The sequence below is a fragment of the Opisthocomus hoazin genome, chromosome 5 (assembly GCF_030867145.1).
Source record: "Opisthocomus hoazin isolate bOpiHoa1 chromosome 5, bOpiHoa1.hap1, whole genome shotgun sequence".
Taxonomy (NCBI): domain Eukaryota; kingdom Metazoa; phylum Chordata; class Aves; order Opisthocomiformes; family Opisthocomidae; genus Opisthocomus; species Opisthocomus hoazin.
The window spans coordinates 42,770,465-43,000,632 of NC_134418.1; the positions used below are offsets into that span (position 1 = coordinate 42,770,465).

At 42.9% G+C, this 230,168-nt stretch overlaps 2 protein-coding genes across 4 annotated transcripts; one reads left to right on the forward strand and one right to left on the reverse strand.

Moving 5' to 3' along the window:
• Positions 1-12,076: 12,076 nt before the first annotated feature.
• On the reverse strand, positions 12,077-141,832 carry RNF150 (ring finger protein 150). The gene is made up of 7 exons (XM_075421010.1): positions 141,342-141,832; positions 70,354-70,604; positions 63,152-63,223; positions 62,651-62,733; positions 55,899-55,995; positions 49,480-49,690; positions 12,077-19,938 (listed from the first exon to the last, which is right to left on the reverse strand). The coding sequence occupies exons 1-7, from the start codon at positions 141,805-141,807 to the stop codon at positions 19,820-19,822; spliced, it is 1,299 nt and encodes a 432-aa protein (XP_075277125.1). The 5' UTR covers positions 141,808-141,832; the 3' UTR covers positions 12,077-19,819.
• A 26,708-nt stretch (positions 141,833-168,540) lies between these two features.
• On the forward strand, positions 168,541-184,265 carry ZNF330 (zinc finger protein 330). 3 transcript variants are annotated; one of them, XM_075421013.1, is made up of 10 exons: positions 168,541-168,596; positions 173,676-173,805; positions 174,078-174,097; positions 174,203-174,273; positions 176,456-176,535; positions 177,837-177,963; positions 178,709-178,813; positions 181,329-181,375; positions 182,514-182,631; positions 183,306-184,265. In XM_075421013.1, exons 2-10 carry the CDS (start codon positions 173,686-173,688, stop codon positions 183,581-183,583), a joined length of 966 nt encoding a protein of 321 aa, XP_075277128.1. In that variant the 5' UTR covers positions 168,541-168,596; positions 173,676-173,685; the 3' UTR covers positions 183,584-184,265. The 3 variants fall into 3 exon arrangements, with proteins under 3 accessions (XP_075277128.1, XP_075277126.1, XP_075277127.1); XM_075421011.1 differs by lacking the exon at positions 168,541-168,596 and adding an exon at positions 169,258-169,398 and having other exon boundaries at positions 183,306-184,264; XM_075421012.1 differs by lacking the exon at positions 168,541-168,596 and adding an exon at positions 169,434-169,456.
• Positions 184,266-230,168: the final 45,903 nt, after the last annotated feature.

Below are 230,168 nucleotides of genomic sequence, written 5' to 3' on the forward strand. Positions count from 1 at the left end.
AGCTCAAGGGATGGACTGGCACCTACAGCCCAGCTGTTGTGGCCTTGCCGGGGCACCTCTGCAGCACTATGGGGTGGAAAATATAACCCCCCCCACCCCCGATGGGTGCAGCCCAGCCCTCCCACCCACTGGCTCCAGCAGGCAATGCCATGGGTCCATCTGTAAAGGGTGAGCGATGGGAGTGGTGCCAGGGGTGTCAGCAGCTCTTGCTCCAGCATCTGCTCGGCTGGATGCAGAGGCACATCCATGCCACAAAGGCACCAGGGCCTCTGACAGGGTGACCCCACTCCAGCACTGTTTCTTTTATGTGGTTCCACCCTCACAGGCCCAGCAGAGCTGTGATGTGCAGGGGGAAGGTGATGACTTCTGAGGCAGAAAAGCTATTTGCAGCGTGTGCCTGCAGAGAGCATCCTGCTGCGCCGCATCAAGCGTGACGAGGTCTGGCAGGGAGTCGCATCTCCTTCCTTTTTTGAAGGAAAGCTCCTCAGAAATATCAGGTTAAAAGCTTCCCCTCAGCCTTCCTTGCCATTAATGGCAATTTTGTTTAGCTATTCAACCTAGGCAGACATCTTTCTATCTAACTTAACATACTGCCTGAAAATAAATGGTAGAAAAGCTCATTTACTTGATTGGATGACTTAAGGACTGTATGCAGGGGCAGTGTGCCCATTCATACTTTTGTTGTAATGGCCCTGACTCCCAGTATAACTAGCCTGGGCACTGTACTGGTGATGAGCTCACGGGGGGATGTGATGGGACTGCCAAAGCTACAGTAAAATAACGCTCCCTCCCTGGCACACAAAGCAGACTGGTTACTGGACAGGGTGTCCTTGCCATTTCTAACAGCTTGGTTATGTCTGAGAATCCCTCCTCTTCTCCCTTTGACCATGCAGGCAGCTGCCTTTGGTTAAGCCCCCGTGTAAGAAATCAGCAACCAGGAGCAGACATTTCCAGAATTGATACAGGAACAGGTAACCCGGCCAGCAAAGCGTTCGCTGTCTGGCAATAGCTGTCAGGCACCAGTGCCCGATCTGCTTGCTGTTGATTCACTTGCTTGTTTCTCCAGATGAGGTACTTCAGCTCCTTTGCCCAGGGTCTGTGCCCGTACCACATTTGGACTGCGAGCCATTCGGTGTGCCTGGCCAAAGGACCTGTGGCCATCACCAGACGCTGCTGCAGCATTGCAGCCCCTGCACTGGCACCAAGCTAGCTTTTAGAACAATTAGTTTCATCTTATTTATTTTCCAAGGCTTGAAGGAGCTGTTGCTGGATGCTCTTTTAGGTATGCCCTCAGCCTTGGCAGCAGACAGATGTTTGTGGCGCTGGGGTGTTCTCTCCTGCCTCCATTAGCACCTCTGGCCAATCTCCTGTGTCCAACGCAGAGCTCAGAGACCAGCCGCTTGCCCGAGGCACCACGATGGCACTGCACACCAGGCTTGAACTGGCTCGGTCTTTGTCAAGCAGAGCTGCCCCCTTCGACAAGCCCAGCTCCTCCCGACAAGGGGGCTTCCCACCCGCCTGTGCCTGCCCAGCTCCCAGGGCTGGGAATGAGCACCGTGGCTCCTCCACCGTGTCCCAGAGCCTGGCCTCTGGTTGTCCACAGACCATCTCCTGCTCCCATGGGAGACCACGGCCACAGTACCACGTGGCCTCCAACGACCAAAGATTTGCTTTATCTTCAGTTCTGTCTGGCTTTTAATTTCTTTCTCACTCTTCTTACTAGAAGGGACACGCTGCATTTCCAGTCAGACAGTCCCTCTAGCCCTTTGCTACCTCATCACTGTGCTAATCACGCACCTTCCTGGTGAAGATAGGGAAAGCTGTTTCTGCATTACCTCTAACATTTTTTTTCTTTAAATATAAAGTCCCTACCCATATATATATATATTTTTTTTTTTAAGATCAGGAGTGTACCTGGAGGTAGCTGGAACCATGAAACTTCATTGTTAATCAGCCGATGACTTTGGCTGGGCTGACATTTTCCTGGCTATTTTTAGAGTATGACTCAGACACTGCGCTACGGAGCCTGCAAAATCCCTGTGGGCTGATACCGGAGCCTCATTCAAAGCTGTGCTGAAGCATCGCGTGAGAGGGAAAGGGAGTCAAAGCAGGCAAAAGCTTTTGTTCACCTGCTTTTGGGGCTCTCTTTAGAAAAGCAAGTAAGCATAGGAAACAAGGTGTCATGGCAACCTAGTGGGATATTAGGAACTGGAAGAGAGAGCCTCTCACTGGCTGTGAGAGCCTCTTACCCGGCTCTCACAGGAACATTTCCATTGTGCATTATTGGGCTGGTGGAAACAACACTGGAGCCTTGCTAGTGCCCACTCCTAGATGCACAGCTGAAAACCCAGAAGAGAAATTTTGAGCTTTTTTTTTTTCTCAGCCAGTCCTATGGGAACTGAAGCCCCTGCTTCCCTACATGTATGAAAGTCCATTGCTCGAGTCTTAGCCCTCACCTGGTCTCCCTATGAGTTGTTGTCATGAAGAGAAGACCCACAGACCCAATCAGTGACTCTGTCTGGTAGGGTCCGAGGACACTGGGTGGAGGGGAAGGCATCAGTTTTTCATTTTTTTTGTGAACTGCCTTGTTCCCATGCCTAACAAAGTTATGCATCGCTTCAGAGAGGGCTGGTGGGGATATCGTCGAGGCTAGATTGTGCACGTGTTTAAATCCCTGTCTCGGAGACCTGCCTGTTGAAGCAGCACGTCACTGGCGAAGAAGCTATTCGTGCGAGCTGGGTTTCTCTTATGAAGGATGATGCAACCTGAGCCCCCATCGATCAGCTTTAACGCAAGTCAAAAGCAGTCAAAACTTTCCAAGAATCAAATGCCTGGTTCCTGCAGTCCCTGGGTCCTTTTTTTAGGTTTTTTTTCTTTTTGATAGCAGAAAGTATATTTGATCTCAAGTGCAATGGAAACTCTGGGTGCATACTGGAAAGAAACCACTTGAGCAGTTACCTATTGCTTAGCACGAGTGCCCTCAAATACGTATCTGACCTGAGTGCAAGCAGGCAGCAAGGTAGCTCCATACCCAGCATGGACTGGGCAGCCAGGAAGCTCCGCAGGGGCCGTGAGGCCAGGAGCCCACCCCCCAGCTCCTGAAGAGCCTGATCCTCTCTGTCCTCTGAGAAAGGAAGAAATAAAAGCTATTGCAGTGGCACCCACAATGCTAGGCTGTTACAACGCACACAGAAACGGTGCTTAGGAAAAGGTCGAGTTGCTTCCTTCCCATTGCCCGTCCCCTGGCTCTCACGCTCGCTCAGCCTGCTAACACCCACCGTCCGGGTTTGCTGGGCTAGCTGTGTATTTACCAGGGCTTGAAATTAAGAAAAATACTTTCAACTGCAGCTCTGTAACACACCATAATGAAAATTAATCATTTACTTGGTGCTACCGATTACCCCCTGACTGCAAACGGGTGTCACCTGTACAAGTCCAGTCAGCTGCTCAGCCATCGCAGCCATCCTGCTGCCTGCTCCCCAACTTGCTCTGCGATGCCAGTCTGCCGGTTTTTCCCTTAGCAGATGCAGCGTTTTCCTTCATTTCTTACCCTTTTTTTTGGGCTTCTTCCTATTTTATTGCATGCATGATCCGTACCGGTGCTGGGCTGGGAGGGAGCTGGCTGAGCCCGTGGCGGGGCGCAGCCTGCCTCCGAAGTCGGCAGTGCTACATCGATTTGCATCAGCCAAGGGCCTGGCACTCAGCCTTCCTGGAGAGACGTTACGAGCTGCTCTAGAGCAAGACATAAAACATTCATAGAGTGCGTAACTGGGCACTGCAGCACTATGCAAGGATGCCAGAAAGCCTTTCTCCTGGACCCCACCAGCCAACAAGCAAACAGGAGAAAGCTTTAAGTCTAAGGAGCTTGTCTTCTGGTTTGTTTCCATCCTATAATTATTTTAATTCTGGTTAGTACAATTACAGATGTTACTTGTGGCACCATCATCTTCAGCAGCAGCGAACTGCACAGATCAATAGGACATTGCATTACAGTATTTCCTTTCATCGCTTTTAGATTTCATCTCTTTCATGCCTTTATCTCAGGCAGGAGTAAATAACTACACGATTGTTTTCTGCAGCGGTATTTTACACCTCCCTTAAGCTTCCTGCACAAACCAAGCAACACACATTTCGATATCCATCTTTAATGGGGGTAGAAAGTGCTTTGTATCCTACAAAATTTATGACTCTCTGGGTTCTTCTTATGGCAAGGTATCAGTTTTCTGTGGGCTGACTAAAAGCGCCTAGAGCCCTGCAGACACTGGCTGAACGCAGGCTAACGTGAAGCCCGGTGTGATTTCCAGCCCTGGTGGACAGCTGGCTCGGCAGGCAGCCGTGGCTCCCCTGCCCGTGGCAGCTCCTGAGGACGGGTTGTGAGAGGCACAGCCCTCCACTACGGCCAGCGGCTTCCCCGGCTAACGACGGTGCATCGCCAGTGAGGGTTTTGTATTGCATCCTGGTGGGGCAAACTTCCCCGCCGCCACGTTGCCCAGGAAGCTGGCTCGGAGCGTGCGGGCAAGCAGGTGATAAGTGAAGGTGGATGGTAACCATCACTGCGAGAGGCAGGTGGCTGCCGGGCCTGGATTTCATAGAAATCATAGAAACATAGAAAGTTTTGGGTTGGAAGGGACCACTAGAGGTCATCTAGTCCAACCCCCCCCGCAGCGAGCAGAGACACCGCTAACTAGATCAGGTTGCTCAGAGCCCTGTCCAACCTGGTCTTGAATGTTTCCAGGGATGGGGCCTCCACCACCTCTCTGGGCAACCCGTTCCAGTGTTTCACAACCCTCATTGTAAAGAATTTCTTCCTTATATCCAGCCTAAACCTACCCTGTTTTAGTTTAAAACCGTTACCCCTCGTCCTGTCACTGCTGTCTCTACTAAAAAGATTGTCCCTATCTTTCCTATAGGCTCCCTTTAAGTACTGAAATGTTTTCTGCAGGTGCAAACTGTAGACAGGTCATAGACTCCCCACAGCCAAAGAGCAACGATTTTCTGTGGACAAAAAATAACCCCAAACCAAAACCCACCACACTGCAAGCTCATTCATATACACAGAGAATGACCTTCTCCTCCACTTTTTTCCATGATGAGCAAAATCCAGGCCAAGGTTGCACGAGCAGAGCTGACAGAGAAAGCTGTCGCTGCAGACAATTGCTCCTCCTGTGTGACCAGAATATGAACAGCTGAAAACTTGCACTAAAAGGACAGGAGAAAGAGAAAAATGCACTGCAAAATATGCCAAAGTAACCATGCTGCCTTTTACCAGCAATTTTCTGCTAGCTCCTGGTCAGGATACCTTAGGGGGACATCGCAGAGAGGGCTCCTGCCCTCCCCCTTCACGGACCACCTCAAACGCTGTCGAGGGATTGCTCCCCGCACAGGAGAAAGGCCTTGGAAAGGCGTTGGGAGACCCGCATGGTGCCTGGCTGGCCCTGCTGCACTGATCTGGAGGATGCTGACGTTTATGGGCATGATCAGCAGGAGGGCTGGCTGCTGGGGGACAGTTTCCCTCGGGGTGGGGCATGGGGAGGAAGATGAGCCCTTCTACATGGCAGCCTCAGGCTTCAGTTGCCTCCGAGGGTGGGTGAGCGACCTATGGCAGCTCTTCAGGGGCATGCTCCCTGCTGAAGCTGTTGCATGCACGTGGATACAGCTGGAGTGTACAGAAACAAGGAGGCTGTGTCATCTGGTACGCCCAGGACCTACGTGGAGGAGGTGGCTCTCCCCTTCCAGCTCCTGTGGGCGCACACGTATGTACAGATACCAAAGCACCATCAGCACTAGAGATCGTGGGACCTCACATTTACGTGCCCCGTCCCAGAAGACCGGCATCTCCTGCACCTGTCAGCACTGCCACAAAGCCAGAGGGGTGTCCCCGAGCCGCAGCGGGCACGTCCCTGGTGATGTCGCTCATCTCTTTGGCAAGAGCTGTCTGTCACAGCCTCCTTGCTCCGCAGTGCATGGGAAGAGGGGCTTGCCCTGGGGCAGGGCTGGGGCCACCAGCTGAGCCTGTTGGCTGTCGTGGCCATTGCTCCCTGGCACCGAGTTCTCCCTCCACACCGACTCCAGCCCCCGGGTCAGGCTGGAGCTGGGTCCCCCCAAGCCAGTCCCCGTGGTGCCACTCGTCTGCAGCACAGGGCAGAAGCCTGGCAGCATCCTCGGATGCAGCACTTGTGAGCATGCGCACCGTAAAGCTACAGCCATTCAGTTACATTTTCTAAGCTCCCTTCCTAATTTTCATAACTGTCCCATGAATGCATGCACCCAGAAATGCTTGAGTCCCTTGCATACACAAAGCCCAACGCTTGCATGAGATGGGCACGTGGCTCTGCTGCTGCTGCGGGCTTGACCCATCGTCGCCTGGGCTTTCTGCACCTGCCCCTGGTCCAACCCACTGCCCCTGCAGCCTCTTCGTCCTCCCCAGCCAGTTCAGGTGCAACAGCAGCACCTCTCTGCATCTGCACACCCTGCACCCTGCTCTCCACCTCGTTTCTTCTGCTTTGGACTACATTAGAAAAGGCAGTGCATAGCTCAGGTTTTCTGAATAGCCTGCTCCATTGCATTCTTAAGCTGCTTATAAGAGGCATTTCTTTAAGGCATAACTTGTTTACAGCTGTTTCCATGTGACAATTTGTTGCCACATGACAAGCTCAAAGTCAAGTCAACACAAAAAATTACAGCAGTAATGGAGAAAAGGCAGGGAAGGAGGGGAAATGCTCCTGAGCATCAAGATTTCTGCAGAAGTGAGCAACAAAGGAAGTGTAAGCAAAACCTGAGGAACGGGGGGGCCCGACTACAGCCTCACTGAATGGGCCTCAGGAATAACGCCATCAACGCCTGTGGGGTTGTAGCAGCAAACTGGGTCTGGCCAAGAGGCTCCAGGCTGAAAAGTTGTGCAAAGGATGGGAAATTTAGGAGACTCCATCTGTTGTCATGCCTTACACATGTGGGAAACAAAGGCACCCAGCAGGTCTGCAAGCATCTCGTAGGTCTGGCTCTGGCTGCCTGCTCCTCCACCAAACTCAAAATACCATGTCCCATCGGTCTTTCCCGCCGAGATGCTGCCCCAGCCCGAGCTACTGGTCTTCTCCTTCAGCCACCAGTGTCCCTCCAGCAAGAAAGTCCCAGGCAGCACCTCCCACACAGCCCTGCTGAGTTTGTGCTCTTGCAGCTCACACCAGTGGGCCAAGACCACTGATTCCCAGCTCCAGTGGTTTCCATGAGAAAAACCCCAAACAAACACCTCTTCCTTAATACACACACAGCATGCACAACATTGAATCCTCCCTCCAGCCAGCTGAACCCCTAAGTTCTTTATAAAAAATGAAGTATTTTAACATGCTTCCTTTCAAAAGGATTTTTTCTTTCTTTTTTTTTTTTTTTTTTTCAAAAACAAGGAGAGCCAGCAGTGTCACCTCATTCTGCAGGGGAGAGAACGGAAGCATGGATGATTTTTGAGCTCTAAACACTTTAATACAAGCTCTCAACCAGGTCCTTGGAATAACTGCACTTTCTGCACCCTCTGTTTGGTGTCAGAGGACCACAGTCCTTTGGAAGGGGGTAACAAAGTGAGAATGGAGCAACAAGGATGACCACATTTTCAGTAAAGCATTTAAAGCAAAAGAAAAGTATTTGACTCCCTGGCTATCAGCAAGCACTAATAAACCAAAAGGCAGGGGTAATCTCTGTTTCCATCCAAATTAGAGAATAAATGAGACAGAGAACGTTTCCTAACACCAGCAAGAGCAACAGTGTTTAGGAAGGTTTCTGGCATGACAGTCAAGGGCAAACCAAAGCAAGCTGACACCCTTCTGCTAGAAAGTTAAAATCATATTTGCGCTCCACGTGCAGTTCGTATTTAATGTGTCACTCGTGTGGAGACAGACTTCACGTCTCGGAGATGGTCGAGTGCATTTCTGAATTGCTCTATTTAGCACGTCAGACGTCTGAGGAGCGAGACGCAGCAGCACGGATTCGCTCCTTCGCTGGTGAGGTTTCATCTCAAGGGAGATGATCTCACCTCTGCGTAAGATTATCATCTTCAACACAGGAGAGCGAAAGCTACTTTGCCATTGATGGAGGCTGGCTGCCGACAAAACACGTGTGTGTCGCTCAGGCAAGAACCATCACTCACCCAGGCCGTTTGCTGTTTCTGTGCCCTTTACCCAAGGACGCACTCGGTCGGCTCACTCAAAAGTCCACCAGCAATTTGCCCAGATTAAGGCCATACTATGCAAGGAATGTCAGAGGTCCTACAGACCCCAAACTGAGCTGGGTTTGCTGTCCTCAGGGCCTTTTAACACCAATCTGCCTGCGAAAAGCAGTGCTGTGCCTGTCACCTCTGCCCACATCACCCACCTGCAGCGGGAGCATCACTCCCAAGGGCATTTGAGACTTCACTGCTCCTGAGTGGACATTTCTGCTGTGGACTGCATCAGCCCAACCACCTCCAGCGGCAGATGCTCCCTCTCGGTGAGCAGGAGGCCTTGGTGGAAATGGTGAGGCTTCGCCGAAGCGGGAGTGAGCCCCACCTGCCCCCCACACTGCCCGCTCACCCTCTCCACAAGGGACCTGGGGGGGGCACAGCTCAGCTCGGCGGCTGGGCCGGGGCAGTCAGGCCGCTGAGCGGGACCCCGGCCCAGAGCTACACTCCCTCCTCAACCCAACACGGAGCTGGCCACCAGAGAGCCCTCCAACCCCAAGTTATTCTGAGGAAAACCACATTTTGCCTTTTAATCAGAGGTGCCTGACAAACCCAAGCAAAGTGAAGAGCCCCAGGCAGCAACGCACCAGGCGCACCCAAGGAGCGTTTTAGACCACGACCTGGGCAGACCACTGCAGCAAGGGACAACCAGCTCCAGGGAAAAAAAACCCCACATTTTCCTACCAGTCAAAGCACAGGCAAGTCCTTCCTTCGCACCCTGAAGAACAGTGTTGCTCCGAGCCCTTTTCTTCCACCAAAAAGAAGGCAAAGCAAAAGGAAAACAAACTTTTGCAGGCTCTGTGGGATTGCTTTCTGCCCTTAGCCCCCCCCAGACACTGCAATGGCCTTCCCAGCTTGCTGGGCATCCCTGCTCCCACACGCTGGGCTCAGCAGCAACGACCCAGGCTGGGCCCTGCTAACCAGTCACCACATCCAGGGATTTTACCAGCTGCTTGTAGTTAGGACTTCACTGAGCATAAGCAAATAGAAAAGACTTTTTTCCCCAGCACGAATGATCCTTTTCAGAGTAGCTTCACATCTGAAAGTCAGTCAGGGTCAATTTTCCCTAAGAAAAGCCCCTTCCCTACTGTCCTTTAAGACGCTTGTTTTAAAAGCACCACCCTCATCAAAACAGCACTGTAAGTAACACACCTTTGTGCCATTCTTTCCACCCCCCCGGTGTTCTCTGACTTTCACACCCGAGCCAGGCGGAAAGCAGGGCTCCCCTCCCGCCTCCCCGCAGCCGGGCTGGGGATGGCGACCTGCCCTGCTCCCGGCAGCACAGCCGGGAGAGGCGAGCCGCTGCCAAGCGCCTCTCCGCAGGTGGACGCACACCGGGCTGGGGGGGATGGAGTAATTCCCACCTGGGAGCAGCGGTGCCAGCCGGCGCGGTACGTCACGGGCGCGAAACTCGGCCCGGGCGGGCGAGGACGTGGGCTGATGCGATGAGCGGTACCAAAGCAGATCTGGACTTGGGCTGCTTTGTGCTTGTGTCTGCGTACAAACGGGGGTTTCTCACGGGCGGGCTAGAACCGGGCGTGGGACCCAGCACCCTGCGATGGGCATCCCGCTCCAGTCTGAGATCCCCCCCAGCCCCCCTCGGAGCGCAGGGCCCCAGGCGGGGCGGCCCTGGCAGCCCGCGCCTGGCGCGGCCCCGCCGCCGTCTGCGAGGCGGGGGCGCCCCCTGCTGGCGCGACGCGGAGCCGCCGGCGCTCCCCGTTGCCAACCACGCCTTCGCCTGGACCGTCGGGGCTGCGGCCCCTCGGTGCTTGGCCTCCGGGAGCCGGGGCGTGGCAGAACACGACCGGTGTCGCGGGAGGGCGGGCGCCCCCGGAGACCCCCCCGGCCTGTGGTGCAGCCCCCGTGGGAGCTGGGAGCGTTCCCGTCACGGCGCTGGGGGATGCCTCGGCTGCGTCCCTGCCGTGGGCCTTGTCTCCATCCCCCGTCCCCGGCGTCGTGCTCTGGCCGGGACCCCCCACGCCGGGCGGTGACGGAAAGGGGGGTGGGCTGCGGGGAGAGGCAGCCAGGACTGAGCTCCGTCTGAGCTACCGGCTCTGGGGCTCTCTCAGATGGCTGCTCGGTCCCTCTGCCAGGAGCTGCCATGCTGCCTAGCTGGGGCGGCAGCGGGGACATCCGCCCGGGCTGCAGCCCACCGCAAGTCGCTGCCGGCCTCCCTGCGCGAGCCTGCCTTCGCTCTCAGGTGAGAGGGTGGACCACAAAGCCAAGCTGTGGAGATGCTGCTGTCCAGGAGGGCGTCCAGAGGAGCACTGCGATGGCCTGCAGCAGAGCGTGGCCCAGGCACATGGGGGTGGTGACACCTTGCCCGCTTCTGCCAGGGCTTGCCAGCAGCTCGTCTGCACAGGGACCAAGGGCCGAGTGTGTTGCAAAATTACTGAGCGCTGATTTCCTACAGCTTATCTATGATAAATAAGCCAACCCACTGGATTTCTTTGGGGCTGTGAAGCCCTCTTACTCCCTCTGGGATGCCCCCAGACCCGATCTCCCTGTGTTACAGAACCACCTTCTCAGGGTGCTTTTTCTGGAGTGGCTCCCCAAGACCCAGCGCAGACGACTGCGGCACCCTCAGACGTGCAGCACAAAGCTCGGCTTCTTTCCTAGCGTGGTTTGGGTACCACAGGACAGAAGGGACCCCGGCTCATGCAAATCTGGGTAAAAACCCTCTGAACCCTGAGTCCTCTCCACCGACTGTGACAGGTCCGAGGGTCACCGCCTTGAATCACAGGACTGAATACAATTTGCCTTATTTTTTTTCTGGATGAAAAAACCCCCCAACATAGAGCGTAGAGCAGCCCAGCTTTATTTGTGTATTTTTACCAGAAACGAATCCCATATACAGTAGAGAGTGATGTAACCCAAGCACTAGGTATGTACTCGCATCCTGGAATTAATTGCCTCACGCCCCTCGTTATTTATAGCCCTGATGCCATTCCCAGCAGCTCCGCGCTGCGTTCGAGCACGCAGCCACCCGCCAGCCCTGCCGGCAGCTGGGTTGTGTGTGCAGATCACATCATAGCAACTGCGCACAGCTGCCCGCCACGGACAGCCTCCCTCGCTCCCCTGGCCCGCTGCTAGACGAAGGCAGGGAACAAAGCAGTGGGCAGGGAGGGGCGCGCGGGGACGAGCGGGACCAGACACCTTGGCTACCAGTGCCCAGAATCTCCCTCCGAAGGCGGCGCAGGGTTTGTTTCGGTGCGGAGGGCTTCTGCCCTTGGGGCAGGGCTGGTGGGATGGGGAGCTCCCACCAATGTGGCACGTCGACGCCTCGAACACCCTGCGCCGGCCAGCCAGCACAGCGAGTGGGCCAAGACAGGGGCCCACATCTGCTGGAAAACTTTTCCTTAGGTCTCCTAAACTTCTTTTGGGCAGGATTTATACTGTGCCTCGAACCTCCTGTAAGCACCACACCTACACTGGATGGAACAGCAGGGATGCGGAGCAGCGGCCGACAGGCGAGGGGAGAGCAGCCGGTCGAGCCCTCACAGCGGCGGTGTGATTCCCGCCGAGGCATGGCAAAGCCATCACCTTTTAAAGCTGTTCTAACACATCACGCCCCGCGTCTGGGGTGAGGCGGCAGCCATCCCTTGGGGAAGTGGAGGCATTTACCTCCGACACAGCTGCGGCTTTCTGACCAAAAGCAGCTGAAGGATGGGTGGACCAGAGCCACAGCCGGGGCTGGAGTGGTGGCACGGAGGCCAGGCTGCCACTCGGGTCCCTTCCTGCTGTAGCTTCTGCCCCCCGTGTGAATGCCAAAGTCTGCCACGGGCAAGTTCAGGAAGAGACAATCTGCAAGTTTCACCTGTCAGGAAACGCCAGTTTTACACAGTCTGTTAGAAAATACGTACAACACAGTAATCGGATTCGTTTTATTAAAAAACTTGCAATAAAATTCCTTGGAATTCACCATCTTAACTTTGAGAGTTGCAATATTTTACTAGTATGTAATAACACAGTCTCACATATTTACATTATAATCCTCTATATAACAAAAATAGCCGTGTCTTACTACTGAATAATGCTTCCAAATATTAGCCTCAACATTTCAGTACTTCCCCCAGCTGAGCCACTGCCCATGCTCTTTAGCATTTACAGTATAGAACAAAGCAAGAAGGAAAAAAGATAAAAAGTATGTATGTGCCTCACCATTTCAGGCAAATCCCTTTAAGATGGTAGTTCTCCGACTCCCACATTTTTCAAGAGAGATAAAGTGCATTGGAGGGGAAGATGTATACATTGTAAAATACTAGCAAAGAGTTAAAGTATATCTGCAACACTGTACAGAACGTAATGCTAGAAAAAAAGGCTCGCTTCACCAACGGCTACTGCACTGTTTTGGCAGCATGTCACAGGTAGCGGGGGGGGTAAGAAAGCTAACTACAAGAGAAAGAATCGCATATGCAGATGCCACTGTGTGATTTTGCCATGGGCTTTTGCTAGGTGTTCCACAAACCAAAGCGCAGCTGTCTGGAGAAAGGAAATTTTTTTTTTTTAATGTGGAGATGAGGGGTCGTTTCTGCGGTCAAATGAAACACGAGGTGGTCAGCCCGCAGAAACCGACTGCCGTAGCGGCAAAACAACGTCGGTCAGACCCAGGCTCCCATCCCGAGGGAGCCGCAGCATGTGCCTGTGACAACCCTGTCATCCCCGGCTTGCAAGGGCTGGCAGCCCTGCCGGGCAGGGATGGGGACGGGCAGGGCTGAAGGCCTCCCAGTAAATCCACTCCTGGTGTCCCAGGCAGGACTGATTACCTTGGAGACTTCACTGGGACAGACCATTGTCTCCAAACTGGAAGTTATTTTGGTAAGCTGTGCACTGATCCATATGGTATTTATTTTGTTTGGGATTGTTCTTCCCTTTCCAACGTTGGCATTTGCCAGTATGGCTCTGCAGCGTGTGAGAAGAGACACGGCTGGGAAAAGCTCTGGAGCCCTTCACTGAAAACCAGGATACTTCTGCTCTGTTCATGAACCGCGTACAAATGGGACGCCACATATTTTTGGTTTGCTTATAAACTACTCTAAATAAAAATAATTCTCTTCTGGAAATGGATGGAATGTATATTTTGACAAGTACAAAACCATTTTAAATGTTCGCTAAATACAAGGAACATCTTGCTATAAAAATAACAGACCCTCCCACCCACTGTCCCCTCTTTACATTTCTAATTATAAAATGGTACAGTCATTTCAGGTTCCTAACATGAAACAATAATTAAGGATGGAATTACGTACACATACAAAACATTTATATATTTGACATCTGAAATAACTGTATACATTCAGAGCAAACAAGCATCTTGATCTTGCTACTGTTTTTAATGCTACACAGGACTGAAGAATCAAACAAGAAAGGGAAAACGCTGTTTCTTTTTTTTTCCCCTCTCCTTTTTTCTTTTTTTTTTGCATTCACTCCAGAAAGAACTAACTTCCACTGATTCACAATCAAAATAGTTGAGACAAGATTAATTTCAGATGGAAAATTAATCCCCTGGTTTTTCATTCAAAATCCACAACATCTTTCATTCATCTTTCTTCTCTGTTTCTCTCTTTGAAATATAGCTCCTGCTCAGAAGGTTTTTCTTCTTGAAAAAATAAGTGCCAAAGAAAAGAAAGGGAGCAGAGCGGGTTTCCAGCCTGGTGGGGGAAGCTGCGGGGCACAGGGCAGCCTCCTCCCTCGCTCGCCGTCCCAGCCCGCAGCTGCCATCTGCTACGCAAATAAATCCAGACTAAAAAGTCCATCTGGCATTCCTCTTTCAGCTGCGAAACTATCAATTAGTTCAGGTAACAGCTTGGTAAAATCAAAGCAGTGCTTGTGTTGGATCAATTGTCCCTATGTAAAAAGCTTGCTAAAACAACACCTCCACCCTCTTTTTCCCTCGCCCCCTAAAATACTTCATGATGCTGTTCTTCACCGCTTGCGTTAACCAAGCCGATTCATTTCTGCCACGCCGGTTGCCCCATAAACGCTCACACACACATTTCGCATCTATAAAACAAATGAGTCAACGCTCAGTGTTCTTCAATGAAGCAGCAATCCCGGTCAGCACTGGTTATGAAGAAGCTCGGCTGCCCTGAATCTGCTGAAATCCTGGGCCGGCCTGTCTTTCATTAAGCCCTTAAGCCGAACTCCGGCTGGCTCCTTTGCCCCACGCGGGACCGGAGCTCCAACCTGCTACAGGAGATAGAGGCAGCACAAAAGGCGAGAGGAAGCGGCACGGCGTTAGTTGGATTCCACAATCTCCTTCCCCTGCAACAAAGGCTCCCGCTAGAGCTAACACCCGTGAGAGGGGTGGGGAGGAGCAGGCTGGATTTCTCTGCCACTTCAGCCCTGCAAAATGGACACATCCCAACAGCAAACCAAGCCTCCCCCTTCTGGTTAGAGAGTCAGCTTGTCCAGGCTCCTACTCCTAGCAGACTTACTGGTAACTTTGGCCCTACAACAGGGATCTACAAGAACAACAAATGGTTAAAAAAAAGAGTCCATTATCGCTAACAAATACCAAAAAAAAGATCAATAAATGACTATTGGTTTTCTTGGTTTGCACATAAATTCCTCTTCCTGGCTTATTTGAAACTATATGTTCAGTCATGAGCTTTTCTACAGGCAGAGACCACGAAGGAACGAGTCTCTTGCAAATAAAGCCTGGGAGATTCCCCCCTGCCTGGGCTGGAGGGCATCTTCTGCTGTTCTATCGTCATTTCAGTAGAGACCAATTGTCACAACAAGTTCCAGTCCCGAGATTTGTATGTAAAGACTTGTGCCCTGATCTTTGCCTTTTAATCACACAATCTGCTCTAAGGGCTGTGGCATATATTCAAAGGAAAAAGTTTGTAAGGCAAAACTCTGGAAAATCTATATGACCACACTCCAGGTTTAACGAGAACAGCAAATTAAACACACTTTATGGAAAATCCATAACCGTGTTGTACTGATGACTGAAAGTACATAGAAGCGTTAAGTGGTCTTGCAGACACCTGCCAGGGCAACCCATCCATATGCGCAGGTCTCCCGAGCTAGACGTTTTCCAAATTGGACAAGCATTTCTTTTTATTTAGCAAGGGGGAAAAGAGGGTGGGTTAACAAGTTTGACAACAAAAACTTTGGATCTCAAAATGCATACGCCTTGAGAAAGATTAAGTTCAGAGCTGCATCTGTCTCTGGTGTTTGGGTTCATTTTGTCAACAAAATAAGAATGTGTCCCAAATGAGTCACTCAACAGGAGACGAAGTACTGCCCTTCTTGCAATGACTTCCTCTGCAACTGATCCAGGGGTCATTAAAATACTGCGATCCTAGGGACCTCTCATCATACGTCACTGCAATAATTTTCTTTTTCAAGTTGCCTCTATAAAGCCTGATTCTTTAGTGCCACAATCTCCCACATAGAAAAAGTCTCAAATTGGCAGCTGCTGCTGTTTTCACTACCACAGAGTTTCCACAGTCGTAACAATGTACTTTTATATGCATACATGGCAATTCAATTCTATAGAATACTTAAAGAATGAACCGCGGTGTTACAATCGTCCTGATCCTGGTTTTGAGGCTCTAACGCAGTCAGAAAATAAAATAACCCAAACTCTCAGTAAATGCCAGATCTGTATCCCCGTTGGAATGGGTGAGCCCTGGGGACGAGATGCAGAGCTGGTGCCTTGCACATCTGCACACGGACTTTAGGTCCTTTGTGAGTGCAAAATCCTGCCCATATAACTTCTTGTGTGTCCCACCTATTGAACAGACCTTTGGGAAGGCAGTTTAGCGAAATCCATGAAAATCAAAGGAAACTCCACAGTGCAGTCTCTGCCTGTCCAGACTTCAACCTGCAACCCAGCCTGAGTGATGATGAGCCTCAGCGGACAGGACAGCAAGACCTCGGAGAGACACCAGATCACCCGTGCCCGGTGCCAGTCTGCAGAACTACGTGCGCGAGCGCCTGTTCGTCAGAGGGCACCAGAGGAGTTTGTTTTTTCCTGGCTGCATGTTAAAGGCTGCTTTTCTTCTGAGCAGGCAGTGCTGCGTCCCCAGCGTCTGCAGCCCACATGTTTAATGCCGGAGCTCAAGCTTAGGGGCAGGAGTACCGAGGACTCGCACAATGGGGCTAATCTTACCCAAAGCTGAAAATCAGGAGGTTTAATTTTACCCTGTAAGGAATCTCAGTGGAGAGACTCACGTAAGCAAAAATGTGCACAGGCATGCAGATCTGCAGAATTAAGGCTTTCATACATGTTACAAACATACACCTGGGGGTCTTAATATTTATGAAGCACCTCAAATTCCCAAGGCATTTCACAGGTTACGTATACAAAGAATGTTGTCAGATCCTGCTTTGGGAAAACACTTCCATTTGACACAGGGGCTTAACGCGGCTCATAAAAGACCTGTTGAAAGTAATGTGGTTTTGGTAGAAGTCCAAAATTAGTCGTAAGTGCTCTTCTGAAGAAGGACAGAATAAAACATTTACTTAAGTGCTTTCCTAAGTTCTGGCTTCAGTGATGTGTAACCTGGCTTTCACTCATTATCTCTTAACCATGCTCAGAACTGTAGCACACCTGAGGACAGGGATGGAAAAACATCTTTCCCGAGCGAAACTGCCAGTAGAACTGGGAAAAGAAAAGCAGGAGGACTCCTGACCCAGATTTGCTAGGAAGCCACTTTTGAAAGACCGCAGTATGGTGATATGTAAGAATGTCTCACCCAGGCTAGCACCCTGCCTCTGTCAGTGGCCACACGTGGACCCCGAGGGACCACATCTCGTATGGGATACTCAGGAAAAGAGCATGCACAGTACAACCCCTCTCCAAAATCCCTCACTACCTCCTAGGAATATGGGCAGGGTCTCAGTTACCGCCTATGTGATGCCCCTTTGAGCACAGCTCCCTTTAACGCTTTTGCTGGGCAGAGGACCCAGTTCAGTATCAGCTGGGAGTTTCAGTTCCTGCCTTGGTTCCCCCCAGACCTCGCTTGCTCTGCTGTGCTGTGGGTGACTCCGCTATGGCAACAGATAATTGGTCATTCTGCCCACTGAGATTAACTTAAGTATGTGAAATAAAACGAAGACTTTGCAACAGCTTCTCTGAAACCCAAACAGCTTGGCCAGGAGTTTTTTATCTGTGTGCTGGGCTGCAGTGAGCGGATGCTAAAGGATCACTGACAACTTGGACATCGTGCTTGTGATGTTCCTGTGGCATGTAGCACCCAGGCTCCAGCGCTAGAGAATAAATTGTACCAGCGTGTGTACTTCCCATAGGGAGGCCTGACTGTGTATAACCAGCTTCACTCTCTCCCCTGCAGTCAATTGTTTGAGATGAATTTCATTCCTGTATGAAGGGCCAGTATTTGGTGTAAGTACCGCCTCAATCCCATTTCAGCATTATTTCCAGAGCTTAAGTGGAGCTGATGTGGTACCTCGTGCAAACTCTCTTGTGTAGGGATGAATTTCAGCATCGGTACCCCTGATGCTGTGGGCCTTTCCTATAGCTGCAAGGAACAGAGAAGACATTAAAGAATATGGAAAATACGATTACAGAACCACAAACATTGGGAAGACTGACCTAGCTGCACCCTCTGGAATGATCTCTAACTTTCTTTTTAAAGCAAGAAGATTTCCAGCTGCCTGTATCTCTTTTTAATTAAAGAGCTGTCCTTTCAAATGGCTTATAAAAATGTAACGGCACATTTCCGGATCATGGTTTTGAAGGATCATTAGGCTGTGCTCCTTTGCCTCAAAGTTACCCTGCAACTTAGGGACTAAGAACATCAAAAAAATTAAGCTGTAAAATGAACTGACTTCTAACTGGACCAAAAAGCACGGAGTGTAATTTTTCCTTCTTCCTGTACTAAAGCAGCAAGTCGGCCAAATTTTTAGGGATAGTTCTAAACACATTTGTTCCTGAATAAGATCTGACAAACCAAGTTTTGGCTGGAAGTTGGTTTCCACATCTAACAAGGAAAGCCACAAGGAGATTAAATGCAGCAAGAACCCTAATAGTTGCATTTTAAGAGATGCTGTCATGACACTGTCAAGTCAAAATGTTTGACCTCTCCATGAAATTTTGATGTGTAGTTGATTCTATGGACTTACTCAGGAGGCAGTAATGTGATTCAAATCATCTGACTGTCAACAGAAACCATTTAATCTTGTATAACAGTAAGCTAAAAATGCTTCTTCACAGTTGAGTATTTTGACTGAAAACCAAAATTGTACACTGAACAAGTAACAATAAACGTTTCCCTAAAAAGCAGAGCTCAGGATGAGCTAAATAGTCATCACAGGTCATTATTATTTAGGTGATTTGATTTATATTAGCTCTGTTTATTTTCAAATTCCATCCCCTCTACCCAAAGTATTTTAGTATATATATATCTATATACAAATTGCAAGTATTCTGTTATGCTTGTGACATGCTGAGAGGGACTCTGGAGGGCAAAGAACCACCTGAACTTTTGTGTTCAATAACAAGCAGGCAAAAACTGTCATCCAAATATAACAAGTGAAACACACTAAGAAACACCCCCCAGACAAACCAGGAAGTAAACATTTCAACCAGCTCCCTGCTGCTTCATTAGCAGCTTCTGACACTGATATCAGCATCTCCAGACCCTTTCTAAGAATATTCTTGTCATCCTCGTAATGTACAGCTGTTAACAAGCAGCCTCAGGAAAACTCTCAGACACTCCTTCAGCCTACTGGTCAGATTTGGTCTGTAAAATTAAGAAAAGACACGATGTTACACTAGATCTTCTTTTCCAGCTACTGAATTGTGACTTGAAGGAAGGCCATTAATGTACTGACAGCTGCTAATGGTGTAAAATACAGCAAAGGACTACAAGGACGGAGTGAAGCTTTAAGCTTTTCTTTCTCTCCTTCACACTGTACGATTCTTGTCTAGAACAGAGCTCTAGGTAAAAGCCAGCATAATTCAGTTTTAAGCCAAATCTCAGCGAACTCTGTTAATTCAGAGCTCTCTTACAAATAAAGGCCTCCAGAATATACTATTTCTAGGGCTCCCACTCAACGAAAGCAGGCTTCACATTAACGCTGGGTGCTGGTGCACCATCCTTCTGAAGCCATACGTACTTCACGCAGAAACAAGGCAATGATAAATCCTGGAGTCAGATCATGAATGGACCAGTGAATGGGAATTCAGATTTCTGGATTGAACTCTTGAAAAAGCTGGGGTCAGTCAACAGAGTGTCCATCCATAACAAACCATAAACAAACAAACATACCTAACAAACATACATCTTTTCAAAAAAAATCAACAAAAACCCAGTCGAACAAGTGTAGAAAACACTCAAGCTGTCATTTCAGTTGTGTATTGATGAGCCACTGAAGAGTTACATGACTGCTCTCAAGCAGGTGGATAAACTGGAAGCGTTCATCTCCCACGTCAACAAAATGAACGTATGTAGATGATGAAACCGCATCCAGGCAGACACAACTGTTGCTATTGCTTTTTGTGACCATCTCAGAATGGAGTGTGCAGGAGTGACAGTGCTCTGGAGGCATGTGCATGACTGGTCCAAATCCTAGGAAAGCTGACTCGGTCCCTCCCTGTGACCCTCCCCTGTAGTTTAGTGTTGGATCTCTGTTTACTTCTCAAGACTTCACCTCTTCGCAGTCTTGATCAGTGGAAAGCTCCACATCGGACAGTCCAACCTCCATTGCCATTATCAATGAAATATCTGAATCACTGCTGACCGCCGGCTCCTGTTCATCTGTGAGGGTAGAAAAGACAGGAAAAAGGCATTATGGTCATGTCTTTCTGTCAACATATGGTTATTTTTTAGTTCTGCAGATGGCACCCAGCGGTTTCTCCACCACTGAGGCTGTGCTTAGATTCCAAACTTTGCTCTTCTTCAATATCTGACTAAAGCATTTAAAAAAATATCAGAAAGTTCTAGCCACGAGTAGCAAGAAACACAATGACAAGGAGCCTGGATGGGCAGCACTTTCTTCTCTCAGTTCTCCCAGAGCTCTCCATCCAGGCCCTTCACGGCCCTGACCTTCCTCCCACCGCCTGAGTACTTCCCTCCCCGTCCCCTTTCACTTCCTCACCCTGGCATCATCCTACTCTCCCCACACAGGCAGCAAGTTAAGGACAAAGTCACAGGCACCTGGAGGAGCGAGCCGGCCATCATGAGAACATCTCTACCAGGAAAACCATCTGCCCAAACCCTCAATAGGTGTCAGAATCTTGGTTAGTGGAGACTTTTAACAGGGTGCTAGGCTAATGTCTGGAAGGAGCAAAACAGGTGTCCTGAGTTCTGCCCCAGGACTTAAGACCAGGCTACCTGCCTTCGCAGGTGCCTTCTCTTGTCCTTTTCCAGACTCTTTCCTATTCACCTTTTCCTCTGATTTGAAGATACCTTGCAGGTTCTCGATCCGGGCTGAAGAAATCTACCTTAATCTACCTTGATCCCAAACATAGTAAGAGTCAGATTATTGACTTCTGCCAAAATGCAAATCTCATCAAAACTACAAGCGCAGCAGGAGTAACTTGTTTTTGTTTTGATCCCACAGCACTTACTATGTCTGTATTTAGTAGCAGATAAAGCCAACAGATTTTAAAGGGCTAAAAGCTAATTCTATTTCAAGAACAATCAGGAGAAGCAAAGCACACTGAATCTCTGGGGAGATTTCCAAAGGCACAAAAATCCCATAGGTGGCTGAGTCCCTGAGAGAAAAAGTTGATGGTTTGTATTTTCCAGTGGTTTAATTACAATGACGATATTTATACTGTAACAACACAATGTATTTAAATCTGTGGCAGTTTTTCCTTTACATATTTTATTTTTCAGACAACAGAAGCAGAGCTTGATTAATGCTAAAAAGTCTAAAAGTTGAATATCTGAGAATTAGTAAGAAACATTACAGAGGAGCCAGGAAAATAATAACTCCTCACAGTTTAATTATTCACTTGAAGCTAAGCAAGCACAACTAGTCTCCTCTCAAGAGCTGCATGATTTAAAAATCTGTTTTAGAGAAAAAACATGTATTCACTTTTGCTGGGATCAGACCACATGTTCTGCCGAGAAAGCTTGGGTGGGGTCTGCATTATTCAAACTGAAAGAGCCAGTGCTTTCCTTTACAACCCTTCCCAATTTTCACCTTGGATTATTTTTTACTTTCTTGATTGCAAGATAAATAATTAATGCACACAGCCTCTTTATATCTGCATTTTTTCCCCTATTAATATGACAGTAGTAAAACATTTCAAGGCATTGCATCTGACTATAAATGTTTCCACTGGAGGTGGAGGAAGTGTTTATGAACTGAATGGTATCTCCTGCAGACTTCAGTGGGCTTCAGTTACATTGAACCATTAGGTGAACTGCTAGATGCGAGAGTCCAAAAGTACATACACCTCCAAGACCTGAAGCATCATCTGCAGTGGTAACTGCTCCCTGAGCCAGAACAATGTGGTTCCAGACCACCGGATTATTTACCATTTCTCTACAACTAACAGGATTCTTAAAAACAATGAAAATGATGCTTTCAATGTTGACCTAAAAGCAAATTTATATTTGCATGACAGAGTTCCTGAGGCTTAGCTATGTTAAACAGCTGCTTGGAGCACTCTTGAGAGAAAGGCGATTTTCATCTGAACTAGCTGTGCAGGAAGGAAGGACTGGCTGACTGGTGACAGCCACACGCACGCTGAAGAGGCAGGCTCAACTGCCAATACCAAATGTCAGAGCATCAGATGAGAAGTGTTTATGGTGCCAAAATGTTATTTCAAGAATTGTTGTTTCTTCTAGGGTTGCACAGCAGAAAAAGATCTCAGCTGAGCTCAAGACAGGCAGACAGAACAGCGGCAGATTTACAGCTCACCTCCCAGCTGTCTAACTTATGTAAAGGAGCACCTGCCTTCCAGACCAGCAAACTTGAGTTTTACATTAAAAATCCTATACAGTTATTCAGATTCTTGGATCTTAGTCTTTCCAAACTGTGGGCTTTGTTGTGCATCTTCTTTGGGCCTGAAGTGCAGGTCAGTAGGAACAATGAACAAAGGATCCTAAAAACGCCCATGCCTGTGCCCTGGCATTGCTTTTCCAGTGCTGCAAAAGTGCCTAGAACCACGAATGCTCCACCTTCCTTGGTTGCTAACGGTGCAGCGGCTCAAAATCCTAAAGCTACAGCCTGCTGCTTCAGCAGAGTGTGGAGAAAAACTTGGACATCACCATCCCTTTAACATCTCCCCTTTCAGGAAAGGGGTCAACACTGACATTTCTTTGGAAGACGCAGACAACACAAGGAAATTAATGCATCCCTTAGCGGCACATGCTTGTTCTTGTAAACAGGAGTCCTACTACTGACCCCACCGTGCACAGACAGGATGGAACTCTGGGAGGCTGCGGAAGTTACACCAGATACAGATCAGCTGCAGGTAACTCTGGCTGCAAGGTCTATCAACTGCCGCACCGCGGCCCCCCCCAGCAACACAGGCTTTCCAGGCTGTGGTGGCGTTTGCTGGGGGTTTTTCTAGGCCAGCTGCTCAACAGCGTGAGCCAGCACAGTTAGTGACATTTGTTAAAGGTAAGCAAACCTCAACTAAAGTGACAGTGCCAGGAGCTTAGCCTGCATCTTGCATCCTTGTTTTTTAAGATCCTATTTACAATGACAAACCTTATACAATCACACAGCTTCTGCAGAAGATGCCTGACTCACTGTTATGAACATTTATGACCTTTTTGCAAGTTTTTTGAAATTTAGTGTTTTTCTTAAAGCCCCGAAGTCAGGTGAGGATCTCAACTTTCAGTGAAGATCTCAGCTTTCACTTAAAAATAAGTGAATCTTAAGAAGCAAAGAGGAAATAAGAGTGTAAAAAACAACACATCCCTAATTTCTAGACAGATTTTATGTTGGAATATCTGACTTGTGATTTTAGATGTTTGAGACTGGCAATCCTGTCTAACAACATACACTATAATACTTTCACTGTGTTTTATAGCACTCCATGCCACAGGCATAAAGCCTTTTGCACATCCCAAGCTGCTTTTCAGCCTGAATGCTAGTGCCTACAGCAGGCAACTGTAGACCTCACTGCCACATTCCTCTCATGTCAGCGAAATGCAATACACCACAGCACACAGCCTACTTCCAGACAGACTTTTTCCACTCGCTTATATTCCCTGACACACATTCGCTTGAGAGGTGCAATGAAACAAACCCCTTCTCTAGCCAATATTACTTCAAAGTTAATTTTGCTAATGCAGGAAGAATATCACCATATAGATATGTAACTGCCCTACATAATAGTGGTACAGCCCTTACTTGTTGCAAAGTTCATTAAGTGATGTTTATATTTCAGTATAATTGCAATCAAACAAGAATGAAAATAGCTAATTACTATGGTGCTTTAAAAACAGTAAGACTGCACACTAGTAATAGTTATCTACTGCTGGTGCTACTCTTAACACTTTGAGTAAGTCTGTAGCTGTTGTACACTAATAAATATTCCAAAAGAAAAAGATCAGATGATGGGTTTCTAAGAATTTGATACTGTTTGCAAGAGTCTTGGGAGGGAACTAAGCATTCAACAGTGAGTGAAAAGTGCATTTACAAAAGCATTCACCTGCCATGTGTAGGTAAGCATACAGGCATGGGTGCAAATTGAGATGAACCTGTAATGACCCACCCAAGGATGCGGAACAAGCTGATGTAACCTTGGTGGGTTTTGCACTCATGGAGGCTTCACTCCTGCTCACCACTGTGCGCCTCCCAAAGAGGCCACATCTGACACTGTGCTCTGATGTCCCCAGGACATGGGCAGTGCCATGGGGCTTTCCTGAAATTGCTCCTGCTTGCCCCAGAGGCTGAGATCTCCTGCAGGCTCATGGAGCTGGAAAAGCTGCAGAAGCCTGTGATTGAGCTAAAAGGTCCACAAGCAATTTGCATCCAGGAAATCAGCAGAAAAATAATACACTAAAATGTTATACAGCAAAAGCTTCTCAGTATTGAATGCATATAAAGCTTGTCTAAGTCAACAGAGACTTCTTCCCTTCTTTAGACCTTCAGGTAGCTCTCTGCTATTACACCCACTTGTGAGCAAGCAGAGAAGGATCGATTATTACATGTCAAATGACAGCTGCCAGCAAGTGTGTAATTCATCTACTGAATGTGTAACTAAAGCCAGCAGTCTCCTAGTCTTGTGGATTAAAAACATGGGCCGCAGCAATAAACTGTGCAGCTGGGAGTCAGTCTCCCTTCCCTCATTTATTACCAGCTTTCCATAAACTAATTCAGCATTCTTAGTCCTGCTCCACACCCAATTAAGCCACTGCACAGACCTGTGCAGCTGCTAATGGTTTTCTTCATCTGATGACAGTCACAAGAATCAGCGGGCAAAAAAAAGCTGCTACTGTGCTACTGGCTTAGGTGTAACCTATTTGTCTAGCTGTAAAGTTGAGTGTTTAGCATGAGAAACAAGTCTTGTTTTCCACAGGTCTTCCATTCTTGATGGTAGATGCTCAGCTTTGAGAAATTAATAATTATTGATTTCTTCATCTAATGAAATGCTGTGAAAAATTTGTCACTTATTATCCCATTTTTATCTGGCAGAAATAGTACAGAAGACAATGGGACCATCTAAAACCTCATTTTGAAAATAAATATACAGCAAAACTTGGACTTGATTTCACTGTTCATTTCACATTCTCACTACTGTGAAACATTCCTTACTTCAGAACTGTTCATTTTCTGAAGATAGAACTAAGCTAAAACATGAAATCCCTGGTGACAGGTATGCTCTCAGATCTAGACAAATATCTAAAATCTATGTGTCAGCATGAATCTTATTGCAGTCCGGGGCTCGCTTCTACTAAACAAACATTGCCCCCAGCCAGATGTGTCTAGAAGCATTTTGTTCCAGAAGAAACCAGAAATGTGACCATCTCCTGGAGCTCTGAGGACCTGAGAAGAAAATATATTCAGGGTCATTAAAGGCATTGATATGGGACCTTTAGCCAAATGGATTCTGTTCTGCGTGAAGCCACAGCGAACTGCCAACGCAAGCAGTGTTATTCAGATTTTGTTTCCAGTATCATAACAACCCGAACACTGTTCATCGCGTTTGATTTATGACAGGGAGAGAGACATTTCTAGAGCCCTCTATTTTCCTTTGTCTACCCAAGAATGCACTTTACCATGACAGAGTTTATTGCTCTCTCCTGTTGCAGCCTTGCCACCGCATCACTTTGCTGCTTATAGTCTAAGATGAGGAGCATGCTCCTATGAAGTTAGTACCTCAAATGGCAACTCCTTCTGTAACAGTACCAATCAGACTTATTTTATTGCTAAGATGCTCTTCTTCAAAAACATTACTGATTCTTAAATTTATTCTCAGATTAATCAGCCAGTACTTCCTACTGGATCATTTTATAAGTAAGTCTTGCATTCCTTCCATATCATCTTAATAATCATAATGCTTTAGAACAGGCCACAACTGCACTAACAAAACAACTGAAATAAAATACAGGGAAAAAACTGCCTATGAAATCTAATGCAAAAGAAGCAGTGGGAATATGTTTGAGGATAAAGTGTTATAAAAAACCTGCTACTAACCTGATCCTTTTGCACACAGAGGCTAATAAAGTAGATGAAGAAGTCTGGCTGGCTACAACTGAGAACAAAGTACTCGGGAAATATTTTATTGCAGTTTCCTAGCATCAGAGAGAGACTTATCTGGGCAGCAACAGGAAAAAGTACTTGAGCATGGTAACTGCTTTTGGAAGAAAAAGTTACAGTCTTTTGCATAAATAACAAACCAGAGCTCTGTCAATGTACTAATGGCACCAGGACTTCATCCAGAGGGTAAATGAGATGATGTCTGAAACACACTGCAAAGAATACCCAAACATCGGCACACCAGGAAGAAGCAAATGCCATGACCTGGCAAGATTCATTCAAGACAACATTTCAAAAATGTGTTTAACTGGATCAAACCCCTAAGCGGTTGAGAGACTTGATAGATAGGCCTGGAGTCCCTCCCAAAGCAAAATTGTGTTTTTTCTTCTTATTGAGTAAAAAGACAACAAACTTTCTTCCCTTAATCTTTCTTTAGGATACATGTTTTGGGAGAGCCTACAGCACCTCTTAATGGAAAACAGCCAAAGACATAGTTCTCCCTGTCTTCAAACATCCTGGATTATGAAGGTGTAACACCATCATCATCATTCTAGACATGAGCTACTGAGATGGAGAGTCATGAGTCTTCAAGGCATTCACAGACTCTGGGTGCCCAGTTAAGACACCGTAAACCTGATTTTTCAGTTACAGCATTAACCCGCACATTGTATGCCCCAAGCATATCTTCTACTAAATTCAGCTACAGCTGTAAGTACTCAGCACTTCTGGAAAGCATATCCCAGAATCTCAAGTCAAGCATCAAAAAATGAAGGGGAAATTATTAGTAGTACAACCTGTTTTCTGAAGCCTAAATTTGGAACATGTACTTAAGCAATAAACTTTAACATCAGTTACCTGAGAAGACATTTAGTGTTTTGGCAAGATCAATAAACTCCTTTTTATAAACAGCGTAGTAAGTATCAGCACCCAAATGCTTTCTTCAAAAAAAGGGGAAAAAAATCTGTCCAAAGAAGGACTTATGATCATAACACACGAAGCAGGAAAGACACTTACAGAAAGCTGAGCAAAAGGGGAAAAATACATACCAGATGTTATTGCACGGAGACAGTTGGACCTGACTGGCTGGAAAAGCAAAGCAGTTTTTTCATTTTCTATCTCTCTCTCTCTCTCTCTCTATATATATCTCCATCTTTAATAACCATATACTAGCTCCCTGGGATTTTGTCCATGAATCGGAACACAAGGCCTTTGAAATTCACAGCACGTATTAACATTATTTTAGGAGTCAACACTATGGAGATCTGTCTTCTCTCTATGAGAGGCTGGCTGACGTTTTGCAAACTCTTGATCAGCTGTCTTAGTGGGGAGCTGCCAGTCCTCTCTGTGATACAATGAACATGCTTCTGCCAAGTATGACACAAGAAAACCTAGGATTTTTGCTTTCAGTATACTTTCCTCTTTCTCCTTACTCTTATGGGTCATTCTCATCACTTTCCTGCCCTGGGACCAGCAGGGAAACTCCTTTTATGGCCTAGATACTGCAACATAATTTTCTCTTCCCATGACTAGTCTTTCCACTTTCCTATTGGAAACTCAGTTAAAGTACGATCAGAAAAATAACCTGAACAGTGAACGGAGTCATCACACTAAGGTTTTTTGCACAGACCTCTATGCTCTCGTATCAGATAAACCCCATATTCAAGGTCCTTCGCAGTTTATCTGTACATCTGGTCTTTTTCACTACGAAGTATTTTCTTCCATCTTTGACTGACACCATTCTTCAGTCCCACACTCTCCTCTTGTTTGATTGTCAGACAAGAACCACCCTACTTCCTTCACAACATGGCATTCAGCCTCTTAAACCTCTGCAAAGCTGCTTTTCCTTTCTCCCCCAAGCCTTCCCACTGTCTGCAAGGGGAGAATGACAGCAGGATGTCGCTGTACACCCTCCTTACTGCTCACCACTGGCCATTCTCAGTGCCCAAATACTGCACCAGATGCACCCCTGGTCAGGACAGCATGTTCTTCTGATGTCCATAGTAAGTTTCAGAAATAAATCTGAAAGCATTTCTTTCAATGTACAGCCTGTTAGAAATGATTATTATTTAGAACATGCAAAATTATTCATGTATTTGATTGAAAATCAGAAAATGAGATCTCCCACAAAAAGGGAAAAGATTCAAAACTGCTGAAGCACAAGGCTGTAGCTACATGACAGTTCTGATTCTGAAGTACCTTATCTACCTTTGGTAATACATTAAATAGTCCAACATCTTTAATTCTGAAAGAATTTAGCTACTTTTGGTAACATCCTGCCATTTTCTACACCACTCTAAGAATGCTAAGAAACATTAAATTAAGTTTTCCATTTCATGTTAAAAATCTAATTCAGCTCTTCACCAAATTCACTCACAAAAAGGTCTCTTAGGCCCAGACTGAACTAAACCCACTATTATCGTGCAGTCCCAAGCACTGCTGCAAACACTTCATGTGCAGGTATTATTCTCTGATCATTTCTACTATTTTTCCACTTCATTTCTCTGTATGCAGACTGAGTTTCTGACGTAGCTGAAGTATAGTTCCGTGTACCAGCAGCATGACAGATCCAAGAAGTGGAAGTCTAACTCCCTTGCCCTAGCTCACCCTCCTGCCACCCATCCCAAGTCAGCTCTGCTATTCCTTTGATTGGCCAGGCAGTTGACTTGATTCAAAGAAATGTTTGCAAACTACCTTGGAAACATTTTTTGCTAGGCTAGCAGCTGAACAGGCTGGGTCAGTCACAAGGTGAGTACTCCAGCCAACCTCGGGAAAGCAGCATACAGAAAGAGAGAAAGGAAGGGAAGGGACATCCCCCCCTCCCCTTGCATTCAATATCTTCAAGATGTCCCTGCGGTACCATGATGTTATCAGGTGTGGCACGGGGACTACTTTTTTTACTTGGTTTTCTTAGCAGCTGCTAAATGACCAGCGCTCCTTGGTGTTACTGCAAACCAAACAGCATTAAGTGATAAAGTTAAAAGTAATCATGCTTTGTCATGTTAATGGTGTGTAATGGGTATTGCAAGGATTCTTCCATCAGCCAAGGTGAGAAGTGTGGAAAGACATACACCTTTGAGCAGTGAGCAAACATCTTTAATCATACTGCTAGCCATTTAAAAATCTGAAGGGATAGCAGGTATGTGACAGAAGTAGAGTTAAATGCTGTATGTACTAGCATGCCTTACACACTATATGGCCTGTTGTCAGGCTGTCATAATAAAGAGACTCTTCCATCCGAGAAGTATACTCACACAGTTTAATCATGTGCATCTTAGTTTCCATGGGCTATATGGGTGACTGCGATTGTGACTGAACATTCTTATTTATATTTTAAAAACCCGTATCAGCAGTGTGATCGCTTCCTGCAAGCCTGAAAGGAGAAGGAAATTACAGCCTGACTCAGACACATAACGCACCAGATTGAACAAGTGAGAGCGTAATGGTAAGAGAAACTCCAGCTCTGTTCTGTTCTTAAGGAACACAAGGAAAAACATCCTGTCACGGGGTGATTTAGAGATACACTGGCCAACACCACACAAGGCCCTCGGAGCAGTCACACCGGAGAGGTATTGCAATACCCCCAAGTATAATAAAACATTCAACCAGAAGACTCAATGTAAGCTAGCGGCTTCCAAAACCTTTTTCTCTGGTCTGATTGTGCTGCAGAGCTGTGACATCTCCTTGAGGGACTCCATGGCAATAGCAGCTGCACAAAGCCACCTGAGATTGCTCCTTCTCAGGACTGCAGATCCCTGCTGACCCCACCTGCACAGCAGCTCTGCTTTACCCTGCTGCTTGGCACCCTGCTCCTGGCCGGGCGGAGTAAGAAAAGCGATGCTCAACCCACAGGCACCCTTCCTGCCCATGGCAGCAGCCAAACAGCCCATCCCAGAGCACCTGCGGCTGGGTGGTGGTAGCTGAGGCTCAGGAGGGTCTGCTGACATGCAGCAGGGCCTGGGGGAGATTGCAACCCATCACTATGCTCTCTGCCTAACAGCTTCAGCACTGCGGGATCCTGCAAAGGCACCCAGGACTGCGGCCCTCCCGGGAAGTGGGGATACCACCTCTGACACTCAGGGGAACGCATGGAAGGGCGTTTGGTGCTTGGAAAAGCAACCCACCAAGGGCACACAACGAGATTAGGACACAAAAGTGGACCTGCAGAGCAAGGCCTGGCTGGGCTGTTGAAAGAGGTCTCAGATCACTGCAGCTTTTCTTGAAGTATGTTAGAAGCTTCTCACTCTTAGTTTAGCTCATGTACAAGGTGGCTACTAGCCAGCGAAAATCTGCATAGGGGCAATTTATTCTGAGAACTTGATGTGAAATGTAGGCTGCTGTGACAAGCAGAAAAAAAAATTTCTGCCTAATCACTATGAACTGCTTCCTCAATTACAAGTATGCACACAGCTGTAACAGAAAACAACAGCTTGCTTTAAAGACAACTCCTGCTAATTTTTGAATGAGGGGGTTGGAAAAGCTCATGTTAGTCTGGCTGAGTTTGTCTGTCATGGCAGCATGTGCACCATTTTCAAACCTGTCTCTTTAAATACCCTTTACTGCAGAAGCTCTCAAAAAACCTACGTCACTAGCAAAGAACAGTACTGAGGAATCGTATACAGAACTCTGAAGAGCAGTTACAACGAACATCCTTATGCAAAAACATCACAAAAATGCCTGTGCATATATTAGAGGATTTAATGAGAAAACACACAAGGAGGTGGCTGAAAGCTCAACAGTGGTGGAATTACTTGAATAAAATGCATGTATATCTTCTCTCCCTCTCTCTCACACACGGTCCTGCCTTCCTTTCCAATGGTGCTCCAGGAGATCTGGAATGGAGATCTCCAGGACATTTCCAGGACAAAGGAGTAAGTCACTAGCCCAGCACTTCCTAGGGTCTTGAATTTTGTGTATGGTGCCAGGAACCCCTGCCTCACCATGCGTGTTGGTGATGGTGATGCTTGGCTCAAATTTAATTCCATTAGAAACATCCATAATAAAAATTTCACCCAGGGATGTCTTTCACGAGGTACAAAAAACATGCACACAGTAGTGACATCAAAAGAGAAAATTCCCACAGTGGCAGTGGAGGAACCCACATATAAGATATGTCATTTTTTACTGCTGTCACTTGCAAAATACAACTTTTAACTGTGTAACTTATACATTAAGGGGAAAACAGTCTTGTTTTTGTTCAGTATAAGAAAACAACACGCCTGAGAACGGGCCTGGCTCTGTTGCAGCAACAGCTCCAGTGCCTGAAGCAGGGCACAGCTGTGGGACCATCATGCCTGCCAAGTCTGGGCAGATTAGTATGGCATTCAGTGGTCATTCACTCATACTGCTTCAGCATCCTTCACGCTACCCAAGGGCTGCCCACAAACTACAGACATGTGCAGACACCATAACATTTTGTGTCACCCTTTTTTTTTCTCCCTCTGACACCTCGCAGCGACATCAGTGCCTTGCCTCCCACCAGACACATGTGGACTTGCAGGGTTTGACCATTTCTAGTCTCCTGTCACATGCTTCTACAGGACTGTCAGGTACGTGCCCCCAAAAACTGGGAGACATTTGACCAATGTACACTGCTTAGGTTAAAGATCAATTGTCACAAGTCCATAAAAACAGAGAATACATGACAGAAACAGCTAATAACCCAGAGAAAATATGTTCTTGAACTTTACAGGACTGTCTAACCTGATTTGAATTGGACAGCTTCATTATATATTTTGTCATAGGCCATGGCTTACCTACTTACTGTAGTTCAAAAGACAAATATCGATTTAAGTGCAATTCAGCTGTAGAAAAACCTCTCCTAACAACAACAACAAAGCAGAATCATGGAACCTCAGCTGTACAGTGTCTCAGCAACTTTGTAAGAAATCCCCTGTTTAAAAGCAAAGCACACGCTTTTCACTCTCACAGACTCCACCAGGTGCTGGAAGATGTAGTTGTTCTTGATGGCGTGGCATCGGCAACAGTACAATATTCTGCAAACAGGTCTGATTGCATGTATTGGAACAAAGTAAGAAACTGAACAGACGTCTACAGCCTCACCCTACAGCTATACTATTTCTGCTATGCTAAGATGGGCACATAGCTAAATAGACATTTTTCTCAATACATGGAGGGGACGGTTCAATTCGTTAGCCAGGCATGTTTTATGTCTACACAAAACATTTCAGAATTAATAGAATGATCAATTCAATAAAATAAGAACATCCACTTTTCCATACAGAAGAAACAATTTCAGCCATTTATATGTGTGTTAGCAATGATGAAAAATGTGATGAACTGAAGTATCACTCCTTAATTTCTTTAGAATTGCAGTAGTTTTTAAAAATAAATTCTAGATGCTTTCAACCTAACATATTCTACTAGGCTACAAGGCAGCCTGCTGTAGGTGACCCTGCTTCGGCAGGAGGGTTGGACTAGATGACCCACAGAGGTCCCTTCCAACCCCTACCATTCTGTGATTCTGTGATTCTGTGATTCTGTGATGGTGAGGGGACTGGAGCATCTCTCCTACGAGGAGAGGCTGAGGGAGCTGGGCTTGTTCAGCCTGAAGAAGAGAAGGCTGCGAGGGGACCTAATAAATGCCTATAAATATCTCAAGGGTGGGTGTCAGGAGGATGGGGCCAAACTCTTTTCAGTGGTGCCCAGCGACAGGACAAGGGGCAATGGGCACAAACTGAAGCACAGGAAGTTCCGTCTGAACATGAGGAAGAACTTCTTCCCTCTGAGGGTGATGGAGCACTGGCACAGGCTACCCAGGGAGGCTGTGGAGTCTCCTTCTCTGGAGATATTCAAGACCTGCCTGGACAAGGTCCTGTGCAGCCTGCTGTAGGTGACCCTGCTTCAGCAGGGGGGTTGGACTAGATGACCCAGAGAGGTCCCTTCCAACCCCCACCACTCTGTGATTCTGTGATACTAACTTCAATCTCCTTCCTACAGGCTTCTTACAGCACTCATACACTTTTCTTTTGAGGCCCCTAGCATAATTTAAAAGTTCTGCACGGAAGCATTCTTTAATATCCAGTTTCACAGAATCTTTACACAAGGAAACTTTGCCCTAATTGAAAACAGCGTACGCTTCATTTCTAGTGCCCTGTGTTCAGATGCACTCTTGGTCAGTACTTGTGTCTGATCGTCCCTCATATGCACACAGAAAGGACAGCCCTAACCTTCACTGAGCAACAGTAAACACTGAAGATGAGTCACTGCCAACTGCTGGAGCTACCATAAATGTCTCCTTTAAAATAAGTAACCTGAAATGCTTCACTGTTTTCAGATTTTTCATCTTCTCTGGAGTCTAAGTGATGATGTTGTTTTAAAACAATAGCACGAAAGAGCAGATAGTGCAGAGATCATGCTTCAAAACAGCGTCAGTAGAACAATTTCTTTAGCACACGGAGTATTTCTCTTTACTTACAGAGGAAGCCTTAGGATACTTGCACTGGAAGGGATGTCCTGGGTAGCTGAGTCTACTCTCCACTATTGTAGTGGTTGCACGATATAATCCTTTTCAGATTTGCTAGCAATTAGCATCATCCACTGTACAAGCTCCCCAGCTACTTAGTTCACCTCTTTGCCAGAGTAGAACCGCAGCCGGATGTCAGTTAAAAGCTGTAATACCTGGTTTTCAAAAGAACCCTTCATGCAACACCAACCCACAGAGATTTAAATTTTTTTACATCCTCTGATGACAGATGAGTTCAGTTGCTAACGCTTCTTTCTCTTAAACCTCACAAGCCTATCAAACCTTGCAACACGTTTCACATTCCAGTGTAATTCTGCAGTTTTTGAACCAGAATTATTCCAGCTCTGATCTTCCCTTTAGCCTGCTCAATAGTTTCACTATCAGTAACGTTTTCTACCTACAGCTGTGGCCAGTTCTCTGACTGAGAAGCAAATCTCACCATGGCCACAAAGCGAAATCTCCCTATCAAAATGTGAATCTTTGTACTTAAGGTTTCCTAAAATGAGAGCTTCCCACTATCTGGATGGGCTCTGTACCAGGAAGGTCCTTCTGTGCTGTCGGGCAGTTGGAAGCAGAACGTGCCTTGTGCCAGGCTGTGGACTGGCATTTTGCATAGGGTGCAAAATGACTCAAACTGCTGCTGATCTATGCACTCAGAAACAGCCCATAGTTTCCAGCAAGAATACTTCCCATGACTTCCTGCAAACTTTAGCAAAAAAACAGATTTAATCTGTCTATGCATGGTTTCTTTTATGAGAAATGCAGCTCTTTTCATTAGTTTAGAAATCAGAAAAAAACCCCAACCCCAAACAGAGACTGTATCAAAGCCTTTTCTTTCTGGAAAAGTAAAATCTCTTAAATATCCTTTGGATCTCCTTTAGGTTGCTTTCACAGTTTGCTTAAAGCATTTAGCAATATTTTCCATGTAACCAAAAGCATTCTTTGGGAAAGAAAAATAAGCACATTTAAAACTCATCACAAGCATATGAAATGAGGATTAAAACATGACATACAGGAGGTATACAGCACCACTGCCTATTTGGAACAGAAATGTCTAAAATGTTACTGTTTCTTGCAGCAGGGCTAGTGCACCAGGTAAAATTCTAACAAGCTAGGCTGTATATATTAATACACATTCACAGAGAAACACTTGAGTATAGAACAACAATCAAGAACAGCATTCATAAAGAGAAAGGTCAACAGTTTATCTCTTGTTACATTAATTTAAGAAATTTTAAATCAGTTTATGCCAATCTCCTTTTAATTGGAACATTTCTTTGACAATGCTGCAATAGCTCAACACTTCTGTTTTTTTCCCCATTAAAAAATAAATCTTTGATCTACCAGGCCAGGCCTGCTACATTCAAATCTTGTCTGAAAATACAGTTATAAAAATGGCTTATGTAAAGAAGAAAAAAACTCAGCTTTTACAAAAACTGAAACCAAACTTAAACCACACTAACAAGCATTTTGAGTTAAAGATTTTAAATCAATTTAATGTGAGTCTTCCTCTGATCCCTTGTCTCCTTCCTGCCTGTCTCCCTTCCTGCCCAAACTGAGCCTTTACGAAGAACACAGCAGTTTTACTTGACCTGACTCCTTGACCTGAGATGCGAAACCAAGTTTTGTCTCACCAGCCTAAAGCAAGAGTGCAAGCGTGCTCCCTCCTTACTTAACTAGCTCCCTTTACTTACTTAGCTCGTGGTTCACACAAGTCACATCACAAAAAAGTGAGCTCCATTTCCTTGCTCACAAAAACCAAAAGGGGGACAACCAGGACAATAAGGAGCAGGGATAACGCTAAAGAGGGAACTCAGTCTCACCTAAAGGCCACTAAAGGTGCCTGAAGGGCACCTGAGCCCTAGCACCCAGGATAACTTCTCCCTGGCTAAGTACCCTTGAAGTCCTGGGTCTGGCTCGTAGGAAACCCAGTAGGGACATCAACAGAAACTGGTCTTAGGCTACATAAACCTAGCGCCATTTAGAATTTCCTTTCAGACAAGCTTGCACTCACAATCTAGTTTCAAGTATCAGAAAATCCCCTCCAAGCCACTGCTTTTATCAGGGAGTTTTGCTGAAACCCTCATGAGAAAGGCCAAGACGCAGACATCCATTTTTGGAGTTTCTTCTTGGACCAGTGGAGGGGAAAGCTCAATTTAAGTTTTGACAAACTGCAGCTGAAATTTTACACGCAAACATGTTCATTAGGTCACTTGGACACCACCACTACCATCAAGACCTCCCTAACACTCTACAAGTGAAACTCAAATTGGAACAGAATAGTTTTAAAACGCTGTTTCTCTGCATTAAAACATTTTGTCTCTGTTTCAGTCTTTTCAGTGAATGTACACTCCCATTCCACCTTCTTTCGAGTTCTGAGCATTCGCACTCTCCAGAGAGGCAGAAGAAAGAGATACTACCCTATGCACCAATACATACCTGGAAAAGTAAAAATAACAAAAGCTCTCTGAAAACCTGGAAATCAATCATATAACCTCAAAAAGTGTAAATGCCTTTGCACTGGTTCATTATTATTTCCCTTGGGAACACTACTGTAAAGTTACAGTCAAAATTTTGTGATGTTAAGTTTGGTTTTAACCCCTTCTGTCTTTCCTTTTGCATTCAAGTTCTTCCCTTTAAACTCCTCTCATTGAAAAGTGATAGTCTCCAGAAGGCTCCCAGGCAGTTCCACAAGAATCTTCAGAAAGATCTTAAAAATCTTCAAAAAGGGTAAGAAGGAGGACCCAGGGAACTACAGGCCGGTCAGCCTTACCTCCATCCCGGGAAAGGTGATGGAGCAACTCACTCTAGAGGTCTTCATCAAGCAAGTGGAGGAAAAGAAGGTTATCAGGAGTAGTCAACATGGATTCACCAAAGGGAAATCATACCTGACCAATCTGATAGCTTTCTACGATGGCATGACTGGCTGGGTAGATGAGGGGAGAGCAGTGGATGTTGTCTACCTCGACTTCAGCAAGGCTTTTGACATGGTCTCTCCCATAACATCCTCCTAGGGAAGCTCAGGAAGTGTGGACTGGATGAGTGGTCGGTGAGGTGGATTGAGAACTGGCTGAATGGCAGAACTCGGAGGGCTGTCATCAGTGGCGCTGAGTCTAGTTGGAGGCCGGTAACTAGTGGTGTCCCCCAGTGGTCAGTACTGGGCCCAGTCTTGTTCAACTTCTTCATCAACGACCTGGATGAAGAGTTAGAGTGTACCCTCAGCAAGTTTGCTGATGACACCAAACTGGGAGGAACGGCTGATACACCAGAATGCTGTGCTGCCATTAGCGAGACCTGGACAGGCTGGAGAGTTGGGCAGAGAGGAACCTGATGAAGTTCAACAAGGGCAAATGCACGGTCCTGCACCTGGGGAGGAACAACCCCATGCATCAGTACAGGCTTGGGGCGGACCTGCTGGAGAGCAGCTCTGTGGAGAGGGACCTGGGTGTCCTGGTGGACAATAAGTTGACCATGAGCCAGCAGTGTGCCCTCGCTGCCAAGAAAGCTAATGGGATCCTGGGGTGCATGAAGAAGAGTGTGGCCAGCAGGTCGAGGGACGTTCTCCTCCCCCTCTACTCTGCCCTAGTAAGGCCTCATCTGGAGTACCCTGTCCAGTTCTGGGCTCCCCAGTTCAAGAAAGATGAGGAGCTACTGGAGAGAGTCCAGCGGAGGGCTACAAAGATGATGAGGGGACTGGAACACCTCTTCTACGAGGAGAGGCTGAGGGAGCTGGGCTTATTCAGTCTGGAGAAGGCTGAGAGGGGACCTAATAAATGCCTATAAATATCTCAAGGGTGAGTGTCAGGAGGGTGGGCCCAGACTCTTTTCAGTGGTGCCCAGTGACAGGACAAGGGGCAATGGGCACAAACTGAAGCACAGGAAGTTCCGTCTGAACATGAGGAAGAACTTCTTCCTTCTGAGGGTGACGGAGCACTGGAACACGTTGCCCAGGGAGGTGGTGGAGTCTGCTTCTCTGGAGATATTCAAGACCTGCCTGGACAAGGTCCTGTGCAGCCTGCTGTAGGTGACCCTGCTTCGGCAGGAGGGTTGGACTAGATGACCCACAGAGGTCCCTTCCAACCCCTACCATTCTGTGATTCTGCGAATATTTAGATCTCAGGAGCTTTTAGAAAAAAAATTAAAGATTAAAATATTGTTATATTATTTATCTAGTCTGGAAAGTGGGCTTTAGAAGCTGAATATAAATTTACAGTAATTTTTCAGTTTTTACAAGGGAAGTGGAATTGCATCTTTTGGTCATGATCAGGCAAAAAGTGAAAGATTCATTCAAAAAAAAAAGAGACAGAAGGGATGAATTACTGCAAACAAATGTAATTCTGTGGAATATGCAGCCATTACAGCAGTTTAAGAGGGCACTTTTGAGGGTGAACAACAGAAACGATAATCTTTCAGTCACAGCCTTTCTTCAAAACTGTTTCCTCTGAAGCGTATCTTTAGGCTGCAGGTTACTCAGCAGCTGGGAGCACGTTACATCTCCCAGAGTAGGTTGGCAGAGGGTCATTTTTCTACAGTCTCCTCCTCTGAGATTATTTTGGTCTCACAGACTGAGAGCTTTTCATGCACAGAAAGACAACTGCTGGTCCCACTACCTTTTCAAAACGCAACTATAAAGAAGTAATAAAGTTCAGCAACATCTCAGTTGAATTCAGTATCCTACGCATGTGGAAGCAAAATCTGAAGCAAGGTTTGTCATCTGTACCTGACACACCACATTTAGTGGCTGTGCCCCAAAGAAACGTTGGCAGCTGAAAACACTGCGTTATTTAACTACCTGCATAAGGAACTGGCAGATTTTAAACCTCTTGTGCGATTTTTCCACCCCACTGAGATGGTACGATTTAATAAAGCTATTTTAGCCAAGTGCTTCTCATAGTCTGACTTCGCTAGTGGTATCTTTGTTCTATGTATTTTCTATGCATTTTTCCTGTAGGAGTATGTTTTTTCATTATCTTCCAGCACTATGCTACCTAGACAGCGGCAAATGGAGGCAAAATTCACCACAGAGATCTTCAGGTAAGTTATTTTGCACATTAATATGTGTATTAACATAGGGCTTAATTGTTGCCACAACAGAGCATATGTTCTTGCCTACTCTCTCAGTGCCTCAGATACGTTAACATGAGTTCAAATGAGAAGAACAAAGGTATTGGCACTTGGAAAAGATAGTCACAATAAAAGGCCAAGTTGGGTGGATATTCCATCATGTATCTCCTGGATGCTTTGGAAGCCCACATATTCATCAATGTAACTCTGATGCTACTGTGCACTGTGCTGAGTACAGCCTCAGTATATTCCTCAGGATATCAACCTTGTCACTGGAACGGCAAAGATGGCATCCAGTTGGGCTAGAATATAACCATGTGGGTCCTATTTTCAGCATCTCGAAATGTGAGGGCTTACACACCTCTCCCGTCCCCCAGAGGCTCTGAGGCCGAAGAAAATCCTCTCCTAACACTCATGCCAGTGATTGAATATTTCCTCTCAGATGTTGGGCTTGACCTGTTACCTACTTTTCTTCTGATCATTCATGTTTTCCATAAACACCCACGCCAGTTTCTCCATCTGGCCTATCAGTTTCAAAGCATCAGTTTCATTCTTCACTTAGAATTGCCCACATCCAGAATAACAGAGATTAAGTCCAATTGCTAAAGATTTAGTGAGAACTCTCACTTCCAGGTGAAGTGACCTGGGTACTGCGTTAACCCTAAAGCATCCCTGAAGCACCCTTATTTCTGTTGGAGTTGGAGGTAAGTAACAAAAGAAAGAGCTGTTTCAAAAACACACTAGGACTTGACTGGTATTTTATGAGAAAATACCAAATTTTTTTTTGTCCAGGTTGAAATCATAAGTACTAGAAACTGTGTGTAGAAATCTGAGCTGTTGCCCCTACAAAAATCTGGAGAAAACTTAAAGCAGATCAGTTTTGGATGTGTTTTGCAGGCCAAACATCTCCTGCAAGACTACTTATGTATCATACAAAAAACGTCACACAGGTACACACACAAACACCTCTTCCACTTAATCTACTTCTAAATGCAACTCTCTCATGCTTTGTGAGAAATCAAAACTGCTGGTTACAACACAAGAAGCACAGGTGTAAGCATGCACGTGACCCTTTAAATGCTTGTGAGAAACCAGACGGCTTCCATGTGCATGTGATTCTCTTGTACGTTCACAGACTCAAAGCCCAGATGAGTAAGGAGAAAAACGTATATAGCAATGACTGGAAACATGACATTAGCAGAGCTGTTGCCTGGCTAACTTCTTTCCTTTGAGTTACCTTCAAAGTGGTCAGGACACTATGGGGGCACTAAGGCAAATGCACACTCCATTATGAACCAACGCAACCAGAACAAAATACATGCAAGCAGAATCAAGGGTGACTGCTGCAGAAATGACACTACTTTCTACGACTGTCTCCTGTACCTCAGCCTCGTGTTTTTACTCTCCCATAGGCACAGATGCTTTTCACTGTCTTTCTTTAGCCACTCAATTTATTAGATTTGTTTGCTTGCTTGCTGTAATCTGCTCTTACCTGTGAATTTTTAAGAAGTGGGTCCACCCGTTACTGTCTGTGTATATAACGACTGGTGCAGTAGAGCCTGACCCTGGTAGAGGTCTCTGGAGTCTGCGCAGTACAGGCAAGTGTTACTTTTGCATTGCTTATCTGTCTTTAATGGCAGCAATCAGCAGCACCGACTCTGGAATTCTGCCTTTCCTCTGCCTGCCCTGCTATAGAGCTGTCAGTCAGTCTTACTTTGTATTTCTTACTTTCAGGTGCTGATCCAAGCTGGATCCCTGTGTCTCCCATTTGTCTTTGTTCCTGAATTGGTCAGAAAAAGATTCAGAATCACAGTAGCACACTGTACCGTAAACGGCACTTCCTGATGATTTCAGTGGAAGCTTTTGTATAAAAACTGATGAGAATAAAAACTCCACAGACATTAGAGATGTGAGAATAAGTCCTAAATAATCAAGCAGATTGTATGTAAGATGCTGAACATCTCTTGCAAGGCAAAGCTTTCATCCTCAAGTATAAATCAAAGAGATCAGCTAGTATTAAGTCATCTGGTCTCTCTGCAGCTCACATTTGTACTTTACATTGCTGGTCCATTTTGCTTTAAAAGCTTTCTTGTTCAATGTTTTATCTAGCTTTCTGCTTAAGACAGTGAAGTATAAAGATACAAGCTATGTTATCACTGATCCCAGTCCTCAGATCCCCTTTTCCCCTGCACGTATGCAATGCACATTAAGAGCAACTGGGAAAGATCTATCTAAGGACACACTTGTGTCCACCACAGTTTTTACAATGGCACTTTTCCTTACCAAGTTTAATTGTCATAGATAATAAATCCCTTGTGTCTCTCTTATTCACTGACCATTAATAAAATACCTGTATACCCAGATATGAGCATTCAAATGAGATTTGAATCTTTGTGCTTACTTTGCCTATTTGTTTATCCCGATTTCTGGGCAAAATGGACAGCTGTGTAGGGTCTAGCTGTGCTTGAGATAGTGTGCTTGCTGTTGGAAATTGTGTTGTGAAAGCTGACTTATACGTCCCTCTCTTCTCTTGCGCTCCACATTTCTTTCCTCCTGTTGTACTGGCACAACTACTTCTGGATCAGGGAACTGATCCAAATGAAAAACCAAAACAAAACCAAACCAGGAAGAAATTGGTTAGCTACTGGACTGGGCCCCCAAGGTAGCTGCACAACAGAAGGGAAACACAGAGGCAGTGACAAGTAATCTGGGACACAGAGAGGCAAGCTGGTAACTGCCACAGCATTTATATGTAAAGACAGACTTACAAATGGAGCTTCCACTACTGAAGGAGAACATTTTCTTCTGTATCTCTCCCCGGAGTCAATTACTAAGCAAGTTTCTTAAGATCTGCAGCCTTCTTGGCAACTTAGGTTAGGCTAGACTACCGTGTATACCTCCCGTGCACCCCTGATGGGGCTACAGACACAGCTCAGAGAGTCTGCAGGGAAGAAGGGAGATTCGGGAACCGATGCTTTCGTCCTTGCTTTGTATGCAATGTCAATGTAAATAGCAGATGTGAAACAGAAAAAAACAAACAAAAATTTAGACTTTAAATTTGCTCCTCATTTCACAGAATTTTTGTACATCCCTTTTTGCAATTTGCTGTACAGAAACACTTTGTCTGTATTTCTCATCTTAATAGATGGAAAGGAAGAGCAGCTTTGTAACAGCACACTTCACTGTCCATTCACAGAGCCTGGCAGGAGTCTTGCAGGTGTATGTAATAATGCAGAGTACATTTTTAGTGCCAGTTCAGTTTCACTTGGTGACTCTTTCAAACCACTGCTGGCCTTTCAAACCATCAATGCTATGCTGGCACTGGTGTGAGTCTCAAAATGAACCTAGGACCTCAGCTCATTGGAATTTTCAGTCCACGATAACTATTTAGTGCAATATCCGCAGAGGCTTTTAATAGAGCCACTAGGACTTATGTCATACTCTAGGCACAAGGGACACAATCTGCTCAATCTTTAACTAGGTCCCATCAGTACTGTGTCTACAGGACAGTGTTAGGTGCTCGCGCAAGTGTTAATAACTTTCCGTATTAACTATCGTCTAGGGAATTTTTCCATCTTTTCCTCCCCCTTTACATTCTGCCTGAAAACACCCCTACTAATAGCAAGGAGGAACAGTCAAGTGGTTGCAAGACAACAGTGGATCAGACTCTTATCATGCACTTTCACCCACTTCCAAAGGCTCATTATTCTTCACAAAGACATTTTAGACATACACAGATCAAAATAATTACTTGAGAAGTTATATTAATAGATTTAATGAAGAGCTATCAAAGAGACTTGAAAGTGTCCTAACAGTCACGATGAGGTATAAGATGGCAGGGTTTTAGGGAAAGAACAAAATGAGAGGCAGAAAAGAACTGCCAGTATTCTCTAGGCTGCCCACTCTGCTGTACAGCCCACCAATCTTGGTGGACTTTGCAGGTGATATCACAGAATCACAGAATGGTAGGGGTTGGAATGGACCTCTCTGGGTCATCTAGCCCACCCCCCCTGCCAAAGCAGGGTCACCCAGAGCAGGCTGCACAGGACCTTGTCCAGGCGGGTCTTGAATATCTCCAGAGAAGCAGACTCCACCACCTCCCTGGGCAGCCTGTTCCAGTGCTCCATCACCCTCAGAGGGAAGAAATTCCTCCTCATGTTCAGACGGAACTTCCTGTGCCTCAATTTGTGCCCATTGCCCCTTGTCCTGTCACTGGGCACCACTGAAAAGAGCTTGGCCCCATCCTCCTGACACCCACCCTTCAGATATTTATAAGCATATATTAGGTCCCCTTGCAGCCTTCTCTTCTTCAGGCTGAACAAGCCCAGCTCCCTCAGCCTCTCCTCGTAGAAGAGGTGTTCCAGTCCCCTCATCATCTTTGTAGCCCTCCGCTGGACTCTCTCCAGTAGCTCCTCATCTTTCTTGAACTGGGGAGCCCAGAACTGGACAGGGTACTCCAGATGAGGCCTCACCAGGGCAGAGTGGAGGGGAAGGAGAACCTCCCTTAACCTGCTGGCCACACACTTTTTCATGCACCCTAGGATCCCATTAGCTTTCTTGGCAGCAAGGGCACACTGCTGGCTCATGGTTAACCTGTCGTCCACCAGGACACCCAGGTCCCTCTCCACAGAGCTGCTCTCCAGCAGGTCCGCCCCAAGCCTGTACTGATGCATGGGGTTGTTCCTCCCCAGGTGCAGGACCGTGCATTTGCCCTTGTTGAACTTCATCAGGTTCCTCTCTGCCCAACTCTCCAGGTCACGCTGAATGGCAGCACAGCCTTCTGGTGTATCAGCCATTCCTCCCAGTTTGGTGTCATCAGCAGACTTGCTGAGGGCACACTCTAACTCTTCATCCAGGTCGTTGATGAAGAAGTTGAACAAGACTGGGCCCAGTACTGACCCCTGGGGGACACCACTAGTTACCAGCCTCCAACTAGACTCAGCGCCGCTGATGACAACCCTCTGAGTTCTGCCATTCAGCCAGTTCTCAATCCACCTCACCGACCACTCATCCAGTCCACACTTCCTGAGCTTCCCTAGGAGGATATCATGGGAGACCATGTCGAAAGCCTTGCTGAAGTCAAGGTAGACAACATCCACTGCTCTCCCCTCATCTACTCAGCCAGTCATGCCATCGTAGAAAGCTATCAGATTGGTCAGGCATGATTTCCCCTTTGGTGAATCCATGCTGACTACTCCTGATAACCTTCTTTTCTTCCACTTGCTTGATGATGACCTCCAGGATAAGCTGCTCCACCACCTTTCCCGGGATGGAGGTGAGGCTGACTGGCCTGTAGTTCCCTGGGTCCTCCTTCTTACCCTTTTTGAAGATTGGAGTGACACTGGCCTTTCTCCAGTCCTCGGGCACCTCTCCTGTCCTCCAGGACCTTTCAAAGATGATGGAGAGAGGCTCAGCAATGACATCCGCCAGCTCCCTCAGCACTCGTGGGTGCATTCCATCGGGGCCCATGGATTTGTGGGCGTTCAGATCGCTTAAGCGATCCCTCACACAGTCCTCCTCGACCAAGGGAAAGTCATCCTCTCCTTGGGCTTCTTCTCTTACCCCCGGGGCCTGGGATTCCTGAGGGCTTGCCTTGGCACTGAAGACTGAAGCAAAGAAGGCATTCAGTAGCTCTGCCTTCTCCGCATCCTCCGTCACCAGGACACCCGCCTCATTCAGCAGCGGCCCCACATTGTCCCTAGCCTTCCTTTTGCTGCTGATGTAGTTGAAGAAGCCCTTCTTGTTGTTTTTGACATCCCTTGCCAGCTTCAATTAAAGGTGGGCTTTGGCCTTCCTCGTCACATCCCTGCACGCTCTAACGACATTCCTGTACTCTTCCCAAGTGGCCTGTCCCTCTTTCTACATTCCATGGACCTTTCTCTTCCACCTGATCTCTGCTAGAAGCTCCTTGTTCAACCATGCTGGTCTCCTGCCTCCTTTGCTAGATTTCTTTCTCAGGGGGATGCACCGCTCCTGAGCATGGAGGAAGTGACGTTTAAACAGCGACCAGCACTCTTGGACCCCCCTGCCTTCGAGAGTCCTGGCCCACAGGATTCCTCCCAGTAGCTCCTTGAAGAGGCCAAAGTTAGCCCTCCTGAGGTCCAAGGTTTTGATCCTGCTTATCGCCCTGCTTCCTCCACGTAGGATCCTAACTCGACCATGAACTCGATATGACACCTTGGGGAAGAGTCTGTGGTTTTTCATTCTAAAATTCCTGCCCATGTCCGCATTAGAATTATTTATGGATCTTCCTCCAACTACAGAGACAGTGCTGGTGGGATCTCTGAGGCCTTACGCAGTGTGGTAAGACATCCCACTGAAGAGAATACAAAAGCTTGTCTAAACTGAAAAACTAGAGGTATTTACCAACAGAGAGCAAAGATTCAGGCAGTGCACATTATCTACTGCAGAAATTAGCAAATGTCACATGGGTTGAGGGAGATGAATGACCATGGATGCTATAAAAGCTGAAAAAAATTAACAACTACATTTTCCCCGGCAAGTGTCACCATACAACTTTTAAAATATCTAGATGCTACTTTCCCAGCAAACTACCTTTTTTCACCATATCATTCAATCCCATCTGAGCCTGACCCAAAGAATATTGCAATGTCCTCAAACCCCAAATCCACTTTCCACTCCTCCAAAGCTGGTGTAGCTCAGAGCTTCTTCAAGTTCAGATCTTAGCCAAGTCCACCTCACACTCACATCATCTATGGGGCAGGAAATTCCACGTGTGCTGAAATTTCCAAAGACGTTAGCATTTTGCATAACTCACTACTAAAAGTTAGGCAACACAGATTGCTACGATGCATTATTGTGGAAAAAGATCCTTAGCTTTTCTTCTTTCATACCCTCTGGAGAGCTGAAAAATAATAGGGTCAAAGCAGGGAATTCAGCTGAGATGAACTCTTATGTATTTCACACAATTTTTTCACCCCCCCCCCTTTTTTTTTTTTCCAACTCAAGTTTTTCATTTTTTCCATCTATCCATTTTCAGCAACTGATTACAGAAATACCACATTACAAGATAGCATCCCAGGATCCTGCATAACATCCCACTGCAGAAAACAAGCAGTCACAAGACTAAATACTGAACAGACTTTGGACTGTAGATACGCCCAACGGACTTGATGAAGGCTTGGATCTTGGTAGAAGCCAGCTGAGAGAAGCTGCTGGTCCATTTTCAAGTGCTCACTGCTACTACACAGGAGATGCTTGGGTTAGCAAGAAACCCTAGAGATGGGCCTCCAAATGAAGTCCCATCCAGATGTTCATAGTACACCACGTTGCTGAGGGTCCCATGAAAGACATTATCTATTCAGGAGGATGGGGAGAAAAAGGGAGGGGGAGAAGAGGAAATGTCTGCTGAGCACACACAGAGAAATAAAAAGAAAAGCACTGGCTGAGTTCCAGAAATGAAAATCTGGCCCCGCTAAAGTAGGTGGGAGCTTTGCCACCAGATTTCAATGGAGACAGAATTTCACCCTGTGTGAACAGTACTCTGGATATGACCTCCCTCCAGACACACTGTGGGAGCTCTTCTGCCTTTGAATACTCACTGGAAACACAGAAGGGGAAATTAAACACAAAACAAGACAACAATACCAGAATGATTAATCAACAATTAACAAAAAGCATGCAACAACTATTAAGCAAAAAGTATCACAGAAGTGGGTGGAAAGAAGGCTGCAACTCCGCTACCTGCTGAACTTTGCCAGGAATAAGGAAGGATGCAGGGTCTCGTGGTGCTGGGTACAGGGTGCCATGTCACGACTGCACTGGAGGCAGTCTGCACAGATACAGTAACAAGAGGAAAAAAACCTGCTAGCACAGATTCAGCCTTGGAGTATGCTCCTGTGACTAATGCTATATAAACAGGCCAGAACCTAGCAACTTTAGCAAAGATTCCTAGGAGCAATCAGCATCATCACTTACAAATTCCCAGGCAGGGTGGTTCACAGAAAAGGCATGCTCAGCGATCTCTGGTGTTGTGTAACTATGCGGATTCTGGAAATGAGAATACAACGCCCAAATACAATAAACAGATACAATGCCTATAAAGCCCCATCTATATGACAGCTATGACCCAGTTATTTTACCTACAGTTGCCCTCTGATTTAGTTAGCATTTGCTTTCACATCACAACTATACAGCAGTCCTGGATGTTCCCCTTTCACTGGCTTAAGAGTTCAGGCTGCCTAAGATGCTAAGCTCCACCTTTCAGAGTGCCTGAACAGCCCCAGTCCACACAAGGCAGCTGGAGGGACACATTCCAATCGCTGTTGGAACTCAGCCTCTAACTGCCAACCAAAGACCGCTTTTCTTTGTTGCAGCTCTGCTGCAAAAAGGGACCAAATGCTGTTTCTGGGAACTACTGCAAACTGCACCACTTTGGATGTGATGATGACAGCATGTAAGCTTGCACGCATACCACTGACTAATATTCAAGCATTGTATTCCACTCTGAGATGAGAAATCCAGATGAAGATTCATGTCTACATATCAATGATGGGTGAGTGACAACAGCTAACCAAGCATTAAACCAGAGGTCCCTGAGTGACTGTGTGTGACAGGCGGAGTGTAGGCACGCACACACCAGGGTCTGGAAGCTCCCAAGGTCCTCAGGACTCCTTTTTCCTCAAAAAACAACTGCAAAGGTCTCGTTTTAGAGGTGGATGCCCAGCCACCCCTGTGATGGCGTGAGACCTTTACAGAGCTCAGGCCATCTGAACAGCTTCCCCTCCCTGCTCTCTTCTCCCTGTCTCTCAAATAATCAGAGAAAAACCCTTTCCGCATTCCTTCCCCAGACCATATGGCCAGTCTCTTCAGGTGACAGCGATCTCCTGAAGCTCCATGGTTTGCTGCCTCATTACCCCGTGCCTGGACAGACCATTGGTCTTGGTGCGAGTTCCTTGTCCATGGGCTCTGCTGTCAGCCCTCAGGATTGCCCATTGTTAGTGTCTATTGCCCAATGAATAAAGCTAAGGGGAAAAACAGAGGGCACCTAGACAAAATAAAGCATATCTGCAAGTCCTGCAGTACTTTGCTGGCTCAGAGCAGGTTTCTCACCCAGTTACTTAGCTGGCAACTTGGAAAATGGAGAACAAATGTGTTTGGACTGACACCGATCCTTCCGCAGACTCTGGAAACAAAACCGGAGGGAAAGAGAGCGGCTGGAGAGTTACTGAGCTCTTGTGCTCCCTGGCTGCCTCAACACCATTGTTACCCCTGACGACAAACCAGAAGAACTGCTTCTTGGAGTGCCAGGATCCTGGGATGAAAAGCATGGACCACCCCTAGTGCTGGGCTTTGCACTAGGCTGTCGGCTCTTCTCAGCATGTGCCATGCAGCTGTAGTGTAAAGGCACATCACGGCCCTCCTTCCCAACCCCAGCAGTGGACCTTGTAAAGAACAGCGGGACAAGGAGAATTATCTGACAGGGGAGCTAAGGTTAAGAGTTAAGGTCAGGAGTTAAGAGGGTACAGCTGAGACCAGTGTCTAGCCCAGTCTTTAGCTACATTGTGGTACTAGGAAGTAAAATCTTTCCTTCATGGTTTAAATCAGCCTTGCACGCGTTTAAAAACAATTGCTGGAAGGAACAAAATAACATCTCATTTTGAACAGCTCTTGCCAGCACTCAAGAAGGCTTGAGAAAGTTGTATGCCCCCAGCTGACAGGCTGGCCCTGGATGACAGCTGGGCCTATAGCCTTGCTGCTCACCCCTTGCTGGACTCCGGACTTAGACCATAAAAGAACCAAATCTGAAACCAGTACCTAATCCATCAAGGGAAAACCTAAAAATTCACTTCTGGGTCACTTGTGGCTAAGGCAACAAGCCCAGCGTTTCCAGAAGTTATTTTCACTGCGAGGACACTGGCTGCAATATGAGGGAAAATGCGATTATCAAGTCTCTCCCTGAAGTAAGGAGACTAATGCAAAATAATTTCAGCCTCATCCTCTCCTTTCTCTCCTACCTTTTACACATCATATTATTACTCGCCTTCTTTTTCACGCCCAGGCCCATTGTAGTACCTAGAAATGGTTGAAAATGTACATTTTTTTCCAGGACCTATGCTGACTCCATACACAAACCTATATTTTAAAACATTCTTCTACCTCCCTTCAGGTATATCTGATGATTTTCTACAATAGTCTTGTCAATACTAATACACCAACTGGTATCAAACAGATATGTATTTGTTACTGATCTGCTATTTTACTTAAAAATAAGAATTTTAGACTAGGACAATCCTCACTCAAAACAGCTGACAACATCTTTTTTTTAAACTGTCAGAAGTAGATTTTCAACAAGGACCAGACACACATGCAGACATTTTGAGAGTTACTGCTTCAAATGGTGTCCCTTAAACAAGTGAAAACTAAACACATTGAAAACATCCAAAATGTTCCTTTTTTTGGTAGAAATTGGCAGCATTATTTCATTACACTCAGGTATTCCTGTACAGGAACTCTGACCATCATTCCTCTGAAAGAGGAAGTTCAAGTATGAATAAATAACCAGATGACCTTCAGCTAATGTAAGAAGATAAAGGAAAGGCAAAACCAGAATTCAACTTTCTTTTTTTCTTGACCGAAGGCAGTAAACGTGTTTGCTGTGTTCACTATTTATTTTGTGATATGCAGATAAGAATAACTTCCACACAGTACATGTAGCCCAGTGAGAAAAGGCAGGCCAAAGGACACACACCAAACTGCTTCACAAAGAAGCCAGGTGATACATGGTGGGTTTATGGGGAATGGGATCGCTTACTATAAACAATATCTGAAGATGACCATAAGTTTATATTGGTTTGTATTGACTGAAATAGTTTGTTCTGTCCATGCAGAGGACTCCAATTAGTCTGCTATTCAACACACCAATTTGCACACAGGCTGGAAGTGTTTGCAGTACATGGTCTTTAAATTCACTTACCCTGTAGATTTCCTTTGGGCTTGAAGTAAGGCCATTGCTCCAGTGAAAAAGCCCTCAAAGGCCCTTTTCCCACACTAGAGATCGGTTTGTGATTTGGGTTTGTAAACATTTATTTCAGCGCAAATTCTGCCATAAAGAGGAACTTACTGCTTGTAGTGAAGTTACCCTCCCCAACCTGGGGGAAGGAGTCTACGTCTTGGATGACCTGTAGTACTCCCACAGTCCGCACCGGGGGATCCAGGGCTACGGAGCTCTCGTTCACTGTTATGTCGCTGGCTCCCGTTATCTGGTTGGTTGGTGGTCCTCCTATGGACGCTTCCAAATCTGGAGGTATATCATCCATGCAATCTGCATTTGGCTAATGGGAAGAAAAAGAAGAAAATTCAGCTGTTACCTCATAAAAAGATTTAATTTACCTGTTCCCACTTCTTTAGGGTTTTTCAGTGCTGAAAACGGCAACATACGATGAATAAACAACCACAGTTTATTTGTTTCCATGTACTTCAAACTTCTTAACACAATCTGTTGCAAGAGAGACCCAAAGCATGCATTGGAAATATTCAGTATTAAACTGTGCCACCTACGATCTCTAAATATTCTTCTTTATACTTTTTAACGGGTTTGGGAGAGTGCACATTAAAAAAGTAACTCACTTATTGGTATGATCTGCTCAACAGAGGCAGATTGCTGAATCAGATTACAAATGTAAACAGAGACAGTAGTTGAAGGGCAATGATTATCTTTTCCCTAAACATACATTTTATAGAGCCAGTATCAGAGCTTTCAGGAATAGGAATTCAAGGGAAATGCCTGTGGGCGCATCTATGTGTGGGGTGAAAAAATAGAAGCTAAAGCTGTTTATAAAGACAAGTTTTTTTAACATGATAAGATCTTCTCCTTTGCTAATGCTATATTTGCTACTAAATAAAATTATGAGAAAAGAAACAAACAAGCAGTAATGGCAATTAGAAGAGAATTATTCAATTCATAGTCTTTCTTGCTTTCTGATTCAGAGAGGCCAAGGATGGAACCCAGTTCTGGGGAATTTAGACACTTCTTTCTCGCAGCAGTGAATGCACCAAGACCTCCAGAATGAGCTAAGCTCTTCAAGTCAAGGGAAGCAATGAGAGGGGGTTGTGGTACCCACCTTTTGCACAGCATCCTTAGCACTGAGCGCCTGTTCATGAAGAGCACTAAGACTTCAAGTGGGCACTGGGTGGCAAAGAGGGTTCTTTGTCCAGAGACACTATATCCAATACTATTTTCTATCCTTGATTTCTCTGGACCTGTTATAAGCCTGATGCTCCCCCTCATGCAGCTGTGATTTTTATGGAGCTCCCCATAAACACTGGTGACAAACATATGAGTAAAAAAAGCTCTTTTTCCTCTAAGAGGAAACAGATTCTTGTGCCATTTGCCCATAGAAACAGGTCTAGTTCTCCCCAAGGCATGGAAAAAAACTGTTTGCATAACTAAGTTTTCAAGAACTGGGTTTTGAAGTTTTAACATTTTGTAACAAAAACAAGGTTAATGCAGAAATAAGGATGCTGTGTGTCAGGGTGCAAAGCGTCCAAAATGACAGAGGGACATAGCAAGGTTGAGCTGCAACTACGCAGATACCTGGTTAAGTTAGGAAACATAAAGTTAAGTTGTTCCCATTTACCTTTACTGTCCAGGAGCCAGAAAGTTAATCTGGACCAGTCACTTCGGTTTCCTCTAACGTCAACGGTTTGAGACAATTTCACTCTGTGATTCATCCCACTTTAAGGTAAGTGGTATGAATTGCCCCCTCTGCCTTCCCACTGCTCAGCACTAAGCAGAGATGAAGCTTAAGCTGCTAGACTGGAAATCCAGCGTCTGGATGGCTAAAGTCAGAGATGTACTCTGCTCTTTGGATCTGATTTTTGTTAAGCTTAGTTGTCTCGCTGGCTAAGGCATTTTATAAAAATCTTACTACTTGCCTATCTCCAACAGCAGGCACCTAGAAACTAGGCAAAATATGATACAGCAAAGACTTAAACAGAGGCTTAGCTTTAAGCACAAGAGTAATCCCTTTGAACTCGGGCATAGAAAGTTACCATATGCTTACATTTTTTGCAGAACCAGGAACTTAGCACGTTTTCTCTTTTCCCGTACATTCCCTGTCTGATTGCTACCACCTCATAAATGTTTTTTCACAAATGTTCCTAACGAAAAAGGCAGGCATTTTAAACAATCCTCAGGTGCCTTGTATCCACAAACTGAAGTTTGGGATAAAAATTAGAATTGTCCTTATCTGGCTCCAGTCTAATCCACAAGCAGCGACTGCTCCTCAGAACTGGGATAAAGGCACATTCAGCTATACCAGCTTTTAACGAAACTCATTGAACCTGTACTTTTCTAAGTGAAATACTAATCATACATCTGTAGGACCTGGATCCAAAATTATTCCTTAGATTTATCACCCTTTCCCTCACCCTTAGCTGTTATAACAAACACTTTCAGAATTTCATTTTAAACTTAAATTTAGCTTCGATGGCAGTGTATCTAAAAAAAAAACAAACAAAAAAAAGACTGCTTTTTCTTTTCTACTCTAGGAAAAACTATCTTAAATTTTTTGTCAGGGGATCAGTTTTCTGTCCTTTGTTCCGATTCCAGTTATTCCTGGAATGGGATTTTATCACTAATTTTTAAAACTTTAAAAATGGGGGATTATAATTGAAAGCCAAACCAAACATTAAAGATGCAAGAATATCATTGCTTGATATAATGAATCCCTTTACTCCTGAATCATTTTAGTTGGAAAAAATGCCCCAAACTAAGCAGTATACTATAAAACTAATGATATAAAACACTGATCGCAAAAAGTACATCATGGCTTCTGCTGTCAGAGTGACCCAGATACATTTGCTAAGTTTAATTATATTGGTTTCACTCATTCCCTACATGTAAGTGCTTTGAGGGCACAATTCCACTGAAGTCAAGGGAAGGCTTTGTATTGACTTCTGAGGGCTTGGCTAAGGCTCTCAGTGAATAGCTTCAAGTCATCCAATCTGCTGCCAAAAATGCAGCTGCCTGCGTATCCAGCGGATATTTGCAGAAATGGGGGAGAAGCAGAGGGAAACTATTTTATGTGATACAATCATCCCAAACACAATGTAGCTCTTTGAAAGCGAATCACACTTTCACTGATAATTCAATTCAAATATTACAGCCAAAAGAGGTATAGTCTGAGCTGAATTCACCAGCAAAGAGATGGTGGAAAAGGCTACGCCAACCATTTGCTGATAGATAGACAGACAGATAGTTAATAATCCTCTGGAACTGCAGAGCACCACGGTGAAAAGCAGAGATGCTAGGGTGCTCAGCTACCGTGACAAATGAGTGAAGTCATTTTGGTGCCTCACAGCAGCCTGGGGAATCTGGTTTTAGGGCAGATAATATTTGAAACTCTGTCACAAAGTAAATGGAGAGTTTAGATGTGAACTGAATTGAAGCATTTAGATACTTGGGTTTTAACCAATCTTGTCCTGGAAAATCCCGAGTCTTCCTGCTAAATGAAGCACAATATATCCACAGTCCCACAGGCTAGCTCTTTAGTAACAACCACAGGACAAATATGCAGCTGGGCAGGGGAAAAAAAACGTATTAGTCCTGCCTATGGCAAGATTTCCTCATTCCTCCCATTGTAAAGCCTGCAAAATGACTCTGGCAAATTTGCGCTCAAGTCTCCCATCAGAGACTGCTGCCTGCCTAAGGCTGCTTTTTTATGTGTGGAAATTTCAGCTAAGATGGCTCAGCAAGACTCAAGAATCTGATTAGGGAATGGCATTTTGCTTTATCTAGTCTACAGAAATGTTTGCCACCTCTCACTGAGAAGCCCTAGAGCTTTACAGCTTCTTCCAGGGAAACGTCCTTTCCCACAAGAGCCTACTGACATCTGGCTAAGTTACGAGCCTCTGAAAATACCAGTTCACGTGTGCTGATAGAGACTGGTGGCTTATTCGGGACTGACAGTTACACTTCTCCAAAGAGAAGAGGGCTTTGCATGGTGCCTGCAAGCTCATGGTGGCACCAGAAAGCACCCCACGGGACCGATGCCCACCCAGGGCTGCCCTCAGCTGGCGCCGGGCAGCGAGGAGGGTGAGGACACACAGTTTCTGTGCGGGTGGAGAATAGGTCCTAACAGCAGAGCAGGGAGCATGAGCAGCGACACCAGGTCAGGAGCTCAAAGGGATAAAGGTTGGACAGGAGGGGTTATGCAGAGGAGAAGCATGAAAGGGCATGAGGTAGGAGAGGGAGAAGCAGGAGTTGAGGCATATTCTAGAAAAAGAAGGCAGGGAAAACGGAGGAAGAGGAACAACTGATAGCAGTATAGGAATTTTTAACGCCCAGGCTACCAGATGCTCTTAGGGTCCCACTTCCTTTGCAGTCAGCCAGAGGGAACTCCTGACACGAAGCTCCTACTGTAAGTCACCTCGAGGGTTAAGGCTCTAGCATGCAGCTCATGTAGCTCTCCCTTCGTAACCTAACTGATGGTCCGTGTGGGCGGGAGCCAGTATGCTTCCTCCAAATGGTAGAGCAGGCTGTTTTCAGTTTGTTGTCTTACAACAACCTAGGGAAATTTTTACAGAAATTTGTATAATAAAATCCTCTAAACAAACTTCGCTTGTGGAACATTAACATCCAAGCGCTTGATATTTAGTGTTAAGACAGTCCAGCACTATGGCTGATTCTGAAATCTTAATTTGACCCAGTTGTTTATGTTGGTTACAGCAGTATCTTTACACGCCTGGTACAATTATTTCCACAGAAGCTCCATGTCGAAAGCTCGCGGGGAGGGGAGCAGGATGGATCCCCCTTCTGTTACATGGTACAGAGAGAATGAGGCAGGGAGCTGCGAAAAGAGAAACAATGGCTGAGGAAACTGAATGGTGTTTTTAATTAGTCCTGGGAATTAGGTTCCATACCTCCCACTACAGAGCTGTAGTAAAAGCTGTATTCTGGATGTAAATACTAACGGTACCAAACTTTTGGGAAACAACATCTCACTGCAGACCTCCAAGAAGTGGAGGTCTGATTTGTCTGTATTCCCTGATTATGAAGCTGGATGAAGAGCATGTTAATGAAATGCTTGGGCAAAAATGGGAATGGACCAGCGTGAGAGCAGAAATCGTGTGGTCCTGCACGATGCAGAAGAAAACCATCGAACAATATATCAGGTAAGGAGAAGAGGTGTCAAAATCCTGGGTAACTGCCCACTGGCAGGTCTGTGAACTAAGACATGGAACCTGGGGAAAAATTTCTCTATTTAAGCCTAGGCACAGAGATGCTACATGGCAGAGCCAACCTTCATTCCGACCTGTCCCGACATCTCAAATACTGATTTAACAGCTGTATCACCTTTTAATATTCTAAAGGTAATATACATGCTTAGCAGAAAAAGTAGCCCAAGTGTCATGATGTGTTACCCTAACTGCAGTGCTCTACTTCATTTTTCCCATTGTATGTTTTTAGCTTGGATTACATTAGGTTGATTAACATATCTGCCTACTTCAGTAAAAACATGGTTCATCGCTTGCTGTGGAACCTCTGCTGCACCAACCTGCTTGGCTTCCCAGTCTCCAAGAAAATGAACTCTTGGGGAATGGCTGCATCAGCTCCCCTAATATGTTCACAAGAGCTACTTTATACAGCTCTTTCATACGTGAGCTGGCATGTCACCAGCTGTAATTGGGGAGGGTATTTACAGCACCTGTTAACGCATCAACTGGTGGTGTTTCAGTTCTGTACTTCTCTATCCCGTGGCAAGCCTCGCACAGTGTGAGAAAGTGACTCACTTCTTCCTGGTGAAGCCCCTGATCCCTGCGATAGCTGCGGTTAGGCAACTGTACAGCAGACAGGACATATGCTATCTGAATGTAAACATGCAACCCCAAAAGATCAATTGCTTTGGCAGCTTCTAACCACATCTGAATGTTCCAAATAACAAAGAGCTTAACAATTTCTTGCACGTCATGCGGTCCGCCATGTGCTTCGTTACTGGGAGAAATGCTCCCTAATTGGAATTAGGAGCGCAGAGCTTGCTACAGACAGACTTTAAGAGAAATCTGACAGAAAAAAAAATCTGGCTCCCCAGAATGAGCAATTAGCTGTCCTCGACTAGGATAGAAGAGAAAATTTTATTTGCAGACCTTCTGCTTTGAGATTTGAACTGAGAGCATGATTAAAAAAATAAATCCAGTCCTAATTCAAAACACAAACAAAAGCTATGTGAAAGAATCTATAAATCCACCAAAACACCAGTAAACAATCCTCTGCTCCACAAAGCAGGTAACCACAGACACACAAATCCTAACACCCAACCAACCCCCATACACACATTCTTCTGTGCTATTAAAAGTGGGGTGCGGGAGAGAGGTAGAGTCAGACATTTCAGCTTGTACTCCTCTTAACAGATCAATTAATAAATCAGTAACATGGGAAGAAGAGTAGGATGGGAACAGGCAGGCAAAGGGCTAGGGATTATACTCCAAGTAGCTGGTGTTTCCTTTTTGCCCTGATTGCCTGCTCTGCAATGTGCTTACCGGGATCCCCAGAGCTTTTAGAATATTCATTTTACACATCGGGCAGGTACGATGGTCTAGGAGCCAGGGGTCTACACAGGACTTGTGGAAAAGATGCCTGCAATGAAAACCAGGATATTTTAATTCAAATGCACCACAGGACAATTTATCACTTAGTAGCAGACGCTTCTTCTGAATTCAGTAAAGGGAGAGTATTTCAAATGGTGTGGTTTGTGACCTCTGCAAGGACTGCAAAACTATATCCTAAGTACACAAGACTAAAATGATTTCTGCAGCATCTCAAGCACATGTGTACAGTGTTGCCGAGTTTGGAAAAGTAGACATATATATAATTAGAGAATTAGGAAAAATACAACAGATGCATCAGCAAACCCCGTATTTTTTAAATGTTAAAGGCTGTCAGTAAACAAAACCTGCTTGCTGGTAAAGGTAAAAATCACATTAGTATTTCTTGATGGTTCTACAAACAAACCTGATTACACATAATTTAAATGTGAAGCCACTGGGGGTCTGGTACTTTATAGGATGCAGGCACAAGGAAATAAAGTGAATTAAAAAGAAATGCTACTTTTCATTTAAATGGAAAAACGCACGATGATGCTTTTTAAAAACATTCTCCCTGACTTTCCTGCTCTTTAGAAGCTGCCCATCAGTGAGCTCCTAAACAACCCCAGCCCTGAAGGGGATGTTGCTCATCCTGCGCTCCTTCTGAAGTGGCCTCTAAGCAACCACCTGAGCCCTGTGGCTGCTGGGGGCCACTTTTCTCAGAGACTAAAACCAACGGACACTTACACGCTAGGCAAAGTAATGTGCTTGTTTAAAGCACCGTATAGTTTAGCGATAAATTTCCGTTCTAAGGCTTGCAACAGGTGTCCCGCATTTTACTCAAAAGTCACTCTGCCTAAAAAGTTGGTCTGCCTAAACCCTCACATTTGAGCAGTCCCTAGCTGTCCCTGCATCCCGTGTGCTGTCACTGCCCCACGGGCATGCCTCGCTCGTACAGCACAGCCACACGAACCCACCAGGTATCCCTGGGTGGACACAGCTCACAGCTGCCCAAGACTCCGCCTGGAGCAGAGCACACGCCAGCCCCCACAAGCAAAGGCAATCTCTGAGAAAGCCAGAATCACTTCAAGCAATAAAAATAATTTTAAATATTTAAGTGGTACATATTCAGCTGAAGGAGTTAGCTGCTGTAGTGTGTCGTGGTGTCTCTCACACAACAAGACATGCATGGCCTTTCAACTTGATGGAAGATACTGAAGTGCACTTTCACCAATATTCATTTGCAACCCTGGCTCTCACAAACACAGTATCAGCTCTCTGGCTTGCTAGCTGGCTTCAGTCCTAAATAACACCAGAAATTCAAAGCCAAACCTGTGTGAAATCTCAGAATCCTATTCTTTTCACTGCGATGCTTTTTCTAACTATTTCTAGAAAAAAACGGTCCTTTGTGAAAGGAAGCTACATGGCAAATTATCACATTCCTGTACTTGGTCTGACTTCACACAACTATGGGAAAGGGCAAATCTGTTCTTAGAAGTTCGACCTAGTCTAATTATATCAGCTGGCTGCAACACCAAACTTTGTCAAACCTCATCTGATCCTGTATGCCAGTATGATTAACACAAATGAAGTATCATGATATTTGAAGTTTAAACCACGGTTTTACTAAGCCTACTAAAGTTCACAATGCTTCTTCCAAACAAGACTTGCTTTACTGGGTAAAAACAAAATGCACCAAAATTTCAGTCTCTATCTTTCGTAAGTCTCCAGAGGGACATCTTCAGCACATCATCAGGCAAGCATTCTGAATAGGTGAAAGCATAAAGTCCTCAGGATTGTGTAATTCTACATTTAGAAGTCTAACCAGCAGAATTCCTTAGCTGTATTAATTCACAGAGGGTACTCAAAGTCAGTGTCTTGTTTTTCAGCTATTTGAAATAACTATGGAATACCTGATGGCGATTGGTTTTCTTTAATTATATACTCATATTAATGAACAAATATGTTTAACTGCAAACATCTGCAACACATTTTTGTGTCAAAATAATCAGTACATTTACAAAATCTGAGATATTTATTATTCTCTTGAAAAAGCAGCTTTCCAAAATCTGTTTCGGATAAAAGAAACCACATAACTTCTATCAAGCCATTTTACCATGGACTAGAAAGCCTCCTTTTGTTTTCAAGTTCAAGCTTTGCAAGCCTCAGTCAAGCTGTGGTTCATATTACAGCATTTCATAATGTTTGTTAACCACCAAAAGCTTGGAACTTTCATGCCTTAAAGACTTTAAAAATGGAAGTTTAGTGTTCCTAAAGTTGGCTTCAAAAAAACAATATTCTAAAATAAATCCTACCAATGCCCAGTAATTTAAATACATGACAGATCATGTCAATTTGCACTTCTCAGTACTAAATTAGCACAATGTATTATGGCTCTATTAATTTCAGATGTAGTATGTACAACAGAAGGAACTTTATTCTTTGACAGAAATCTACAGAAAAATGGAATGTTACTGAAAAACAGTTAAAGATTTGCATTTTCAATTTTTTGTACCATATTAGACAATTAGACCACTCATAATATCTGCTTCTGTCCATGTAAACACTTGTGCAGAGAAGTGAGGTGGCAGGCCTTGCAGATTTGAATTTGAAAGTTTATTTTATTCGTTATTAACTACAGCACTATATACATGCTTATGGCTTTCAATAAACTGTGAATTGTTTGATCTCCTGATAAGTTTATCATCCAAATTCAGGCAAAATAAGGGTCAGCACAAAGTAAGATGAGAGAACAACTGCAGTATCTCACTGTCACATGTTAAGCAAAGATGCAAAAAGACCAACTGCAACAAAAATCCCTCTCCCTCTGCAGTTCTGACTGATACAAGTTTTAAAAGGAAGGAGAGGGCAGAGGCATCATGGATGAGTTCAGAAGTAATGACCCATACAGGGAGACAGTAAGAGAGATGTCTCAAGCACAGGCTCGGGACATGGCTTTGACAATCAAAGTCAGAGCTAGAAAAAAAATATGGTTTTCTTCTGTTGTGTGCAACCACATGCAATGCAAAACTATGTTGATTTGGATGGGCTGAAAAGTTTCTCAACAGAACTACGATTGATTAGTTGAGAGGGAGGAAGGAGAGAGGAGAGGAGAGGAGATGTCACAACAGTCCTCACACAAAACAAAGGCTTCCATAAGGAGAAAGGAAACAACCGTTCTTCACCTCTTCTAGGGACAAGAGACACAATGATGTGTTTAAACTGCAGCAAGCGAGATCCAGGTTACAAAACAGGAAAAGCTTCACCACAGTCAGGGCAGTGAAACACTGCAATAAATTATCAGGGGAATTTGCAGAGTCTTCATCCCTGGAGGCTGCAGAGTGTGTTGGAAAAATAACTCCCAAGAATGACACGTGCTCGGCCAGCGCCCCTGTGCTGTTCCAGAGGTGCTGCCCTCCTGGGATCCCTCCTGCACTCTTCTGCGACTCTGTGACTGCACGCGGCTGTGTAGAGCACACAGAGCACAAAGAAGGAAAAAGAAGCTCAAAATCCCAGAGTATTTCATTTACTATTATCCAAACAGCACTTCATATTTTTTAACTGGAGATTACTTTTGTTGGAAATGTATTTAAATTTTCTTTAAAGCTGCAATTTTAAACACACACACAAAAAAACCACCTCATTTCGGGCTCAGCCCAAACTTGTAATAATAATTATTTGATTGTTGTAAAACTATTGTAAAGCTTTCAGCGAGCTTTTTTCCAGGTTAAGGGAAATTGTTCTCCTCCCACATTCTGCTCCTTGTCCCAACTTTCTGAACTGTATGCAAAACCCTAGCAGTCATGTAATTTTTCTCAGAGGAAAAGCATGAGCTAAGAGAAAACGAGGCAAAAGCAAAAAGAGAGGTACATCCCTAGGGACCCTGAGTAAGAGCACCAGTTGCCTGGATTAGACATAGGGCTGGAGCAGAGGATTGAGATGAGTTTTGGTGAGAGACCGAGCAGCATGGTAGTCGGGCTTTTCAGGGTGCATTTATGGTATTAAGTGTTTATTTTTGAGTAAGAAGGAAGGAAAGAAGAAATGATGATGCGGGTAAGTGAGAGGAAGGAATCAAAGGGAAGAATGTGTGTGATGAAATAATTTTCACAGGAACCTAATATGAACAGAAAAGAGGAGTGAAGCAGTCTCTGAAGTCACAGTTGTTCATAGAGTGAAGGTTCAGGGGAAGGGAACAAGGTGGAACAGGGTCAGAAAGCACATATATTGGTGACAGAAATGAAACAGCCAAAAAAAGAGCTTATGAAGAACTCGGCAGACATGAGGTTGAAAGAACTGTCTTGCCTCTCTGCAGAAGTTTAGTAAAGTTAGTAAAAGTTTAGTAAAAGGCAGACATTGGGAGCAGCAGCACCAGTAACTTCTCCAAAGCCAGACCAGAAAAGACGAAGGCGTTTTGAAGCTAGAGATGGAGGACAAGCAGAAGGAACTAGGGCTGTGACAAGAGATGTCACTCTGGGAACAATGAACTTGGTTACACTTGATGTTGTGTCAGTGCCCTCAAAGATAACTTCAGTGATGCTTACTACCATTAAACACAAAACCAGCTGCAAGCCAACACTTCTTTTATCAAGTGTCAGTCCTTATTTATTTAATACATTCTGTGAAGTTCATTAATACAGTCAGTTGTGGGAGCTGGCTAAAGAGGACAAAGAACAACAAATTCACTGGAATTCTCCTCCTAGCTCTCCAGAGTGGGATGTACCAACAGGCTACCCCAGTGCCCGCTCTCGACCAACAGAAGAGAGAGGACGTTTGGGGGAACAGTGTAAGTACTAGTAAACATGTACCTATATGACTTCAGAGCTCATCCACTGCAATATTGGCTGGTGAATTTTTTGTAACAATTTCTTCAGAGATTCAGGCTCCACCAGCCTTGAAAAGAAATCTCAAGATATACAGGGCTTTATACAGAGTGTGCCTGCTAGCAGTGGTTTTCCCACTACTGCCTGCAGTACAAAGCAGCGCCTTTCACGTGCAGCAGTTGGGGCGTATTTGGCTTTGCAGGTAAAAAGCTCCACATCTTGAGAACCTCCTCGACAGAAACACTAAGGTCAACCAGCACCGGTGTCACATGGTGCTGGCTTCTGTAAGGCTTGGTGAAACGCCAGCCTCTTATTAATAAAACAGCAGTCTAATGAGGTTCTCAGAAACTGCACAGAGTTTAACTGAGGATGTTAGAGGAAGAAACTTACAGAGTCTGAAGGTCTTTATTAAGATAGATAAAGATATCTCTTACTCATTTAACAGAGACAGAAATTAATCCACTTTTTTTTTCTTTTTTGGAAGAGGAGACAAGACTGACAACAGCAGAAAGAATCATGACTACCATTTCCTGTTTTGGAAGTCCAAACCCATGTGAATGTGTAAAATACTGCCCTCAATTTGCGTAGCAGGAAAGCCAGTGTTTGTGAAGCAGCTGCTTGAGAAAGATCTTTGAGTTTTTATAATTCAAAACTGCTCAGGATCAAACTGTGAGTATTTTACAAGACTGTTCTGCTGCTGCTAACCTTTTAGCATGAGTCATTTTCTAGGCGACCTTTTAAGTCAGCCAAGAACTGAACATCACCTGTTAACTATGTGTTTCCTATTCACTCTGCTTGACTCAGCACTGTCAAAGTCTGACTAGAGCCTCATTGAATTATGAGGCGAGACACAAGCGAAAGCTAGAGCTTAGACATATTTTTTTGCTGTTGTATAACTACCTCCAAAAACTGCCCATCTCTATCGTGCAATATTTCCAAGCTTTAGTATGCTTCTATGAAAACACGCTTGATGTCAAACCAAGGTCCACATTTTCTGGTAATTTCTCATTTTTCTGTATTTCTGCTTCATGAAGTGATGCATTTGTGTCTGTTCATAGAAAAAAAGAGTTCTCATGCAATTTGTCATTGTGGGGGATTTACAGTAGGTCAAATTTATGATTAATCTGTTGCTTTTTGTTTGCCATTTAGTGATGGCAGTAAACAGATTTAATGACTCACATGAATGAACAGAAATGGACAGCTTCTAACATTCAAATACCTACTAGGGAACAACATAGCAGGAAAAGAAACAAATATTTCAGTTTATCAAGCCAGTGAACACGTTTGCAGGAGAAAAAAGAAACTATTTAAAAAAAAAAAAACAATCTCTGCTCTGTATGTACAGGACTTGAGATTCCCATTTCTAGGGAAATCAAACACTTACTCTTGCTCTCCTATGGGAACCACTGTTCCTAGGAAATTTCCTAAGAAATTGATTCCCTTAGAGAAATCCTTCATCAGCTAACACTTCACAGATGACAACACAATGGCACAGAGAGATGAACACAACTCTTACGGGTGGCAAGAGGCTGTGCTCCTGTGTCACATCACTGCGAGTGTATGTGCTGCACTGGGCACGTTCACATGAGGGGAAGAAACCAGAAAGAGCAAGCCCAAAAGCTCTTCTTGTCACCTCCATGTCCCACATGCCTGAGAATATTTTCATGGCAGCAACAGATAATGTGGTCTTTGTCACATTTCCTTTTTGCTTTACTGTTTCTACTCAGCATATCTCTTTTTATGGCTGGGTTTTTTTTTTTTGATAGAACTCATCCCTTTCTCAGCACCTGGACATGGCCCAGGACAGCAAAAGAATTGGGAGAACAGAGACTGTCTTGAAGCAGAGACACTATCAGAGCTAAAAGCAACCGTCGACCTTCAACTTACCTGCAAGGCAAAATTCTGACAACATCATTGGGCTTGTAGCCTTCAATACAAACAGCACAGTTATCAAAGTCTGGCTCAGTCTCCTACAAGAAAGAGAACATTAATCATTTTAATTCTTTTGATTTTTCAGCTGATCTCTTCATACAAGAGCCTATCTGACAAAGTAAAATGGTCCCTGATGCATGCTGCAAATCCAGTAATGCACTTCAAGGTAAGCAAGTCAGATTTTCCAACATGTTTCCAGTTGGGAACTTGCCCTGGGAAGCATGCAGATTTAGTCAGCTTGTTTTAACTTTCACGATTTTCCACATCTTCACAGAATTCCCTTCTCCTCTCTCTATTCAATCTGTGAATTGCTTACCAGTATTCCTCCCCCGCCTGAAGAACATACAATAGCTAAATAAGCAATTGCCATTTCTGTTCTGCCTCATTGTCCCAGTGGTCTGAAGGAATCCTCAACACAGAGTTTCATTTGATAATGAGCAATTTTTAAAAAATTACCTTATCACCTTTCCTGATTGTTCTGACTTGCAGCTTGCTGATTGCTTTCTTTGCAGCATCTCCAAGCCGGCGCTGTAATACAAAAATTGCTCTTAAGCAAAGAGTATCCCTTCACGCAGAAATCATCACCTTTTCTCCCTAGGCTTCTTCATAATCTAAAGTGACTGTACGTGAAACCGCACAGTGCTGTATAAATATAAACAGATGAGGTGAGCCATGCTGTTATTCACAATAAGGGCACAGTAGGTATTCTAGGCTTGCTGGTAACCCACGGCCGATGAGGCAAAACTACTCTAATGGAGTTCCAGTGAAGGCTGCATGTGAGGCCATCATGATGCTACACTACAGTACCTTTACTATTCCAGCGAGTAGCAATGTATGTAACAAGTCCACTATTTGGTTGTCCTGCCTATTTCCTCTCTTTTTTTACCGACACTCGTGAAAAATATGTTATTAAATTTGGCCTGGTCTAGTAAACAAAGTGAACACTGGACTTAAGATTCAGAAGGTCTTTATTCTTACATTGTTCCAGAACTAGTTCATGATCTTCAGCAAGATGTAAGTGCCGAAAGCGAGCTGTTGATTTGTTAACCATGAAAAACATGAATTACCTTCTCTGCTGTTCTCTTTTCCTGCAAAACAGAGTTGCCTGCTTTACAGGAACAATTCAAGCTGTAAAAATGAGGTGAAAGCATCTGCAGTTTCTTACAGCTAAAGCACTATATAGTCCTTCACTTAACATCGTATCCATACATAACTATTTGCTTGTTCTTTGCCTTTCTATCTTTCCCTCCAGCAGACCATGAATTGCTTACTGCGTGATGTTTCTGACTGTTCTCCCACATTTCCAAAGCACTGTTACTGTGCTGGCAGGATCACAGCCATTCAGGATTAAAGTATGTAATAACAGCCCGACGCAAAACACCCTGTCCTCAAACGCTGAAGATGGAGATGCTTGCCTCTTGCAAGAGGCTGAGAACACTGTGGGGCAACTCATACAATCACTGCTCAGCAGAGCTACCTTTGCACCCTGTGCTGTTGAGCTTGTGCCTGTATCAGTGCTCCAAGGACTTGGCTGCTCACTTGAGCTAACCTAACAATGAGGCAATCTGCAGACGGACTCACAGGCTGGAAAGGTCTTTGATAGGTCATGTACTCCCACTCTCTGCTCAAGGCAGGGGCAACTTCAAAGTCAGAGCTTTGTCCTGTCAAGTTCTGAATATCTCCAGGAAAGGATATTTCACAACCTCTGTGGATAATTTGTTCCAGTGGTTAACCACTCTCACAGTCTTTTTCTTTTTTAAACATAAAAATGGAATTTCCCTTGTTGTAATTTCTGACCACTACCCTTGTCCTTTCCCCTTGCACCTCCGAGAAGAGTCTGACTCTGCCTCCCCTCCCACCACACGTTATGCAGCTGAAGGCTGCAAGCAGAGCCCTTCCTCCTCCTCTGCTCCCCTCCTGGCTTCACAAGCCAAGCTCCCGCCGCCCCTCCTTCAGACGTCATGTGCTCCTGTCCCTGGACCGTACTGGTAACCCTCTGGGCTCTCTGCAGTTTCTTCATGCCTTTCTCGTACAGTTTCATGCAGCAACCTCTACTCCGAAGTCTTCTCGTCAGTTTTATAACAGTTCATGATACAGTGCATCCCAATTTGCCACCAATAAATGACTTAAACTCTTCTCTTCACCTCCCCTCCTCACCCATGTTTCTAGCCATGTGCTGTTAAATAGGAGGGAGACTTTGGAGCTTTGGTGACTCAGAAGACATTCAACTTTTCGGGCTGGGAACGCCGCCTCTGTCGGAGTTCAGAGGGGCCTGTCAGTGAGAAGGGTTTCCAGCTGGAGGGGGCAAGAGCATGAAGCTAAAAATGGAAGCAAGCTGCATGCAGTTTGTATACTGAGACCTAACTACCATGCAGATATGATTAATAAATTACCACTTTGTTCTTCAGATTCAATTAAAATCACTGAATTAAATTTAGAAAGCAAGCTTATTGGATCAGAAAGACATGGAAGACTGGTAAAATGCACGCAATATTGAAAGCGGACAGCAATTTCAGATCTGGCTAAAGAGGTGAAAACGAACTTGGCTATCGTATGAGATTTACATATGAGCTCTCCATCATAACTAATTATTACATGTGAGAGAGTATCTTGTAGTTACACAACATCCTTTCTGTGGTACATTTTTCTCACAGTCTCCCTTCAATAATGGGATCAGACGACAGTTGGAAACATTTCTTGCCAGCTATTTGTTTCTTTAATGTAAATCAAAGACAGACCGATAACATGCAGCAAGACAAGAGCCATTACGTCTTGCTTCAGCAATTGCTTGTGATTCCTTTTTATCATTATTGTTACTTAAACTAATGAAATGTCTCAGTTCTTTTTTGCACTTTCTTCAAGGGGAAAGGACAAGATTAAAGACTCATGTACTTCTTTGATCTGCTTGTTTTCATGTTTTCTTTCTCTTATCTATCTTAAATAGACAAGTTCATGACTTACATGCAAATAAGCACAATTTCATTTTCAAAAGAACGGGAATATCTTAAAGTCCTGCTCTCAAAGGATTCTTCCATTTGAACAAAAGGCATGCTATCATTAACCAATGATTTCCCCTAAAAGATAAGAGGCATTACAATAGTTTAAGGGTTTAAAGTGAGGCTTAGAGATTTACAATCATCCATCTCATAATCTCATTAGCAAGGCTGCAACATTCAGTACTGGACTGGAAGGAGTTAAGCATATCATACGCAGTGGTCTTGCGGAGATGGTGGTACTAGTTCAAAAGAAAGGACAGTAGCATGGAAAGAATTGCTTGTCTGATTCTGAGGAAGTAAACGACTGTAGATGCTGTAGAACAAAAACTATGGTAAGTGCTTCTCTCTTAATGGCCTTACTAAACTATCACCTTTGCAGGGAAGAGATCGCGTTGTACCTCCTCTACCACAGGTAACATTTGCGGACTCCATCATGCGAAGCATCTTCCCAAGACTGCTTCAGAGACTGATGTCTATTCAGTGGCCCCAAACTCTCATTCAAAGCCATGACCAGCAGTCTTCCTTCTTAGATAATTGCTCGGCCCTCCACATGCTGTCACTCACATACTAAAGTAGATCCTTCAACGGAGATTAACAAGATGTACAAGACTCTCCTCAGCCCCAGTGCGATCACTACCTGCTTTGGCTTTAACTGCCCTGCAAAACTCATGGAGCCCATCTGGTTTCACTATGATTTCACGGAAAACTTCATCTTAACAAGAAACCAACAGGAAGTAATGACATGGAAGAAATACGGCCCTTAAACTTCATCTCCTTGCCATCTTCCTATCTCATGTCTCTCAGATGACAAAAAGAGAACTCTGCTACTACCAGTGAAATACGAAGTCTGACACACCGACACGGCTGGTTTTCTTTTTTCTTTTTTAAGCCTGTGTCCTGGCTGTTACAGGGCTGAGACAGCAAGTCACATTTTGCTGAATTATCTCCAGGACTTAACTTGTCATGTGATTCCAAACTGCTTTCAAATAGCTCTGCAACCTGATGTCTCTTGATGCAAATAAGTCCCACAGTCTTTCATAGAGAAACTCGCTCATCTTCAGGAGGGCTCCAGGAACAAGCTGCCTGAGGAAGCAGATTGCCTATGCTTTCATTACACAAATTTATCCTCTTCAAATCAAAAGGGCATACCACCAGGGCAACCACCTACTTCCTGGACATCTTGTTAGGTGGGAAAAAAAAAGATGAGGCCTTGGATTTTCATCCATTTGAATATTACTACCTATCTTCTACTTCCACATGTACTGTACAGTAGTCTGTGCTAGAGATACTCTTAAAAATTAAACGTATTAAAATCAAAATCTAACCGTATTTGTAGTTGACATCCTGGCTGCAGGTGCACAGGCTCATAATGGAAGACAGTTTTGTGCTCCAGTGCATTAATTCCCAGCCAAGTTGGGGCAAACGGGCCAGGGCATTCAGCGACAATCTTTGAAGACCTGATTCTCTGCTCACCAAAATCTGGCACCTAACTGGAGTGAGTTGTGCCTTCCTTCTGGCACGTGGACCTAGATTTTGCAGGCATGGGGAGGAAGAGTGGTGGCTGAAGATGTACATGCTGTATGTCCAGGTTTCACCTCACTGGGGAGTCACAGGAAATGATTCCAGGAGATCATTCAGTCTTTCTAGCTGCCTCTCTCACTAGCTGGACTTGTTGCTTTCTTGACGGATAATTAAATCTGTTTCTTTTGGGTTTCCTGCCTGATCAGCAACTTATGCTGTGTGCAAGAAGGGAAGTGGACATGGAAAGCAGGGTCACCATATAAAAGAGGACAAGGAGGCAAAGGTAGTTACAAGGCTTGACATAAGGACACACGATCCTTTTTGTGAAAGGAAGACGTAGTTGCAATGGGTCAGCCTGGAAGAGGCAAAGATGACTTATGGAGATTTGGAGTAACCAAGGAAAGATGTTCAGAAATCTTGCTTTCCTGTAACAGTGCAACAACCCTACTGCTTGGAGATAACAGCTTTTTCTGCCAATCCTATTTTGCAGTCAGCCACATTGTCCCATTCCCTCAGAACAGTGCCAAGACTACCAATCCAGAGGAGGCTGAACTGCTCCTGGTAGCAGCTCCAGCATCAGCCAAACCCAGGAAGGGCATGCATGACAGAGGTTAACAAAGAGGTAGGCACGGGTTCTTACCTGACACAGAAAACACAGGCCCTCGCAAGCCCTTGTTTTAAAACTGGGATTTTAAATCATTCAGATGTCAAAATGAATTTAAGCTTTTTTTTTCCTTTTAATTTTAACAAAGTCTCATAAGTGAGTCACACTTTTTTGCACTTTCAGAACAGGGCAGTAAGTCTGCACGGTTAGGTTTTATCGCTTTGAGGAGTAAGAACTGATAGCACAATTTTCTCTGAATAGGTGAGCTGGCTCCCCCTTCATCTGACGCTCTGTTTATCCAAACATTTCAACCTTTGGATAAACTTTAGCCTGAGTACATCAAATACAAATAGAAGGAAGCATCTTTCCTAAAGCTGGCCAGCAATGAAGGTGCTTACAACACATGTAAGGCTTTCCAACAAGTAAGTACAATACCTTCATACAAACAGACAAATGCAAGTTATAACGGCAAAAGGTTTTGAGTGCAATGACAAAAGAATCTTGCTCCAGCAAAGCAACACAAATAAGTTTTCTTGTATATATCTGAATATCCAAGATATTAACATAGAACTTTGTGATTCTGTCCTTGTGTTACAAGCAAATGTGTCAGTGAAAAGAAAAAAAAAAAACCAAGCAGAACTTTAGGGGAAACGGAGAGGAACCCTCATGGAAAGGGCAAGAGCAAGATGAGCTCTTCTGAGCTACCTACATCATTATATTCCACAGCCAGGACTAAAAGAAAAAAAACAAACCACAACAACTCATTAACACAAATGGTCAAGCTTTATCTATATATTGCTACCATTTTTCATACAAAAAGAGCTAATAAAGAGGTTAGACACGATGTCAGGCAAAACTGGATGAAGTGAAGAAATTCGAGTTTGCCCCATATCATTATTACAGCTTTGTCAAAAAAATAATAATAAATAATTGCTTAGGATGCATGCTGTATTCTTCTTCCGAAGAAGAAAACTAGTATAATAACAAAGTTATTAAAACTTCTGCACAGGACAACTGCTGTGCGCATGTTAGTCTTGTTCAAACTTTGGAAAGAAAATACTGAAAAGGACATCTGCTTGAACATACAAACCTATTGGTCCAAACCATAGCATATTACCTGAATGAGCTTCTTATTTTGCTGGGTTTCATGTTTATGTATGTCTATTTACACTGCTAATGTGCCTGTATAATTACTTGATTGAAAGCACACCACGGTACTCACGTACATAAATCAGGCACACATGTGCTTTTGCAGCCAAAGCATCTAAAAATGATCACAGCCGTTACAGTCACAGCAAATCTGCTGCCAGTGATGTTCAAATTCCAGCTGGGATAGTCTCATTCATGCTATCCAAAATTTCATACTGTATATTTAAAAGGAAAATATATTCTTTCTGTCTGTAAATACAGAGCAGCTGCTCTCTATCTCAGAGGATGCCTGAATTTCAGTGGGGGGAGGGTTAGGGATTGTTATATGTTAAGTATACGTTAGTGTGTGGCAGTACTTTTCTCTGCAGGATGCTTATTAACACTCTCAGTCTTACTTTTTCTGCAGAGCCAGCAAGGCCACCCTCCTCCTGCACCGACAGTAATTTATTAAGGGTCCAGAAACATCTCTAAATTACAGTGCATTTTTTTCCCTGCAGTAAAATGGTTATCTCCTCAGATTTCATACATTGATAATATTTTCTACTGTACCATTAGAATGAAATGTAGAAGCCCCAGCTTCACAGTTCTGCTGATGCCGAGATAGTTGCATCCAGTCAAGAAAAGATTAAATTTATTGTTATCGTTGCCATTCTAATTCATTGCTGAACTACCACAAAGGTGAACAGTGTTTTATAAATCCGGAGGGCCTTAGCTCATTCCCACTGTTGTTGACTTCTCTCCAGCTCTATAGGTTTTGTATCTCTTTCAGGAGGCTTGGACAAGATGTCAAAACCAAGAGCAATGGTTTAATAACACTGGTGGCTATCACTACAGCACTTCTATATTCAGCGATCACTGTCAAATGAACAGGGACGTGTTTCCCTTTCAAGCCCAAGACTCTTCTAAAGAAATATGAAAATGAAAACACTTTATATTCTTTTTTTCTTTCTTCACTGATCGTGAACCTTTGTTTCACACACAGACATTCACATACCTCACTAAATTTTAGTGATCATTTTGCTCTCAAGGGTCATTAGTTATACACATTTCTATGTTGCTTGGCTATATGTACTAAGGCAATCTTTTCCCTGATAAATGTCATCAACTTTCTGTCTCTTTGTTGTATGTTTAGCATGAAGAAAACCTCTATAATACATATACTATACATTTATTCATTTCTTCTTTCCTGAATCCCACCTATACTGACAGAAATCTTGGCTTTTCCCAAACACAGGCATTTTTATATCCCCGCTCTTTTCACTTTCTTGTTTTCTGTTTTGGTTTGTTTATTTTTACCACACATCCACAACTTCCTCAAATTTGACTGTTAAGCTGAATCTCATGGTGATTTTTTGGAAACACAAAAAAAACATTCCAGCGCTGCTCACCTGATTTCTGTCTCTGGCATTTGCGTAGCGGAATCGCTGGATGTAATAGAAGACCAGCCACGCCAGCGAGATGATCATCAGCACAATGAAGGAGATGGAGACGAACACCACAGAGGTCCGGCTGACGTACTTCTGCAAGTTGCGTGTCCCAATCGTTATGTACATCATCACAGTAATGTTCCTCTCCAGGAGGCTCACTATCTCTTTTCCTTTGGGTTCAGGAATCATTATTGCTACAACATCTTCTAGGCCTGTCACATAGGAGAGAGAGAAAAGTAACCTTAAGTAAAAATCACCATGTAATAAAATGACAAGAGGATGTGGCAAGTGAAAAAATGAAAAAAACCCCAAACAAACAAAAAGGAAAAACAGTAATTAAAAAGCTTCCCTTTCTCCTTCTTGGTTTTCAACAAGAGGTAAGACAGATGGATCTGGTGCAGGTTGCAACTGGAACCAGTTACTCAGTGTGCTTCTATAAACTAATCTTTGTGAGATACGTAAAATGCATTTCATGCGTTGACATCAACACAGATTTCCAGCACTACTGAGGCTTCTCTAGACAATATTGCAGTAAGCACTGCAGAAAGAGAGACATACTGCAACCAGCATCCTTTCGTCCAATGCTCCATATACATTTACCATAGCCCATTTTGCAGGGTCACAAGTTTGTCAGGGAAGCCCTTCCAAACCCCCCATTCAGACCAAAAATACTTTCAATCACGGATCCCCACATGGTTTCGTAGACTGAAGGCTCCAAAGTATCTCTGCCCTCACCCAGGGCTGGCAACAGGAGAAGCCTGCAGGGACAAGGGCAGCTTCCAGCCCAGAAAGCCAACAGTACCCTGGGCTGCATCAAAAGCATTGTGGCCAGCAGGTCGAGGGAGGGGATTCTGCCCCTCTGCTCTGCTCTAGTGAGGCCCCACCTGGAGTCCTGCATCCAGCTCTGGAGCCCTCAGCACAGGAAAGGCATGGACCTCTTGGAGTGGGTCCAGAGGAGAGCAACAAAGATGACCTGAGGGCTGGAGCACCTCTCCTATGAGGACAGGCTGAGGGAGTTGGGGCTGTTCAGCCTGGAGAAGAGAAGGCTGCAGGGAGACCTTACAGCAGCCTTCCAGTACTTGGAGGGGGGCCTATAGAAAGGATGGAGAGGGACATTTTACAAGGGCATGTAGTGACGGGACGAAGGGTAACGGCTTCAAACTGAAAGAGGGTAAAGTTAGATTAGATAAAAGAAGGAAATTCTTTACGATGAGGGTGGTGAGGCACCGGAACAGGCTGCCCAGAGAAGCTGTGGATGCCCCCTCCCTGGCAGTGTTCCAGGCCAGGTTGGACAGGGCTTTGAGCAGCCTGGTCTAGTGGAAGGCATCCCTGCCCACGGCAGCGGGGCTGAAACAAGATGATCTGTAAAGTCCCTTCCAGCCTACACTGTTCTATGATTTGACATGTTCCCAGCTCACCTGCTGCCCCATGCTGCTGGCGGCTCCCCACAGCCCAAACCCATGCAGATGTTTGTGAGCCCCCGCTGGGAGCTGGACTCGCCAAATGAATCAAGTTTGAAGTAAAGAGCACTATTTTATTCCACAAAAAACACAACTGTAGCCCAGATCAGCCCTTGATGCAGTCTGCAGCATGGGCCCACAATGACACGAGTCAGCACAGATGAGGCAGCAAATGGGTCTCCACTAACGGGATGGGCAGGGACTTCCTACACTCCTGTCAATCTTTCTGAAGCCACAACCCTGTAAAATGGGCTCTCCACGGATCTGTCAAGCCTTGATTGCACCAGCTTTCCTTTCTGTACAGTGCTGTTTCATTTTACTCACATCACACCTATCTGAAACTATTTTTCTTTCATAATTCTATGTCCCCTAAGTACATGACAAATATAGTCTGAAATTATCTGGGATTGGGCAGCTTGTTAAATGCCTTTTCTGGCTTTATAAATAAACTATCGCTGCTTTATGGTTTAATATTAGGGATATTCTGTTCTTCCACTTCACAAAACAAGTAAACAGACAATTTTTACACCTAAGCTATGTTTTGCAATAGTGAAATCCTGAATTGTAATGAGCGGCTAAGGACAAACAGGACGTATTTTAATGTAGAAATGTGCTAGAAACAACAGCATACGAAATGACCACAAACTGGCAATTAGAAAGAAAGGTACAAACTGGGGACGTCTGAAGTCAGAGAGATGAAACTGGGGTGGGGTTTCAGAATTTCAGCTGAAACCCCAGGAAATCAGCCAGCATGTTGTTAAGCCCATAGACACCTGTATTTTAACTGTGGCAGGACGACAAAGTGCTGCCTGTCTTGGGACATCCGTGGAGATGGGAAGGGATTGTTCAGCCACTGAACGGAGACGTGAAAGGGCGACTTGCACTTCCAACAGCATCCCCCTCCAAGCTGATATCCAACCCAAGCTTCATGGGTGCAGGACTGTGCCCTGGTCCTCATGGACCAGCTCAGACACGTCTCCACTGCAAACCCCTGAGAGGTATAATCCAGGTTTTCAAAGGTATTTAGATGCTAAAGACCAGGAGGTGTCCAGTAGGACTTCGGATATACTACAGTAGACAGGTGGGTGGTGTCCAATGGAAAACGCTAACCGTAGTGGAAACTTTATCAAATTCTGCTGGGAGCCTGGGTCAATTGGCGGTGCTGAAATAGCTGGGAGAGACTGTTGCTACTCACACATGAAATCTGCTGTAAGACTGGGAAGTGAACCCTCCTCTCTCCAGTCTTGGACTAGAAGTGCAAACACCATCACTCTTCCTCTCGTGAGACTTTCCTTCATAACACTTTCTCAATTATGAACAGGCCAGTCAATGAATAGGGGGAAATCAATAGCCTGGCTGTGTCAAGAGTTTTAGATATTCAGGACAGGAAACTTAACCCTTCTGCTGATGCTCTTCCATAAAGCATTAATAATTTTCAACTATTCCCCTTTATTTGTCTAGTCAGCCAAGATAAATCTAGCTTTGCAACTCTTCTGATACCTGTTCATTACAAAAGGCTAATGCAAACATTACCCTAACAGCCTAGGGAGAATTTGCCAAGTCTCAAAGTGGCTGAGAAGGGCACTGGTGCCATGCCAGTAATCTTCCTGCAGTCAATAAGACAAATTGTCTGGAGCAGTACTTAGCTGTCCACATGTCTGCCTTTGTTCTCGTCCCTTTCTTTAAAGAAAATAAAAGTTTAAAAATCACTCTACAAGAAAACCAAAGCAACCACCTCACACATAGCCAAAAAAAAAACCCATAGTGAAAAATCCCACAGACAAAAACACCGAAATGAATTTCATCAACCCCTTTCAAAAGATACAGACAAAAACATTTTCAGTAGTAAATACAGGTAGCATCTTAACTGTTTAATTATCTTGAATCTTAAATTTCTTTAAAAACTTCAACATCATGTTTAGTTATATTTAATTCAATGGAATATAGTTTAGTATATTCCTGGAGAACTGTAAATAATGGTCATAGGCCAGATATGACACATTGTAAATAAAGAATCACATTCAATTGTTCAATTATGAAATTATTGTTTTTGTAATAATTAAACAGTCACCCCACAGTAATGTCCTATCTTTCTTTAATAGTAAAGTACTAAAAAAAGAAGGAGAAAAAACCTGTGACCTCCTGCATAAATTTAACCTCATTCTTGTTTTTCATCACCTGCCCTTTCTGACTGAGCTACAGTGCAGCTTTCTGGCTTCAGTTCATACTGGAAACATAACTGGTTTTGAATAGGAGTGCAGCCACATGCCTCCCATCTCTGCTTTCTTACATCTCTCTGCCAGGATGGTCTACTGCCTCTTTGGGCCTAGGGTCTTTTAAGATACTTCAAAAAATACAAGACACCAAGTAAATTGCCAGGCATATATGCAAGTAAAACTGCATTTAGAAATGCAAAGTAGAAGACACAGCTATTGCAAGACGAAAGCAGCTGCTTTTATTTATTCAAACTCTTAATATATTCAAATTGCTGGGTATCTGGTTATTTTCTTGGAAAACATCACCATTTATAATGAAGCATTCTTTGAAAAAAAAAAAAAAAACAAATCAGCAACAAATAATAATCAGGATTTCTTTTTTTTACTGAGTTTATGATAATTTCTCCAAGGCAGTACAGAGAATGCTATTTGATCAATCAAGTCATTAAGTTTTTAATCTCAAATATGCTTAATATTGAAAAGAAAAGAAAATGAAAAGAAAGAGAAAGTAATTTATTTCCCTTTTCTCCCTTACACAACAAGATTTTTGTATTATCTCAGTTTCAGTACCTAATGGCACATGGGAAACTCCGACATACATGAAAACTACACACATTAAAGAGGAGAAATAACGTAATGAGACATCAATGTCAGAGATGCATTTCTACACCTAAGTACACATTTGTTCAACAGACTTCAAAAAAGAGAAAGTATCTGGTAATATGTACTGATGCTTCTCTGGTGAGTTAAATGCTAACGATGCCCTTCACTAAACACACCCACAATGGTAACTGCATTTTGTGGCACTCTTGTTACCTAACACAATTCTTTTCTTTTTCTGGCCAAGATGAAAGCAGAGTTTGACATGAATTTTTAAGTAGCTGTCAGGATGAATCAGAGATTCATAAATCAAAGGTATTCAAGGCTGCAGAGCATGGATTTTTTTTCTTCTTTTTTTGGCTTAAGAAACATTTAACATATCAGCGCGCTCTCGGTACGAGCCAACCACAACACAAACAAAGCAGAACTTACAGGCATTTGGGATGATTTAAGTCCCTTTAACTTGCTGAAGCGTATTTGCCTAACCAAATGTTTCTGGGTGGAGAACACGTGCTGCTGGTCTTCAGGCAGCTATTCTGCTCCTGGGCCCTGCCTCCCAAGGCATGAGGCAGGAGAGCCACCGGCACAGCTGTTGGTGTGCGTTGAAGAGGCCCCGGCACTGCTGGCTCCTGAAGGGGAGCTGTGGACAGGCTCAGCGGGTGTCCCAGTCACCAGGCCAAGCGTGCAGCCCTGCGGCTGATCCATCGATGGCACAACAGCCACCCCGAGCTGTGGCTACTTTGTTATCTTACAAAGAGTTGCTCTGGAATTTCTAGTTCTTGACATACTAAATCCCCCAAGCACTGTACCTTCCTGAGTGGGTCATCCTGGGTGCTTCTGCTCCCCAGCTGGCGGGAGGAGTCGTCTCATCTCCTTGCAAGCTGATAACAGCGGAGCGAGGGGAGATGGAGAGCGAGTCTACAGCAGGCGCCAGCCACTCTCCGACACCTACACGTGGCAGCAGACAACAGTGTTGCGAAGCAGTGATGAAGTCAAAGCGTGTTTTCAACAGCAAGATGCATGTTTAAGAAAAAGACCTGGAAGACCCTCTCCAAACCTTCCTCCTCCCCACGATACTTGGCTGCTCTTCAGCTAGGATGCTTTTATGGAAAATTGCAAACTTTTTCAAGTGTAACAATGTACTCATGGTGACAGAGGAAAAGAAAGACTTCAGCTCTGTAACAGCGGCTTTTGTAGCATAAAAGAACAGATCTTATGGCCAGAAGACGTATGTGTATTTTCCACCTTGGCTATATGCTGTGCTGACAAGCCTGCGATATTTCTTGATTCTACTCTGGGAGCTTCAGGAGTGACACTGAAAAGGGTCATCTGTTCTCCTAATTAGCAGTCAGGCCCAGCAGTGGCAGGCTGCTGCTTTAAAGCTTTGTCAGTTTTTGATGGAGGCTCTAAAAAGTGGTATGTTTCTGACACATCTTTGAAGAGACGATTTAATTCTTCATGCTTGGCAACTGCCAAAAGTCCGTTAGAGAAATAATTAACTGAATTATTTGAATAGATTTCCAATTTGGGAGGCATACAGAGTCTTCTCCGAGATAGCCTATCAAGATGTAAATAAGGATTTCTCTTCTGTTGTACATCAAAATCAAGTACTAGCACTTCCTTTTACGGATTTTGTAACTGAAAACTCAAACACTAGAGTTCAGAAATTGCCCTGATAAAAGCGACAATGTTCAGTCCTGCTCGGAGCCCAGGAATAGAAACCTCGCAGGAGGGTGCAAGAACCTAAGCAACTCTTCCTTTACTTCTTGAAGAAATTATTTCATTTTTAGGAAACCACTTTGGTAACTACCACCTATTAGAAAAAAGCAAACAAAACGCAGATCTAAACAATTTGACAGCCTGCCTGTGCCCAGCTTTGGAGCACCCTCCCTGGGCTCAGCCCGCAGTCTGTGGGTCCTGCCAGCCCCATGCAGCATGAGCCAATTAGTCAGTGGTGCTTCCTCCGAGCTCCGCAGCGCCCGCTCCGCACAAGGACTCACTGTGCTGCCAACCATGCGAGTGCTTTCCTGCCGTAGCTCCTGCTGTTGCTTGTATCTGTGTGAATGGATTTCATGGTATGATCTGGGTGATATGTAACACTTTAAAGCCAATTTGGAGCAAAGCACAGACATTTTTTATAGAATAATATATTTGTTTCTCCAGAACAACAGTTCAGCTGCAAAATCAGTACTGAAATGAATGAAAAGGAATCCACAGTGACAGTGCTGTAGTTGTGATTGTTTAAGCTACAACCAAGAATGGTCTGTTGGGCTATTAGAACACACTATCTTTTGCTACAGACCTTATTCTCTTTGAAAATACTACTGCTTTATAATCATGTTTAGTTTCTTTACAATTAAATTATGTGGGAAGTGGTATATAGGTTAATCAGATGGCATTTAAATTGAATTTTAATGCCATGTAAATTTTCCCAATATTTTCACAGTTGCAGTAAGGGTTCCAAGTTTTTAAGACCATCCAACGAGAGTTTGAACTTAGTTCTTCTGTTCTGTATGGTGCACTTCTAAATCAGCCAGAATATCAGCTGTTGCCTGTTTTTTTCCTTTCAAAATAAATGTAGGCTTAAATTGCATTTTTGTGAACTCAAAAATTACTTTTGGAAACCAAAGCAATTATTTTAGAAAAGCTGATTTTTGAGCTTCACCCATTTCCGCGTAGCAGCAGCGTAATATTGTCTAAACAATGTCGTAGACTCTTATGTAGGACAGATGGGAAGCATCAGCAGGAACAAATCAAACTGGGTAAAAGGACTGTTCCCTGCAGGAACTTTCCTTTATGGGGCATTCATGGCATTGGACTTAAATTGAAGTATCAGTAAATGAGACTGTAGTAAAAATTGGCAAAGAGAAGAGCAATATTTAGTAAGTAACAGTAATAGATAGTCAATACACCATATATCATAGGTGAAATTACCACAAACTGTCATCTATAATCTCATGCATAAACTGTCTCAATGCCAGAGGACTAGAAAGGACACCAATGTCTAATGAGGTTTCATAACAGACATCAGCAACTACAGATCAGGTTGTCCAAAGTTATTCAAGGAGGTTCCTCACCAAAGACTCTTAAGCAAAAAAGGCAGCTCTGAATAAAATAGGAAGGGCCTCATATGAGAAAACAAAGAGTTAAAAGACAGGATCTTGGTGTTCAAAACACCAGAGCACCACAAGTACAAAGCCACTCAGGGACCACAAACTGCTGGAGGCTGGGAGAGCGATTCTGGGGAGCAGGACTAGATGCTCAACCCACACTTACACTCTTCCCCAAGCAGCTGCTGTTTGCCATTACGAGAAACAAGACGCTGGGGCAGATGGACCCTTTGTCCTCAAACCATAGACTTGCTTTTATGTCAACTGGGAACTGAGAGTTGTATCTCCCCTGGAGAGAAAGATTAAGTCAAGTCATGACAGTGAAAAAACAGAGCCAAAGTCAGAGGTTGGATTATGTCCTAAAGTCCCTCTCTGAGCTGGAGTGGGGAAACCAGTAATGAACAAGAAAAGACTGGGGCTGAGACAGCTGATGCCTCTTGCTTCTCAAAGCCCCAGTCAGGGCCTGATCCAAGGCAGATGGGTGTGCTTCCTATGGGCAGGCAGGAGGGTGGGTTGGTGGCTCAGAGCTGCGCACCACACATGCGAGCATCAAGGGTTCAGCTGCAACCACTGGGGTACGATCACAGGCGCAAAGCAGAGGAAAGCAGCAGCAAGATGGGAGATGCCCCTGCAAGCCTGGAGAGGTGGACGGCATCACCCTCTACACTGAACACCAACCTGGGTCCTGCACATGGTCCTGCCCACCTCTTCTTTTAGTGCCATCACAGAAGGGTATCACTGTCACCAAGGGCAAGGGATTGGTGAGGTTTTGGCAAGGATTTCACCCCACAGTGAGGGGAGGCTGCAGAATGAGATGCAGAACTCTTTTGGACCGCCTGCCCCTTGGTGCCCCCCCAGCAGCAGCCCCTCCCTGCACCTTGCCAGCTGCAGGGGCAGAGCTGCCAGCCAGGAAAAGAGAGCAGGACCGTGACCATTCTGTGTCCCCACTGCTAAAACTGAGACACGGCAGGCAGGCAGAGCTAACCCCCTTCTAGGGTGTCAGCCTGAGAGGAAAAAAAATGCAGGGGAAGGCCAGAAGCAAAGACAGCATAGCAGCACGTAGCCCCGTTTTTGTGGCTATCAAGCTACTGAAGTTATCAGCACACAAGTTTTCACCATATACCCTTTTTTCTGTTTTACTTTAGAGCCTTTGCTTTGCAATGACGTGGGTGCCTTCACCTCCTCCCTCCCACATGTCCAATTTGTTTTCCTTCTCTGTTTAAAAGCAGAGAGATATTTCCTTCAACTTATCCTCTCCCTCATTTCCCGCTTCTCCTTGGCACTGTTAGCACTTGCCTTGGTCCTTTGCCCATCTTCCAAAACATTTAACTGTAAATCAGGTTTCCTTAAAAGGCAAATGCAGCAACTACAGAGAGAGGAGCGACACCTTTTCCCTAAAGCACTTTTCCCATTTGTAAAAGAAGGATACTCTTCTATGCAAACTATTTTTTTTTTCTCAGACAAGCTTATTGCCACAAAATGCTTTTCATTGCAGAAGCACAAATACCTAGCGGGATAATTAAGTGACCTGTAAAGAAACAAGACCTACTGATGTTAATGACTGGCTACAGTATTCAAGTAATGGATACAAAAGTTTTCTATTCGGTCCTGAAGTGTACAACAACAACCACCAGCAGAGCTGCTCTCGGTTCATTTCTTTTGATGCTAAAACAAGGAGAGGCAAGATGCTTCTAGCTGTGATCTTTCCTGTGAAAAGCAGTCTCAGCCACTGTTTATTACTGTTTAGGGACAAAGAAATTTCTGTTCATGTTTTTGTAATCAATGCTGATCTTGCCAAGGCAGTAAGAGCTCAGAATATATTGACTTCCTCTGATTTTATGCAGAAACTGCAGCAAAGGAAACAGAAGTAAGAAGCTACAAAACTCACAAAATCAAATTCAGCATGATAGCTGCATTTTTCCTGGGCTTGACTCCCACAGTGTCAGCTCATCAATCTGCTGAACTAACCAATGCTAATGAACTGATATGGTGTTACTTATTAACACTTAATTACCGAAAACGTGTGGTTCTCCAAGAGGTTTCCTCAGACCCCAGCCCAACCCAAGGCATACATTTTTGAGACTCTTGTTACCTTAACCAGGATAGTACTTCATTATAACTACTAATCTTTTGTACTGAAGACTTCTCTAGAAATCTCCCCTGGTTTCTAAACAATATACACCGTTAATGGCCTTTCCCACTTGTTACAAGTTCTCTGTTCTGGAATTTGCACTGCAACACACTATGATTGTTTACATGTACAAGGTGGCCAGACAGACTCCTTCATGCAGGCCTTACAGCTAGGATATGCTCCAACTCAAAAATGCGCTACAGGGATAATTTATTAGTAAAATACAACCTTTTCAGAGTTGTGGCAAAACACACCCACTGTCTAAAGCAGAAGCTGCTTTGCTATATTCAGTGGAATTGTGCCAAAAGAAAATATGCCTTAATTAACATCTTACGTAGTCAGGGTAAAGCACAACGCAAACACAAGCCAGTTACCGTGCCTGGCGCTCTTAGAACAGGTATAAATATATTTTCATTTACAAACAGGGAAACTAGAGCAAGTGAGTTGAACGACTCAGCAATGGTTCTTGAAAGATAAGGGCAGAGGATCTAAATCCCAGCCTCACCCCCAACAGGCAAGCAGCATCAATACTCCTCCAAAAAGGCAGGATGAATAAGCAAATGGCTGGAGCTGCTCACAACTTCCTCGGACGCAGGGGCAGGGCTCAGCACAGCCCTGCCTGCTCGAGGTGCCCTTCCCTCGGCTACCGGGGCAATTCGACAAGAGCTGGTAGATGCTGTCATTGTCCACTCCCTGCCTGGGGACACACGTGCCGGGTTTGTCACTGTACCCCTGCTTTAAACCCTCCTTCCTTCAAACTATGGATCCCTCCCCAGGTAAGCCTGTATTTGCGTGAATCAGGATGCACAGAACATAGCATAAAACCAGTTGGCTGACCATACTCGAAGGGTTTAGGAAGGTGGTACCCCTCGCCATTTGCGGCTGTACCCACAACACACTACATGGTGAACTGCTGGTGGCCAAGAAGGGCCCGAGCTGGAGAACTCTGGCAAGAAGCACAGCTTCCCGCTGCAAACACCAGGCCAGCTACCGCTAGTACAGCTGGCTGCAGTAGGCACCTGCAGTTCCTCCCTCCAAACTTTAATCTCATACCTGGACAACACGTGAACATGTTTGGTAGAAATACAGCTTGCAGGTGTGCAAAGATGCATCAAATACTCAAAGATAAAACAAGTGAAACAAATTAACGACACTGGAACTAACTGGAGCTGCTGTTTGCATAATTAAATAACCTGTATGGAATTATGTCCTCCTAATAGAGTTATGTGCTGTTTATGTTTTGCAACTTTATGAACAAAGAATATTGAAAACACAGAGAAAATTAGGAAAGACGCATGAGACTACACACAGAAAACATGTAGCCATTATTATGCATATTAATTACAGATTTTCATCTATATTTAGAGAATGAGTGATTTTTTTGATGTAGTGACATATTCCGCCTATTTACTCATAATATCTGAGAAAGTGTTAAAAAAGTATCAGTGCCATATGCAAAATAAACGTTTTAACCTGGAGAGTAAAGTATCATTAGGAACTTTCTAAGCCACTAAAAAAAAAGAGAGGGAGAGATAGACACATGTGCAAAAATCTCATTTCAGCTGAAACGCCTGAGTTCTAAAATGATGTTTCAAACACTTTTAACACAGCTGAAAATACCTCTTAAACCCATGAGGCTCCATCTGCAACCCTCACTGAAAACTATTCATTACAGGAAATAGATGGGGACCAGACGAGGTTTTCTTAATCACCGGTTATCATCACCGGTCCCCATGACTGGGACTACACCAGTTTCCAGCACAAGCCTGAGCAGCTCCAAAGCACTGCGGCACCCACGGGCTGGAGAGGGCCCCCAGGCCACTGCAGAGCCCCTGCTGCAGAGCTGCTCTGACCCTCAACTTCTCCTGCACCCTCCCCGTGCAGCAGGCCATCCCACCAGTCAGCAGAGCTCCCGCTGAAGGTCTTCTACTTCGGCACCCGAATTACTAAGCAGGGGCAGCTCAAGGGGTGCCTTAACTTCCCTGCAAGCCCCTCTCTCCCCCTTCCATGCTGACCCAAGGGCTGGGCACCACGGGCTGCAGGCTGAGGAGAAGGGACATGGTGACACTGTCTGCTGCTTGGAGAGGCATGACTGTACACACCCTCGTCCTGCACCTTCACACCTGCTAGGCGGATCTGCCCTACTGGGCACCCGTTCTTCTCCAGAGAAGGTAAAGCTTCACAGAAGTGTCCCCCAGAATCCCTCGCCTACAAATCCAACACAGAAAATCCCCAAACCAAGAGATGAAGACAACTCTGCTTGAAGCCACAGAGTACAACCCTGGTGGCTCTGCGTGGGCCGGAGCGGTTTGCTGTTTAAAAAGCACAGACAATGAAAGAGTAAAGACCTAGAAAACAGCACAGCACGTCTGGTGTGGTTTTCAGCAACGTTGCTGGGCATGTTCCAGTTCAAGTGACCCTGAATTAGCTGGGCAAGAAACAGGTTTGGAGCAGCAATCTGGGAACTTTGTAGAATTACTTCAGGGGATTTCCTCTTTCCTCACTCTGATAAAACTTCCTCAGAGGTGCAAAAGCACTAACCGCTTTTATCGCTCTGTGCAGGGGGATGGGATTAAAAATAACTGATAAGAACAATGATAAGAAAGAAAACAGTGAAAATAAATGGTAAAAACAAGACCAAAGGACAAATAAGCCAAATCTCTGGCAGAGGGCCAGGAATACACCAGCAGAATGAAACAAGCCAAATCTGAGGCAGGGTATCACCAACACACTGCCAAACTCTCCAAAATTGCTGCACATTCCTCAGTGCCATCAGATTCTTATGGGAGTTGTGTAGACCTCTACGATATGTGCCCTTAGTCATCTCTCTTCCAAGCTGAAAGATCTCCATCTTAGTCATTCCTCATACGGAAGCCATTCCATACCTTTAAGCATACTTTTCCATACAGGGGATGGATAGGTTTGGTTAATAGTGGAATATTTGCCAACACTTTTTAAGTTGCTGCCATCTTGAAGACTTTCCCAGGAAGCAAAAAGGCTTCAGTCGTTACTCTCAGTCCAAGTTGTAGCCACAAGCCTGAACCTTCTTTGTCACCTCAGGTTAGTGTCCCAGGGATGACGGATGCTGCAAGTCTCTGTACCTTCTGCAAAAGCGGCAGTCTAGCTTTCATGTAGAATTAGACCTCTTTTATTTTTAATCAGTGATAACAAAGTCATTCAGAAAAACACAGAGAAATGTGGAAACGTCCTTATTTCTCAGTTCAAGTAACCCTTCCCTGTATGCCTTCCCAACCCTGTGGTAAAACACACACTCCTCTGGGTCCAGCAAAAGCCTCACATCTTGCCTGCAAAGCAACCTTTCTGCACACCAGCAGCCCAGCCCCACAGCTCATCCAGGTCCGGGGAGAATGGGAGAGATCACCCTCCACGTACTCAGGCAAGAGGAGCAGAGGAGGGAAATGAGGGGAAACATGCAGTGCAGTGTCAGCTGCTTCCCTCAAAATGTCACCCAACCTAATTGCACAAGGTTTCTTTGCTGCCCCTAGCCTGGCCAAGGCCACCCGCCAGTTAGGGGGGAACATCTGTAGCCTCTGTTTATGAGCTATTAAAAACCCAAATACAAGTGACTTCTGGAATTAAATAAAGAAACAAAAATCAAGCAAACACTCAAAATCGAGGGGGACTTGTCTTACTTTGTTTTACCTCAGACATAAACAGGAATAATGAAGTCTCTCTTGTTTTTGCTGGAGAGATCTTGTTTGCTCAAGGACCTTGTGAGGGAAACCTTGCATCCTGAGGATGGGGCAGAGCTGTCGAATGGCCTTCATTTTCAGGTACTATGGTTAAAAGCCACTTAAAACTGAAATCAAACAGGTAAAACTAGTATATATCAGACAAGAATCAGGGCAAACCCATATTATTTAGGTAATAAAATTCACCTTCTTTCTCAGGAAATCAAGTTTTATTTCATTAGTCTCTAACACTGTTGGGTTTGCAATTCTGCAGCTGTCCCTACAATCCCTTAGGGTAAACAACACTTAAAATGTCTCATGAAAAAAAAAATTAAGCTGAAGATAAATGTTAGGTCTTTCTTACATGATGAAGACATAAGCTTAACTAAAACTGGATCTCAAACTGATATAGTTAAATTACCTAAACCAATGCAAACCAGATTAAAAGAAATTTTAAGAACATCAACTTCACAGAATGTGAGACCTTTTAGAGTAAAATAGAACTCCCAGGGACCCTTTGTACATCATGGAAAAGGTCTGCCAGGCAACAAACTCTGTTTTTAATGGAGTAAGGGTTTTCTAAAGACAAAACTCAGTAAGTGTTCGGTTTATATTGCAAAAAAGAAAGAATTAACAGGAATAGACACAATTAAGCACAATCAAGGCAAAATTCAGATCAAGCCACCAATACACTGTTTTGGGGTGGCGGGGGTGTTGCTTAAATAGATTCCTAGATTTTTGTTTTGTTTTGTTTAGGTTTTTTTTTTCCCAAGTGAGGCTATCAGTCTTCCTCTGACTGATTCAACTGCCAGCTCTGTAGTCTAGGGTAGGGATGATTTAACCTTGCCTGCTTCTGTTCAGTCCAAGTAAATAACCAACCTGAGTCCTGACTCACATAGCAAAAGAATGTCTGGAAGCAGCTAAAATTCTCTCTTTACCGTCATGGCCACTGGGCTCTCTCTATGCCGATCTTTAGCAGTGCCGTTGAGTTGAACTAACCTGGCTAGCATCAGGGATTCTGCTTTTCTGTATCTGACCCTGTCTAGAAACGATTGCTTCTGATCCCATCGAAAGGTTGGATGTTATTCTCTGCAGCTGTAACACCATGATCTGCTCTCTCCGGTGGCTGTAATGCAGTGGGCAAATATTATCAGCTTAGAGTGGGGCAAGGTGTCCAATTCACAGAGAAAATCAACAGCACAGCTGGGTACACAGCTCTGTTTTCCCTGACCCCCTCATGCTCCAGTTTGCAAGTCCCACTTTCTGGCTCCACTAAAGCACAGGAGAGCACAATCCAACTTACTAATGGCTCAACACAGAATAAGAAATATCTTCTGATGCATTGGTTCTTACATTTACTTCTGGTAACTCCCAAACACACACCCAGTAATGCTCCCGAGGCAAACCCAGCCCAGCAGTGCATACCACAACAGAGCCTGTTTCTTACATGAAATAGCATTAACAAAGCAGACTGCCTGGCAGGGGAGGTTGTCAGGGATCACCTGGCCCCCCGAGGTGACAGACTGTTCCTAATACATGCCTACTAGCCAGGCAGTGTTTCTAGGAACCAGGAAACCAGACTGGGCAAACAAATATGGAAGAAAACAGAAAAGGGGGGGGGGGGTGGTGGTTTAAAAATAAAGAGACTGAAACCTGGAAATCAGTTGTTCTGGCAGGATTGCCAACCAAGCAAAAAAGTGTCACATCAGGATGGAGTTCAAGGGTAACCTTGTGGCAAACCAAAGTACTATCCTGGGATTTATAAACAGGAAACAGTGAGCAGAAGCAAAGAGCAACAGAGAGGAACAGCAGAATAACGCAACTGCTCACGGCTGCAGAGAAAGTGTCTTGTGGAGACCTGAAGAATGCCAGGAGCTTGGTTTACTGGAAAACAGGGCTAGGAGGTGACTTGATTATGTGTATATCCACCTCTCTGTAGGTATCTATGCACACATGCTCTGAATGAGAGAAAATAATGGTTAGTAAGAGGGCCTTTGTCTACCTGGAAAAAGGCATAGCTAGAATTAATAGCTGGAGGCTTCAGGTAGTCTTTCAAATCAGAAATAAATCACAAATTTTTAAACTGTGAGGGTGATTAGACATGGGAAAAGAGCATTTTTTGGGGGGTACACGTAATTTGAGCTGAATAAACTATTCAGGCAGTGCAGGAGAAACTGACTGAAACTTTGTTATCTTTAGTAAAGAGATCAGATCAGAAAAACAAAAAAATCACTCCGCCATTTCTTAGATGTTCATCCCAGCTTCTCAGAAGCTCTGAAACCTAGAGATGGTAAACTTACCTGGACTAACTTCAAATGCACACAGCTATTAAGAGAACAAAGTTTGACAAAATATAAACTTTACTGGTTTTCCTTCCAGGGGGACAGAAGTCCAAACATGCATTCAGCAAGGACATGTACACGCGTGTGTGTGTTTGGTACAGTCACCAATACCTGCCATGGCAACTGTAACTCCCATTGGCATTTGGGCTTAAAACAGCCCAAGTGCTGAAATGAAATTATTTGATGGGAAGTTCAAGATTGCCAGACGTTGCTGTTTGCATGCAATGGTCTCACTAAAGAATTCCTTAATATTTATTACTGAGCTGGTCATCCTTGGCTCCAGGAGCAAGTCCGGACAGGCACCACAAGCTGCACACTACAAAACATACACAATCTTTCATAAGGTGATGTTCCAACTCGAAGCACGGAGCAGAAATTCCAATTCAAAACAAGAAACAGAACAAATAAAAACAAACCGAAAAGAGGAAAAACTCCACATATGAAACACAGGAGAAATGTTTTTTCAGGCTTCAAATAGACGAATGAACTGTGTGAACCCAGAAATAGCTGGCAGTGCTAACCAAACCTCAAGCTCTGCAAGATATACCCACCCTTAGCTAAAACTACACATCAAACCTGAAAGTGTTTTGAATATGCAGGCCTTCTCATAGCAGAAAAAAAAAAAAAGAAAAAACAACCCTCAACAGCATGTGGAAGTCTAAATGCCTTTGAGAAAAATATTTATACTTCCATAGAGGCACACTGTTTATCTCTCCTGATTTCACAGGGAGAAAGGTGCTGGAATGCTTTCTAACGCAGTACAGAGAAACAATCATGCTCTGGGACCTTATGATTATTAAATCTATGTGGAGCTGGGATTCACACCTTACTATGATAGTAATATAAACACCTCAAAAGCATATTTATAATATATGAAAAGCAAATGTCTTACAAACCTTATTTTCCCACCTTAACACCCAGGGAGGAAAGGTCTATGTGTTTCCATTCCGAAGTCATGCACCTTTTCTCCATAAGGCCAGTTGTCCCCATGATGCAATGACAGATAAATCCCCCACTGGCTTAAAATGATGCAGAACCAGACTTTTAGTATGTAAGGCCAACTATGTAAGGTCTACATAAGAGAAGGAAAAACACCTACCACCACTGAAAAATCTGGTGGTATTTATACACTGCCCTTTAGACAACAGGTTTTAAAAGACTGGCTCACAGGCCTTCTTTTCCTAGCACAGGATATGAGTAATTCCTATTGATTATATATGGAATTTACAGACATCCTGGAGAAAAGGAACAGGGCCCCAAATGTCCTGGCAGGTGTAAGAGCAAAACATTTTCTTAAAATGCTACAGTATGTCCCAGCATTATACAGGTTGTCACTGTCAGCAAAGCAGAACTGCAGACTTCAAGAAAAGCCATTTTAAACAGTGTCTGAATGAATGACTGCCAGATATATGGCCTGGCTAAAGCAACTCCACAATCTCATTTCAGAGATGTTACTTCCAAAGAGCTACTTAAAAGGAGTTATAATTATTGAAGAACGTTTCCCCTGCAGACAAAGAAAGTCATCTTTATCTGCTCAGCGCATCCTTTTTCCACTGTCAAAATCATGCGGACATGATAAGAAGAAAAGTGTTCTAGCTCTGATGTGCCTTTCAGATTTAACACCTCTGTATTTATTTGAAGATATCACTATTTTTATGTCACCATGATCAGATCCTATAGCTCCATAATATGCTCCATAATTGAATGATACAAAGAAATTAATCTTCTTTATGCTTACATGTAACGCTTCCTGGCCTTTTAAGTATACTCACTGAAAATGCAGACTTACGAAAACTCACAATTCAAATCAAGTTAAGGTATCTCCGACCACACCAGGATATGCAGGATATACACACAGCTACGTATTTCTGTTGGTATATGCTACATCGGGGAAAGAAAATCTTGCGTTTCTTAAAACCACTATTTATAAAACCAGGGCAGACTCCTTCAGTGAAAATACCAGTCAACAATTTTATTTCATCTTTTAGTACATTTCTGCTGGTCTTACCTTCATTCAGAGGCTCTTAAGACATTTACTGAGCAAAGGCTGGAAATGAAATCAAGAAATAAAACAGTATTTCCTGCCCCATGGAGTAGTACTCTGGACTAATAAGGCAATTACTCTATCACTCCAATCTACAACCCAGGGATTAGCCTGGTTTCGCCCTGAGAGTCATCACCACACGGAGGAAACACCTAGTCCTCACATGGTACCTGAAGACATACAAGATTCTCAAAGAATATATAGATGTCTCTTCCGTACTTCATTTGGAAATGTAAAACAAAGTCTGCGATAATCCTCTTCAAAAACCTTAGCATTATTCCAACAGTTAATGTAAAAGGCTCAAAAATATGGTTCTGTGGCTTTTATGGCATCACTCTGCGCCCACACCAGGCACAGGAGCACAGAGTGCCAAGTAGGCAGAACTGATCAGGTACCACTGGTGCAAGCAGCAACGCAAGGCAAGGGCAGCAGAAACCAAGGAGCGTGTGGTCATTTTCTGTCGTAGCTGCATCTGCATCAGGTGCCAAAGCTCATGGAAAGCACAACCGATTTCCTGAGAGCCCACATTCCTAAAGGATGATAATTCTGAGAATACAGGGATATGGATTTTTTTAATGCAAAGTTACTGTATTATATACATATTTAACAATAATAACGCTGCTGTCTGTGTGCTTGGGTATTTAAATCTCTGTGTCATGAGACAGCAGCACTGTTAACCTTCGGTCTTTCCTGCTAATTTTTCTGATTCTGCTTAGGTTCAGCATGGCTTTAAAGTAGCACATCAGTTCCGTAATTCCTGTAAATGTTTTGGGGTTCTTAGTATTTATGGCAGTGCCTCAAAGTGCCACTTGCTCATGTTTATGTCAAGTTTGAATAAATTCTCTCTCACTTCCCTTTTTGTTTCTGTTCACTCAGTCTTGAAGCAATTCATGGGCAGTGATTCAGCAAGTCCAGTGTTATTTATGACATTGACATGAAGGAACTTCAGAAATAAAAGAGGGAAATACCAAAGACTTGAAAGGAATTTAGTCAAAAAGCAACACACTATGTGACACTCCAATTATATAAAATCTCCCCAAAAGGTGAGCCTGGCTGTCTTGAAGATTGGTACATTAAAAGTCCACACATGCAAGTCTTCTATGCCAAAGATACACTCAAGACACTTAAACCTGGACAGCCACTTCCAGAAGCCAAAACAGACAGAATAAAAAAGATCCAAAAGCGAATAAAATTCTTCTCTTATCCAGACTTTCGGTGGTAATTTTTTAATGTTGTTTCAACACAGCACTGAGATGCAAACACAGTATATCAACAAAGATTTCGGGTTTGTTAGTGAATTCTTCTAGACTACCTTTCCTCCCTGCCGACGGACTACTGCTTGGCTCTATGAAGCACTGTCAGGTTGCTAACAATGTAAGATGGAGCCCCACGCATATGGCGCAGCTGTTTCAAACAGTATTTATGCCATCTACATACAAAATAAAGTAAAATGCATCTAGCTTAATAAAAGATGTGCCTTTTTAAAATCCTGGTGCATTGTGAAAAACATTTAAGCCAGTACAGAAAGGGCACCAGTGAATAACAGCACTCAGGTTAATAAAGACGCAAATGAAACCTTTGTGCCCCGTAAGAACAGTTGCTTCTACTTTGAAGTGTAGAGAGATGGTTTAAGTGACTTTTTGAGGTCCCTTCCAATGTCATTTTTACACAGTTACTCGTTTGTAGCAGTTACAGCCATCCTGGTAGCTCCTAACAATATTTAGGTTGAAGTGTATATGCCTTAAAAAAAAAAAAAAAAAAAGGTAAAAAAAGGTAGGGAGAAACCCCACAGAAACAATGCATTATACTTGAGACACTTCTGCAGATCAGTTGTTTGTGAGTTTCATCTCAAAACCTGAATATGGCAATCTCAATGTTAAAGACAAGAAAAAACACAGAAAAGTTAAACCTAACACTCTGAACATGGGATGCCTCATATTGGATGAGTCAGTGCTCAGAAAAGGAACTAAAAGTGTGCTCAGGTGTGCTCCCATCAAAACCAATGAGTGGTCTGATTTAAATCCATAACATGGAATTAATGTCACCTCCACTCAGTTTGTAACAAGTTAGCTACCTCAAGGCTCTTCCTACAGTCAAAAAAAGATGGGATATTCACCCTCTGCAGATGCCTTGCTCTCCTCTTCAGCAATAAATGGAGTCCACCTAACTCATTTAGATTAGTGGCCTCACTTTTAGATAACTTTGGTTAAAAAACAGGATGCCCTCCAAAGCAATCCACCCACTGTCATTAAACAAAATGTGTGGGAGACCAATGAATTCCATCTCTACACACAGAAGGCTGCCCCGAACCACAAAGCTGTTCATCTCAGTATAGACTTATTTGACCAGTGGTTACAGAAAGCCCTCAGAGAATAATGACCACACTAGTCAACACCTATTTTTTTACAAGTGAGAGAAAGACCAAGAATGGAATACTTTTTTTATATCCCTAATCAGAATTCATAGCAGAAATGTGTGTTGTTACAAAGACAGGCGTTGTCAAGGATCCAAAAGGGAGTTCACTAGGCAATTACCACAGTGAGCCGCACTGACCTAGAGGTTTGAAATCTATGTTAGTTCATTACATTTTCATTCCCTGTATGTGTAGGGGTACTCAGCCACCCAGAAATAATAATAAAAAAAAAAAGCATGCAAAATTTTAAGGTTCTCTTCCGTCTGATTTCCTCGGAATTTCTTCTAGAGGGAAATATTGTGGGCGGCTTTTAAATCAGTTCTCCTATGTCAGACAGATTAGCACAAAGCAGAGCACAAAAAGTCAGACGAAAGCTGACTTTCACCTAGCACCAGAGAAACTGGGCAGAGCAGGCATCCCAAGGCTGGGAGTCCTGCTTCTGACTGGAAGCTGTAGCCTGTGCAAGTTGGTGATAGCTGCTACAGAAAGCTTGACTGAGAGTGCTACCAAAAATGCTGAAGGGCAGTAGGACTCTTCAAAAAAGAAAGCAGTTCAGCTATCACACTGCAGATCTACTTCAGTGGCTTTTGCTGGGATGGTGATTTGCTTTTCAGTCGTCTTGCATTTTAGGAATAGAGGACTGCTGCACTACTCTGCAGTGCTTAACCACTGTTGTGTTATCAGTTCCCTGTCTTGTTTCTCACCCAGATACACTTCAGTGTTAAATACAGCGTTCTTCGCTTGACTGCAAATACCTGTATGCATTAACAAGATGTCTGGATTACAGCAAATGCTGCCCTTTTCAGCTCCCTTGTTTATTAAACCGCTCATCAGTTCACATACATTATGTGAACTCTTCCTGGGGGATTTGGTTTTGAATTATACATGACTCATCACATTTCTAGCCACTAATACCATGCTTTTTACATCTTTCACTAGTTGCTTCATTCACTAACTCCCTAAAACCAACTTGTTTACATTAAAAAGTATTGTTTCTGCTCTTGCTAGCCTGTATTTTCTTCATTTTTAGAAAGAAACAGTTGGTAAAATTGAACTGTAGCTGTCAAAAGCTACCATTTAAAAGAATTTGTTACATAACGCAAATAATAAGTATTTACATACTCCTGACATGCAGACAGTTAATCTTCAAAAAGTCTTTGTTTGGCATACAATATTAGCCAAATGCTCTGATGGCAAAACTTTACTGGTTTTATTGGAGTTACACAAGTCTAGTTAGAAGGAACCAAAGAAACTGACCCAAAAGATGCAGAAATCTGCAACCATAAAGAAACAAGATTTGCGTAGTCCTGTATCTTGGGCCAAGGTAGACTGACGTTGGGCTTCAAAATGAAGTAAAATTGGTGTCTGAACCACATAGGGCCAAACGGATGCTTTGTTTCAGCGGAGTTTTTGGAGCACCTTGCTGAATCGGAGAGAATGAAGGCTGGGGCTGGATACCACATGGCACTGTACTGGATGTCTCTCCATGTCGAACCCTTCAGAATGACAGATACTGACTTAGAAACAGACTGACTGACTATGATAATCAAGGAAGAGTGAAGGCGTTACATTTACAATAGGGCTAAGGGTTGGGGCAAGAGTCAAGAGTCATACATACGGCAGACCCAAAAAATAACATGGGAAAAAAGCAAGCTCAGAGAGGATATCAGGAGTTATCAGGAGTAGTCAGCATGGATTCACCAAGGGGAAATCATGCCTGACCAATCTAATAGCTTTCTACAATGACATGACTGGCTGGGTGGACGAAGGGAGAGCCGTGGATGTTGTCTACCTTGACTTCAGCAAGGCTTTCGACACAGTCTCCCATGATATCCTCCTAGGGAAGCTGAGGAAGTGTGGGCTGGATGAGTGGTCGGTGAAGTGGATTGAGAACTGGCTGAATGGCAGAACTCAGAGGGTTGTCATCAGCGGCGCTGAGTCTAGTTGGAGGCTGGTAACTAGTGGTGTCCCCCAGGGGTCAGTACTGGGCCCAGTCTTGTTTAACTTCTTCATCAATGACCTGGATGAAGAGTTAGAATGTACCCTCAGCAAGTTTGCTGATGACACCAAACTGGGAGGTGTGGTAGATACACCGGAAGGCTGTGCTGCCATTCAGTGTGACCTGGATAGGCTGGAAAGCTGGGCAGAGAGGTACCTGATGAGGTTCAACAAAGGCAAATGCAGGGTCCTGCACCTGGGGAGGAACAACCTCATGCACCAGCACAGGCTTGGGGTGGACCTGCTGAAGAGCAGCTCTGCGGAGAGGGACCTGGGTGTCCTGGTGGACGACAGGTTAACCATGAGCCAGCAGTGTGCCCTGGCTGCCAAGAAAGCCAATGGGATCCTGGGGTGCATCAAGAAGAGTGTGGCCAGCAGGATGAGGGAGCTTCTCCTTCCCCTCTACACTGCCCTAGTGAGGCCTCATCTGGAGTACCCTGTCCAGTTCTGGGCTCCCCACTTCAAGAAAGATGAGGAGCTACTGGAGAGAGTCCAGCGGAGGGCTACAAGGATGATGAGGGGACTGGAACATCTCCCCTACGAGGAGAGGTTGAGGGAACTGGGCTTGTTCAGCCTGAAGAAGAGAAGGCTGAGAGGGGACCTAATAAATGCTTACAAATATCTGAAGGGTGGGTGTCAGGAGGATGGGGCCAAGCTCTTTTCAGTGGTGCCCAGTGACAGGACAAGGGGCAATGGGCACAAACTGAAGCACAGGAAGTTCCACCTGAACATGAGGAAGAACTTCTTCCCTCTGAGGGTGACGGAGCACTGGAACAGGCTGCCCAGGGAGGTTGTGGAGTCTCCTTCTCTGGAGATATTCAAGACCCGCCTGGACAAGGTCCTGTGCAGCTTGCTGTAGGTGACCCTGCTTCGGCAGGAGGGTTGGACTAGATGACCCACAGAGGTCCCTTCCAACCCCTACTATTCTGTGATTCTGTGATTCTGTGAAATACAAGATTCAAGAACTTGGACTGTTCCAGCCACTGACGTTTGCCATCCTTTGGAAATGGACTAGAGAGGAGATGGTGGACCACCACCTTTGATCACAGAGAAGGTTTATTTGTGACACCTTCTAGCTGTTTGTCTAGAAGCTAAAAATCCACTTGTTATTGATCCAGTAGCCCAAGGGGACTCTTTCCTGACTATGGTGGCTCCTGGACTACTCACAGCCCCGGACAGTCCCTGAAGCCATCACATTCATACCGGGACACCATGCCCTCTTTTTCACTACCAGAATCAGAGCTTCTCCCACCATTTTGCGCCACTGAGCCCTTTCAAAAGGCCACTTGGCATCTCCCAATCTATTGCCTTCAGGATCTTCTAAACACTATGGTGGGAAGTATGCAATTTATATACTCTCCAAGGACAGAAATATCAAGACACAAACAACATAGGTATATAATGAGACAGGACACTTCCCTGCAGTGGTTAGGACAAGTTTAGCAGGTCCAGCTAAGCAAACACTGCATTCCCAAATAAAATATATACACTATGACCCTGTGACTCCATGCTGAGGTTTCCTGTTTTGCTGGCAAGATTGTCTAGTTCTTGGCTTGTCCCCTACACTATTATTAGTTCAGCCCTGTCTGTACTGGCTGAAATCTCGTCTCTGTGATGTCAAAATATGTTCTTACACCATTTACACATAGACTAAAGCAAAATGCATTTGTGGAAAAGGCAAAGTATCTGTAGTTTTAGTGCCTATTACCAGACGCTGATTATCTCTCAGTTTCCCCATAGCACTTGCTGCAATCTGTGAGAACTGCACATCGTCTTAATTTCATTAGGCTTTTACCTGCTGATGGTTGCTACATGTTAGCTAACATAATTTGTTTTCCCCTTGTGAAGAGGCTTTGTGAAAGCTGAAGCTGCAGAGTCTGGATTCACTCTGTATGAACACACTGCAGTAATCTATATAGATAAAGCACTCGGGGTCCACACCAGGGTGCCCTTGTGATGTGCTCCTCAGCTGCGACAGTAATATGGATAAAAGACAGCAAAGCCTCTGAGCAGCACGTATAAGAGACAGATTCATTCACTCTAATTAGACTGAGGTCTTCCCTGCCCCCTATATGTCATGAAAAGAGAGAAAGACTACTACAAGAAGCTTCATCATTCAGATGTTATACAAACTACCAAGCACTATATAAACTGGTATTCAGCAGCCATATCAGGATCGACAGAGTAATGGACTTAAACGAAACAAGAGAAAGGCAGTGCAACAAATGCTAACAAAACAAAATGTATTCCCACCTTTCCTCTAGGTGAGGAGGAAATAGGCTTGCTGCATAGCTTGAATATGGATGGTTACATACACACCTATGCTGAGAAATAATAATTACATGTCTAGAAAGGAAGGAGGTTAAAAGCAGCATAGATCAATTCCAGCTCATTTCAGAACTATTCTGTATATGCTGAAAAGAAACACAAACAGACACAAGGAAGAAAGGTGAGGGGACTGTGAATTTAAGCACCTAGGTTTTGGTCAGTATTAAAAGGTGACGAAAAAGGGTAATCGCAGCCTTGTAAGCTGGTCAAGGGAGAATGATGGTGATAAACTATGGCTCTATTTTTTTCCACAGGGAAGCTGAGGAGAAAAGCTAACGTGATGAACGTGTTGGCTGTTAATGCCAAGTTCCATAGGCAACAGCCTGAAATTTAATCCTACGAATCACTAAAAGGAAAATGTTCGGTTGAAACAGCTTGCTCTCAGAAGTGCTCCCCCCTCCCGCCCCGAGTCTGTTCCTGAATGAGCTGCTGTCGCTCAGCACATCAACAAAACAGATTAACTGTTAGATAATCTGATTTGGAGGGGGGGGGAAGCTAGCCACTAGCCATGCCACACTCTGCTAAAAGAACATGGCTTAAAGAGTCACAAATATAAGGCTGTACAGTCTGGTCGCCCTTTTGCCTTTGCACTGAGTTTGGAAGCATTTCTTCTCCAGCCAAAAAAGGCAAAAGGATTTCATGCAGTGACAGTCCGCTCTTTGCTTAAAACGCCCACATAGCACACAGATGCTGCTCTCTGATTTAAGAGATTATTCTACACCTATAAGCAAAGCATATTACAAAAACTTGCATTACAAAAACCCAAACAGAACAAACACCAAAAAAACAAACCACCAAACAACACTTTTCATTACTTTTAATTGCATAAAACTGCGTGTATGCTGTTTATGATCTGAAGTAGAGGCTTAAACCCCGGTAGCATATAATCTTTTTCTTATTTTGCTTTCAGCAGCTTTTTATTAGTGAAGTTTATTCTTCTCTGTTCTTGTGGTGATCCTTTTCAATTGGTTTTATTTCTTGGTGTTGAGTCAATGTAAATGGCTGTTGCTGAATTAGAGACATGCTTTTCTCCACCCATATAAGTGATTTAAATCATAAAGCACCTTTCAGGAAAGAAGCAGGCAATGAAGCACAGCAGCTGCTGCTTTTCCAGAGCAGCTGGACACCAACAAGCTGAAAACATCACTGCAATACATCGGCTTTTCAAAATTAGGACCCGAGTATGCTCTTCATAATTTATCACATTTACACAGGTGCTAAGAATCTTTATTTGTTTTGTCTGGGCTTCAGAAACAAATCATTATCCTGTGTGACTAAGTATTTTGTAAGTATTATAAAGTACAGTAAGGCCTACATTCCTTAGTACAAAAGAGAAAGGAGATGTGCACAAAGGTACTGCGAAGTATGCAATCCTGAATGTCATACCCCAGAATATACCATACCACATTTCACAACAGGAAGTTTTTATGGATTTAAGAAGTCATTAGAGAGTTAAGTGAAAGTTTCACCTTATTGATTTTCAGTTCGACAACTCATTTCTTGTAATCCTAAACTGAGGATAAGGGCCACTACTTTCAGCTCACCAGTTTCCTTATCAGCAAGCGACTTGCCCATAAGGCTATCCTTTCTAGATTTTTTTTGTTTCACTTTTATCTCTCTAGCATATCTGCATTATAATATTAAAGCCTAACATTTTCACAGGACTGCCTTCCTGCTACTTCGCGCCTGAGGAAAGCTGTCAGTAAGAAGTCCTGTCCTACTCTGTCTCTGTCCTGAGGACCCAAGCAGTGATGTCTTCACAACCCTGCTCCACCTTTGAAGATCCCTACAGCCAGGAGACCTATTGCTACCCAGGTGCACGGGAGCCTACACTGCAAGCGCAGGGTGGCACTTGGCTCTCTCTGTACGGCGACACTCACTGCATAGGTAGGCTATCCTGCATATGTATACACACATTGCAACAGATCTGCATGCTTGCTGGAAGTCTCCCAAACACCTAGGAAGGCCCTGGCCTAAATTGGTCTGTAGGGACTGTGCAGATGAGGGAATTTCCCTCTGTAAGCCTGTTTAGCACCTTGAGGGCGAAGGCACAGCTTAGCACAGGTAACTCAGCAATCAGGGCACTGACTGGGCTTGGAAGGGGTATTTGAGGCCTATTCTCTGCAAATTTCATTGCCAGGCAGGGACCGTGATTTGTAGAGCACCTTCTCCCTGTGCTCGCTTCCCTGCAGTGGCATTAAATCCATCTAAAATGAGAAAAGTAGTGATCCAGACCCCAAATTGTGAGTGTAATCTCTTGCCTTTGTTTAGACTGTAATGTTACGTGCTGGAGGGCAGGGAAGGCATCTCAGAACAGAACCACTGCAATTCTGATGAACTGACAAATACTGACAAAACAGTTGACTATATTGCCTAATACAGAGCAATAAGTACAACAAGAATTATTAAGTATAGCCTAAGGAGCCACTTTAGAGCATATGTAGGGCCACCAGATTACAGCTGAGTAACAGCGCTGACATCCTGTTGTGTGCCTGATGTGCCCAGATGTGTGAAATAAAATGGAGCTGCAGGAAAAAAGACCTTCAAGCTACAGTACAAAACAACCACCCATCAGAACATCATCCATGCAACACATTTATGGAGGAGCTAGAGAGAGAGGCGAACAGGTGCACATTTGGCACTCATTAAGAGTTAGTGCCTGCAATTAGTCAGAATCCTTGACCATTAATCCCAGAAATTCCCTGTTATAAAAGACGTTCAGTCATTTGGCCAGATGTTTCTTACGCAGACTTTAAGAGGAACTGTTCTATGTCTGCATCGTAAATATTTGACTGTCTTAGTCACTCAACAATGGAAATTTATTTAGCCAACAGCCTGTTAATAAAAGGAAAAGCAAACATACAGCTTCCTAGGGATGTTTTGGTTCTTTGCCACACAAAATTTACAAGCAATATTCAACGAAACAATACAGTTTCAGATTTTTTTTGTAGCAGAGCCATGAATTTATACTGTCATAAAACCAGCTCTGAAATCACAAATCCAGTGTCTTTAGTTCTAGCTAAAGTTATGTAAATAATTTTCTGTCTGATGCCTTTAGTGATACAGAAGTGTACTGTTGCGGTTATGTCAGGCAACTAAATAGCTCTGTAAAAATTCACCACCACCTCACCCAATTTAGTGCATGTGTTTTTTCTAACAATGCCAATAATAATTTTGAACAAACAAAAAGATTCAGAAAGTGGAAGCAGAGATTATACCAAACGGAAAAAAATCTCCAACTATGCTTCAGAGAGTTCAAAAATCTTGAGACACGCTCATTTCCCATGTTGAAAGGAAAAACACAACAGATCTTATTCTTCTTGGAATGAAAATTCATTGACTTCAATGGAAATAGAGTCAAGTTCCATGTGTACAACTTTTCCTCTACTGCAGTTTAACTAGAGGGAGCCTGGCTGATTTCTCCACAAGTATATAGTTCAGTTGTTCCTGGCTGCAAAGAACCTGCAAAGTTCCTGCACTTTTGCATCGTTAACAAGTAAAATGGGTTCTGAGCCAAATCCTTGGATCTGAACACAATCAGCCTCTGAGGATTAAGTCCTTACCTAAACAGCATGGGAAGATACCACCTATGGGGCCGAATTTCCAAACATCCCCCAAATTGATTTTAAAAGCTAGTCCAGAACAGTCTTTCTTATGATTAAATATCTTCTGTAGTGAAGATATTCTTAATGTCATTTTAGACATATGTGTAGACCTCAAAAATTTTAGCTGAGGTTCTAGTCCAACCTCTTCTTTGTCAAGAGAGATTTTAATGCTAATTTCAGTCTAAGCCAGGAGAAATGGTGGATGAACTCCTTCTATGCATCTGCCATATCACACACCACGCTCTGTGCATGAGGGCTCAGGCATTTATGTTTGAGGAAGGTTGTTCTGTATGCATTTATTTTCCTAGATTTACTACACAAACAACGGAAATCAGCTTTCTAACATCCAATAAACAAAGAACAAAGAAAACCTGTATATTTTCCATTTGTCTGCCTACTTTCATCCCACAATCCTGTTATTAGTAAGATGGACTTAAAAGGCCAGTTTTCTCTATTGGGACAAAGCACGAACCAAACATTTCTGCACCTTCCATGCCTTTTGGCTGTAGTCATTTATAAACCAAGGCTGCTCTGCAGGGTTACAGATTATTGCATCCATAAAAGAGTATGGGAGGGAGAAAAGCATCATTTTATGGGCGTTATTGTAGTATCAAACTACAAGCAACCCCTAACCCAGCTACCAGTACACATGTAGCAATTTATATTATATTAGCTTACATTATATTAGAATCACATTCCATATTAATGGAAAATATAGGTATATTTAAGTAAAAACATCATTTTTTCTCCTAAACAGATTTGAAGTATTAGTATATTTACTTCTCTTTGATGTCTACTCTCTAACTGCATTTAGAAATGAGTAACTTTGTTACAGCCCATCTCAGAAAATTGGTTACAACTTGTATCATCATTATTATAGGCTTTTTGCTCAGAACAGCATTGTGCATTCTTCTCTGACTAAAAAGTGGCTGGAATCTACCAAAAGAAACAACTACCATGAGTATTATGGACCTAATGACAGACCAGACAACTAAAAAATTGTTCCCTCTAGAATGAATCAACCTAGACTGAAAAAAATAATATTTCAATTTCCATTAAAAATACTAATAAAATATTGCTGAAGAATGAAAAATGAAACTTTCTACAAAAATTCCTATGAAGTGTTCTGCCATTTCTATGCATTTTCCTATCCAAATCACTCCACATTTGACATATACTGTTTTTTTACTTAAAAATGAACCAAAATGTTTTCCGTGTTTTAGATTAAAAGAACATTATTCCATCTTTCCTAAATCATTTAGCCTTTAAAATAAGATGCAGCAGAACTTGGTCTTTTAATATCAGCTCAGATCAGGCTTTTCAGAGTGGAGAACAGACAAAGGAGGACTGGATCCAGACAAAGAAAACATTTATGGGAACTGTACTATAATTCTAATTGCAAAGATCACTACTGACAATGGACATATTATGAATCACATTAAATATACAAATTAATACTATAATGGTTCATCACATTATGCTCCAATGGCAGATCTCTCCTGAATCTTGAGTCTCTGAGCCAACAAAATTCATGAGATGAATGAAAAGTACTTACTGTAAGATTACACTAAGAAGGAAAATAACTTTCTGCACTGTCTAGAAACAAGCCCTCTACTGATATTTTCACATTTACCACAGGACATTTTTTCAGTAGGGGGAAAAAAAAAAAAAAGAAAAAAAGAGAAGCAAGGCAATGTAACTTGCAGTAAGATTCAATAGCAACAGGACTCCCTTTCAGGTACTAGAAATTTTCTTCACGATCACCCTGAATAATAGTTAAGGACCATAAAACTGAAAAGGCCAAATGCATCATTTATGAGCTGAAAGGACTTCATTTATTTGTGTTAGGAGAAATAAAATTCTCCATGCCTTTATTTTAACTTCTGAAGCACAGCAGCAGAAAAAAAAAAGCAAGGTGGTACGAATGCTGACAACTCTCCAAACTCTACAATGCATATTTGAACCCTGAGACTAATTTATACGCAAATGCAAAAAAACTTGCACCGAGGCAAAAACTTCACAATTTATTTTATTCTCAGTTACGATTTTTCTTCCACAATAGCTCTCTAGACTAACAGAAGTCAGGCTGCAATCAGAAATATTTTAAAGCAATATGAGAAAAATCTTTAAGTTCCCCCCTTTTTTTTTTCTTTCACATTTTCTAATTTTCCTGTTTTAACAAAATATTAAAAACATTAAGAATCATGTGTGACACAATCAAGCATAAAGGCTCAAACCAAACTCTCTAAAAGACTTCTCTTTTGAAATTAATGCTGTATTGGTAATGTTGGTCCCAGAAGAACAACAGAGATTTCAAGCAGACATAGTTATTGGCTTTCTCTCTGTTACGATCACTAACAATCACAGATTTCTACATGCAAGCACCACAACGAAGGAAATAAGGAAAAAATGTAGACAAATAAGAGAATAAATCAAGAGAAAAGACAACTATAGGTTTGCAAAATAAAAAAGCTCAGCTTCTTCATACAGAATTGGCTCTTTTATATTCAACTTACAAGGCCTAATATGGCATACTTATTACCAGTAGCTGTGCTTTGAAGTCAACAGCTCCTGCACTTAAAGCCCACATACGTATCTTCCCAGGATGACTTATTATTTATTCGATAGAGCTTGTTCGCAGACCTGGATGCATGTATCACTTCAAGGTTTTTTGTTTTTAAGTGAAAAGCACTGCAAAATTAAAGTCTTGGGGAATGCAGGTATTCCTCCTTTCTATGCTTTGTCTTCGGAGTGTTTTGGATGAATAATTCATTAATACTCCACTGAGTGAGAAGAAGAAGAAAGGGAAAAGGTACAAGGGCTTTTGCCTAGCACGTACAAAGTATGAGAGAATGAGTTTTCAGAGAAAAACCAACCGCTCATCTCTCAAAGAACACGCATATCCATAAGACAGCAGAACTGTAAGAAGTTATACAAAGGAATTATTTCACACTTAATTTGGAAGTTTCATTTCCTCAATGTAAAAGATAGTTTAAAAAAGAAAAGCTTCAAAGAAACACATGAAACAACCGAGAGGGAAAAGACAAGGCTGACAACACAGTACAGTTATTGTCTTAAATTTCTGTTGGGATTCTTTAACAGGCATAGTTAATCTTGTAACCTGGAATCATATCGTGGAAAAGTAATAAAAATCTTGAATGTATCCAGAAATTCCATGTATTGGCCTTGATTAACTTCTCATAAACATAACTGGAAAACCTGACTGGGATGGAAGGTCCAATTCGGGTTGGAAAACTCAAAGTATTTAGCAAGTTGGTCGTTTTGCTTTCTCCCTCTTGACTTTGATATGTACCCATCCCTCCCACCTGCAAACACCACTACAAATTAGACTGGAGGATACACAGCTCTGCAAGTCCTTCTTGAAATAAAACCTCACCTATTTAGTATCCTGCCTCAGAAGTTGTACATCCTCACACCTTGTTGATGCTCTGGCTAGTGCCTGTGGGATGGATGACAAAGTGTTCAATGGCTGTGGGATGCTCCAGCAATCTCTTAAAACAGTGAGGGTGCTGGGCTCATCCAAGGTCAGTGACAGGGCTGAGGGGAAGACATCCATCTCTTCTCTGAAAACAAGTCCTCAGATAAGAGATGATCTGAATGTCAAGCAGCTAGACAGAAGTGCTCAGGGGGTGAGAGGACACTGTGGAGGAAGAAAAAATTAAGTAATTACGTATGAACCTCAGTTTTCCTTAGAAAATGTTTCTGGATCTCAGAGCTTTTTCTGGGGTAAAAAAGAAAAAAAAAAGAAAAAAAAAAGCCTTATGAAAAAAAATGAAATCTTAAAATGACTACACTTTCAAGTCTCGCACAAGAACAGTGACAAAGAAAAAAAACCTATAGCACTTTTTGTCTCAGTTTTGAGGTTGGAAAGGGGAACTTAACTGATGGAAATCTGAATGCTGAGGACTGAAAACACTGCATTTTCAAAGGGTTGGAGGCCTGAAATTAAATATGTGAGGACAGACTATATCAGTGTAGGTAAAAGAATATTTTGAAATGGGTACTTACAATAAAATTCATAGCATGGGACTGAAATACTCATTGTGGGTAAGGAAGAAAAAGCAATATTAAAAAAAAATGGGTTTCAACTTTTCTACTTTTACTTTTCTGACATTCCTGCAGTCATTCTCCAGGTATAAGCAATGCTATGCAACCAGATTCACGTATAGACAAATAAGAATCTTACTGATATTTAATTAAAATTGTATCTCTTCACTTTTTTGTTTATTTAAAGAAACTTAACTATATAGAAATCAGAGCTCTTAATGTATTTTAAGGAGACTTCATTAGCCTCACTACTTCTTCCATTTAGGGAGATTATTCAACCCCCAAAATTCAGAGGACTACTGCAACAGATTTGTCCTCTGCAGCATGGATCCTAGTGTGTGAAAAGATCACATTATAGAAACTTCCCTTAGCAGTGCTGACGGTGAAAAAAGGCTTCTGTAAAGCACTGAAATGGAAAGTTCAAAACCAGTGTGAACAGAACAAGAAAACACCTTATTTTTAAAAAACATTAACTATAAAAACAAAAGGAAAACGAAAGCAAAACGTCCTCTGTCCAAATACTGACATTTCTGCTAGTGGAAACTGAAGAGCTCATTGTTTAGTCAGCTTGTCTTCATACCTACCTACCATTTGCATTCATGGTCTTTTTTTTTCTTTTGCATGTTTAACTGCAACGTGAACTTCCCAGGCATGTCTGTCTTTGTTCTGGCAGTGTAAATCTAAGTCTCCCTCCTCCTTCCAGCTCAGACCAATGCTGGTTAAGACTTATGTGAATAAATTCTTAGATGATGAGATAGGAACAGGTATCGCAGGTCTTCCCATCCGACAGCAATGATCACTAAGAAGTAGACAGATAGACTAATGCTTTAGTAGCACTGGACTTCACCTCCAGACATCTCCTCTTACAGGCTGCAAATAAGTCTTAGTAACTTCACCTTGTCAAGGACAAAAACAGAATTTGTAAGTGATATTTATCCATTACCATGATATTAGCCAAACAAACCCCCAAACCACCTGAACTTGACAAATTACATGTCAGAGAGGCAGTGGCTGCAGCAATGAGCGCTTCTGCAATAGCTTCTCAAAGCAGGGAACTAAGGGTAACTACCAGAAAGAATAGGCATGAATACAATGTTTGTGTTTAATGGGGGGAAAAAAGGGAAAACTGGACAAGAGAAGGTAATCAATCAGTCAAACACCCATGGCCATCTAAGGATTTTAAAGATTTCTCCCAATATACAGCTGGAGCAAACAAAATGCTTAAATACCAGGCAGAGAGTAACAAATGATGCAGAGAAGGCATAAGTATCAAAATTAACAAAGCTGAGTAAATTTAAATGATTATTCAGAAAGGATAAAATACTGTATAGTCAGCTTCATACTGATCCTCTGCAAGTTTAGGAAAAAAGGTATGGAATGTATGGAATGTATCAAGAAAAAATGAAAGAATAACAGCATAACAAATTTAAAGAAACATAGGTTGGTTTGTTTTGGTTTTTTTTCAAAAGGGGTTACATGAAGCAGATCTAATTTTTCTGATTTCAGAAGGTTAGTAATGCCACTGATACACAAATATTAGACAACATCTACACATCTTTTTGTCAAGAAACATTAGCACCCAACAGTATCAAAACTACCCTCACAAAGCAGATTTGAAACAGTCATAGTGCCTTTATATTCCCAAGCAGTACTCCCAACAGTATTTTTTTTCCTTTGATCTACAACAAGATGTTTAAATAAGTATGTTTTGTGACATACTTATTTATGGATCTTGATTGGATGCTGATTTAATGTCCTATGTAACTAACTTGATTAACTGCAAAAGTTTTAATCCACCTTTCTTCCTCACGGCAAAGTCTTAATAACTATTCTTCGGTCACAATATCTTGCTAATACCAGCCTTTGCAACGCCTGTTTCAAGTATATAAGTGTGTCCCACATACTTTGCCATTTAGAGCTAGGAAAAGAAAAAAGATGACCCCAGGGCCTTGTACAAGCGTATACTACACTGTCTTCAGCCAAAATGACTGATATTTTTGAGAAGAGCTACCAAAGACACTTGCTGCAAAGAGTTGGAGCTAAATGCAGAACCAGAGAGACCCTGAGTACTCCTGCTCCCCGTCACTCTGCAACCTCCACTCCCGCTGCACTGTGCCCGCTCACCGCGTCAGCACGTCAGCTCACCGCGTTGGCACATCAGCCCACTGCACGCGCCTGGACGAGACCTGACGCTTCTCCAGGCACCGGCATGCCAGCTCCCAGGCTCTTATTGCAGCACCTCAATGTCAGCGGCCGGGGGCACTCACAAAACACAATGGGTCGGTTTTCTTTTTCACTTCCAGATGCTGCAGTAGGAGAAGTCAGTTTGTAGTGCAATGGCCTCCTTTGGTGAAAGAAATCACCGTCTTATTGTGTAAAAAGCTGCAAAACTTTAAGACATCATTTTGTAAGCGATGCTATAGCTACAAAATACCAAAGAAGTAAAGGAGGACATTAAGGCATACAGCAGTGCTGAAAAGGAAATTTCTTTTTACCGCCAGATGAAACACAGCTTAAACAATGTATTCAACAGTCTTCTTTCTTTACACAATTGAAAACAATAATTCAAATGTACTGACCACATGTTGCTGGCTAAGATCTGAGCTAACCTAGCTCTCGACAACTCATTAAGAGCAACAGTAAGTAATTCACTGCGTAAGTCAGAGCCAGCTCTAGGCTTAGCCAAACCGGGCAGATGCCCGAGGCAGCGTTAGGTCAGGGAAGGGCCGAGCCAGGCCAGCTGCCGGTGCTGCGGCCGGGCCCGGAGCACACGGCTTGGCAGCCACCGCGGCGGTGCAGCCAAGCACTGCACAAGCACCAGCCTTCTGCGGCTGCGGGCCTGCAAAACCCTCTCTCTGGGGTCCTTGCCTCAGTCCTCACCCACTCCCTCCTTGCCCCTGACTTTGAGGGGCTCTTGCCCAGGCTGGGCTGCCACAAAGCGCAGGTTTGCCCGGCACGCTGAGCAGCGCTGACCTGCCTTGGCCCCGTCCTGAGCAGCGCTCGTGTTCAGCTTCTGGCCACGAAGCCGACTTGCTCTCTACAGCCAGATTTTTAAATACATAACCTTCTTGTTTCAATTCATAAATGTGGCAGATATTTCTCAGTAGCTTACCCAGATATTGCTTCCCGCTGCAGCACACATATGCTAGATTTCTTCCCACTTAGATTTTTTTTTTTCCCCGAGCATGGCCTAGTTAGTGACATCATTGCTAATGACTCTCCAGTCATGGCTCTGCCACATATATTTTCTTTACCTCTATTTTTGGCTTTGTGTTTCCTCAAAAATATGTCTTGATGCCAAGACCAATCTACTTCAAAACAACTTTGAACCATCAATTTGTTCATATTAGTCATGTACAGTACTGACAAATAAGTGAGTTCGCAGAACGTAAACCCTTTGGAGAGGAATTTTGTCAACAAACCTAACCCACAGAACAGCAACATATTACACAGAGGAAAAGATCTATGGAAAGACAAATCCAGCCTGAACTACTTTTTCTGTTACTGCAGGAGAAAAGTTGCTACCGTGATTTTCTGTCAAGAAACACATGTCAATATATAAAAATCACACTCCTATATTTTAAGTTTCTTTAATTATCTGCATGCTCCTCGGCACCTACACCATTCTTTTTATTTGCTTCACTCACTTCCCCCTTTATCCTGTGCTCTGGCTGTGCTTTCATTGCTGCCCAGCTACCAGCATTTCTTCCAGCAGTCCCCCAGCCATTTCCTTCTGCCACCAAATTCAGTGGCCTGAAGAGAGGTGCCCAGTGCTGCTTTATACTCCTTCGGGCTGTAAGAAACTTGCACAGGGCTACCAGGTACAATGAAGGACCTCCAGAAGCTGGTGGGCAGCAGGGTATGGTACAATGCCTACAAGGGTACAAGACATCTCCAAGCGACTGAATCCCACTTCCAGAGTCAGGTAACACTTAAGTGACCCTGGTGGCATGCTTCCCATATGAGGCTGTATGCACATAACCCATGTTTTCTGGCAGTACAGTGCTCTTTTAATGGTTTGTGACCTGTTTTTTAAAGACTGTGCCTTTTCAAAACTAAGCGATATACCTCCAGTAAAGGCTTAAATGCCAGCTTTGATGTGTAAGTGGCAGAGAAGAAAAGCAGGTGCTTTTGGCTCAGTGAACAGATGCTGTCCCGTCTCATTGGATCTCTTTTTCAGGTCCATATTGCACAATCGTGTAACTCTGGGATATACACCTGGAACTTCTGGTCTGTATCTTTAAACCAGTCTTCTTCGTGCTTTTGTCTAAAGCATACCAATTGCAAAACACTTTTAATTATTTTAAACTTACCTATTAAAATGCAGCATTTCCAGATTTGAAGCCTCCTAATTGTCACTCGAGAACATAAATTAGCACACAAATACACAGGGATTCAAGAGACAGAATGCTAGGAAACAGGAGGATGTCAGAGTCTTGCTGTTTGTTACTAATTATCACTCTCTTAACAACTACAGAAAAAATACTCATTAAAACGTGTCTGTTGGTGTTAAGCCCTAGGACCGCGGCAGAGACACGCTGCTCACTGAGTGGGGGTCTGAGAGACAGTTTCCCTCACCAGCAGGCTGCTGCAATACTAACGTCTTCTGAGGTAGTAGTAACTATGAGCAAAGAAAGACTGCTTTGTGGGATTCTTGTCTGGGGCAAGAAATGGCAAGATGCAAATACAGACAAAGGAGAAAACAGAAAACCTAAGGAACCTCTTGTCTTCCTGCCCCTCTGAAAGAAAATGATGGAGCTCTGGACCCTGGAAAACTCAACATTCTTCTGTGAAGTGTGTATGCATGCGTGTGTGTGTGCGCACATGTGCATGAGGAGGGAACAAAGTTACAAGGAAAGCACAAAGACACAAAGAAAATTCAGACAGCAGAAACTAAGAAAGCAAGCAAGGGAAAAAAAAAATCTGATAATCCTCAAATGAAACAGAATGGTAAAAGCCATTTTCAACCAGAGTCATCTCATTGGTCCCAGGTAATACATTATTCAGCTCAGACTCAACTGTCTTTCAAAACACCGGTACTTTGGTGTGGCACAACAGCAAAACAACCTGATTCCTGCAGTCACACACCTATAAACCTCATACTTTTTTCTGACATTCATGGACTTCACCAGCATATCGGTCTGCCCATGAGATCAGTTTCCACTTAGGTATGAGATGAAGAGTATGACTAATTTGCAAAGAAGGCACAATGAAAGCTCAGTTACAAAAGCAATCAGGAAATACACGTAAATAAACATGACTCCTGTTGGAAAGGAGAGGCGAATCGCTGTGTGCACAACTTGACTCTAATTTTCTGTTTATACCAACTCCTACTGCCATCTTCCCCTGAATGTGAAATAGCAAATAGTGTGGCGCAGAAATCAGCAAGGCACAGTGAGCGCTACCCAGAAGAGCTGCGCTTCATTTCCAAAAGGCTGCAGGCATATTCCTCAGAGCTGTCTCAGTACAACTAAAGCTTACACGTGGAACAGGAGACCAAATTCTGGGACTGAGACCTACCTCATTAGTGGAGCTATATATCAAACCACAGAAAAAGCAGGCTCATAGACAAGCACATCAATTACATAATTATTCGCCTGGCAGCAGTTCAGCCTCTTCTGCTTCCACTGTATTTACACTTGGTTTATTTAAAAACTTCCTGTACGTCTATGTGTATTTCCCCATGCATTTCTTATGCATAATTGCTGTTTGCTTTATGTTTTTTAGCTTTTGCACTCTCTCCCGCATGACCTGTTTGCTATTTAAAAAAAAAAAAAAGAGAAAGAAAATCAAAACAACCCCTTGCAGAGTGTTTAAAGGAAAAACATCTATATTCAGGGAAGGGAGAAAACCACAATGTATGCAAAACAGTGCGGTGAAAAACACATGAAATTATTAGGTATTCATATTCTGTCCTGTAACTACCTTTGTATCCAGCTTTTGAAGAAGGGAAGCAAAATAGAAAGGTGATCATTCTAATGATCACTCCCAACAGGAATAAAAATGAAACAAAACCAGCTCTTGCAGCCAGATTTTTCTTATCAAATCTTTTTCTTCCACCAGCTTTGCCACATCACTACCGAACACACACACATCTTCTTCTAAGACTCCAGGCAGAGGGCATGAAGTCTCTCCGCAGTGTTCAGATTTAGCTGGGAACAGTGACGAACTGCTATCTCTCTTGTCTGCCCCTTCATTCCTGCTACACTGCATATGAGCAGATTATTCCTTCAGTGGCTGTTTTTCAGACAGTCTTTCCCTGCAATGTCTTCTTCTGGCAGAGGCAGTGCCCGGTCCATCCAAGTGCCAGGAAACGAACCAGCAGTTAGGCAAAAATGTGATTGCAGCTGGCAGAAAGCAGCAAACAAAGCAGGCTCATGACATGCTGTTTGGGAGACAGTTCTTTCAGCTTCTGCTACTGGCATATTTAGATTAATGATGCATTTTATTTTCTAAACAAGCTAAAATCCCTCCCTCCTTCCTCTCTCACTCATATACACACACCGATGCTTCACAGAACTCCCTGTCTCATCACGTACAATTTAGCTACAGCTCACTACAAACTGATCAAGTAATCTTTTACATTGAATTGAGGAATTCAATCTGAAATGGGCTTTCAGAGAAAGGAAGAGTACTGTACCTTTACACCTGACTAATCAATCTTTACTCATTAAGCAGTTCTAAATAATCTGTTCAATTCCATCCACTCAGATTAAACCTTCACCCAAAGAGAATGCGTTTCTGAGGGAAATGCAACATCTTCTTTGACTAAATACACCCTCACAAGAATTTAAAAGCCAGACATGCTTAAAAATATTTTATCTGCTTTTAGAAAAGAAGGAAAGATTGAAAAAAAAAGGTTTTTAAAGGGCGGTTAATGAAACATTCCAGTAACTATACTATTTAATTGCCGAATACACAATGAAATTCAAAAGTTTCCCAACTCCACTGAAATCACAGCACAGACACGGAGACAAACTATAGCCTGTATTTGACTCTGTTGTCCCAGTTCCACCTTAGGAACTGCTAGGAGAGCCTCTTGATTGTACCAGAAACTCAGCAGAAGTCTGTGAGCTCTGACATGAAAACAGAATTCCACTCTAAGAGATCCCACTTCAACAACATCACCCAAACTGGATATTTGGACTGCAAATCTGTGTAGTTCCTAGAACTACAGCCTGAAATCTCATCTTCCTTGTGCATCCCCCCAGAGTACTATGAGTTAAGCAGCATCTTCTGACTGATCTGTATGCAGCATATTTCCTGATAATACAAATAACGGAGTGACTTAAAAAAACAACAAAAAAAAACCCCAAAAAACCTTCCGCGTTAATACATAAAAGTGTATATCTGATTTGCCTCCCAGTCATCACAACTGGCAACTGGGAAGTGTGTGGAGTACAACTGCACATAGGGAATACTGGCTCTCCTGAGTCCACATCTCCCTGATTTTTGGTGCTCTGTGAGCTACTGATTACACGCCACTGCTGCACTGCCCAAACTTTTCAGAGGAATTATCAAAGTGCAAAACGAATGGGTATCAAGGGCCCATCACTGTCACCAGACAAATTACCCACCAGTAAAAACCTGGTAGCATGTCTTTGATGTTTTCAGAGGAGAAGGCTAGATTCTTTACCTGCATCTGCCTATTTTTCCATTTTAATCCTGTTTAAAGGATGTTACAAAAACAGACTCTTAATACACCCAAGACATTTATTCCTGATCATCAACACATTGTATGTCTCTTGGCCAAGTTCTAGTCTCATCTGTGTCCTGTCTTGTTAATAATCCTTTCCAGATTCATCCTTACTATTTCAAAGTATGAGGTATCTCAGGAGGGAGCTCAGTCTTACCAAGGTTTAATTTCATCCTGCTGGGGCTTACAATCACTTAGGCACTTTATATGTTACTCAAACCCTCAGTCTGCAACAGCAAGTACTCTGAAAATGGGACAAAGCTATCACACTGGAAACTCTCCAAAATCAGATCAATAGGTATTGGGAAGCTCTTGGTGTTCGCTCCACCCTGAAGGGAACGCAGGTCAGTTCATTATGACTCTTATGATTTTACAAGTGTTCTTGGTACTTAGGCCTCCACACTAATGAGCCTTGTTGCATCTTAAATAACAGCTCTCACAGAAAGAATAAACACTGCAGATTCCTTGGACCTGCTAAAGGCTATTTGGTCAACCTTAAAATTAAAGAAAAGGGACAATCCAAAGATGCAAGGAGTCCATAACTTGGTGATTTACAGAAACTCTTCCAACAATGACATACACCTAGTCATGTTCATTTTTCCAACTTTCCACCCCCATTCTGGTCAGCTCTTAACTGCAGTTGTGGTCTTTTTTTTTCTTTTTTTTTGATTTTTAGTGTTCTGTAGAGCAGAATGTCATGAATTAGAGTAAACAAAAACATCTTTTGTCTGCTATCATCCAGTCTTTTTTGTATCTTTGGCTTTTAGATGCCTCTGCAATGATAGATCAAGAAATTGAATTTGGCTTATTTATAGGCATTTGTATTCGCCTCTGAGTAAGTTGAAATGAAAATTATTCCATTGCTCTAATAACCTCCTTAATAGGCCTGAATCACTGCGCACATCATTATAGATAAGCACTGCTAAGGAAAATATGCTCAGGCATGGGAAAAAGGAGCCATTCAATCCAAATGGTGAAAAGAACTAGCTAGAAGAACTTCAAGCTTAAAATGCTTTTGTTGCTCAAGGTTTTTTATTAAACTTAAGGTGATGCTTTCTGGGATAAGGCAGCCTGTGGATGTGCTATAGCACATTTCAGTGTCAAAATCATTCTGATTGTTGAAACACTCAAAACTACACCCTTCATTGTGCACTGGAGCATTTGCACAGAGATAATCACCTTTACTTTTTTAATAGTTCTGAATTATGCCAAGAAATGAGCTTCTGAGGGTGATGGCTATTTTCTAGTAGATTTGTGACGTGCTTTTCAAAGGTCTCAAGTAGCCACTGTTTCCACTCAAGGAAAAAAAAAAAGAAATTTGCAAGTGCTCAGCATCTCTCAGAAAAGACCACGCATGCAGCCAAAGTTAAATCACTGAAGGACATAGCTGTTAACTCTCTTTGATTTTTTGTATCAAATTAGGGCATACATAATAATATAAATCTTCTCATTCAGACTGGCACAATCTGGAGCAGTGATATGCAACAGAACAAATTTACAATGGCTCAATGTAGTTAAAGCAAGCAAATGAAGGTTCACACCTATGCAAAAGGATGTGCGCTTAAAATGTAAAGTTTACTGCATTTATTTTTTTCTTTCAGCCAGTACTGAAAAACACACAGAGAAAACCGCCAAGCTGTTAACCTGAACTTGGCCACAGCAAAACCAAACTAATCAAAATACCTCATGACAAGGTTTCTGTTCCATAGGACAGAGCAGTTCAGCAAAAGAACGTATTCTTAATGATTCAGTTCAGCACTCAACAAAAATAGTACCTATTATTAGCGTAAACAGGTTCAGCCTCTAAAATGTCCCATTTTGTCACCTGTGGCGAGAGGCTGTGCTGCACGCATCTTACTGCATGCCCCCTTCTAAGTGACCACTGCAGAGCACTGCAGTATCCATTCGGAACAGCATGCCCGATCCCACTCTCCCCACTCCTTGGAACAGATTCAAGAGCAAGTTCCTGCTTCAGTGCGAGCTGGTGAGGAATGGCACGTACAAAAACCTACTGCGTCACTAGAAATAATGCTCACATTTATGTCATGAAGCACACGATACAGGTTCAGGGATTTTTTTTTTTGTTTTCTCCTGAAGCTATCCTTGTTGAGATAACTTGCTATATTTGAGCTGTTCCTAAAAGATGGCATCAGCTACTCTCTGTGACACATCCTGCATTTGATTGACTCTAATATCTCTTGTTCAAATTCTCCAAGTGTGTTAATTTCTTAACCTGAGAACTCCAGCTGGGGGTGGAAGGAGGAGGGTAAATCTGCAGCAGTTTCTGCCCTTAACTCCACCTGCATTTTTCCTGGTAATTTTAGACTGGATGTGAGAACAACACTGTCAAGCCAGGCAATCGATTACTCTGGGACAAGTTAAACACTCACTTTCTGAAAAGCATACCCTGCTCTCAAACATATTTCTCTACCAATAAAATGAATATTACCATTAAATAAACAAACAAAACCAAAAAACAATCTCTCTGTTCCATCCCCATTTAAATGCCTAAAAGGATAATTTCTCAGAAACTTAAGTCACCATGCACTCCAAATTCTGACGGCATTAATCTGCAGCACTTCATTTTGTATCTCACTCCATCAGTGAGGATTTTCTCTACATTCCAGCAATCAACTAAAGTGAAGAGATAGACAGGATCTTTTTATGGCAAGTGAGTGAGTGCACTGGCATTCAGACAATAAAGCTTAATCTGGAATTAAAGTCTGCGAGCATGCCTTTAATGCCTCCTCCACTGTTCATTCACATTATTTTCTCTAAGTTTTTTCCTCTGAAGCAAGTACAATATGATTTTGAACCATCTACCAGTATGTCAGAGCTAGAGTTAAGTGCACTTGTTTTAGATCAGGTTCTTTGTTGCTGTTAAGATGTGTTCCGATCATTCCAGAGCTGACTAGTGAAACCATCCTAAAATAGCACTGTCAAGAGCTTACAAGGGCAGACGGTCATCTCTGCAATAAAAAGGACTTGTTGAAGAGCATTTCTGATTGAAGCAGAATTCTCAATTTATGCTAGACAAGGCACTTCAGTTTGATTTGGAGCCACAGGTGCTTAGCACCTGAGAAAATTGTTCCAGTTAAGCATGTGGGGGGTTGGGGGGGGAAGAGATACCATGGCTTTTGTTACCAGATTAAATGGCATTCAGAAATAGATCAACAGTGTTGACAGACTGCTGAATTTCATGTTAGTTTGTGATCCAAATATATCCCACTGTTATTTTTATCATAGAGCCCATATATGGATTTTTTTTCAGGTCTGAATTAGATGAAATCTCATAAATAATACTCTTACATACTTTAATCTATTATAGCTATTTTATAGGTAGTGCATTTCATGCATTTTTTAAAAAGTTAGTAGATCATGAAATAGACATATATGTAACAAACAGTGTTGATATTGTAAATGAAAAAAAAAAAAATCCCTCTGCAAACCAACCACAGATGTACACAAACACACCAAGGCTGCTAGGGTATACAAATGACAAGCCCACAGTAGGTATTTGGGTTTTCTAAGCAAATTGCTTTCTTTGGCTGTTACAACAGAAACATATACTAATGCTAATACTAACATTTCTGACTGCAGTAACAGACTATTTTTTACAGACAGTTCTATCCTACAAGGAATTTCAGAGGAGAGACACATGAAGTTTTCACTAGTTCTTTTCAATAGCCTGCATATCAAATACTCTAAATCTACAAGTAAAATTATTTCTCACATTTAGTAAATAAGCAAAGGAATGAGTCAAGCTTTATTCTAGCTGTTAAGTCTTGGTATACCTTCGGGGTTCTCCAGCCTTCACAGGACAACTGTTCACCACCACAATAGTAGACACAGGCTTAAGTGTACAGGCAGCCACAAGTGAACTTACTACTGACAGACAATTATTATCTGTTGCATTAACTTTTCAAAACCTCACAGAAAACTACTATAGGCATGAATTAATTTGACTGTATACAGGGAAGAAGATGTCGTCAGTAGAAAAAGATACAGCCCCAAAGCTACTTTACACAACAGAGGCTCCCTTTCAGAAGCAGAATAGAACACTTTTCCTGCCTGTCTTGTCTCGGACACCAGCCCTTTCAGTCTAGGCACCGGTGTGTTTCCAGGACTAGAGCCGTGGTTTGTAAAACTCAGGACTATGATTAAATGGAGAGAGAAACTTAGTATTGTAACATTGCATAGATTAGAATGTAACAAATTGCCCATCTTGCTAAAAAGCAATGTTTTTACACAAGTAGCACAGGAAGTAGCACCAGGTTGTAAATATAAATTTCTAATAAGCTTTAATTGTGATTCCAAACTATCACAAAAGGGAATTAAAATGGAAACATTTTCTTTTTAAAAACCAAATTCTTTAAAACATTTGAGTTGCGATTTTTACCTCAATATGCAAAGGGATACATAAAACCTGGGCAGAGTTTTTTTTAACTTCAATGCATGAACATTCTCGTGTGAGGGCCTATTTGCAAAACAGATTTTTCAGGATCACATATACAACTTAGGAAACAGTTTACTGACTGTGGTATCAATTACATCATTTTTTCAGCAAAGCAATTGCCTTCAGAAATACAATAAAAACGCTGACTGAAATTTTATGCTACAATTATGGAGATCACAATTCTTTCATATTAATTACTGTAATCGCATGTATTTCAGAAATGTTAAAACATGGAACAAGACTATTTTTCTTTAGCTAATCAAACCTCAATTTTTAAAAACCAGGAGAGCTCTAACTTAGCCAGGTGGGACTTTCACCAATTATCAGGAGAAAATAAGTTCTGGACTAGAGGATAAGAGTGACAACTTGACGCTTAAATGACACATTATAAGTTACAAAAAACAGATACAGTAGGATTAATGGAAGTGCCTTGTCTACCCTATTGTATGGATAGCATGATGTTGTAACTAGCACTGTGGTTCCAGTCAACATGTAAAGGGCTTTTTTTGTGCCATATACTGAATTGCTGTTAAACACATTCACCCGGAGTACAGTAACTGGAATTTTAAGAGGTTATAATTGCAGTTCTTGTTCATCTAAAATGAAAACCTATTTCACCCTATTAAATTCTGACAGTACGATATTTGCATGTACAGAGAGGCTGACAGCTGTAGCGTTAGAACACATCTCAGAGCCCTCCATCTCTGAAGTACTGTGTGATTACCTTCTTTACATATTTCACAGAAAAATTCAAACTCATTTTCTTCTTATTAACAAATGTGCAATGTTATATTTACAAGCACTGCAGAAAATGAGGAGTTTGTGATTGGCCTACGCTGATATTTTGCATAGAGATAGGAAATAACCTGAAGAGGCTGCTGTTTAGGATTCTGCTTTAGTTTTATGGAAATGCAGCTTGCAGCATTTTCTTCCCCACTGAGGACAATGCACACCTTCCAATGCTTTCTGCATCGCAGGACCTATCTGCACCACAGCCCTCAGTGAAGGCTTCAGTGGGTGCTAGGTAAGGTTCTCTAACTGCCATGAAAAGTACAGACAGGACAGAAGGAAAAATACTGAAAACAGGATCCACGATGCAGACAGTTGCATTACTTGTGCTTTGCCTTGCTTGGGGTGCAATCACAACCCGAGGGACCATTTCATAGTGTGAAACAACAGCATGAAGATACAGGAAAAGAGCAGGATGGCTAACAGATACCTGTGCTCTCAGGCACTCTTCGGCTGCTTCAACAGCCTCCTTCCGCCACCTCCCAGCTGGGCAAGCCACAAAGTTTGCCCAGAAGTATCTCTATGTAGTGACACGAAGCTGCCTACTTGTCACGCTTTACTCCAGCTAGCACAAATAACAGTAACACTGAAGATATGGGGAGTGGGCGTTTGTGTGTGTTAGTAAACAGAGTAGGAGAGGCCGGGAGCACACAGCCTTGCTGCTGAGGCAGGCGCTACTGATGCTCTTGAGCGCTCACTGCTATTATCACCAGTCCGGCGTAACACCGCTTGGCCTCAGGGCTTATAAACACACCTCTGTTTTCTTCAGCTGGCTTGTGGGACGAAGCCTGGCTCCAATGTGCCATTGTGTATTCATTATGTTAGTGTTCCATTTGCACATGCAGAACAGAACTTAATTCCAGAGGTCCAGGGAAGAATAAGTACTTCTTTTCAGAATATTGATCAAAAAACCCCACTTCAAACACTTGTAGAAAATTACATTTCAAATACTCTAGACCATCAGCTTTCCTTTGCTACTAAATGTTATCAAACATTAATATAAGATAATCCTATATAACACTACAAACCTATGATACTTTTGCTAGCTCACAAGCATTCAGCTGGGAAAATGAGTAAAAACAGAAATAAAATCACCTTCTCAAATATAAGCAAGTCACCAAACTGTGCCATAATCCACTCATGGTCTGGTGATGATTCCTATCTTGACAAATATTTCAAACCTTTTTCCTTCAGCAAGATTTCTACCACATCCCACACTCCTGTATTTCTCTTCCACTTATTTTTGATGTTATCTGTGCTTTCTTTGGCAGTTTCTGCGTTAGTCTTCTGCTCTCCAAACATCTGTAGCTTTTTGTCATTTCTGTTTCTATTTCCTCTTTCTCAGCACTCATCCTGTTTGAAGCTCTGAATAGCTCCGTAACATGCACGCCTGCCTTTTCACAAGATTGTTCTCCTGACAGTAACAGATGAAGCACAATGTTGGCAACAAGCCTCTGATGAGTCAATGAAACTGGGTGAAATGATGGCACAGCACGTGTAATTTAGAGACAATGTGCTACACAATAAGGAAATCTGGAAACTTGCTATTAGCGCCCTTCAGAGGGCTCCTTGTCATAGGCCCTGATACCATAGAGTACTCACTGGCCATAAGCCCAGCCTTAGAGACAAGCTGTCTCTGACTTCAGATGGGACTATTTCCATGCTCTAAGTCTGCTGTGCCACAGGTAGCCTTACTGAGCTGAGGTACGTATCGGACAGTCAACTGTACTAGTGATTAAGTTTAAACAAACAAAGTAAACAACTGCCTTGAGCCATAAAATGCTCTTCTACAAGTATCTACCAGCGCAGCTAGCACTCTACACGATGCCTTTGGTACATATGGCACTTAGAAAACTAATACTGGAAGCAGAAGCGGAATAAGATCACAAAATACCATTGAATTATGCTTGCCTCTTGTCTTTTAGTGTGGTGACAAATTCTTTTTCTTCTAGAGCCAAAGCCAAAGAATGCATTCTTCTTGCATTAAGGTATAACAATGGCAGCCTGAGTACGTGCTTCTTAACAAGATTTTGTGATAATAGGTATTTTTACTAACACTGCTTTCCAGCTGGTGACGAACAGCCAGACATTAAGCTTATACATATACAAGAATCTAGTACTAGCTTTTTAACACCTCATCCATCCTCCCTGACCTATGAGGCAAAATATTTATCTCCTAATCCGTACCTACTCTGTAACATTTGATGTATTAAAAGCAATATTTAATGAAAGTAGCTGCTATTCTCTGCTGTCTATCACAGACCTTTTGGTAAATTTTCCTAATACACAAAGACTCCACCTCAAACGCAATGAGAGCACATATTTTAAATGTAAAGTATGTACTGGACTCTGTGCGAGACCAAACCAGACAAAAAATAACAATCCATGTTTACGCAATACTGAGGCCAAGTATTCTGACTCTATACAGATCTTCTGCTTTGCTTGATGTCTATTCAAATGACATGTGGAAGCATATTACGTTGCATTTTTAGTATATTACACCCCCCATCTGCAAAATAAAACAAAGACCTTCTCCTTTGCCAAGAAAAATGCTTTTCCACTCTTTACTGCAGTCAGTGAGTACCTTCACTTTTTATCTCCCCTTTCTAATTGCTACAACTTTAACCTTTGCCAAACCTGCTAACAAGATTACAGATAAAATCATGTTAATAAATGAATAGTTTATCTGTGACAGGGAGACAGCACAGAACTAAATATAGGGTCTATAAAAGTATTTTAATAATTTAAAATGCATTTTAAAGTGTCCAGAATCTTAACCAAAAATAGGTGTACTCACCAAGTCTTATTCAAAGTTGGATAACTGCTTTAGAACTAGACTTTCTATTTGTTTGCAATGATGTAGTATCAGTTCTGTTAACTTATGAGAAAACTCACAAATGCAGATGTGAAGAACGATACGCAGAAGACACTGTCCATTGTCTAGACCGTGTGATACAGGCAGTAACTTAATCAGATAAACCATTGCCATCAGCGAAGGATGTGCGGTAAGGTACTTATGTGCCTAGAATGACCAGATATACCTCCATAAAATAAAGTCGGACTTGATGATTGTAGAGGTCTTTTCCAACCTTAATGATTCTATGATTCTATGAAGGTCTACCTTGATTTTAAAGACAGACTGAACTACACCTGTCACAGTTCAGATCTATGCAGAAGAGGAAGCCAGCTACTCCAGATCAGCACTGACCTGAACTTTGAGTTTCAGGCAGCTTTTCACAATCCTGACATGATTTGCAATGTTCAGCTTCTGCTATGTAAGTGAACTTCTGATAGGTCTGAAGAGCATCTGACGATCTATAGAGGCTGATGACTATAGATGGGTGGAACATAATGGCTCCCTGAAGCTACAATGAGGAAGTAAGTTGTTATGTACATGAAAGAAATGCTGAAGAAAACTGTTTCTGATTTTTCATTGAAGTCATAACGGACAGAAGGAAGATGCATAGAGAGAAAGACGCCACTGTTAGCTTATCGGATCAAGGCTTACTCAGGAAGAGTTGCACTTACTGTACAGCTTACTTCTAGCTCCTCCAGACCTGAATAGGGTATGGATAGGAGATGAACAGCCATGCAGCCATGTCATGTGAAGAATGTGCATGAACACTGCATTTTGTACATGCTGCTGGGAATTATTAACATCACCCCCACCACCAAGAAGCCACAGGCAGATTTACCCGAGATGCATTCACAGGTTTTCCAGCACAAGTAACTGCTCTTCCCCGACCTCAGCTACTTTTCTTTGAAAAATCTCCCCCATCCCTTAAAATGTTTTGGGCAGAAAGACAGACATTCTACATTTAGTTCTGCTACATGCCAGAATGTTACGCCTCTTTCAACGAGCTGCAGCTACTGAAACTGTGCAAGAAGATTGGAGAACACTGTTAGGAAAAGCATTGATCAAATACGATCAGGCAAGCACATGGCTATGAAAGAGCAAACGCATGCCCGATAACACTGTGGCACGTGACATGTCTTGAAATCATACTCAGAAAAGAGAGGAAAGAGACTGAAAGTGAGAATGAACTGCTAACAAGACAGGAGGTCATCAAGGATATGACAGATGTTCTACAGGAAGAGACGGCTCTGCTGGAACAGGAAATATCCTGAAGCCATCCAAACTGCAGGACATGCCAAGACCGGGAGAGCGGGAAGCTGCAGCTGGTGCGATAGCAGTTTTGTCAGAAAAAACCCAACATGAACAGCCTAAGGATGTAAGGCAGGGAAGGACTATGTCACCAGCCGGAAGCTGGGAAGCTGGGGCATACACATTATATGGACACCCACACCCACATATGACATGTAGGTTATTTACACTAATTCAGTTCCTTGGTCCCCTAACAAAGCTATCAGCTGTTTTTCTGTAGCCCAAACCACTTCAAATGACATTTGAATATACAGCAGATTTATGGACAGGGCCTTCTTCTAAGCTGGAAGTTGAATCCAGAAACAGGGGAATCCTTTCTCCACTGACCTTAGATGAAGAAGCTGCTAAGGGGCTTTTGAGCTTTGCCTGCACACTACTGCTCTATTTTGCAGACAGTATAATAACACAGCTGCACTTCATGCTCCACTCAAGATGCAATCCATATGCAGTTCCACCATGCACTTTCTCAGGGAAAAGCGTGATTTAACAAAGTTACTGGCCCTCCTCACCAACAGCTGCTCGTTCCTGCCACAGCACCACCACTCACCTGCTGCTCAGCTGGGCCAACACAGTACTAAGGGACTGCCGGGTAAATCAGGTCTGATAGACTTGTTTCTTTTTTAATTTTAAAAAAATCTTTTCAAAGCCCAGCTCATTTTGGAACAGCTAAAAGGGCAGAAAACTGCAATATGGGAGTGGGAAACAAGTAGCTTCGAGAAAGACAAGGAAGGAAGAGAGCAACGGAGAATGGGGAGAGGTTGCTAAGAGGTCTATGCTTCTGAAGAAAATACCCTGGGTCATTAACTCTCCTGTTGCCTCAGGCCTTCTGCAGATAATCTGCAGCGTATTGTCTACCTGGGGTCTTCATGAACACAAGAGAGCAGAGACTGCCACTGACAGCAGAGCAAGAAAGACAGAGTAGACTAATTCAAAATTTCTAACAGCACTAAATCCCATATGTATGTATGATTGTCTTGAAAAAACTGGCAATCAACACCTCATAGCATCTGGCTACTTACAGAGTCAAGTTATATGCAGCGAACGAGGCTGTATTAAAACCCAACATAGGCTTCATTCATGTTACAGAAATATATGAATGTCACCATCTTGAGCTCAATGTGCTCAATTAATGTGCTGAATAGTTCTGATCAAGAAGCAAATTTGTAATGCTAATAATCCTACAGTTCCTTTGAGGTAATCCCAATCTAGGAATCTATCCTGTTAGAAGTCATAGAAAATACTTTGCAATCATTGCGCCCATCATTGGCGCTTCAATTTGCAATCATTGTAATAAATAATTACATTTGTATTTTCAAACGCTTTTAAAAGTAACAAACTGCCAAGGGAAGCCAGCCTCCTGACACTTGCTGCACAGGAAGCAAAACAAAACAGAAAACCTGTACTTTTAGCCTGGACTCATTGTGAGCTTTCAGCTGTAACCCTGCCAAAGCCAGCTGCAGGCATCCTGACACAGAGTCATAATTTCTGCCCCTGCAAGTATCAGAATTAGCCATCCTCAGTGTGTTTGTGTGCACCAGATACCTTTCACAAGTACCAAGCTATCAGCAGATGAAACATCATTCAGCAGCTGGATGCGTGCAAAGAAAGTGTAATATTCAAATTTTGTATTTAACATGAAATCTATTATTTCAATAGGAGGGGAGGGGCACAGGGAAATGCATTTGCTCCCACTAAACTTTAATGAATGCATTCATTGCCTGGATGACGCTCCCCCTTCACAGTTATGTTTTTTTTGAGATTTACAAAGCTATGAATTGTTAGATTGAAGTAGAATTTCAGGATTTTTTTTTAATTGAATTACAAGAATAGCTTATGGAAGAAGCAAATAGAAAAACGGACCTCAGTTAGGCACAGAGGAAAACTTCAGAGAGTCTTACTGTAAATGAAATCCAAACCAATCTTGGTGGGAGGTCAAGCATATGGAAAGAGTAAACAGACAACCACAAGTGGCAAAGGACAAGCGTGGAGCAGCAAGGTGATGTGGGGATGGGAATGATCTATTATTACTGAGAGAATGGGACTCCAGAAGGTTGGAATTCGCTTCTGACACACTGCAAGATTTGGCTGCTCCACCCTTTTTGCCAGTTTCTCCATTCTTATAATTGAATGTTATTTATTTATCCTTGTAAAGAAAATAATCCAAAATTTTAAAAAAAAGTAATTAAAAGCAATTTTGCAAGTTCTATCAGCTACAGATCCTTCTTGCAGAGAGACCCCAGTAAAAAAAAGTCGTAAGTATTGTATTAACTAGTTGTGAACATCTACTTAATCAAGCGTATTTGTTTGCTACCTGGATTCTTGTCCTGCATTGTGATCTGTAGTGTGAACTGCTGCTCACACACACAGCCCCGTGAAATTTAAGGAGCACCATCTGGGTACAAACATACACTGAGTAAAGCTATAAATAGATAAAGCAAGTTCATTACATGCATGAGGTACTTGCCTGCATGAGTGTTTTCAGCATGAGGACCTAAGACTGTAAAACTAATCTCTACAGTTTTCCTACAAATAACATTGTCTTTTTAGCTGAGGAGCTAAACACTTTAACAGAATTTTTAAATTTCATATCTGGGCTTATCATGGAGTATACACGACCAGATGGAGAAGAACAGAGACCACTGATTCATCTCTAATCGAGCAGTTGGAACAACACGGGAACAACATTTATTTCATTTTTGTACCCAGAAACTGAGAAACTCATCTCCAGATGGAATCTCTTTCTTCTAGTACTCTGAAATGCTAATGAACAGAAGACAAATTCCTGTTACACCTATGCATATACAAGCTGCAGGATAGCATTATGAGTTGACTGTATAACATTTTATTTAAATTCTAAGACCTGAAAGGCTAAGGACTAGAGCTGAGACATAATTTTTTCTTCCTCCCTCTCTCCTCAGTCCCTCCCAAATCACAAAAGAGCACAGAAAAGGTGATTCTTTACAACAGTCTAGAAATTTTTAGAAGCTCTATTTTTTTCATTTTTTCCATGTTCTGCACAACTGCAGTTGAAATAAACCCCAAAGCAACCAGCAAGAGTACCACTGCTGTGCCATGCGGACTCAAAATAGGGCTGTTTCTGTCTACATAGATCATTCATTGGCAAAACAACTATATCGCATATCTACATGCCTCGGCTCATCTGTGAATTCAAGAACAGGTGCAGGTTATCTGCTGTAGCCGATCTCCCTGGAGAAATTACTATTTTTATAAATACGTGTGTGCAAGTGAATAAGAAGACACAGACATACACTCACATCTGTATCTATGGGCAAAGGATTCATGCCATCTAAGAAAGGGTATTTAGATGCCTAGATGGAAGTTATGTGCATAAATGGGTCCAAATCTGTTTTAAGCAGGCAGAGTCCTTCCTCTGTACTCTTCCTTTCATAGAAATATGGCGACACAGACCTTGCTTCTGACTGTTCAGCCAGAAATAAATTCCTCTTAGTACATAATTCTCAGGCAAATTCAGAATGCTCTACCAAAATGATCTCTTCAGAGTGTGTTGCGTATATTCGTATTTCCAAAACAAAACCTTTGTCAGAATTACCTGCCCGTGTTTGCGGGCTTCACATTTTTGCCCACGCTGCATTTTGTACAGCTGTGACTGATGTTGTTACATGGTTCATGATATGGTTTCCACCACTCCTCTGTGAGATTTAGGCAAGCTTCGAGGATGATGAAAACAAATGCACTTCACATAATGCTGATATCAGAGTACACTGCTAATTAGATCCTTTACTTATAATGCTCAAATGAATATCAGAGCAGATCTCTTTATAGTACCTGCTGGTTATAAGGGTTTTCCAGGCTGGATCCATCTGCAACAGATAAGGTAAGTGCCATGTTCACCTACTGAAATCTGATTCTCTGGACACTTACCAGAGCCAGAAATTTCAGATTAGAGTTCTAGATTGAATGTGAATTTCACAACTCTTTCAATGACTTGAAACAAGAATTTGATCTAAGATGTTTAGAAACTAAATCTTGCACCTAATTTAGCAAATTTTACTACACAAGACACAGCTGAAGATGTGAAGGGGATGTACTTAAATTATACAGTTGACTCCAAACCAAGGTTTATTTTAAGCTAATCTTCAGTTTAATGGTAACTTCTAGTTATTCTCTGAACATGCAACTCAGATGCCCTATCATGCTGTTTTGGACATTTACATGCTATTTTATGTGCCTGTTTCCCCTACCTTTAAAAAACAAAAACAAAACAAAACCTGCAACAACAGAGAAATCCAACAACAAACAAACACACAAAAGTTCCCAGGGAGGAATACTAGTCATAACTACTGGAAATTTGCCTCTGCTTGTAATATTCTTGTTGCTTATATACTTCCATGTCCAGATTACATCAGAGTCTCATTCTGTCCATATGTGAGAGGACATGAAAGGAGGGTAATTCTATTTACCTTGGTTCTTGTATGATGGCTTATGTTCTCTCTCTTCATTTAGCTTTTATACCTTGGATGACTCAATGCCTAAATATGAGCAAATCAGAACTACCAGCTTAAATCATGAACTTCAGCTACCCTGTTATTTCTGTGGTGAATCACCTATCTGGAGCTCTCCTTTTATTTCTGATACTTTTATGTAACTAACATTTCTGTTAAGCATAGCTGTACATTTGGTATTTCTGTCTGCATTTAGCCTCTTACAATTAATTTGGATCAAAGCAATCAAAAGGCAAAGTGTCTTTAGGATACAGCAATGCCTACGCCGAGACAGAGATTCTCTCATTAGCAAACATCTCTATTAGCAAAGAGACTCACTGTAATAAGGTATGCTGAAGACTTACAAAGGGGTTAAACAGTCACAGATTTCCAAAACGCAGGTGTAGTGAAAACTGAAAATAAATCATTTACAGTATAAATCACACCATTCAATATCTAGTTATCAGACCCTGAAAAGAGAGAGTGATCTGAAGCATGTTAATGAGATTAACATAGCAGTGGTTTTGAAAATCCCACAAGCTCTCAAAAACAGATCAGCATCACCCAAAACAAAATGCATGTTAGAACAAAGGTGCAAAAGTTGCCATGCAGCATTGCCTGCATTGTGGTCTCTTCAGCTGAACAGTATTTCCAGGAAAATTAAGAAAAAACAAAACAAAAAAATCACCAACCAACCACATATTCCATGACCTAATAACTAATCCTCTGTTTGGAATAAATTCAGCCTGGATTAAATGCCATCCTAACTTGGTCAGATTGGAAACAGGTAAGGAATGACCTCTGTAGGCTTAATGTGGCTAGACTTCATTTCTGTAACCATTTCTGTGACAACTTTCCACGTTTATTTGGTATACAGATGGATGGTATAAAACGTAGATTCCACTCCTTCACTGGAGATTGCAAATACTAATTTTTACCATTCTCCTAACAGTCATCACTGGAGCATTCCCCTCTGTGATGAGGTTGTCATCACTGCCACTCCTTCTTAGCATACCAGTTAGCGGAGAAAGGTGTGAAAATCATACTGCTCTCACCCTCCAAATATAGAACAGGTCTTTTTGCAGCATGTCCAGCCAGTACCTGCTCGAGATTTAAAAGCTTTTATCTCAACTATGACTTTAGTCAGGCAGCAACATCTCTCACAGCTCTGGTGAGCCCAGCTGCTCCCTGTACTTGGCAGCAAGTTCGCAGGCACGTGCGTCTTGCAAACCGAGCTTTTCAGCCTCTTCCTGTAACACAGCTCTAACACCACCACACCCCCCTGATTCCTTTCATTTCACACAAACGCTGTCAGCCTTGCAAGAACTACATTTTAGCTGTCAGTAGATTTCAGAAAAAATTGTTTTGAAGCTCAGTCAGAAATACACATAAGACCTGACCTACTATTCTCAAGCACTTTAAAAGGTAGGAAAATTAACTTCCACCTATATCATAAATGTAACAATAGCTACATAATTTATACAATCATTTGAGACCAGGTGGACCGTCAATTACACGCGCTGCAGAATTCATTTCAGTTAATACAGCTTCAAGGCACTCACAGGCTGGCCCATAATTTTACTCAATTACAAAACAACCTTAATAAAGTCCTGGTTGTCTGTTGTGTTACTTGAATCTGACAGATGCGTGCAATTCATATGAAACGCAGACTTAATATTTCACTGAGATTGCTGGTGAAAGACTGGTATTATTTCTATTGAGTTGCCATGAATGAGGCTTTTCTGTACTTGACAACAATGTCTTGAACACTACAGGGGCAGCAGAAGATACATAATAAGTTCAGGTATTTATTTTCTTGCTTTAACTACTTGGCAATGAAATCCTTGGGAAGTTTTGGCATTGACTTCAGCAGGGTTAGGATATCAGAAGTAGAGGTTACAAATTAACAGCATAGGTAAGCGCATTGCTGGCAACCACCAAACCTACAACACTTTTTCTAAAGGAAGGATTTGGAGGTTGGCATTTTACAGGATGGTTATTGGTTTACTCTTAATAATATCAAAAAAATATAAATAAATTAAAATGGGACTTGGGAGACTCTTAAAGTAATGGTGGCTAACCTGCAAATTCAGAAATCAGCATCTGAGCTGGCCTGAAAAACGGGCTGTGAAAAGTCAGTTTAAAGGCCAGTCTAATCCCCACAGGCCATGTAAGAACTATGGAGACCATCATACTGGTGCAGTAGAATTTCTTTTCCTATGAACTTCTTGTGACTTTTCCAGTCAAGTTGTTTGTGTGCTTCTTCAAAGTAGCTAGAGAAGTGGATCTAAAATTCATTTGCCTATTTAAAACTTCATACATTCTTTCAGTTTCCATGACACCAAGTCTGTACAGCATAGCATCTTTCTGCAAGAAAAAGGTACAATCTCTTCATTGCTATAGCCTGAGGGTGCTTGAATGCTGTCTATGTTATCCCTTTCAGTGATAAGGACATTGCCATTATTAAAGATGGAAAACAAAAACTAAATTGTAATTTTATTTTTTTTTTCAGCCGACTAAATATTTGGCACTTAAATACAGGCCTAATGCACCCTCAGACCCTGCAACTCTTGCCATCGGGTGGAGACCACTGTTGGATAACAGCATGAACATCAGGTTTATTTTCAAATTAATCAAAACTGCAATAATTCTCCAATGGATGGATTCCAATTCTGTTTTACGAAACAAGGAGATGAAGGAGAAGGCAAACTAGGGCCCAGGCCTGTGAAAAGCACAGCACTCACAAATGGATACAAATTACCTCTACTCTCACTGATGTCCATTCACATTGAGATTCTGGAGGGTCTTCGAGACTTGTGCTGATAAATACAGATTTCATAGAATTGTAGAATGGTTTTGATTGGGTTAAAGATCATTCAGTTCCAATCCGCCTGCCATGGATAGGGACACCTTCCACTAGACCAGGCTGCTCAAAGCCCCATCCAACCTGGCCTTGAAGGTTGAAGGCCCCCCTCCAACTTCCAGGGAGGGGGCATCCACAACTACTCTGGGCAACCTGTGCCAGTGCCCCACCACCCTCATAGTAAAGAATTTCTTTCTTACATCTAGTCTAAATCTGTCCTCTTTCAGTTTGAAGCCATCACCCCCTCTCCTATTGCTCCATGCCCTTGTAAAATGTCCCTCTCCAGCTTTCTTGTAGGTCCCTTCAGGTACTGAAAGGCTACTATAAGGTATCCCCAGAGCCTTCTCTTGAACAGCCCCAACTCTCTCAGCCTTTCCTCATAGGAGAGGTGTGCCATTTGCAGAGCACTGAAGACACTACAAAGTCACCTCAGGTATTCATTAATACTTGCGTATTATACATTAATATTTGCCTGGTCTGGCAAATCTTACTGTGATGTTAACACAGTTGTCATGGGGCACCCTTACATACCTAAAGGTTATTAAAAAAAAGTATTGTATCATTTCCAAGCAGATCCTTTTAACTAAATATAGCAGTTACCTTGTTAGGAACATCTAATGGAGGAATATCTGTTAATTTTACACTTCCCTCCTCCTTGGTTACAGTTTCCCACCTTCTCAGCATATCCCCAGCAACTGTCCAAGTGGCTGAAAGTTCTGTTCAAAATTGGTACATACCATGGGGAACATTAAGGAAACCTCTCCTGAACTTCTCAAAGCAAAATGAAGCTGACAGATTGATAAGGCCACAGGGGAGGATGCAAAATTTCATCTATTGGAACCAAATCTGCAAAACATTACAATAATTACTCCCAAACTGGAATGGGCGTAAAGCATGGAGCTGCTGTGTATCTGATAGACCTTAGATATGTATGTATTTCCAAATTAGGCAACTCCCTGATTAGCAAGAAATGCTGTGCGGCTATTCTGAATTACATGAACCCCTCTACCTCACCTAGCAAGTAGAACTGACTGGTTGATATAAATCTCTAAGCCATCCGCAAATAACTCACCAGCTGTCCACACTTCTCACAGCTATAATTGTTCCTCTGCATGCACTGGTAACAGACGTCAAATAAAACACAGTTAAGAAGAGACGGCATCTGCGTTTTAAAGGGTTTGGCTGGTCAATGCTTCCTCAGATAGAAGGGGAAAAGCGTTCACTGGAAGTTGAGAGAGGCACCTTTGCTTCTTACTGTGATGCTGACATGCCCAATAACCCATAAAGCAGAAGCCAGTCTATGTCTATGTGGAGAAATGTAAAATAATTCAAGCATCTCTTTTAATAGGGATTTATAAAGCATCTGTTTTATAAAATATAAAAAGTATGTAACTTATATTTACATTTATAAATAAAAATGCCTTATTGTAAGGACCTTGACTATTCACAGTGCTACAGGAAGGCTTAAGATCCCCCAAGATTACCACAGTAACATTCTTAGTAATAAACCTCTGGGCTACACCAGACACTTCTACCTCTTTCACAGATGACATTTTCCATAAAACCACTTTCAATCACATTCAGTCAAGGTGCTCAACTGCCGGCCCATTCTTAGCAAGAACTAAACATGAGCTTAACTATAACCATTTGTTCAAACATCATCCTGAACTGTGACTTGAAGCATTCTCCAAATTACCTTAATGTATTGCAGGTATTAGAAATTATGTTTAACCTAAATTTTAAAATACCTACTAGTGTGTTTTACGACAGCAAAATCACTACCTTAGTAAAGCAAGAAGTCATTTTTAAGTATCATTCTCATTTGCAAGTAAGAGATTTTAGAAGCTGCCATATTGGTCTAGGCAAGACACAGTTGTACTTGCCTCCCTGCTGTCATTGCTACCACTCTATTGCTTTACATATGCACAATAGCTCCTGTTTTGCAGGCTAATCCACAACGGATCTGGCTAGTCAGAGCCAAAGACAACAGCTCGGTGACAAAACTAGCAGAGTTATCTTTGCATTGGTGAATAATATTTCTGGAAAATTCACTTTGTGTCCACAGATTAGAAAAGACCAACAGCAATCATTGTGCTGACTCAGCACAGTATTGGCTAGGAACTATTAACAGATTCTACACATCAAATGTACAAGATAATAGAAAATGTTCTATACTAAAAATTCAGTGCTTGCTTTGTTATTTTTCATAAGTCTAATAGCAGAAAGATGGTTATATAAATTACTTAATGGGAATGAAGCCCTTAATTATTGGAGAAAGAAGTGATAGGTCATGCATATTTAGAAATCAGATAATATCAATCCTCTGTCACCAAAATCTTCCTTGAACTACCAACCACTAGAAATTATAAATTCAGAAAAAAATAGTTATACAGTCACATTTTTCTCCATGGACTCTCAGGAAGTTCTGGCTAGCAGACTAGGATGGAAAAAAAGAAAAAAAAAAGACTGTCTGGAACTTAGATGGATAAATAAAAGACGATGTCTCCAGAGGAACAAAAACACCATAGAAAAATGAAATTTTCCTGTGTGGTTCCGTAAGCAGGGGTTAGTGGGCCAGGGGAGTGAAAAAGAGAGATGAGTTCTCTGAAGAATCAATATGCACTAGAGGATCCCCACTGCCTTACACATAGCTCATCACTTTCCCATGCAGTTAAGCAGTTCGGTAGCTTTCTCAAATTCACCGATGGATCCAGTTGGGCAATATTCTGTGAGCAAAATAGCCCCATCAGACTCAAACACCAAGCAACATGTAAAACTGCTGAAGGCAATCAAAAAATGTACAAGCTCAAACCTGAGCACAAGGTGATCAAGATCTCATCATCTCAGCAAATGTTCCCACCACCTGTAAAGGCAGCAAGGAAGGACTGGAACAAACAGCAATGAGGCAGCAAATAAGAAAATTTCAAAGATCATGACAGTGTGTACCAGTGAGACACAGAAGTCAGTACAGAACTGAAATGGGGATTAAGATATATGGATTAGTCAGATAAGTTTCATAGTCTCCAAGAGGAAGAACATCTCCCCAGTGATGATGCCACAGGTGTCACAAGCTACTTTCATGGCTATTATTTTCCCATCGACATGAATTAATCTCTCAAGGATTCAAGTTCATTCACGTGACTTTCATCTAACAGCTGTTTTAGCCATTTATCTGGCAAAGTGAACGCTGGTACTACTGGCTTTTGAAGTATTTCATCCCCACCTACGATACCTTTGCCACTCTGAGTTGCATTTAATCGTGATATTCCCTTGTGCTGGCATTCAACATTTAAACAGAAGTTTTGGAAGAGAAAGGCTTTCAACTTCTTTTCTGATGTGAGACAGATGCTCCAGCAAATGCTTGTTTTGTGGAGGCTTACAGGCAGCTCTCTGCATTTGTCGGCTCTCTTCAGACACAAAAAAAATAGAAGTCGCACAGACTACTTTTTTCTTGCACATGCCTTTTCTTGCAGCTTCCTTTTCTATAAGCAACAGTCACAAAGAAATAACAAACTGACATTGGTTCATCACTGTCACCCAGCTAAGTTCTTTCCAGGTGATAAAGGACACAGTACACAGAGATCCTGTCTTGAAAAGCTGATGCTTCAGGCCACAGTGTTTACCTCTGCCCACTGTGCAGAGCTTCTGCAGAGCTTCTACCCGAACTTTTTTGACAATCTCCAAGTGTGGAAAAGAGTTGGGTAGTAGTTCCAGAGAGGTACAGTCCCTAAAACCATGAAGAACTACCATGATCACCTTCTCTAACCTTCCTCGTGCACATACTACCACAATTTTCCTAGAGAATGGGGTAATTATTCCAGGATGGGACTTTTAGAGGGCTATACAAGCTCATTCAAATAACATTAAGTTACGGGCAACCATTTAGGAAATTGCTTCTTACTACAAGCCTGAATTTGTCTCACTTCCACTGACAACTACTGATCCTTGTTATGTCTTTGTCTATGAGGCAAATCTTTATCTCATACGAAGTATCATTCCCGTGCGTATCTAGACACAGTGCTAAAGTCATGTCTAGCCTGCTGGTAAGGACGTATACACACACAGAGCACGGGCCAAAGATCTTCTAGCTTAGGGACTGCACTATGGGAAGACAGAAAGCTGTTGGCACACTATCACAGGGAAAAGAAATTCAGCATTGCAAAACGGAGTTTAATTTCTTTAAATAATGCTTGCAGTCAAATGCATGCATTGATTCCTGGAGATGTAACATTTGAGTTGGGAAGAAGTCAGGCCTGTGCTCTGGGGTGGAACTAGGGCCTAAAGCTGGTAGAAGCTGATTAAAATGTAATACAGCATCAAAAAAGGAAAGGGAAACCAAGCTGTTTCTGAATATGAAATTCTGAGACATTAAATAGTTAATAAAATAAAATCTTTCTTCAAACTCAGAATTGTAAGATTTTTTCTTGAGATTAAAAGCTTTCCAAAACAGTTTTTATTGAAAACCCATTTCACTACTAAATAAAAACAATTTTGATGGGAAAATTCCCCATCAGTTTTTCTAGCACCCAGCGGGGGAAAGTTAATCTTCTTCTGCAAAAGCATGAAAGAGCAGGATCTGCTCCTTTACATAGAGGGGACCATAATTTAGTCTTTTAAGAATTCATGAAAGACTTAGGAGCGTTCAGCACAAAGCCATTCTATGCATAGCAAATATGCTATGACTGTAGATGTGGCACTTCGGGATATGGTTTAGTAGGCATGGTGGTGTTGGGTTGACGGTTGGACTTGATGGCCTTAGAGGTCTTTTCCAACATATGATTCTATGATTGGCAGTCTTCTGTTCATAAATGGCACTGCCACACTTCCTGAGTGATGGTGTCCCACTCCTCCAAGCCAACCCCAAGCAGCAGACAGCACTCAGCAGATGCTCTTTAAACTCTGAAGTCAGCTGCGAAGGAAAAGCAACCAAAAGAGCATAATCCTGCTCTGCATCCCCTTACAGTCAACTTTGTATGGAAAGCAATAGACTTTGGCTATTTTTGTCACCCTGGGAAGGGGTAGGGAGAAAGGAAAATAAAACTAGAAGAGATGAAAAACAGGCGCAGAGCACATAAAAAGCGAAGTGAAGAAGATGAAAAAATGGGCAAGAAGTCCAAGGGAAAGATTTATTGGAAGCATGGAAAGTACAGAAATTGTACAGCCCCACAAAAAAAAGAAAAAGAGAAAAAAATAAGTAGAAAATTAAGAGGATAAAGGATTGAAGGAAAAATAAGGCAAGAGAAAGACATCAAAGGCAGTATTATAACAAGATATAATGGATTTTACTCAGGTCCTCATTTTCCAGCATAAAAAATACAGTATTTAGTAAAGATATGAATTTTATGGACAACCAGATGGTACTTCGAACACACATGGACATATAAAGAGCGATAAGAGACCAGGCACAGAGATTAGGCAATCTTACAAGAGCTGCCTCACTCAAGAAACATGATACTGGCAGGTAAAACTAGGAGACAGTGACCGTACAATAAAAGCTTAAAAACACCCAAGAGGGGAAAGTGTACTCTGTGCAAGTACAAGAAGCAATCATGAATGAGACTGCAGCATCAGACTGTTCTGTTGTAAAGAATTTTTTCTGAGTACAAACACAGACATGGCCCAGAAATACGGTCAAAGATTTAAGATTCCCTAATACAGAGACTTCTGAAAGGGCAAAGGAAAAGCGGAAATATATTTGTGTCTTCTAACAGAAATACTGAAAAGGAAAAGGAAGAAGAATACTAACATTTCAGCTAGTATCACAGGATGCTAACTAAACCAGAGATCTTTATCAGATACTGATACAGAACTCTTGCATAATGGGAAAATCCAAGAAATCTGTAATAGTGAAACTTGTTAAGACACCCCGAGGTTTGTTCATGAGGAACTGGAATTGCTCGGCTAGTGTGACAGTAACAAGTAGGTGCAAAGGCTACTCAAGTGCTCCACAAATCAGTTTAAGCAAAACAATAAAGCTGTACAGCTTATTGTACTGGGTCTGAACCCAGCCAACCCACAACACATACTCATCTAATGTCGACACATTTTACAGTAATCTTAAGATTAGACAAATACGTTAAAGATAAATCTACCTACTCGGCTCTTGAGTCCATTCTTGGTGCTGCTGTGTAATGTCAGACACATTCAACACAGTACTACAGTAACTGTGTAGAAATTACTTTTTTGACAAGGACTCCAAGACCAAGCACTAAATAGAAGGGCACAGTTTAATGATGTGTGATTTATAAAGCTGGAAGCCAGAGACTGATGTGATGCATAATTCTTTTTAAAATATATATTATATCTGCTGAGATATTCTTAGTGACTTGCAAAAAAGAGATGTTTTATAAGCAGAGATATCAACAGTAAGAGGCAAATGAAATAGCATATAAAAAGGGAGTAAGCCCAAGGTATTGAACAAATCATGAGGAAAAATAATATCCTGTGTAATTAAGCCAATGTTCAGGGACAAATGATGATGGTTCATAGTCAACTATGTCAGTAGTAAGGGGCCGTCTTGGTAGAAGAGCATGCAGAAAACTGCTTTGCTGTGGAGCACCCCAAGAGACAGGGGTCCTCTCTCATGATAAAGGCTTCAAGACACTATAGAATATAAATTAATTTTAAAAAGCTAGGACTCATTAAGTGTGTAGCACAAGTGAGCACTCGCCTACTCACCTATTCCATGCATCCCCGGAGGAACTACATGGCTATGCAGATGTAATGCTTCTATCTGTGTTTAAGGAGTATACAAGATACACTCAAACCAGGACTCTGTGGAGTTCCATGGCTGCAATTTACATTTCCGCATCTTGGAAACTAAAAAGATGAACATTTTTTTCCACCAATTTTGTCTCAAACTGAAAATAAAGTTAAAACAAACAGGCTACCTTCCCATCTTACAGTAGGGACTATTACATACATAAACACTGCTAAACACATCAGTTTTGAGATAGAAACTCTGACAGACCCTTAGGTCTAGCAGTATAATTGAATATCACTGTGATTATATTGTCAGAAGCAAATGAACAGGCACTTCATTGATGTTACTTATGTCACTGTTGAGAGGGATAAAGAAATTAACAATTATTTGAAAAAGCTATTATATTTTAAGTAGCAAAGAATCAAAGATGCTGCCTTTTCATATTTCAATGTAGAATAGCAATAAAACAAGCAGGTTAATCTTATAATCACCTCCTTCAGTTCTCCTCAGTTCAGTTTTCTAAGGTTTATCTTAAATAATTTATTGAAGAGGAGCCAAAAAAATAAATAACGGCCTTGTTAAGCCTCTCTTGTAAAACACAGCTGCATAGTATTGTTGTTTCATAAGCAAACCAATCTTTACAACCTTTCTCCAGCTCTAGAACTTGTGAAAGAGAGGTATTTCCACTCATCCAATTCTGAACCAAAAAACATTGTTTCCACTGGGGTGGTAAGTGCCTAAATCAGTAATTTTCAACCTACCCTGGCTGGAAAACTGCTTCAGCAGGGTCCACGAAATGCACTGAAGAGCAGTAAGCCTTCTACTGATAAGCTTCAATTCACAGCAAATTCATTTGCAAACCTGCAGGTTTATGAAGCCTGGCATCTACTAGTATGGGCAGTGTGTCAGACAACAGATACAAAGCTGGTAGATTTAATGCAGTAAATTTTAAAAGTTGAGGTTTCACCTAAGTGATTTGGGTTTTCTCCTCCAGGTAACAGAAACTGCAGTTCTTAACAGAATTAACTTCTGAGATACTACATCTAAATGCACTCATGAATAAGCATGACCCTGGGGGGTCCTTGACCCCTGCTCATCCACATTCAGGACCTGGTCAAACTGCGCAGTGGCTGATCCATCTAGACTTTTTTTCCAGAGAAACCACAACACTATGGAGTGAAATGAGGAGAGAGCTGGGCACGAATGAAGTTCTGGGTCACATCCCACTATGGAATCAAGATGCAGCAGAGTAAGCCTGTTTGGACATAACCGGTTACAAAATATTTGCCTCCTCGTTCTTCTTGCAATTGCCATATACTCTCCTAAACTGAGTGGTACAATGGATACAGTATCTTCCAGCAGTTATGCCTCTGCCAAGAAGACTTTGTGAAAGTTATGAGAAATAAACATTATTGCAAGATATAGTATTACTATTTTATCTCCTACATTTTATACCTCTTGCCTCAGCATTATTCCGCTGCTTACACAGACTACATTTGGTTCTGAAGCACCCCAAGATTCTTTCCTTCACAAGATGCTAAGCAAAAAGCACTGTGACGGTAGTAGATGGTTAACACTGTAGGATGCAGTCCAGCATTAGTAAGATGACAGATTACATGGACTACTCAGTCTTTTTCATATCCGATTTCTGTGAGTCAATGATTGTATTGTTCACTCCCTTCTGTACCAAAGAAGTCATCAAGTGACAAGTACTCAAATGCAACTGAAAGGGCAGAAGTGGGGCTTGTCTTGAAATGAATGCTATTTCTGTGCAGCTTAGCTATGCAGAAGATATGGGGAAGTGAAGAAGTCGTTGGGCTTCTAACTCTTCATCAGCCTGGCTTGCGGTGTAAGGAGGCAGAGGTCACTTGAAACTCAGTAATCTCACATGACAATGCACTATGAGCTCCACCAAACAAGTGTGGCAAAATAATGGGTTCTTTTAGTCCTTTGCTTACACGCAAAAAGTAGAAAGTGTCCTCTTCTCTTACCAGGAACAGAGACTTCTAAAGTGCCAACACTGAGCTGTAGGTTTCTCTCCCCTTTTGCTGCAAATGTTCCTGTGCTTTGCAATGTACCGTGAAGAGGGGCAGCATAGAAATATATCTGCATGAATTAGTGAGCTACAATGGAGTTCACACACTAGCCACAGACTGCTACAGTATTCTAACAACCCAAGCTAATATTCACCATTTTAAAGCCAAAATACCAGTGGACTACAACAAACCATCACTTTATCAAAAGCAAGCCATTCTCCTAAGGACAGTATACCAAAAGGAGGTGCTTGAGAATAGCAGGCAGCAGTCAGAATCAATGCTGATACAAATTTGTTTCTGGGGAAGATTTTCTTCTTGCTGTGTCACTTCTTACTGCAGAGATCCGTATCTCTGATATTGTATGAATATCATTGCAAACAAACGCTACAGATAACCAAAGGGCACGCAGAAATTTAACTGCTTTTGCAGCCAGTAAACCTGGAGGATCAATGCAATCTTCAGTGAATCAATACTTCACCACTTGGTAGGGAAAGCTGTACCTCATGACTTGATACAAAGCTCAGTGGACCCACTGTCTTTCCACTGACTGCAATGGGCTCTGAAGGAGACACACAAGCCAGTTGTGATGCTGAAGGACGATGCGAGATTCGACAAGGTAAAAAGCATCTCATCTAAGGACAAAACCCCATGCTCTAGTGCTGAAGTGGCTGTCCCAAGTAGTAACGGAGACTAGGATTATTTTGTTTCTCTAGTCCTTGTCGGTCAAATTCATCCTTTTTAATTCAGTTAAAGCTAAACCAGTTACCTAACATCACAAAGTCCCCCTGCCACTTGGCATATCTGAACACATCTGCAGTAGAGGAGTCCAGCACTGAACGACAGCAGAACTAGCAGGCAGAAGTGTGGCTCACTAGCAAATGCACTGGGACAGCTTGTTGGCACTACAGCTGGCTCTAGCCAATGTTATAAATCCTTGATTTTGATAAATATAGAGAACTAGATTTTCAAAAAACTACTGAAAGCCATGCCTACATGATGGATCCAGGAGCTCCTCTGAGTTGGATGGAGAGGATGGCAGCACACCCCAGCCGTGCCTCAGTTTCATGATGGATAAGGTTCAGAGATGCACTAATCTCCGTCTCCACCCCCCACTTAGTTGGTTTCTATCAGGAATGAATCCTGGGTGCCTGGAACAGAAAATAATTATGGCAGGCCGTGGAAGCCTGAAATCTCCAACCCCTGACTAATTCACATTTATCCATACGTAAATGCAGTGTGAATGCTGTCAGCACATTTTCCTCATTAGAATTCAACAAAAATTTAGGAAAACAATTGTTCCTTAATAAAGGAACAAATGTAGCTACAGGACTGAATTAAGTCTGTAAAGAGAGAGATCTTCAACTTCAGTGTTTCTTTTGTACACCAGCACAAATCTACAGGGGAGCCCAAAGACAAAACTACTACCAACAGATCTTAAAGTATGTAAAAGGCAAGACTAGTCATTGCCCATGGAACAAAAATCTGAGTACAAGGGAAGAAACTGTTATTGAACTGAGTGCACACAGATCAAGGCTGGCCACATTCACAGTAGGTACGGAGGGACACACCTGGTTTTGCAGTGGGATGGCCGTGCCCTCCTCATGCAGTCTGGTGCGCACATGCCGCACTTAAGGGCCAAAGAGGGAGGGAAGCAGCCAGAGTAATCTTAAACCACATATGAGATTCATGTCTCGAAGATACAGCTGACAGTCGCTGCCAGTGTGTGCGAGCCATTACAAAAAATGAGGCATCTGCCTCTCATTGAAAACGGGCTGTCATATGCACAGCACGTGACTTAAAATTTGTGATAGCATGCACTGGAAAAGCAGAATATGGACAACGCAAAACTGCCTGACTCACATATGCTTCTGGTATAAAATACTTTGGAAGCAATTTACTTAACCTAATAATCATATCCATTCTGTGAGATATTCTGATGCATCCCAGAATTCAAACTGAGTATTACAGACCATATTGAATACTAAAGATGTGATTTTTACCCACATATGAGTCATGTGTACAGTCGCAGTCAACATTCCTCCCCAGCCCCAAGCACCTGATAGGTGCCCAAGTTAGAAGCAGTCAGCCTAGGTTCCCTCGAATAAGACCTGGAGATAGGGAAGTGCTCACCTTGAACCATCTTCTGGAAAGCTCCCTTACTGTATCTATTCAGAGCTCAGAGGAAGCATTAGGACATGTGCTACAACAGGTAGTAAGAATACTTCCAATTAATACTAAGCTATTAAATGTAGACACGGTGGCTAGAGCCTTTTCAAACTTATTTAACAGCTAATTTGTTCTGAATAAGCAAAAATGCCAATCAAAGACCCTAGCCAACACCACGGATTATTCTTCTGAAGGAAAAATAGAATCCTCTGTATTATCAGAGTACTTTTCTACTTGAAAAGTTGATTTCAGTGAAATAAAAAGCATAAAACAGAAATTCCAGATGCTTTTGTTCCTTCTCTGGTTAAAATCTACCTAGTCAGAAAGCAAAGCAAGTTGGACTCACAGCTCCTATACCACACTTCAAGCCAACAAAAATACAGATGCTGGTTTGCAAAGGCTGTAGCAGACGATGTAAAAGCTAAGTGTGTCCTAGCACGAGAAGCACAGAGCTCTGCATTCTCTGTGAACGCAGATGTCACAACTCTACCTCCTTCTTCTGGATGTGCAAGCAGCGACCTAAGTACAAGCTCCCTGAAAGCAAAGGCTTTCAATACCGTGACTGAACTGGTTCAAACCGCACACTTTGTCTGTTCTGTCTGGTGCACTATAAATAAATCCTGGGAAGCTGTGTTCGAAGATTTCCACAACAAACTTCGCTATAATACCACCCTGGTTTTTATTTGGGGGTCGTGGAGGGAAGGTCAACCCTCTTTCAAATTCAAGAACGGTATCTTGCTACAGCTGCCTATAGATTTTAAAATCAGGAGACATTATGTTAGTAAAGGGTCATTGGCATGCTCAGCAGCAGAAAACAGGAAATATAATTAAACATACAGCTGTGAGCTAAGATCTCTGGCAGGAGAAAGAGGGCTTTGGGAAGAAAGTGGCAAGGGCAAAGCACTATGAAGTAGCACAGTAACGTGGTCAAGAGGGGGAATGCAGCACGGGTAGAGATGAAGAAATGAGAGTCGGAGTGAGAGAAGCAGAAAAAGAAGCACAGAGAGATAAAATGACAGTAAAAGAAAGAAGGCAAAGCATACAGAAGAGAAGAATGTACATAACGAGAAACATCTCTCTTAGGAGTAATAGTTCTTTAGTAAGCACAGCAGCCACATCATTACGCAACAGGATATACTGTTTTCTCCATAGAGCTTATTTAAGCTTAAAGGAAACTTAAAAAAAAAAAAAGTATGGGAGAAAAGTGAAAAAAAAAAAAAACCACACGAAAAAAGAGAATAATGTCATATTTCTTTCGACTTTTAAATTGCTTTTTAGGTCATATTTCACCCTTCCCTCACCCCCCCCAAGTATTTTCCAGGATGGAACTTTCTTCTTCCCACTCCAGGATCTGGCGTGGGCAGAGCACCACAGATGCTGCTGAACTCAGAAACCAGGAACCTGATTCATTCTTCCCTGGAATCTTATGCTATCATTTAGACTAGGACCAAGTAAACGGCAAAGGCTGCAAGTCACAAAGATAATTTTACACAGCTTGTACGTTCACTTTGTCCCAGAGTAATCGTGGTACTACAAGAGGAAGAGTAAAGATAAATCCAGTTCTGAATCCCTGACAGTTTGTCAAATATTTGTTTAAGAATAATTATTTTTCCTTCTGTTCCAGCAGACCCATGCTCTAAAACTCCTCTGAGTTTTGACTGCACGCAGAGGGCAGGTTCTCCCTAAGGTAAGACAACAACCATTTCTCAACTTCACAGCACAAAAGTCCTCAAAACGAAGACAACCTCATACAGTCAATCAGCAAAGCCCTTCAGTCTCACTGACCACGTTGAACAAGTCCAGATTATTTTCTGCAAGTTTCCTCTCATTTCAGCCTCTGGTACTGTACAGTCACGCTGCTGGGTATCAACTCAGTACTCAAAAAGGATTCTCAGAATAAACTGTAAAGAGTCATATGACATAAAAGAAGCTGCCCCCAAGATAAGCGATACAGTGTTTGTATTTTTGAAAGCTGAGGCCACTTTCAGTAAGAAAGATTCCCTGCTTACTTCATTTTAGATTTTAAACAAACAAAAGCTCTAACATTTTAAAAGGTTAGACACATTTTTTACTCCCACTGTTTCTTAATAAAACACCATTTGTGTGGGAAACCAGCTTAGCGCATACTTCAAAAACAGGCAACCCATTAATTGATCCAACATGTTGGCAGTTTCAGAGAAACTCACTAGACAAGAAGAAGCGATGCATCTTAAGTTCTGAAAGAGCCTGAGCTTTACTTTATGGATGCACAAATATGCCAAGCCCCTACTACTTTGTACTGCTTAGTGTATAATCTGTGATACTTCAAGTACCAAGAAGTATAATCTGAACAGCTACCAAACCACGTGCAGGTCATAAAGCAAAGTTTTAAGAAGCTCAAGAGGTTACGAGTTGCTTGGCTCACAAAACCAATGGAAAATACGTAAAAACTCCCATCTTCCACCAATCCTACCAAAGAAACATGAATTTGCCAAAATAAATGGTTAATCTCTTAAAGAGGCCGCACACAAGAGGTTTCAAAAGCACTACTTTTGCAGCAGCAGTATTACAGCATTATAGTTAGGCAGCAAACTGGTCTTCAGCACATCCATGCCAGTGAGTTTACTGTGGCAATGCACAATGTCATTAGAATAACATCCTGTTTTGCAGCCTGTGTTTCAATTTACCCCTAATTCTGCTAAGATTCAACTGGCATGAAACAGCTGGGCATGATTAGTTACTGGATGCAAACCAAACTGAGATTTCACAATAGGTGGCATTTTAGTATCCAAGGCACAGTCTGCTGGTATAAAAGACCAGTGACCCCTGGCAGAAAACACCGTCCCTATATATAAATCTGGTGATCTGTTTTTAAAACAACATTATTTCAGACCAAGCAGCGTTTTTTGCGGGCATAACCCGAGGTTTGGGTCGTTTCCAAGGACTGGATTTCTGCTGGGTTTTTGCTGACGAGCACGTCAGGACCCGAGCACCCATGTGCTGACACCGCGAGCGCAAACCTCATCAGAGCGTTCACCTGAGAGAGAGCGAAACCCCCCCCAAGCCCACTCCTGGACAAAACATCTCATGTTCTCACCAAATTGGATACTCAGCACTCCTACTCGACCCCACAGCTTTTACGCTACCACAGGCAAGACAGTGGACGCTGCCTTCCCTGCGGTACTCCACCTCCTGATAAGCCCGCACCGCGAACACTACGGTTCTGCTCTTCCGAAGGTCTCGATCACACCCGGTCCCACACGGCACCTGCCAGAGGATCCCCAGGACACAACAGAACACCCACAACCGCGGGCTCAGGGTCCCATCCATCCACTCCTCCGGCCAGCCCCAAACTTTGCATCTCCCAAACTTTCCGCCCCTGGAGCACCGGGGTGCGTCGCTGCCAGCAGCCCATCGCTCCTCTGCCACGGGCACTCCCCGCCCGGCCAGGCCCGCAGCCCAACCTGCTCCCTGCCAGGAGGTGCGAGGACACCCCGCTCCCCCCCGCCCCAGCACCTCCCCCCCAAGGATGCGGGACGGCAGAGCGGGCTGCCCCGCACGGGAACACGCGCCCCCCACCCCCCCCGCACAGACCTCGGGGCGCGGGCAGGGGCGGCGGGGCTCACCTGCGTGGGGCATGGTGATGGTCTCGTTGGCGTTGCTGGAGCCCACGTTGTAGATGACCACGGCGGAGGCGTTCTGGGCGGCGGCGTGGCGGATCTTGTCCTTGTAGGTGCAGTTGCCCCGCGGGATGAGGGCCACCCAGCTCTTGCCCGCCGCCGGGGCGTTGAAGCGGGTGCCGGGGTCGCAGGCGTAGCGGTCGGCGGGGGAGGCGGAGAGGGCCACCTGCCCGCGGGCGTCCTGCTTGGGCGACTGCTCGCCGTAACGCCCGCACTCGCTCTTCTCGCTGCGGAGCTCGGCGCTGCCGGCCGCCGGGTCGGCGTAGGTGATGTTGACGAAGGCCGTGTACCACTCCTCCTTCTCGGCCACCGTGAAGTCCAGGCACAGCAGATGCACGAAACAAAAGGACAGCAGCCATGTTGAGAGCGCCAGGCTGCGGCACGCTTGGATCACAGACATTGCCATCTTCATCTGCCGGGCCGCCCCCCCCCCCAGCCCCGGCCGGCCCGCCCGCCCCCGCCGCCGGTCTCCGTGTGCGCGCGCGTGCGGCGTGCCCCGCACAGCCGGCTCCGCGTGCCCGGGGCAGCGCTGCTCGCGCCGGGCGGGAAGGGGGAGGCAGGGGGGCGCTCCCCGCCGCAGCCCGCCGCCGCCCGCCGCCTAATTCATGCCGGGGCCGTTCGGTTCCCTCGGGCTGTCCCCCTCCCTCGCCCAACACGCACAGCTGCCTCCCCCGCTGCTGGCAGCCCGGCCGGGCGGGGAAGGCGCGGAGGAGGGGGGGATTTCCACACACGCACAAAAGCGCGGCTGCGGTGCCGGTGCCGGTGCGGCTCCCGCCCGGGGCCCGGCCGCTGCGGGGCCCGGCGCGCGCCGGGGTGCAGGGCGGCGGCGGGGGGGGCGCAGTGCGCGGGAGGGGGCGGGCGGCGCGGCGGCGACACCTGGTGGCAGCGCGGCGGCAGCGCCGGGGAGGCCGCCGGGGCCCGCGCCAGCCCCCGCGCGGCTGTTGGGGCGGCGGCCAACGGCCGCCCCTCGCCGGGAGAGAGCGGAGCCCCGCGGAGCCCGAGGGGGGCGGGGGGGTCGTCCTGCCTCCGGTTCGTGACTGCAACTTCAGTTGTTGGGGTTTTGTTTTTTTTCCCTGACTTGTGTAGGATAAGTTAAAAAATTGCAGCTGGGAAGGTGGCGATGTAGCTACGCCACGCATCTTGGAGGGGCAGTCGCTTAGTATAGCTTAATTTTGGCTCGGTGAAAGCCCACATTTGGGGATTTTTAATGTATGAAACACCCCAAAAGAATTTTGGCCAAGAGTCACAGAATCATAGAATGGTTTGGGCAGGAAGGGACCTTAAAGATCATCTGGTTCCAATCCCCCTGCCATGAGCGGGGACATCTTCCACCAGACCAGGTTGCTCAGAGCTCCATCCAGCCTAGGCTTGAACACTGCCAGGGAGGGGGCAGCCACAGGTTCTCTGGGCAACCTGGCCAGTGCCTCACCACCCTCACGGTGAAGAATTTCTTCCTATTATCTAATCTAAATCTGCCCTCTTTTAGTTTACAGCCGTTCCTCCTTGTCCTGTCACTACACACCATTGTGAAAAGCCCTTCTCCATCCTTCCTGTAGGCCCCCTTCAGGTACTGGAAGGCTGCTATAAGGTCTCCCCGGAGCCTTCTCCAGGCTGAATAGCCCCAACTCTCCCAGCCTGCCCTCATAGGAGAGGTACCCCAGCCCTCTGATCATCTTCGTGGGCCTCCTCTGGACCCGCTCCAACACATCCATGTCCTTCTTGTGCTGGGGGCTCCAGAGCTGGATGCAGTACTCCAGGTGGGGTCTCACGAGAGCGGAGTAAAGGGGCAGAATCACCTCTCTTGACCTGCTGGCCACACTTCTCTTGATGCAGCCTAGGATACGGTTGGTTTTCTGGGCTGCAGGAGCACATTGCCGGCTCATGTTGAGCTTCTGATCCATCAGCACCCCCAAGTCTTCTCCTCAGGGCTGCTCTTGAGCCACTCTCCGCCCAGCCTGTACTTGTGTTTGGCATTTTGTCAAATGCCTTTCGAAAGGGTCAAAGCGCAGCCAGCTCTATGTTCATCCATCCTAGTGTGAGCCAGTAGCAGAAATTCAGCTTTTCTGAAGCTATGCTCAGTAACAGAAGGAGGTCTCGCAGTTTTGACACATACTGCCTGTTTTAGCCCCCTCGTTATTAAATACGACTCCCTTTCATTTAGATGAGATGCCCAAGTATCTCACCAGTGTCAGTATTTCTGTTTCCAGTTTCTGTTTGTAGCTCCCACTGAGGTAAGCAAACAGACATCAGCCTTAACCATATTTTTATATATATACACACACTCTCTCTTTCTCCCTCTGCTTATCTGCAGATAATAATTTGCTTATATGAAAAAGTTATTTTCCCAAAGTTGAATAAAGTGAATTTGGGAAAAAAAAATGTACATGTGAATAGGGAAATAAAATAGAGAAGCTTACAGGGAAATATGGTGGATTACCAAAGAGTCTACCACCGAGCAAGAGAACAACTTTCCTTGAAAGCCCATTCCTAGAGAAGCAAAGTCAGCAACTAAGCAGAAAAAATTACCATGTAGAACAAACATTGAGAAATGAAAGTAGATGGCAATCAACATTAATGAGAAAGTGCTGAAATGTCACAAGGGAAGCAAAAGCCATAAGGGGAAAATCCATGCCTGGAAGGGCTACAGGCATAAAAGCATTTGTACAGTTGGTAGAGTAAGAAGTATTATTAGAAGAGAAGGCAAAAAAGGTATAATTGATCAATAAATTTTTCAGGTTTATATTTGGAAAGAAAGGAAGGACGTGTTTGCCAGATCATTGACTCATAAAAGAGAGATTAAGGAGCATCTCCTAAGAACATACAAAACCCACCAGATCCGGAAAAATGGCACACATGAATCCCAAAGGAGTGGGCGGGAGGGTGGAGAGAATAACCAGCTCTCTGGCACTATTTCAAGTAAATCTTGACATAACAGGAAAATCTTGAAAGACTGAGTGTTCAGTTTCCTGATAACACCAAGAAAAACTAATTATGGTGACCAGGTAGTTCCAGGCCAGTTAGCTTAACGTTAACCAACCCCAAGAAAAACAAGAGAGAAAAAACCCCAGTGTATGGATGAAGTTTGTTTTTATGGGAACTGGCCTGCCAAGCGAACATGATTCATGTTTTTATGAGGAAATTATCAGCGTAGTTAGTAAAGTTACACAGCCATGGCCATAACAGGTTTTTGAAGTGTGTTATTCAATGATATGTGACGTTCTCATTGCACATGTAACCTATTAAGGACCAGAGTTAAAACAGAACATGTTTTAATAGAGCTCGATGCAAAAATATGGCTCCAGGTGACCAAAACTGGCAGCCACTCTGGAGCAGAACTGGGGAGTACGTGGTTTACTCTGCACACAGGGAAGGATGTGGGGGTCAGGGTAGGAAGGAGTTGTGCTATACTCCGAGGGGAAAGGGGCCTAAAGAGGATGCAGCCACCCTCAGATGTTTCAGCGGAGTAACAAGTAGGAGTAGGGAAGTGATTTTCTCTCAGAATGAAGCATCAGAGAGACAGATACTGGAAGCTGTCCAGTTTGGGTATTTGCATTATAAAAAGGAGATCGAAGTACTAGAGAAGGTTAAGAAAGGAACCCAAAAATAATTCAGAGTAATTCCTCTCTGGGGAGAGATTCCAGCTGCCCAATCTATTTAGTTTTTCAAGAAAAGGGGCAATATGATTACATTATGTAAGTACCATCACAGGGATATAACAGCAGGCACTAATAGACTCTTTAAGCTACTGGATAAACACATAACAAGAACTAAAGTTTAGACTAGACAATGCAACGTAGAGCAAAAGTAGCTGATTAAACAGTGATTTCCCACTGGAGAAAAGTGAGACTGTCCTGGGAAGCGAAAGACAATCTACGCTTCTATTCAGATTAAACAACAACAACAAAACCGCTGGAAAGCATGCTTTATTTAAGTGCAAGAGATGAAATTCTTCACAATTAATTTACAATCTAGTAGTCGCTTCTCCCCTTAGAAGTAGTCCCGAATAAAACCAATGGAACATTTGATTACTTTTGTTGCTGAAAGCTGAACTACAATTACTTAATTGTAGTTAATGTAGGTTAATGTTTTGACTTATAATCACCCAGTTTGGGATAAGAGTTGATGGTGCTTCTTCCCATATTATTTGTTTCTGTTCACAGAAACATCTGAGGTTCTCCCTTTTCCCGGCTCCCCAGAGCTTTGTTCTGATCCTGGCACAAGAACACTGTACTTTCCATGAACATCCAAACAGCTGTAAACGTGCTTCCTTTCAGGCCAGGAAGACATTTTCCACCACCTTAGCCTATGCTCTCTCCTTCAAAAACACCAAACCCTGTGACTTTGTTCCATTCCAGCCTCCACAGAAGCACACAAGGCACTCCTCCAGTATGATCACAAATCACCTTGCCTAGATTACAGTGAAAAGCACAATCTCTACTTTTATATACTACTGAAAATCATTTTACAGTGTCTGTAGCATTGGGGTGGGGTCATGTATCTCTGAATTTTGGATGCTACTTATGACTTTAATAATACATTACAAATTCCCCTCCCCGTTTTCCATGCTTTTGAAGTGAGAATAATTCCAGCTGAACTATACCTGAACTATACAAGACCATCACATTCAAACTTGAGTGTGTGAAATGTGGTCAACAAGCAGAAGAGAAGTGGCATATGGGGTACTCCAGCTCCAGATTCTTGATATGCAGACACTTAGAAGCTGGATTTAGGCAACAGCTGAAAATGAGCAAATGACACATTGAAATTCACTACATGACTGCCTCTAGTATGTGCCACAATGCTTTGTTAGATTGCCCTTTTGCAAGGTAAAATTCATTAGTTTACACCCTTTTTGGTTTATAAGATACCTTGTTGTGCTTAGATTGTGCTGGATCGTGTGCCTATGCCCAGAATTTCAAATGACCTCAAAGGCAATGGCTAGGAATTGCTTCAGTTAAAAATGGGAGTCTCCTCCAGGTTGCTAAGCCCCTCTGTTGTGGAATCCCATGGTGTTTTATAGACCTGTATCTCAGCCTGTTGGGACAATCATTGCCAAGAGGTAAAATAGCGAAAGGCTTAAAATCTTGGCTTTAAAAGACTAGGCTGCCAAAATTCTGCTAAAGTAGGGATTTACCTGGCAGTTAGGAATCTTAATCCAGACGAATACTGAAGATGGCATTGCAGGGTATTGATTATGCCTAAATTAGGTGTGTTGGCTCCCTTTACCATTAGTGGAAAGATCCTCCAGCATGCTTTTCATAGCACACAAACTTCACGCCTTACTGTATATAGGACCTAGATACACCCAGAGGTCAGCGAACCTGTGTTGAACTGTACACAGGCAAAAGCAAACCTATGGAAAATACACGCCACAGGGCAGGTGAGAAATCCCACCTCTCTCTGCTCTCAGGCGGTTTCAGTTGGCAGCTCAGTTCCCTCTGGACTGAGTGTGATGAGTCGCCACGGGGGTAGGAGCCCAGCAGGTGCCAGCTGGGACAGACTTGGGGTTAGAGCTAGCTTCAGAAGGTTTCTTGATGCTGATGGACAACAGAAGAAGTTGACTGAAACACGATTGCTCTGCAGGTGCTCAGGAAAATGAGTTATTTTGCCTTCCCTAGCTATGAGACTGAAATTGATTCTTGTTTACAGCTGGAGAAGAACAGAAGAGGTATTAACACTGTGAGAGCACGCAAAGGATAAAGCAATACCATCACCTCACCCATTTGCTGCCAATACTGTGCTTTGAGTTAAAGAAAAAAACAAACCACAGCACGTTTGTTCATTTAGAGAGTTGAGCAATACATCTCATCTTGACCTAACTGACATTGTTAATACTCCATCCATCTTCCTATTCATATGCTAATAGCTATACTGCCTGTCACTTACTTTATCACAGAATCCTGCCTTAGATTGGAATACTGCTTCATTTTTTCTGCATTGTTTGAATTACTATAGTTGCTACCATAGCTCTGGTTTCATTTTCTTAGGTCAATTTAATATTTTTGATAATTCTCTAATGGAATCTTCAGAGTAAAGTTCCAGAAAAAAATGGTGTTCCAGCCAAGATAAACTCCTCATGGGAGCTATAGGAAAGGTTCAATAGAATTTATAGGGAAAGTGACATTTTCATTTTAAAATTATGAAAAGAGATGAAAGGAGCTTTATCTTGTTTGGTCCTTATTAAGTTTTCATAGTGAGATCGTGCTCCCTGTGTCCCAGAGGCAAAAATTGCCATGTCTTATCTTGTTTGTTTTGCGTCTGCTTTTGTTACAAAGATTTTTTTGTGAACTACAAGAACCCAGGAGATGGCTGCTGATGAACATCTTTCTGCCTATCCCTTCTTCTATTATGGTTTCTTAAAGAATATTTGAAAGAAACACGTCTCCTACCTACAATTTCTTTCTTTTCTGTAATAGCTCACTCAGGTCCCTTAAACTTTCAACATTTTCCACATTTCTCATGAATCTCATGTAGCGGCTTACTAAGCCCTCAGTCAAAACATTGGCTTTTCCTTTGCAATGTAGAAATATCATAAAGTTAGTTTTATCCTGTTATTAGGTTATTTTCCTTGCTCTCCTACAAAGGGAGTTACTTAAACGCCTGACCTGGAGAAAAAGCAAGCTGACAAAACGCAGCCCCAGCTCGGCAAGATGGCCAAGGCATCGGCATTTCCCACCAGCCCAGCCAGGCAGTTTCTCCTGCAGCACACCCGTAACTCGACTGCAGGTGCTCACCTTACTTACTGCTCCTTTCCTACCTGTTCCCTTCTAAGGCAGAGCATGTGTAACCACATACATCAAAGGTCTTCCAGGACCTAATAAGCTACTGTTATTAAGTTTACCATCTTCCATAGACTATAGTGTGGGGGAAAGGGAGGGAACTACTGTGATTAGCATCAGTTCCAGGTACCTCCATCTTCTTTGTTGAATGGTCAGCTGGACTGACTGGAGACAGCCTTTAGCTTAAGTGTGGGATAAGGCTCAAATTTATATCTCTGCATTTATGCTAGCTGTTCTGGTGCTGACAGACACACACAGAGTGAAACGCAGTCCTGCTGAGGCAGGATTTCTTAACACACCAGAATTCAAGCTCCAAAATGGTGCCAGTTCCTAGTGTTTTAATCATCTTCCAGGGGAAATATTGTGAAGAACCTGAAAGGAGCTGTAACTTATAACAGAGATTCTTTCCAAAAAACAGACAAATTGGAAATGTATTAGACAAGACTGTGTAAAGAGTGGAACTTGCTGCAGAAGCTGCATAGAAATGTGTGATTAAGGATCATCTGTGCCTCATGCTGGAAGTTCACGCGATCTGGAATGAAGAGAGTCATGCTAAGTGCCAGTTTAGTGGCTCATCACTTCTGTGGTATAATGATAAATCTTGGAAGTAGAGGTTGCCAGCTACAGGCCATTCTCTAACGCCTGAAAGAAATACAGAGTTCAGTCTGTGTGCAGAAAAACATACTGTCTATTGTACACAGCATATATTAAATATTACTGCATTTTTCAAATTAGTGGCAGAATCCTGCTTCACACTATTTTGATTGAAACATATCAGTGAATATGCTGCAGAAGAGGTAATATTCACACAAAGTTACTTGCTCAACAGACATTCTGCATGTTGCTCCTTAAGCAATCGCCAGCGGAAGAGGCTGCAGAGCCACAAAATACAAGATTCATCTCGCCTAGGCTACACCACAATTTCTGAGCAGCATAGAAGACTTTCTAGTGGGAGGTTCAGCTTTTGAAAGGACACCTCTAATATTCTTCCACCATTGCCGAAATGGAGCTTTTAATTGCCAGCATAGTAGGTGTGTGAGAGAGGACAAGCTACATGTGCACATCCTAGCTATGATTCAGAGACCATGCTTACAAGTGACATTTCCATAAAGCTACCACACTCAAATCAAAAGTTGGGTGTACCTAGTGACACTGAGATGCTCATATTTGTCAAGACTTCCACCAACAAGCCTCTGAATGTAATAATGAAAAATAGATATATCCAGGATAGCAGTGGGAATGTTTATATGGCCCAATTCAGACATATGCAGAGATTCCTGGTCTTGCTTGAGGGACAGGAAGCATATACCTGAATTACCTGGGCATTTTCCTATATTAATATGCCTTGCTGATGAACTTCAACAGAGCATTTATACAGTGCCACACAGGCAGCAAATACAAACATCTGGCCAAATGGAAGACAGTAATATGTTCTGCTAAAAACAGATACGTGAGGTTACTAATGGACGTTTTCCAAGAGTGATTCCTGGGATTAATCATATTTAATGTGATCATTAATAAGCATGGTGTATAGAAACAAAATAGGAAATTAATTGATGACATAAAATAAGGTGCCATTGGCAATAGAGAGAAAGGCATGTATGGAATACAGGAGAACCTTATTGATCCGAGAGATGTGATGAAATTCAATAGCGCATAACGCCAGGTCATGAATTTACAGACTACAAATACATATTTCTGCTCTTAACTGGAGGCTTATTGGCTGGGATACAGGTTCATGAGTGCATGCAATAGCAAGGTTTGGACTAGATGATCAAGGAAATCCCCTTTGTCTGTATCCAAACTGAGCTTTAAAAGTTGATGGGATGTTTCTTTCCTTTCTCTCCCCTAAAAATAGCATAAGTAGTATTATTGGAAGACACCAGATGGTGCTGTCACAGAGAGTTTTATAAGCTCAGTACACCCAGACTTTCATTTGTACAGGTTATGGCTGAAATGTTGTGTAGCTGTGTCACATTAAGCATATTTTATGATGTTCCTGCATACGCTATTAAAGTTTGCTGCTCAGATCTGTGTCTGTACAGGTTCTTAGAAGTAGTGCTACTGCTCAAAGGAAGCACTTTCATATATAGATATTAAAATTCCTCTTCAAATGGTATTTTTAGCACTGGTTTGCAGGAAAATTGCACTGAATCCTAGGGATGCTGAGCACACGAAAAATATGAGAATCCAGGATTTTGCTATCTCATTTTATTTCCTTCGCTGGATTTTTCTTTAAATTCACTGGAAGGATATTTGTTACCTGGACTGCGACTTAGACTACAGCCTATGAAGACTTTGAATACAGAGTTAAAGGAAAAAGTACACATAGTTGTTACTTAAAAATTTGATAGAGCTCAGATGGGTTTTATTAATTTGGGGCTATTACCACTTCTCATCCTCTTTGTGCTTTAGATCTCTGTCCTCCTGTAAGTGTAGTCTTTAAAAACTGAGTGTTCCGAATTCATAACTCTAATACTTCAGACATTGCATTCAGAATTTAGATAATAGCCCTAGCCTTTGTATTGTGTCCTCTTATCTCATACATTTATAAACTGTTTACCTCTACAATTAGAATGACAGAGAAATGGTCCATGCAGGGTAAGAACTGATGAATGATTTATAAGTACTTTTAGCAAAAAAAGTTGTTCAAGGAAGTCTGGTCATCAAGTTCTAGTTCTCATCTCTGATGTGCAGGGTTGTTTTTTTTTCGTATGGAATTGAGCACAGCAGTTTGCAATAACACTGCTGCTTGTCTGACAGGGTTAAACTCGAATTACTCAAATCCCTTTATATAGCACCTTTATTTGGCATATGCCTTAGTCAATATCTTGTTTAAAAGATTCTTTTTGTGAAGAGATGAAAAATTTTGTTGTCTCACAAGTCAACGTAATGGTTCATTATAACATCGACTTGGGAGAAGAAAAGGCTCTTCTGGAGTAAGTATGGGTTTGTTTGTTTTTGTAACAGATTGCAAAGACTAATTAGGATTCCTGTAAGAGGGTGCATTATAATCACGTTTCTGATCTCCTACAACAATAATGATGTTATTAATACTTAAATTGTTAATATTGTTTTTAATATCAGATATAATTCCTAGGTCCATGTTTTACCAGACATTAAAAAAACCAGTAATTTTTCAACTTGTTAGCATTTCAAGAATTTATACAGGGTTTTATTTTCCACTGTATTTCTTAGACTTTACAAACTATTTTTTGATCTTCAAAGTAAGTTTGTAGAAATTCATTAGTTGACTCATAAGCTACCTATGAACAAAGGCAAAAGTTAATTCCACTGTAAATCATTTTCCTCTTACTATCCAAACTGTCAATGAAAACTAGCAAAATGTTTCAATAGGCAGTAAGGCTGCTCTGCTCATGTTGTAGATGACAAAAAAGTATATATAAATGCAAAACATGAGATTAGAGAAGAACTACGGTTGTTTTCTCTAGGCACAGCATGGCCTTGTTCTGGTTTATTTACCTTGAATACTTTGGTCCTAAACAGCGTGCCTGGTTTAGTAATTGAATGCAACTACCTGTTTCGACACATACAAGATAACAAGAAGATTTCTCCCAAATGCTTGCTTGCTTCCAGATACCCTGGAGAGGTCTAAGAGAAATGTTTTACTTAAATATAATAAAATATCAAATAATATTGATATAATCAAATATCAAGCCTTCCATGGTCCAGCTTTTAGAAATCAGCTTTAGGCAAGTTTTTCAAAGACAAGAGGCTGCAATCATTTGTCAGGAAACCCTCGAAGCCTTTAGTCTCTTAGAAACTCCAAAGCAATCAGAGAAAGCAAACAGGGACTTTCTCCCCACCTTGAGGCAGGAGAAGCCTCACAGCCTCCTCTCCTCACCATGTGGGGACAAGTCAGGGCTCTGCGCTGCAGGGGCAAAGGGAAGGGAAAGAAGGCCATGACTGAGAAACATTACTTTACACTCTTAAGAGTGGTGGAAGATCACATGATTTGCAATATGTGTGTGTGCAGTTTTTACAGAGATAGCTATACTTGCAAGTTTTCTGCCAATGTTCTGCTTTTTAAAAAAATTATGATCTTTTAGGATCAGGGGATTCATTCTGCACCTTTCTGGTTGCTGAAAGGTCCTCTTGATGACTGTCCTCTCTGAGTAGGAATCATCAGCATCTTCCTTCTCCATTTTAAAGCAGAAGGAAAAGTGCAACAAAACGAAAATGCTCCACTTCCTCTGTAAATATATTTAAAACTTGTAAGGCAATTATGAGGTACCTGGTAGCTAGCCAATCCCTCAGTACAAGGAAGCACTTGATAGACATCCTTAGAGTTAATCTGTGGCTATGGGTCAGTCCCCCTGAGGAAGTGACTGCTCATGTAAGTTACTTTCAGGCTGCTCTTGTGTTTTTAGTGCTTTACCTGACCCCAGAGATTTGACCAATGTTCTCTTACAGTATTTTAAAGCGAGCTGGGAACTTACAAGCAGTAGCCACTGTGCAACATTTCTCTGCCTTTTAGAACTGGAGGGCTACTGACTCCTGGAATAAAGAAAACCAAACCCAAAGAAGACAACCCATCATTCGTGTCCCACGCCTGCTGGCCACCTGAAAGTAGGGACAATGGGCCAGTGTCTGGCACTGACATGGGTTAGGAGCAGACCATGAAAATGCCTGTGTGTAGGCACTGCTTCATACTTGATTGACTGTGTAGTAAAGTGTACGTGCGGTGGTTTTAAATTTGATTTTCTTGCAGACCTTCTGATGTCCTGTGGACACTGATAAGTCCTGGACAACAGGCCAGGTAATGCTGCTAGAACATTGTGCCCACTAACCATGGAGATACAGCAAGTAGGGTAGGTGGAAAATAAGAATATCACGTACTTGGTGTGCTGCAATCCACAGGTAGTGGCAACATTTCCATACTACTTAGGAAGTATTTGTGTTGCCTTCATGCATTACAGAGTGATCTGTGCAGAAGGAAACCTGCTTTCTTCTGGTGGTCTACTTTTTCTGATGCTCAACCTAGTGATTTATTCATAGGACCTGGGCAATGGATGTATTTTAGCAGACACACAATTTGTGTGAATCAGCATCCCATCTCTGAAGGTCAAAACAAGCAAACACACTGGAAGGTACAAAAAGCCCTATGATAAGATGATGTGAGGTGATTTGTCCTCTCATCGTTGCCTCCAGTTCATATTATACTGCCTTCCAGAAATGACTGTCTTAAATCTTGAAGTACCAGATATTTGCTTTGTGCTAGCATCAACCACCAGAAAGATGCACTATAAAATACCTCACAGTCCAGTCTATGAGTTTTCCAATACTCTCAGTTACAGTGACATCCCGTGGTAATGAAGTCTGCTTGCATGTTCTGATTAAGCCTCTCCTCCCAAGGTTATTGAGAAGTTTAGATGTGCTCCTTCACTGATATATTGAGATTAGAATTTTTTTATATTGTCTTCCCAATCTTCAAGCTACAGATTCTACATTAACGTTGGTAATGCATAACAAAAGAAAAACAGCATACCTTAGGTCTGTACACAGCCACTGAGGGCTACTGACACATCATATTTCACAGCATACTGCACTACCTAGCAGAGGCAGAAAGGAAGCCTAGCAGTGACTGTGATGCTATAGTTCCCTTCCTCAAACACGCTGCTGGCTTAAACCATATATCAAGTCAGTCAAAAGATTTTTAACTTTCAGACCATGTTTATGTTCAACCAGTTTCAACTTACGTAATACAAGCTTTTTACATGACTAAAGATGTTTGTAACTCTAAGGGAACATTGAAGTGTCATTAAAAACACTAGCCAATGTGAACAGAAGTTAGATTATTTACAAGAAAGTAATTTTAGAAACACATTTTTCACCAGCTGATGCAGAATGTTTACTCTCTGTACTTTAGACTCTGTACTCTGTACTGTGTCTTTACACTCTCTACTCTGTACTGTGAAAACATGGTACTTTCCTGTAGACTAGCACAGTGCCACAACTTTTCAGTTGCACACATTTAGACTGATAGGAACATTTACTTAGAAGCCTTTAATTACAAACTTGCTTTTTTTGTTTTATGTTTATGGATTAAAAAAAATCCTATTTCATCTTAGAATATTATCCTCAACATGAGTGAAATTCTATCAAAGAGGCAAAACCATACTCTCTGAGAGTAAGCTCGTAGTCCCTGCTTAAATGAAGGACTTGTATAGGAATAGTCTGTGTTGCAGCCAATGTTGTTACTCCCCCGAATTTAACAAAAATCCGAACTCCTTTATATCTCCTTTACCAGAGGACCACAAGAGGTCCTCGTTGCTCCACGAGAACAGAGTCTCTGCAGTCTGGTAAAAAACACTGATGTCTTCTCCAGCGTATTGGATTTACTCAATATTTACAGGAGTTAAAGAACTAAACATAAAACTGGGACAAGTGAGATTGCTTTGTCTTCTTAATTTAAAAAAAGAAGTGTCTGCAATGAATTAAAAGTGATTTCTTAAAATATGTACCTTTATCTTAACACATCTTTCCTCACTTTTCTTACATTTCTTTCTTGAACCTTTCCACATACTCATAGTTCACCTTTAACACAAGGATCGAGGAAGGGGATATTATATGTGATTTTTTTCTTGCTAGGAGAAACAGCTGCTACTTATCAGTCCAAAAGAATGGATGGTAAAAATCACAGCTCACATCCTTCCTGAAGAGATCCTTTGACCTTCTACAATCAACCCTGTCCCTTGTCCCATTCTCAACTTTAAAAAAACAGTTGAAATATTACAGAAACGCTTCTCGTTCTGCTTCAGTATCGGATACAAGACTGTCTCACTAGCATAAGGAGGTAGAAAAGTTTGAAAACTTCTATACTCAGAGCCCTCCAGAGATTCTCTTACTCAGATTACATCTAAAGTTTGCTAATTTCTTTTCACATAATCTCTTGAAAACTACAGACTTTCTTAACCACACTTGCCCCTAAAAATTCTTATCTAGGAACCCATCTCATGTCCTAACAGGAGCTCCACCCATCTCATGTAACAGGAGCTTCCTTTTGTCTTGCCCTGGCAAATGCAATATTGCCATATTTAGACCAATTCAGAATACTGTTAAAATAAGATCATCATATCTTGACCCTTTTCCCCTCTTTCTTTATATTACTCCACTAGCTCTTCGTTCCTGGTCACACCAAATTTTTGCTACCAACTTCACCGTGAGGAGCATTGGAATCTCTGTTGGGTTTGCCACTGCTGCATCCTCACCCACTTCGCCATCCCTCTGCCCATGCTGCCAGTCTCCGCTGCCCACTCAATTTCCAAAAAGCACTGGCACCCTTCCTTACACCTGCTTCACACAGAAGGGGCAAATCACTTTGTCTTCCTTCAAAAGCCTCCTTAAAACCAATGTCAACTATTCAAATGGAAAAATATCAAACCCAGTGTAGTGAGGCAACCGATTTTCTGTGATCACGGCCAATTCTCCTTACCTCATTCTTTCCCAGTCTTTCATGTAAGCTCATCTGTATCCAGCTGTAAGCTCTTTGAAGGAGAACCATCTTCTGTATTTTTATGATCCCTTATGCAATATCGTCCCACTCCATTCTAATGGCTTCTATGCAATGAAATCAAATAAGCACAGATTAAGGGTTTAAGTTATGAGGGAAATGGCTTGCATAACTTATTTAATGCAGAGACATGGTCAGTCTGGGAATGGATTTGAATGTCAGCAAATTCCATCTGGTTTTGAGCAACACAGTGAACAGTTTAAACCTAAAGTATTATCTTGACTACAGATTGCCTTCATTTGGGACCTGCATGATTCCAGAGCATGTTTCCAAATCCAGTCATGATAGCGACAGTATCAAATTCACTGAAATCAACAGCCAACTCCCACTGATTTTCAGCAGAGCTGGGATTTCATCCTCAGCTAGGTAGGCAGTTCAGAATCACATCAGCACAAAGAAAGTGTTGTAGTGGCCATAGTCTCATCTGGTGATATCACCATGGAAACCTCATCACTGATCAAAGCTAACAATCCAGTAGCATTCAATTAGCACCAGTGTCAGGCTACTCTCACAAGCAGCTACGATTTATTGAAATACTAAAATCTTGCAAGACAGATACTGCAAAAGGAAAGAAAACCAATTGATTAATTTCATGGAATTATTGCAACATGCAAATTTTCTAGCTATAGAGTATACTTGTCATTGCACTTTAAAATAATTTTAAAATAAAGAATTCCACAATTAATATTCATTTCATATTTTATCCACGAGTGTCCTCATCTCACTTTTTCTAACAAGAATTGCTGTTGACTAACAGAGAAACAGATTCAAAGTTAAAAAGAATTATATTGGGGTAATAAATGCACAGCTGATGTACGTTCAACTTGCAGTACAGACAAAATGTGTTAGATATTCTGAATACTTGTATACAGCTAATGTATAAGAAAAGCACAGTATTGTGGCTTACATTTGAAAGCTGTAATATACTGACTAGCTCTATCAAATCAATGACTTTCTCATGTAGAGAGTTGGATTTTTTTTTTACGCTATATGAATCATAGTCTAACATTCAACTACTCTGAATACTCCAACTAGATTACTAGACCTGACAAGATACATTTTTGTGTTAGACCAAGAGGAGTGTGATAAAAAACACACCATCTAAAATTTTCTAACGTTATGGCTACTTCCTGTAGCGTTACAAAAACAACTCCAACTGTTTTACATCTGTATTGTATTTTCCATGAAAATTGCAACATGCTTTATGCAGGCAAAGTTCTCTTAATTCTTATGCCAAATCTTAGCTTTAACATAAGTATCTTCCACCTTCCATCAAATGAATATTGTCTGCTAAACCATATTATGCATATGCACATATATTCTGTTAATTAATGCCCAGCCGTTACGAAAGTATGCTAGCTTTCATTACTCTGCTAAATCAGTTATTTTATAGCCAGACAGATGAATCCAGCACAGCTCTGCAATCAGTAGTGAATCCAGGCCCCTTTAGGTAGTTCAAACTTCAATATCCCCTGCACATTTCCTGGAATGAGGAAGAATTGATGACAGAGTTTTCATTCCTTTTTATTCGCATATCCTACACAAAACCTTGATTCCTTCTGTGTCCAAGGAACCCCCTCTCCCCAAATTTCTCTGCTCATGGCTTCAATCCAGGATTTGACCCCAAGTATCTCCTACCCAAAGTAACTGCCTTTCTTGTAGCTGTATGTAGCAATCCTTTGATACATCTCTCAGCTCATCTGTTCTGTCTCCTGATTCCCTGCCGATGGCTAGATAAGGAGTCAAAAAGTGTAACTGACTTTTTCTCTTAAAGCCACACAAGCTTTCCCTGCATTATCAAGTTTTGCAGGCGTAACTACACCAGGGAAGGTGGCAAAGAATCCCAAGTGACACGGGAAAGCAGTGCTACAGAGACTATACCGTACCCTGGTTTAGCTAGTGCCACTTGAAGAAATTGTGCTTCTTCTCCTGCCTTACATTATACCTCTGCTACAGGGCTTGGCCTGTGCAGACACGCCAGGCATGGCCATGCTGTACTCTAGCTTGCTACCACGTACCATGGTTTCAGGCTGTGGTTTCTGCTCCGAGTGGTGCGCCTGCTACGTCAGCTACGTGTTACTCAGAAACATGACTTCAGGAAGCCATTGCAAAGGGAGGGTTTGGAAGGTCCATCTGTTAGTGCCAAAGACTTCATCCAATATGTTCCAAAAGAAAGCAAAAAGAAGTCTGCTGCTTTCTTACTTTCTGTGTGATGACTTTCCACCGCTGGGATCTTTGCAAATTCCCCAGCTCAAGGTGACAGGGGACTGCATATCTTGCCCTTTTCTCTCACACAGCTTATAGAAGCAGTCAAACACCTACCATAGGACTTCCTTCTCTCTCTTCCACAGTTTTACTTTGCTCAGTTTTGTTGAATGAGTTACTATTTCAAAACAAAAAAATATTAATACAAGTTATTTAGCATTTTTAATTTCTTGCATAAAAAGAACTGCAGTTGTACTCTTCCTCCAGTTTGTACAAACCAGCTCCAAAATCAGCGTGAAAGGTATGGAAAGCTGCAACAGGAAAGGCAAACACAGCAAAGAGTTGAAAACGCAGAAGAAGGATTAGGCATGCAGACCCACAGGTGACCAGGGATTTACCACTACAACCCTGTAACTATGTGGATTGAGAAGGGATTGAAGTGCCACACTTAGGCTGTGCAACCAATCTGGCCCACTTGTTAGGGCCTAGGGCTGGAGCAAGGTTATATCGCCAAGGACCCATGGCCAGAAACAGAAACCTAAAGAACAGCCAAATCCCACAAGCTTGGGACAGACACCAGGATGTGAGCCAACCAGCACAGCACAGCTACCACAAGCTCCAGCTGCTGCCCAGCCAGGAGACCTGTATTGCCTGCCCTGTAAGAGCAGAACCCCCCAGCTGCCAGTCCCTGTCCCCTGGAATTACCCAGGGCTGGCTGAGAGGTTTTGCTCATCAGTCAACTGCCAACAAGCCTCAGCTAGGGAAAACCTCGCAGCCCTGTCAGTCAGTGATTCAGTAGGCAGCAAGGATGTTACCTTTCAGTTAATAACAAACAAATGCTTTTGAGGGCTGCTAATGTGTGTTAGGCTACGGGAGGTGCCATCTTCTATCAGAGGATGAAAGTGGAAGGTCTGTTTCTGTAAAATTCCTCAAAGCAAAAGCACCAAGAATTGTGTGGCAACCTATTTCCAAGCTGGATAATTGTATTTCATGTTTATCTGCATTTATCTCTGAGTCCTTCTTTTCCAAGGATGTCCCTAGTATTCTGGCACCCTATCTATTAGCTGCAACTGCTCCGCAGAGATGTAGCTGCACAACAGAGATAGGGCAGCAAACTCTGCAGATATTTGACTAGCTTTCAATAACTGTTTTTATTTTAGCCCCTCAGTTCCAGCTTTGTTCTTAGATGCGATGTGTCGCACAGTTCTCTGTAAGCCTCTGGAGTACATTGCTACGTAGCAAGGATAAAGTATCAGCAATAAGAAAATCACCCCAAACCCTACATCAGCTTCACCTCAGATGTAAACAATGCCATCTGCCAGCTGCCCGAACACTTGGATGAGATCAGCACCAGGCTGAAGAGCAACTGCTGAAGCTGAATCCAAGGAAGTCTGGTGTCACAGCAGATCGGGTTACGGAAAGAATGTACCATTTCTTCAGCTTTCTTTTGTGTCCCCGGGGGACAGCCTGCCCGGGTGGCAGCGGTGCTGGGCGGTCAGGCTGACACCCTGCCACACGACCCAACCGGCTCTGCTGATTCTGCAGATACCATGGTAGCTTGTGCTCGAAGACCACTGTATAAACCTTTCAGCCATTCATTTCTTCCTGCCTTGATCTCTGTGGATAGCCTTCAGGTGTCTTAATTGTCTGTATTGTATTGACTCCTGGAAAGTCTTTATATTCATCTACAGAACGGCCTACTTGCCTCATGTACCTTCATCTGTGCCACACCACGGGGGGTGGGAGTGCTGGCATCCGAGACACTAAGGTGAAGTGAGAGACCTGCAAGCCGGAGAGGCTGCGACACGAAGGTGCCCCTGGGTGCAGGCCCACAGCAGGGGCAGAGGGACGCAGGGGCAGGCTAGGCGAGCATCTCGCCAGCAGCACCAGGCTCAGTGGGCCTGCATGAAACCCCAAACTAGGTAAAGCAGCATGTTAGCATATCCTCAGTGAGAGAGCTCTCAGATTCTCTCTCTTGCATTCTCCTGCACCTTCAGCAAGTATCTGCAGGCTGTCCCTCACATTTTATGTGGACTCTCCTCACTGCCAAGCACCTCCAGCCCCCGACCCACCATCGGACCGTGCAAAGCTAGACAGACCCACCAGTGACCGCAGAGACACTTGCTGAGCGTGAGAACATCCCACAACCGGGGATACGTGCACAGGACGCTAAACACATCACTTCCACCTTTCGTACAAGTGATCCCATTTTGGTTTTACATCTTTTAAGGATCTTAATTAGGGGTCTAACTTTGATCTTCCTGGGAACTTTAAAAGACCTGGGAGAAGCTGTTGGGACACTGAATTTACTTTAGTCCCTGAAACCTCATTAATAAATTCAGCAAGCTATGTTTTTTGACAATTCAGTTATTTGATAGCCTTGATTAAACCTTTTTGGAATGACTGGAGGCTCTGGATGTTATTTATTCATGTTCGAGCACAGAAACAGCCACTCATGCATAGAAATCCTCAGTGACTCATGAAATGACGTGCTTACTTATGCGTAGCAATCTTCAGTAGCTCACACAGTGACACACTCCTGCCCAGACAGACTTGGTAACATGCACAGTGACAGACTGGCCGAGGGCACTTATTTTAGAAACCCTCGCAGTCTCCCACAACGGCCTCCTCTCCCCTGAAGCTGAAAAGAAACCCCTCCAGTGACTCCGGCCCACGCTGCCAAGCACGCTCATCCACCTCCTTCTCGGAGCCGAGCCTTCTCTCACCACCGTGGCATTTCCATGCTGAGGGTTCCCCTAAGGTCACTAATGCACTTATGAAAGGAAATCTCATTTTCACTACCTTCACATTTTAATGTCTTAACGCCAAAGAGCTGCTGTTCTGCTTCTGGGGTTTTATTTTGTTTTGTTTTATATGGAAATTTTACATTAATCAAACATTACATGACAGCCAAGGGGATGAGATGGCTCAGGGGATTGGTAATGGGCTGTGAAGCCTTTCCTTTCTAGGCCAGTGCTCCAACTGATTCTAGGCTGTTTTAGCTGGATTTAACATTGGAAAAAAGTGTGCTCATTTAAAAGGTCTGAGCTCTGTGAAACGAACTAGATCTCAAATGAACTGACCAGGGACAAAAATGCCACTATGCAAATAAACTCCACCAAGCAGCCACTTGAAAAAAACAAGGAGAGTAACATTTTACTTCAGCTGGGTAACGATACAAATGGAATGATACTCTGGAAACATACTGGCTGCCAGGAGCATCCCATCCATCTTCCAGCCCAAACCTGTTACACAAGCAGCTTTTGTAGGATGCCTGGCAGGTCCGCAAGCTCAGAGTGGGTCAGACCAAGAGAAGCTGGCAGTGACCAAAAGTTATCACTATCTAACTTCACTTATCATCATACAAATTGCAAATTCATAGCCTCAAGGTCCTGTTCCTCGTAAACAAATATTTAACTTCATGTAAAATACATAGCCACATCCTAGCTGCAGATACCATCAGACTGTCCAGTGACTTGACAGCAGCAAGAAATATAATAAAAAAAACAACTCCTCAAACACCTTGATACTTCCAATGACCCATCAGACACACACTCAGTGCGGAGACTGCACATCTACAACGAGTTAGAGAGAGCTCCAACTCATCAAAAAGAACTATAACCTAGTGAAAATTAGGAAGGAAACCAGATGCCAGTCCAGGATGCTGTTTTCAGAAACTGCTTGCCGCCTTCTAATCCTTGTTTTGGAGTTTTACCTTAGGTAAATCAGTGTTGCAGGTTTCCACCAGTGCTTTAAATAATACATAAATACAATAAAATAATTGAAACAAACTCTTCAATTCCCCCTTATACTCCATCAAAAAGGCTTTGTGCTCTGCTTTTTAACACCACCACACTCGGAACACTTACTATAAAATGAAAATGTATTTCACAATACATCACCCATTGATAAGCTCTAGCTCCAAGTAGGACTACAGATTCATTGCTCTACAATAAATATAAACAAGGAGTTTAGTGAACATTGTGAGCACGTGACTATTTATAGTGACACTTCAATAACTCTAAATGTACAGGTACTTGAGGAGCAATAGAACTGTTATTACAACTTCGTACTATAAATGAAATCTAACAAATAAAATACAAATCAGAATGAATAGAAACTATTGTCAGAATATCAACTAACAGCAGTGGAACATAACCAAATGGGCTTTCTAAATCAATCAGAATATTGAAGATTGATGTCCATAGCCAGAAATGGTTCCAAGTCTTGTTATTCACAGTGCCATAAGCATATGATTTGACACTCGATTACCTGCATTTAAACATCTTATTTATAATACAGGTATTACACCATCTACAATATGAAGTTCAGTATATGACAAATTGCTGCATGATGCTATTATGAACACTGGGTATAATTCTGTTCTTTATCCACAACGCTTTTCAAAAGCACAGTGAGGGCAAATAAGATGGGAGCTTGTGTAGTTTGTGAGAGATGATAAAGAAACAGTTCCCTGCAATATCAGGGAAGTGAACTATTGATGCAAAAATTCTCTTTCAGTCCTCTTAACCAACAGCTAAACCACCCATGTTATATGCCATAAAGCAAACATTCTGTCCTTCAGCTCTCATTAGCTGCATAAATTCAGTATTTAATTCAGCCAGTGCTCAGTACCACTGATATTACTCTCATCTAAATGGAGCTATAATTAGACAGGAAAACCATTCAGTTCATATTTGCATAAGATTTCTACAACTGAATTCTACTGAACAAGGAAAAGCCATAATTAAAGGAGAAAAATTGCTATCTAGATAAGAAGTGACACAAAAGAGGAACATGTCACACAGCTCGATAACTGAGGAAAAACACGGGGCAGCTGAAACATTGAACTTGTTAGCACAGATATTTCAGAGGAAGATGGCAAACAAATACTAGGCCTCATCGCGGCCATAATCCAACTGCCTTTGAAGTCAACAGGATCCTCCTAATGAGGATCTTCGCAGTAAGAGTTGTTAAGCCTGGGAAAAGGTTGCCTGGAGCAGTTGTGCAATCTCCATCCTTGGCAACATTTAAGATTCAGCTAGACACGGCCCTGGCCAGCCTTATTTGATGTGCAAATTTTCAGCAGGAGACTTAGCTGAAGTGACCTCTAGAGGTCCCTTGTAGTATAATTCATGGTGTTATTTTAATAATATCCATTCTAAATTACAAGAGAGTTTCTTATCGTCAATGTTTAAGGCTCCAGCACAGCTTTTCCATTGCTTAGCCACTATCCAACCAATTTTTTTCCATATACCAGTCATAATTCCCCTTGCTGCAGCTTGTGACTGTTGCCTCTCATGCTTTCACTGTGTACCCTTGAGAAGAGTGTCTCTGTCTTCTCCATAAATTCCCTTTAGGTCCTTGAAGACTGCAATTAGATCTTTTCAGCCTTCCCTTCTCCAGATTAAATAACCTAAGCTGTCTTCATACATCACACAACTACAGCCTCTGAACCTTGACACTGTCCCACTGTTACCTCTCTCGTGCCGTGTGGCCCCAGGCTGTAATGTTTCATACCCATTTGCTCTTGTGCCAGAACGGGCTTTTTGCTCATCCCCCCTTACCTGATCACCTTGGCAAAATTTCCTTCCACCTGGCTGTATGAATTCGTTACCGTGAACAGGGATAAAGAGGTATTAACTGGTCCGTGCTTATAGCGGGACTTGTGGGAAGTCTACAGGAACTTCAGCCCCTCTTTCTCGTTCCTCTCTACTTTAGCATCCTCCAGCGTAACACATCTCTTGGCTCACGTGGTAGGGCTGCAGCTGCGCGGCCCCTATTTTAGATCAGGGCTGAACTTGGGTAAGTAAATGTACCAAGTATTGTTGGTAACGACTTCTGAGACCTTTTTGATACCACTACCTCTTCCTTAGGCCTGTTGGAAACACCACCTTCAGTATACCCTAGAACCTTACTTTCTTTGGCATGGACAGCTGGCAGGCACCCTGGGCAGGTTTCCCGGGACCTAGTTTTAGCTGTCTGAAAAAAGTGATCATCCTGTCCTGAGAGAGATGGCTGACTTCCCTCAGCTGCCCATCTCTCTCTGTTGATTAGAGGGAGAGGCCAGACAAGAAGCTCAGACCCAGGACCTCATCATTACACAGCTGAAGTTACATGAATTAATCTCACATCCTGTGACCAATTAAAACTTTCACATTTTTCATTCTCCTCTGTCACTTCTACCTGACAAGCCTCCAGCACTGCAACAGAAATTGTTGTCCTCAGTCAGTCATCTGCTGTCTGACCTTGGTGTTTTGTGTTTTTTTTTTAATTTCTTCCATTTCTGTCACACAGGTGCTCCTGTTTATCTGGTAGCTCCCTCTTCTTCCTCACACACAAAGCCTCCTGGTGCCACATTCACAGCAAATTTATTACCACATGCCAGACTTTTGATGGGGTCAGAGGGAAGAGAAACAAGATAATTTACATTACAATCTCATCATGGAAAAAAAATACTAATAACTTGCTACCAGCCAACAAGTTCTTTTTCCACCAGAAATAATTATTGCTTACCCCTTTTGTTAGAGAATGAGTAACTGATTAGTCTTGCACTATACCCTCACCTCAGCAATCTTAACACATGATAATTAACATGTGATAATTAACATAAGACACCATGTTAAATGCATTACAGAAATCCCCGCATTAGCTTTACTGCATGTCTTTCATCTTAAAAAACAAAACAAATAAGCCTCAAGAAATTACCACAATAAAATTCTGTTCAGTTCTTTGTTGAAGTCATGGAAGAAATGTGAAAATATACAGCTTGAACATCATAGGAAAGATTAATAGATTTTAATAAAGAAGTCGACAACTGAGTGGGCTCCCTGAATCAGGACTCTATTCACTAACAGCAAATTCTCTATCCTTTTTTTTTCTTTTCCCTTTTGATATGTTTCACAAACACTGACCAGACAAAATAACCATTCAGAAATTTCTTGGGGAATCATTTTCCAGGGCTAAGATTAATGATTTTTTTGTAAGCATCAGTTATAATAGCAGGGGAGAAAGAAAACATTCCAACACCTAATTCAAGAAGGCCTATTTTAAAATATTATATTTGAACATGCCGATTCAGTAGACATCAGCAAAGATTTTTGCCTCAAGTTCTTTTCTTTGTTTCTCTTTTCTTTATGTAGTTAAATCAGGAAGGATAAATGTCTACCGACAAAATTATCTTACATCAAACAAATATTGACATGACTTTTAAGGTCAGTTGCTTCAAGGCCAGGATTTAAAAACAAATTAAATTTGATGCATGCCATTTCAAAGGTCAGTTAGAAAGGTATACGCTGCACCCATTTTACAATGCAACCCCCAGGGAGGCAAACATATTGAATTCTGTGAGGAGATATTGCAATAATGAAGATAATTACGGTAATAGGTAGGTAGGTAATAGGGGCTTAATTAGATCAGAACAAGCATGTTATTTAGGGAGAAAGAAATCACAGTGTATTAAATGAAAAGTAAATTCCGACAACTCAGGTCAGTATTTATTTCAAGTTGATAGTTAGCACACTTTATTGTATCTTTAAAGGGACTGAGATATTACAGCAAAAGGCAGTAAAAATGTTCCATTGTCATCCAGCACAGTCCAATGTCACTGCATATGAAGGTCCTATCTCTCCCAGAATATTGCCATTCTGACGGAGTCAGTGCACACACTTAATTTCCCAATTTTCCTTTCTGATCCCAATAATTTTCAGTAATAGAAGTGAGATAGCATGAATCCTTAGTTATTCCTCAAGTAACTTAAGGAATAAATAAGTGTCCTTCCCCAAAACGTGCCCTCACTGCAAAGGGAGAATATCTATAAGATGAGTAGATGAAGGAGTGAGCAGAGCAATTCTGAAGGGGGTCAGTGTCCACATGAGCTGGTACACTGTGCTGCAATGCTACTACTCCGCTTTGCCACTGGAAAAAGTAACCCCCACCTTCCCTCAGACAACTGCTCTCAACACTTCTTCCCATTGAATTACTCCCGTTTAACATGCTTGTGAATTTACTGCCGTGAAAATGCGTATCTGACCAGCAGTCAGTATATAATCCATAGTGCTACTGCTCTGCCCTGCCACATGACTCCAAAAGGTGAATGAAAAAGGGAGCAAGGTGGAAAGAGATTGTCCAAAATTTTGTTGTTCTGCACCCTGGACAGCAATTTATCTTGGAGGGAATCTGATTTGGTAGTATCCTGTGGCTCTTCGCATAGGTGAAAACAACTTTATGAGATGCACAGCGGTGTGGCAGAGTAAAACAGCAGTGAAAAACAACGCAGGCAGTGGGGTATGCCTGTAACGTGCAAACACCAACCAAGATGGCTGTGCTGTCATTGCACCATTTAGTTTACAAGAGTGACTTTCACTGCCAGTTCTCTCTCGTGTACAGCTTATACTCTGCAGGTAGCACAGCTTAGGGTTAAGACAGTCACCAATATTTGTGCTGTCACACAAGCTCTTGACTAGACAAATACCTTCGCCAGGCAATGTAGGGAGGCCCTCGCAGAGTCTTGCCCTGTTTTCTCAGCTAGACAGACAGTGGCCATTAAGCAAAAACATGACAGTTCTGATTCTCTGTACGGCAATATGGAATGACGATACTTCAGAGACACACACACTGTCTTTCCATGGCTTCTCTTACAAAAGTCACTGAAAACACTTTTAAAAATGAAGGTGACCCTCACTACTTTCTGCATGTATCTTCGAAAAAACAATAGTCTGCAATAGTTCCCCAGAGAGTACTCCAGTATTGCTAATGGAAATTCTGTATGCTCTAAATTGCCGATTCTCATCTATTTTTTTTTTTTTTTATTTGCTTGTGTTACAGCCCTAGGCCACTTCACTGGTTCTGAAAATAAGGTAATTTACTGCTCATGAGTGAAGTGACTAACTCCTGCCATCTAGAGGGTGGTTTCTGGAATATAACCGAGGCGGATACAGTTTCACAGGATAAAATAGAACTACTGCTTAAAAGCCATTTAAGTGAGACTAAGATAAAAAACTTGGTGTCCGCCTGCGTCCTTGGGGTTTTTTTTAGATTTCTCCCTCTTTTTCCCTCATATGTTTACGTAAAAATGCCTATACAAATGGGAGGACAATCGTCACGTTTTGGATGTATATGAGTTCTTTCTTCAACAGCTCCATTCATTCATAAAAGCAGATAGCTGACTAGGATAATTATTCTACAATAGATTAAAGCTTTCTGTTTGCATTTTTTTCCAATGCTATATAATTTATTCTCATTGTGTTCTTGCATTCATGGCTACCTAAAACAAACTAGAATGGTCACATCTAGAATAAAAGAATATTAATGATTAATGGCATTCATTAAGAAAAGTGAGAATGACGCAAAGAAGCTCTAAGGTCTCACAAAAGATCATATTTTCTATTTAGGTTGTTAGTTAAATAGCATGTAGCCATGGCTACTGACAATAGTTAAAAATTACTTCTGCACACACTTTCTTACAAAGGCAAAATATCCAGTTGAGTGATCGTCATTTTTGTCTTAAACACTAATGCTGTTTTCTGTGTGTCCCACTAACACGGTGTGAAGATTACACCTTGAAGGAAATGCATGGCAAGCAAACAATTTGTTGTGGGAGATACAACCCTGGCCTCACGAAAGTTATAAGGCAATGGTGGCCAGTGAATACCAGCCTCTCTCAGTAAGCCAAAATCACATCCCATAGCTAGCGGCCAACTTTCAGGAAGAAGTGCATGACCAAGTAAAATGTGAAGCAATACAACCACCCCACCTGAGCGAATGGATGATCAAAGTGCACCAGAAAACAATGTCCTAGGACTTACTTATATGACATAAGTATCAAACCCTTCTTAGGCAAAAGGCTATGAAATACACTGGAATGTGACTGCCCTGTGATCCTTGCGCTCATCTTCAGTTAAATATCTATACATCACCTAATGATTTTCACAAAGGGTTTTCCAAGCAATATGCACAAGAACAATCAATACGCTTGTAGGGAGAACTTTTGATATTAAAATGAATCAAAGACCTCCTTAAGTTTCTACTTGTGTTGTATGCTGTTTATAAGAGGGATTAACCAAGGTCTCATCACAAAGAAAAGCAGCAAATCGACACAGCTGTCTTCACCGCACCCTTCTTACCCCCTCCACACCTCACGTTGCATCTTTCACAGCATGCCACCCAAACCAAGCTCCAGAACCCACAGCTCTTGCAGAACACAAGCAAGAAACGGTGGGTTACAGACCTCTAGGGGGCTGAGCTGGGAAACGAGCAAAAATTGCTGAGAAACAGCCCGAACTCTCCTCCCAAAAGGCATAACCTCAGGCGAGACAGAGCTGTGTACGGGGTGGGTTTTTTTTATGGTACAGATATTACTATTTCCCTTTTTAAATTATGCTGTATTCCTAACATTGAGATCAAACAATGCTTCATTTTGCAAACAGAGGGGGCCACTGAGGAAAAATGGCAGGGGTAACTTTCCAGGCGCGAACCCTAGTGAACTGCAGCCACAACCAACTGCTGCCATTACTCTGCCCTAACATTCGATCTTTGTCAAGTGCAAGTCGTGGGGCAGCTTCCAGAAAAGCAAACAAAATTTGGGGATGGAACCACCACTGAACAGTAACATCTACGCAAACAGCTTAGAAAAGCTTTTTCAGTGATTTCCCAACCACAGTGAAACCCACAGCGGATTTTAAGGTAGGTGAAAGCTCACGTTAATTAGGACCCCCAAGATAACACTAAAAGCGATTCCCCCCCCGTTCTCCTCGGGACACACATTCATACAGAGGTAACAGTTTCGGATCTTGTTGTTTGTTTGGTTTTTGTCCACGAAGATGCACGCGCACACAAACGCAGCCCGCGTCCCCCCGCCGCGTGCTGGGCAGCGCACCCGGTGCGGGCGCCCACCGCTCCTGCTGAAGGCCGCTGCCTTCCGTTCCCAGGCATTTACCATGTTTTACCATGTCTCCTCCCAGACCCGTGGCAAGGCCTTTCCGCGCAGTGCGGAAATCGCGCCTTTTCCTGGTTCCCAAACCGCGGACACCGCAATTCCGTCAGGAGAAGGAGAAAGGGCGGAACCGCTACTTCGCCGCCTGTCTCCCTCCCTAACCCCCGTCAGGCAGAGCCCCGCGCCTCCCTGCGTCCCCATCTTTGCTCGCTTTCCGCTCTGCCCCTTCAGCCTCCCCTACCCAGCGGGCCGTCCCGTCCCGTCCCTCCCGGCGCGGTGGGAGGCTCGGAGGGACGGGACGGACGGACGGAGGTCAGCGGGCCGGCCCGCCCCGCGGCCGCCCTCGGAACCTTCCCGCTTCGCCGCGCGGGGCCGGGCGAGCAGCGCACCGCGTCGCGCCGCTTCCGGCTTCCGCAGGGCCGCTGGCGCCGGGTGGGCGCTGACGGGGCGGCGGCGGCGGGGCCAGCTCCCACCGCCCCGGGTCGGGCAAGAGAGGCGGTCGCTGGCTTCCCCAGAGATAAGCGCCGAGAAATACGGAGCGCGGCGGCCCAGGTTGGGAGCGTGTTGCGACACGGTTTGGGGGGGCCTAGGTACAAATCCTAAAAATGAGGTAAAATACCGAAAGCTGAGTAACCGCCATACGCGTATGTGTTTTTCGCAAAGCCTGCTGTTGGCGTTTCGCGCGGCGGCCTGACATTAGGTGGCCCCCGTCGGTTACCGTCGGAGCCGAGGTGCCCTTGCGGAGGAGGGAGCGGGCGAGGGGCGCGCCGGAGGACACCCCCGGGCCCCGGCAGCGAGCCCGTCGGTCTCTGAGGGAGCCGCCAGCCGTCGGAGCCAGCGCCTCGAACATGGTTCCGTTACTGGGAGGGATGACGGACGGGAGCGACACGAGTGTGAAATAACGCCGATACAGACTGTTTTAATGTCATGTATAATGCTTGCAAAGCGATGAAACAGATTCCGTTGAATTCTGAACAGAATCAGATGTGACCCAGTGATATTGCCGCGATTCCTCTCTTGATGAACATGGATAAGCTAGAAGCAATTTAGCGGTCAAGTACAAGAAGTCTTGAAATATTGAAAACCTGTTCTGGGCGTTAGTATTTGCAGGGTGCGTGACAAGAGTAACGCGACAGTTCCCCTGCCGCCCAGATGAATAGCATCTCACCGCTATATTTGTAACAGCAGAATGGTAAGCGTATCACATAAGATAACACGGCACAAGGGAGTGTCGCGCTCAGCACAGGAGATCCAGAAGCCCACTGGTATGCTCTGCTTTCCTGTCTGCTGCAAACTTAGCGTGTGTCTTTGGGAACTCGTCAAGGACCATCTTCGAGAGGGGGTAAAAATGGGCACAGGCATGCTACGATCTCGGCAGCATTTAGGTGCCGGACGTTGTTTATGTGTTTTATGTAGCACAGCCATCGGGCGAAATACACAAGCAGTGTTTGGAGCCGTAGTGGGAACTGCTGTCCTTGCCCATATTTACCTTAGCAAATAATGCAGCACTTGAGGAATCGTATAGGTGAAACTTAGAATGAAGCACACGGTGCTGGGGACCCAGTACACACACAACACATTTTAGGACTTTTCCTTTGAACTGCTGCTCACCTCATATGCAGCCTCCCAGTGTCTTAACTCAGTGCTTTCTGTGCCACAGCATCAGCCATTAGGCTGGAGAGTCAGCTCGCTGCTGCTGCGGCGGCTGCTCTGACCCAGTCACTGTGGAGCGTTTTGCTCCCGAGTGGAAAACTTCAGGCAGAGAAAAACCCCTCATGTAGGACTGCTCCTGGTTCAGGAGCTGGGATGCTCAGTAGGGCCGCAGGGTCATACCTTCTGGGGCTGAGGAGGGAGCCAGACAGGGAGCTGCTGTGTCCTGGGCAATTTCTCTTACAGCAGCATCACAGATGAAAAGGAAGGTGCTGGCGTGGCTGTAAGTCTCTGTCTTCTGCAGAAAGGCTCTTTAAGCAAAAGGTTCACACGATCTTTCTGGCAGGTAGATCTTAAGTGGGTAGCTCACTGTAGGCATTTGCTTGATAACTGGACTTGTTGTTTTAGGTCCTCCAGAAGCACTTTTCTCTCCCCTGCACCCTGCGGGGGGGCTCTTTCCTGTCTGAGCATTTAGTTATGATGTTGCGGTGCCTATATGCTTTTTTGGGTCATCCATCAGCCTCAGATTACAGAAGCATTTGCCAAAAGTGGAGGTAGAACGTACTGCAGAGTCATTTTAAATACTGATTAGTGCCTTTAAAAAGTACAATACTCTGATTTGAGAGGAATTGCAGGTAAAAAAAGTTTTTACTGTCATAATTTCTGGCATCATAACACCATTAAGCTCTAGTCAGAAAATTAAAATATGGTAAATTCCCTTAAAATTTAGAACTCCGCGCAAAGACAAACATCTTAAGTGGAAGCTCAGAGGGAAAGAGTGATAGAATATTGATCTATAGGGTGTTGTTATTTATTGGATGGTGTTTGAAAGCCTGGATTGACTTGATAGCTTTGTTAAAAGGACCTGACATTGCATTTTTGTTATTTAGTTCAGTGCAGCTTTCTAAAAACTGCCACGTTAAAGATTTCTCATAGTCTGTGTCCTCAAGTAGTCATTGAGACAGTGTTTTTCATGAAAACAGTTTGTCATTTTGGTGCTTTCGGTTATGAGGTAATGTGAAGAGGTCAAAGTATGAATACTAACCATCAGATTCTGTTGTTAAATCAGCATTCGAGCAGTTTGAAAATTAATGTGCAACTTCGTATTGGACTCCCAGTGTCAGAAATGTGTGGAATAATGACACTTGCCAGCAGGCAGTTCAGCAATACCATTTTGACTACAAAAGATGACACTAATACAATTTAAGCACGGTACAAAATGCTGCAGGTTGAGAAAACTTATTTATGTGTGCTATCAAAACCAAATTTTAGAATTTGGTCAGGACAGTATATTTCTTTGTTTGGGAAAGTTAGGATTGTTGGGTTTATTTTATAAGACCTTTTGAACGAAGATACTGATTTTTCTTCCAGGTTTAAGCTGCTACAATTCACTGCCTGTGATGCTGCAGCTCTCCTTGCAGATGCCAGCGTGCATGCCTACATGTCTGCTTGGAGTTAGGGATGAGGCTGGGAAGAGCAGGTACCTCCCATTTCCTCAGGCCAGTGGCCCCGGTAGCCACCCATAGACCTCCGGGAATCAGCAGGACCTTGCCTGGGCAGAGCTGTCCCACCACGTGGGCCGGTTTTTGCCAAGACCCAAGTCTGTAGTGATTTTCTTCAAATTCCGTAAATGGAGACTGAGATTTGAAGATGGTACTTGAGTCTCAGTTATCAGTTATTTGAAAATATATTTCTGCAGTTTTAGATATCAAAGGCAGAATAAGGAGCAGCATTAGGTGTGCTTGTAGCTAAAAGAATTATGGGTTAGTTGTACAGTGCAATATACGTTGGAGCAACTTGCTAGGGAGGCCACATTTTCAAAACAGTAGCGTTGTGGTGAGGTACCAAAATAAGAGCTAAAAAATTACAAAAATTCAGCCATCCTTGTCTGCAAGGAAGTATGGTTTGGTAGCTACAGCACAAAGAAGTGTGTCCACCTGGGCCGTAGTCTTGGGAGTGTTTTTTTAGAACTACATTCAGTAAGGCAATTTTTTTGTCAGTGCAGAGGTCCTTGCCTCTTTCTTAGCTGTTTTCTTATTCCCATGCTTGCTAAGCAAATACTCCTGCTGCCCCTTTCACCGTCTTCCCCCATCAAATTGTGCTAATCTGGGACTTGGGGATGCTTATTAGTTTGGGTTTGTTTGTTTTGTTTTTAACCGGTATCTGGTTTAGAACGTGACACCAACGACAATTTCATCAGCAGTAATGGTGGGGTGATAAAGATGGAATATAAGGAAGGGTGTCTTATCTTGGGTGCCTGTGTTGATGAGAGACATTCTAACATCAGACCAGACCTTTAATCTCTCAGTTGACCATTTCATGAAGTCAGGGTAGTACTTGCCTAATGTATTATAAACACAGAATAAACTAAGATGTGAGATGCAGATGTGAGCACTGCACAGTTCATTGTAGAGATGACAAGAGACCAGTGGTCTGATTGATTGCCTTATGGTCTCACCGCTGTACTGCATTGGTTCCCTCCTAGAATGTTAAAAAAGACATGTTCAACTATGGAATTAAATTAGTGTAAACCCTTCTTGGGAAACGGTGGTGTCTTCAAAGCAATGCATGCTCATCTCTTCATTATTCCTAATGTGCTAGAATGATAAACAAGCAGTACAAACATCTCTCTCTGTCATAGCTCTTAAATCTATATGATGATGTTTAGTTTTCTAAGCCTTCGTAATGTGTGAAATTTGCATTTTTGCAGTACACCACAATTCGCTTACCTAAAGAATGCTTTTTAACCAGTTGAAGTAGTTAGCGCTGAGAAGAGAGAGAAGGGAAAGAGAAAATGAGCTGAATATTGTCCTTATTAAATAGACAAGGCAAACCAAAAGCAGAGAGGCCCATCACAAACAAACCTACAAAACACAGCGGTCTGTTTTTTCTTTTTAAGGCAAAACACTTCAGAGATAATTAAGCACAAAGTTTAACACAGCAAAGTCCTTTCCCGATCACAAGATTCTTTATGGTTCATCACATGACTCTTCCTAAGGGACTGGCCCTTTATTCTGCGTTTGCAAAGAAACTTTCAGAAAAAGAAATGAATGAAGATGAAGCACAGTTAACATGGAAACTCCAAGGTCCAATTTTAGTGCTAGATGTGTCGTGTATCCATGTATTTACATACATAGTTTTGTGTGCATTCGTTACATACCTATTTTTCCCCCCCACAGATATTGAAAAATGCCTAAAAAGAAGACTGGTGCTCGTAAGAAAGCTGAGAACCGTCGTGAACGTGAAAAGCAGATCAGGGCTTCCAGAGCCAACATAGATTTAGCCAAACATCCTTGTAATGCGTCAATGGTAAAAATAACCTACAGTATTTTATATTACAATACTTGATTTTAAAATATGTAAAACCAGTGATAATACATTGACTGTATTTAATGCCACTAGAATTCTTCCTGCCATCCTTCCTTTATATTTAAGGTTCCATTTGCATCAGAGGTATAATACTTGAATAAAAAGTTTGGTTCCTAATCAGAACTTAATTTAGAGTCCTTCTGGGGTCTGTAACTTTTATATATTTTACCTAGAATAAAAATAATTACCAGTATTTTATTTCTTTTCTTTAGGAATGTGATAAGTGCCAAAGGTAAGTATTTTTCCCCTTCTAAAACCAGTAGTTTAGTATTCAAACATTTTACAGGTCTTTTTTTAATGCTTGCTTTCTTTTTTTCTCCCCCCTCCATGTGCCTAGACGACAGAAGAATAGAGCTTTTTGCTACTTCTGTAACTCTGTTCAAAAATTACCCATTTGTGCACAATGTGGTAAGTAGAAATAACGAAGGAAAACATGCTAATCTCAGTCCCATTTGTGGTGTTAAACTCTCAGCAGTTAAAGTGCCTTTGTCTGAAAGTACCTTTGTGATTTTTTGAAGCAGGTTCTTTTAAATCTGCTGTGAATATCCTCCTTGAGAAGATATCTTACTTGATCATGCACTAATGCATATGCCTCTGACCCCCAGAGGTTTGCCAGTGTGGATTATGTGCTTGTCTTCAGTATTTGATCTTTGGAAGAATTGGTCTCACTGCCTTTCAGGATTGAGAAGATCTGACCGTTTGCTTAGACTGACCATGTGGAGTATTGTTTCATAATAACAGCAAGGTTAAAAAAGCTCTGACTGCCAGCAAGGCACCCATAAATACTGCTTTTTAGGGATGATATAATTTCTGATCAGTTTAATATTAATCAAAGCAACAGTACATTATTCACCTTGCATGGTTTTGTAGTGTAATATGCTGCTCATGTTATTTATATGTGCTGGAGGGCTAATGCTTTGAAATCAGAAGAGAAGGACTTCTAGTGACAGAACTCTGCTCTGAATCAGGCTAAAATGCCCTTTTTTTTTTTTTTTAAACAGCTGCTTGCTTGCAGGGGATGTTGATAGTTGAGGTGAATTTTGTTGTTTTACTGTTTCAACACATCCTTGCAGATTTTAAATTTGTCATTAAGCAATTTGGCTGTTTTGTAGTTTGGCTCTCAGAGTTGCTGATGTCTGCAGCTTCCAGTGCCTTTGCTGGGACCTGCAGATACCGAGCATTTCTGGAAGCCAGGCTGTTAGTGTGCAGTGGCAGTGTATCATCCTTCATAAGTCTTCCTTCTGTCATCATGCAGTGAAAAACATGCTATCTATCTTGTGTTATATTATACATCTGAAGTTGACTACTGTGTGTTGAATTTATCTTAATCTGCAGTATGTTTCTAGAGGAAAAGCATTCCTAATAACAGCCACAAAATTATATTGAGTCCCATGGTTCTCCAAGACAAAGACCATTAGAGCTATTTGGTGCTTAATCAAGCATTAGGGACAGCACCTATAAACCAACAGCATTTTTCTTAGAGAACTCCCGGAGGGATGAGAGCAAGATAGCTGTATTGCAGTGGTCCGGACCCAGTAATACCCCCACCACCTCACATTGCCCAGCTCAGCCCACCACTGGTCCTTCCTCACCCTCCAAATGCCATTTGGTATCTGAGGTGGGATTTAATACACAACTCGGCTGATGCTGCATACTGGGATTTAATTACATTTTCAGAGTAGAATTTGGTTTGGTCAGCTCTTGAATGGATTTGCAGGGAGCACCGTTTTGTTAGTTTCTCTAAGCAGGCAGTAACAGAGACACCAAAGGTGTCTATGGCAGCGCAGCTTAAATCGATGATAAAACTCCATTGCAGCAGCCTGGGCTAACTACAAAATTCTTTTGCTTGTATAACTGCCTACAGAGTGTAGTCAGCCCAGGCTGCTGCAATGGAGTTCTATCTTTCTGGTAGAGCTATTTATGTCAGAGGCAGGGAGTAGGGGAAAGTTCTCACCCTAACTGCTAGCTTGTGTCAGAATGACTTTTAAGTGCAGACTGTGGCTTCTGCTCCCACCCATCCCCTACATTTAAAGGGAATTATTTTCTCTAGGAAGTAATCTCTTATGGTTTTAAAAAAGAAAAAAACCCAACAACCACCACCACCAAAACCCGAGTATCCAAGTACCTGTAAGTAATGAAATCATCAGGTGCACAGGTTTTTTTTCCAGAGAGTCTCAGCCCTGCACACAGCACATGCTGCTTTTATGGTGGGACAGAACTAGCAGCAGTTTTAAATGCAACTTTTTAAGATGTCATTGCTTGACTTTTGCCTTAATTTTGTTCTTTGGTTTGTTTTGACATTTGAAATTCTTGCCAATGACTCAAAACATAGAGCAAGACAACACATTGTTTGATTATCAGTACTGGGGCAAGAGATTTTGTCTGAAAACAGGCAATAATTAATTGGATATAAGGGAGATATGAGGGTGTGTTGTGGGTTGCAGACATTTGTTTGCATTATTTTTACCTAGATTTACAATTAAGCATAGGCATTTGGTTGAAGTACTGCTCTTATATGACCATTCATTCTTATTTTTTGTTGATTTTTATATAATTTTCTTCTGGTTGCTTGCCTTTTTTTATTAAACAGGAAAAACCAAATGCATGATGAAGTCTTCAGACTGTGTTATAAAACATGCTGGTGTGTACAGTACTGGACTAGCAATGGTGGTATGTATACAAAATGACAGCCTTTTTTGCACTATGAGGTTATTCCATGCAAATCTTTCTGAAAAAAGATTAAAACAGTTTTATGGAATGATAGCATGTACCATGCTAAGTTTGTTTTTTTCTCATCTCACCATCACAAACTGATTTTTCTGTTACACTGGAAACCCAAATTTTGCATTTTTAGATTGAGCTTCTACAAACTCTTGCTACATGTGCTGGATACTGACAGATGTGTGTTGATGGCAGGCCCTACGCACATGCATTAACAGCACTGCAGCTTTCATACCCTGTAGCCCAGTTTCCATTAAAATCTAGGATCGTTCTGTAGAAACCAGTGGACTTTTGTTGCTGTCTGCTCAGTATTGCGCAGACCATCAGTATCACAGAGAAGAATCTGTTCCATGGCATTAGGAGGGAATTTTATTTTAAGAAATATCTTTTTGGGTCTTAGCAGAGATATTCATAGCTTCTGGCCTTTGAATTTTTGTTCTTAGAAGGACAAGTTAGTTATTTCATTCTGGAAAGCAAGGTATGACACGTCATAGCCTCTGGATTAAATGCTGTATGGACTAAACATGGCCTGTTTCTGCCTCCAGTTGACAGTCAGCTTTTCTCAGTAACACAGTCGGCCTTTCCCATCTGGAGTTCCTAAACTCATTCCATGTGTTCACTGATGCAATATTTGAATCAACAATTAATTTGGATGCACCATTGTTTTCTTAGTTTTGTGTGCACACAGTGCACGTGATAGTTTGTTACATATGGGCTGAGGAGGCTTCTTAATTAGGGGATAGTTGATGTGCAGATCTTGTAGTTTAATCAGAATGAAAGTTAAAGAGTCTGACTTATTTCTAATGAGTTATTTGATCTTTGCTCTCTGCGGAGCTTGTGTTCTAATATGGCATGGTTTAAAATCCGAATGAGTGATTTCAGCTGTAAGAACCTAGTGGCAATTTTCAGGTCTCCTTTGAAATTGCATTTTTGCCAGAACATTGTTATCATTTATGGATCTCAGGTTTCAGCTGGAAGACACAATTTTCATGCATAAGATAGGAAATGTGAAAAACAGAGAAGGAGAAAACCAAGTATTGTGCATTATATTTACTTCTGCAGAAATGAGTATCAAACAAGATGAACTGTGGAGCAGCTTGATAGGAATACAGATGCAGTTCATACTCTCTTGCTCAACTGAAATGAACCCACTGAGAGAATGGATACTTGGATACATTCAGGGTTATGGAAGAAGAGTTTCTGTCTCGGTACCACAGAAGTCCTAAGATGATATCTTTCTGTAATTGCAGGGTGCAATCTGTGATTTCTGTGAAGCTTGGGTGTGTCACGGGAGGAAGTGTCTCAGCACACACGCATGTGTCTGCCCTCTCGCAGATGCAGAATGTATTGAGTGCGAAAGAAGTGTCTGGGACCATGGTAGGCTGCTCACACTTTAAAAAATAAGAAAATCTAAATGATACTTTTCTCCTCACATTGCTGAAGTTATTGTACCTATATTCTTAGCATAGCATTTTTAATCTTCACTGATTAGTCCTTGCGGTATATTTGTTCAAAGCAAGGCATTCTCCCCGTTTTAAAAACAAATGTTGTGCAGTAGGGAATGTAAACGAGCTGCTCAAGAACGTGCAGTGCTCAGCTCAGGGATGGTTATGTAAAATATTAACTGTCCTATCAGCTGAGTGCTTCATGTAATTAAGCACTGTATCAGATTGCCAGCACACAGTTTCCTGCCATTCCCACTCCATTCATCTGCGCTAGTACAGGTATTTGAATTGCCAGTTGCTTAGCAAACCCTACTGATCTCCATTTGTGGAATCCTTTAAAGTGGTCATTTCAAGTGTACATCAGAGGTGAGAGGGTGGGAGGGAAGGAGACTGGATGAGAGAGAACGTGATCTGATTTAAGAAAAACACTTAGTGCCGTAGTCAAAATGAAGAAGAGGACAGAAGTAATACTTGCTTTATATTTATGCTGTCTTGTATTGTAGGATACATGGTATTTTTCAGCATAATGATGGATGGCAGTGTCTAATTTAGGACTTTGTTGAAGCATTTGTGACAGAAGGGAGAACTGGTCTTCAGTCAGAACTACTTCCTAAATTGTTTGCAGAACTTGATGCCTATGCCTGCTGCTGATTATTTTGCCTTGATAAATCTTTTAGGAGGCAGAATATTTGCCTGCTCTTTTTGCCACAATTTCCTCTGTGAAGATGATCAGTTTGAACATCAAGCCAGCTGCCAAGTTCTGGAAGCAGAGACATTTAAATGTAAGTTAGTTATTCATAGTCCCTTTCACCACAGCTAAGCAGACTGTCTAGTTGCTTCCTCTGTGCTCCAGAATACTCTCCATCACCTTTTCCAAATAGCTTTTACCACCACTGGAGGAAAGGGCCTGTTTCCTGTGTGCTTGCTCTTGATATCCAGTTAACTAGGCTAGAGCTTTTATCTCTGACCTTCCTCCATGCCAGACTGTACATGGTAGTTGTTTCTCTGCCTGGCTTTTACAGGCCTCCCATGGGAAGTTGCCTTTGCAGGAGGCCAGCAGTCTCTACAGTCTGGCAGTGTTGGCAGTGGCCAGGACTGCAGCAAAACTGCTGGAACAGCTGGTGCTGCTATTTTACTCCACAAAGCTCTGCAGGCAAGAGAGAGCTCTCTTCCACTCTTCTGGCCATATGATGAGCTATTTCTAGATACCTGTCCCTCATGGAAAACAGCTGCTCTGAATAATGCCACGTGTGTTAGCCTGGCTAAACTTTCCTAGATTGCTTTGGACATGTATGTTGGTGAAGGGTTTGCGTCTGTTGATTTTGCAAGAGCAGCAAGTCCTGAGGAAGGCCCTGACTGCAGAAGCAGTCATCATCTGATTCAGTGAGACAGGGTGAGCAGGGAAGGAAGTAACAAAAACAGTGTCATTCCAGAGCTTGAACTCAGTGTTAGTTTCTTCACTGACCAGAGGACTGTGGACATCAAATGTTGATACATGTCCACTTTTACTGAATGAAGAACAGGTAGCTGAAGACTTTACATCCTTTTGAACTTTGATTAATGGTGTGGACAAAATTGAAACTGGTATTTGTAAGAGGACGTGATGGCCATGCCTCAGCTTGCTAGTCCACTACTCATCTCTGGCTGAAACAGAGAAACTTCAAGGGAAGTTAAAAACAAAGCAAGCAAACGAAGACTGTGCATGTTTGAAATAACTAATCTTTTGTAGAAGTATTTCTTTTCTACCCACCATTAACTACTATTTGGTTTATCCCATGAGACAAGCGTTTGTCCTTTCCAAGACTTGTATGCATGTATTTTGACTATTAGAACATTTTTGATCCTTATTTTAGAAATTCAAGGTGCTCTTTATAATGTATAAAACTGTTTTCTTCAGAACTGACTAATCTCTTCTCCTAATTGATTTCTCCCAATTTAGAGTATTTGTTGATTTCAGTGTTATAGTCTGTGTCTTTAGAAATCTCTTATCTCCTTTTCATCTCACATCCTTTTCTTCCCAGCCAGCTATTTTCTAAGCTATGATTAGCTTCCCTTGATGTATTCTGCCAGAGTATCTTCCTGCATAGCAATATTGAAGCAGCAACAGCTGTTCCACAAGACTGTTTTTTTCAGTGATTGTTGGAAGCTTAATTCACAGATGTGATGTTATACCCTGAATAAAGAAATTGCCTTTTTTGAGGGTTTTCACTGTGTTCAACATTTCGTGGCACAATGCAGTCTTGGTAGGGAGGTGGGATTTTGGTCAGAGTGTGGTAACAAGATTATAAAACCTGAACTTTTGCAGAATACGTGACCTTTAAATGCGGTCATGCAATTGTAGTCTAAATCCCGTTCTAGCTGTGAAAAAGGTTTTGTTACTTTCCATCACTATCTGAGAGAAGTTAGCATTTCCAATTTCATCTTTAAACACATGACAGAGCGCTAAATCCCATGGCTGTCCTGCTCATGTGGAAAACTCGTGGTATTTATTACTTCAGATTCAAAAATTTTGTTGTCACAGGGGTAAGGCAAGGTGAAAGGGAATGAATACTTGCACAGAGACTGATAAAATGTGTATTACTGCTGCCTGAGGGGTAACTATTCACCCAGCTTCGTGTTGCTGCCAATTCCTGTGTGCTTGCCTTTACTATACTCCCTTTGGTGGAGTAAAGAAATCAGTCTGAATCTTCAAGACAAGTTAGATTTTGAGCACCGATTCTGCTCTTTAACAGATCATGTGCCAGCTACAGTTCTTTAACACAGTTAGATAGATTTTTATATGAAGCTGTGCCCAGTAAAGTCCATTTCCAGAGGACATGACAGAAAATACACAACAGCTGTTCCAGGTTTGGAATTTTGCAACCTTAAAGTGTTCTCACTTCCAATTTAAATGAGATAAAGTTATTAAAGGCTGCCATGGCATTGTTTAAAGTGACTGTAAAATGCTATCACTCCTTGTTTTGATATTGTGAGGAAAAGCAAAGCAAGATGATCACTTAATGCCAAATGGGTTCTGAAACTTCTGTTTTCAAACGTTTGGAAACTCAAGGAATAGTTAAACTTTTTCCCGTCTTCAACTTTTACTTTTTGTGTCAAATTACATTATTGTAAAAAAAAAATCTAGTAAAACAGTACTGTATGGTAAAATGACCAATTCGTGTTGCCAATGTGCGGTTATCAGGCAATTAAAAATAATTGCCTCAATTACATTATTACATACTTCTGCAAGCTTTTAAAAAAAATCACAGATCTACATTTTCCAAGTACTGAATTTTAAATATTGATTTTCTCCAACAGGTGTTTCCTGTAACAGGCTTGGGCAGCATTCATGCCTGCGCTGTAAGGTAAAGAGTAAAGACAGTTGCAAGTAGCTATGCTTGTAGACTTGTTCTCCTTATCCTCCAAGGCTGGTATCAAGTCTTGTCATGTCTTCCTCTGCGTCATTAAAAAAAAAATATTCATACTTTTTGTATTAGTTTCTGAAGCCTGGGGGCAGACTTATGGGGGACAAAAGGGGGTTTATCTGTGCTTGCCTGTTAACCACAAGCCAGCATTGTACATCCTCATGCTAGGTGAGGTGATACTGACTTTGGCCAGCCCTCTGTTTAAATTGGAGCTGTACCATGCTTGGGCCTTTCAAAACAAAAACACCAAAAAACCCAAAACAAATCCTTGGTCTTGAACAGAATCCAAGGCTTTGGAATATGTTTTGATCCGGCATAGAACTAAGACAATTTAAAAAGTTTGTTTTTTTTTTTAAACAGTCTAGTGATGATCTGACCAGAAAACACTGCAGCCTGGATCCAACAGAAATCATCTCCACAGCTAAGCCAGTTTTACACATGCACAGGCAGATTTGTTGACCTCAGGTTTTTGGTTTTACACACTTAGAAGTAATTTTTTATAAAAAGTTCCACCTGCTTCATCATCAGGATTGCCCAGATTTCTCCAGGTGCTGGTTCATTGCCTGCTCTTCCTCTTCTTACCCTCCATATATTTCCCTGCAGTCTCCCATGGCATCAATTTCATATTCCAAATTGTTCCTGTCTCCAGATATCTTCACTGGCACCGTGGTGCTCAGCATGTGCAATTTCAATCTCTGATTCTTGCCTTCAGGTCACTGCATAGTTAAGTTCTGGCATACGTCTCAATGCATTTTATTTAAGCTTGTCAGCATAATCAAAAGTTTGCCAGGCTCCTTGTGGGCAGCACTATAATCCAGTCCTCGAGTATGTTACTTTCTCTACTTGTTCATCAGCGCTTTTATCCAGCCTCTTCCCCAGGAAGCCATGAAACTACGTTCAACACAGAAGTGATTGCTTTGTGCACAGACGCCAGTTCTACTGCAGATAGAGCTCATTAAATTTTAATCCCAACCAGAAAATCCTGCTGCTGCTAGACACTTTTTTGCTTGCTTCTTTCTGAAGAGTATGCTTCTATGATTAAAACATTTAGCCTTTTTATTCTCCTTTCATCCCACAGGCTTGTTTTTGTGATGATCATGTGCGAAGTAAGGTTTTCAAGCAGGAAAAAGGAAAAGAGCCTCCCTGCCCTAAGTGTGGCCATGAAACTCAGCAGACAAAGGATCTGAGCATGTCAAGTAAGCCTGCTTCTCTAGCTAACAAGCAATACAAGTACCGTTGGTGACTACTTTTCTACATAGGAATGCTGAGTAAAGCCCAATTACTTTCAATTGTTTTGCAAAGCTTTGCTGCATTTGTTTATTAAAAAACTTTGTGTTTTTTTAGTTCTAGAATTGAGCAGTCCCTCACTCTTAATCATTCAGTGATTACAACACAGTGAAAGCTTCTGTGTAGTTTGATATTTCAGTTATGGAAAAATTGCAAAAAAAAAAATCACTGCTTAAGCCTTTATTTCATCTACAAATAGCTGGCTAAAGAATTTCAAAGTGCGATTTGATGACATGCATACAATCTACCTCAACCACTCTTGAATAAATCACAGTATGTACTGTGTCTGCGAAGCGTGTCCAGTTACAGGTTTTCTTGGCTAAAGTACCAAGGGTTTATCCTAAAACCTAAGTGATACTGTGGGAGCAGTTATTTTTTATACAAACTTGGCTGCAGGGCCACAGACTGTGTGTAGTAGAAAGGTTGTCAGAGTAAGGATTAAATCTGAAAATGTCAGATTTAGAAAGAGGCTGTCTAACATTGTATGCTCCTTGCTGAGTAGTGAGAAAGGACAGAAATGTCAGATGCTCTGCTCAAATTGCTGTTGAGGGGTGAGAACGTCATGATTTTTCTCTGCCTGCAGCGCGCTCCTTGAAGTTTGGCCGACAGACTGGAGGTGAAGATGCGGATGGAGCTTCTGGTTATGATGCCTACTGGAAGAGCCTCTCCTCCAGCAAGGCTGGAGATGCAGGTGACCGTGAGGATGAATACGATGACTATGAAGCAGAAGATGATGATGAAGATGACAACGATGAGGGAGGGAAGGATTCCGATACGGAGACCACAGATGTATTCAGCAGTTTGAATTTAGGAAGGACCTATGCTAGTGGGTATGCACATTACGAGGAACCAGAAGATTAAGCTTAGTGTGCTGGCAAGCTAAAAAGACTTGGAAGGAGCCAAGCAGTGATTCACTTGAGTTGTGTAGGTGCCAGTAGGATAGCTCTATGAGGTACTTGGATCTCAAAGTTAGTAAAGAGTGGGGAACATCTGTAGTAACTCCAAGTGAGATTTTTTTTTTTTTTTTTGGTATAAACCAATACTGGGTTTGGGACTGGGGAAGAAAATGGGAATATTATTATTCCCCTAAGCAATAGAAGTGGTTTTGTCCTTGAGTTACTGAGTATAATGGTTCAATGCCATTTTCTCCTATCAATACAGGAACATGGAAGAGCTGTACAACTTGTTTCCATTTGCTCATCAGAAATTAAGTTATTTTTTACAATAATTTTGTTAACTGATTTCATAAAATTAATGTAGTGGTGGGTTGGTGACTGCATTTTTTTTTTTGGTCTGCACAATAAAAGTCAACTGCATTCTCTAACGAATTGTCATAAGTATTGATCTCCTTTGAATACTTGGAAAGCAGGTTGTATGCAAAGTATCAGTTGACACTAAAATAACTTCCTTGTTTATGTAGGTAAGGCAGATCAATGTAGTTCCCTATGTACTTGAACATTACCTTTCCAGCATTTTTAGTATTAGGTATTAATCAATGGGGCTATATGCAGTCATTACAAGTGCACCCCAGCTAATCAACAATTTTATTGCAATAAAAATGTTGGCTTATCTTCTCTGCCACTAAAGTCTATAACACGGTTTCTTATTAGATTGAAAAGGAATTGGTTTCTTCTGTACCTAGTCTTCAATTCTTTTCCTTGCACATCATACAAAAAAAATTGCTAGGAAACCACCCCTGTATGTGAATTGAAAAGGTGAAAAAACACAGGGGGGATTCAAAATATTGGGTTAAAATACCGTTCCGTGCGAATGTGCTGGTACAAGGCAAGTGATCAGCACATCTGAGCTGAGGAGGTGACACTTGCAGAAGCATTTGCAGTGATTCTGATTTGAAAGTCAACGCATTAATTACCAATCTACACATCTAAGTGGTAGTATTTAGTTTCCTGCTGTAGGGGGATGTTGAGAGGACAGCAGCTTTAACAGCAGACAAATCAAGATACGAGGGCAGCCACCTAAAGTGTAACTCCAGCTTTCTAAATGCCACGCTTAAATGCAAGAGAGCTATTTCTTGTTATCTGTCAAGTATCTGAGCTGATTATAGAATTACTTACTTTTGTGGTGCTTTCTCTACCGTTTCTTAACAGCTAAAGGTTATATGTTGGCAGAGCATACCCTACTGAGAATATTTTTTAATTATGATAGGATTGCCAAATGAACATTTCCTAACAAAACAGGATTGAGGAACCTGGCCTTGATATTTCCCTCCTAAACGCCTTTCATACCAAATGCATAGAAGACATGAGCTGGAATGCATCCAAGACAAAACCAAACTGACAAAGAGCTCAACTCAGTTATGGCAGCTGAGGGAAGAAACTATACTGGAAAGAGGGACATGACCTGATCAGTGTATGTCAAGTGCTTGCTTTCAGAACTGGAGAGAAAACCGGTTAATGCATTGCCTGAAAGCCAAATCCCCTTCAAAAATTGAAACTCTAGTGCCATCCTGTTTCATGTGCTAGTGAAGACCTACCCATCTTAAATTATGTACCTGATAGATGTCTTGATTAGTCTTCTCTATAATCAAACTCGAAGTGAGTGAAGTAGGGTGCCTGCCAGTTCGAACTGTGATTACTTACTTGTGAAATTGGCACCTGTGACAGTATTTATGCTCAACTTCACGTGGTCCAAAAACTCCCACAGTTGAGTCCATCTGTGGCTGGTCAATTCCAGCAAAAATGCCAGTTTTTTATCTTGGCTGATGTTTCAAATACAAACTTATATAGGATTGAGGGAAGTATGTGTGTTTCTGCATATATGTAAATTGTAGCTGCTTGTGTGTCATTTATTAATATTATTACTTGACCGCACAAAATTCTTCTTTAAGGTTCTTGGCTTTTGAATTAGGTTTTTCCCACATGAAATCTGCTGCTGTCACTGGCTGTGCCAACGGCTGCTGACGTAACAGAATTAATCATCATAATCAGAGTAAAGAATTACTCATTTTCTCATTGAAATGTCCTTGCACTGATCCCTGCAAGATAATCCTCCAGAGCTAATGCATGTTCCTATGATACTGTCGTAAGAGAAGGCCACAGCACTGCCCCACAACAGATGCCCAGCGTCCCTGCTGTAATTTAGCAAAGTCACTACTCAATGGACGGAGGCGTTTATTTGCGTTTTCTTTGTACTGCTGTTCATACCCCTGACAATGCCTGTGCTGTGAGCCTGGCTGGAGATAGGGCCCAGGTGTTAGACCTGCAGTGGCTGGCCTTCGAGGGGTCAAAACAAACAAGTTTAAGCTGCTTCAAAGTAATCCGGTGGAGTCAAACTAGAACAGACCAACATGATCCTGTTTTCTACTAACGAGTTGGTTGGTTTGCAACCGGACAGGCAGGATACAATGCTATGGGTTGCACTTTCTCATCCTTCTCTGCTTATTTAGTATATTTAAAAGCATGTGGTCTGTTGGGGATAGGCTCTCAAAGCTTGCTTTCACAGGAAGTGCATCATTTTGGTCATCTTCAGGTAATCTGCAGGAACAGGATGAGACGCAGAATGAACACGTATCCTAGCTTTATTAAAAGCCAGGTCTGGGACAAAGTTCCAACTTTGTTGGTTCCATTTTTCTTCATTGCTGTTAGTCTACTTTGAAGCATCTTGGAGGAATGTTAGTAGGGCACTGACAGGGCAGTATGACATCTCTACACCTAAGATGTAAAGTGCTCCATTTACTTATTCTTCTGAATTCAGCAGCTGACTTAGATGTTACTAGACCTGCAGGTGAGGATGCTGTGGTATTGGTGACATACGTTTTATAGCTCACAGGATCTCAAGCTAGTTCAGACACTGCCACAATCTACCAAGTACTTCCAGGTGACTGCTGGGCTGCTTCTTTCAAAGAGATGATTTTTCAAGTCACTGGAGCCCAGGATTTAGTGCCTGGGCACAGAAAAACCCCATGCATGACTCAACGTAAGACTGCAGTACTGCAGAGTACGCTTCCTGGTGGGGCACAAGTCAGATTAATAAAATCCTGAGTTTGTACATGACATTGACTTTTCTTTTGAAAACCCGGTCCCTGATTAAAGGAAATTCTGAGGTGAGGGTAGGACAGTTTTAACGTGATCGGGAATACTGGAGAGTACGCCAGAAAACCAAGATCTTGTTAAAGTCTTACAATTACTTCAGTTTTTTTTTCACCTCCTTGATGTCCATTTAAAAAAAGCTTAAGCAGAATTTGAATCAAAGTCACAGTAATATTTATTGCGCCTGTAGACCCTAAACCCCATGAGCTCTGGCCACCTCTGTAAGCTCTTTTCTGGTGTTAGTTTGTTATGGTGACAGCACCAGCTCATTGTGAATTCGTTGAGTGCTTATGTGGATTTAATGGATTTTTGTTTATACTCAGGTGTGATTTAGTACCTGTGACTGGGCATCTTTTGGTTAATGCTGTTGCAGGGTTGCTGGTTTTGTTTCCAGCAAATTAATGCGAAGACCATTGTAATGTACTGAACAGTTTCAGTTGCCAGTTAAGTAATAGTAGCATGCACATCGCAGAGAGCTAGAGAGCAAGCTGCAGAAGTGCTTAGAGTCCTCTGTGTTTAGGCAGAAAGCATATTAACACATCTTACAAGACATTAGGTGCATCTATCCAGGTCCTGATCCAATTTCCAGAGGAACCAGTGGCAAAGCTCCCATTTATCTAAGTGGGAGCAATTTAATAATCTTTAGTATCTAGAGTTCATCTGAAAATGTCAAGAGGTGTTATGAAGCAAAACATAAGCTGCAGTGAGGAAGATGGAACAAAGCTTAACGTGAGGTTAACGTGCTACCATTAGCATAAAAATATTTGTTTTGAATTTCAACAATTCTACTGGAAGGTGCTTTCAAGACTGAAAGAGGAAGCCCTTTAAAGCAGGAAGAATAAGATTCTGCAAAACACATTTAGCAAGATGTAGAAATTTAATTACTCCTCTCCTGGAAGTTTGCACATAGTCCATAAATATTTGCTAAAAGCTCAAGGCAATTAAGACAGACAAATTTTATCATCTGTGCTTTGTAGGTACATAAATAGAAAACAGAGTAATTGACAAAATCACAGCCTGAGCCATCCAGTTGGCAACAGCCCTCTGCAGCTTGGACTCTCCATCTCCTACCCATGGAACTCTAGAGTAAACATTTTATAACAAAAGACACTTCTTTATTAAGATTATGTGCACTGTAATTAGCTACCACACATCCAAAATTTGAAACAGGGCCTAGTTTTTAAGCTTCCATAGCCAGGAAAGACACACAAAAAAAAAAAAATCAGCAAGAGAATGTCACAGACATGAGGATCATTCCACGGAAAAGCTGCTGTTTTCCCTTTGCTAAACAAACATTGGACTCACAAGCCTATACTTTGTCTTTTGATTAGATACTCATGCAATATGGAGGGAGCGGAAAAAACAAAAAATTGCATTTCAGTTTCTCACCGAATTAAGCTACTACCAGTAAGCATTCAGTTTTGCTGTAGTTTACAACCATCCCATTTTTAAGCACTGCAGAATGCTTTTTGAGAAGTGAAACAACTGCAAAGCATGACAAAGCCGTTTGTAGCTATCTCTACTACTATTTTCTAACACTGAAGTATACTAAAATGTTTGCTACATTCTTTTTAACCCCACTTCTGAAGCCATTGTTTCTTCCACAGTGTTCCCCAAACTTAACCATAATCAGAAATTCACTTTTGTTTCCTTCTGAAATGAGAAATACCAAGTGCCTACAGGACCTGAGTAGTATTTTGACTTCATCATGATGTTGCATGACATCTATTGTAGATTTTCACATTACAAAACAACTGTGTAAATTTTTTTTTTTATTCTTTATTAGAGAGGTAGAATGCCAAAGACCCAGAATTTCTTTAGCAGGTAATACAAATCTTTTACTGCTATAGTTGCCTGTTGCTCTTCCTACCGTTTTATTTTTGGCAGAGAGAAAGAGGTTGATTCTTTTGAAAGTGAATCACTGCTAGTCAGGCACATAAACCCTTGGGCTGTCTCCAGTCTGGTTTAAATTCAGCACCTTATTTTGATGGCAGAGACGAGGATGAGGCCCTTGGAGATTTTCCCAGCAGCAGGAGAGATGCGCAAGGACCTCACCCTTGATGTCAGCATCAATTCAAAGCCGTGTGCTCTTCTGCCAGGTCAAGGTGGTAACAGCTCAAACATGACCTTTCGCTAGATTACTTTGGAAGCCTGCAGAAACCCAAATGCTGCAGCCTCTACCTCTGTTTAAATGCATACTGTCTGGAAAAACAACTACTACAAAGCTGAATCCCATAAAGAAGGTATTTTCACTCCATTTCTTCCTCAGGGGTAGCAGAATGTGTCCACAAGCTTGTACAGAAGTCATTATTATTGGGCTTTTCCTTACTGAAAAAACAATAATCTATCGAGCATGGTTTTAAGTGAGAAAAAGAAACAGCAACAGAAAGATAAATAAAGATGTTACCCTATCAACAGCTGAACAACAAAGCTGTACTGAGCGCCTTGGAAGAGAGGGAACACAGAGACAATTCCATATGCTCACAATTGGCTTGTTCTGCTGCCTCCTCTTAGGCTTGAGGGTACAGGCCAAGAAAGCATTATGGAGAGCTTAACCTCCAGGTTTTCTGCCAAAGCATTAGCAGTTCCAAGGGAGCTTCAGAGGGAGCACCATACAATTTCTTACTAGGCATTTAGTGCACACAACCACTGCAACCAAATTTGGAACCTTGAGCATAATTTAGCAGTTAGACGATAAATTGCATTCCTTGCATGTTCTCCTCACTTTCTTGGTGCTACATGTATTTCAAAGGTCCCATCATGATATTTACATGCTAATACTGCACAAGTACATTCCTCTGATCTGCCATCAGAAATCATTTCTAAGCAGAGAGTGCCAACATAAAACGTAACAGGTATCATCTGGGTTTATCACACCTCCAGAAGAACACTATTCTTTGGTCCAACACTCGACAAAGCCATTAGCAAATGAACAGCTTGCAAAGCCTTTCCAACAAGCAACATTCCTGACCATGGTTTAAATCAGTAAGTTTTAGTTAACTGAGGGTGGACCTGCGCCCAAAACGGTGCTGGTACTAGAGCACAGATGTACACCTGCCATTCCCTGGGCTCCATCAGGGCTGCTGCACTGCAGGATGCCCAAATCCTGCCCCAAGCTCAGCTACGGGGCGCAAGAACATAGACACAGTACCTTCGCACAGACCTGTGTAGCCACCCTTGAAAGCACCAGAGCTCACTCACCACCACAAACTTTCCACCTCCTCTCCAGGCCTGTGAACCATCTCCTGTCCTTGCCATCAGCCGCATCTGACCATCATGTTTCCCTTGGAGAGAAAGCTAAAACATCGCTCACTCACCCATGGGCAAAAACGACTCCAGACTAGGCTGCCAGCCAATGCTCCTTTGCACCACAGAAGCTCAGAGCTCACTCACTGCCTGCTCCCCCATTTATAACCTTCCTCCCCTCCCTGCATCCCTGCAGCAGGGCCCAGTTGGCCCCACCCTGACGGGACAGGTGAGCATGGCCTCTCTCTGCAGCTGGCCTTCAGCATCAGCAAGCCCGATAATTACCACAGACTTTGCCTATTGCTGTCGGATGAGCTGCCATGGCCCCTCTGTGCATTTGTAGATGCTGCATGATCAAGTACCAAGTCCTTCTGCACCTTCCCGCTGCTTCAAAAGATAAAATGTTACAGCATAAAGTATAAATAACATTTATCCTATTTAAAATGTGACAGATCTCCTATGCTATGCTATTTTATTATATCTAAAGTGAATTTGCAGATGATGATATATATTTTCTACTGACCCTGCATGTTTTATCATTAAAATACTAGCACTCTGGTTACAATGCCTTCATAATATATTAATATGACTATCTCAGCTTCTAGAAAACCAGAATATAACCTTATGGTCTTTTGTGTGCTGTAATTTGTCTTTGGGTATTAAAAAGAAATATTATAGTTATATCAGATTATTAACAGAAAAAATGAGCGACAGCTCCTACAGTACCATTTAAACTTATCTGAAAGTCTTTGCCCTGTTGGAGGTGTTTGGTTCTCAGATAATCAGCTCACTTCCAGCTTCACAAAGTTAAGAGGTCTTCCCATTTGCTCCCGTTGCTGGTCTCAGAAGCTGCAGCCCAGCAGGAGGGCATGCCCTGGGTTGACAGACGCAGCCGGAGCTGACAGAGAAATAGTGTTCATCCCAAGCAATGATCTGACCTGTGAAGCTGCAGGACATGGTATTTTGTTTCCAGTGAAGCTCAGGTCCTTTGTTGAAATATCCTAAGGTGAAAACAAAAGCCAAATGATCTGTCGTGTTCTTTACTGGACTAATGCTAGTGCCTGCATTTTGTTCTAATACACAGAATATTGTCAAACCACATTATTAATAAACCTGAGGGAAAATTTTCCTCTGCCTGTATGTTCCAGCCCTTCAGCTCCCTGTGTGCCACACGGCGCTTTGTGGGCTGTGGTCTGTTGCTCATCTCAGTCTCTGCACTTCTCCCTCATGCCAAAGCCCCCACTGCTGCCCACTCACCGTTAGGTTCAGTTGAACTGCAGGAGCTGATATCTAGCACCCAGCGGGCTAGGACTGTGTTAGGGTGAGCTGGGTGCCAGTGAAACCTAGTCTGTGGACTGGGAGAATGTGGTCTTTCGACAACCTCCTCCTCTGTCTGAGCCTGCAGGACCTGGTGAGGGTTGCCTGCTCACTTCCAGCTGGGCTCAGGCACACCTCTCTCAGCCGTGGCGGGGGCTGCACCTTGGCATTGCCCTTTTCCCAATGTTAGTGTTCCATCTAGCACTAGTATTGATTATTTACTATGTGAGATCAAACATTTGAAATCTTGTAAGTTGCTTTTGCAATATGGTAAGTGACGGAGTCACTTTTATTTAGCTAGAGCTGGCAGCTGGGAACAGCAGAAGGCAATTTCTGTCTCAGGAATTTGAGCCCAGCACCAGTCACTGGTTTCCAGGGAGCCATTTCTGCCTAAAGAATCGAGTCTAATCAAGGACCGAGGCAAGGACCACAAGCTCCAGCTGCTTGCAGAGCCCATGTTCCCTCAAGCAGTGCCTCTGCACAGAGCCGCACAAACCTAAGATAACAGCACACAACATTTCTCTCTGAAGCTGAACAGAAAGACCAACACAAAAAGCGGTTTGTGTGCCTTGGTTTTCTGCTAACAACAGGACTTCCGTCTTCTGATACTCAAAATTAATGAATATACGTAAAGGTAGAATTAGTGGCTGTGGTTTACAGAACCCCTCATTTAAGACTCGGGTCAGATTGCCACTGTGTTTAGCGTAGGAAATAAACGAATGATGGTTTGCTGTGATTTAAATTAAGGGAGTGGGGCAGCTGATCCTAGGAAAGTTGGAAAAGTGCTGAGACACTGGATGTCCACTTATATATATGTCCGTTCAAATGTCCGTTACTATGTGAACAAAAAAATACCTTACATTGCATCTAAGGGCCCAATCTGAAAACAGTTTTTCCAATCTGTCACACACCATGAGACCTCTATTGCCATCTTAATTGGAAATTTATGGCACCCTGGCTGAATTGTTTGCTGTGACAGCCACAGTCTGCAGGTAAGAGGAAATGGATATGATGCTTGCCTGAAGTAATAGCTTTTGAAGATGTAGAAGATTAAGTGGATGTGCTAGGAGAAGGAATTCCCAGGTCTACTGTATACTGAGATATATTTTGAGGTGTTGGAATTGCATTCCATCCTTAGTCAGTTCAGATTAATTCTGAGATCTGGCTGCACCAGAAATCCATGGTCTTCATTCTTATTTCTGCCCTGGAAAGAGAAGTCTTTCATTTCACTCTTGCACGGCTGAAATGGTGAAAGCTGTTTCTCCATCTGTGCCTGTAAGCCACTAGCTTTTGATATAGATAAACTCAAGTTCTTTAACACTTTGAAGATCCAGCAGATTTCTAGAATTTTCTGCTTTTACTAATGCCACTAATCCAAACATCAGGATTCCAGATTTATCCCATTGCACCTTTATCAGTAGAAGAGTAGCTTCTGACCAGATGGTCTTAAATTTGTGCTCCTAAATATTACAGAACTTGCACTGTCAGGAAAAGAGGTTCTTTTGTCATTAGACCAATTTACATGGAAAAGAGTCAGTTACTTGATACATAAACCGTATCACTGGCCAGTTGAAAGAGCTCACATAGCCAACATATTAATCTAGTTTCAGATGCCACCAGGTAATTACACGATAACTCAGGTATTAAGCTACCTTTGTGATTTCAATTACCTACTTTTCATATGCCTGGAAAGTAACTATAAAGTTATCAGCAGAAAACTAATAAAGCAGAGGGTTCTATAAAAGTGGCATGTGAGTTATTGCAATTGCTCCAGGCAATGTAACCTACTTCTGCAGAGTCACAGACAGGAAAGGTTTACTCATTGTCTAAATTTTATATGCACAGAAGGAAAAGCAAAACACGAAAGCAATACTGCTTCCTCTCCAAACTCAGTTTTTCATTCTCCTCACCACCCAGCAACCAAAAAATCAAATTAGTTTCTTTTAAAGGAAAGGAGTCTTGATGGGACTATACTGTAAAGTGAAGGAGAAGGCTATTAACTAAAATTATATTGCAGCTTAGGGGAGAAAAGTAATGGTCTAAAGATGTAGTGAATCTCAGAAAACCAAAATGCAGCCATTTAAAATGGTATTTTTATATTTAATTGATCAGGAAAATGTGTTACTTTAGAGATAAGGCAAAAGTTACTACACTGAGAGATGGTTTCTAGCCACACTGTCATCTGGTTAAAAAGATGAAGGATCCAAGGGCTCTGCTTATTTATTAAAAGCATCTATTTTATTTCCAGAAGAAAAATTAAAAATCATTGCTTCGAAAAATGCGTGACAGCACTGGAAAGACAGAGTTACTTTAAGTCTGTGAAATGAGAGTTACTTTAATTCTGTGAAACGTCAGGGTCCTGACTCTGCCTGTTACTAGGCGTGACTGTCGGTCACACCAGCAGTCCTGCTACCTTCAGTGTAACTCCATTGGTGCCTGGGAGGTACTAACTGGAGTATGTCAGCTGTGTGGTTCACGTGTGCAGCTTTAGCTTGTCCAAACAAACCTGATCTAGCTGTGAAGTGGTAAAAAAACCAGCCCGAAGCCAGCAGATGAGCCCCCAGGTTCTCGCGGCCAAGGGGCACCACGCAGCACCTGAGCCGGACGGGTCGAAGGTCCACCAGGCATGTCTGTACGAGACGGCGCAGTCCTGGGTCACGGGCCTGGTGTGCCCTAAAGCAATGCAGGTGGGCCAACACTGTCACCCAACATCTGGCCTGAAGCGGCGAGTCTGACGCTGTGGCCTCCTGGCCTTTTCATAGCAGTGGCTGAAGCCTCCCCTGAAACAGCCCAAGCAGGGCCCGCGCTGGCTGTGCATGCACTGCTCCATCACAGGGGCAGAGGAGAGCAGGTTGGAGCGCCCGTCTCTCTGCGCAGGACCCATACGTTTTTGCTCTGGGAGTGCACTGCACACGTCAGCTTTTGGCAGCACTGGACTTGCTGCACCTCTGGCGTGGGGGTTATCTGGGACATCCCAGGTCGAGGCACACTGATCTTCACAAACTAACTTCTGGCTGTGCTTGGCTCAGATTCCTCACGAGGGCAAAACTCCTCTGAAGTCGTGTCTTTTCTTGAAATGACAAGGAGGAAACTCTGGGCAACTTCTGCTTCATAATTCTGCTGCTTTCTAGATCCCAGTACGCCAAGCACAGAGGGAAAGACGCAGAGGTACCTAACTGTCTTCAGATGTGCTTCATCTCCCCTGCCATTTCAGGAAACCTGGAGACAGAATACTATGAAAAGGATATTTGAGGACTGAGTTGCCTTTCTTTTCAACAACCTACTGCCTGCTTTTAATGTTTACTCAGCTTTTGGCTGTAAAAAATGCACATGGCTGAGAGTTTTCTCTTGGTCTGTTGTCACTGGCCCGAAGGAATTCCTCCAGGCCCCTTTGCCTTCCCTCCTGAGCTCCTCAGAGACCTGCTGTCCCTAGCAGCAGACCAAGGAGAAACAGCTTCAGTTAAAGCTCCTCTTGTAGCAACAAAACACCATTGATCAGCCGCGTTCTGTCAGTGCCAACAGCTTTTTGTAGCTGGCACATTTTCTAATGCCCAATTTCTCTTTTTATTGAGGTTTCAGGTATGCAATGTAAAGAAAACCTCCAGAGGGTTATTTTTCTTTATTTCATCCTTTGAGCTGAGTTTGAAAAAAAAAAACTGTTGCAGCAGAGCACCCCTGAAAAAAACAGCTCAGATCCATCTCAGGCCAAGCCTGGGAGGCCCTTTTCCTGCCCTTCAGATCTGTTGGTGAAGCAGAAGAAAATATGCCGGAAAACCAACTGAATAGCTAAAGGCTTGGCAGGGCGAGCAGAAACTGCTGAGCAATGCAACTACAGTGTCAAGGTAGTCAGTAGCAGTAGGAAAAAGGCAGTGGCACATCAGGACGTGTACCAGTGAAAACTGGTAATTGATCTGTTCTGCCAGGACAGAGTGAAACGCCATCCTTTGATGCTAGAGCTGCGGGCAAAGCATTAATGACTGAATTTTATAAACACTGTTTGCAGAATAATAATGCAATCTCTTTTCTCCACCGAGTGGATTTCTTATTTTCTTGAAAGGGTAAGCAACTCTATGCAGTCAGAATAAAATAAAAGTCACTCAGAAAAACACAGCAGATGCTAGCGTTGAACAAGGTATCTCTCACTTGGGCACGGGCAGGAGAAGTCCGTGATGTCCTTTGCTCCTGCATCAACACATGTGGCTGAAGGTCTCTGCGCACAGGTCAGCGAGCTGCCACCAGCTGGTTCAGAGCATTGGGCACACCGGCCCAGAGACATCCAGGCTGAGGATACATAGCTGGGTTAGTCCTCAGCTGCATCGGTGTGAATTCAGGAGGTTCCTTTAACTAAACTGGAGGCATTCTGGATTTATATCTATGTGCTTACTGGCAGGGCTTGGCCTGTGGCAGTGAAGGATCCTAAGCTTGCTTTCATCCTCATGGGATATTCACTTTAACAAAATACTCTATGCTTCATTTCTCAGTGTTGCAAAATAACTTAATGGATCATATACTTAGGGGAGCTTTTCCATTAATTTCTAGCTTGCATTCTCATTCTTTCACAACACCAAAATGTCAGTGGCTTTAGCCTTTTCAATATCTATTCCTCCAAGAGTACACAAGTTAAAAAGAAGGCAAACCCCAAGCTTTTATTTAGCTAAAGCCATCCACATATTACCTTTGAGCACAGAGGGAGAGTTATACAAAGACCCTTCCACTTACCTGTCCTCTAGGCAGGCTAAAATCCCCACTTATGCCTTGGTGATTGACATCTTTTTGTTTAGTATGACCCTGATTCTCTTCTTTCACACATTTATCAAGCATGAAGGTTTGCTATAGCTGACGTCAGTGGAATTTTATCAGCATAAAAGTAGATAAAAATGTAAGTAAAACTGACAGAAGAGGCAGCTTCTGAAAGCAAAAGAATGCGTCTGCTGTTACTGAAATGAGAGAAATGAAACTTATACTTGTCTATTTGCAGCTATATTCCTTTGAAGCATTACAAAACCCCATGAAAATCTCGATGTTAGAGACAGTATAATTACTTAGAGAGTTAACGTGCATAAACACATATAAAATGATTGTTTGCATTTTTCCTGCACAGCCTTTTTACTGTATTACTGTATAAATCAGACCTATTTTACTTCCACTTGCTAAGCCTTGTTCTCTTTTTAAAGCATCTCAGTGAACGAATACATATTTCCAGACCCTTACAGCCTTAAAGAACAAATTTACTTGTATTTTCACGGAAATGCCTTCAAGAAATTTTTCTACAAAGCTTATTATTTGAGATAGGACTGGGGGATTTAATGGCTCAGGATATGATTTCCAACCTGTGAGGTGCATGACAAATGTGAGCGCGAAAGGTCACGTCACAGAAGAATAGTGAGTCTTAACAGCAAAACTTGAAGCTCACTGGCTCTGTACAGTGGCAGCTGCGCTAATGACAGACACAGTTCTCTGAAGAACATAATCCTTTCTCTCACACTTCTGCTGGTACCCAAGAGCATACAGCCATCGTTGCATGGATGAGATAGCCACGAGTCATACCCATGCAGAAACTAGGAGAAAAATCAGCCTGATCATTGGAAGCATATGGATCCAACGAGGCTTGAATGCTGGGCTGAGCGGAGGGCTAAGGCACGCTCTTCTGGCAGCGAGTGACTGTGTTTCTCGGAAAGGGTGATCCTGCAAAATGTGGACTGGAAACTGCTATTTCCCTCATGCCAAATGCAAGCAAAGGCTAATTTATAGAGAGCAGGGCAAACCAGAGAGACTGGTTCAGGAGATGCTGCCTCAGTGTAGAGCTCTGAATTTAGCAGCCTCCCATGGAGAAAAATCACAGGCAGGTTAGGGACAAGTTGCATGGCAGAGAAGAGCGGTGTGCTTACATATCAGTTTCTTCTAATTGATTCGAGTTCTATTAGATAACAAAGCCCTGACCGTGCTGGATGTTGTGCCCCCAGAGAGCTGCTCTGCAGGAGCGCTGTGTCTTTTGTCTGCAGCTATGCCTCTGACTGCAGTCAGCACATGGGACTGATCCTGGCTTGGCAGGTGGGGAAGAGGTACCACCCCTCTCCCTGTAAAAGAGATGCTATGATAGTTTTTACTTGCTGCACTTAGACCAGTCATGGCTTTCTCGGCTGGCCCATACATATTTGCACTTAGTTATTTACCCAGCAGCCCTACAGATGGACATTTTGCTCTCAGAGACCATGAATGTTATGAGCATGAGCGGTGCTGGGGAGGAGGGACCCCAAGATATCCAAAAGCCATTAGCTCTACTTCCGAAATAGGAATTCAGTGAGAAAATGCGTTACAGCCCTTGGCCCTTGCCAATGACACAAAGGCTCCGGCTGTAATGTAGGTGTCTGTCCAATGGGCACTGGGCTAAGACCAACAAAATACAATTCATAGAGGCCACTGAACAGCTTCTGATGTTAATGACTTTCGATTACCACTGGCCTGAGCTGCATCTGTATTTTGTTAACACTGTGTACAGAGCGAGTAGAATTCCAGATGGAGTACAAAGTACCTTTTTTCTTGTTTTGCCCATAATTGCAAATGCTTAAATTGTACTTGTAGCTATTTTATGACTCAACATTGACCTGAAACTCTGTGCGTTTGCTGCAGTGGAACACTGCAATTTGTAGGGAGCGGAAAGATCATATGGAACTGGTCGATGATCTCTGTGATGCAAATAAAAATAGTACCATGAGCGTTCAAATAAATATTTCTTTCCATTTTGTCTTTGCATTTTTTTTGCTTCCCTAGGTCATTTGAAATGAAATTGTCCTTCACAGGTCAAGCTGGGATTGCTTTGCAGACAGCAAAAAGGCGGTGCTTTAAGATCATTAGAGCCCTAAAGATGTTAAAGCAGTCCAGATGATTTGCATTTCTGAGGGAGAGGCTTTTATTTCTGAACTGTTAACCTATTATTGACCTGAAAATGTACCTTTTTTTTCATGAAAATGCACATTCTCAGAATTAAAAAAAGTCATACTCCTAGCCATGATGTGCCAACCTCTCCATCAGCTCCCTGATGAGTTACCCACTGCACTTTGGGTGGAAGGGACGACGATGGAGGCAATGAGCACTTTGGGCTGTGGAGCGGCGCAGGGTCTCAGTCGATAATGCGGAGGGACAGGAGGTTGGAGACTCAGCGCCAGCTCAGGGACCAGATGCACCATCTGCTCTGCACCACCTTCCCTCATGGGAAGGCAGCCACTTCCGCTCTGGCAGCTCTGCAGCCCGGGAGCTTTTTTCAGCTTGCTGCTTGCTGCTGGCAGGCAAAACTGTGCGACCTTGTGAAGGCTTGAATCTGGAGTGGATGTTTTAACAAGGCTCCCTCATGTCCCCATCACACGGGAGACACGTTGCCTCTATACCTGAACCCCCTTCTCCACAGTCCCGTTGATTGGTGACACATGCTGCCACACCAGGGATGTGATGGGGACGGGATGCGTTCAGACCACAACCACTTTGAGAACTGCAGCTGTCAGATTCATAGAATTGTAGAATCATTAAGGCTGGAAAAGACCTCTCAGATCATCAAGTCAACCATCAACCCATCACCACCATGCCTGCTCAGCCATGTACCAAAGTGCCACATCTACACGTTTTTTGAACACCTCCAGGGATGGCGACTCCACCACCTCCCTGGGCAGCCTGTTCCAATGCCTCACCACTCTTTCAGTAAAGAAATTTGTCCTAATATCCAATCTAAATCTCCTCTGGCACAACTTGAGGCCATTTCCTCTTGTCCTATCGCTAGTTACTTGGGAGAAGAGACCAACACCTGCCTCACTACAACCTCCTTTCAGGTAGCTGCAGAGTGCGATAAGGTCCCCCCTCAGACTCCTCTTCTCCAGACTAAACAACCCCAGTTCGCTCAGCCATTCTTCATAGGACTTCTTCTCTAGACCCTTCACCAGCCTTGTTGCCCTTCTCTGGACAATGCTCCAGCACCTCAATGTCTGTCCTGTAGTGAGGGGCCCAAAACTGAACACAGTATTCGGGGCACCCTGCAGGGGTTTAGCCACTGCTGCTCTTTCTTGCTTCCGGATTACCTGTGCACTGAATTTTGCTCTTCTGCTTGGTCTCCTTTGGCCAAACAGGGATCCTTCTCCCCGGCACACTGGTGGCTGGAGCCAGGTGCTGCCCGGAGGAGCACTTCGCTTCCCGGGGATGCCTTTGGGTGCCTCTCGGCCTCAGCTCTCCAGTGCCACTGAGAGGGGCCGGGGTGATGGCCTTGTAGGGGGGGACTGCCTGTGAGGCTGCGGTCAGGCTCTGGGGATGAATGAGGATGTGTGAAAACAGTATGTGGCAAAAGTTAATGGAAAAGAGTGCCTTATTGCTTGCAGAGTCTTTATTACGTTTTCAAGGCATTTATGAACAAATAAAATGCATCTACGGCTGGGGAAAGGGCATTTACCCCACCTGCCATGTTCCCCTCCTCACCTTCGAGCAATCTTCTTACTTATTAGAATTTCAACACTGCTTTTCTTTGAAGTACAACCTGTATTTCAGTTGTTATTTTCCATTCAGGCTGTGGAAATAAAATTTATGACAGCGTTGATTTCTCAGATCTGCTTAGAGTCTTTGAAATTTGCATTAGATTATTCTAATCACTTAGCCTCGTTGCATATATTTACACAAGCACTTTTGATGTTTAAACAGACCAGGCTGTAAAGAGATGTGCAGGGGGAAATATATACCCCAAAGAAAAGGAACGCTCTTTTTTCTCAGACCACAGCTCAAGCTAGAAGTTTTCAGATAAAACAGTGGGTCAGTGCCTTCAGGACCTGAAGGGAATGACTGTAAGGCTGCAAAGGTAGAAGGACTGGCTCTGCCTTCAGCTGCAGCAGCCAGAGATGGAGCGAGGCTGAGGCCCTGCAAGTGAGAGGAAGGTGGTGAGGACTTGTCTTCTCTCACCCTTCATCGCCACTGTAGCCTGTGCTCCTGGCCATCCTGACAGAAGAAACTGTCCGGCCTGAACACATGATGTCTATAGCTACAGACACAAGTTTCTGGGGACTGAGAAGGAGTGGCTACCAAATCCCAGCTGTACTGAATTCAGTGGGAATAGTAAAATGTCCTTTTTTGGGGACAGCAAAAACCTGGGACTGTGGAGCAGTTATGCTAGCTCTGACCATTCCTGCAGGACCTGGGCTCCTGCAAGCAAGAGGCAGGAGATCTGGGAAGCATTGCAGCCTAAGTTAATTAATTTGGTCTCAGGGCCGGCTCTGTTAGATCCAGAATGAGAGGTGACAGTGGAGACAGAAGCAACACTTACATAGAAAATGTGATCAGGAAAAGGTGCAGAGGCAGGCCAGATGAAAGAGAAACATCTTTTGAGGACTGAAGAAGATTAGGAATCTTTCTGGAAGATGCAGGAAGTTGCCAGTTATCTCACATGGAGTTTAGCTTCACAAAGGCTAGGGATCATATTTCTATTTGCACGTTAGTATAGAAAGAATATTTGCAATTCTTGAAGTAGTGTAAAGGAGGAATATCCTGGATGACCCCGTTGTTAACTTGGTCTTACAATGAAATCTGGAGCAAATCATCCATTATCCAACATACTGCCCTGAAGACTGTAAAAGCCATGGTAAACTGTGTCAACACACTATTGATTTTGTAACTTGAGATGGTGAATTTTGTGGGTAAGGACCTTAAAAAAAAGGAGAAGCCTGTTCCAAGAACATACGCTTCCATAAACTCAATGACAGATGAGAGCAACTTTCTAACTCACACACTGAAACTGATCTACCCACTTAGACATGCAAATGTCATGTTTTGAAGAAGTCTAACATTTTGAAGTGTCACCAGTGAAAACAGCTTTCTCAAAGGCAAGTTGGATTTTTCAGCTCTCCTAAGCTTATAAACCATGTAGAGGCAAAGAAAAAAAACCAAAGAACAAAACTAAGATGTTCAGTTTTACAAGGATTCAGTGATACAAAGAGGTTTTTAAGGTAACATTTTCCACTTCATAACCTTTTCAATAGAAGATATTTCTACTAGCATAGCTCCTTCTCTACCTGGGGCTACCTAGAATGGGGCAGCCAGGGCCTCTTGCCTGGGCTGTCAGAGGAGCAGGCCCATGGCCAGTGCTGGGTGGGCAGCCACTAGACACGCTCCTAATGCCCTCTGGGGATGCGGCAGGAGGAACACCCCAGGACTTTCACTCTGGCAGACTGACTTTGTCCTTATTCCTAACTTGCAAGGTGTATCCCTAGCTGTACTGGTAATGAGATTCTGTGACCCTTGTGAGGCACAGTCAGGAGACAGAGAGGCTAATGGTCCTTCTTCACCTTAAAGGACATGAATTTGTGAAGCAGTCAGAAACCTCAAGAGATTTGTAAATTTTCTCCCCCAGAAAAGTATGACAAGACATAGACAGCGCATACTGTAGGAATCATGCTTTTTTCCTCTCAGAGGCAACCGATTTCAACAGGACCATTTTGACTTATGCCACCGGTACTGCTTCAGCTCCAGATCTAGAGGGAGCAGGAGAAATGCATTTTGACACCTATCCAACATTAGCAGAAATCTCTGATGGTGAACAGGTTCACAATACGTTAGAGCTAAAGCCTCTTCTTGTAGCCCTGCAAACCTAAACGCAATCTGGTACTGGTTCTACCCTGGAGTCTCATGGATGCCTAGAGCAGCCTTGCAGCTTCCTTGTGATAATAGATCAACTTTCCATTTGGACCACCATGATCTTACTCAGATATTCTAGGTGGTGCCCTCTCGTCTCCCACTAACAGGCATGCATGTAGCCTTGTTGTTGTGAAAATGAAGGTGAGGTGCGCTGAAGCTCATGTCTGACAGTAAAAGTGGGTTTCAAACATGTTCCTCATTCAAATCCAGAAAATCTGATTAAGAGCTGTGTGAATTTGTACTGCTGATTACTAGTGGAGGCTAACAGATTTCTGTACCTCGAGGAAGGTGATTGATTTTTTGTTTTCAACTTCTTATGGCCTAAAGGAGTCAGAAGACTGCTTCATGTTTATGTCTGATAGTGTACAAAAAGGCACAGAGAAATCACACCTCACCTTGCAACTTTATCATACTGTTATTCTTCTGGGAGATGTTACAGCTTTTTCTATGGTTAAAACCTACAAGTTGCTAAAATTGCTGCCGCTGTCGTATGCTACTCAGACATAAAACGTCTCTATAGTTCTCGCAACTGTGCTGTGAGGCCAATGGGTGTGAAAGACCTAACTAACTGTGAAGCTCTGGCTCTAGGTTACTTTCTGGGTTTGTCACAGAGAGGGTGAAAGAAACATTTATATTAGCAGTTCAAGTCTCACCAGGGTGTGTTAAAGCTAAGAATCATTTTCATGTTAAAGACCTGTGGTAATTAAGCTTTGAGTTCTAGTTCAATTTTTGTAAGCAAATTCATAAAACAATAAATATTTATGACTATGATTAAAGGATGTAATGATTAGGCAAGTGCCTTGAAACAACTTCTGAAGTTAGTTTTGCTCAACTTGCTTATTCCTAATAAGGACAAAGATGATGTCTATGCTAAGGAAGAGTGAATCGAGTGATTTTCTTGAGGAGTTTCCAAAAGCATTGATACCTTTTCATAAAATAACCTAAAATGATATAAAAATGAAACATATCAAAAGTGCATACTTCAGCATGCTTCTTCCCTGAGGATTTCTCAGTCTAGGAAAAAAAGGATGTTTTTTCCAATTGTCTTCAAAAGGTTTGCATGTCTGCCAGGTGGTTTGCATCTGACAGTCAAATACTACTGATGAGGACCATCAGTTCCTTCAAGGACTTGACACTGCATCCAATTTGTATTGCAAGTGACTGTAAAAGGAGATGACTGCAGCCAATATTTCATTAGATTTAGTCAAAACATCCCCTGACGAGGCAGGAGGGCATGCTGGGAATTGTTTGATGAGCCTGCTGGGAGAATGATTACATGGCCGGCAGTTTGTTCACTTCATTTTTTGTAGCACTTCCTTGGTGGTTTTTGTGTGGTTTGAGTGCTTGGCTTTTTGAATTAAAGAATCTTTACTGCCGCTGTCTCTTTAGCTAATTCCCAGATTATGCAGTCTCAGATGTGCATTCCAGAGCTGCTTCTGTATAACACAAGGTATTAGAAAACTAAAATACTTTCTTCAATATTCCCATTCTTACTTGAGATTAAATTTTCTGCTTCATAGCTGTGATTGAGTTACAGAGTTGCCTGTTCTGATTGCAATGCTTACATAGAATTTAGGCCCATTTGTGTTTTAATCCTGCTTCTTTGAGCAGGATAAATGTCAAAATTTGCAAATTCAATACCATATTTTTTGTTAACATTGCAAGTATAAATTTTGCATTTTTTTGTTTTATCTAGCAAGTTACAACTTAAAGTTTTAAGAGCAACTCAGGTAGCAGGGAACCGAAGATTTGTTAGAATTTTAATTTGTCTCAGCAGCTTTTGAAAAAATAAATGGGTATGAGCCCCTGGAAGACGGTATGTGAAAGTATTAGCAAAGTGTTAATTCTAGGTTGACAGGAAAATGGAAAGCTATGAAAGGAATCACACAAAAACTAGAAGCTGTGCTTATTCAGTGGACTACAAGGGGTCCATGATAGCTGTGGGTGCCTTTTATAAGGCAGGTAAGCAATTAAGAAAAAGGTAGTAATAGCAAACCAAATCCAGCAAACCATCCTGCCGAGAGCAGCCTGGCTGGTCCTCTCTAGACCAGTTCTTGGCTGCTGTTCCTGATAAAATAGACCAGCCTGGATATATCCTAAGCCAGCCTTAGTCTCCAGTTTTCTCTGGTGGGTGTAGCACACGTGCTTTTCAGCTCTCCAATATGAATGCGTATACACAGCCGTGTGTCTCCTGCTTTAAACACATTGAGATGAATACAAAGAAAGGAGGGGAAAAATAAGTAAAATGAGGTAAAAATTACCATATTGGAGCCTTTTGGTGCTGGATATACAGATAAAAATATATCACTTGTGAATCCAGTGAAATGAGAGTCTGCTTTTAGAGAGTTTACCACAATCTATCTTGTTTGTGCACTTGGGGACTTCAGAAGACTAACTTGATTGGAAAGGAGCTGGAAAAAAATGGATCATTGGCCAAATCTTAAAAAAGAAAACTTTCTTGCTGTGGAAAGAATACTAGCATTCTCACAAAGAAGGTTATATAGGAACAAGTAACATAAGTTTTAAAGCAAAACTCCCTTTGATGTGAATCCTGCACGAAGCACAACAAATATAGAAGGGCCTGTGGGATCCTGTTTTCTTCTGTGTGCACTTCCCAGTCCCTCTCTTTGCTAACAGCTCACTTGGGATGTGTCTTCTTCCCAGTGGCTGAACTAGGGCATCTTAGGAGGACAGCAGGGATACGAAGATTTCCTAAAAGACATGCTGGTGCTGTAACTAGTTTCTCAAAGAGGGAAATATTTCTGTTTCCTTTTCCCATCTTTTCTGTTTCTGCACCATATCTGCTTCACCTTGCAGTTACTCGCACAGCAGAAATGTAACTTGAATTACCAGCCAGAATCAGCCCCAGCAATCTGCTTCTGACAGAAGTTAGTACTGGAGAAAAATCTCAAGAAATTACCTTATGGACAATGAATAAATGATGGGTATATACAGTGAAAGTTTCTTTTCTTTGTTCAATTCATTAGAAATTGGGCTTAACTCTGTACCACGAGAATTTACATCCCTTTTAAGTGTTTAGTAAATTAGGTAATCCATATATTTTTGAATACTGAATATCTGTCAGAGGTCAATTATGTGCTTTGTGTTCCTCATAAGATTATTTTCTCTTACTTTTTTAACTCCTGATCTTTTGAGCTCCATTTTATTTCCCATTAAAAAGCCACTCTAGCTCAGGACTACATTATTTACAACTAAATTTAATTATCATTCTATCTAACATCTTTTATATTGAAGCAAGGTCACTGATCTTCAATTTACAGGGATATTAATTAAAAAAAAGACCCAAAGCACAACAAAAAGAACCTCTAAAATCCTTTTGTAAATAATAGCTAGCTGTAGCTAGACTGCAAATAAAGGGTGGATTTTTTTTTGTTCTTTTTTTTTTTTCTGTTTTTTGAAGGGGGGAGGTTAGTAAATTGGGCATTTCATCCTTAACTTTCCTCAGAATTTTTTTATTTGTCACTGTCCTATTTACCAGGTTCTTTTAGTATCTTGTGCTGATATACTCTAGCTAACTTTACCTCAGTCCTACTGCCTAAGAGTCAGCTTCAATTTCAAAGTTGATACCTTTTAACATGCTTTGGAACATGTTTTTAGAAAGTGGTGAACTTTATCTATATACAGAAATGTTTCTTCAAGTCAACCTTCCATATCTACTTTACTGGCTGTTGGATTTTCCACTTTGTTTTTAAGCTCACATAGTTATGAGTTATGCCCACTCCTCGTATACAGTTCGGTATTGTCAATACTTAGAAATAACGAATGATAGAATTTGCCCTGACAGAAGAAACGTGTCAGACCGAAACAGCTCACGTGCTCTGCACAACACACGGATACCAGACCTGCTTCCACAGCCCGATGCCGCAGGTGCCCCAAAGGTGGATGTGGGCTGTGCTTGGTAAGCGATGCTGAACAGACCAGAGACTCGGCTTGAAGCACTTGGCTCAGTGGCCTCTGTGCTCCCAGCTGGCGGGGAGGTGACCTTTAGCCAGCGGGCGCATTCTGGCCAGGGATGCTGGAAGCAGAGCCCAGACAGGACGCGGACAGCTTTGTTTTGTGCCAGCTGCCGCTGGGGTACGTGGGGCAGCAACTCGAGCTGAAGTTGGTAGCTCCGAGCAAGGTCTGTGTGGTACCCTGTGCTCCCCAAGAGAATGTCTATGGGCATCAGAAGGCAAAGCTGGCATGGAGAGGTAGGCTTTTCCTCAGCGGTTTTCAGGGACATACCTCTATCCATTCTCCAGAGGGTAACCGTGCCAGTATCTTTCTTTCACAAACTGAGCAGCAAACAAGTCTTTCTCAGCTGGGGGTGGAGAATGGCAAGCAGTGAAGCGTTCTCATCAGTGCCAGGTGGGCCAACGCCCTCATCACTGGGGAGACCCTTGTTTACTCCTCTTGTCTCTGCTACAGCAGGGCTCAAAGCCTGCACGTTCTCCTATGTTATCCCCGGCAGGCAAGTTTCTCCACTGAAAAACAAGAAAAAGAAAACAGAGTCAGAGTGAGAAGTCAAGGAAGGGAAATTTTCATGCCTAGGGATAAGGAGATACTATACTATGACTGTTTTTACTAATATAAAACTAATTGCAAAAACAGAGCAGGGAAAAAGAACCAGTGGTCCTCAGAGATCAGCCTCTAGCAGGCTGAGGAATGACATTCCCCTTTTTTTTTACTTTCTGACCAAACCCAGCTGAACAATGTTAGGAGGATGGTGTGAGTAAGCGTGTGCTGTTGGTTCCCATGCAGTGTTTCTCACACATTGAGGTCTGTAGGGTGCCCATATTCATAAGCATTCAAATGACCTAAAAATAAAAGAAGGAGAAATTGCTGTAGGAAAATGCCAGTTACCCACAGGCAATGACTGGAAGCCACTAAATCAAACTCATGACATACTGTAACCAGGCTACGTTTCACTTTGACAGGCAGCCTTTTTATTTTTCATTTTGGATTTCTTTTTTTTTTTATGATGTCGGTAAGGAAAAACTTATAATAGAAGCATTATTCCTCTTCATTTCAGTATGAATGAAGTCCTGAGTCTCTGTGAAGCCTCCAAAGAGCTATCTTTACGTGGTGGGCTACACCAGAAAGCTCTGATTTAGTTTCTTACATGATTAAACACTCAATTATATAAACAAAGCAACACAACCTCATTAAAAAGTATTAATAATGAAATTCCATTGTGGAAATTAATTCACATAGACAGAAAAATCAGATGTTATTGCCATCTAACAAAGATTTACACAGGCAAATTTTTGTCTTCTCTTAATAATATAAAAGATCACATTTTCTTTCTTACAAACATAATTTTGAAAACAATGGTGTAGAAATCGCTGCCTCATCCAGGATAAAGCAACACACTGCATCCAGGGAATGAAATATCTTCCATGTAGAAAAGAGAACTGTGTTTAGTCAAAGGTCAAATCAAAAGGAATGGGGTGGAAAGATTTCCTACTCGTCAGCAGGAAATATGTTTAATTCTTCCACGCCACTTCTCATCTTATCGGAGGTAATAAGCTCCATGCAATTCAGTGGCAGGCAAGTGGAGATTCTTTCTTCCAAACAGAAAATTCAGATAGGAAAAAAAAGAAATGGCATATGTTAAAAAAAAAAACCAAAAAAAACCCAATTAACAGTCTAATACCTCCACATTTAAGAGCAAAGATATTTACTGTTTCCTTTGAGGAGTTACAACTGTAGATCAAGTTATTTCAGACTGAAAATATTAGCAAATTTATTCTCAAATCATAAAGTTGCCAAAAGTCCTCCCTCATAAACTAAACTGTAAATCCACATTCTCTAGGTTGATATAAGTTGGGATGGGACTGGTTGTGCACTAAACTGCGAGCAAGGGACCATGCCCAAGTTCTGCCATTCAGATATAGCCTAGTTCTGTAACTGTCTTCTGTGAAAAACAACCACCCAGAAGATGTGAAGAAGGTGGTTTCAGGTGAAGTGAACTGTGAAGTGCTGTTTTGGTTTCGGCTGCCGCCGGCAACAAAAGCGCCACGCGGCCGCCCCTCCCCCCGCCGGCGTGCGGAGGAGAATGAAAAGAAAGAGGCAGAAACTGGTGGGTCGGGATAAGGGCAGTTTAACAGAACAGCAAACAGAGGGAAACAGGAACAAACAACGATACAGATAAGGAGAAAACACAACCACGAACCGTAACGACCCAGACAGCCGCTCTCCCGAAACAGGACCGGCGCTGCGCCCCTCAAAGCCGCGAGCGCGTTCCCGCCGCGCCGCCCCCCCCCCCGGAACCCCGCGTGACGTCACATGGTATGGAATACCGGGCTCTGTTTGGCCAGGTGGGGTCAGCCCCCACCCCCCGGCTGTGCCCCTTCCTGGATTCCAGTGAAAATTAACCCTGTTCTGGCCAAACCCAGGACAAGTGCGAAAGAAGCTTTACAAAAAGCAATGTCTGCTTCAGGAGAGTTTATTTTTGGAATTAGTTTCAACATGCACAGGCTTACACACACAAATGTCTGTTTATACAGATATTTATCGTGACATATTCCAATTTTTGAGACTTAATCATGGTGTCGGAATCAGGAGGCTGGGCTCTCAGCTGGCAGAAAAGGGCTCCTTTGAAAGGCGATTCAGAAGAGGATGCTAACCTGAGTTGTTTCTATTCCTCGCTACAAAAGGCCCTTTCTCTGTTAATGAAGAAAGGGAGCTTTGCTCACAAAGGAGTGAAAATACTTTCTTTCGTGCTCATTTACTGAATCTCAGTATTCATTATTGCCAAGTCAACATGTACCAATTACTGCCTAGCCCAATACCCTACAAATTTATATACATATATACACACACAGAGTATATATCTCTCTTTATAGCAGACCTTGAAAAGTAGAGGTGGTGAAAGAGAATTTTGTACTGCAGATTGCAACTGAAGACACAGTCATCAAATGGCTTCTCTATTCTTCAGTTCTGCCATTCTTCTCAACAGGGCTTTCTAAGTACTTGGGACTTTATTACCTTCTTGCCTTTATATTGCCCAGATACTGCTTAGCAGAGAATACCGTTTCCATGACTTTGTTCCCTGATAGGATCTACCTTTTTTTTGTGATGATTTGCCTACATAATTGAAAAATATGACCTCCAAGAAATAGTTAGAAAGGAACAGAAGAAACGGTGCTTTCCAATGGAAGAGGTTGTTTTGAAATGGAAACCAATTTGGAATAGGTTGCTTAGAGACAATACAGGCAGCAGTACACCCAGAAAATGAGAAGAATTTGTAATGTAGGTAGAGATTTTAAGCCCTTTATAGCTCCTACAGGATGGCACCTCTTAAGGAAGATAAGAAATCCAGATGCATTTTTTTTCCTAATGGGGAAAAAAAACCCCTCAGGTGTCGGGATCCAATATAAAAGCACTAGAAACAAATTTCAGGACCTTTAAAGGGTCAATGCTATTTTTTCCCCACCGTACCAAAAGAGAATGGCTTTAAAGAACACATTCTAAATCCCTCCTCTCCCCTGCCCCACAATTAATCTCCACATATCTGTGACAGATGAGACAAGTCAAGATAACACCATAATTGTGAGGCAAACAAACATTCTGTTTTCATAATGGAAAATTCTAATAGCTTGAGACTTTTTAATTAGAGCATTGAATCTCTGCTGCAGTACACCAAGCTCCTTCTACCAGTGGAGAGCAGATTTAGTGACTATCCAGGCCTCCCCTGCATTCTTTAAATCAAAGGTAAAGGAACGTTCAGGATTATTACTGAAATTTGATCTATTTAAGAAAAGCAATAGTGAATTCTTTCCCCCTCTTTTATAGAATGTTTTAAAGGTAATTAAATTGAAGTATGATTTTGGACACATTTATGTTACAGTGCTGCTGGCTGCTGTAGTTGCATACACTGCAGCTGCTGTAGAGGGACAAGAGATGCAGCCGCTCTGTCAACAGAAGCACTGCAATAGTGATGACAAAATGGGAAATCTTCTCTCACCCAGGGTGGAGAATGTGAATATCAATGCCTGCTATGCATTTAAGGAAAGATCATGCTCAGATGTTTCCTATTTAATCTCTCCCATATCCAAATCTGTGTATCAAAGACAAAAAAATGCAATTACTATTTATTTACTTGATTGGCTATCCCGTTGCCGGTTAATAAGCCAGAAACCACAAAATGCGTGCCTGTCTCCCCAGTATTTGTTCGATTAACATTGCAGATTACAAGGCAGCGTGGCTTTTTTCTTCTATCTCTGCACAAGGAACTTGAAACACATTCTCACGAAGCAAAGCAAATCCTTCAACAACCTCTAAAACCAGGATTTAAATTGCTGAAATTATTTTCTTCTGATAGAACTATTTCTGAGATGCTGAAAAAGAAGTGGAGACAATGACATCCCATTTTACTTCCTCTAGATTTTTCTTTCAAGTGCTCAGTATGAAGACAGTGAGGTGGTATGGACTGAGGCCGGTTTTCATGAGGACTGTGATTTGGGGTATCTTCATCACATATTTGGCTATAGCTACTTTAAGATTTTATGTGAAGCACAAGAATCCTGGAAACATGGATCTGACTTAACATGAAGAAAAGGAAAAATGGCTTGAATTCACACTTACAGCAGAGTAGGCTTCATATGTGCATGTTCGCTTTTCTGTAATGCTCACTGTTAGCACAAAGATGCATTACTGGCAATGCATTACACTGTGCAGGAAAGCTGAAGAGATGCCTACATCTTGGGACTAAAAAATTTCCAAACTGTCATGCTCACAGCACATTCCACACCCCAGGACAGCATTAAAGCTACAGCCCGGTAAGGCAGCCTTACTTTTGCTCTGTGGCCTGTTTTACACTAGCTTTGCACACTGCTTGCTATGGTTTTGTCTCAGTTTTGTTTTTCCTTCTATCTGAAGGTAAAACAAGTCGTTGTTTTGACATTTCTTAGTACCCACCTTCATCATTCTGAACCTCTGCCAGCTGAAATTCAGCTTGACAGAAATGGAGAAGTCTCTTGTATGTTATCTTTCAGCATGTTTCATGGAAGTAGGTAGTCAGGAAGAAAAGATGAATGTTATCTGTGCACCTGCTGAGCAACAGCCTTCTTCAGACACTGGGGAAATCATATGCTAACTCTCCCTCAGACAGTATTCCACCAAAAACTGTGCTCAAGGAACTCCCACATTATTAATGAGTTTGATATTAAGAGCTGGTCACAGATCAAAACCGTACTCTGCTGGGTTTTGTACACAGATAATCTCTGCTTTACACCTTTTGTAAAATACAAATCAGCAGATGGTGAGAAGAAGATACAGCAGAGATCAGTAAGGTAGGGAGTACTGTGGTTTGTGGCCTGCTAAGAGTGCTTCTTCAGGCATCACCACAACAGAAAATTTTAAAGGGGGACAAAAAGGTTTTATTCTCCTTGGTAGGTGGAAAAAGCACAATCACTTCACATAGCGAAGTAGTGATGAAGAGACACAACGTTGATGCATTGCCTTTGGTTTGAAACCGCACCAAGCCAGCCACCACGACTGGGGAACACCGAAGCACCTATGGTTCTCCTTTGTATTATATTTGCAAACTTCAAGCCGGTGACTTGAACTCCTTTGTGGTGACCCATTTAGCTTGCATTTATGCTGTTGTGCCTAATAATACTGGCCCGCTATTTCAAGCTCTGTCCCTCAGGACAAGAGATGAAGTAGGAAGGTTTTGTATTAGGATAGATATCACCCTGCAGAACTAAACACCCCCCAGGCTCTCACTCTTTCAGCCTTTTACTCAGAATTAGTCTCGTGCTTGTTTTAGTTCTGTTCTGCTCACACTCCTTTCTCAAGTCCACTTAGTGCACAGGCTTCCATCAGTGACAGGGCTGCATTCTGTCTGCTTGCACTTGAACAAGTGTGTTGGGGAAACAAGAAAGAAAGGTATCTAACATGGATAAATACAGGTATGTACAAAATGGAATGGCAGGAGGGCTAACAAAAAACCAAACCCCAACCAATCACAGATTGTGTACATTTTGGATAGTTCGCAATAGTGTGTACACCTTCATCTATCCTTTAAACTGTTTGAATGTTTTGCATATTGAGATGCTGTTCCCAAAAAAAGCACATCAGCTGGAGGCATCACTTCAGGCATTTCCTGAAGCAGCTTGTCAAGGGGATACCATCACAACCACAGAGGACTGGACACTAAGAAGAGAAAGAAAAGGCCAGGTATTGGGCGCATGGATGATTAGAAGGAAACTGGTTGTACTGGAGAAAGACTACATTTCGAGAAAGAAAAGAAACTGCATGCAGAGGTCAGAAGAAAAATGCTTTCCTCAATTTGACTTATATTTACTGAATTCCCTGCAAGTGGATGAAAAACTTGTGCAGGGGAGTACGTACAAGTAATCTGGAGTGGTTTTGGCTGGTTTCTCTGGATTTGTACCTCTCTTCTGCTAATTGTAGAATAATCAATTTCTGTACACTTCCTGAACGCTGTGCATCTGTCAGAGCTGGTGGCACCATGCCCATGAAGATGTGGCCTTTAGAGTCAGCGCAGTGACAGGACAGCAGCAGCAAATGGAGCTGAGCTTATGCATCCCTATTTCCTGCGGGCAGAGCATTGATACCAAGAAAGAGAGAAAGGCTGGAGCTCGGCACACAGCAGGATCCTCCTGCCAGAGCACAGCAAGGACAGAGGCAGGTGGTGCCACCAGCACGTCCAGGAACCCAGCATGTTCCAACACATGCTGTCAGGGGAGACACAGTCTGCTCTCCCCACGGGCACAGCAAGCATAGTACCCATAAGCAAGAGGCTCCCATGGCTAATCGAACCTGCCAGTATCATTTTTCCTCACCCTTTTTTGCTGTTGTGATGGCTGATGTGCACCATAAAATTTATGCAAAGATTGGGTGTAGCAGGTAAGATAAGATTGCCTCGAACACCTTATTGCTTTTGAAAGAATTAAACATAGAAGAGAAATCTTACCTATGCACTTAGGGTGTTATAAAATGTTACCTTTGTGGCTTTTTCTTCTTTTTGCATGCAGACTAGAGTAACTCCCTGCTTCTTATCAACAAGCAAGCCTGAATTAACTGAGGGCATAACTCCCTGGTTACCTTGAGCAAATATAAAGGCAGACTATTGTCAAAATGTATAGCTCTGTCTCTTTGGCAGCAGCCTGTGCTTGTGTTAGTAGAGTGACTGCAAAATCACAGCCTCAGCGTTATTCATCTTCCCCAGACTTGTATTGTCTTGTGAAGACAAAAGAGAAACTTCAGACCATGGCTTGAAGGCATGCCTGTGTTTGTTACCTTCACTTCCACAGCCCCGTGTGCCAGTCCTATTGAATATTTTTATGAATAGCACCATAATAGGCCCTGTAACAAGAAGAGGAGCAAGGCTGTCTTGTACTATCTTGCACCTTCCCTTCAGATTACTCTCTTTCCCCCTGTAGTCACTGGGTTTCCACACCTATGCTTTTCACCAACAAAAACACAGCACAAGCTGGAGAATTTCCATTCCGTCTGATAATGAAAAGCAATAAAAAACATTCCTTTCTGTTAATTCCTGGCCCAAAGCTGACTTCTGTTCTCATCTTGTTATGGAAACAAATCACTAAACCAAACAAAAGCCAAAGGCGTCATACCTTTCTTCCCTACGACAACTTGGGTGTTGACTCCTCTCAGCACTGATGTCCTCCAGGAGACACAACTGGCTCCGAGGGCTTTCAGTTCCTGTGGCTAAACACCTCCCTCTGGCATGGCATGTCCCTTCACCTCCCTTGTGCTTTCAAACCAGAGGGATTATTTCTTTCATTATGGGTTACATATAATAAGGATTAATCCAACACAACTACATTTTATGCTAAATAGAGATTGTAAAAACTACACTTGGAAAATCCTCAGTAACATCTGCTGTACTGTAAAACATCTCTTCTGTACACTATGGTAAAATAGGGATTCTATAGCTGAGAGTTTAAGCAAGTTCTCACGGTTCCAGAGAGCGAACTTTATTTTCAGCAAACCTGGATATCAGCTGGAGGAACATAACAAATTAGATTTTTTTTTTTTTTATTTCATTAGTAAAAGAGTGTCCCTTATCAAAATTATCATTATATGTCGCAACAAGCCTTGGTCTTTGCTTATGTTACGCCATTCATTAGGATTCTTGAAGTAAGCTTGATACTATCAAGGCTTTAACTTTACTCAGATCAGGCTCACTGACATGAAAGGAAGGAGTTCTATTAACATTACTGGGAGGTAGAGCAGGGTTGATTAAAAAGCGCAGCAGTTGTGTGAGCTTTTGCTTTTAGTAGTGAAATAAACAAGAGGATAAAAACTGACGAACACAATTTGGATAGTCTTAAAGTTTTAGGTTCCTGATCAAAAATCTTCTCACAGGATTTCAGCTTATATGGCCTAAAACATAACTGCAGAAAAATACTGTGCAAGCTGGGAGGACACTTTTATGCTGACATAATGGTTACATCGGGAATAATGAGTGAAACAAAAGTTGCAAAAGCTTGCAGATTCTAGCAGAGGAACTAATTTCAACAATAAGAAGAACCAAAACAGAGGGAACTGAAATAATTAGATTAGCTTAATTGTAACCATTTCTAAATAGGGACAGGCATGGAAATGTTCAGTAATTTTGTAACAAGAGTAACCTGTGAATTGCAAAAAGCAGTGTTCTCTTTAACGTGCACAGCTGGCAAGAGAAGAGGCAACCTGTTCAACAAAAATCATGTTCCTTCTTCCTGCATACTACCTTAAAAATCCAGCCCCTTTTTCTTTGGAAAAGCTCTGGTTCAGGTCTTCATTCTCTCACATGTCCACAACTGAAGCTTCCTCTTCCTGGTTTCAACAAACCTACTCTCTCTCCCTGCAAAACCGTTTAACACATTGCAGTAAAAATTATGTTGCTGACTTGCAACTTCTGTTGTATTTTCATGTACTCTGCATCCCTCATCTACGTCTTGCTTCTCCTAATGCATCAAACAAGCTCTGTACCTCGCTACTACCCACTTCCCTCAAAGCACAAGCCAGTCAGTACTTGCTTGCAGCTGACCAAGAAGATACGAGACGGCTTATATCTCATCTTATCAGATGGCTGCTGGTGCTCTCCAATACCGCACCTTCCTCTTTTATCATGTTCCTCTCGCAAATGAAAAGCTTCCTGTAAAGCAAATCTAGAAAGTCACTTCAAATCTCTGTTTAAGGCTTACTGGTGCCTTCCTGTGCGTGTAACACCTGACAGTGACTCATTGCCCCTATCCGGTGGTTACTCCCTTTATACTTCTTCCAAACTCGCAAAGCGCAGCTGGACACTGCCTTTGGCTTTGCATCTGCTCATTTTCCTATCACGTACTCAGGTTACAAGATCTGCAAGGTGAGGGCTGGGCTTTGTTTCCCTCAGTATGTGACTGCTTTAGAAGCACTCCGTTACAAGATGAGAGGTTAAGCTTTTCAGAGGTGTGTGCACAAGATCTCAGCTGGTGCAAAGCCTGGGATATATGTGGCTGAAAGCCAGCTTCCTTGTGCCCCAGAGAGTGCTGAGCCTGTACTTAGCTTTGAAAACATCCCCGGCTTTTCCCTTCAGCTGGGGTAAAGCGGTATGCTTCCTGGCCAGCTGCCTCGGGGCAGTGCGGAAAGGATCACTGTGATACCCTAGGTTACAAAGAGCTCTGTCAGCAGTCACCTGCTGATACCCTTTTGGATCACTCTGCAAGCAAGAAATAAAGTGCTCAAAAAGACCAGGGACAAAAAGTGACAGTGCTGCATTACAATCCACTTTATTAGGCTGATATGCCTAAGGTTTTGTTCCCTGACTTCAGTCATCAGCTGTGGAAGCACTGCTGATGCACTGCAGGATTCATCACAGTGAGAATCGCCTCATTGCACCTTTTTATTCATGAAGAATTATCATGAGGCAAACACCTGAAAAATAAGTAGTTGTGTAGCTGTACACAGAATAGGGTCTATGCACCTGGTTTTCTTCCCAGAGCTAAACTGCAGTCATCAGTCTTGTCACTGAGGAAGGTGGCTGTGCTGTGGAGCGTGACCACAGGAACATAGAATGACGTTTGTGGGATACAGAGGACCAGACTTCTGGGCAGGCCTCAGCTCTTCCCTTTGCAGTCTCTTCAGTCTTTTGGGGCACGTATTAAGGGCTGTCTGGAGATACATAGGCAAATTTGTCACCAGGTGAAAATTCTCACATGACCAAGACAAGCTCTCTAATAAAATTCAAGATTTTTAATTTAAGCATTCTCACCGTTATTTGTGGAAGATTCAGTGCAGCTGCACACCAAATCACTACTCACATATCCTTTATTGACATCAGGGATTTTCAACGAAAGAATACCTTGGAAGGTGCTGTCATATCTCCTATAAAGGAAACAACAAATACATACAACTAAAGACAAAAATACTAGGAAGAGTGTGCTCATGCCGCTTTGGTGTCATGATCGCTCTAATTACTCAGGGACTGACAGTAGCCACACAACACTACGAAGTCATAGAGGAAATAACTGAGTAAATGGCAAGGTCTATACAGGTCTACTGGAAATAGATTTTCCAGTTTACTTAAATTCTCTGTGTGTGTGCACGCACATGTAAAGCCATATCCTGTAAATAAAGAAGGCGTTAAACAGAGAAAAGAAAAAGGCAGAAAAAGGCAAAAAAAGGCAGGAGGAGGATTGGAGCAAAGCACCACTGCTGAAATGAAAGAGTTTCACAAGTAAGAAAAGAAAGGCCAGCAAGAAAGGACTTGGCCATCCAGCAGCAAACGCTGCTTCTCAACAAGAAGTGACAAATTGCTCAATCTCCTTCCTTTCAGACTGAAAGGAACCGATGGCAGGGGGCATTGAGGAGCAGGAGATACGCCCTGTACAGACTTGGCAGAGGCCACAAGATCTCTAGCCTACAGCACTTGCACATCCAGGCCACTGCACATTGACACACCGCTGACAGTCAACAAAAAGAAAACTATTTACTTCAGAGATTAGCCCTGGGAAATGGGAACGACCATCCAGGACCCAACGACCTACCACAAAAGCAACATCATTTCTCATTACTGGACTCTTTCACAGAGTAATTAATCTTTTCAGAAAGCTTCTAGGCAGCGGACTCTTAGATTCATCTCCCCTCGTCCCTGCTGAACAGTCTTTCACTGGGCAAGCAGTCCCAGTCATCTGAAAGAGCACAGCCTCTCAGAAATCATGGGCTGCTCAGGGTGAGTGAAGGTGGCAGAAGCAAGCTCTTGCAGTGCTGAATCCTGCCTGACCTCAGAAGAGCTGCTTCATTTATAATAGCCTCCTCTTCATTTTCTGAGCCTTAAATTATCATAGTGCATTCCTTGCTTACAAACAATTTAACACTAACATTATATTGCAATGTTAAAATTGGAATGTCATTTCAGGAAAACCTATAGCCACCCATGAAAGAAAAATATAAACTACAACAAATAAAGAAGTCAACATGAAATACTTCTTGGCAATAATACAGTGGTATCTGTAAATAATACAAATACAGGTTTAGTAGAAAATAGTCACACACAGAGATTGCTGAAAGCAACTATGAGAAAGCTGATAAGATGAAAAAATGGGAAGCTATACATGTAAATACTGAGGAAGAACAAGGACCTTATGATGTGACATGCTCAGAAGATATGGATTCTAAGTGTACCTCTATAGTAGTAAATTTGGTAACAACTATGTTAACTCATTATAAGGAGTTTCCCTCATTGCAAAACATTTTCACAGTAGTTACCATTTCCTACAAATCTGTTGCTTTCAATGATTTAAATACTAAACAAAACACAACACTACATTGTTTCATGAAATTGGCCGAAATGCCACAAATAGGTAGTATTTGGAAAAGGATTTTGTTATGAAAAGCTCCTTTCCCACATCCTCTTTTTTCATTCAATTTTGCCTTTCATGTTTAGTTAGAACTTCTGAATATCCCTCTTTCTCTTGCTGTCAAAATCGACAACGAAATATTCCATGTAAATTTTCCAAAGGCTTTATCAAAGGGTATTTCAGGTTATTTTTTAGGGAAAAGTGCAATCTTCTCATTATGCCCTCAAAAGCTACGTGCCTGGCAAGATATGGCTGAACACCTGGGGACCGGTCAGTACAATCACTTAAATTTTCAGAACAGGTTATGAGTACAATGCTCTAAGGTCAGCAGCCAACGCATAAAGTATCCATGTGTGCTTGGTATTGCAGGCCAAGGGGCAATGCTGCCCGAGGCCATAGCCAGGGCAGGTCGAGGGGCAGCTCTTGGGTGCACATGACAGCTCCCAGGCAGGTTTTGTGTGCTGGGCTCTGCAGAGCAAGTAGATTTACTCCTCTGTGTTCCACAGAGAGCAGAGTCTGTGGCTGCGTTGCTGAAGTGTTCCATGAAAAATAAGGCACCATACACGGGGCAAAATTTGGGAGTCACTGGGGTCAAGGCCAGCTTTTGTCATCTTTTCAGTCAGCTAAAGAAGACCTCCAGAATTCACTCTGCTGCATGACCCAGACTGAGGACTCCAGCATTAGTGATGGTTAATGCCACTTTGATATGATACCTTTAAAGGCTGCATCAGCTCTGACATTTCTTGGCATTTCTTTCTCACAATTAGAAATTTTTTTTTTCTTTTTTTTTTTAAACCAGCTGAACTGGAGAGAGGGATACCATCAGGGTGGTGTTTCAGTACACAAGGATATAATATACCTCTGCACTGTACCACTGTGTATTGTTTAATTCTCTGAATAGCCGAGAGGCAGACAGCAGTAAAAAAGATCAGCTGCACAAACCCAATAGTGACACCAGTTGCTTAAGTGGAGCCCTTCTGACTGATACTTTTCTCATCCTTTCTGATTTTGCCTGTCACACAGGACAGGCATCTTAATTGTATAGACGTGCTTTAATATGGTATAATCCATGTACTCCAAATTGTCCCCTGGAGCTATCCAGGGGGTTGTTCAGTGATATGATCATTAAACGAGAGTGACAGACTCATGCAAGAAGGAGCATTGGGAAATATCAAGACCTGGGGACTGTCTGAGAGTCCTCCCTGACCCAGAAAGCACAATAGCAGCTGAGTGGAGCAATGAAACTAAAGAGTATCTGATAAGCCCCTTCCTTATTTTGATGTCTTTAGTTGAATCACTTCCATCCCACTTTTTACTCAGCACCTTGACTGTAGCCAGGCCTGATACACAAACCAGGTGACTCCTTCATACACACAAGTGGGAATTCACCGCCTGAAGCAAAGCCCAGAAACATCCTCTGGCTTAGACATTGACAGAAGAAACCTGGGTGCTCCAGGCCTGCACTGCACTCTGCAGCACTGAAAGCAGCAAGGATGAAACATCAGCAAACAGCTCAGGGGAGAACTGAACAGCCTCTTCACTTTGCTTGGGATACAGGTTTTATCTGTCTTACATGGATTCAAGGCTTGACTGGCAGACAAGGCACCTGTGTCCCAGCCGGATTCTCCGTAACAGTTTGTACTGGCAGATCTAACACAGCAAGTCACCATGCTTTACAGTGGACAGAACTATTATGGATCCAAAACAGAGGCAAAGAGAGAGCTGGGAAGAGCTTGAAACAGGACTACCCTAAATAAAATGAGATTAATCATATCCACTGCTCATCCAATTGTTCTCTTACTGCAAGAGCAGCTTTCAAATTCAAAGGCTGTCCTTCCTGAACTTCCGAGTTATGTGTCCAGAGAGCCAACGGACAGACCTCTGCTCCTTGGAGTGCCCAGAGAAAGAGAAGGACATGCCTTTGTAAGAGAGGTGTCAGCTGAATATGCAGCTGGAATCTAAGGCAGCTTTCCAATACCAACCTTTGGTCGTTCCCTTTCTCCTACAGTCTGTGGGACTCACTCAGCACACCCGCTCTGACACTGCCTCACTGCATTTGAACTGCATGAGAGAAACCAAACAGCTATCTTGGCTTAGGAAATACTCCGAATCACTTTGAATGCCCACAGCAAATTATAAGCAGATGTGCAAAGAGATAATACTTACTAACGCATAGCCTAAACTACGGATTTTGTAAGATTAACAGAACAGGGTGACTACATGCTGTGGATTCAAATCTCTCCTCCCAACACATCAGTGCCTGACAAACAGAGGAGCAGGCAGAGAACGGACAGTGCCTAAATTTTCATTCTGCAATGGCACCCAAATTACAGCTCCTGTCACATCCGATAATGACTGCTAGCCTGTGCAAACTGGAATTTTGTACACAGAATAGGTTGTAGGGTTTTGCTTTGTTCTGACTTTTATTTTTTTTAACCATTTCCTCAGAACACTGAGCTACTCTGAGAGTTAGCCCTAGCCAAGCTGGCAATTTACCAGAGGAAAAAACCCCCTTTTCCTCAAAGGATATAGTCAGAGGATATTTACCTTGGGAAAATACAGTTATTATTTTGGTAACAGATCCAGCAGCATGCAGCAAGTCAAAAGGGAACTCTGTAATGTGGAGATGAGAAACGGGGATGCCTAAGCAATGTCACCTCCTTTATCTTGTCTTGAGATATTCTTCACACTACGCTGCACCTACGGACAGTGTAAGAACCTCATCTTAACTTTGGTCTGCTCCTCACGTGTTCATAAGTGCTGCAGGAGAAAAGCTTGGCAACAGTGGGCTTTCTTGTAACTTGGGATGTACTCCTGGTCTTCAAATGCTGGAGACAGTTAAAGCTGCAGAAACAGTAAGGAACAAGTGGGAACCATTTCCCACAAAGGCCAGAGCCAAAACAGTCTGCTGGCTAAGGCTGAAGAAGAAAGATGCTAATTCTGTGGCCTCAAAGGTTTTTGTGGTTCTCCAGCTTCCCTACATGGCATTAGCCATGGATCAGGCAGACTGAATTGCAACACTGACAGCACGAGCTCTGCCGAGAGCTCAAGAGCACTTGCTATTACAGATTTGTCACTGCAGGTCCACAGCCAATAACACCAGGGCTGTGCATGGTCACCCAGCAGCACTAATTTGATCTGGATCAGGTCATGGTATTTTTGGCAGATTAGCCAGAGTACACACCACAGAGTGCTTTTTATGCTGGTTTGGTGAGAACAGACAATACTTGAGCTGACGTAAAGCACGCTAGTACACTGGAACAGGCTGCCCAGGGAGGTTGTGGAGTCTCCTTCTCTGGAGATATTCAAGACCCGCCTGGACAAGGTCCTGTGCAGCCTGCTGTAGGTGACCCTGCTTCGGCAGGGGGATTGGACTAGATGACCCACAGAGGTCCCTTCCAACCCCTACTATTCTGTGATTCTGTGATTCTGTGATTACTAGCTGCTGAACCTACTGCCTTTAAACAAATCTGAATTGGCAGGGTGAGTTTACACTGGATCACTGCTGTGCGCCATGCAGCCAGAACCTCTCCAATCCCAATTCAGAAGTTTTAAAGTTGGATTTACTACATAGTCAATAGATGGCCTCAGCTGAACTCTTTAAAACAAATCTGCTCAATGCACCGCAGGCCACCTGGTAACACTGCTACTAACTGCGTCAGTAGAGAAGTATGTTTCAGTGACAGCTGGAATTTCCCTAGCCCCTCTCCCTCTTGCTTCAGCAGTAGACAGAATCCCAGCAGGGTGAAAAAGGATGAGCATATGGCTAAACTCATTACTGACATTCTTATAGCATTTAACTTCTGTCCCTGGGCTTGTTTAAATGCAATTTGTGGTGCACCTTCTCTTTTTCCCATCAAGGACCGCTGAGACAGAACATGTACACAGGCTAAAGTTAAAAGAGATCCAGTGGAAAAGAGGGATGCAAACTGAGGATACATGTGTCAAGGGCCAGGAAATATTCTATGGAAACATCATGCCTCATAGGAAGACAAATATGCAGCTGAGAGGCAATGATGTAAGAGTTATGGGAACCAGCAGTTTCTGGGACCAGTTACCACAGCTACCTCAAGAAAAGAAAACAGTAATTCGTGTTATGAAGCAATGGTAATGAAGGAGAGGCTGTTCGTGCTGTGACTAATGCTTACTCAGTTCACACGCATACAGGCTACAGAAGTTGGCTGCCATTATTGCCGCCAGGGTGTATAAACAACAGGCAGTTGATTGCAGCTGACGTGTCACCTCAGGAGCACTGATAAAGCAGCAATATTAGACTTGATAATTAGATGGAAGAATTAGCCTTATTTTGAGACTAAACAGCAAATGCAGTTGCCAATAAGAAAACTCAGAAAAACAAGTCATGCCACCTTTTAAAACATATTATAGATGATGTACAGAGTATCAGTCATAACTGGCCAGCAGGGCAGGGCAAAATACAGGCTTGAGTATTGAATTAAGTACCAGATTTCATCTGAAATACAAGGTGGAAGAGAATAGTAATCAGGAAGTCTCTATTGTCTTCCAAAGAAGATCTCCTTAAAAAGCATCTATATTTTTAAGGGGAGAGTCTCCAGGACAGCAGATTGAGTTTAGAAGCAGACCGCTCTGTGTCTATCGGTCAGTCCATCCCAGCCTGCCCAAGCACAGGGTTCACAACGTGGAAGTTGATCAAGTTCAGGCAGAGCTGCAGAGAAGAGCCATTGAAACTAGCAGCAAATGCATCACAACCTCTACTCCAATGCTGGTGTCAACCCAAAGTCATTGAGCAGTGTACTGTAAATAACCGAGGTCACTAGACCTGACCAGATAAGCCTTCCTACTTTATATACCTGTGGCATCTGCAATGTCAGGCAGAGTTCCTACTGTGACAGAAGATACGAATCTGATTTTTAAACCTTTGCCACATCACCAGGTACAATTATTAATGGAAGACAGGACCTCAGCTGGCTGCCAAGGGGCCCCATGTCAACTGAACCAGATCCAGAGAGACTCATTGTCTTAAACATCACAAAACTGCCACCTGAAAAGAGGAGAGGTCAAAAAAGCAGGTGTCAAGGTGTGACAACTATTAAACATGCTGGGAATGGAATATTAGACTGAATACTCACAGGCTGCAGCTGAACAGAAATGAAATCCCCTAAACATTAGATATCCTTTGAGGAACTAAGAGCCATTAAGTATGTACTCACAAGACTTCAGCTACTGTACAACTTGCAATGCTTTTAAAACAGTTGTTTTACAATGAATGCTGTAAGGTAAGAATGGTCTCAAGAACTGGATTCTTTAAAACAAAGTAAAAAACACGCTATGAGCGAGACACCAATTTTGAAGTATTACGTCCTTTACAACAACTACAGCAACAATTCAGTGCCCCAGTAGGCATCCGAGGAACAGCAGCACTGATGTAAAACTAATGGTCTACAGCACACATGAGCAGACAGACACGCAGATGTGCATATGTGGAAAAGCAGGTATAATCTGTGCTCTTGGGCATGGAGCAATTAATTCTTTTGCAACATGAAGTGGATACATAGTCTGCTCACAACAAAACATCACAAGTGCACTGAGCAGGGACAGTGCATGTTTGTTTTGGTTTCGGCTGCCGCCGGCAACAAAAGCGCCACGCGGCCGCCCCTCCCCCCGCCGGCGTGCGGTGGAGAATGGAAAGAAAGAGGCAGAAACTGGTGGGTCGGGATAAGGGCAGTTTAACAGAACAGCAAACAGAGGGAAAACAGGAACAACAACGATACAAATAAGGAGAAAACACAACCACGAACCGTACAACAGCCGCTCTCCCGAAACCGGACCGGCGCTGCGCCCGCCCAAGGCGCGAGTGCGTTCCCGCCGCGCCGCCCCCCCCCCCCCCCGGAACCCCGCGTGACGTCACATGGTATGGAATACCGGGCTCTGTTTGGCCAGGTGGGGTCAGCCCCCACCCCCCGGCTGTGCCCCTTCCTGGAGTCCGGTGAAAATTAACCCTGTTCTGGCCAAACCCAGGACAATGTTGTAGCGCTGGGTATAACACAATGACAACTAACAGTAGCAGACGTGTAGCAGGCACTGTTTGCAGGAACAAGACCTCCACCCAGAAGCACTGCTAAAGCCTCAGTAGAACTGTAAGCACTCTCTCGACATATAACAATATCTCTCCGTTGCGCTTTCACTGAGCCAAAACACTTGCACTCCAGGGTTGGCCATGCTGTCAGGAGTGAGTGCCACAGAGGCTGCTCTCTAAGGAGTAAGTAGCTGTCCAACCAAGGTAAGATTTACTTCAAAGAGATAAAGTATAATCCAGAAAATTATGGGTTGGTTACTTCCCACTTGGGACATCAGCCACTTCTAGGCATGTCACCAACAATACTGGACTCAAGACTGACTAGTAACTCTTCTCAAAGGAGCAAGGTATTTACATAGTACTGCCCCACTGCCAGTTCTTGAGCTTTATTGTTTTGAAGTTCACATTGTTATCCCAAATACAATTTATAAGAGGCACTCCCATTTTCTCCTGTATCTATCATGAAGAATCTGCAAAAGAGTAATACGGAGTATCTCAATTTTAACAGCTGTTGGCACATGTCTCCTCCAAAAGAGGACTAAACCCAATATAAACTTTCCACTGCTCTTTCAGGTCACTCACATGATTTTTGAGGTACAGTTTTTCCCACCTGATCCCAACAAGGTATGACACTATGATATTTAAAAAGCTTTCCCAATAGCATTTTATAGCAGAGCTGTCCAAGACAAGAAATGGCACATTAGTGATACAAAAAGCTTCTAACTCTGTAAAATGCTGTTCTACAACATGTTTCTTCTTTTTTTTTTTTTTATTTGCTCCAGAAAATAGCCTCTGCATCCTTCTGACTCTTTATCAGTCTTTTCTGTTTCAAAGTCCATTTATGCAAGGTATTTATTAAAGCTTGTTTACTTGCTTGCAATCCATGGAAATATTACGTGCTATTAAAATCATATCAACACTGATTAAACAGTCTCTCTGGGAACTTTTATGTTTGGTATCAATCTCTGCCACTGTCTTGCAATAGTAGACTTATTTAAGATCAGTGCCTGAGGCCAAAAAGGAAAGGAAAGCTCTTTACCCATGAGACATCTGGAATGGAGCCTCTGCCACCCTCTCTGGAGTGCTTTGCAGTGATGGTGAGGAGACATGAATGAAAGGGACAATGAAATGTTAAGGAGACACCCTTTTTTTGCTTGCACAGTTTGGGCAGTCCTGCAATTTAAACCAGAGCAAACTGTCTATGCCCAAAATGGGCACAGAGGTGAGAGCATTTACTTTTAGAACAGCAATTTCCAGGCTTGGGGTGCAAAGGTAGCCTAGAAAAGGGAAAAGTAAGGGATTCTGTTAAAATGTCTCCTTTAACTGTCTAGTGTGAAAATCGTTTGATGCCTCCTGAGAACCAAGAGATAAGAATCTGTTTAGGAGTCTCCCACATGTGCAAGAAGACCAGTCTTTCTTGCTAGGACCTAAAAATAGAGCCACTTCAGCAATGCTGCAGAGCAGATGGAAGAAAGGGTGGGTGTACTGAACAAAAACTAGAGATGGCAGCGCCTAGGAAGTAGGAACCAGCTAGTGATGCTTATGCCAGTCACTGCCAGGCGCTGGTGAACCTGGCTGCCTGGCTTAGCCTGGAAATGCCAAACTCGTCAGGTGTTGCTGTGGGGCCGAGGTTGGTGTTTTGCACAGGGGAAGTGCCAGCTCTTTCCAGATCCCAGTAAGAACGGCACAGCCCAGAAAATTTGTTAGCACATTATTAAATCTTACATCCCTCCTGATGCTGGGAGCCCTGATACGACACGGTACCAAGCAGACCTCTGCTAAGGGAATGCCGATCCCACCCAGAGTGACGTTCATCCTTCTAGGTTCAGCAGTATTCTGATAGAGTCTTGCTCACAAAACAGATTCATCAGTCACTGACAAGAATGAAGTCTGGGATGGGTATTTAGCTTTGAAGAGTCCCTAGGACAACGTACTCTAGTATTCTTCTCTCTTTGATAAAGCAAAAGTTTCTGAACAGGTGCAGGTCAAGGGAGGTTCTCCTTCCCCTCTACTCTGCCCTAGTGAGGCCCCATCTGGAGTACTCTGTCCAGTTCTGGGCTCCCCACTTCAAGAAAGATGAGGAGCTACTGGAGAGAGTCCAGGGGAGGGCTACAAAGATGATGAGGGGACAGGAGCATCTCTCCTATGAGGAGAGGCTGAGGGAGCTGGGCTTGTTTAGCCTGAAGAAGAGAAGGCTGAGAGGGGACCTTATAAACGCTTATAAATATCTCAAGGGTGGGTGTCAGGAGGATGGGGCCAGATTCTTTTCAGTGGTGCCCAGTGACAGGACAAGGGGCAATGGGAACAAACTGAAGCATAGGAAGATCCAGCTGAACATGAGGAAAAACTTCTTCCCTCTGAGGGTGACGGAGCACTGGAACAGGCGCCCCAGGGAGGTTGTGGATTCTCCTTCTCTGGAGATATTCAAGACCCGCCTGGACAGCAGCCTGTGCAGCCTGCTGTAGGTGACCCTGCTTCAGCAGGGGGATTGGACTAGATGACCCACAGAGGTCCCTTCCAACCCCTACTATTCTGTGATTCTGTGATATCATATTTCAAGTGGGCAAGACAATACACTATGCATACTCTTATTAAATACACACTGACTACATGTACATTTACTAATTATACATCAACTGTTCACACATTGATTATATACAAAGGCATACACCTGGATTAGCCACTATGTGGATCATTAACTCCATGTGCAACAGGCTTGGAGAAGGGCGTGTGGATACTATAGTTGCCTTCAGGGGTTTCCTCAACATGGGAAAAAAGATATGAAATAGCTACAATTAATGAATTAAGCTGGTTGTCTGCTTTGTTGGGTTTTTCTTTTTTCCTTACCAAGACATTATTGAAGCCAGCTGACTCATGTTTGCATACTGGAAACATTAGCCCATTGCACTCTAGGAAACTGGGTTTAATATTATAAAGCTTATGGGTGGAGAGGTTTCAGCTCATTTTTCTCTCTTCTTTCTTTACTATAGTATCACCTTCTATTACCCATGGATTTGTTGTTACAAAAGAAGACCATTATGACCAGAAAGCTTAGGCTGATTTTCTGCATTTCTCAAGCTGTATTTCAGTAATGGCCCATTCAAATTCACCACTGGTCCCTGTTACTGCCACTCTAGTCACAGAAGAACGGTTTTTCTTAACCATGCCATTGGAAGCAAGAATAGAATTGTGTTTCCCCGTGTAACAATGATGTTATGTAGGTTTCAATGGTCTGGCAAGAAAAGTCAGGATCCTGTAGTGAACCATCCATAAAATGTCCATCCTAGCAAAGATAGGCATAAATAGTTCAAGCAAAAATCCAGGCAAACTTCTCAACAAAGAGGCTACAAAGGCAGGAGAAATAGAACTTGGAGAAAGAAAAGGGAAGGGTTCAGATGAAACATCAAGAAATTATACACTACTTACTCATGTCTAAAAATTTTATCTGAAGAACCTTTGTAAACAGGCATGTACTACACCATGAACTCATACCTTCAGTCAGCTCATTTATATATCTGATTGAGACCCTCAGATGCAAAGCTTGGCATATGTACAACACACACATGGCCTTCAATTTGGTTTAAGTATATACAATTTTAATTTTTATCTTACCTTTTCCTGGCTATCACTTTTAGTCTTTCAGAACCGTTAACTTCTCCCTTCCTTCTGTTTTCCCTATTTTCTTTTCAGCTTTAGTTGAGTGTAGAGGGTAACAAAATGGATAGTGGTATAAGTGAAATATAGATATCCAAAGCAGTCCAAGCTGGCTGTGCTTCAGCAGCTGAATTGTAACTTGTTGAACTCCTGCCAAATTTTGTGCAAGGGTATGCAGAAAGCCTGTTTCCTTGCCGATTAAGGAATGTTTCACATGAACCAGATTAACCTTTTATAACACAAAGCAACCAGCATTGGTAACACTTGGGAATATTTTGTTTCTAATGCATCCTGAAGGAAAATTGGTTGAGCTTCAGCTGTGGAGAAGTCTATAAGCAAACCTTCTACACATGCTTTATCTCAGTTATGGCTTCAGGAATGCAGCTATATACGTTGGAAATGAACAAAAAAATCTCCCTGTGCATCTCTAATAGGATTCTTAGGCGGCTCTGACCATTTGGCTCTGATGAAGCAACATTTGGAAAACATTAGGGAAATGCCTCAGGGGAAAAGCTCCCTCTCTGGTAGTCTTAATTTTCAAAAGGCATGAAAGAGACCCAGAGACTGACAGAATCTGTTCTCTTCGGTATCTGTGTTCCTTTTATATGCCTTGGACTGCCTTTGGTTTTTGAAGGTTATCTTAAAATGAAGACCCCTTCTGGGAGAAAACTTTCAAATACTTCAGAACTTCAAGCAAACACATTGCAGGGCCTCACTTGGAATGGACAGCGCTAACTGAAAGTAGTTGCACAATTAGAAAGGAGCTTATTTAAATACGGAGTATACAACGAAGTAGACTGTAGAATAACCCAGGTCAGGAAAATGATACAGCATGTACTTCATGAGGCTTTTTTCCACTGAATAGGAAGATAAATGATGTCCCAATGTAGAATTATTTTAACACCCCAGTTATGAAAGCCAGGTCCCATGCTAGTTTTTACCTGGAATGAGATTAAGGAGAATAAGATCTATAGGGCTCAAAAGCTAGGACTTCTGTTGCTATAAGTCAATGAATGTTATCACAGTTTTTTTGTCTATTTTTTTTCATTTGATGGTTTTCCTTTTTAGGGATGACTTCTCACTGAGTCATCCAACCAGTTTTGACACCTACATTATTGCCAAATTGTAAAGATGGTGAAGGACCTGGTAGCTTGAGCACAAAAGTGAAAGAGCTATTTGGCTAAGCAGGAAAAATTTGCAACAAAATCTTCTTAGACTATATCCCTTCTCTTTGAGATTGCAGTAGTGGTCATTCTATTAGTCATTGAAAAATATTAAAAAATTGGTACTAATCTAAGATCTTTAGAATACCAGAGATTTCCTGTAGAAATAAAAATTTTCTCCCATAATATCAGAATTTTTCTTCTCTAGCTTTTTCTTCAGACAGCAAGCAAACAAATTACATTGCACTAACTGGAAAAGAAGAAATCCAGATATTCCATTTCTGCACTCTGAATAAAATGTAAGCCAAAAGAGCATATAGTTATGTTACTTAATAACTCCTCAAACTTCTTACTGTGGCAGAGTTTATCAACAAAATGTAATACAGCAGTAACAGTTGCAAGACAGCAACTCATGGTTCAGGAACAATCAGAAAGATAAGTCTATTTGCTTCAGACCACCCCAAAGTCTTTGGTCTTTTTGTGGTTTTTTTTTTGAGAGCCTGGTGGCAGTAGACCACCTCATATATTTGATTTGTGAGAGACAAAGCTCGCATATTGTGATAGTAAGTTCTTAATTAGTAATATGAATGTGCCCAAACCCATTAACATCAATGGATATAAAAAAGAAAGAAAGAGGGAAAAGAAAAAAAAAAAAGGCAGCCACTTGATCAGTTGGGCCCGAATGACATGCATCTAACAATTAGCCAGTTGTCAAGTAATTTTGCTACTTTCACTGATTTCAGAGGCATATTAGCATGAGTAGTCTTAGTCTCACACCATCTGCAAGGCACCCTGGACACTTCACTTCCATTCTGGCTGTACAGCATAAAACAACAGATTACACATTAAATTGTGTAATTATGTGCCAAGACCATTGTGCGAACCTACGGTAACATTGGTTTCTTGGAGGACATTAGAGAATGGTGTTTGTTTGATTCTGCAGATGCATTGAAATGAGCTGGGCTGATAACACTAGCAAGGATCTGGTTGTATGAATGAAGAATATGTCTGGCTTCGGCTTCAGTGAGGGCAGATCTCTCCTTGATCAGTCTCACAAGGACTAAAGTTTGTGTTATAGTTCTAATAACAGAAGTAAAAGAGAAGATATCACTAGTATTCTTGATAATAACAGCTCTGTTCACAGATTGTGTCAAGCTAATTTCTGAGATAATTCTAGCTGAAGCTGTTCAGACTACAGCAGGCATTAATTTAATCCATTAGGTTTGTCCATTACCTGGTATCTTGGGACATCCTTATATTCTGACTGACCAGCATAAGATGTAACATACACTGTTAGAAAAATAGCTACTAATTACAGTGACTTTAGTGAAGTGAAAACACATGCTCACTGCATTCCTATGCATGCAGGAAAACATGCTGGCAATTGCAGCAAATAAAACAACACAGTAACTGTGCTATTGTCATACTGCAATGACTGTGACAATACACAACATAAGGAACAACTGGAAATCTAAAGGAAAA

What these genes read in the sequence shown, in the direction of transcription:
- RNF150 (XM_075421010.1), bottom strand. Translation starts at nt 141,807, where the DNA reads ATGAAGATGGCAATGTCTGTGATCCAAGCGTGCCGCAGCCTGGCGCTC. An exon ending in CATCACCATGCCCCACGCAG is followed by an intron (nt 70,605 to 141,341) that starts GTGAGCCCCGCC and finishes CCTATGTGACAG; the next exon opens with GCCTAGAAGATGTTGTAGCA. An exon ending in ATGCCAGAGACAGAAATCAG is followed by an intron (nt 63,224 to 70,353) that starts GTGAGCAGCGCT and finishes TTTGTATTACAG; the next exon opens with CGCCGGCTTGGAGATGCTGC.
- ZNF330 (XM_075421013.1), top strand. Translation starts at nt 173,686, where the DNA reads ATGCCTAAAAAGAAGACTGGTGCTCGTAAGAAAGCTGAGAACCGTCGT. An exon ending in ATCCTTGTAATGCGTCAATG is followed by an intron (nt 173,806 to 174,077) that starts GTAAAAATAACC and finishes TCTTTTCTTTAG; the next exon opens with GAATGTGATAAGTGCCAAAG. An exon ending in GGAAGCAGAGACATTTAAAT is followed by an intron (nt 178,814 to 181,328) that starts GTAAGTTAGTTA and finishes TTTCTCCAACAG; the next exon opens with GTGTTTCCTGTAACAGGCTT.